The 241,621-nt window shown below is 40.2% G+C and overlaps 6 protein-coding genes and 1 non-coding gene across 17 annotated transcripts; 3 read left to right on the forward strand and 4 right to left on the reverse strand.

Moving 5' to 3' along the window:
- Positions 1 to 10,303: 10,303 nt before the first annotated feature.
- Positions 10,304 to 127,922, forward strand: SNX25 (sorting nexin 25). 2 transcript variants are annotated; one of them, XM_030816389.1, is made up of 18 exons: positions 10,304 to 10,383; positions 21,770 to 21,986; positions 27,344 to 27,516; positions 29,903 to 30,089; positions 51,641 to 51,711; positions 74,543 to 74,724; positions 84,869 to 85,000; positions 87,648 to 87,920; positions 96,663 to 96,827; positions 103,518 to 103,649; positions 106,119 to 106,259; positions 110,493 to 110,606; positions 115,446 to 115,610; positions 117,499 to 117,616; positions 121,682 to 121,748; positions 125,862 to 126,043; positions 126,549 to 126,649; positions 127,336 to 127,922. In XM_030816389.1, exons 1-18 carry the CDS (start codon positions 10,362 to 10,364, stop codon positions 127,414 to 127,416), a joined length of 2,523 nt encoding a protein of 840 aa, XP_030672249.1. In that variant the 5' UTR covers positions 10,304 to 10,361; the 3' UTR covers positions 127,417 to 127,922. The 2 variants fall into 2 exon arrangements, with proteins under 2 accessions (XP_030672249.1, XP_030672250.1); XM_030816390.1 differs by lacking the exon at positions 115,446 to 115,610.
- A 1,683-nt stretch (positions 127,923 to 129,605) lies between these two features.
- LRP2BP (LRP2 binding protein) lies at positions 129,606 to 142,309 on the reverse strand. 3 transcript variants are annotated; one of them, XM_012508193.2, is made up of 9 exons: positions 142,231 to 142,309; positions 140,824 to 140,950; positions 139,648 to 139,760; positions 138,364 to 138,477; positions 137,114 to 137,256; positions 136,930 to 137,035; positions 135,651 to 135,874; positions 133,434 to 133,608; positions 129,606 to 131,173 (listed from the first exon to the last, which is right to left on the reverse strand). In XM_012508193.2, the coding sequence occupies exons 1-9, from the start codon at positions 142,273 to 142,275 to the stop codon at positions 131,108 to 131,110; spliced, it is 1,113 nt and encodes a 370-aa protein (XP_012363647.2). In that variant the 5' UTR covers positions 142,276 to 142,309; the 3' UTR covers positions 129,606 to 131,107. The 3 variants fall into 3 exon arrangements, with proteins under 3 accessions (XP_012363647.2, XP_030672252.1, XP_030672251.1); XM_030816392.1 differs by lacking the exon at positions 138,364 to 138,477 and having other exon boundaries at positions 137,114 to 137,253; XM_030816391.1 differs by lacking the exon at positions 138,364 to 138,477.
- A 1,880-nt stretch (positions 142,310 to 144,189) lies between these two features.
- LOC115836199 lies at positions 144,190 to 144,380 on the reverse strand. The gene has a single exon (XR_004031177.1). It is a non-coding gene; the product is annotated as a U2 spliceosomal RNA (small nuclear RNA).
- A 15,345-nt stretch (positions 144,381 to 159,725) lies between these two features.
- Positions 159,726 to 189,383, forward strand: ANKRD37 (ankyrin repeat domain 37). Of its 5 annotated transcripts, XM_030816397.1 has the most exons (6): positions 159,726 to 160,187; positions 160,397 to 160,549; positions 162,184 to 162,275; positions 162,854 to 163,057; positions 174,632 to 174,765; positions 188,837 to 189,383. In XM_030816397.1, exons 1-5 carry the CDS (start codon positions 160,161 to 160,163, stop codon positions 174,639 to 174,641), a joined length of 486 nt encoding a protein of 161 aa, XP_030672257.1. In that variant the 5' UTR covers positions 159,726 to 160,160; the 3' UTR covers positions 174,642 to 174,765; positions 188,837 to 189,383. The 5 variants fall into 5 exon arrangements, with proteins under 5 accessions (XP_030672257.1, XP_030672258.1, XP_030672255.1 ...); XM_030816398.1 differs by lacking the exons at positions 174,632 to 174,765; positions 188,837 to 189,383 and adding an exon at positions 163,304 to 163,524; XM_030816395.1 differs by lacking the exons at positions 159,726 to 160,187; positions 160,397 to 160,549; positions 162,184 to 162,275; positions 162,854 to 163,057 and adding exons at positions 167,653 to 167,850; positions 169,868 to 169,974.
- UFSP2 (UFM1 specific peptidase 2) lies at positions 163,593 to 188,630 on the reverse strand. Of its 2 annotated transcripts, XM_004088573.3 has the most exons (12): positions 188,556 to 188,630; positions 185,179 to 185,257; positions 181,014 to 181,197; positions 180,866 to 180,932; positions 178,057 to 178,214; positions 177,509 to 177,701; positions 176,076 to 176,222; positions 170,672 to 170,836; positions 170,338 to 170,462; positions 168,197 to 168,273; positions 166,769 to 166,893; positions 163,593 to 163,759 (listed from the first exon to the last, which is right to left on the reverse strand). In XM_004088573.3, exons 1-12 carry the CDS (start codon positions 188,556 to 188,558, stop codon positions 163,673 to 163,675), a joined length of 1,410 nt encoding a protein of 469 aa, XP_004088621.1. In that variant the 5' UTR covers positions 188,559 to 188,630; the 3' UTR covers positions 163,593 to 163,672. The 2 variants fall into 2 exon arrangements, with proteins under 2 accessions (XP_004088621.1, XP_030672253.1); XM_030816393.1 differs by lacking the exons at positions 185,179 to 185,257; positions 188,556 to 188,630 and having other exon boundaries at positions 181,014 to 181,562.
- A 2,141-nt stretch (positions 189,384 to 191,524) lies between the features above and the next one.
- Positions 191,525 to 213,739, forward strand: C7BH4orf47 (chromosome 7b C4orf47 homolog). Of its 3 annotated transcripts, none has more exons than XM_030816401.1 (7): positions 191,525 to 192,481; positions 194,950 to 195,169; positions 198,431 to 198,568; positions 198,669 to 198,744; positions 200,498 to 200,677; positions 203,289 to 203,455; positions 213,704 to 213,739. In XM_030816401.1, exons 1-7 carry the CDS (start codon positions 192,382 to 192,384, stop codon positions 213,705 to 213,707), a joined length of 885 nt encoding a protein of 294 aa, XP_030672261.1. In that variant the 5' UTR covers positions 191,525 to 192,381; the 3' UTR covers positions 213,708 to 213,739. The 3 variants fall into 3 exon arrangements, with proteins under 3 accessions (XP_030672261.1, XP_030672260.1, XP_030672259.1); XM_030816400.1 differs by lacking the exon at positions 213,704 to 213,739 and adding an exon at positions 212,156 to 212,399; XM_030816399.1 differs by lacking the exon at positions 213,704 to 213,739 and having other exon boundaries at positions 203,289 to 204,180.
- A 6,212-nt stretch (positions 213,740 to 219,951) lies between these two features.
- CCDC110 (coiled-coil domain containing 110) lies at positions 219,952 to 234,877 on the reverse strand (the record flags this gene model as incomplete). Its single annotated transcript, XM_030815189.1, has 6 exons — positions 219,952 to 220,343; positions 220,765 to 222,877; positions 223,688 to 223,798; positions 225,595 to 225,660; positions 225,947 to 226,002; positions 234,721 to 234,877. Coding segments are annotated over 6 exons (2,553 nt in total), but the record flags the coding sequence as incomplete, so codon positions are not given.
- Between the last annotated feature and the right edge of the window lie 6,744 nt (positions 234,878 to 241,621).

The raw sequence follows: 241,621 nt of genomic DNA on the forward strand, positions 1-241,621 counted from the left end.
TCATATCATAGAAACCTATGATTTCCCTTATGAACTCAAAATTACAATAGAAGCCAGTGGTAAAATAGTTATAGAATTTTTTTATCATACAAACTTTTTTAGGAATGCAAAAATTATTGTCAGAGTTTTCAGTTATCTTTTTCTAAGCCAGTTTGCTTTTCTTCATTATTTTTTTCTAGCCTCTATTTGTTCTCTACTTGCCAATTTAGTCAAACCGCTATCTGTCTGCGTATTTTCAAGTATATGTTCTGATTTCAATTTTCAAGTGTTTGTCTGATTTGAAATATACTTAAATTTATCTTGTAATCAAATGGAGTGTGTTTTGTAAAGATCTTTGGATTTGAATCTTAGAAATTAGAGATAAAGCTCTTTTTTCTCCCCATGAATCTAATTCTTCCAGTTGAATGGAAAAACAACTTAAGTGTTGTTAGTATTATTATTATTATCATTATTTTTAGACAGAGTGTGGCTCTGTTGCCCAGGCTGGAGTGCAGTGGCGCAATCTTGGCTCACTGTAAGCTCTGCCTCCTGGGTTCACACCATTCTCCTGCCTCAGCCTCCCGAGTAGCTGGGACTACAGATGCCTGCCACCATGCCTGGCTGATTTTTTTGTATTTTTAGTAGAAACGGGGTTTCACCAGTTAGCCAGGATGGTCTCGACCTCCTGACCTCATGATCTGCCCACCTTGGCCTCCCAAGGTGCTGGGATTACAGGCGTGAGCCACTGTGCCCAAAAACAACCTAAGTATTATTAACCGACCTCAAAATCTACTTCTATTGATCAGTTAATAAGGATTTTGCCTTTGTGTTAATACTTATTTTTCTTTTAGAAAGCAGGTTAATCACCAGGAAACATTACGAAAGGAATCTGCTATGAAAGTAAAATATGACGGCATGAGAGGTCATAACATCAATCCCATGTAATATAACTGTAATCATTTTTCGGAAAGGAAATTAACATTGTTAAAAAGTTTAGACTATGACTTTTGGAACCATAATAGTAACCTGTATCTCTGAATTGCTTTATAATTGTTAAAGCACTTTACGTGCATATTATCCTTCTTCAAATGCATAATAATTCATTAATTTAAATAGTGCAGACATTATTATTTTACATTGACGTGACTCTCAGAGAGGTGGACATGTTCATTATAGCCCAGCAAGTTAATGGGGAATAATCAATTGTAGCCTCATTTATTCTGAGTTTTAACTGAGTGCTTTTGCCACTCTAATGTGATGTAATAATGCCTTTGTCATAGTAATAACAAGGGGATTATGCCCCAGCATGAAGCACATTTTAATTTCGTATTTGTTCAGAGAAAAGATCTAATGGTTTCATATCCCTTCATAGGATGTAGTCTCTGGATCTATCTTAATAGATAATTGTCTTTCATTATGGAAGTATCAACAGAACCTGAATCATACATTTGATGCATGTAGGCATGGTTGGCCTTTGGCCTGGACACAAAACATACTTTGATACATGGTATAATAAGCTACAGAAGCTTCTGATCTAATCTGCCATTCATCTTTCTCTATGTTCATGTGAGGTAAAACTAGGATACAGATATAAGCTTTTGGAAGCTGTGTTGGTCTTACTAAGTACCCCTCGAGGATAGAAGGCCCTGACCTGTGCCTTCACACTGCCTCTCTTGTTCATTACTCAGTTCTCCTTCTGGAGGTGCCCTGCTCAGAGGACCTGGGCTTTCAAGGGACATGTTTTAGGGTTGGCCAAAGAGGCTGAAAAGGGATTTTTCCAGCTCACCTATTCATAATTTGTGCTTCAAGGCCAGAAAAGCTCAGAGTACCTCACCTCCCACCCCATTCTCTCCTTTGTTCCTTCAGTTTCTTCTCAGCTGATAGAAGACTTCCCTTTTGTCCGGTTGCAGTGGCTCACAACTATAATCCCAACATTTTGTGAAACCACGGTGGGAGGATTGCTTGAGGACATAAGTTCAAGACCAGCCTGGGCAACATAGTGAGACCCCTGTGTCTACAAAGAAAATAAAAATAAAAAATTAGCTGGGATTGGTGTACACACCTGTAGTCACAGCTGTTTGGGAGGTTGAGGTGGGAGGATTGCTTGAGCCCTGCTGAGTCTGTCCTGCAGACCCTGGCTGAGCAAGGGGTGAAAGGAATATGCAGATGCAGTTATTTTGCATGAGTGTGGCTAGGGTACTGCTGGCACTGGGGGCGAAGAGAGAGTGCAGTCCTGATAAACCAGAGCCGCTTGTATATATTCAGTACAGATTTAATGACAAAGGCCTGGAGCCAACACAATCTGTGGGTAATTAACATTGTTGTCCCCTCTTGCAGGGAGCAGTCTTGTGTGAGGATGATCTAAGGTCGGTTTTCGGGCAACATAAGTAAATAAACTTATCTAGATAAACTCCCCTACATTCGCTTGCACCTACTTCTCATCCTCTGCCTCAGGGTAAGAGAATTAGCTGCCTTCAGCTTTATTCTCTCCCAAAGTTTTGCAAAACCTCCTGGCCTTCCAAGAAGGTTTGCATCTTTCCCTATAACTTTTTATAACTTTTCCCACCACCCTGACCAATCTCTTATAGTACCCAGGAGTTTGAGGCTGTAGTGAGCCGTGACTGTGCCACTGCACTCCATCCAGCCTGGGCAACAGAGTGAGACCCTGACTGGAAGAAAAAAAAGACTCCCCTGTGAAGCAAAAGAAAATTCTTGAGGCATTTAATCTTTTGAATTAAGTCAGAGTCCAACTCCACCTATATATTTTATAGACGCTTTTAGTATGTTTTAGAACATTTTTGGTGGTACCAGTAGTATAACAGTGGCAACATTTTTTATTTAAAATAGAAAAAAGAGGTGGAGACAAATATAGAATAAGAGAATAAATTATGGTATAAACTATTCAAAACATTGCCTGAGTCTTTTATTATTATAAAAGATATTCATGATAAAATACTGAGTGTAAAAAGCCAGATACAAAGTTGTATATATACCATGATCCCAATTTCTTTTAAAAAAAAGTATACAAATGAAAAAGTTACCAGTAATTTATTGTTGTCAGACATTGTTATGGTGCTTGGTGTGTGTTAATTAATGATCATATCAATTTTGTGAGGTAGGTACTATTGTTATCTCTATTTTACATATGAGGAAAGTGAGGTATGGAAAGTAACTTGCCCAAGGTTACATAGGAAGTGTTGGAATCACTGACAAGAAGGAAATGTACCAAAATGTTATTAGTGATCATCTGGATCATCATTATGAGTCAGTTTAATTCCTTACATCTATAATAGAGAATGTATCTCTGCTGTTTATGTAATTGGAAATAACAGTTTAAAAAGAAATTATAGCATCTTTGAAATTTAGAAAAACAGTAATATGAGAAAACTTGTAGGTTGAATTTTAAAGAATAGTTGCTCCTTCCTGTATCTACAGTAGAAATTGTGCTTGACTAAGAGGGAAAAAAAAGGCACAAATCCACTATTTTCTATTAATACAATCTCCCTAAATGATAACCTCTCAGTATCATGTTAACAATTTTCTGTTTTTTTTTTTTTGATAAGGAAAGTAAGATATTCTTTAGTTCATGATTCAGCACAATAAAAGCACAACTCAGGAAACTGTCAAACCAGGTTTTGTTTGGATACTTAAATGCCTTACATCACAGCAAAACATCTCCAGGGAGTGTGCACTTTCCTCTCTGTAAAGCATATCCTCAAAGGCAAAAATACTTCAAGAATTATGTGTTCTGTTATGCTGTGTCTTACTGGTTGAGTTGTATTTGTGATACTGTCTGGTGGGTGCTCTGCTAAGAGCTTTTTAAGAGCAGCCATTACAGACTAGATGCCCATGGCTTGAACATGGCTCGAAGTTTAGCCCAAACGGTGGCAGCCTGCAGAGTTTGTAATAACGTTGAATTAGTTGGAGATATCATCCAAAATTCATGACTTCCATTTTTTTTGTTGTTGGAAAAAAAAAAATTAGGCCAGGTGTGGTGGCTTGTGCCTGTAATCCCAGCACTTTGGGAGGCTGAGGCGGGCGGATCACAAAGTCAGGAGATCGAGACCATCCTGGCCAACATGGTGAAACTCCGTCTCTACTAAATATACAAAAAATTAGCCCGGCGTGGTGGTGGGCGCCTGTAGTCCCAGCTACTTGGGAGGCCGAGGCAGGAGAATTGCTTGAACCCAGGACGCGGAGCTTGCAGTGAGCCGAGATCGCACCGCTGCACTCCAGCCTGGCAACAGAGCGAGACTCCATTTCAAAAAGAAAAAAAAGAAAAGCTTTCAAGTTTTGCTCTGTCTTTAGAAAAATACTCTGAAAATGTTCTTAACATTTTCTCTCTCTGCAGAAAAACTCACTGGGTGATTAAAAATGATCTTGATACGTTGTTTTCAAATAGGTTTAAATCTTAAAATGAAGACAAACTATTTTATTTTTGTTGTTGTTTTTTTTAAGTCTTTTTATTCTTTGCTTTCTTTTTTTTGTTATTTCAGTTTTTTGTGTGTTTTTTTCACTTATTTTATTTAAATAGAAAATAAGGTGTATTTTTTTTACAGGACAGTGGTCTGGTTCACCAAGAGCTTTTATGAGTTAATATTGTGATATGGATACTGAAAACTTAAAGCAAGAGTAGAGTACCCGGTCCTCGTTTCTGGACTAGGATACTGAAGACTATCAGTTATCCTTTGTGACAGTGGGCAAAGTACACGTATTTTCCTTTCATCTTTCCTAAAACAGTCATTTTAGGAAGGTGATTGTCAGGAAGAGGTTGTCTTTACCTGAAGCCTATGCTAGCATCATAGAATAAGTCTTTGGGGAAATCTGCCTTGTGAAGTTTCTTTTTTTCAAACCTATAAATAGGAGAATGAAGACAATTATTGCTTGATTATCTTCAGAGCCACAGGAATTTATTCATGTTTTAAATTTGTTGAATTTTCATTAGCTTCTTTCTCTTTTTTTCTGAAATTGCATCTTGGGGAAAATGATTAGTGGATTCTACCCTTTTGACCTGGAAGAAATAGAGTATGTAGTGGCTACTCATTCAGACATGAGGAGATTGTGGCTTCATAAATATTAAATCCGTAAAAAGGAATTTCCATGCAGAATGTGTACAGAAAACTTTTTCCTCTACTTTCATACCACAACAAACATAAACATAGAAGATTTTTGTGACCAAATGTGTGGGGTTTTTTCCCCACACACCAAGCAGCGGACACCAGCTGGGTGTCCTCTAATTGTTCCAGCACCGTCTACCTGGAGACAGTGGCAGAGCCCATAGGTTAAGCCAGGCTCAGTCCCCAAGAGCCCTCAACCCCCGACCCCCAACGTCAGTCTGTAAGTCTGGGCTGCTGGAACTTCTGGCCAACCAGCTGCAATTTGGGGTGCCCATGAGCCCCCATTGGGTTCAGTTAATTTGCTGGAGCAGCTCACAGAACTCAGGGAAATGCTTACTTACATTTACTGGTTTATTATAAAAGATATTGCAAAGGATACAGATGAAGAAATGCTATGGTGAAGTATGGCGGAGGGGTGCAGAGCTTTCATGCCCTCCCTGGGCACCACCCTCCAGGAACTTCACATGTTCAGCTGTCCGGAAGCTCACTGAGCCCTGTCCTCTGGAGCTTTCCTTCCTCTAGAGTATAGGGTGGGATCTCTGATGGGAGGGTCCTAAGACCCACAGTCAGAGAGGCAGGGGCCCCTGAAAGTAGAAGGAGGGCAGAAAAAGGTCAGAGGCCTGCCCCCAGGCCCGACACACCCAACATTGTAACAAAAGACTGGAACAAGGGCTATAGCAGTTAGGAGCCAGGAACCCTGGATGAAAACCAATATGTATCATAACACTGCACATAGTAACCCAGTTATTTTTGGCCCATGAGGTGTTTTTTTCTCTTTCCTGTTCTCCTGGCTTACAGATTCTCCATCAGGCTATGGGGATGGGATAGGGACAAAGAACTGTTTTCTTTCTAGTAAGGGCCAGTGATTCCTAGTGGGTAGGGTGTGGGAACTTCAGAACCAGATTGGAAAATCAGACTGAAAGAATAATAGGTAGGGGTTTTGCTTAAATAGAGCTAAAATAGAAAACATTATTCTCATAAACCCATCTCCCCTGCAATTTGATTTTTATTATGGTAAAATACTTATAAAATTTGCTATCTGAACCATTTTTGAGTATACAGTTCAGTGATACTAAATGCATTTATAATGTTGTGCAACCATTGCCACCATCTATCTCCATAACTCTTTTCATCTTGTAAAACTGAGACTCTGCTAGGCACGGTGACTCATGCCTATAATCCCAGCACTTTGGAAGGCCTAGGTGGGAGGATCGCTTGAGGCCAGGAGTTCAAGACCAACCTGGGCAACATGGGGAAACTCCCATCTTTACAAAAAACTTAAAACATAGCGGGACACACACTTGTAGTTCTAGCTACTCAGGAGGCTGAGATGGAAGGGTTGCTTGAGCCAGGAGGTTGAGGCTGCAGTGAGCCGAGATTGCACCACAGTACTCCAGCCTGGGTGACAGAGTGAGACCCTATCAAAAAACAAAAAAACCCCAAACTGAAACTCTATACCCATTAAACATTAACTCACCATTTCCCCCTTCCCCTAGCTCTTAGAGAAACCACCATTTTACCATTTTATCATTAAATAGACGAAAGGCCTTATTCAGATGTAGTCAGTAGTGACAAACATATGTTTGTATGTTACATGTAAGTATGAAGTAGCCAGATAAAAGAAATATACAGACACATGGCAAGAGGTAGTAGATCTGTAACTAGGAAGATAAAAAATAAGAATAAAAAAATTAAAAGTTTTGAAGCTATAAAGATAGACACATATCCAAAGAATATGCTTCAGATATGCATGTACTGTCAGTCATATTCATACCCAGCCGTTATAGGCAGTTTCCATTTTAAGAACTCAAATTGAAGAACAACTCCTTTTTTTTTTTTTTTTGGAGACAGTGTCTTGCTGTGTTGCCCAGGCTGGAGTGCAGTGGTACAGTCATGGGTCACCGCAGCCTGCATCTCCTGGGCTCAGTCAGACCTCCTTCCTCAGCCTCCTGAGTAGCTGGGACTACAGGTGCCTGCCACCAAGCCCAGCTAATTTTTTAAATTTTAGATGGGGTTTCACCATGTTAGCCAGGCTGGCCGCTAACTCCTGACCTCAAGTGATCCACCTGCCTCTGCCTCCCGAAGTGCTGGGATTATAGGCGTGAGCCACCGCACCTGGCCAGGAACTTCTTCGAAGTTTATTGGCTTTGGTTTTATCATTTGATCAGTATTGTTCATTTAACTATTTGCCAAAGCTTTGAGAAGTTGCGATTAAAATTATTTAGCAGTGTAGACCTCTGAAAGCATTTAACTCCATTAAATATTACCCCCAAAATTCGTAAGTTGTTTAAATATCTGCCTGATGTTTTAAAAGCAGTAGAATTTGAAAAGTCCTCATTTCTTCAATTTTTTTTCTTCTGTGAACTAAATGAAAAATGTTAAAATTTCAATAAAATCTAGATCATTTATTTAATTTCATAGAGAGCTACCCAGAAACTAGAAAATAGTTTTAAAAGGTCACATGATTTTATTTTATGCATTAAATGTCTTTGTCTATATATAATTATGATTAAGATTTTTAAAAAATTCCTGGGGAAAATGTTGAATGCTATATGTTAATTTGAGCATAAAGGAATGTCTTTTCTTTCTTGGGTGCAACATGTACATCTTAAGGTTTAAAAAAAAAATTGCACTAAGAAATCTTGAATCTATGGCTTTTTTCCTCTTTTTTTATAAGGTCACCAGGAGACTTTTGTTTGTTTTTAATAACAGTAAGCACGAACAGGGATGACATCCTTGGCACTTGATCGTAGATAGCATGAGTGTTTTTAATAACAGTAAGCACGAACAATGATGACATCCTTGGCACTTGATCGTAGATAGCATGAGACTAATCAAGGACTGGAAATTCTCCACTCCCATTTGGGTGGCCTGGGGCTGTGGGATTGATTGCATCTGTGCTGGTCTGGCCTCTGCTTGAGAATGAAGTGGTTCTCCACACTTGTTTGTAGGATGAGGGTGACAGTAACATTAGCCTTTTAGCTCTCCAAGTCATGTGGCACTGCTGGTCAAGAACTTGTAATATTTCTCACGTGAAAAAAAAATGTTCTGCAATTTTTTTTGTTTCCTTTTTTCCTTCCAAACCAGTAAGTAGACCCCAATTACATTGTACATGCTTTTGATTACGGTGATATGTGATCAAGTGAAAAAATCCTCTTTTTAATGTAGTCTCACTAGCCAGATAGTGGGGTTTTCATTCTGTAGTCTCTCCTTTAAGAAAAACAATGCCACCAAGCAGTATCTTTTTTTTTTTTTTTTTCTCCCAGACAGAGTCTTGCTCTCTCAGGCTGGAGAGTGCAGTGGTGAGATCTCAACTCACTGCAACCTACATCTCCTGGGTTCAAGCTATTCTCATGCCTCAGCCTGCCGAGTAGCTGGGATTACAGGCGCCTGCCACCATGCCCAGCTAATTTTTGTATTTTTAGTAGAGATGGGGTCTCACTGTGTTGGCCAGGCTGGACTCAAACTCCTGACCTCAAGTGATCCGCCACCCTTGGCCTCGCAACGTGCTAGGATTATAAGCGTGAGCCACTGCACCCAGCCCAAAGCTGTATCTTTATACAGTTATTTTTTTTTAACATCACTTGCTGTTATACAGACACACATAGACTTAAAATTCTATACCTCTGCCTAGAGGAAACCACTTTTAAAAGTGTTTGTGCTTGCAAACATTTTCCCATCATAGAAGACTTTCCATGAAGGTATATATGTATCCCTAAAGCATTCTTTTTAATGGTATACCAATAATTTATTTAACTCTTTGACTATTGACATATATATAAAAACTTGCGTTACTTCCAATTTTTTTGCCCCTATAATTAATATAGTAGTAAAATTTCTTATACATGTACTTTTTTGCATTTCTGTTGGGCAGAGTCCTAGGAGTGGCATTGCAGAATAAAAAGTCCTTTAGGCCGGGTGCGGTGGCTCACGCCTATAATCCCAGCACTTTGGGAGGCCAAGGCAGGTGATCACATGAGGTCAGGAGTTCGAGACCAGCCTGTCTAACATGGCGAAAGCCCATCTCTACTAGAAATAAAAAATTAGCTGGGTGTGGTGTCGTGCGCCTGAAGTCCCAGCTACTCTGGAGGCTGAGGCAGGAGAATCGCTTGAACCTGGGAGGCGGAGGTTGCAGTGAGCTGACTGGTTGCAGTGAGCACCACAGTACTCCAGCCTGGGCAACATGTGAGACTCAAAAAAGTCCTTTAAAATTTTGATATATGTGGCTCAGTTGCCTTCTTAAAAGCTTGTAGAAATAGATATTTTCCCAACAATATATGAAAACAACCATTTCCCTGTGTCCTTGTCAACATTAGATAGGTGAGTCCTTTCCGCTGCTTTGGCAGTCTGATGGTATCTCATTGCTCTAATTTGCATTCCTCTAATAAAAAAGGCGATTGCATTTTTTTGTCATACATTTATTGGTCATTTGTTTATCTTTGATGATTTCCCTTTCAACTTCTTTGGTTTTCTTTTGAGTTATTTTTCTTATTTTTGGAGTCTCTATATATTTAATAATAGTTCTTTGTTACATATGTTACAGATATTGTCTCCTAGTCTATCATTTATATTTTGTTTGCATTATCTTTTGTGAAACAAGAATTTTGTATTTTAGGTAGTCAGATTTGTCATTTTTTTCCCCTGCATACCACTTGGATTTTGTGTTTTATTTTAGAGAAGCCTTTTCCATTCCAAGATCATAAAAAGCTGCTCCCTTATTTCCTCTTAATTCTTTTTTAGCTTAAAACATGTTTAGCTGTTTAATCTTTTTGGAGTTATTTATATACAAAGTGTAAGACCGTAACCTTTTATTCCCATGTGAATATCAAATTATTCCAACAGCATTTACCGAGTAGTGTGTGGTTTTTATCATTAATTTCAAATTCTTCTTAAGAAAATTATGTTCTTAATTTGCACATATATAGCTACATCAGTTTGTTTACTCCCTACCATTGTGTTGATTTATTTATTCCTATACAGTCATTATACTGTTTGGGTATCTGGTAGGGAAAATCCTTCCTTAATTTTTCTTCCAAAAAATTTTAACCTTAAGCATTTATTTACTTTTGTGGAAAAACTGCAGTTATTTGTTAAGCCTTATCTTAATGCTTGTTTAGATGGCATTTCATACCTTTGATTTTGTTTTTATATGTGATTTATTCATTCAGTAATCTGCTTTGTATTTTTTTCCTTTCATTTCAGAGTCCTGTGTATGGAAACTCACATGAGTCAGCTCAGTCTAGAAGGGTAGTAATTTCTCATAATATGGATAAAGCTCTGAAAGAAGGTAAGGATTAAATGAGAGTATATAATTACCATGTAAAGCAATTCATTATGTTCTAAGAGGAAAATAATAATCTCCAGCAAATTTATTCTTCTTGTCTGCATGTAGCATTAGGAATTTTTTCTTCAGGAGTTTGTATTTGATGACTAAATACATCCATGTTTTGTTTGCATGTAAGAGATTTACACGTTTGTTGAGTAGGAATTTCCAGATCATGTGAAACTAGCCAGCCATGTAGAGCTAGTTGCATCATATGAAGCACAGATCTGTTCTCTCTTTTCTAAAATGGGTTTTAGGAATTTTTTTTTTTCTTCTAGCTATAACCTAGAGAAGGTATGTTGAGATAAATAGACTCAGGCTCACTCATAGATGAACCAGTTAAACCCAACTAAGTGATAGTAGCCTTTCAGAGGAATGAACGTACAATGAAGCTTGTCTTGAAGAAGGCAGAAGCGGGGTGGTGGAAGGTGAAATATGGCTATGTCTGGAAGTGGGAATAAAGAAGTGTACTTTTAAATATTAAAATTTTAAAAGATAATATATTTTGAAGATCAAATTAAGGTTTAAGAAAGATTTAAATATCAAATTTCTAAAAACATTGACAGTTTCAGATAATTTTCAGAAAACAAGTCATGAGTTTTTCAGGTGAATACATGATGTTAGACATGAAGTTAAGAGAGCTGAATAAGTGATATGTACATATATGTGTTTTGCTCATCATAGTTCACAAAAATCACGATATGAAAATCTGAAAATGAGAGTACTATATCAGTACAGAAACAGTTTGAAATTGTGTGGATTCACAGAATTTCAGACCTTTGGGGACATAATTAAATTTTAAAAAATATTTCTATTAGTAGTTAAAGTACGACTTATAAAACTTACTGGATTTAAAATTTGGCAATTATTCATAATCTCATAATCATGATTTTAGAGTACAGGATTGGCTGGGTGTGGTGGCTCATGCCTGTAATCCTAGCATTTTGGGAGACTGAGGTGGGTGAATTGCTTGAGCCCAGGAGTCCAGCCTGGGCAACATGGTGAAACTCTATCTCTGCAAAAAATACAAAAATTAACTGGGAATGGTGGCACATGCCTGTAGTCCTAGCTACTTGGGAGGCTGAAGTGGGAGGATTGCTTGAGCCCGAGAGACAGAGATTTGCAGTGAGCCTAGATTGCACCACTGCACTCCAGCCTGAGCAACACAATGAGACCTGTCTCAAAAAAAATGTACAGGATTTATTCATAATTGCTTTTATTGAGGTAAAATTTACATACTTTGAAATGTACAAATCTTAATTATACAATTCAGTAATTTTCATTAATGTGCATAACGTATAACCACCTCATTCAAAATAGAGAACATTTCCATCATTCTAGAAAATTTGCCTCATGCTCCCCTTTGATCAACACCCATCCTTCATGGTATCACTTCATTTTGCCTCTTCTAAAACTTTATGGAAATGGAACCATACAGTGTGTATTCTTTTATGCCTGGCTTCTTTTACTCAGCATAATGTTTTCGAGATTCATCCATATTGTGTATATCAGTCTATTCTTTGTTACTTTTGGGTGGGTGGTATTCCATTACACTGATACAGCTATCACAATATGTTTACCCTTTCTCCTGTTGGACATTTGGGTTATTTCTAAGTTTTGGCAAGTTAGTCAATATAGTTGCTATCAACAGATATTTCAGTGGACATCTGTCTTTATTTCTCTTGGATAAATAGGAGTAGAATTGCTGAGCCATAGGATAGTTGTATGTTTAATTTTATAATAAATTACCAGACAGTTTTCCAAAATGATTGTCTCTTTTTAGACTCTCACCAACAATTTATGAGAGTTCCGGTTGTTTCATATTACAACCAACATTTGCTGTTGTTTTTTTCCTCTTTTAGTCATTCTGATGGGTGTATCTTATTGTGGCCTTAAATTACGTATCCCTACTGACTATGATATTAAACACCTTTTCATGTGTTATTGACAATTTTCAGATTTTTATTTGTGATGTGTCTATGCAAGTTTTTCTTTTTTAAACTTATAATTTATTTATAGTTTTAAAAATATCTGGATTCATGTTTTTTGTTAGATACAGATACAGAAAATTTTTCTTCTAGTTTGTGAATTGCCTTTTGTTTTCTTAATGCTATCCTTGAGTGGATATTTTCAATTTTGATAAAGTCCAATTTACCAGTCTTTTTTTCCTGTCTGTTCTTTAGATAGATAGGATGATGATGATTTTTTTCAAGTTCACCAATTTTTTTTTTCTGTCTCATCTCCAATCTGTAGTTAAGTGCATCCAGTGAAATTTTTATTGCACACTTTGTGCTTTTCATGTGTAGAATTTCCATTCGGTTCTTTTTTCTTGTTGTTTCTGCAATTTTTGCTTCTCTGCTGAGATTCTCTAGTCTGTCAATTATTACAACATTTTTATTTTTAATTTCTTGAACATATTTTGTAGTAGCTGCTTTAAAGTTCGTTTATGATAATTCCAACATCCGGGCTATCTTGATGTTGGTTTCTGTTAATGGCTTTTTCTCTTGACTAGATGTCACTTTTTGGGGGTTTCTTCTGACGTCCAGTTGTTTTTGATTGTATACTGGACAATGTGGATGCTGCTTTTTAGACATTCTAGATTCTGTTATCTTCCTCTGAAGAGGTTTTTAGTATGCAGTTTAATTAATGGCTGATCACCTTGAAGATACTTGGTTTTATACATTTTCTTAGGATGGGTGTGTTTGGATTTTGTCCTTAATCTAAAGTGAATCCCTCAGTCCGGGGACATAGACTTAACTCTTCTGATTCATGGCCTTTCTACAATTGCAATGAAAAGCCCAACACCATTAGTGGAATTCTAGCTCCAAACTCTGTCTCCCTGGTGGACAGTAGTTGGAGTATCTGCTCAGCTCTTTGAGTCTTCCAGCTGTTGCTTTCCACTGGTCTCCTGTAGTCTTACCCCTATACATGTGTAGTTCACAGTCGGCAATGAATTTGAGAATCTGTACCCAGATTTCATGGCGTTTATTTCTTGCCTTTATTTTCAGCAGCCCTGGCAACTCTTAAATCTGTTTCCTGATGTATTAAAAGAAAAACACAAAAGACATTCTCTTCCAGTTTACTGCCTGTACCTCTAAGACTGCAGTTGTCTTTAGGGAAAAGCTGTATGTAAACATGGATCTTACCTAGTGCCATTCCTTTCTTTCAAATAGATTTCCTTCTAATTGCTTAGTTTGGTTGCTCTCAGTGCTTTTAAATACAGATGGTTCCTGATTTATGATAGTTCAGTTTATGGTTTTTTTTACTTTTGTGGGGTGGGATGGGGTCGTTATTAGGATGCAACTCCATCATAAGCTGAGGAACATCTGTAGTTTTTTAATATTTTTTTCTAGATTTCCGAATTATTTTCTATAGGAAGGTTAGTCTGATATAAGCTATTCTACCACTCCTGGAATTAGAACTCTGTCCTTAATATTAAAAAAAGTTTTAATTGTGTTAAAATAGACATAACATAAAATTTATCGTTATAACCATTTTAAGTATATAGTTCAATAATGTTTTGTGTGTGTGTGTGTGTGTGTGTGTGTGTGTGTGTGTGTGTGTGTGTGTGACAGAGTCTTGCTCTGTCGCCCAGGCTGGAGTGCAGTGGCATGATCTTGGCTCACTGCAACCTCCGCCTCCTGGGTTCAAGCAGTTCTTGTGCCTCAGCCTCCCAAGTAGCTGAGATTACAGGCGCAAACCACCATGCCCAGCTAACTTTTGTATTTTTAGTAGAGACGATGTTTCACCATGTTGGCCAGGCTGATCTCGAGCTCCTGACCTGAAGTGATCCGCTTGCCTCGGCCTCCCAAAGTGCTGGAATTACAGGTGTGAGTCACCGTGCCTGGCCTTAGTTCAGTAATGTTAAGTACATCCACATTATTGTGCAACCAATCTCTAGAACTGTTTTCATCTTGCAAAACTGAAACTCTTTACTTATTAAGTGACAACCCCTTTCTCTTCCTCCAGCCCCTGGTAACCACTGTTCTACTTTTTGTCCCTATGAATTTGACTACTCTAAGTATCTTACCTAAGTGGAATCATATAGTATTTGTCTTTTTGTGTTTGGCTTATTTTAATGTCCTCAGGTTTCATCCATGTTGTAGCACGTGACAGGATTTCCTTCCGTTTTCAGGCTGAATGATATTCCATTGTGTGTGTGTGTGTGTGTGTGTGTGTGTGTGTATGTGCCACATTTTGTTTATCCATTCACTCATCAGTGGACACTTGCTTTCTACCTTTTGGCTATTGTAAATGATGCTGCTATGAACATGAGTGTCTCTTTAATTTTTGAATACTTAGAAATTTCTCTGTACTTGGACATGACCTTTATTTTAGACCAGTTTGTTTCAGAAGTACTTATGGGGAAAAAAAAGACAGAATAAGGGTTGAGACTTACTTGGCAAAAACATTATCCTCAAGCTAATTTCTATTCAGTGATTTCTTCTGAAAGGAAAATGTTTTCCAAAGCCTTTGGGTAAGTGTTTCAGTTTATTACACTTTGCTTTTTTTTTTAAACCACATTCTTAATGTTCACAATTTTTTTTACCTATTCTTTGCTTTAAAGTGGTTTTCAGGGAAAAGCTGCTGAAGTTCAGCATTATATAATCTTAACAAAAGGAGAGCTAGTAGCTGCTAGAAAGTTAGTTATTGGGAGTAAAATTCACGCATTTGGCAGTAGTTCTTCAACAGCAACAACAACAACAAACAAAACTAGAATCACCTTCCAAGAAAAATTTGACCAGTTACTTTTATGGAGAATTAGAATCTAGAAGTGTATATTGAGAAGGCTAAGAGGTTTCATCAGCATGTAGAAAATCTTTAGTGGTTATAATTTGCATCTCTGGAGTGGTTTGATTTACATTTCTAAACCCGGCACCAATATATTTAATTGGAATTCAGAATGTTATTAACTAGCTATAATAGATTTAATATTAATCAAATTGAGGGTCTCTGTACATTTGCAAAACATTAAACAATATACTTGTTAAGGCTGTAGTAATTTAAATTCAGTTATACTAAATGCTTATGAAATATTTATCTAAAAATCTCCTCCTTGGAAGCTAATTTAAACTAGAGAACATTATGGTACCATTTTGTCTTTATATATCTATTTTATTGCTTTTAGAGTGTGTAATTTAAAAACATTTAAAGAGTTAATTACCATATAAGGCATGTGTGTTTGTCTGCATGTATACATGTTCTACATGTTTGTGTGCTGATATTTTTCTCACTAAATTTGTGCTTGTGTTGTAGCTCAATATAAGTTAGGATTTAAGTCTTTACAGACTGAATTACAAAGAAGAAAGAAGTAATAGTCAAAAATGCAGAGCACAATAATATACTCCAGCTTTCTGTGGAACAATAAGAAATACTAAAGCTACAAATGCTGGAAGTTAAATGGCACACTTGAGGAAAGTGACCAAAGCATATGACTGCTCTGTTTTGTTAGCCAGTTTAAAATGTAAAACTATATTTTAGGGGTTCAGATCTAATATGAGTGAACTCTTCTTTTTGAGAAGTCAGAACAGTTACCCTTCTGTACCAGATAGCTTCAGAAGTTTCTCCAAAAGCTACATTTACCAGAAAACTGACAGAAGACAGGGAAAAAAAGACTTATAAAAATCTTTTTGACTTACTATTAAATCTCAATAGATCTATTGCCTAATTTTCACTAGCCTACCCTAAACTATCTCTAATGTGGACCAGATAATTTAATTGTATAATTATTGAGTACATGCCATTTGTTCAGTGGTGTGTTCAATCTTAAATTGAAAGTTCTTGAATTGAAAATATAATTCTTTTTCAAGACCTTGGGGATGCTGACCTCAGACTGTCTTATAAAAGACCCTGTCTGCCACGCAGAAAACTCCGAAAAACAACAAAACCCCAGATGCCACACACAAAAAATCCCACTGTCTGAATATCTTAGAATTAAATACCGTTACCCTCATTTTTTGCAATTAATGTTACATGTACATTTCAGACTTGTTTTTTTCTTTTCTTTTTTTTTTTTTTTTTTTGAGACCGAGTCTCACTCTGTTGCCCAGGCTGGAGTGCAGTGGCATGATCTCAGCTCACTAACCTCTGCTTCCCGGGTTCAAGCGATTCTTGTGCCTCAGCCTCCTGAGTAGCTTGGGATTACAGGCATGAGCTACCATGCCTGGCTAATTTTTGTATTTTTAGTAGAGGTGGGGTTTGACCATGTTGGCCAAGCTTGTCTTGAACTCCTGACCTCAGGTGATGCACACGCCTTGGCCTCCCAAAGTGCTGGGATTACAGGCGTGAGCCACCATGCCCAGCCTACATATACATTTCAGAGTGAGCACATTTCAGCTAGTTTTGATTGGCTCTTAATGCTTTTCTGAATTTCAATGGTAAATATGCCTATAAGTAATTGTTATAGACAGGGTCATAACTTGAAAACAATCATAACAGTGGAAGATACTGCAAGGTCATTGTCAAAGTGTAACAGAAGTTTTATGGAGAACAGGACTTTTAACAGCTTTGGAACAGGTCCTAGATAAGGCAAACCTTATGTGGTAGTCTTTTTTTCCAAGGCCCACCGTATGGCTGTTCCAGATGTCTGGCTGTCTGGGAGTTAGATGGTGGCACAGAGGAAGCAAGGCTCGCATGACTTCTCCCACCCTTTAGAAAGCTCAGCTCATCGAGTTCTAGTTCATGCCCTTCTCTCAGTGACATGCAATATGTATCCTTTTTTTGTTGTTGGATAAATAAATAGCTCTATCAATCACATAAACTAATAACCCCAAATCTTTCTAGAAGAGAACTTTCCATTGCATTTTGAAACTTTACAAACCATAAAAGACCATCTAAATGAACAATAGAATTGTTGTTGTTGTTGTTTATCATTGTCGTCTTAGACAAGTTTCTGGTTGAATGAGGACTGTCTCTTTGTTCTAAGAGACCCAGGTGGTGGACTTTTATGACCCATGGGGCTCTACCTCCTGGGCAGAACATGTATCTCTGAATTGTATTTCTGAATTGCTCAGGGGAAAAGGCAAGGGTAGAAAAAGCCCTCTTGAAGCTCTCTTTCTTATACTGTTTACTTAGCTCATTCCTTGTTCTGAAAATTTGTGGGTAGCGATTACATAACATCCTGTTGTCTAGACTAACGCGGGAGCCTTTTAACTTGCATCCTCATCTATAGTTTTTCTCTACTGTGTTACCCTAAATCCTATTTTTAGGTTAACCTAACTAAAACTAAAGTTCCAATCATGTTACTTCATTCTCCCTAATCTCCAGTGGCCTCCTTTTTGCCTACTCATTTCTTTGAGAGCAGTTCTAAAACTAGATATACTTGAATGATAATAGCACCTGAATTTGTATTGGGTGTTATCATGCCTTTAGAAGAAAGATTTTGTTGCCTGGTAGTGAGGATAAGTGTTCTTTCATTTCTCATTGTGATTAATTGTATTATTTCTGTGTATTTCTTTTTTTTTCTTTAGTTGGCGTCTTGATCTTGAATGTTTATTTCTTAATAAAAGCCATGAAATAATTTTATGGTTACGAATTTCTCTGTCTCCTTAAGTTGACCCGTAGGGTATGTTTTAAAGTATTTTGTTCATATGTGTACTTGTGTAAATTAGTTTATATGGTTATATAATGTATATTTAGAATCACGGCTTTTTCTTCTTCTTCTTCTTTTTTTTTTTGAAACAGAGTCTCGCTCTGTCGCCCAGGCTGGAGTGCAGTGGCACAATCTCGGCTCACTGCAACCTATGCCTCCTGGGTTCAAGTGATTCTCCTGCCTCAGCCTCTGGAGTACCTGGGATTACAGGCGCCTGCCACCAGGCATGGCTAATTTTTGTATTTTTAGTAGAGACAGGGTTTTACCACGTTGGCCAGGCTGGTCTGGAACTCCTGACCTCAGGTGATCTGCCTGCCTCAGCCGCCCGAAGTGCTGGGATTACAGATGTAAGCCACCACGCCCAGCCCATACTTTTTATATTTAAGTTATATATAGTTTTTTGATACTTAGCTTGAAGAGAGGTGTCGTTGCTGGGATTACAAGTGTGAGCCACCTCGCCTGGCCTCACTCGTTGGTTCTGTTTGTGTCTTGTACAGCAGTTTTACAAAGTACAGCCTTTTACATATACTTTTCCATGTAAATGTGTTTTAAACAAACTGGATATCCAGTGGACGAGGGTGCTATTTTCGGTTTTGCCTGTCTTTTACTCCTGCAGCTTATCTTGTTTACCCATGTGCAGGACTACAGTGTGCTGAGTAGAAAGGGTGGCTGGCAGGTGGGAGACGTGGCTTTGCCACCTCTTTGAGCAAGTTACTTCACTTCTTTGAGCCTCAATTTCCTGAAGGGATGAAACTCACTTACTATGTAGAAACCGTGGTCTATTTGTTTGTTGCCAATAAATGAGATTATAGGATCAACCCATTCCTGTTTTTGCAGTTTCATCTGGGTCAGAAACCATTTTCACTGTTTTTCCTTAATGGAATAGTACGATTAGGGTTGAGATGTAGCTACTTTTTGCAAAACCTAGAAAACATTACAGCCATATGTTCAAATTGATATCTGAAAATGAGCAGAAAATGACTGAGAGCTTCATATGCCTTGTTTTCTGGTTTTGCTTTTGTTTTACCTTCCTTTTTGTGTCCAGTGCTTAGTGATATGGATATTGATTCTACCTTACATACTAGAAGCCCTCTATAAATTTTATTTGCTGAGTAGTAAAAGACTGAGATACTATCTTTTTTTCTGTCTTTGGCAATCAATTGTTCTCAGCTGGAAGGCACAGTTTTCTTATCCCTACAACTGAGGCCACTGGAATCACTCTGAAAATTTATCTAAACCTTTGTATCATTGTTTGTGAACAAAAATCTTAATGCTGTTGCATGTTTTTGGGTTATGAGATTTAAAATGCTGTTTTATAAATTGTTATAAAGCTGAATTGCAAAAATACTGGAAATGTGAAAAAACATTGAATGTACTTCCTTGGTTGATATTTCAGCCATGAAAAAAGCCATCATAGAATATTAATACCAAAATTATGCTTCCTTTGACCTGTAGGCACTTGCAAATATGTGATTCCGTTGCCATTCAGTTTTCTAAGAAAAATGACTCTCCCTCTCTCCACCCTCCAATCCCTCCCCACAGAAAGCTCACCTAAATTTCTTTTCTTTTTTTTTTGAGTAGGGTTTTGCTTGCTCACCTGGGCTGGAATGCAGTGGCGCTGTCTTGACTCACTGCAACCTCCACCTCCCAGGCTCAAATGATCCTCCCGCCTCAGCCCCAAGTAGCTGGGAATATAGGCATCCACCACCACACCCAACTAATTTTTGTATTTTTTGTAGAGATGGGGTTTTGCCATGCTGCCCAGGCTGGTCTCAAGCTCCTGGGCTCAAGTGTTCCTCCCACCTTGGCCTTCCAAAGTTCTGGGATTACAGGAATGAGCCACTGTGCCCAGCCAATTTATTATTCTGAAGCTTCTAAATTGGTGTGTAGTGGCCAAGATGAATAACATGAACCCCAAATTCTAGGCTAAAAAATTATTTGACACTTATAGGTTAGTTGTTCGTAGGGAATTGTGAAGTAGATCTGGTTCACGTAGGATTCCTGGGGATAAAGTAGTGTGCAGACAAGCAAAGAAAAGCAGCAGGATAAATTATTTACCTGAAATGACATCTGCAATTAAGCCAAATCAAATAGTGTTTGAAAAATGAAAAAAAAAACTCTGAGAAATAAGAAGTGATAAAAAATAACCTTGGTACCCTCGAGGTGGAGCAGGATTGTGTAGCTAAATGTTTTTCTCCCTTGGAGCCCTGTGGGGAGTCACCACCAAGCCCACTAATATTTTATTTTTCAAAAGACCTGGCTTCTTGCAAACATCACACTGGCTTCACCTTCTTTCTAAATAGGCTTTAGAAACTGTGCTGTCCAACACAGTAACCACTAGACAATGTGGCTGTCGAGCACCCCAAATGTGTCTGGTCCAAATTGAGATTGCTGAAAGAATAAAACATATACCAGATTACAGAGCTCAGTACGAAAAAAGCAAAGTATTTTATTTTCAAAATATGAGTTTTAAATATTGATTGCATGTTGAAATAATATTTTGTATATATTTTGTTAAATGAATATATTATTAAAGTGAATTTTACCTGTTTCTTTTTACTTTTTTATTTTTATTATCTTATTTTTTATGAGCTTTTTGTTGTGGTATCTTTTTACTTTTTTAATGTGTCTTCTAGAAAACTTAAAACTTACATATGTGGCTCTCATATTCATATTAGATAGCACTGGTCTATGGCTAGGCTTTCGTAATTCCAAGGCGCAGAATTAAGAACACAGGCACTAGAGATCTTCCAAAGAAGGCGATTGGCCACAGAGGCTGAGCCTAGTGTGATATCCAAGACTGATTTATGGGATTCTTCCTAGGTTAGTTGAGGTCTTGTTAGGAGACAGAAACCACACTGTAATTGAACAGAGAAAGTTAAATATAAAGAATTATTAATGTACAACATGGTATTAAGTACTAAGGAGTAAAGAGAACACTAAAGAATAAGGAAGAGCAGATATTGGGAGCAGCCATTCCTGCTAGGACTGAGGCAGAGCACCTTAGGACAGAATAAATTTGGAAGAAGTTTCCTTCTTTACCGCTAGATTGAGATCCAGGCCTTGGAGAAGGCACAACCTGGGCCCACTTGATGGTGAAGAAGCTTGAGCAGATACCACCGGCGAGGGAGAGCCACCCATAGGATGCCAGCAGAATTCAGTGGGAAGCTGCCCGGTGGATGGCATTGGAACTTGCTGTTGGGGTGAACACCATCGGGTGCCATGCCTGCTGCTAAATATGGCAGGAACAGTCAGAGAAGAACACACAGGAACTGGGGAGAGCAGCCCCTTCCTCCTCCAGTTGCCCTCCAGCATGTGCTACTGACAGACTTAACATTATGCCAGTGTGCAAAGAACTGACAGTGTTTGCAGGGCCCAGCTCCAGTATCATAAAGCAGGGCAAAAAGGCTGAATTTGGAGCAAAGAGGCAATAGATCAGGTACACTTCATAAGTGTATTGCCACTACATAAGATGCTCTGATTTTTTAAGAAATTTAGGTAGTTTGGCACCGAGATAGAATATTTTAAAATAGGGCTCTGTAGGAAAATTTAGGACATGGTCACCATACCTAAACATTCTAGTTAGATGAGAATCTTCCGTCTTAAAAGACTTGGGAATTCTCAGGAGTTCTGTTTTCTCCTCTCTTTAATTTTACACAGTGAATATTAAATAGTAGGTGGCCAGTTTCCAGTAGAAATGCAGTCTTGGTGTTTGCTTCTTTCATTTGTTTTACTCATTGCTTTGTTTATTCCTGGTAGTGTTCGACTACAGTTATAGAGATTACATTCTGTCCTGGTATGGAAACCTCAGCAGAGATGAGGGACAACTTTACCATCTGCTCTTGGAAGACTTTTGGGAAATTGCCAGACAGCTGCACCACAGACTGAGTCACGTGGATGTGGTTAAAGTTGTCTGCAATGATGTTGTGAGGACTTTACTCACTCATTTCTGTGACCTGAAAGCTGCTAATGCCAGGTAACTGTTATAAGCAACTTATCCCCTTTTTTTGCGTTAATTTTTTTTTAATTGAGTAAGGGGTCAAAGTCAAGATAAAACTCTAGAATATTCTGCCTATTGCTGGCATTCGCTTGAAAATATAGATTTATTAAGGGGGAATAATTGTGTTCTGGTAGTTTTTTTTACTTTCTGCTGGAAACTCAGTTTATAAATACAATTAATTCTATAAATAAACAGTAAAATGAATTTCACTGAGCCAGCACCGTGATGATCTTATAGTATTATGAGTACTAGAAATAAAAAATTTAAATGTAGTGTTTTCAAATATGAACAGTGTGAATGAGTTTACAGTATTTAGACAAATTTAAATATGGTTCATGTTTCTTTTTGTGAGTCCTGTGTTGAGCTCTGTTGCATCACAATATCCTGAAAACTGATTTACAAAGGTACTTAATATTGGAGCTTCTGGGCTTTAACTAGAGAAATTTCTTTATGAAAGTAGCTAATATTTAGGCTTGTTAGCCCTTTCTATTGTTGCATACATAACAGTTGTACACGTTGGAGCTTGTGGGCTTTGACGAGAGAAATTTCATTATGAAAGTAGCTAATATTTAGGCTTGTTAGCCCTTTGTATTGTTATGTACAAAACAGTTGTACATAAAAAGCTGTCTAACTGAAATGAGTAGCCTTCTGCCTGTGTGGATATGGACACGGTTGCAACAGGAATGGGAACAGTTAATGTGGCCTATTCTCACTTCAGGGAAGAGATAAAGTATGTAGATGACGTCACCCTTCTGCCCTGCGATGCTCTTCTTTTAGGGGACCTTGCTGCTGAATGCGGCCATGCAGCAGGTCTCCATTCCCAGCTGTATTGCCCCTTCGTGTGACTCTTCTTCCCTCCCTCAGGTTTATGAGGCCAAAATCCACAGAGCTGTGACATGACCACTGTTTTCCAGCTTGCTGCCCCAGTGTTTTGTGAACTTTTTTTTAAAACTATGACCCACTGTGAGAAATTCACTTGATATTATGACCTCGTTTCATAAAACAGTACTTTTGTTACCTCTAATAACGTTGACACTTTTTTTTAACGTTTTTTAAGAAATAATGTTTAAGACCAACTCAATTTTATTTTCTTACTTAAAAGTCACAAACCATGGTTTGAAAACCATTACTGTAAAGCAGTGGTTCTCAGACTTTTTGTTCCCAGAATTTCTCTACATTCTTAAAAGTTTCTGAGAATTTCAAAGAGCTCATTTCTATGGGTTCTATCTAGTGGTGAGCTGGAGCTGGCTTGTACTGGCATGCAGGAGTGAACTGTGCACAGTCTTCCCAACTTTTAGTTCAGTTATACCAGATTGGTAGCTTGAAATGGGCCATGGTGAGAGTATTTACACCATGGAATGGGCAGATGATCCAAATCAGTGCATTTTTTCCCTCAGGAGAGCCAACATTTGCCAGTTCACTACTCATCGTATCTATTGGTATTTACCATATTTGATATTTAAAAACTAAGAATTTTTAAAAGTGCAAGAGTACACAGGACACTTTTCCTTAGCCACGGGAGTGATGATGCCATTTCACATCATGTAGCTTGAGGAAACTGCTATGCTTGGAAGAATGAGAATGAAAAAGACAAATGACCTGGTTATATTACTATAGTTTTAACATCCCAGATCCCCTGCAAGGATCTTGGGGACACCCAGGAGTCTCTGGACCACCCTTTGAAAACTGCTGCTTATAGAGAAAGTAACTTCCAGTAAGCGGGGAGGGGTGTGAATTAATAAGGAAAGTGAGAGAAATAGGACTCTTGAGTTACCTCCTAGAGTCTCAAAACCTTCAGCCTCTCCTTTCGAAGTGTTCACCAACCTCTGCAAGCACCTGCTAAGTTGCTGTGCTATCCGTTATTTCAAGTGTTCCATAGTTCCACCTGATAAATACTATGAAAGACTTGTTTGAATTCAGGGAAAGCTCATTTGAAAGTATTTAAATGATGGTCCAGTAGAGGACAGTATTCTGCCTGTCTGTCTGTCTGTCTGTCTCTCTCTCTCTCTATATATATATACATATATATATATACACACACACGTATATATATATATATACACACACATATATATATATATAGTTTTTTATTTTTATTTTTACAGACAGCCTCACTCTTTGCCCAGGCTGGAGTACAGTGGTGCGATCTTGGCTCACTGCAACCTCCACTTCTCTGGTTCAAGAATTCTTGTGCCTTAGCCCCCCGAGTAGCTGGGATTATAGGCATGTGCCACCACACCCAGCTACATTTTGTATTTTTAGTAGAGATGGGGTTTCACCATGTTGGCCAGGCTGGTCTCGAACTCTTGACCTCAAGTGATCCACCTGCCTCAGCCTGCCAAGGTGCTGGGATTACAGTGAGCCACTGTGCCCCGCTTGAGGACAGTATTTTAAATCAGTGTTTATTCTAGTTAGAAAACCGATGGGTTTAGATTTGGGAGAAGAGCAAGTGGTTAGAAAAATTCAGTGGTTTTATGATTATCTAATTTCAACATGAGAATATATTTTTCATCCAGACATTTACTAGCTTTTGAAATTACTTCTTTTGTGGATAATATAAAGATATGGATAAAGCATCAGAATAATAGAAACAGAAAGTGATTTAATATTATAAGCTCCTTCTCTTTGGGCTTCTAATTTTCTTATGTCAAGGGTAGATTTATTTTACTGGCATCTGGGCTATGCCTAGAAGCTGTAGTTGATGATAAAAAATAAAGAACAAAATAAAGAAAAAAAATTCTGCCATATTTCTCCTGGATTATGGATATTTGAAAAAGTACCAGTAGGTCACTGGCATTTTTTATATAGATGATTGTATCCTGGAGAACTAATATTGTCTGTGTAGCATCTTATACAAACCATACAATGAGACCAGCAGACAGTGAGTCCAGGTTTAATGGCAAATATGTGTATCTGCCTGCCCCAGGTGAACAGGGCTGTTGTCCTAGAAATCTCCAGTAGTGTGCAGATCTCTATTGGCTGCAGAATGACTTTGGTAGCCTGGGTAGCACCCAACTGAATTGGCCACTATCAGACAAACAATAATAAATTGCCTTAATAAAACAACACGTCCTTTAGTTGACTGTTGGGTAATTGTTTGTGGAGGCAGCTTTCTGGTCACCCTGTGTTTATTTCTAGGCTATCATGCTATTGCTGCTTTAAGCCGATCTATATCACATTTAATTCTTGCCTCTGCTTCCTCTTCCTTTGTCCCATCTGTCTTGCTCCAGCATGTTTTGGGAAAATCTAAAAATGATTGCTTTTATACTATTATTTCAATAGCATCTTTAATTTCATAGTTTTCTTCTTTGCTGGTCAAGTACTGGCATGCAGTTTGAGGGAAAAAAAGAATTTTTATTCACGTGTTTTCCTTCTTTATCTCTGAAATGTTCTTTTTCATCTTTGTAATTTCTGATTGTGTAATGTAAAGAGTTGGGACTTGAGATCGAAACAGAACAGGACTTGAGAGAGTTATTTCTACCTTTTATTACCTCTGTGATGTTGACAGTTCACATAATCATTCAGATCTTAATTTTCTCATCTATAGAATACACGTGATGATGTCTACTTTTTGGTATAGGTGGGAGGATTAAGTCATTGTACATTTGAAACTTTTTAAATAAAAGATTAATGTCCTTTTCCTCACTCAAGGAATGAGAACCCAGAGGTAAGTAGTAGGAATTACAGCAAACAAATGATTGATCCACACAGAACACAGTAAGGATGCTGCAAAGACTGTTGCTACAACCCACCAGAAGGCTAGTAGATGTCTCCTGCCACAGAAGCAGCGCCACCCCTCATGATGCTTTCTTGGCTTTAAAGCAATACATGATGTCCACTTTCTAGAGCACATCATAGGAATATCCTGCTCAGAGTTAGTGGAAGGATTCCAGGGAGAGATCTGCCTTTCCTTTTTCCATAGATCAAGCTGCTTTGGCCAGCCCTCTGGCCTTTGGCTCAGTCAGAAGTATTTTCCTTCACTTAGCTGTAGGAGGGAGAGGAACTTGTGGCAGTCTGAGTACCAGGCTCCTTTATTATCTGCCTTCTACTGTTACGGAGAAGGGACTGTGTACCGTTGGAGAGAGATTTTGATATTATTTAAATAAGCTTCTCTTGGAAAAGTGGTTTTTTTCCCAGCTTCCTCCAGTGCTTATTAACTAAATATATATTTATAAAAAGAATTACCTTTAAAAGTGCCTGACATGATAAAGGAGTAGCATTTTAATCTTACTATATTGAAATATCAACCTAGCCGGCAGCAAAGCTGGAGTTTAAAATAATTGAAGATGCCATTTTTAAAAAGTCAACATATCAGTATATGCATAAAGGCTTATTCTAAAAATTTCTTTTCATGTCGTTGGCTTTCCACATTAGGATAGAATTCCTTCATGTTGTACAAGACAGAGGAAACCTTTCTTTTCTAGTGTTATACACTCTAGAAACTAGTCTTCAGTCTCCACTGCAAAAATAAATTTCAGTTAACACCTGAGAGGCATCGGTCATAAACTAGTACTAATATGCACTAGTTTCATTTCCTGTGTGGTACCTACTATGTGTCTCTCCCTCTGTTTCATGTTTTTTCTCAGTGTTAGCTACTAGTTACTGTAAAAATCTCTTATATTTTGCCTCCTTATCTAGAATATATTAGAAAAAGCAGCATCCCAGGCTTTCTTGAATCACTATGAAGATACTATGGGAAGGGAAGTATAGAAAGTTCTGTTTTCCAGCCTTCTTCACTCGGATCCTCCAAATTAATGTTCCTGGGATGGAGTCAGTACTGACAGGGAAGTGCACAACCAAGGTTGTCAAGACTGGTTGAAAAATACTTTGGAGCCTCACAGAAGGCAATTTGCCATCAAATTAGAAAACGTTGAGTTTATAGACCCTCTAGCTCACTAGAAATACCTGTAGACTTTTTATCCTATTATCTCCCAGTCAGAAAGCAGGCTGGCAACTCTGGTTTATGGTTTTTTAGGTTTTTTTGAAAAATGAAGCTGCAGGTCATATTTAAGAAAACATCTAGAAGACTTAAAAATTACTTAAATAAATACTCGTACCTTTTTAGATTGTTCCTATGATTTTGGAGTTATATAGACCCTTTGATGCTACTGAAGTTCATTGTTATGATTTCATTTGAAATCCAAAAAAGGCCATGTGTTTGCATTTATTCTAGCAAAAGTTTTCCCGATGAGTTGATGGTTGAGGAAATTTGATTATTTAGGAGATGGCAGTTACTATAACCAATGTGTTTCTCATTTGAAATATTTTTTACCTAATAGTACACAATTGAATTGTTTCTAGAAAGTTCTTTCCTTCTTTTTCACTCTCTTTAGACATGAGGAACAGCCAAGACCTTTTGTGTTGCACACATGCTTGAGGAACTCAGATGATGAAGTAAGATTTCTACAGACGTGTTCTCGGGTTCTGGTGTTTTGTCTCCTCCCCTCAAAGGATGTGCAGTCTCTCAGCTTACGTATAATGCTTGCAGAAATTCTCACAACAAAAGGTAGACTTATACAGTTGATTTTACTAATTCAATAAGTGTGCAAACTAATGTGCTACATGCAGACCTTATTTACTGTTGAACATATGGGATTTGAAGTATTTTCAAAATCTTGTTTATATGTCTCTAAAAGTATTTGGCCATACAGGATAAACTTAAATTTTTAATATGACATATCACCAAATGCACAGTCCATTATGTTGTATGCTTTGACACAGAAAACCAGTTTTTATGCTCTCCACAGGGAAGCATTCATTTGGGATAGCTTTTGAGTTATCTAGGCCAATAATATATACATTAATGAAAGTGTGTGTGTGTGTGTGTGTGTGTTTTTGTGTATCTATATCATATCCATAGTATGTATGTTTATATATTACATATGTGTATGTGTGTATTCAAATTCCTTTTTTTTTTTTTTTAATAGACATGGGGGTCTTACTATGTTGCGCAGGCAAGTCTTGAACTCCTGGGTTCAAGTGATCCTCCCACTTAGGCCTCCCAAATTGCTGAGATTACAGGTGTGAGCAACCATGCCTGACCACAGTCAAATTCTGATTAGCATATTTACTTAAAATATCTTTGCTATATGATTTATTGATAATGCCCATACAGTAATGCATTGCTTAACAACAGGGATGTGTGCGAAGAAATGTGTCACTAGACAATGTCATTGTGCAAATATCATAGAGTGTACTTGCACATCTACATGGGATAGCCCACTACACGTGTAGGCAATATGGTGTAGCCTATTGCTCCTAGACTATAAACCTGTACACACATTACTCTACTGAATACTGTTGGCAATTGTAACAGTGGTATTTGTGTATCTAAATATAGAAAAGGTACAGTAAAAATATGGTATAAAAGATAAACAATAGTACACCTATATGGGACACTTACCATGAATGGAGCTTGCAGGACTGGACGTTGCTCTGAGTGAGTCTGAGTGAGTGGGGAGTGACTCTGAAGGCCTGTGTGCACCACTGCAGACTTCATAAACAGTGTATGCTTAGGCTACACTAAATTTATTTAAAATTTTATTTTCTTCAGTAAATTAACCTTAGCTTACTATAATTTTTTTACTTTATGAACTTTTAATTTTTTAAACTTTTTGACTCTTTTGTAATAACAGTCATTTGTCATCATTATCAAGTTTTATGTGCTGTACATAATTGTATGTGCTGTATTTTTATACTATTGGCAGTGCAGTAGGTTTGTTTACACTAGCTTGACGTCATTAAATGGTAGAAAATTGTCAGCTTCATTATAATCTTATGGGGGCCACTGTCATATATTCAGTCTGTTGTTGACCAAAATGTCATTATGTGGCGCATGACTGTACATAATTTTGTGAAATTGGAATAAATAAAAAGGAACTGTACCAAAATATAATGTGATTACTAGAAAAAAGTTAACTATATCCCGGGAAATGCTTAGTCAGGATAAGAGAAACTTCCCCTATCTCAGTCTCAGACAAATAGCATTGCATTTGAGATGCAGTGATTATCTCATTTATTATCTCAGGATAAGCCAGCTGTGCCCATCAGCTATTATAACCAACCACAGAGAAAAGAGGAAATTTCTAATCTAAAATTACAAGGATGGCTTTGTAATAGTGTCATTGACTTTTTAACTTCCTCTCTGAGGTCTGTTTTAACCAGTTGGGGAGAATGTTGACTTTCATCCTTTGGCAGACTAAGCTTGTCAAAACGTATTGAGCCTTATAAAATAAATAAAAGAAAAAAAATCAGTGTACCTAATTTTTTTGCTTGTTGTTATTTTTTGGTTCTTTGTTTTTTGAGATGGAGTCTCACTCTGTCGCCAAGGCTGGAGTGCAGTGGCGCGATCTCGGCTCACTGCAACCTCTGACTCCTGGGTTCGAGTGATTCTCCTGTCTCAGCCTCCTGAGTAGCTAGGATTACAGACATGTGCCACCATGCATGGCTAATTTTTGTATTTTTAGTAGTGATTGGGGTTTCACCGTGTTAGCCAGGCTGGTCTCGAACTCCTGACCTCAAGTGATCCACCTGTCTCGGCCTCCCGAAGCGCTGGGATTACAGGCGTGAGCCACCACGCCTGGCCTTAATTTTGATAGTTTTGTTAGCAACTTGAGTTCCAAATGACTTCCCTTCATTATTCCTTTACATTTCACTTATTTATTCAAATGAGAACTTGATTATAGCCATAGATGATAACATATTTGGAGGGATAGGCAGCCGTATGTGTGCGTGTGTGTACATTTTTGAATTGTTTATTGTATTATATAGATATTCCCCTGTTTGGCTACTTGAAAAATGTTTTCCAAATGTAGTTTCAATTATGTGATATATAAACAGTTCCCTTAAAGAAGAATACCTTTCTCAGTGGCGATTTCTTCTTCTTCCTGTAGTCTTGAAGCCAGTAGTGGAGTTACTGAGTAATCCTGATTACATTAACCAGATGCTGCTTGCCCAGCTGGAGTACAGAGAGCAGATGAATGAGCATCACAAGAGAGCCTACACCTATGCCCCCTCTTATGAGGACTTCATCAAGCTCATTAACAGCAACTCTGATGTGGAGTTCTTGAAGCAACTAAGGTATTTGGTCTTCAAGTACAGCACAGCAACAGCTACTGATTATCATCCCCTGCCTAGTTAGGTTTAAAAAAAAAAAAGTAGTTGTCAGGGAAGCAAAAATAAAACAAGTCTATAAATCTTACAATTTAGTGACAGCTAAATTTATCCAGCATCTCCTTAACAGTGTAATTAGAATGAATTTTTTCAAAGTATTAGGTTTTTCAAATACAGTTGACTCTTGAACAATTTGGGAGTTGGGGGCACCCACACTCCCCACTGCCCCCACCCCCAGTCAAAAATCACATAGAACATTTGACTTGGGCCAAGCACAGTGGCTTACACCTGTAATCCCAGCACTTTGAGAGGCCGAGGTGGGCGGATCACTGGAGGTCAGGAGTTCAAGACCAGCCTGGCCAACATGGTGAAACCCCGTCTCTACTAAAAATACAAAAATCAGCTGGGTGTGGTGGCGCATGCCTGTAGTCCCAGCTACTCAGGAGGCTGAGGTATGAGAATCGCCTGAACCTGGGAGGCAGAGGTTGCAGTGAGCTGAGATCACACCACTGCACTCCAGTCTGGGTGACAGAGTGAGACTCTGTCTAAAAAAAAAAAAAAAAAAAAAAAGACTCTCCAAATACTTAACTACTAAATACCTTACTGTTGACCAAAGCCGTACCAATAACATAAATAGTTGATTAGCACATATCTTGTATGTTATATGTATTATATACTGTATTCTTACAATAAAGTAAGCTAGAGAAAAGAAAATATTATGAAAATCAGAAAGAGAAAATATGTTTACTATGCAGTGAGTGGAAGTAGATCACCATAAAGGTCTTCATCCTCATCTCTTCACATGGAAGTACGCTGAGGAGGAAGAGAATAAGGAGGGGTTTGTCTTGCTGTCTCGGGTGGCAGAGGCAAAACAAAATCCTGTATAAGTGGACTCATGCAGTTCAAACCTATGTTTTTCAAGAGTCAGCTGTAATGAGGCTATAATAGATTGAAAGCTCTTCAGATGTCGGGAGTACCTGCTTAGCTGCTCAGATGACTACCTTAGAAAAGCATTGGAAGGACATCAGAAGGAGATGATGTGTTTTTAAATTACAGAGTAAAACATTGTGTTGGTTTTTGTTTGTCTTGGACAGTACAGAGGCTCGGGTTTGGAAATAAGAGGTTCTAGGTTAATTATTTTGAGAAAACACATTTGAAAATACCATAGGAGTATCTTTTATAGGGCAGCACAATGTCCCTTGTTATACCTGAGATATTTTAGGGGGTGAGTGTGTATTTTTGTGTATTTTTTTTTTTTTTTGAGACGGAGTCTCACTCTTTCACCCAGGCTGGAGTGCAGTGGCGCGATCTCGGCTCACTGCAGGCTCCGCCCCCACTGGAGTTCACGCCATTCTCCTGCCTCAGCCTCCCGCGTAGCTGGGACTACAGGCACCCGCCACCTCACCCGGCGAATTTTTTGTATTTTTAGTAGAGACGGGGTTTCACCGTGTTAGCCAGGATGGTCTCGATCTCCTGACCTCATGATCTGCCTGCCTCGGCCTCCCAAAGTGCTGGGATTACAGGCGTGAGCCACCGCACCCAGCCCATTTTTGTGTATTTTTAATAGTATATACACATTTAGTATGATTATATAGTAATATCTAGTTTGTGAATTTTCTAGGCTTCTGTTTCTCTACCCTTCTTTTTAATGTTCCCAAATGATAATACATGGGAAAGAAAGAAAACTTTTATATGTTCATTTTGCTTTTTATTAATAATTTTGGTAAATCCCTGATGGAAAAGTAAAATATTGGTTGAAATCGGGTGTTTGAATTAGTTGAGGTTTTTAAACTTGTGACATTCGCTTTTGAACTAGGGTTAACATTAAGATGACTCATGCTATTTAATTTTCTGATTCGAATAAAACACCATCTAAGGAGGCACAGACGTAGATGGCACTGTGTTCTTATACATGGTGTCATATGTTAATCTTGGTGTCACAAATACATAATGACGGATTCAATTTACAAATACATACCTCAAATATATAATGACGGGTTCAATTTACAAATACATACCTCAAATACATAATGACGGGTTCAATTTACAAATATATACTCAAATATATAATGACGGGTTCAGTGTAAATGGATTTGTTTACAAGTAATTTAATTTTGGGTATAATATATATCTGATATAATATCTGGAGATTTTATGTTTCTCTTGCCGTGCATAATTTTGAATAGGCTACATGATATTCTTTATAGATTTGTTTTTCTTTATGTCTGAGTCTAGACATTTCTTTTTCGTAAGTGTGACGCTTAAGCTAGAACCCAAGAGCCAGTATTCCAGGTTTGTTATGTGAGGCTTACAGGTGACATCCACTCAAGTCATCCTTATCATAGTGTCCTCTGATTCCTTTTAAAGCATCATTCTATAAAAGTGAAAGAGCTCAGTGGTACAACACCCTTGTTGCCTCTCCTCTCCCTAAAACTGTACTCACATACACACACACACACACACACACACACCCCAAACTCTAGTTGTAGGGATGCTATTCAAACCTATACTCGAATACTCATCAACCTGGTGCTTTCATGCCTGCTGTTCCTGGATTTGCTCTGCATGGTGTGACAAGGTAACATGACGACTATGCCCCATAACATGATAAATTCTTCCTAAGACATTGTTTATGAACAGATAACTCATGTTGATAATTTGTGGCTTCATGGAATTCCTGAGCATTTTTCTGTTACCAAATAGTCTTTCCACAGTAAAGGCAGATGTGGACTATTTGGTAACCCCAAGCGAGTTTAAGATAACAATCCAGAGTCGACAGTGGCAGGTGAAGAGAATCAGTATTTCTTGTTCTTACAGACTTGTGGATGAGTGTTCTATTTTGTGTGCCAAACTGAAGATTCCAGCCTGCACATAGGGACGTATTTAGTAGTTAATGGAGGAAACAGAAAGGCATCAGATTTTTTTTTTTTTAAGAGACAAGGTCCTGCGGTGTTGCCCACACTGGTAACAGTCCTCCTCCCTCAGCCTTCCAAGTAGCTAGGACTACAGGCGAGCTAGTGATTTTTTAAAAATCAGAACTAGTTATTTTGAATGATCTATTACTGGTTCTCTAGCACCATCTGTTATTTTATATCTTAACACAGTTCCTGTATTGTAAGATGAATGAATCTTGGTAAGAATTAATGGTTTATCTTCTTCAAAATGTACCAGCCAAAGATTCAGAACTATTTAAATACTATATACAGTTCATCATCTGGTAGATAAAGAAGTAGCTCAAAAAAAAAAAAAAAAATCTCAGCACTTTGGGAGGCTGAGGAGGGCAGATTGCTTGAGCCTGGCAGTTCAAGACCAGCCCGGGGAACATGGCGAAAACCCCGTCTCTACAATAAAAAACAATAAAACTATGGTGTACACTGCCCCAGGATGATTGAACAGCTTACTTTTATTGCAGTAGGCACATCATGGATTGCCTTAACTTGATTGACCAAAGATTACACTGAAGTTCTGATTTTACGTTTTTCCTTTCCCTTCTACTATGTGATGAAACAAAAATAGTGTGAGCCCTTAATCTTTCTCAAAGATCACTTCCTCTTGACGTCATAAATAGGGCAAGATTAAAGGGATAGCACCTGGGTGCCCTGGGAAGCAGGCCCTTTGGTCTTGAGCACTGAGGGACTTAAGAGGCAGTAGAAGTGCTAAACTGAAGAGTGCCTTTTAAAAAATGAGATATAATTCACGTACTATAGAAGTCACCACCTTTAAGTGTACAATTCAGTGGTTTTAGTGTATTCAAAGACTCTGTGACTGTCACTACTATATAATTTCAGAATATTTTCATCACCCTAAAAAGAAACCCTGTGCCCACTAGCAGTCATTCCCCATTCCTTCCCTCCCTCCAGCCCTTGGCAACCACCAGTCTGCTTTCTGTCTATGGATTTACCTCGTCTGGACATTTCATATAAATGGAATCATGTAGTATGTGGCCTTTTGTGTCTGGTTGCTTTCACTCATTATGTTTTCAAGGTTCATTCTCATTGTATAATGTATCAGTGCTCCATTCCTTTTCTTGGCTGAATAATATTTCATGGTATGAATATAGCACATTTTATTTATCCTTTCACCAGTCCATGGGCAAGTTGGATTGTCCTCCATTTAAAGGATGCCTTTTGAGTGACCGTTGAGCATCTTCAGTGACATTGTCAGTGACTGTTGACGAGTGAGAGTAAAATAAAATGTTGCAGTTCCTAACCTCTTCCTAGTATGGCCTCCTGCCACGGCGTACCCACCGCCACCAAGGAGTGATGGGACACAGGCACCAGGAAGGTGCATTCCTTTCGTGCACTATTCCCGTTCTGTATGTTGTATATTCCTCTGTCTTCCGTCTTACTACTAGGCTTTGCGTTTCCAGCAGAGTTTGCAGAGTCAGTGGGAAGGGCACTTGGAGTTATTTGGATTAGATAATTGAGCTTGTCAGGTGACTAGTCTATTAGAGGCAAAAGAGATACATTCTCAGGTTTAATTAGGTTGGATCCTTTTATAAGTGATCTCAGCTCACTGCAACCTCTGCCTCCGGGTTTAAGCGATCCTCCCACATCAGCCTCCCAAGTAGCTGGGATTATAGGCACACGCCACCACGCCTGACTAATTTTTGCCATGTTGGCCAGGCTGGTCTTGAACTCCCGGCCTCAAGTGATCCACTCACCTCAGTCTCCCAAAGTGCCGGAATTACAGGTGTGAGCCACCGTGCCTGGCCTGGAGCTGTTTTCTTAATTCATAGACTGAGCTATTCTGTTGTTTTTCTGGTTCAATTATAGTACTCTGCTATCTGACTTTATTGGTGTTTTACGTTACTATCTTCAAATTGCTCTCAGTACAATTTTGGGATAGGCTGCCTAAGGCAGGTAATGTGTTTTATTTAGACTAAGTAGTTGATATACCTGTCCACTTTTATTTTTTACATATTTGAGAGATTCATATTTTCTAAAGGAAATAAAGTCATTCAACTCTGTTAGGGTGGAATGCACTAAAAACAAACACAAAAAACCTTGAAGGCGATATTTGTAGTTCTGGAATAGTTTGGTTATTTTCTGAATTAGCGTGAACTGCTTTCACAGTAGTACTAGAAATGCATCCTTCAAATATACTAAATTAGTGGTTTTAACCTTGGCTGTATGTCAGAACCACTGAGACCTTTTCAAAAAGTAAGTTGTATATCCCACTAGGTTTTGTAGCTTTTCCTTTTTCTTCTTTTCTGGATGCAGGATGTTGAAGTGAAGATGTGGTGGCTATACTTGTGTGATATTTTGAATTTTCCATGGTTTTCTGGTAGGAGCAGTGACTGACTCTGCTAATAGCACAAGAGCCAAAAATGTGAATGCCACCTTGGTTCAGGATATTAAAGGGCACCTGGATAGGTTTCCCACAGTTGGTGTAGGTGGTGAGGGATGCCACAATCAAGGAAGGCAAACCAGAGCTCAGAATGAAGGTGCATCCATTAGTGAAACTCACAATTGCCATTCAACTAGAGAAAAGACTGAGTGTTCCCTTGTTTTGAAGATAAAGTGGAGTCAAAGCAAACATTACAGTAGAAATGAAAGGTCTGTCCTTTCAGAACCTCTTATAAAGGCGCGGGCAGTTTGTGGCCCAGGAAAGCATCCAGTGCTGCCTGCATTGTGTAATCCTGCAGTGCATTTGTAAACTGTGTGCTTATGGAAATGGTTTGCTCTTCCACAAGTAGGTGCCTTGGCTTCACCCCTAGGAATTTTGATGTAATTGGTCTGGAGGGGAATCCGGGCGTCAGGATTTTTTAAAAGCTCACTGGGTGGTCGTAACATGCAACTAATATTGAGATTCTTTTGTAAATGGGGTATTCTTCCACCTGCTTCCCATCTGAAGTCTTGACCAGACATCCTGTTGTGTAATTCATTGCACTCTAATTATTTGAAAACTGGTTGTACTATTTGAGATATATGGAAACTCTGTTGGGGAGAATATTGACTGATCAGGACACCTCATTCTTTTACCACGTTTATTGCAATGAACAAAGGGTGTTTTCTCACTGACCTTCCTGAGAGGCATTTTTAACCTAAGGTTTCTCAACCTTGGTAAAATTGACACTTGGGGCTAGATAATTCTTTATTGTGGGAGGTTGTTCTGTTTATTTTAGAAATTTTAGCAGTGTGCCTTGCCCCTACCCACTGAATGCCAGCGGTATTCTGCTGTACCCCTACAGTTGCAACAAATAAAAATGCTTCCAGACATTGCCAAGTGTCTTAGGGGGAAAAGCTGCACCTGGTTGAGAGCCACTGGCTTAAACCCATGAATAGATTGGAGGTACTTCAATTAGTTAGGATCCAGTTCAGCTGAAGGTTACCAAAAACCTCCCAAATAATGATGGCATCCAAAGTATGGCAGTTTTTTCCCTAGATTGATTGAGATACACATGACCAATAAAAATTCTGTATATTTAAGGTGTACAGCGTCATTTATTTATTTAGAGACAGGGTTCACACTCTGTCACCCAGGCTGGAGTGTAGTGGTGCAATCACAGCTCACTGCAGCCTTGACCTTCTGGGCTCAAGGGATCCTCCCTCCTGCCTCAGCCTCCCAAAGCGCTGGGATTACAGGGGTCAGCCACCATGCCTGGCTGATTTGATGTGTGTACACATTGTGGACTGATTACCGCAATCAAGCTAATTAACCTATCAATTACCTCACATAGTTACCATTTTTTGTGTGTGGTGAGAACACCTAGGATCAACTCTTAGTAAATTTCGAGTATATCATACAGTATTACCAACTATAGTCACCATGCTGTGTGTTTGCTCTCCAGAAGTTACTCACCTTTGTACGATTTAACCAGCATCTTCCAATCTCCCTACCACCTTCAGCCCCTGGTAACCACCATTCTACTCTCTGCCTTTAGGAGTTGGACTGTTTTAGATTCCACATGTACGTGAGATGATGCAGTATTTGGCTTATTTTATTTAGCACAGTGTCCTCCAGGTTCATCCACACTGTTGCCAATGGAGGATTTCCTTCTTCGTTAAGGCTGAATAGTAAAGCAGGCAGTCCAGGACTTGTGGTGTGGGGGCTCCATCCTTCTCAAGGACCCAGACTCCTTCCAGCTCACTGCTCTGCCATCCTGAGAGTATAGTCCAGAGTCTTCATGGTCCAGGGTGGATTCTAGAATTTCACCTGTCATATCCTAATTCCAGCAAGCAGGTTGAAGGCAAGGAAAAAAGATAACAAAGGTTATACATGGGCTGTCTTTTTTTTTTTTTTTTTTTTTTTGAGAGGGAGTCTCGCTGTGTCACCCAGGCTGGAATGCAGTGGCGCAACCTCAGCTCACTGCAACCTCCACCTCCCAGGTTCAAACGATTCTTCTGTCTCAGCCTCCCGAGTAGCTGGGACTACAGGTGCGCCCCACCACGCCCAGCTAATTTTTGCATTTTTAGTAGAGACAGGATTTCACCATATTGGCCAGGCTGGTCTCAAACTGCTGACCTCGTGATCCGCCCTCTTCTGCCTCCCAAAGTGCTGGGATTACAGGTGTGAGCCACCGTGCCCAGCCAACACTGGCTGTCTTTTAAGGACCTTTCTGGAAACTACTGCATGGTATTTCTGCTTTTATTTTATTGGTCAGAACATTTGAGATATAATGGGTAATTTTATTCTGGGCAGCCTTAGACCCAGTTAAAAAATAGAGGATTCTATTACTTAGAAAGCAGGAAGAATGGTTATGGGATATGCAAGCAGCCATTTTTGCTGCCATAGCACATGGATAGTTTAGTGAGGCAGAATAGCTCTACTTCCCACACAAGCGTGAGAAACATGCAGCTTTCCTGGACTCGAACTCTTTGCCAAAGTTAAAGAGATGCCAAGCAAATGCTCAAGAGGAGAAAACTTTGTTTTTTAAGCTACCATGTGTTGAATATCTACTATGTATTAAGCACAGCGTTGGATTCTTAATAATTATCATCTTTCTTGATCATTATAACAAGCATATGAATTAGGTAGTATTTTTTTCCTTCTTAGAGTTGTGGAAAGTAAACTGACTTGCCCAGGATCCCATAGATAATAAACAACAGAGCTGGGATTTGAACTCAGGTTGGCCTGACTTCAAATCCCATATTTAAGGCTGGGTGACTTGCTAGCCAGGTGGGCAGAAAACAGCAGTGACACAGGGCTCTAACTTTTGGGGGTTTCCTTCAAGTGTAGAGATAACCCTTTACTGTTTGTGAGTCTTGGCTGGCACTAAACCTTTGCACAGAGGACAAATAATACCATCAGAAGTGTTGACAGCTATTATTAGGACAGTGATAGACTGCCAGAGAGGCAGGTAGTGATAAAGAAAATCAGAGCAGCCTATTACTGCTGTAATTTTATTTACCACCAATCCAGTCTTTATTCGATGTTTCAGTTCTGGATTTGCTTATTTCTGACCCCTCATTTGAAGACCAACATGGAGAATTCTGAAAATAGCAGAGAGGGAATTTTAGTAATGGCTGAAAGCTTTAAAATTCAAACGATTAAGGATTATTTAGCTTGGAGAAGAAAAGAAGACTTTTTATCTAATACATACATAATACATGAGATTGAGGTGGTGGTTTCTGTTTTACTAGGATAAAGCAAGAGGAAAGGGGCATAATTAATTGATTAATGTAAAAGATTGCAGTTAAGTGGGTTACTGATGGAGCTTTCTATTTTGCTTATTTTCTCTTTAGATATTAAAGGAATGGATTTTTTTCTTTGAATTAGTTCAGGTCTGCTTGCACATGAAGATAATGTATTAAAACATGAAAATGCTTAAAATAGCATGCTTCTGTGAAGAACTTAAATTATTTGAATGTTCAGTGTTTTCAACAGTGATTCTGAAAATACATTGTGACTCATGAGCAGTAAAATAGGATTATGTTGTAAAGGAACATGAAATAAGAAATCAAGTGTACCTCCATACAAACTAATGCATCATGTCAGAAATCAGTGAGCACATGTAAACTGCCAAAGAAAAAGTTAGTGTGGGTGGACAAGGAGATGAAAAATCATAATGTATAAAACAAAAAGAATCCTGGCAGATTTTTATGAAAAGAATGAATGAATATAAATTTAGTTCCAAAAAAATTCAAAATGCGAGGCTGTTTATGAAAAATACTCTAAAAGATCTTTCAGTTTTATGAGAAAAGTTCATTGACTTTAGAATATACCTCCTTCAGTTGGTGTCTGAGAAATAGCAGAGGGCACATATCAGAGAACACACCTTATTTTCATTTAGCAAGAAGGATAATTATGTATTGGCAGCAATATAAAATTTGATGTAAGAAGGGGAAATGTTGGTATAAAGAAGTTTATGATCTCTCTGAATTTATTATGTTCTTGTAGTTGGAGCAACACTGCACTGAGGTGTGCATATCTGTTTTATGAATGAGTTAGGGTGAGTCAGTTTAATATAAAGTACTTAAGATATGGCACATTTCCCTCTATTAGCCATCACTGTAGTTGTTGTTATGATCATTAGACTGAGGATTGCAAATAGATTTAATCTTATTGTGAACAGTGATCAATTTCTAGTGGCCAACTGGAATGCAATATTATTTTTGGGGTTTGAGAAGCTCCAATAAATAACAGCACTCTTCCTCCCATCCCGAGGTCGGAACCGTTTTAAAGCCAAAGAAGAAAACAAACGACCAAAATGTCACTCATATTACTAATAGATAATGGAGAATGTGGCCTATATGTGCAAGCAAGCAGCATGCTTTCTGAAACAACCTCAGAGCCAGGTGTCGTGGCACACTTGGGAGGCTGGGGCGGGAGGATGGCTTGAGCCCAGGAGTTTGAGCAACAGCCTGGGCAACATAGTGAGACCTTGTCTCTTAAAAAACTTAAAATAAATAGTCTCAGGATTAGACCATCTTTCCCATCTAGCAATGCTGGATGAGAATAAGCCTCCTTGACCCTGCTTTCCCCTCCTGCCCTGTCTCCCTGGCAGGTCCAGGATCCACTTGCTGGCTGCCCTTGGAGGCAGAGAACACACACCCTTAAGAGGAAGGAAAAAAGAAAGGCTGTGCTTCTCCACATGCTCATTTCTCTTCCTCTGTGATCAGATAAAAAGCCTCCTCCTTCCCTAAGGAGGAGTAGGCGAAGGGTGGAGAAGGGCCAGAGATGGCACTTCTTATGTATGGAATGAAGCATCAAGAGCTGGGGGTGGGTAATGCTCTTCCCCTTTTTTATTTTTATTTTTCAAGAAGGAGTCTCGCTCTGTCGCCCAGGCTGGAGTGCAGTGGCACAATCTCAGCTCACTGCAACCTCCACCTCTCGGGTTCAAGTGATTCTCGTGCCTCAGCCTCCCAGGTAGCTGGGATTACAGGCATGTGCTACCACGCCTAGTTAGTTTTTATATTTTTAGTAGAGACTGGGTTTCACCACGTTGGCCAGGCTGGTCTGGAAGTCCTGACCTTGTAACCCATCTACCTCGGTCTGCCAAAGTGCTGGGATTACAGGCGTGAACCACTGCACCTGGGCCATCTTCTCCTTTAAAAAAGAAAAAAAGTGGTGCTAAGTCCCTACTCAAAAGAATTTTGTGACTCCCAAGGTCTGTTGAAGGAATGGTGGAGAAGAGTGGTAGAAGATGTGTGCTGGTCGTTTTCAACAACTGGCTTTTGGGCAAGGTGAGAGACCCTGACTTGTGGCATTTGCTGATCGCTGTGGTGTTAATACTCCAGCCATGGCTGATTTAAAGCCACCAGCATGACGTCACTGAGCATGGAGTTGGGGAGAGATTTGCAATAGCACACCATTACAGTATATAGAGTATTTCCAAAATACTGATATAAAAGGTGTAAATAACCTCACAAGCATATGTAATAATACAACTAATGAATAAAGTTATTAGGAAATGATGAGTTTTGAGTACTTATTACCTTTTAAAAAATAAAATTTATTTAATTGTAAGTTTGTATAATTTAATTTTTAATAATGATGGGTTTGATTTCTAAAAATTTAGCAGCCATGTCTCATGAGCAGGCACAAGACTCAGGGCTGGCTCCTGCACAGCACTGCGTGGTAGCCACATGTTCTGTCTTTCAATGACCCTGTACTATAGAGAAATGCAGTTCTTCCAGAGATGGAGGACGGCTAACAACGCAAGTAAACGTATGGCAGTCAATCAGGCACCTCAAGTGGATCCTGGCCAAGAGCTTGGGCTCAAGAGTCAGACAGACCTGGACTTAACAGACCTGGTTTGCATTTTTGCTTTGCTTCTTGCAAGCTGCATGACCCTGGGGAAGTCATTTAAACTTCGAGCCTCAGTTTTAACTGTGAAATGGAGAAAATACTTCCTACGTCCTAGGATTGTTGTGATAATTAAATGAAATGATGCATGGAATGAATGAATGTAGTTCTCAGGTCATAGTAGTCTTCCAGTGAGAGCTAAAAACTAGCAGTTACCGGGAGAAGGTAAATACACTTTCAGATCCTGACTTGAATAGGATTAATGGATGAGATGAGGCTACAGGATGGTATCTTATTTCAGAAAAAGTTCACTCAAAATGTAGGAGAAAGTCATTAGGACATTGTCAGTATAGAACATAAAACTAGGCAACTAAAGGTGATATTCAGTAAACATTCTGAATAAAAATGCTTAATGTAAGAATTGAGAATGAAACATACGAATGGTGCTATACGTATGAGTATAAATAAACATTATAGTCGTACTAACAGCTGACATAAAACTATGAGGAACACTAGTAGAAAATAGATATAGATAGCACAGCGAAAATGTTTGGTGTTTTTGAGGTTATCTAAAAGGCACCAGCTAGCAAGTAGTGATGTAGATTTGATTGTTTCTGTAACATGTAATTTCTGTAGGCTCTGGGAACTAGGAAATGAATATGTGGTAACATTTTTATTTTAGAAAGATAAAAATATAGATAAGCTTAAGAAAAGTATAAATACCATTTATACTTAATATTTCCAAATTGTTTAATATATATATATATATTTTTTTTTTGTTTGAGACGAAGTCTCATTCTGTCACCCAGGCTGGAGTGCAGTGGCATGATCTCGGCTCACTGCAAGCTCCGCCTCCCAGGTTCACGCCATTCTCCTGCCTCAGCCTCCTGAGTAGCTGGGACTACAGGCACTCGCCACCACGCCCAGCTAATTTATTTTGCATTTTTAGTAGAGACAGGGTTTCACCATGTTAGCCAGGATGGTCTCGATCTCCTGACCTCGTGATCCGTTCGTCTTGGCCTCTCAAAGTGCTGGGATTACAGGTGTGAGCCACCGTGCCTGGCTATAATATATTTTTATAATTATATACATATTATATATATAATATGTCTATTTTTATAATTTTATATTTTTATAGGGGAGAGGGAGACAGGTGTGCATGTGTATTTCCTAAGTTCAGGACACCTTACCCTGGGCTGCTCCAGTCCAGAACCTCCTACCTGATGTGACTCAAACAGTGTTGTAGGTGCATGGAGATGGTTTACTCAACCCTTGGGGTGGCTCTGTGATGGCTGGTTACCTCAGTGTTCTGTTCAAATATAATTTTTTTGAGATGGAGTCTCGCTCTGTCGCCCAGGCTAGAGTGCAGTGGCGCGATCTCGGCTCACTGCAAGCTCCGCCTCCCGGGTTCACGCCATTCTCCTGCCTCAGCCTTTCCGAGTAGCTGGGACAACAGGCGCCCGCCACCATGCCCGGCTAATTTTTGTGTGTGTGTGTGTGTATTTTTTAGTAGAGATGGGGTTTCACCGTGGTCTCGATCTCCTGACCTCATGATCTGCCCGCCTCGGCCTCCCAAAGTGCTGGGATTACAAGCGTGAGCCACTGCGCCCGGCCCTCAAATATAATTTTTTGTATGTGCTATGAATGGAAAAAGATTGGGAAGCATGCCTTAGTCTTTCTGTGGAATCAGCTGCCTTCTGCAACGCTAAAAAGATGGAAAACAGTTTTAAAAGCCTTTAGTGGAAAGAGCCTCTTGTAACTCTAAGTCCTAACTTAAAATACTTCCCCTATTTTACTCTTGACACTCCCTGCTTAATGCCATTGGACACACCTCTTGAAAATATAGCGCAAAACCTTGTACTTACCTCAGTAGTACTCAGAGACATAAACACTAAAATGAGACATTTTTTCTTTGCTCATAATACTGGCAAAGATTAAAAATTTGTTAACTAGCATTGGCAAGGCTGTAGGAAAATAGAATCTTGTGTTCTATTGGGAGGAGTATAAATTATTACCTTTTTGTGACACAATTTTATAGTGTGGAAATGGGAATTCTTTTTGATGTACTTATGACTTATAATAATTTATCTTAAGGAAATAATCATGTGTGGACAGATTTCTCCAAGAATGTTGCTTGCGGGGTTTTTTTTGTTGTTGTTTTGTTGTTTTTTGTTTGTTTGTTTCTCTGCTTTGTTTTGTGTTTTTAAGGCAGGGTCTTGCTCTGTCACCCAGGCTAGAGTGCAGTGGCGTGATCACAGCTCACTGCAGCCTTGACCTCCCGTGCTCCGTCAATCCTCGTACTTCAGCCTCAGCCCAGTCCCGAGTAGCTGGGACTGCAGATCATGCCACCATGCCGGGATAATTTTTGTATTTTCTGTAGAGATGAGGTCTCATTATGTTGCCCAGGCTGGTCTCAAACTTCTGGCCTCAAACTATCCTCCAACCTTAGCCTCCCAAAGTGTTGGAATTACAGACGTGAGCCGCCACGCCAGACTGCAGTTTTATTTAAACAGAGAAAAGCTTGTAATAATCAAAATGCCTAACAAGAAGGGTTTGGTTAAAAAGATTTTTGGTGTATCTATACAATGGAATACCATATATTGGTAATGGTGTTCCATTGTATAGATACAGCATTAGAATATTTAATTGTGCTGGAAAATATTAATTATAAATTAATTAATAAGGCTCTAAGGCAATATGTATAGCATAAACCCAGTTTTATAAAACAAAAAAATTTGCATAGAAAAAGGTTATAAAGATAGTCCAAATGTTAATAATGGTTAACTTTGAATGTTGTGCTTTGTATATTTTCTCCTTTTCTTCAATGAACATATGCTACTTTAGAGAAAGTAAAAAACTGGTGCAGACTGAGAAAGGAAAATCTGCCCAGCCATTTATCAGGCTGGTGTAACAGACAGTAAAGCCACCTACAAAGTAAACAGGAAACAGCATTTCTCCTAAGTACCTGCCATGGCAGTAAAATATCATAATGATCCCCTTCTTTGTGCTTTCGTATTCACTGAGAAACTTTGTTTTCAAAAATCTTAAACTACCACTTCCTGTTTGGAATTATGTCAGTAAGAATGACAGATTCTACTTTTGCCTGGATGATCTAAGTCAGCTTGACACAAAGAAGCAGCTTCGATTTGCAACCCAGATACAGAGCCACAGTTACGGGGTTTCTGGACTCAGTATATCTGTCTTACAGCTTTCAGGAAACAAGACCCTGGGTCGCCCAACATTGACCCCTTTACACAGCCCTGCCTTGAGCCTATCAAAATGCTGCTTCATTTAAACTTCACCTTCACTCCACCGTTCCCTGGAATCCCATAGTAATGTTATCTTTTCCCTCGTTTGGAGAGACGCCCCACAGGTTCCACTGCTACACTGTCTCTTGCTCTTTATGTGGGTCAGTTGACCTGATTTTGCTGGACTAGAGTGATCCTGGTGGTCTCAGGTTGATTGGGCTAAAATGCTTCTGTAATCAGGAAAAAATAAGGCTGCTTCAAATATATGCATATTTAACAAGCATATATACATACCATTTCCCTAGATAGTACATATCTAAAGACTCAGTAACTGTGTTAAGGAAGAATAATAATAATGAACATTTATTGAACTCTCACTGTGGGGCAGACTGTGTTTTAAGATTTTTGAGGTATTATCTAATTTAATGTGTATAACAACCCCATGAGGAAAAATTACTGTTATTACTCTTTTCTATAAATGACGATGCTTTAGTTTTAGAAAACTTAAATCACTTTGCTGGGATGGCATAGTGTGTGTTAGAAACAGGATTTGAACACAGGCCATCCAGTGTGAGAGCTCACATTCTTTACTACTCTGATACACTTTCTCAATGATCCAGCAGTCCCTTTTAGTAGTGCCATGGATGGGAAAAACTTCAGCTTAGCTGGCTAAAAGCATCATGGCTTTATTTCTTCACAAATTCTTTAACTGAAGTCCCTCTAACAGAAACATTCCTAGCCTGTGGCAACTCTGAAAACATTCTTATAAAATTCCTTAGGCCAGGTGCGGTGGTTCACGCCTGAAATCCCAGAACTTTGGGAGGCTGAGGCGGGCAGATCACTTGAGGCCAGGAGTTCAAGACCAGCCTGGACAACATGGTGAGACCCTGTCTCTATAAAAAACACAAAAATTAGCCGGGCATGGTTGTGCGCACCTGTAATCTCAGCTATTCCAGAGGCTGAGACATGAGAATCGCTTAAACCTGGGAGGTAGAAGTTGCAGTGAGTCGAGATTGCACCACTGCACTCTAGTCTGGGCAACAGAGCGAGACTCCGTCTCAAAATAAATAAAAATAAAAATTCTCTGGTTTTTCATAGGCACTCGTGATGTATATGGTATTCTCCATAATCTTGTTAATTTTTATAAAACATTGTTTTAAACCATTTATTACATTGCATACCTGAGACTAAGGTTTGGCCAGCCTTTGACTCTCCCATGAAATTACAGCATGTGCAAGTCCGGACAGGCTGGAGTGCAATGGTGCAATCTCAGCTCACTGCAACCTCCACCTCCTGGGTTCAAGCAATTCCCCTGCCTCAGCCTCCCGAGTAGCTGGGATTGCAGGCGCCTGCCACCATGCCTGGCTTATTTATTTATTTATTTATTTATTTTTTATTTTTAGTAAAGACAGAGTTTCACCATGTTGGCCAGGCTGGTCTTGAACTCCTGACCTCAAGTGATCTACCCACCTCGGCCTCCTAAAGTGCTGGGATTACAGGCATGAGCCACCCTGCCTGGTCTCAAATCTATAACTATCTAAGGTGATGACTTTGAAGTGCTGTGTAGCATTTCAGTGAGTTTGAGATTGTTGGGAAGTGTTCAGAAACACAAACTTGCTCTTTTTATTTAGCCAGTTGTAAAATACCAAAGAGAGATGAGGTGGCCACTCTGAGGAGCAGATGGCAGTTATCTTTGTGTGGCTTTTCCTTGTCACTGGGACAAAGGATACTGTAGGTAGGATCTTGCCAGAGTTGGAAAACAGCTGAATTCTTGTTATGCCTCTCCTCCCTAATACTTGACTTTACATTATCATTTTGCAAAACACATACCGACAATCTGTGCACTTTTGATCAAGGGAAAGTGTACAAATATCAGCCCTCCTGATTCTTGAACTGAACTCAGCACTTGCAAAGCCGTATCCTCCTTTGGAGAAAGAAAGCCGAGTGAGTGCCAGGTAACTCTGGAAGCCCGCGTCCCCGTGTCCTCAAGGATAGCCAGCATTTGGATGTGTTTGGATGTATATATTGTATAGTTTTGTTGAGAAAAAAACAAGAATGAAAAAGTTAATCATTTCCTCTTGATATCCAGTAACAGTGAATTAAACAAATTCAATAATCATCTTCAGATGCCCACTATGTGCAAAGTGCTGTGTGCAGAAGGTGTGGTGAGTAGTAAGATGAACTGGTTACACTCCTTGGATTCCACCCCCTGCCGTCAAGTGTTTGCAGTCTAGCACAGGAGACCCATGTGACTATAAGTAGCTAAGTAAGAAGCAAGATCCTAAGGCTGGAAGTGCAGTGTAAAGCACCAAGGAAGTGGGTAGGAGCAAATATTTTATTCTACAGCTGAGAACTCTTAAGAAAGCTTCAGAGAGGAATGGCCATGAATGGAGTGTTTAATAAGAGTTAATAAGATTTCAGCAGATAAGGGGAAATGATGGTGTGCAGGAAGAAACAGGAGTACTATTAAGGAGAAGGAGAAATATTAATGAGAAGGGAGTCAGGAAAGACCTGGAGTGTGTTCATGGTATCACGTATGGTCTGGTTTGGCAGAAACAGTATGCGGGAGGGATATAGAAGGCAGTAAAGCTGGAAAGATGATCTGGCATTGGCCATACTTATGTACTTAGAAAAACCCTAGAGAAGATAAGTATTAACCTATATTGAATTTTAGAGCAGCAGAAAAATGGTTAGAGCATGAGCTTTAGAAGACAGGCAGCCCTAGATTGTCATTCTGTCTCTAGGACTTAAAAGCAATGAGACCTTGTATAGATCTCATAATTATCTGAATTCTAACTTCCTTCTCTGCAATGTGGACATAATTATAGCACCTTATTATGAGGGTTAAGTGAGATAATGTAAACTAAAATATCTAAACAGGTACCCAGTACAATCTATGAATGTTTGCTGGTATTATAAGTTTATGGTTTCATTAAAAAAAACTTTAACTCTTTACTCAGATGGTGTGTATTTTCTTTGGTACCCTTGATGACTCATTTGTTCCAAAGCATGAATCACAAAGAATATCGAAAGAATAAATTGTTCAGAATATTATTTGTACCTGTTAAGTGTTAGAAATGTTGACTCTTGTTAATTTAGCTCATTAATATCTATTGAGTGCCTACCATATGTTTAGTACCAAACTAGGTACTATAGGAGAATATAAGACAGAACTCCTGTGTTTAAGAGGCTCTTGATTTAGTTGGGGAGAAAAAAGTAGCATGTCTTTATTATACACAAAACTATGGTTTTGTAGTTTTTAGCCTACATTCTTAGGCTCAAAAATATGTCAACATTCTTTGAAGGTGTATTAGGCCTTGAAATGACTGGGCACACCATTTTCTTTGTTTACAGCATTCTTTGTGGTAGTGTGACTGTTTAAAACAGCAATATGAAAGAGTAAATAGATACTACTATAGAGCAGAAGTCATTCAGGGTTTCAGAGAAGACAGATACTGGTGTGCATTATAGGGATGGGGAAGACTTGAGGGAAGAAGTAATATATGTAAGATCTAGGTAGGTGGACAAGTAGGAAGACTGCCTTCCAGCAGGAAACAAAGCATGAGACTGTAGTTTTGAGAGGGCAATATAGAAACCAGCCTGGCTTAATTAGGTTCACATTCATAGGGAGAAAAAAAATGAAGTTGTTGGATAATAGAGCCAGTGCCAAATTGTGAAGGGAATGCAGGCAGGAATGTGGGGTTATTCATTTGGGGAGGTGCAGGAGGTATTGAACAAGGGAGAGATGAGGTGAGTGGTCCCGTAGGAGGGTGTATTGACAGGTGCTCAGGACGGTTCGGATGGGAGAGAGGATTGAAGTCAGGGAGACAGACCATTTAGCCATTGCAGTGACCCACTCAGGAAAGAAGGCAGCCTGAAACGGTGGTAGCCGAAGGTGTGTAAGCAAGAAGCTTATTTAAAGGCATTCAAAGGACCATCCATGGGGCTTTGAAACTGATGTTTATTAGTAGTATATATACCTAAGATGATTTTGAGAAGGATGATGGTACTAGTAGAGAAATGGAAAGGTAAGGAAACCTTACTGTGGAAGAAAGAAGGTTAGTTTAGCTTGAATAGGCTTAGGTACATAGATACATAGATAAAACACCTTAGAAAAAGTTAAAAATGACTCATAAGTCTACCATTTTAACACAACTGCCCTTCATTTCATCTCTATTTTGCCTTGTAGCCCTGGCTCATGTATACACATAGATACATATCTGCAATCGTAAATCTATGTGCCATTTTTCATTTTAAAAATTAGTCTGTCATAAACATCTATTTTCATGTAATCTTTATTATATTACTGGCTGTGGATGCTTTCTGCTTCATCTGATATGTCCTGAAAGCAAGGACCATATTGGTGGTGTTCATTTCTGTGTGTCTAGAACATAAGAAAAGATTAAGAAATGTTTGTTTAATGAAAGCATTATTGGCCATACTCATTATTGACCATGAGTATTTTCATGCGTTTCTTTGCAGAACTTGCTACAACAAACATGTATGTGATAGTTTGGGCTTTGGGTTTTTATTTTGTTTTTTTTCTTTTGTTAAACTGTTACCTTATGATAAATACTTGAGATTGGAATGCTGTGTGGAAGCATGTCAGGTCTTCCTCAGAAAGCTCTCTATCAGTTGGAGTGGCATTTGGCCACAAGACAACTTGACATACAGCAACTTAAATGAGGCAGGTGTTTATTTTCCCCATGTCACCACATGTCCTGAGATTGGTAGTTAGGGGCTGTTTTGATGGTTCGTGATGTCATTGGAACCCTGAACTCCTGTCTTCTTATTGTGTCATCCTTAGCTTGTCGTTTTGTTTTTGTGTGTTTGAGACAGGGTCTTGCTCTGTTGCCCAGGCTGGAGTGTGGTAACACAATCATAGCTCACTGCAACCTCAACCACCCAGGCTCAAGTGATCCTCCTGCCTCAGGCTCCCAAGTAGCTGGTACTACAGGTGTGCGCCACCATGCCCAGCTAATTTTTTTTTTATTTTTATTTTTAGTAGAGACAAGGTCTCCCTTTGTTTCCCAGGCTGGTCTCAAACTCCTGGGCTCAAGCAATCCTCCCACCTCAGCCTCCCTAAGTATTGTGATTATAGGCATGAGCCACCACACCTGGCCTTTTTATGTTTTGGGGTTTGTTTTGTTTTGTTTTGTTTTTTAAAGAAACAGGGTCTTGCTCTGTTGTCCAGGCTGGAGTGCAGTGGCACAATCATAGCTCACTGAGACTTTGAACTCCTGGGTTCAATTGATCCTTCTGCCTCAGCCTCCAGAGTAGCTAGGACTACCGGTATGCATCACCACTCCCAGCCAACTTTTTAATTTTTTGTAGAGATGAGATCTCACTATATTGCCTAGGCTCTTGAACTCCTGGCCTCAAAGCAATCCTTCTGCCTCGGCCTCCTAAAATGTTGGGATTATAAGTGTGAGCCACTGTGCCCGGCCTGGCCTGTGACTTTTACCCTCATGATTTTAAGGTACTGCTGTGCCTTTATCCAGTTGCATCCTTGTTTTACACAGAAAAATGAGGGAAGGGTGAGGACTAAAGATGGAAAGGGCTTTTCCATGGAGGCTGCTTTTAGCCTGCTTTCCTGGAATCCCTACCCAGTGACTCCTGCCTGTCTCCAAGGCTAGAATGATATCACCTGGCCATCTCTGACTGCTGGGGAGAAAGCTAGTCTTTTTAGCTGGATATGTCACTTTCCCTGATCAAACTGTAGGTCACTTAACAAGGAAGGAAGGGAGACTGAACGTTGGGCAGGCAGCCGGCAGCGTCTGCCACCATCTCTTACTGGCATGGCAACACTGCTCCTGACGGCCTGCTCTGAGGTCATGAGAGTCAGCCACTGATGTTTATCTTATCCACATGAAAAAATAAGGTGCAAATTTGTGAGGAGACCACGAGTAGCTATGACTAAGATAAATTTGTCTCTGCGAGTAGCTATGACTAAGATAAATTTGTCTCTCCTCTGGGTTTTAGTTGAAAAGCAAAAGAATGTATGTAATTGTGTGCTCTAAAAGCCAGCCAGATATACCATTAAATCTTAGAACACTGCACAGTTTGTGTTCAAAGTAAAAATTAATGTTAAAGAACTTTATTACCAGCAGATGAAATCAATTAATTCATACAATTAAGGGCTAAGAAATACTCAGCATAAACTACTCTGATTAGGGCAATACTTAGTAACCATTAAAAGGCACTTAAGAATTTGGATTTGTAAAGCCCAGTTGAATTTATGCTCAAAATAGCTACAATTCCAGGGTTGTACTCAGCACTTAAAATGTAGAATTTTGTTTATTTTTCCTGACTTGGAGGTCTTCTCAGGCACACATATATATAGCTGGTGCTCTAATCTCATGCTTCTCAGCTCTCCGTGTGCCTTAGAATTGCCAGGGGAGCTTTAAAAATATTGATGCGAGTCCTGGTGCAGATACTTTGATTCTGTTGGGTTGGGACCGTCTTCTAAATGAGAAGCAATGAGGCAGTGCACTCAGGCAGGGCAATGGGGCTGCAGGGGAGAGGACAGCTCTGAGAACATTTAAGACAGCACCATCCAGTAGAGCTTTCTGCAGTGAAGAAAATGTTCTACTTGCACCACCCAGTGTGGTCCACAAGCCACAGGTACTGTGGAGCATTTGAAATGTGGCTAGTGTGATTGAGGAACTAAACGTTTATTGACTTAATTGAATAGCCACATGTAGCTCGTAATCACCTTATTAGACAGTGCCAATGTAAGAAGTAGAATCAGCTAGCTCTGCTCATCTAGGAGTATGGAGGAGAGGGAGGCGGAGCATAACCTCAGAGTTTCTACAGGTAGTTATGCTTCTGGTATAGGGAACAGAGTGGAGGTGAGGAGGCTCGTGATGTTTACATGAGGGCCTCAGAAGTGACTAGCACGTGGCATGGGGCCTGGCCTATTGTAGATGCTCAGTCCATGTCAGATTATTTTATTGAGGCTTGGGAAGGATTCACAGCTCCTGTGTTACATTTGTTTAGTATAAATACAGTCTAAAGTTATTTCTGAAAATAGTATTTTCTTCCTCTTAAATCTTTTTCTTTTCTCTTTTTAAAAATTAGGTATCAAATTGTAGTGGAAATAATCCAGGCGACTACAATTAGCAGCTTTCCCCAACTGAAGAGGCACAAAGGTAAGAGCTGGCTTGTTTTCTTCAGTTCTGCATCTGAAACGTCAGCTTGATCCCCGGGCTTCTCCCACCTGTCAGATCTTGGGCAAATAGGAGCTTTTCTGGCTTACATTTAAATATTTCAATTTATTAAAACAATACTATTACAGTATTAGAGAAGTAAATATAATTTCATCCTAACAACGTTTGTCTGTATTTCTGTATTCCCGTATAAACTTTATTCAGCTGCAGTCATAATTTTTAGAAGGTTAAAAACACTCAGTATATAATGTTTCTGTTCTGTTTTTAAACTAAACATGATTACATACTTTTTTCACATATTGAAATTTAATATTTCTATCTTGAAACATAACCTTGATGTTCATTTAAATGACTCCAAAAGTTGAGGTTTCATAATTTACTTAATCTTTTCCTTATTTTACTTTTTTAAGCATTTTTTTTTAAAGGAATTATAAAATCTTTTTCCTTTATTTAAGCGTTGGATTGCTAATAGCTTTTTCTCTCTTTCCACTCTTGTGTTGTAGGTTTTGTTGGCGGGCGGGGAGTGGGGGGTGGTGTATATATATATATATTGCTCTTTTGCTTCCTGTTTGTTTCTCTTCCAGTGAAGTAAGATTCTTTCCCAGGCATGACACCAAAGAATAATTAAGGTGTGAGGATGGCTCTCAACTCCCTTGTAGTTCGCCTGATGCTAGAATATTCCCCTTTGCATGTACAAAGGTAGAGAACGTGTTAACATCTAGAGTGCAGAGCAGGTCTTGCTTTGCAGCTCAGAGGCCACAAACACGGCTTTCACCTTGGAGAGCAGACATTCCACAAAAACCTCCAGGCCTGCCCAGGTCTCCGCCAAGGAGAGGGAGGAGAGTGCTAAAAGAACGGGGAAGAGTTGGGCCAAAGACATTAAAGCATGCTTTCAGGTTTCTCATGAGCACACAGAGGCAAAGGAAGCTTGGGCTGGGGACTTGGACCTGGGCTTGCCTCCCTGAGCCTGACAGAAGGTAGGAGCAAGTACAAAGCAAATATAGGTATACATTATGAAGAGGCACTGATTCCTCAGCTCAGCCTGTAAGGAAGCCTGTGCAGATATGTCCATTCAGCGGTGTTTACTGAGCACCTACTGAGTGATAATGATACAGTAGTAAACAAAACCTCTGCATTCCGATTCCCTAAACTAGGCTGGGAGGCAATCAGATAATCAACAAAAAAATACGTGTTATTTCAGGTGGTCACATGTTCCTTGGAGAAAAACAAAGTTGGGATGCGGGGAGCCCTGGTAGGGAGTGCTGGTTCTGCTGCAGGGGAGGTTAATTCTGCATTCAGTGAGTGAGCTGGGGAAGGCCTCACTCAGATGGTGGGCTTTGAGCAGCCGTCTGGAAGCCTGGGGGTATCTGGAGAAGGGGAGGTGCCAAATCCTGATGCAGAAACTTGCAGGGTTTGCGGAAATGGATGGGGCTGAAGAAAGGGAGAGAAGCCAAACACAAGCTCAGAGAGGCGGCAGGGAACCCAGTCATAAAGGCCCGACTGGTACTGCAGGGACTTGGGATTTTACTCTGAATGAGGATGTCTTTAAATGGGCCTTTGAGCTAAGGAGACTTGATCTGATGAATTCCTGCAAGTGTGGACTCTGTTCCTCTCCTTTTCTCCTTGCAGAGAAGATGCTTCACTTCCAGACAGATGGATAATTGTTTGTAAGAGAACACTGGAGAGGTGCGCCGCCTTGCCGCTGTAATCTTTTTTAGTGCCCTTCTTTGAGTTCCGTCAGCAAAATACCTTTCTTATTTTGTTATTCCATTAGTTTGCTAGGGCCACCATTAAAAAGTGCAAGCTGGGTTGTTTCAACAACAGAAATTAATTTTCTCACAGTTCTGGAGGCTGGAAGCCCAAGACCAAGGTGTCAGCAAGGTAGTTCCTTCTGAGAGCGGTGAGGAAGGACCTGCTCCAGGCCTCTCCCTGTCTGCAGATGGCCATCTTCTCCCTGTGTCTTCACACTGTCCTTCTTCTGTACCTGTCTTTCCTTCATGTCTACATTTTCTATTCTTACAAGGATGCCAGTCATACTGCATTGGGGCCCACCTAATGACTTCATTTTAAATTGATTGACTCTGCAAAGGCCCTGTCTCCAAATAAGGTCACATCCTAAGGTACTTGGCGTTAGGACTTCAGCATCTGAATTTATTTTGAGAGTGCAGGAAGGACATAATTCAGCCCCTAACAGTTACGTTACAGACATTCTGAGTGACGCTTGGTTCTTTAGTGTCTGTGTTTTCCATCTAAGCTGTCCTTGCAACTCTTTTGGGTATCCTGGCTTCCTTCTGTTGTTTAAGCACCGAGGAAAAGACAAACTAAGCACTCTTAGGGCCTTGGAGCCATTTTGCCTGGGACAGAAAACATTGGAGACTGGTTTAATTGCTTCTCTGAGGTTACTGGTTAGCAGCGATTGTCACCTCCAGCCTCTATGTCCGCCTAGTGTAATGCTCCAGTGGATTTTAATCTTCCTGCTTTTTGCAAAGTTAAACTGCTTAGAGAAACTCTTACATGCTTTGTGCTTAATACGAAACTTTAGCATGAGAATGTGTGTACATGTTTATATATAAGGACAAAGTAACTGGCAAGAATTTACTCTTAATATGGTGTATTCTGGTTGAATTTTAATTATAACTGAAGTGTTTGGTTTATTGTAAGTATTAGTTTCTCTCTGCCTAAAATGATCAAAAAGGTCAGAATCTAGTTTAAAGAGAATTTATTCAAGTGCAGAAGTTGAGGACTACAGCCAGGGACATACTGCCAGGTTGCCTTGAGTGCTGCAGAGAACAAAAGAGAGGCTCAAGTTTTTAAAGAAAAAAAGACAAATCAGGAAAGTGGGCAGTTACAAACGTTGTCAGGAATTCTCGTGGGTTTACAGAAATAACATCGGTTAGTGCTTGGCTGTACACAGTTAAACTGTAATGTGTATGACGTTTTATGGCTTAGTCTAGAGGCTGAATAGAAGTGGCTTCAAGAAGTAATTATTTAGCTCATGGGGAAGTGTGACATGACCTCTGTTACATTCTAAATGCCTTTCTGGCCCTGATCATTTAAAGGAGCTCACATTCCTTAGAAAAAAGATTTTTCTTTTGGGGAGAAGAGGGTTAATTGTGGCAAAATACACGTAACAAAATTTACCATTTTTGAGTGTACAGTTCTGTGGCATTAATTACATTCATACTGTTCTGTAGCCATCATTACCCCTCCATCTCTTTCATGTCCCAAACTGAAACTTCGTACCCATTAAACAAGAACTCCACCTTCCCCACTCCCCTCAGCCCATGGCAACCACCATTCTACCTTCTGTCTCTCTGAGTTTGACAAGTCTATGTACCCTCATATAAGTAGAATCATACAATATTTAAAAGGTTCTTCAGTCTCAATTCCTAGAGCTGCCATAGCAAAGTACCACAAACTGTCTGGCACAAACAACAAAAATATATTCTCTCACAGTTTTGGAGGCAAGAGGTCTAAAACCAAGGCTTTGGCAGGGCCGCGCTGCTTCTGAACACGCTGGGGGAGCCTCCTCTGTGTCTGTGCCTTAGCGTTCCATGTTGCTGGCAATCCTTGGTGTCGCCTGGCCTAGAGATACGTCACTCCAATCCCTGCCTCAGTTGTCATGTGATATTCTTCTCTGGTTTTGCCTCTCTATTTTCTCAACAGGGGCACTAGTCATATTGGATTGGGGCCCACCCTGATTAAACATGACTTTATCTTAACTTGATCACATTGGCAAAGACCCAAAGATCTTCCGAATAAGATCACTTTTGTAGGTATGGGGGTCGTAGGACTTCAACATACCTTTTTGGGAACACAATTCAACCCACTTCATTATAACTGGGTAAGTTCAAGTATAGCATTTAGTTCTCTTTTTTGTGTGTGAAAATGCTAGAAATATTTCTTTTCAGCAAGCTTTCTGACCACATTAAGATTTTCTACCTTTTCTCCTTTTGGGGTTAATTCTGGTATCAATATTTAGCTTTTTCTACATTAGTCTCTTTTAAGACTATGATAGGGTTCAAAGTTAGAAAAAAACACCTTGGCAAAAAGTAGACTGGCTGGAACTGTATAGGTAATTCCAGCCACCACATGCCTTCACGTCCAGAAAAAGACAGCTTCCATGGAATCAGTGCTCTGGCAAATGCTGCGGGTCTAGTAACAATGAAGGGAAGCACGGTGACAAGGGGAGAAAAGTAAATTGGACTTCGTTAAAAATGAAAAACTTGGCTGAGTGTAGTGACTCTTCCTATAATCCCAGCACTTTGCGGGGACCGAGGTGGGAGGATTATTTGAGGACAGGAGTTTGTTTGTTTCAGACAGAGTTTCACTCTTGTCACCCAGGCTGGAGTACAGTGACACAATCTCGGCTCACTGTAACCTCTGCCTCCCAGGTTCAAGCGATTCTTCTGCCTCCGCCTCCCAAGTAGCTGGGATTACAGGCACCCACCACCATACCGGGCTAATTTTTTTGTATTTTTAGTAGAGGTGGGGTTTCACCATGTTGGCCAGGCTGGTGTTGAACTCCTGACCTCAGGTGATCCGCCTGCCTCAGCCTCCCAAAGTGCTGGGATTACAGGCGTGAGCCACCATGCCCAGCCATGGACAGGAGTTTTGAGGCCAGCCTGGGCAACATAGCAAGACCTTGTCTCTACAAAAAAATTTTTAAAAATTATCCAGGTGTGGTGGTGCACACCTGTAGTCCCAGCTGCTTGGGAGGCTGAGCTGGGAGGATTGCTTGAGCCCAAGAGGTCAAGGCTGCAATGAGCTGTGATCATACCACTGTACTCCAGCCTGGGTGACACAGCCAGACCCCATCTCAAAAATAAGAAATAAATGAAAAACTTACGTTTGTCAAGGGACATTATCAAGAAAATGAAAAGACAACTCACAGAGTGGAGGAAAAATACTTGCAAATCATGTATCTGATAAAAAGGTTGTATCCATAACATATAAAGAACTCTTATAACTCAATAATCAAAAGAGCAATAACCCAGTTGAAACTAACACAAGACATCACTTCATGCCTTCTAGGGTGGCTAAAATGAAAGAGATAAGGACTGTTGGTGAGGATATGGAGAAATTGGAAACCTTATACATTGCTGTTGGAAATGGAAAATAGAAGACGATTTGGCAGTTCCTCAAAATTTTAAACATAGAATTACCATGTGACCTAGCATTTCTTCTCCTAGGTTTATACCCAAGAGAAATGAATTTGTATCTCCACAAAAAACTGGAATGTTTACAGTAGCATAATTTATAATAGGCAAAAATTGGAAACAACCAAATCACCATCAACAATGGGTAAACAAAATGTGGTATATCCAGACAATGGAGTATTATTCAACAATAAAAAGGAATAAACCTTGAAAACCTTATGCTAAGTGAAAGAAGCCAGATGTAATAGGGCACATATTGCATGATTTCATTTATATGAAATGTCCAGAATAGGCAAACCTATAGACAGAAAGCAGGTCACTTTCCAGTGTATGTTGCTAAGATGTTTTCATGTAATATTTACATTATATTTTTTATTGAATAATTCTAAAAAGGTATTCAGTATTTGTATGTCATTTATTAGATGTTTAAAATTTTATGGAAAATTTTTGACAAAAGAAGTGATTTTTAAATAATGTTTTCTGTTTTTATTTACATTACGGTTATGGTCTGGTTATGATCCAAGCATATTCATATTCATAATTTTATAGTAATGAAAACATTTCAATTTAGTTAGTGCCATGAGGGATTGCAGCACTAACAGTTAGAGAAACAATGTAAAACACAATCATTTATAAACAAAATGAAAAAATAGATAAATGATGAAAACTTTAAAAAATATCTTGGAGTATTCCAACTAGGAGGCCAATGCACCAAGTAGGAATAAGGTATTGCAATCTAGGACCTGGATAATGCTAGTGAAAAGGAAGGGATTGATAAGGAAGATCGTGAAGGACAACAGCCTGCTTAGCGACTCGCGGAAAATGGGAACAAAGGATCCAAGAGAATGATAGTGCTGGTGCGATCTGCTGACTTTACAGAGGAGGGAACAGCTGTCAGTTAGTGTAAATCACCTTGATCAAAAGGAGTAACTATCAAGCACGCATAAATGCAGCTCAAAACACTTTGCTCAGCGAGGTCATCCCTTCTAGTCTGCTGTTGTGTCCCATTGCTGCAGGTTGGTGAGATCAAGTTTAGGGTATAAAAGAAGAAGCCCAGGAACTTGGGGGCCTTGGTTCAAGTTCTCTTGTGCTGCTAGCTTCCTGATGGAATCTGCACAAGTCATTTTATTTCTCTAGGACTCAATTGTTTCCATCTTTAGATCGAGTGCTCTAGATAATCATAAAAGGTTCTCAATGAAGATACTGAAGGAGTCAGGAGTTACGTAGGGCTTTGGTCTTGGACATCCTGGATTTGGGGCAAGAGGGGCACAGGACAGGCCTCATTTGGCATTTCTAAGCTGGGATTCATGTTGTGGGGAGAGAATAACCCTGAAGAGAAATATTTGGAAGTTACCATTATAGAGACAGTAGTTAATAGTCCTCTGTTTCTGCTATTTCCAAGTCAAATATCAGTAAAGCTGATGCTGCCGCATTATTAGAGCAGAACAATGTATTAACAATCTGAAGTGACTTCTGCTAACTCGTACTATCTGCTGTCTCCCCATTAAAGTTCATATGTAGGTGCTTTCAATTTTAAATAATTAAGTTATAATTTAAGTGCAGATACTTTTTTTTTTTTAAGAAAAAATAAGAACAATTTTAGCATTCCTCCTTGTCCTTACGTTTTCTTTTTCTTTTCTTTTTTTTTTTTGAGACGGAGTCTCGCTCTGTCTCCCAGGCTGGAGTGCAGTGGCGCGATCTCGGCTCACTGCAAGCTCCGCCTCCCGGGTTCCCGCCATTCTCCTGCCTCAGCCTCTCCGAGTAGCTGGGGCTACAGGCGCCCGCCACCACGCCCGGCTAATTTTTTTGTATTTTTAGTAGAGATGGGGTTTCACCATGGTCTCGATCTCCTGACCTCGTGATCCGCCCGCCTCGGCCTCCCAAAGTGATGGGATTACAAGCGTGAGCCACTGCGCCCGGCCTGTCCTTACGTTTTCTTTTAACTCAGTATGTAGTAACTTATTGGATGTTACAGGAAGTCGTTCTTGTATTTCTCTGGTCTTTGGAGTTTTGATGTATGGCTGGCAAATAAAAGGCTAATTTATAGAATGGTTCTAGATAGCTGCGTTAAAAATACCTATGTCGTTATTTCTCAGATTGACCTTCCCTTTTATTTCAATAAGAATGTGTTTCCCCCCTCCCATAAAAGTCATTAAAGAAAGCTAAAAATCTCCCCAAAATATAATCGTTCAGTTGTTTTTGGAGACCTTTGCATTTTGGAGGTAGTGTGATCTGATGAAAATCAGACAAAGAACCAGAGAAAAGTAGGTTGTAAGTAATTTTGTTTCCAATGTTCTTTCTCCTTATTGCTGCATTCTTTTTTATAAGTGGGAAACTGAAGAAGTTTAAAAGAAGAATGAACAGATGGACGATCCTAGGAATGTTTAGTATTCAAGCTAGAGATGGGAACTTTATTTGTGAATGTAGTATATGTTAATACACACAATATAAGTATAGTTTTGTTCCATATAAAGATGTTTCTGGTGAGTCTTTTTTTTTTTTTTTTTTTTTTTTTGAGACAGGGTCTGGCTGTGTCACTCACACTGAAGTGCAGTGGTGCAATCACAACTCACTGCAGCCTTGACCTCCTGGGTTCAAGCAATCCTCCCACCTCAGCTTCCCGAATAGCTGGGCTAACAGGTGCACACCACTGCGTCCAGCTAGTTTTTGTATTTTTTGTAGAGATGGGGTTTCACCACGTTGCTCAGGCTGGTCTCAAACTCCTGGGCTCAATCGATCCGCCCACCTCAGCCTCTCAAAGTGCTGTAATTAGTCTGAGCCACCACACCTGGCCTGGCAAGTCTTTTTGAATCATAATTGATGTTGTGATGTAAGAGATGATATGCAATTGTGAAAATACTTTGAGGGTTTAAAGAAAAAATGCCATGTAACAGATTGGGAGAAATTACCTGATTGTGTACCCTCTGAAATCTTAAGGAGTTAACCGCTATCTCACTCCATTCCTGCTGCTATGACAAAATACCAGAAACTGGGTATTCGTTATAAAGAAGAGAAATTTCTTTCTTACTTATCTGGAGTTTGGGAATCCAGGATCAAGCCTGTGGCATTCAGTGGCTGGTGAGGGCTGCTCTCCGCTTCCAGAATGGCACCTTCTTATTGCATCTCCTGGAGGGGTCAAATGCTTACTGTGTCCTTGCATGATGGAAGGACATAAGGGCCTAGCTAGTTCTCTCCAGCCCTTCTATAAGGCACCAATTTCATTTCATCCTGGCCTCATCGTCTCCTACAAGCCCCACCTGATAATACTGTGGGGAGTAACTTTCAACATGAATTTTGGAGGGGACACAAACATTCAAACCACAGCACCAGCTGACTGTATTGCCTTTGTTCAGGATGACATAAGACAACCTGTAGAGCTCTTTACTTTGTATATTTAAGAGAGTTTGAAATAAGGCTTTTGAGGCTTCAATACACTCCAGAAAATCCACCCAAAACGACGTTTTAGGTTCACAGTAGATTAGTTTGTCTTAGAGAGAGAAACACTACTCTCCTTACAAGATGGAAATTTTTATTTGATTTTTTTTCTTGATGGCCTTTTTCTTTGGGAATTTTGGTCTTTTAAAGAAATTAAGTATGATTTTTAAAATCTTTGATGCCTCAGCTACTTTAATTTTAATACAATTAATTCTGGGGAAAATAAATAAAATCGTAGAACTAAAAAAAAAATTTTTTTTTGAGACCAGCTAAGTCAGGTCTTTGTCCTATGGGCAACACAATTACATTAGGTACAATTAGAGGGAAAGCTTTTTACAGAAAGCTTAACAAGTACTAAACAGTTTGAAACAATTAGTCTCTGAAGTTTTAGTTTGCTCACAAAATTTTCTTTTCCCTGCCCTTATTTTATCATTCAAACCTGGCCACATGTTTTGACTGAGGCCTAAAATTTACCCACTGATTACATCAGCTGCCTGTTGGTCATAGAATTTGGGGAGCTTAGTGAGTCTAACTGGCTAATTTCAATGAACTTTTTTCAGTGTTCATCTTCTTTGTCCTTTCTGCGGCATTTGATATTATTGACTACTCAGTCTTGAAATTCCACTTGCCTGGGCTAACGCTCCCTGTCTTATTCTAGTTTTTTGTTGGTTTTTCTGCTTATTTTCTTTACTCCATTCAGCTTTTAAATGTTGGAGTTCTTCAGGGTTTGTTCCTAACTCTTTATACCTAATTATTTTATACCTGTGCTGCCTAATCTAATTGCCGTTGGCTACATGTTACTATTTAAATTTAAATGAATTAAAAGTAAGTACAAATTCGGTTCCTCAGTTATATCAGCCACATTTCAAGTACTCAGCAAGCACATGTGGCTACCATATTGGATAGTGCATTATGAATATTTCCGTCATTACAGAGGTTATGTTGGGTAGCACTGCCCTACTCTAATCATTTCCCTTATCTGTATGCTGAAGACTCCAAATTTCTGTCTGCAGAGATCCTGTTCCTTTCTACTTAATCTGTGCCATCTCAACAGTTTTGTTTGGAAATCTCAAAAGTGGCTCCAAATGAAAATGTCCACATAAAGTCTCCCATAGCTGGGCATCTTCTGCAATTTCTTGCCTCAGTGAATGGCATCATCATCTGTCTTAGTCAATTCAGGCTGCTGTCACAAAATGCCACAGACTGGGTGGCTTAAACAATGTTTATTTCTTACAGTCTAGATGCTGGGAGGTCCAAGATCAAGGTACTGGCAGATTTGGTGTCTGATGAAGGCCCTCTTGCTGATTTGCAGATGGCCTCCTTGCTATATCCTCACGTGGTAGGGTGGAGCGGGGAGAAGGAGAATTCTAGTCTCTTTCTCTTTGAATAAGGCCTCTAATTCCATCATGGGGCTTCTACCTTCATCATCTCATCTAAATGTTTCAAAGTCTCTACCTCCTAATACTGTCTTATTGGAAGTTAACATTTCAGCAGATGAATTTTAGAGGGACACATTCAATCCATAACACCATCTATTCATACAAGTCACAAACCTGTGTCAACCTTGTTGATTCCTTCTCCTTTGTATACTTTATCCAGTCCATTATTATGCAGATGGACCACCTACATGTAGCTTAACTCTGTTCTCTGTCTGTGCACCACTATCCTTTACCACCAGTCGTCCTCTTAACTATTATAGTAACTTCTTTTTTTTTTTTTTTTTGAGACGGAGTCTCACTCTGTCACTCAGACTAGAGTGCAATGGCACAATCTTGGCTCACTGCAACCTCTGCCTCCTGGGTTCAAGCAATTCTCCTGCCTCAGCCTCCTGACTAGCTGGGATTACAGGCATGCACCACCACACCTGGCTAATTTTTGTATTTTTAGTAGAGACGAGGTTTTGCCATGTTGGTCAGGGTGGTCTCGAACTCCTAACCTCAGGTGACTCACCTGCCTCGGCCTCCCAAAGTGTTCGGATTACAGGCATGAGCCACCACACCTGACCTATAGTAACTTCTTAATTGGCCTCCTAGCATACATTTCTGTCTATGAAAAAATAATATATTATTCATACTGAAGTCATAGTGTTTTTTTTTTTTTTTAAATACATAGCTTATCTCACCTTTGTATTTAAAAGTCATCATTATCTTCCCATTTTTCTTATAATGAAGACTCTTGACGTGATCTACAAGGTCTTGCTTCCTCTGGTCACGGGCTGTATTTTCAGCTTCATCTCCTGCCCTTCCACCCTGTCTCTCTGCATTCCAGCCACATTAACTTTTCCATTTCCTGAACTCACCCTGATTCCTTGTGCCTTGTATTCTTTGCACATTCTGTTTCTTCTTCTTAAAGTGCTACCCTACTCTCGATATCACTCTGTCTAGATAACTCCTCCTTATTCATTATCGTTTATATCTAATGTCTCTTTCTTCATTGTTCACAGCCCTCCCTCCCTGGATCCTGGATAAACAAGAGCTCTTGAGTTCTGTTAGGACCCCTCATGGCAGTAGAGAATGTACTCTGGAGGATATCTTAGCCACCAGAAGTGGGTTTTCAGTTACTCAGCCTTTTTTGAGTGCCATTGTGTATTAGGTACAGCAATGCACTAAGATCATGGTCAACACACATACAAAACGACAATGCAACTTGATAAATGCAATGAGAATTGCGTGTTCAGGATTTATCAGTGGCACAGATGTGTGGAGTGGTCAGCCCTACCTGGAGCAGAGGTCAAGAAAGCCTTCTTTTTCAGAGTAACACTGAGTTGAGTCACAAAGGCGAGAGGCTCTCATTCGTTCCCTCTGGGCTTGTCAGGGTATATGGGTGGATGGCAGCACACGTGCATAGAAAAAGAGTTGTGAAGCAGCCTTGTGCATGTAGATAGGTCAGATGAGATCATGTGCTCGTGCTTGGTGTGCAGTGGAGAGATGAGATTAATAGACAAGGCCTAAAGGGCCTGAGAGTTATCCTAGAAAGTCTGGACCTAATGCTATAGAGCAGTGGTTCTCAAGCTATGGTGCGCGTCGGCCTCACTGGAGAGCTTGTTAAAACGCAGATTGCTCACCCCCAACCCCTACCAAAAGCTTCTGATTCTGTAGATCTCGAGTGCGCCCCAGAGTTTGCATTACTGACTGGTTCCCTGATGATGCTTGTGCTGTCTGTCCAGGAATCACACTGAGAACCACTGCTGCAGATGATACAGAGCCACTGATATATTCATATTTGCCTTTCAGTATCCAGCTACCTAGCTTTTTATTTAGAACTAGACAGAACAGCTAGAGTAGTTGAGAAATGGTCTATTAAAATAAGCTGGCCAAGTGTAGGAATTCTAGTAGTTATTGGACATAAACCAGGTTTCCCCTGCAGTTGGATGTGAAAGAGCCCAGCATATAACTCTTTAAAGCTTTCTTCTCTGCTGTTCTGAATCCTGACATGTTATCAAGCATATTTAAGGTGATTCGAGAGTCATGTTCATTCAGCTTACCACAGCAAAGAACATGGGGTTGATTTGAGTGCATTGGAAACTGCTGTGTATAAATAGTACACACTTGGGAGTGATACACTCAGGGTGCAGATGAGGAGGTTTCGCCTTTTTATTCATTTTAAAAAATTGTACATCTTACCCAAGTGTGATTAGAGTTTTTAAAGTGTTGTAACTGAGTAGTTTTAGAATTTATCAATTAGAACTGTAGAATATGTTGAATATGTACGAGTACATACACAAACACATAGACACTGTTACTTGCTGAGAAGAATCGTAACAATTTCCATTAGGAATTTTTTTTTTTTTTTTGAGATGGAGCCTTGCTCTGTTGCCCAGGCTGGAGTGCAATGACGCGATCTCAGCTCACTGGACCTCTGCCTTCAGGGTTCCAGTGATTCTCCTGCCTCATTCTTCCAAGTAGCTGGGATTACAGGCGCCTGCCACCACACCCAGCTAATTTTTTTTTTTTTTTTTTTTTGTATTTTTAGTAGAGATGGGGTTTCACCATGCTGGCCAAAGTGGTCTTGAATTCCTAACCTCAAGTGATCCGCCTGCCTCGGCCTCCCAAATGCTGGGATTACAGGTGTGAGCCACCATGCCTGGCCACGAATTGTTTTTTTAATGATGTTATGTAGCTTCTTTGTCCATTCTAGAATTTAAAGGTGTCCCTGCCTGAAAGAAGAGAGCTAGCTAATCTATGGACTCTTGTGGACTTCTCAGAGTCTTTTCTAAAGTTTTGATGTGACCTGATTTTCTAGCATTGCAGTGAAGTGATACAGACAATTCCACATTTATGAATGACCTAAACCCATAGAATGTCCTGCTATGGTTTGAATATTTATGTCCCCCCAAATTCATATGTTGAAACCTAATCACCAAGTTGATGTATTACAAAGTGGAACCTTTGGGAGGTGATTAGGTCATGAGGGTTTCACCTTCATGCATGGGATTAATGCCTGTGGTATTATGATTATTATGATACACACACACACACACACACACACACACACACACACACACACACACAGGTTTTGTTCCATGGTTCTTGGCTCGTAACTCACATAGCCCTTGTTACAGTGTTTTATTATACTGTTGGGGCACTTTAGGCCTCAGAAGCAGACCTCAGGAAACAGAATCTCTCTCTCTGACCTTTTCCTACCCTCCTTTCACCTCATTCCAAAGAGGGTCCTGCCCCATACCCCGAAAGAAGAAATGCTGCACTGAAGAGGCCAAGAATAATCTAAACAGGCGGGCTTTGCTGGGTGTCCCCCTCAGTCTTAGTATTAGATCACGCCCCTTTTGTCCAATCACATTTCAACACAGTTGTCTTCAGTCATGCCTATCCATCGAAGCCTCCTTAAAAGGCCTAATGACAGTATTCAAGGAGGTTCCTGGAGGGTGACACACCCAGGGAGGGCATGGAAGCTCTGCACCCCTTCCCCAGTACCTTGCCTTGTGCATCTCTTCATCTGTATCCTTAGTCAGACTTTTTTTTTATAACCTTTGTTTTGTTTTGGAGACAGAGTCTCGCTCTGTCACCCAGGCTGGAATGCAGTGGTGCAATCTTGACTCACTGCAACCTCTGCCTCCCAGGTTCCAGTGATTCTCCTGCCCCATTGTTCTGAGTAGCTGGGATTACAGGCGCCTGCACTGTGCATCTGTTCATCTGTATCTTAGTCAGACTTTTTTATTACTTTTTATTTTCTTTTTTGAGACAGAGTCTCACTCTGTTGCCCAGGCTGGAGTGCAGTGGCACAGTCTAGGCTCACTGTAACCCCCGCCCCCTGGGTTCTAAGCGATTCTTGTGCCTCAGACTCCTAAGCAGCTGGGACCACAGGCATGCACCAGCACGCTTGGCTAATTTTTGTATTTTTTGTAGAGACAGGGTTTCACCATATTGCCCAGACTGGTCTTGAACTCCTGACCTCAAGTGATCAGCCCACCTAGGCCTTCCAAAGTGCTGGGATTACAGGCGTGAGCCATCATGCCTGGCCCATAGTCACACTTCTTTTTTTTTTTTTTTTTTTTTTTGAGATGGAGTCTTGCTCTGTCACCCAGGCTGGAGTGCAATGGTGTGATCTCAGCTCGCTGCAACCTCTGCTGGCTCACTGCAACCTCTGCCTCCTGGGTTCCAGCGATTCGCCTGCCTCAGCCTCCTGAGTAGCTGGGATTACAGGTGCCCATCACCACGCCCAGCTAATTTTTGTATTATTACTATTTTTTTTTTAGTAGAGACAGGGTTTCACCATGTTGGTTAGGCTGGTCTTGAAGTCCGGACCTCAAGTGATCCACCCGCCTTGGCCTCCCAAAGTGCTGGGATTACATCATCAGACTTTTTATAATAAACTGGTAAATGCAAGTAAGAGTTTCCCTGAGTTCTGTGAGCTGTGGTAGTGAATTAATCAAACTCAAAGAGGGGGCTGTGAGAACCCTGACTTGAAGCTGGTTGGTCAGAAGTTCTGGAGGCCTAGACTTGCAACTAGTGTCTTGTAGGGGGGCAGTCTTGGAGACTGAACCCTCCCCCTGTTGGATCTGGCACTATCTTTAAGTGGAGAGCACCAGAATTGAATTAGAGGACACCCAGCACTAGCTTGGTGCTTGGGGAAAAAACCTCCACACATTTGTTCACAGAAGTCTTTGGTATTGATGGTTGTGGTGTGAGAGCAAAGGAAAAATGCAGCTGGAGTTGGTTTTTCCTTGCAGTGCCCTTATAAAAGAGGCCTCAGAGACTGCCTTGCACCTTCTGCCATGTTTGAGGATATGGTGCGGAGACGCCGACTCTGCCAGCACCTTGCTTGTGGACTTCCAGCCTCCAGAGCTGTGCAGAGTAAATGTCTGTTGTTCGTAAGCCACGCAGTCTGTGGTGTTCTGTTAGAGCCGACCAGCTCTCAGGCTGTTTCCCTGCCATTGCCCCAAGGGCTCTTGCGAGGGTTCCTCCCTGCCCAGTCCTTGAACCTCCAGCACTACCTCCGGTGCCTGCTGTCCCTTCCCCACTGTCACCACCTGGCCCCCGCTCATTCCCTGCCTGAAGGTCTCCGGGCTCGGGCACTTCCATTGCGCTCACTATAGTCTCATGAGTTTATAACCAACTCTACTCACCCTCTGTCCCCAAGGAGAACGTTAGTCCTCATAGACTCTAACACCTGCATTTTATACAAATAAAGCTCGTGTCCAGGGATGTTAAACAACTTACCTGGTTTGAATAGAACTAGTTAGTCACACACAAATCCGAAACTTGAGCCCGTCTCCTGAGTTTCGTCCTGGGCCCCTGCTCACAACAAACACTGTATGGGTCAGATCTGAGTTCTGGGTGTGTATCTCAAATGTGCTCAGTTCTGGGTGTGTATCTCAAATGTGCCGATGTGGGAATGGGGTTCTGCTTGTAATTTTATATGTGGATTTAATTGCTATATTATTCCTTTAAAAACATATTGCAAGCCTGTTGGAGGGCCTTAAACCAACGGGAGTGCTAGGAGTTCCAGCACCAAGACATTAAAGGAAGGCGCCGGGTGCAGTGGCTCACACCTGTAATCCCAGCACTTTGGGAGGCTGAGGTGGGCGGATCACGAGGTCAGGAGATCAAGACCATCCTGGCTTACACAGTGAAACCCTGTCTCTACTAAAAATACAAAAAAATTAGCTGGGCGTGGTGGTGGGCACCTGTAGTCCCAGCTACTTGGGAGACTGAGGCAGGAGAATGGCATGAACCTGGGAGACGGAGCTTGCAGTGAGCCGAGATCACACCACTGCACTCCAGCCTGGGCGACAGAGCGAGACTCCGTCTCAAAAAAAAAAAAGGAAAGCAAGGCAGGGCACACAGTGGGCACACCCTGGCTGGGCTGCACAAAGTCCGTGTGTCTCTGTACTCTTCTCCATCATAAAGTGAGTGATTCCGCCATCAACTCCTGTAGGATTTCTGCTATTCCTCAAATATACTCTCCACTGAAGTGGAGTGACACGTTAGACTATGAAATCTCAGGTGTTTAGTGTGATAAGAGAAGCCCATTTGTTCTTTTCAAAAAAGGACATACCAGCCTCAGGTTGAAAAGTAAGGCACATATTTTTTTGAGTTCATTAGCAACTGTTGAGGTGATTTCTAGATAATTTTGAAGAAGTCTGTGATGATTGGTAACTACTGAGAATTGCTGCCAACTTTGTGTTAAGAGGTCAAGTACCATTTCTCACTTCAAATCTTGACTAGTCCCTAAGTAAATATATACCTGTTTCTTGAAGCCTTCTGTCAAGAGGATTTAGTAAAACTTCTGTTTACTTATTTATATTTTAGAGACATGGGCTCACTCTGTCACCCAGGCTTGGAACATACAGACGTGATCATAGCTCACTGTAACCTCAAACTCCTGGCTTTAGTGATCATGGCTCACTGCAGCCTCAACCTCCTGGGCCCAAGTGATCCTTCTGCCTCAGCCTCCTGAGTTTCTAGGACTACAGATGCATGCCACCATGCCTGGCTAATTTTTAAACATTTTTTTTTTTTTTGAGATGGAGTTTTGCTCTTGTCGTCCAGACTGGAGTGAAATGGCGCGATCTCAGCTCACCTTAACCTTCACCTCCCAGGTTCAAGCAATTCTCCTGCCTCAGCCTCTCGAGTAGCTGGGATTACAGGCATGCACCACCACGCCTGGCTAATTTTTGTATTTTTAGTAGAGAAGCGATTTCTCCATGTTAAGGAGACTGGTCTCCAACTCCCAACCTCAGGTGATCTGCTTGCCTCGGCCTCCCAAAGTGCTGAGATTACAGGCGTGAGCCACCATACTTGGCCTAAATTTTTTTTTTAATAGAGACAGAGTCTTGCTGTGTTGCCCTAGGTGGTTTTAAACTCCTGGCCTCAAGCCATCCTCCCACTTCAGCCTTGCACAGTGCTGGTATTACAGGCATGAGCCACCACATCCAGCCTAAAACTTTGATTTGAATATATAAGAAAGATTCAAAAGCTGGTTAGTCTGTCATTGCACATACAGTTGATTGGAGAACCAACATTTTCTAGGGAGGAAGTCTCTATTCCATATGTCAGTTGCCGGCATTTCACGAGAAGACCTGAGTATCCTGGGCAGAAGAGAGAAGAGAGCCCATGTTGAGGAGTGAGGGAAGGGGAAGGAGGGTGCGGCCTTGTCCTCTGTTTGCTCTAACCTCCTTGTTAGAGCAGCACGTTGTACCTCTGTGTCAGCACTACTAAGTGGGGCCAGGTGGAGGGTAGGAGGTGGCAATTTTGCTCCCCAGGGGACATGTGACAATAGTCTGGAGACATTTTTGGTTGTCATCTTTGGGGGAAGGGATGCTACTGGCATCTAGTGGTAGAGGCCAGGGATGCTGTTAAACATCCTGCAATACACAGGATAGCCTCCCACAGCTAAGAACTATCCTGCCCAAAATGTCAGTAGTGCTGAGGTTGAGAAACCCTGCCCTGTATTATCCATTAAATCCTTCAGCGAGTCTGCTGAGGATGCTGCCATTATGATATGCCCTGGAACATGATAGCATGTTATGAGGGAAGGAAAATATTCTACTGTTGGTGTTTTTCTTTTTTTATACCTGAAAACCACAGTGGTGCCATTTTAATCCAGTTGTACTATTTCTGGAGTCATGAGTTTGCACTTTAAATTACTTTGCTCTCTGCTGCCTCATTAGGAATAGCATCTAACAGTTGTTACATGTTGCTGTTTTGTTTTACTGCAAGCCACTTCACTTGCTTAAGGAAGAATTCTATCATGGGCAGGGCATTTATAGCCAAAAGCATTTCTGTGATGTTATTCATAAGTCTGTTGTAATGTCTTTATAGCCAAAAGGGTTTACCTAATGTCTAATCTAAATGTCTTTTTCATCAAATGAACCCAAATTCATCCATTTCCTTTTGCTCTGATCTCAGTAGAACCTAGACTATCTAGAAGGAAAAACAGTACATATTTGAAGTAATTGCTTTGGAATATTATAGGTTAGTGCAAAAGTAATCACTTTTTTTGCCATTAAAAGTAATGGCAAAACCCGTGTTTACTTTTGCACTAACCTAACATCATGTGTATGTTCATCTTGGCACCAGTTTACAGACCCACTGCCATCCGGTGTTTCACTGGCCACTTCTATTTAAAGCTAGATTAAATGTTGTGTGATTAACCCAGTTTCTAACAATGCACAGTGTTACTACTTAACACTCTATAGAGAAACAGCCACATAATTCTGGCATGAGCTGGGTCACGGGGTGTTGTCACACACCCGCTCGCCTGTGCTTTTCTTGACGTGAATATTTCTTGGATGAATGGATTTTAAGGCCACAAAGAAATGTATTCATCTGCATCACTGGATTTACAAGGATTTCTGCATGCCAGCAGCATGGGATGCATGAGCTCCACGTTAGTCATTTAGCTCTGAATGTGGCATTCGCTTTCTGAGGCAAAAATAAACAGAACCGTCTAAGCAACAAGCTGCTGTTGCATTTGTTAGCAACAAGCTTTGTGATCAGACAATGGCATTGTATGGCCCATTAGCAAACAGAAGGCATTCACGTGAGCAAGCCACATTTAAGCAGGGCACCAGAACATTCTTCCCAGCCTTGCAGCTGGGTTTTAGGGAAGGGTTATTCTCTTTCTTACTTTGGAATTTTCTTCTAGGTTTTGTCCTTTTAGAAAGGCGTTTTAAGCACTCTTTGGGTAAAAAGAATGTAATGGTTGGTAAATGGGTGTCAGTTTTCTCCTGTATCTCTCTCTCTTTATTAACATGTTTTAACCCCAAATTAAAATTGAGGTCTAGGTTTGTTTTATAAATAAGAGGCAACTTGAGTCCTAGAATTTTTAGATTAACTTAAACATTATACACAAACTATGAAGTTTAAGGATATATATTTAAAAAGTAAAAGTTTTCTTGAAAAATTAGGTCTTCCAAGCATGCATTTCCTTAGGTACACCCACAAAACATCTTAGTTTGCAATAGACTAATTTTGGGGCAAACTACATTTACCTTCATCCTCCCACAAAGGAGTCTCTGAAATACTATTTTTTTCCTGTTGAGATAAATGCTAAATTAGTGAGTTCTTTAGGCAGGTCCTGTCTGTTGGCCAAGCATAACACAAGTTCGGAAACCATTACTGAAGTACCTGAAAATGGGATGAAAAGATGTCTGATAATACCTGACAGATCATCTTGAACAAGGCCATGTATTGACCTGAGGCCTGCCTGTGGCCCTTTGTGTTAAGTACCGGAAAAGCTGCTTCAGATAAAAATGTAGTATGGTGCTGTGTCTAAGTTTTTTCAGCTAATTTGTGCAGCCTCCTGAGTACTATGTTATGAATTTGCACATTTGACTGAGTGGGACTTGAGACAGGTAATGACCATCCTAGGGTACCGGATGGAGGTCTCCAGCTGGGAGGATGTGCAAACCATTACTTAGACTGCACTCATGGGAACCAAGCGACAAAACACAAATGCTCTTTTATCACTGGTAGTTTCAAATCTAAGCAAGGTATGTGCCGACTCACCTCCAGAGAGTGTGCTCTTACCTGCCCAGACATGTAGTCGCCATGCCTAGGGAGGAGATTCTGTTTCTCTCGCGATCCCCTCTGGGCCCTCTGGGCCCTGCGCACTCCTGGCAGTCCTGCTGAGCTCTGCTTTGCATGAGAGACTCCACACTTCCCCCTTTAACTCAGGCCTCTGATCACTCAGTCTTTTACCCCTCACTCCACACAGATGACTTTGCTCTCTACTTGGGCAAAACTGAATCCATATAAAGGGAGCTGCTGTGGCTTCCAGCCATGTCTGCAAACTTCCTCATATTCAGTGTCCACCTGCTCTGCCTTCCATGTTACTACAGTGGAGGAGGTGGCCTTTCTCCAAAGCTGATCTCTGGTCTCTTCACCTGTCTTCTGGATTCCATTCCTTGTCTGTCACCTTTCTCAACTTTATTTATTTATTTTGCTCTGCTGCTCAAGCTGGAGTACAGGATCATCACTCACTGCAGCCTCAAATTTCTGGGCTCAAGTGAACCTCCCTCCTCAGCCTCCTGAGTATCTGGAACTACAGGCATGCACTGCCACACCTAGCTAAGTTTTTAAAAAACTTTTTGTAGAGATGGGGTTTTGTTATGTTGCCCAGGCTGGTCTCAAGCACCTGCCCTCAAGTGACCCTGCTGCCTCAGCCTCCCAAAGTGCTGGCATTACAGGTGACAGCCACCACGCCTGGCCCACACCTCTCTTTACTTTTAACTGATTCCTTCTCATCAGGATTAAAACCCGTTCAGTTCCCTCACCCCAACCCTTGCCTTCAGGTGTATATACACAGCCAGCCCATTCTCCACAAGGTATTAATGCTCAATGTTTAGTCATTTTTAAAAATTAATTTTTATGAGTTTTTTGCTTTTGCTTTAAGTATGTCAACTTAAGAAAACATTGTTGCTGGTTTTAAATTTTAAAAAATATTTGCTTGAGGTGGCATAACTTGTAAGTAACAGAGCCGGGATTCTAACCTAACTCTGATTGCAGACTCTTCTGAAAACTCTCCACTGGATTTGACCTGGGGGTCCCTAGTGATCTTGGCAACAGGAGATTTGGTGGAGGGAGGATTACAAGTCATAGGAGTCCTTGAAGAGTAGGAGTTGAGGATGCTCACCCTCTTTCTTTCCTCCTCAGCCCCAAATTCTAGAAAGAACACAATACCCGATACATATTAGCAAAATGTAGCATTTGAGAGTTCATTGATCCATTCAACTCCTGTTTAATGAGTGTCTCCTTTGCTGCCAGGCACTGTTGTAGGTGCTGGGGATATACTGTATAAATGGATAAACACCTACTTTTATGAGGGTATATTTACGATCTCCCTTGTCAGCTTTTCTTCCCCCTTACTCTTAAGGGTAAGGTTTATCTCAATTGTGTCTAGTATTATTTATTTCCTCCTGGGTTGTTTCACACACTCCCATGATATCATTTACTATCCCAGAGCTGAATGTTTCTGAACTCTAGACCTTCTCTCTCCACTTGGGTAGCTCAGAAGCCTGCAGACTCATTTTGCCTGTTTGGTTGTCTTTTACTGTGTAACAAACTACCCTAAAACATAGTGTCTTTAACAACAGTCATTTATTTTGCTCATGAAGCTGCAATCTGGGCAGGGTTTGGAAGTAATGACTCTTCTCTGTGTCACGTGACATCAGCTGGAGCGGCTTGACTGGGGTGGGACAGTTTATTTTCAGGATGGTGTACTCATATGGTGCCTCACTGGTGTTGAATATGAGCTTGAGATCTCGGCCAGAGCTGTGGTCCGGGGAGCCTCGGTTCCTCTCCATACAGATCTCTCCAAGGACTGATGGTTTAGGCTTCCTCACATCATGGAAGCCTCGGGGCAGGTGAGCCCCTTACATAGTGACCCAGAGCTCCAAGTCCTTGGTCTTTCATGATCTAGCCTTGGAAGTCACAGCATCACTTCCGTCATATTCATAACCCCAACCAGATTCAAGGAAAGGAAACATGTACTCTACTTTGCAGAGGCAGATTGTCAGAGGAGCATTGTAAAGAGCATGTGAGATGGAAGACATTGCAGCCGTTTTTGGAAAATATCACCTGCCACATTGTCCAGAGTTGAGTTAGCATCTTCCACAAACCTGCTTTTTCTCCAGTGTTTCTAGCTTAGTAATTGGCCCCACCATCCCTCTGGCTTCTCATGTTGGAAACCTAGGAGCCATATTTGATACCTTTTAATTCCTTGGCAACCTGCCGTCTACCCTGCCCAGCCAGTCACTGGATCCGGACATCCTCTTGTCCTCTCTACTGGCCTGCCGTAACCCTGGTGTAGGCCATCATTATCTCCCTCCTCAGTTGTACTGCAGTGGTCTTCTAGCTGGTCTTCCTCCTAGCAGTCTTCCTTCTTCCAACCTATCTTTTATCCTGCTTCCTATGTAATCATTAAAGATACAAATACATTTATGGCACATTCCTGCTTAAAATCCATTAAAGCTTCTCAGTACTCTTGGGCTAGAGATCAAAGTCCTTTCTCTGGCCTGAAAGGCTGTGCACCTCGTGGCTCCTGCCAGCATCAGAGTTATTTTGGATCTTCTGGCTCCTTTTGCACCTGCTCTAATGGCCTTCTTTCAGTTCCTCGAAAGCTCTGTTCTCTTTCCTACCTGTTTCTCACTTTCACACTCACTTTTCTTTTCTGTCTGCCATACTCTACTCATTATTCACGTTTGTTTAAAATAATTTCCTCAAAGAAGCCGAGTTAGAATCTTTTGTTAAACAGTTCATTGGTATCTGCGTGTTTTCTTTATAGCCTGTGTTATAGGTGCTTGGATTCCTCTCTTTGGATTTCTTACTTGCTAGACTCTTAAAAGTCCATGAGGGCCAACAATTGGTCTTCAATCTCAAAAGCCTAGCTGGTGTCTTGACACGTAACTAGCACCCAGTACATGCTTATGAATGAGTATTTGTGCGTACACATTCATATAAAGATGTTAAAGAATACACACACAGATTTGTGAGTGCATTTGTACAGAGGTTTTTTTAAAAAAATGTTTTACCTTTGGGTAAGATTTGTCAGTGGTATATTTAGAAATTATATTTAGAAATGATTGGCATTTGTATTTGGGAGTATGTATATGTATTTATCATGGATTCTGTTCTGTTATTTTGTTTAGTATCCACTTGGTTCAGAATGCCCACAGCAGACACCGATCTGGTTCTGAATTGCTGTGTCCTTTCATGCCTTGTCCTCTGACCAAGTACTGTTCCTCACTCCTATTCAAGGTAAAGAAACTGCGGCAATGAAAGCTGATCTCCTGAGGGCCAGGAACATGAAGAGGTACATCAACCAACTGACTGTGGCAAAGAAGCAGTGTGAGAAGAGAATCCGAATCCTGGGAGGCCCTGCCTATGACCAGCAAGAGGATGGGGCCCTGGATGAAGGGGAAGGGCCTCCAAGCCAGAAGGTAGAACTTTATAGTTTCTGGTTTTGACCCTACCAAGTTTACTATAAATGCTGATAGAACTATGTTAAAGACTTTCAACTTTTTAGTTTTGAACTTAAACATGTGTGCCATAACTACACACTCACATATTTGCTTTATGAGTCAAGGAGCTATATTCCTTGGTGTCCTTGACTTGTGTGGGTCGTAATAGGTGAAGGGGTGACCTGCCCCTCCACACCTGTGGGTGTTTCTCATCCAGTGGGACTGGAGATTGAGAAAAGAAAGAGACACACAGTCAAAGTATAGAGAAAGAAAAGTGGGCCCAGGGGACCGGCGCTCAGCATACAGTGGACCTGTGCCAGCACTGGTCTCTGAGTTCCCTCAGTATTTATTGATCATTATCTCTACCATCTCGGAGAGGGGGATGTGGCAGGACAACAGGGTAATAGTGGGGAGAGGGTCAGCAGGAAAACATGTGAACAAACGTCTCTGTGTCATAAACAAGGCTAAGAAAAAGGTGCTGTGCTTTGATGTGCACATACATAAACATCTCAGTGCATTAAAGAGCAGCATTGCCACCAGCATGTCTCACCTCCAGCCCTAAGGCGGTTTTCTCCTATCTCAGTAGATGGAATATACAATGGAGTTTTACACCCAGACATTCCATTACCCAGGGAGGAGCAGGAGACAGATGCCTTCCTCTTATCTCAACTGCAAAGAGGCCCTCCTCTTTTACTAATCCTCCTCAGCACAGACCCTTTACGGGTGTCGGGCTGGGGGACGGTCAGGTCTTTCCCTTCCCACGATGCCGTGTTTCAGACTATCAGATGGGGAGAAACCTTGGACAATACCTGGCTTTCCTAGGTAGAGGTCCCTGTGGCCTTCCGCAGTGTTTTGTGTCCCTGGGTACTTGAGATTAGGGAGTGGTGATGACTTTTAACAAGCATGCTGCCTTCAAGCATTTGTTTAACAAAGCACATCCTGCATAGCCCTCAATCCATTAAACCTTGAGTCAACATAGCACGTGTCTCTGTGAGCACAGCGGTGGGGGTAGGGTTACAGATTAACAGCATCTCAAGGCAGAAGAATATTTCTTAGTACAGAACAAAATAGAGTCTCTTATGTCTACTTCTTTCTACATAGACACAGTAACAGTCTGATCTTTCTTTTCCCCACAGTAGGTATGATAGATAGGCATCGGGTGGGTGCGTGTGTGTGTGTGTGTGTGTGTGTGTGTGTGTGTGTGTGTGTGTGTGTATTTTTCCATCTTCCCTTTCTCCTCCCCAGAGGACCCAGAAGAGCATATTTATATTTACAAGAGTCCAATCAAGTTTCCCATTATCAATTGAATAGAAATAACCACCTATGAAGTAGGAGGCATCTTCTAAATTATTTTACTTAACTCTTGCCACAATATCATGAAATTTCTACTTGATATCTTCATTTTTCAGGTGATGAAATGGTGGGTTTAAGTATCTTGCCTAAAACTACATAGATAGGAAAACGTAGAACTAGATAAAAACCCAGATCTGGTTGGTTTGCAAATCTGAGTGCTTTCTCACTGAACCATAACATCTCTCTGACTGTTTTTGTACTGTAAAACTTCAGACTGTCTGTCAATACCAACCAGATCACGGAGCTTAGGAAAGTGTTTTAGCCCTACCTCGGTACCTGTCCTAACTGTCCTCTGAAGGACCAAACTTGTCTTCCAAGACCTGGAGCATACTAAGATAGAAGGAAGCAGCCACGTGACCCACTCAGGAGCTTAGCTGTGCCGTGGAAGGAACAGGACCTCAAAGCAGATGCCAGACTCCTCTCTGTAATGTGTCCTTTAGCTACAAAGAGGCCAACACTGGTATAATGTAACTCAAGCTACAGCCTCTAACCTCACTTGTTCTGATTTTCAGTCTCTTGATTCTTTCCTGTTTAGCTCTCAGTTCTACTTCAGCTACTCATCTGTGATGTTCCCCTGCCTCCCTATTCCAGTGAGAAGCCTTGACTTTCTTAGTTTCTGGCTAGTCTCCGTCAGAGCCTCTGCAGGAAGGGCCAGCCCCAGCATAGGCCAGGGTTCTGCAGCATCTTGCACAAGTGGTGCAAGTGCAGCTCCAAGGAACACTTGTTTTTATAATCCTCTAACCACAGGAAGTCTGTCGATGTTGCTATTAGCAAACTAAAATAAAATAAAATTTTTGAGATACTGGCTTTGTGTTCCAGATGGAAACATAGCATTTTGGTGAATCAGAGAGATGGTAGATTTGACAGGTTGAATATTGCCCCCTTCCTCCTCCTCATTAGCTTTTTGTTTTTGGCCTCTTAGATTAATTATCATAGATGAGGTCTTTGTCTTATGTCCCAGTCATTCATTCAACAGACATTTATTGAGGGCCCACAATATCTCAGTTATAGTGCTAGGTACTAGGATTAAAAATAAATAAGATAGAATCCCTGCTCTCAAAGAGTCCCATATAATTATAAAATAAAAAGGTAAGTGATCCAGTAGAGATACGAGATAAATACCTAGGAGAAGTACATAATGGCGTGCTACCTAGTCAAAAGATGACATGCGTTTAGATGTTGTGGTACAGGAAGATCTCAAGAAAGATAATGGAAACTCATTTTGGGAGAATTAAATGTGATTTCAGTACAGTTTGTCTATCTGGCAGTGTCTACTAGAAGTAGACTTAAGCCAGAGTGCCAGATCATTTTTGATTTGTTCTTTTTTTTTTTTTGAGATGGAGTCTCACTCTGTTTCCCAGGCTGGAGTGCAGTGGCGTGATCTCGGCTCACTGCAACCTCCACCTCCCGGGTTCAGGCCATTCTCCTGCCTCAGCCTCCCAAGCAGCTGGGACTACAGGCGCCTGCCACCACGCCCGGCTAATTTTTTTTTTGTATTTTTAGTAGAGACGCGGTTTCACCGTGTTAGGCAGGATGGTCTCGATCTCCTGACCTCATGATCCGCCCGCCTCAGCCTTCCAATGTGCTGGGATTACAGGCGTGAGCCACTGCACCCGGCCTTGATTTATTCTTTTCAGATATTCAGGAAGAGACTCATTTCTGCTGCAATAATTCATGCTCAGAGTAAAACCACTTCCTCTAGTCTTCAGGATGGAAGGCTAAGATAAGACAGAATTCCAATAGTTATGGCCATTTGCTATTTGAAAGGTAAGACTTTGGTTAGTTTGGGGCCATTCTGATGTCTTCATGAGTGGGAAGAAAACTTTTGCTATGACCTAATCATATGTGATCCAGAAGAATTACCATTAACTTTATTTCAGAATTTAGACTTCCAAATCAGGTTAATCCTCTAATTAAAAGAAAGATTCAGAGTGAATTTTTTAAAAGGCAAGGCAGTTATATGTTGCTTACAAGAAACTAAACATAAAGGCACAGATAGGTTGGAAGTAAGAGGGAAAAAGACATGCGAATAGTAAGTATAAGATCTAGAGTAGCTACTGTGAATGTCAGACAAAATAGACTTCGGAACGGGGAGTAGAAACAGAGATGAAGAACCTTTCATTATGATAAAGGAGTCAGTTCATCAGGAAGATATAATAATCAAATGTTCTCAATCAATAAAGAGACCTTTAGAGTGTACATGAAGCAAAACCTGACAGAAATGAGAAAAAGTTTCACAAGTAGAGTTGGAAATGTTAACACTCCCCCTCAGTAATACCAGTAATAGGAAAATCTGGAAAATTCCCAAATATTTGGTAGCATATCTAAATAAGGCTTCCATCAAAGAAGAAATTATAAGGAAAATTAGGAACTATTTTCAATGGAGTAAATATGCAATATATCAATTATTTGTGGGATATATTATGATATAGCTATTGTGGGATATATTGTGCAGTTAAAGCAGCACTTAGAGGAATTATATACAGTTGGCCCTTGAACAATGTATGGCTTAGGAGTGCTGACCCTCCCCTGAGCAAAAATTCACATGTAACTGTGGAGTCTCCAGAAGCTTAACTGCCCATATCCTACTATTAACTGGAAGCCTTACCAATAATAGTTAACATAGATCTTGTATGTTATGTGTGTTATATACTGTACTGTTATAATAAAGTAGGCTATAAAGAACAACAAAAATGTTACTAAGAAAATCATAAGGAAGAGAAAATATTTTTACTACTCACTAAGTGGAAATGGATCATCACAAGGGTTTTCATCCGCATCATCTTCCCGTTGTCTAGGCAGAGCAGGAGGAAGAAGAGGGGTTAGTCTTGCTGTCTCAGGGGCGGCAGATGTGGAAGAAAACCCCGTACGAATGGGCCTGTGCAGCTCAAACTCATGTTGCTCAAGGGTCAGCTGTACTTCTTAATGTTTATAGCAGAGGAGCAGAAAGGTATGAAATCAGTGATCTAATCTTTTAAGAAGCTATAAATTGGCCCAGTGAGGGGGCTCATGCCGGTAATCCCAGCACTTTGGCAGGCAAAGACAGGAGGATCGCTTGAGGCCAGGAGTTAGAGACCAGCCTGGGAACATAACAAGACTCCCCTCTCTACAAAAAAAAAAAAAAAAAAAAAATTTAAAAGAAGCTGTAAATAAAAACTAAAATAACTAGAAGGAAGGAAAGAGAAAAGATACAAATTGCCAATATTAGGAGTGAAATAGGACATCACTAACAGATGCTACATACATTCAAAGGAGGCTAAGGGAATAATGTGGACAACTTCAAGCCAATAAATTTGACAATTTAAATGAAATAGACAAATTCCCTGGAAGACACAAATTACCAAAACTGATTCAAAAGAAATAGAGGCTGGACGCAGTGGCTCACGCCTGTAATCCCAACACTTTAGGAGGCAGAGGCAGGCAGATCACGAGGTCAAGAGATCGAGACCATCCTGGCCAACTTGATGACACCCCGTCTCTACTAAAAATACAAAAATTAGCTGGGCGTGGTGGTGGGTGCCTATAATCCCAGGTACTCGGGAGGCTGCAGCAGAAGAATCACTGGAACCCTGGAGGCGGAGGTTGCAGTGAGCCGAGATCACGCCACTGCACTCCAGCCTGGCGACAAAGTGAGACTCCGTCTCAAAAAAAAAAAAAAAAAAAAAAAAAAAGACAGAAATAGAAACTCTGAATAACCCACAATTTATTGAAGAATATAATAATAATTTAAACCCTTCCCACAAAACTCCAGACTCAGATCATTTCACTGGTGATTTCTTTTTTTTTTTGAAATGGAGTCTTCCTCTGTTGCCCACGCTGGAGTGCAGTGGTGCGATCTCAGCTCACTGCACCCTCCGCCTCCCAGATTCAAGCGGTTCTCCTCCCTCAGCCTCCCGAGTACCTGGAATTACAGGCGTGCACCACCACGCCCAGCTAATGTTTATATTTTTAGTAGAGACAGGGCTTCACCATGTTGGCCAGGCTGGTGTCAATCTCCTGACCTCGGGTGATCTGCCCTCCTCTGCCTTCCAAAGTGTGGGGATTACAGGCGTGAGCCACTGTGCCTGGCCTCACTGGTAAATTCTATAAAACATGTAAGGAAGAGATAATACCAATCTTAACCATACTCTTTCAAAAATCGGAGAAGGGAACATTTCAACTCATCCTAGGAGGAGACTGGCATAACTCTGATACCAAACCAGAGGAAAAAAAACTATAGAATGGTGTCTCTCATGACCCTGGACAGAAAAGTCCTTAACAAAAATACTGGTAAATCAGATCCAGCAATCTGTAACTCACAAAGATAACATCAGTATATGTCCTCCTGACGGTGGGTCCTTAGTATGGTCATTGTCTACTTCATTTCTTTGCAATGCTATTATTAAGGCTTGATGGAATATTAATTTTTTAAACAGCTTAATTAAGGTATGATGACATGCAATATACTGTTCATATTTAAAGTATACAATTTGATAAGTTTTGACATATGCATATATTCAATGAAACCATTGCCACAATCAAGATAATAAACATATCCATCACCCACAAAAGTTTTTTGTGTCCTTTGTAATTTCTCTTTGGACCCCAGTTGAGAATCACTGCTAATCCTTTTATCCATATTTATGTAACTAGAAAGTGACCTCTTAACTATTCTGATTTTTGGCACTTATCAGTGCCTTCTCTTTCTCCTGGTTCAGGCTCTTCCTGATTAGTTTTTGTTGTTGTTTTTCATGATTCAGAACAGTTATTATTAATAAGTCTCCAAACAACCTGGAAAGTAGGTGGTATTATTCACATTTTATGGGTGAAAAAACTGAGGCTCAGAGTGATAGAGTAACATAGAGCTCACAGAACTGGAAAGTAGCAGAGTCAGGATTCAAACCTACGTGTATCTACCTCCAAAGCCTGAACAACTTTAACCGCACGGTGTTGCCTTCCTATCTTGCTTTGTTTTGAAAACAAAAAGTCTGTGTTGCCTTATCTTTTTTGCAAGGTAGCACCCCCCACACCAGTGGCCCCAAAATGGAAAGATGGAAGGAAGAGTTAAAATAAGGGTTGAAGAGCAAATGGAACTAGGAGTACATGGAGTTTGGAAGTCAGTGGCAATAAATGGCAGATCTTTAAGGCCAATTTGCATATCAGTTTACTTATTTGACCCAAGGCCAATCCAAAATGAACACTGCCGAATGCAGCCCAGGACTGGACTTGAGTGTGAAAGGGTTTCCTGGCCTTTTCTGTTGATTGTGGAGTTGTTGGCCCATCTTCCCTAGCCAAATTGATATGGGTTCCTTTACACCTCTTTAGAGCATGTACAGTTAGGATTTTGTGCTTCAAAATGCTTCACTGGTAGAGTTTACATAAAGTCAAATGTTATAGTGTTCCACAGCTAGTAAACTAAATATTATTGGTCTGAAATATTTATAGAAATGAATTATTAATGGTCTGTAGCAAGGGATATCCATGTCCTTAGTTACTAGGAGCTGTTAGAAAATGCCTTCCCTGGCAGCCTATAGAATGGGAGAAAATTTTTGCAATCTACACATCTGACAAAGGTCTAATATCCAGAATCTACAAGGAACTGAAACAAATATACAAGAAAAAAACAACCCCATCAAAAAGTGGGCGAAGGATATGAACAGACATTTCTCAAAAGAAGACATTTATGTGGCCAACAAACATATGAAAAAAAAGCTCATCATCACTGGTCATTAGAGAAGTGCAAATCAAAACCACAATGAGCTACCATCTCACACCAGTTAGAATGGCGATTATTAAAAAGTCGTGAAACAACAGGTGCTGACAAGGCTGTGGAGAAGTAGGAACGCTTTTACACTGTTGATGGGAGTGTATATTAGTTCAACCATTGTGGAAGACAGTGTGGTGATTCCTCAAGGATCTAGAACCAGAAATACCATGTGACCCAGCAATACTATTACTGGGTTTATACCCAAAGGATTATAAACCATTCTGCTATAAAGACACATGCACATGTATGTTTATTACAGCACTATTTACAATAGCAAAGTCATGGAACCAACCCAAATGCCCATCAATGATAGACTGGAAGAAGAAAATGTGACACATATACACCGTGGAATACTATGCAGCTGTAAAAAAGAATGAGTTCGTGTCCTTTGCAGGGACATGGATGAAGCTAGAAAACGAAACACCACATGTTTTCACTCATAAGTGGTAGTAGAACAATGAGAACACATGGACACAGGGAGGGGAGCATCACACACCGGGGCCTGTCGGGGGGGTGAGGGTTAAGGGGAGGGAGAGCATTAGGGCAAATACCTAATGCATGTGGGGCTTAAAACCTAGATGACGGGTAGATAAATGCAGCACACCACCATGACATATGTATACCAGAAACTTCACATTCTGCACATGTATCCCACAGTTTAAAGTAAAATTTAAAAAAAGAAACCTACCGGAAAATCTGAATAGACTCTCTGCTGGAAGCATTATGAAAAGTAAATAAATGGATATACTGCATCATCCTCAGAAAAAATAAAAAAGAAAGAAAATGCCTGCCCCTTTCTGCCCACAAAACCGATTAAGCAGGGGCTCATTGTTGGTGTCAGAAGAGTTGAGTGTAATACATTGACGGTATGCACTTGATTTTAGAAATATCTTACTGGTGACGTTTCTGAAAATTTGCCAACTCTCGTAATATTAATTTTAAGAATTTCAAAATGTAAGTTTTTATTTAATTGCATTTGAATTCTACTAATTCCATGTAATGTTTTATTACTAATTCAGAACTAAGAGTATAGGCCTTAAATTCCTTCTAAATTAATTTGAGACATTTTTCCTAATTAATTGAGTCATGAATTATTATGAAGGTCATCTGCTTTATTTTATTACAGCAGTCCATACTCGATTGTTCCTTCTGTGTCTTCAGATAGGTTCTTTTTTCTTTTCCTGTGAGTATGCAAAATAGTAAACAAACAAGTAGATGGGCTGATTTTGGTGCATCTCTACAGAGGAATTTTATGGGCTTATTAAAAGGATGCTTACAGAAGATTTTTTAACAAATATGATTGATATTATAAACAAAAAGGCAGGGTATAACATTATTTGTAGATTCCTCCACTAGATAAAAATAAGATGGAAAACAAAAACGTGAAACTATTAGATCCCAGTGTCCTGGTCTTTTATGCATTTCTCTTCCATTTTTCCATTATTGGCACTTACTGTTTTTAGCATAGAATGTGCATCCCATAGGGCAGGGATTTTTATCTGTTTCATTCCTAGAACTGTACCTGATACCAAGTAAAAGCTGTGAAAGGAAGATAAAAACTTGACACCCTAATTCAGGATGCCAAATGAAAAAAATTAAGCTGAAAGCTGAGTCATGCAGGAAGCTGTCTTTCCTTTTGTTCCTAAGCAGAAGCTACAGATAGAAGGTTCAATATCTCCACAGGTAGCTACTCTGTGTTCACCTTATCTTCTGTAAGGTGCCGATTTACTGAGCGTCAGAGGACTACATAATTGACTGTTGCCCTGCCTGCTCCTTTTTGCTTGGAGCATGTGGATTACCATACTCTCCTCTTTTCCCCTCCAGCGCACTTTTCCCCTTTAAATATTGAAGCACTCAAAGTCGTCTTTGGAGAAAGGCACAGACCACAGACTGTTTCTGTGATTCCTTGTTTATTTCTTCCAGGCATGCCCTTAATCTTGGCAAAATAAACTTCTAAACTGATTGAGACCTGTCTCAGATACTTTCTGGTTTACAATGCCAAATAAATCTTTGTTCAGCGAGTGAATGGTTAATAGGAAATTGGTATTTTTTCAGTATGTGCATTTTAAATATTCAGTAAGCTTTATTCCATTTAAAATGTAGTAAGAGATACTTCAGTTTACCAGGAGTGCTATATTACATCGACTCTGACCTTAAAAAAATGCATGTTTTCAGCTCAGCATCACTGATCATTAGAGAAATGTAAATTAAGACCACGATGAGATACCATCTCACGCCAGTCAGAATGGCAATTATTAAAAAGTCAAGAAACAATAGATGCTGGCAAGGCTGTGGAGAAATAGGAACGCTTTTACACTGTTGGTGGGAATGTAAATTACTTCAACCATTGTGGAAGACAGTATGACGATTCCTTGAGGATCTAAAACCAGAAATTCCATTTGACCCAGCAATCCCATTACTGCATCTATACCCAAGGGCATATAAATCATTCTGCTATAAAGACACATGCACGTGTATGTTTACTGCAGCACTATTTACAATAGCAAAGTCATGGAAGCAGCCCAAATGCCCATCGGTGATAGACTAGATAAAGAAAACGTGGTACATATATACCACAGAACACTACGCAGCCATAAAAAGGAATGAGATCATGTCCTTTGCAGGGACATGGATGAAGCTAGAAGCCATCATCCTCAGCAAACTAACACAGGAACAGAAAACCAAACACCGCATGTTCTCACTCGTAAGTGGGAGCTGAACAATGAGAACACATGGACGCAGGGAGGGGAACAACACACACCAGGGCCTATTGGGGGTGGGGGCAAGGGGAGAGAACTTAGAGGACTGGTGAGTAGGTGCAGCAAACCACCACGGCACACATATACCTATGTAACAAACCTGTACATTACTTAAATAAACAGTAAATTACTACAATAAAATTTTACTTTATTCCTTTAAAAATGCATTTTTACCCTAAATGTAGAAATTAGTCCATTGGAAGTTAAAGCAAACTGATATTTAAAATTTGATTTTTAAAAACGTCTTCTTAAATTCTCTTAATAGATTCTTCAGTTTGAAGATATCTTGGCCAATACTTTCTACCGAGAGCACTTTGGAATGTACATGGAAAGGATGGACAAGAGAGCTCTGATTAGTTTTTGGGAATCTGTGGAACATTTAAAGAATGCTAACAAGGTAGTATATGTAGGCTGAAAGGAATATTAATCACCACCTGATGTAAACTTGGCATGTGAGGCAGCATGTCTGTTTTTTTCAAGATAAGTATACGTTAAAAGAATATTTTAAACCAGATATAATATTGACATTATGTTCTAGCCCATAATGGCAAATAAAATTACGTTATATTTTTACAGAAGATTCTTTTGAATGTGTAGTCAAGGGAAAAAAGGTTTTATAAATGTACCAAGAGATCGAATTTAGTTTTGGGTATTTTTTTTACACATTGTAAAAAGACATATACATATCCACACTGCTGTTATAATGAATTTGGTCCCCTCACCTACACTTCAGTCTCAGAATCTTGCCATTTATAATATCATAATGTGCATGTTTTATACTTTGCCTTTTATTTCATTTTTTTTTTTTTTTTGAGACGGAGTCTCACTCTTTTACCCAGGCTGGAGTGCAGTGGGGCGATCTTGGCTCACTGCAACCTCTGCCTCCCGGGTTCAAGCAATTCTCCTCCCTCACACTCTCGAGTAGCTGGGATTACAGGCGCGTGCTACCACACCCAGCTAATTTTTGTATTTTTAGTAGAGACGGGGTTTTACCTTGTTGGCCAGACTGGTCTCGAACTCCTGACGTCAGGTGATCTGTCTGCGTATGCCTTCCAAAGTACTGGGATTACAGTCATGAGCCACTGTGCCGAGCTTTTATTTCAATTTAAATATGAACAAAGGAAAATAAAATTATTTTTGGGTACACATACATCTTACAATGAAGATCCCAATAATCAGCATCGTGCTTTGCATTTGGCAATATATATTTAAGAATTATGTGTACACAGTCTTCATGTATACAGTCAGCCTTCCTTATCTGTGGGTTCTGTATCTGTAGATTCAGCCAACCATGGACTGAAAATATTTTGGGGGAAAAAAACTGCATCTGTACTGAACATGTACAGACCTTTTTCCTTGTCATTATTTCCTAAAAATACAAAATCAACCATTTACGGAGCATTTACATTGTATAAGTAATCTAGAGAGGATTTAAAATATATGAGAGAATGTACATAGTTATATGTAAAAACGCTGCACCATTTTATATGAGGAACTTGAATGTTCTCGGATTTTGGTATCTTCAGGAGATCTTAGAATCAATCTTCCATAGATCCCGAGGGGCAACTGTATATGTATGTATATGTCTGTAAACATACACAATAATATCTACAACATGTGACATATGTGTTCAGTATATACTATTGTGAGAGGTTTATTAAAATAAGTACCAAGAGGCTGGATGCAGTGGCTCACGCCTGTAATCCCAGCACTTTGGGAGGCCGAGGTAGATCACAAGGTCAGGAGTTCAAGACCAGCCTGGTCAACATGGTGAAACCCTGTCTCTACTAAAAATACAAAAATTAGCCAGGCATGGTGGTGTGGGCCTGTAATCCCAGCTACTTGGGAGGCTGAGGCAAGAGAATTGCTTGAACGTGGGAAGGCGGAGGTTGCAGTGAGCCAAGATCACGCCACTACACTCCAGCCTGGGCGACAGTAAGATTTGGGCTTGGGGAAGGCAGGGGGAAGCACCAAGAGCATGTTGTATATTAAATTACTCATTTGCATATGAATGTTGCCAGAATAGACTGCCAAATATATTGTAAGTCACAAACTATATTTGTTAAGGAACTAAATCCAGTCCTGTAGTATCTTTAAATCTTTCATTGTTAATTTACAAGCCCCAAATTACCTAATTTTATCCAATATTGTATTTGCTAACTCTATTACTCATTTTAATCACCAGTTTTGACTCCACATAACTTCTGGTTGTTCTCAAAGGAATATTGTAAATAGCAATCTAAAAAGGTTTTCCTAAACTATGGAAGAGAATTTGAAAAATTTCAATGGAATAAGAGCATCCAGCTTCCTTGAAATAGCCTTATTTTGATCTAGCAACATTGATTTGGATGTTAACATTCTGGGACGTGTGTTAAATTAGTTATGTTCATTAAGTTGTATGCCTTTGCTCTTTACTATTGTTGAAAACTGCGTAACATTTCTAGAGTTAATGCCATGCCTCTAGAGGAACTGTAAAGATTATGTTAACCCGAAGAGATGTTTTGCATTTCTGAAGTAGGCTGGTGATGACACAGGCTCATTGCAGAAGACAAAGCTGTCTAATATAAGCTTGACTAGGACATAATCATTCTGAAGTAGTCATTCTGAAGAGTGTTTTTCTTGTTTTCCTGAGTTATACAATTATTATATTGACTTCTTTCTGGGATGAGAAATGGCACTCTAGTTACTTATATTAGGTAAAAAGTTAAATTGACATTAGCTAATACATTTTTTTCTTGTGGAATTGAGATTTATGAAAAGGAATCTATTGCAGGAAGAAAACTGTTCTTACTCTGTTTTTCCCCCCTCCAGTGTTTAAAAGAAATTGCAGGTGTTAACTGTTCAACATGTTCATTTAAAGAATTAGTTTTTATTTTTTAGGATCTGACATTTGCCCCTTGACCCTGAATATGGACACAAAATTCTACATACCAGGGTGCATCTTAAATGTCTTTCTTCTGACTTTCAAATGCAAATAATTCAGAGAAAATAATTTCTCTCAGAGATGATATGTCTTACTTTTCCTTATCTTCCTGTCTTTTCAGAATGAAATTCCACAATTAGTTGGTGAAATTTATCAGAATTTCTTTGTGGAGAGCAAAGAAATATCTGTGGAAAGATCACTTTACAAAGAAATTCAGCAGTGTCTTGTAGGAAATAAAGGTATTGAAGTATTCTACAAAATCCAGGGAGATCTTTATGAGACCCTAAAGGATAGGTATTACCCTTCATTTATTGTCAGTGACCTGTATGAGAAATTGTTGATAAAAGAGGAAGAAAAACATGCCCCACAGATGATTTCCAACAAGGATGAGATGGTGAGTCACATTTAACTTTCTGCTCCTTTTTATTGGATAAGCTTTTAAATATGTTTAGGTGGGTGCATATTGTGTGAGCCAAATTTGATGCACATCTTCATCTTTTAATATACAGGACCTTAAATAGAATAAAAGTAACATCATTTAATATACAAGACCTTAAATAGAATAAAAAGTAAGCATCAATAACCTCGTCTCTGGTTGTATGTATTTCTTTCTTCCCCTTTTATCCTCCGACGTACATCTTCCCTCATGCTGGCATTGAGTCAGAGACCTCCTGCCCTCTGTCTGTTTTAGATACACCTCTGGTCTGTCTCCTGAAAAGTGAAGGCAGAAAGTCTGTAGGGTGGGACATTTATGGGTTAGACCAGCTAAGAAAATCAGTAGAACTATAGCCCTGGAAGAGAGAAGGGATGGGGAAAAAATGAGAGGTAGGGAATGTGGGAGGAGTTAAAGGAAATATTTTGGAGTTCAAAGAAGTCAGAAGAAATTAAAATGCTCCAAAAGAAAACTTCCTAATGTAAGAGTTAAATACAGAGGAAAGAAACACGAAAAGCAGCTCAACAGTCAAAGATAGGTTTATTTTGGAGAATAAACCTAAGAGAGGCTTCTGGCCAATTTCAGTCAGGAGCACTCTCTCTTACAGACTAAGAGTATTTATTGGTTTTAGGGTGAGAGAGCTTATCACAGGCTTGGAATGTTTCTTTGTGGAGGAGAAGTTTATTGCAAGGTTGGAATGTCTCTGATCAGAGGGGAGGTTATCTTGGGGCTCACATCTCTCTGGCTGGAGGGAAGATTATCTTGGGGCTGGCATATCTCTGGTCGGGGAGGGATTTATCTTAGGGTAGGAATGTTTCTAGTTAGAGATGTCATTTGTGGTTTATGGTCTTGCTGACCTTAGCTATTAGGCTGATGCCCTTTGGATTTAGGTGGTTTTTGATCAAGGGGATCTTTAGAATGGCAGTGCTTGTCCAAGATGGCAATGCTCCTGCTCTGTCAATCCAGACCCTATAGTTATAAAAAGGAGAAGGGGCGGCGTGTTCTTTCTGGCTACTTCCTGCTGATGAGGGGACGGAGAGTTTTCTGGTCTTGGATTGACTGTAGGAGTAATGCCATCTGTAGATGTTTTTGGATAGTTGTCTGTGAAATAGCCATAATCCTGTCATTTAAAAATTTTTGAAAAAGGTTAATTAGGCAGGGTAAGAACATTATTAGTCCTAGGCATATTATTAGGAGAGGGTCCAGGAATGGGATCACCCATGCTATGATTTTGTTTCCAAACCAAGAATCTGTTTGGCTATTTTGTTATTTCCTTATGTTTTTAGCCCTTTCTTTAACTTTTTCAGCAGTGTCTCTTGCTAGGCCCAATTGATTGAGATAGAAACAACATTCCTCACCCAATGAGAGGCAGAGGCTCATGTTTGGAAAGGTCCATGTGTAGGTAACCGTTATTAAAAGACAAATCACCGGGTGTGGTGGCTCACGCCTGTAATCCCAGCACTTTAGGAGACTGAGACGGGTGGATCACGAGGTCAGGAGTTTGAGACCAGCCTGGCCAACACAGCGAAACCCTGTCTCTACTAAAAATACAAAAAATTGGCTGGGTGTGATAGCACGCGCCTGTAGTCCCAGCTACTTGGGAGGCTGAGGTAGTAGAATCACTTCAACCCAGGAGGCGGAGGTTGCAGTGAGCCAAGATCGTGCCACTGCACTCCAGCCTGGGCGACAATGTGAGACTCTGTCCCCCCCAAAAAAAGACAAATTATGGTAGGACTGATTTGCTGTATTATACTTGGTGTAATTATTCGCATACAGCGCAGTAAGAATTATTTATTTAATAGGCCTTTTAAATTGGCTTTGATGAAACTTTGTTCCGTAGAAGGAATCTGAGATAAGACCTTTTTAAAGCCAAGCCCAGCCATGGATTTGTACTGTCAGATACCTATGAGTTGGGTGATTTTTCTCCTCTTGAGATTCCAAGATAACTTGGGGTTCCTGGCCTGTCAGAAGGTGACATTCTTTGTTTATCACAGATCAGAAACCTGTACAGGGACTGTGTACACAAAATATGGGGCCAGTTTTCCAAGGGCTTTATTGGCTTCATAAGTCAATTTGATTCCTTAAAGGAAAGCACAGCATTCCAGTCGAAGCATTGGTAAAAATAACCAGTTTTTCCAATTGTGTCCTGTTACAAAAGAAAACAGATTCTTATTGCACTTATGCAAATAACTATATTGCCATAACTTAAGAATACTCAGAGATAGTCCAAATTCTGGAGAAAGTCAGGTAGAGAGAAACAAGTATGCTTCAAATTTTGTTCATGGGAGTATACTAAATTGTTAAAAGCTGTCAGCTCTAAAGAAAAGTTACTTTGACTTTGAAAACAAAACAAAGGATTAGCAATATTTTAAGCAAAACGTCAGAAAGGTCACTCCAGTCTCTTGTTAGTTCAGTTCGTGCAGTTAATTCCTGTCCTGCTTGACATTAATGAACATTTTAGCTATTCAAGAGTCCTGAACATGTTTCCTCTATTCTGATGTCACAATGTCCAAAGTTATCAGAAACCTGCATTTAAGAGCACCTGTTAGAGCTTTATAGCTGATTGTAAAACCACCTTCTAAAGAAGACCAAAACAAGACAACAATTGTTTATGGATGACCAAAAGTTTTAGGGTAGCCATAGTTAAAGACACAATTGACAAGGAAATCTGTTACCTGTGTGGCACAAAATAATTTTAACATAACAATTATAATTACTACTGATAACATACATTAAGATATATCAGAATTATAGGCGCCTCCCATAACGTTGAAACACATACCAATAACTTATTTATACAAACATAGCCCAAAGAGAGCCGAACACCATTTTATATTTGACAATGCTTCCTATATGATTTTATACCAAATAAGCCAAATTTTACTTTTATGTTAGTGTGCTATCAATGTTAAACTCAATTTTTAATAAACCTGTAGACACATTTACCCTATTTTAATGTTTGACCACAAGTTAAGATTTTTATAGACCCTTTTTAACCCTTTATAATTTTTGTTAAAGAGCAGGTTAGTGCTTTAAGAAAAACCTGTTGTGCTTTTATTTTAATGCTCAATTTACAGAAAAACTGGATGGTACCCCTTCAACTTTAGCCAATATGTTTACACATGGAATTTCCTTTACAATTAACCTTCCAAAACTTGCTTAAACCTTCATTTTTATTTTATTCAACTTAATTCTGTAACCTTTTAATCTAGGTAAAAATCCACATTCTTATGCCTCCTTACAATCTTTTTACCAAAAGTATATGTAAAATGTTTTTTCAATAGTCTTAAATACATGTTACACTGTTAACTTTTAGCAACCTTTACTTTTGTTGGTAAGTTTGGGATTTTAATTGTGTACTGGGTGGAGAGCCTGGGACCTAGACAGAAGTGCAGATAAGGTCTGACTGATTCCAGCATTTAACTCCATGTGTCCTGGGCCTTCCCTAGCTGCGAAGCAGGCAGGTTGTACAGCTAAGAGTTATAGTAGCATTTTATAAAGCATTTAGGAGGCTTAATCACTTTTGAATTGTACAAAATTTCTTGTATGAATTCCCTTTTATAAAATTTTTCACGACTTACATAGACAATCTCTGACCTGCCTCAACTTTCTGATTTGTTGTAAACATCCCTCTCTTTAAACAACCAGTTAATTTACTTTAGGACAAGAATTTACCATGTAAGATACTTTTTTATATAAATTAGCTTTTCTTTAATATCTTTTGCATAGCTAGGGGGTATGGCTAATTTCACATGTCCCCAGGCCTTATCTATTTTTGTTTATTAACTTAGTTTACAGGTTAGCTTTGAAACAAAGATGGTAACAGTCCTTTCCCAAAACAAACTTCCTTCATGTCTGTGGACTAGACTGCGTAAGGCCACCAGATTAGAAGTTAGGGTATTTCGCTAAATAGTTCAAGATGTAGCTAACTTTATTAAACCAATATTAATGTGTCATTTATTAAAAAATTACACAAGCAAAGATTATTCTGTCTGGGCTGAGTTATAATTTTGTAGCCTCTATGCCAAATTTTGACACCTTATAGTATTTGGCAGAGACAAGTATGAGATTGCTTGATCAATAAATGCAAACAAAAACGTATGCTGGCAGTTCTTAAGACATTTCTGATCTTACTGTACCAGTAAGTTTTAGTCTCGTGAACTGAAAGATCCCATAGCTTTTACTTTTCCCTTAAAAATATTTGATTTAAGCACTTATTTTTCTTAGGCCAATTAATTAGAGTTCTTTTAATAGACATTGCACACAACACATGTATAGCCACACAGACAACCAGAAGAAGATCCAGTAGTTATAAGATTTTTTTTTTCTAATTTCCCAATTGGATTATTGGCCTTTGGGTAAGGCACTTTAAGAACAGGGCTAGGAAAACAATTTCCAGGGCCTAATAAACAAGTATAGCTGGAAGACAAAGACAGATTTTGAGAGGTACTTATTCACTTCTAATTCCAGGGGTTCCATAAGGAAAACAGATTTTTTTCCCGAAACAGGATTTGTGGCACTTTTTCTGTTTTCCCAAGGAGCCCCAGGCCACCAGATGGCATTTTAGGGTCTTTCATACATGCACCAAGAGTGGCAAGATAGAGTGGAGAAAAAAAAAACTTTTTCCAGGAAAACATAAAGGCCTTTTGAATATACTCGTAGCTTGGGTATCCATTTTAATTAAGCTGAGCACTTTCTTATTGGGTGAGGGTGGAGGTTAGAATTATATAAATGTCATGCCAAGTTAAATTAAAGGATTGGGTTATGTGTAGGAATTCCCTGTGATAATGAGAGGGATTTTCAGAAAAAGATCCCAGATGCTGTTCGATCTGCGACAAATCAAACATGGAGAAAGGGACATGAACGCGAGCAGTGCCTTCAGCCCCAGGCGCTTCCTGGAGAGGGAGAATGGCAGATTGACTGGTTGGAGTAGTTTTTGAACAGGTAACAGGTGGAGAAGGAGGAGGAGCAGGATTTGGGACTGAAGGCTTGGGGGCAGGAGGGGCCACCGGGTTGGGGGTTTGAACAGGCGAGGAGCAGATGCAGGAGAATGAGAATACGGAGGGGGTTCATCTGCAGGCTCAAAAGGGGTTTCCAAGGAAGGGGTTTCAAAGGAAGGAGTTTCAGAGGAAGGAGAGACCCAGGGAGGGTTTTCATTAAGAAGAAGGATTTCATGAGGGGTACAAGCTTGACATCGGGAGGGTTGGGATCTAAGGTAGAAAAGAATGTGGAGAACTTCTTGCCATTTGCTATTCATGGTTATAAAGTTGTCAAGGTCCCTGAGAATTTTAAAGTCAAAGGTGCCATTTTCGGGCCATCGGTTGTCATTATCTAATTTATATTGGGGCCAGGCTGTGTTGCAATGAAAAACGAAACGCTTTGGCTGTATGCTCCTTATAAGCCAAATTTGGTGAGGTTGTGAAGGAGACAGCTCAGTGGAGAGGACGTAGGAATGTGGGATTGTTTGGCACCCATGTGGGCTGGTGAGAAGAGGCCAAGGGTGTCTGTTTTTGTTCCAGGCATCCCCAGACAAAAGACAGAGACCCAGTGTCCTCTTTCCTAAAGAGGATGGTTAAGCTAAGAAGAAACTGGGTGTCCCCAAGATTTCTTCTGGCTTAGTCCTACTGGTCCTCTGAGGATCAGGACGGCAGACCTGACTTTCCTGGGTATGGCGAGAAAGCCTGGGGAAGGCAGATTTTACCAGTTGGCTGGATTAGTGTCCGATATTGGATGTTCCAGTTGGAATCAGCAAAGGGCCTCTTGGACTGGAGCCGCACGAGGAAGACAGAGAGAGAGAGGGAGAGAGAGAAGGGAGGATGAGGGAGGAGGAGGGGACAAAGGTTAGAGAGCTAAGTACCCATTGTGGGCAGTCGGAGGTGGATTCCTGAGACCTGAGGGTTTTAAGAACCCACCTGTGAGTAGCCCCAGCCTGAGCCTCACAGTCCCCTTCAGGTTAGTTGTCCTCCTCACGCAAATCACTCGAAAAGTGAAGTGAGAGACAAGACAGGGTGGGTGGCCAGAGACTCTCAGGATCCAGCAGGATGGGCTGCTGCTGCCCACTGCTTCCTGGGTTGCGAGACAGCCTCTATCCCCAACAACCCATCCTGGGTTTCAGCATCAAATGTAAGAGTTAAAGAAAGGAAAGAAACACGAAAAGTGGCTTAACAGTCAAAGACATGTTTATTTTGGAGAATAAACCTGAGAGGGGCTTCTGGCCGATTTCAGTCAGGAGCACTCTCTCTTATAGACTAAGAGTATTTATTAGTTTTAGGGTTAGAGAGCTTATCACAGGCTTGGAATGTTTCTTTGTGGAGGAGAAGTTTACCACAGGGTTGGAATGTCTCTGGTCAGAGGGGAGGTTATCTTGGGGCTCACATCTCCCTGGCTGGAGGGGAGGTTATCTTGGGGCTGGCATGTCTCTGGTTGGGGAGGGATTTATCTTAGGGTTGGAATGTTTCTGGTTGGAGATGGCATTTATGGTTTATGATCTTGCTGACCTTAGCCATTAGGCTGATGCCGTTTGGATTTAGGCAGTTTTTGGTCAAGGGAAACTTTAAAATGGCGGTGCTTGTCCAAGATGGTGATGCTCCTGCTCTGTTAGCTAAGCCACATGTTAAGTCTAGTTTTCTTATAGCGTATGCAATCATTTTGGATAGCTCCAGTTGCCACCTCTTATTTACTGTTAGTGACCCCTATGAGTTTTAAGGTTTGTACAAATAGAAAAAAATTGTTTTATAGTCATCTTACATAGAAAGATTATGATTTATCTTGGATTTTTTCTTTCTGCCCAGTTCACTATCTCCAGCCCTGAGGACTCAAGTGCTTGCTTTTGATGGTATTAGAAGTCATCTTGGGGTCTCTGAACTGTTGGTTATCTGAACTTCATATACATTCTTTTTTTTTAAGTTTTGTTACTTGGTTCTTTACATATAAAATCACTGAACTGATTAGTCCAAAACTATTTATTGCATTTTATTTTTGATAGGTCACAGTTTGTTGTATCTATGTTATCTCTCTACTTCAGAAATTAAGATGGTTAATTTTACAACAAATGCCGTAAAAGAGGCTATTCAGATTAATTAAAACATCTATACTCAGCAGATAAATTGAATAAGGATGTGAACTGACATTTGATGTGAGGTAACAGTAAACAAATAGGAACAAATGTCTACTTTCACCTCAGATTCAAAGAGGGCTGATACATAACTGACCTTTTGAGAGCTCATACTCTTTGTTCCAATAATCTGTAGAAGTGGGAACTTTTGGAAATTTATCCTAGGAAAATAATTAAAATGTAGAAAAAAGTTTATGCATGATAGTATTTGTTTTTGTACATATGGGATAGCAATAAAGCAGAATCAACCTATAACAGGAGCATCATTAGGAATGTGCCTTATAAATTCTCAATGCCATTGTTATTCTAATTATTCTCATACAATGCTGATGTAAAAATGATAATTTTGAAGATGATAATACCCTCAATACCCAGCATTGTACCTTATATGAAGAAGGCAGAATACCCATTCAAATGAATGCAAAGTATGAAATTATATATCATTTTATATATATATATATTTATAGACAACCAGTTAAAAGAACATATGGGCCGGGCGCAGTGGCTCACGCCTGTTATCCCAGCACTTTGGGAAGCCGAGGCGGGAGGATCACTTGAGGTCAGAAGTTTGAGACCAGCCTGGCCAACATGGTGAAACCCTGTCTCCACTAAAAATACAAAAATTAGCTGGACATAGTGGTGGGCTCCTGTAGTACCAAGGAGTACAACCTCGGGAGGCTGAGGCAGGAGAATGGCTTAGACCCGGGAGGCAGAGGTTGCAGTGAGCTGAGATCATGCCACTGCATTCCAGCCTGAGCAACAGAGTAAGACTCTGTCTCAAAAAAAAAAAAAAAATGAAAACAGCTTCATTTTTCTATGACCATTGGTACGTTATTTTTCCTTGAAAAAATTTTAGTTTACTATTTGTTACGATTACTAAAAGTTAGAATAAGAAAACCTGGAAGAAAGTTAAGGATAAACCAGAAGCTAGATCTCAGCAGTTCTCTGCGCTGCCCTGCATTGCTGTTGCTGCTCTTGAATCTAATTCATGTGCTGTTGGGTAATCTAGCCAGACTTTTCCAAGTTACAGAGTTCTTATGAATATTAAGTCACTTTCAAATGCTATTTTACTTGTAAAATGATATACCTATTGATTTGGAGAATATATCGAGAGAAGGACTGAACGAAGTATATACTGAAAATACTTTCACTCATGGGAATATGGTAATTTTCTTTTAGAGGGACTTGCATGAGTTTTTAATAATAGGAGACTGGAAAGAACCCAAATATCAGTGTCTTGGTTGAAGATTAGGTACAGAATATTCAGGTTGAGTTGGGAAGATAACTGAGTTGCTGTCCCTTGTTCTATGCAGATTTCCTTAGACGTACCACTTGGGAAATAATGGCATGGGATTTCCCCCCCTTTCTTTAGGCTATAAAATGTTTCCTTTTTGCAGTTCTGAACACCGTTTACTTTGGTTCCAAAGACTTTGATTTTTCTCTTTGCTGAGAAAAAGCAGTCTAAATTTTCTACTTTAGTATTCTTTCCTTACTGGAATGTAGTATTTTGCAACAGGGTATCGTGACAGATAATAATTACTGAATTTTCTATCATTATAAGATATGGTGGTATGTGACTCTCCCCCCAGGGCCCAAGAGATGAGGCTGGTGAGGAAGCCGTGGATGACAGTACCAGTCAGATCAATGAACAAGCCAGTTTTGCTGTAAACAAACTGCGAGAACTAAATGAGAAACTTGAATATAAAAGGCAAGCTCTAAATTCTATTCAAAATGCACCAAAACCTGACAAGAAGGTAACTCTTTGCTTTCAAGGTTGTCTTTGAAAGTTAACATTTGTCTAATTTGGTAGTTTTCAGTTGAGGTTGAGAAGTGTCAGTTTCTTTTAAAATAATTTTAACCATGAACAGGTTCCATTGTTATTTTTTTGCTTCTAGGATAGAATTAGAAAAGCATTTGTTTTTCATCTCTTACGGTTTGGAGTTCTTTCTCAGTTTCACCTATGAGTAACTGTTCTTTGCATCTGCTTTGCCTACAGGGCCTTTGGGGAAGGGGGCTAAGCTTTCTCTTGTGCCAGGGTCATTTCTGGAAGTTAATTAAATACTCAAGGACAATCTTTTGAAAAAAAATGTTTTCTTTCTACTGCTGCAGGTGCAATTTAGGGAACCTTACAGTATTGTACAGGAAATAAATTGTTTTGCTAGAAAGCAACAATTTGAAAGTTTAAAAATGTAAACAGCATTTCACTAATTGGCCTTTCTCAAACCCAAGCTGTGGTGTGGCTTTTTGCTTTGTGTTTTGCTCTTTAGAATTCAACAAGGAGGTTTCTCTAATATAGATATGGCTGATGCTCTTTGATCTGCCAGATTGGTCTCTGGCACTTTCTGAATGTGTGTTTGAGGATTTCAAATGGTCAACATGAGAGCAACTTAGAATAAAACAGTTCAATGAGTCACATTGGGTTTTCTGTGAGCAGGTGCGCAATCCTATTGAGTCTTCCTTAGTACTCTTTTTGTGGACATCAAATGTTTTTATAGTAGGAGAATATTCCTGAAACAAGATGTAAGAAAAACTGGTATCATGAGCCTGTCAGCAATTTACAATTAAAATATCTATTCATTTATAATCCAGTTACTGTCTAGTTAAACAGTGAGTTTTCTTTAACAAAGAAAAAGCAAAAAAGAAGAAGGAAGAAGGTCCTGCAAAGGTGTGTCATCTTGGTTAGCAGTAATATTTTTACAAAATTATGTAGGAAGAAGTTTAATGTGAGCGTCACTTTAATAATTGTTAGTGATGGGCTGGCTGCACAATGGCTCATGCCTGTAATCTTTGGGAAGCTGAGACGAGTGGATCGCTTGAGCCCAGGAGTTTGAGACCAGCCTGGGCAACATAGGGAGACCCCATTTCTAGTAAAAATTAAAAAAAAAAATTAGCCCAGCATGGTAGTGCATGCTTGTAGTCCCCAGCTACTAGGTAGGGTGAGAGAGGAAGATCTCTCGAGTCTGGAAAGTCAAGGCTGCAGTGAGCCGTGATCATGTTACTGCACTCCAGACTGGGCAATAGTCTCAAAAAAAAAAAAAAAAAAAAAAAAAAAAAAAAAAAAAAAAAAAAAAACCGTGGCTAGGCACAGTGACTCACGCCTGTAATCCCAGCACTTTAGGAGACCGAGGCGGGTGGATCACTTGACGTCAGGAGCTCGAGGCCAGCCTGGCCAACATGGCGAAATCCTGTGTCTACTAAAAATACAAAAATTAGCCAGGCATGGTGGCATGCACTGGTAATCCCAGTTACTCAGGGGGGTGAGGCAGAAGAATCTCTTGAACCCGGGAGGCAGAAGTTCCATCAGCCAAGATGATGCCACTGTACCCCAGCCTGGGTGACACAGCAAGACTCCATCAATCAATCAATCAAAAAATAAGAGAGCATTAATGGTACTCTGAAAAGGAGACAAATGGACAGGTTTCCTGGATTGTCATAAGAAATAGTTCATTCTCCCCCTTACATGGGTCATTCCCAGTTACTACATACAGAACTCGAAAGCCTGATAGTCTTCCCAGTGACAAGAACATGTCTGAGATGATAAACGGAATTCGCTGGCATGGCAGATAATCAGCATCTGCAATATGACATGTTCTTTAAGAACAGTTGTCTTATTTATTCTGGATTCATCTCATTATAAATTAAAATGCATCTATGGGTAACAGTATGAAAGACGAGCTAGAGAATATTCATTGAATTATTTTCTGCTTGGTTTGTTTGAAAGACATTCTTCAGCCTTTCTTAAAATAACTTCTGATAACCATGGAATAAACATTCTTAGCTACAATTATATGAAAGAATTCTCAAGAAACTTGGAGCGATTCACTGGTACTGTGGCTTAATTTGAACTCTACTCTCTGATCTACATTTGCTGTGTAATCAGATTGTCCACAAGCTGCTCACGGAGCACTCTGCTTCTGGCAGGTGTGCACAGGGCTGAAAGGGCTCTGAGGATGGGCAGCTGATCCTTCTCTCCAGAAGAAGGCATAGTCCTCCTTTTGTCTTTTACTTATGTTGGTAAAAAATTAATAATTTTTTAAAAAACTTAAGATTGGCTGGGAGTGGTGGCTCATGCCTGTAATCCCAGCACTTTGGGAGGCCAAGGCAGGCAGATGACCTGAGGTCAGAAGTTTGAGACCAGCCTGGCCAATGTGGTGAAACCCCGCCTCTACTAAAAATACAACAGTTAGCCTGTCGTGGTGGCGGGTGCCTGTAATCCCAGCTATTCGGGAGGCTGAGACACGAGAATCACTTGAACTCGTGAGTCAGATGTTGCAGTCAGCCGAGATCACGCCATTGCACTCCAGCCTGGGCAATAGAGTGAAAAAGTCTCTCACACACACACACACACACACACACACACACAAACAAAAAACCTTAATATTGATGTTGAAAAAGGTTTTGGCAATCTAGCAATTAACATCCCACCCCCAAAATCTTGTAATAGTAAGACTTTTCTGAATTAAATATCTAATTATTAATCAGATCATTTTCCTGTGATACACAGTGGTGCAGACTTCTCCTCAATACAGAATGCCAGTGGTTTGCATAACCCTCCTTCTCTCACAGATCTCTGTACCAGCAGTGTAATTAGCTACTGGATGGTAAAGTTAGCCTTTTAGTTTGATTCCTGAAGTTTACTGCCTAGGTTTTTTGTTTTTTGTTTTTTTCCTCTACAGAGATTTTGTGAGTCTGGAGCAAACTGTCCAATTCTAGGGTAATGTTGGGAGTAAACCATTAACCATGAAGAATCTCAGTAACACAAGTGATGAGTAAATGCATGGTGCTGTGTGAGTCACTGTGAAGATTCAGTGTAACATAGAGTCTGACACCTGCCCTCAAGGAGCAAATATGCTGGTTATGGAATTAAAACAGACATGAAGATAAAATGATCACAGTACTTATTGGTGATAAAATGCAGGATAATGGCATAGGCAAGGAGTACTTCCTGTAGGCTTTCTGAGGAAGGAAAGAGCCCTTGTACAGTGCATATTCAGGAGAGTTTTGGAGCAAAGCTATTGTCCTCAAACTACAGAGTTACATAACCCTATAGGCTTTCTCATAAAAGAGATCTGAAGAGATGGTGAGCATAGCATTTAAAAAATATTATTTAGTTTTGTAAATTCTGGTAAAGTATATATAACAACATTTACCAATTTAGCTATTTTTAAAAATTTATTTTTTATTTCAATACGTTTTTAGGGAGCAGGTGGTGTTTGGTTACATGAATAAATTCTTCAGTGGTGCTTTCTGAGATTTTGATATACCCATCACCCAAGCGGTGTACACTGTACCCAGTGTGTAGTCTTTTATCCCTCATCCCCCGCCAACCCTTTCCCAAGTCCCCAAAGTCTAATGTATCATTCTCATGCCTTTGCATCCTCATAGCTTAGCTCCCACTTAAGAGTGAGGACATACGATGTTTGGTTTTCCATGCCTGAGTTACTCCACTTAGAGTAATAGTCTCAAATTCCATCCAGGTTGCTGTGAAGGCCATTATTTCATTCTTTTTACGGCTGAGTAGTATTCTATGCTCTATACAGACCACATTCTCTTTATCCACTTGTTGATTAATGGGCATCTGGGCTGGTTCCATATTTTTGCAATTGCAAATTGTGATGCTATAAACATGCCTGTGCAAGTATCTTTTTTGTATAATGACTTCTTTTCCTCTGAGTAGATCCCTAGTAGTGGGATTGCTGGATCAAACGGTAGATCTACTTTTAGTTCTTTAAGGAATCCCCATACTGTTTTCCATAGTGGTTGTACTAGTTTACATTCCCACCAACGGTGTAAAAATGTTCCCTTTTTACCACATCTACTCCGACATCTACTATTTTTTTATTTTTTTATTATGGTCATTCTTGCAGGAGTAAGGTGGTATCACATTGTGGTTTTGATTTGCATTTCCCTGATAATTAGTGATGCTGAGCATTTTTTCATATGCTTATTGGCCATTTCTGTGTCTTCTTTTCAGAATTGTCTGTTCGTGTCCTTAGCCCACTTTTTGATGGGATTTTTTTTTTTTCTTGCTAATTCATTTGAATTTTCTGTAGATTCTGGATATTAGTCCTTTATTGGATGTATAGATCATGAAGATTTTTTTCCCACTCTGTGGGTTATCTGTTATTTCTGCTGATTATTTCTTTTGCTGTGCAGTAGCATTTTAGTGTTTTGCAACCATCACCACCATCCATCACCAGAACTTTTCTTATCATGAAAAACTGAAACTTTGTATCTATTAAACAATACCTCCCCATTTTTCCCTCCCTCATGCTCTGGAAAAACCATCATTCTATTTTTTATCTCTATGAATTTAACTACTCCCAAGTACCTGATGTTAGTGGAATCACACAACATTTGTCCTTCTGTGACTGGCTTTTTTCACTTAGAATAATGTCTTCAGGGTTCATCCATGTGGTAGCGTGTGTTAGAATTTCATTGCTTTTTAAGGCTGAATCATATTTCATTGCATGTTTATACCACATTTTGTTTTGCTAACTATTTATCCAGCAGCAGCCACTTGATTTACTTCTACTTCTTGGCTATTGTTAGTAATGTTACAATGAATGTGGGTATACAAATACCTCTTAAAAAGATCTTGCTTCCAATTCTTTTTGGTATATACCTAGTAGTAGAATTGCTAGGTTCTATGCTAATTCTGTTTTTAATTTTTTGAGGAATCATTAAACTCTCTACCACAACATCTATACCATTTTACGTTCCAACTAGCAGTGCACAAGAGTTCCAATCTCTCCATGTCCTCCCTGCCAACACTCATTATTTTCTTATTTCATAACCATTAGGATATTTCTTATTTCATAACCAATTCATCTTATATTTCTTATTTCATAACCATTAGGATATAGTCATCCTAATGGTTATGAGTTATAGTCATAACCATTAGGATATAGTCATCCTAATGGTTATGAGGTGGTATCTTATTTTGGTTCTGATTTGCATTTCTCTAATGGTTAGTGATGTTGAGCATCCTTTCATGTCCTTATTGGCCATTTGTATATACTCTTTGGAGAAATGTCTATTCAGATCCTTTGTGCATTTTTAAATTGGGTTGTTTATGGTTTTGTTGAGTTTTAGGAGTTTTCTATAATCTGGAGATGAAACCTCTTGTCAGAAAGGTGATTTGCAGATTTTTTTATATTTTGTGGTTTGCATTTTTACTATATCAATGGTGTTCTTTGATGCACAGAGTTTTTAATTTTGATGAATTCCCATTTGTATATTTCTTTTGTTGCCTGTGCTTTTTGTGTCATAACCAAGAAATCATAGCCAAATCCAGTGTGATGAAGCTTTCCGTCTATATTCTGGGTTTTTTTTTTTTTTTTTTTTTTTTTTTGAGACAGAGTCTCGCTCTGTTGCCCAGGCTGGAGTGAAGTGGCATGATCTCGGCTGCCTGCAACCTCCAACCCCCGGGTTCAAGCGATTCTCCTGCCTTAGCCTCCTGAGTAGCTGGGATTATAGGCACCACCCCCCAACCCCCCCCCACCACACCTGGCTAATTTTTATATTTTTAGTAGTGACAGGATTTTGCTATGTTGGCCAGGCTGGTCTCCAACTCCTGACCTTATGTGATCCACCCGCCTCAGCCTGCCACAGTGCTGGGATTACAGTTGTGAGCTACCGTGCGTGGCACCCTATATTCTCTTTTATGAGTTTTATAATTTTTAGCTATTTTGTTTAGATCTTTAATCTACTTTAATTGCTTTATATAGGGTTAGGTGGCAAGGATCCAGCTCCATTCTTTTGCATGTGAATGTCCAATTTTCCCAGCATGATTTGTTGAAAACACTGTTTTTTCCCCATTGAATGGTCTTGACACCCTTGTTGAAAATCACTTTACCATATATTATTTCTGGGCTATATTCCCTTGGTCTATGTGTCTGTCTTTAAGCCAGTACCACACTGTTTTGATTATTGTAGCTTTGTAGTAAGTTTAGAAGTCAAGAAGTATGAGTCCTCCAACTTTGTTCTCTTCAAAATTGTTTCGGCCATTCAGGATCTCTTGAGATTCTATGTGGATTTTAGAATGAATTTTTTTTTATTTCTGCAAAAAAATCTTATTGAAGTTTTGTTGGGGATTGCATTGAACCTGTAGATTGCTTTGGGTAGTACTGACAGCAATATTAATTCTTCCAATCCATGAATATGGGATGTCTTTACAGATATTTGTCTTCTTTAGTTTCTTTCATCAGCGTTTTGTAGTTTTCATTGTAGAATTATTTTACTTCCTTGTTTACATTAATCCATGAGAATTTTTTAATGCTATTGTAAGTGGAATTTTTTTCTTAATTTTGTTTTTGGAGTATTCACTGTTAGTGTATCGAAACATAGCTGATTATTGTGTGTTGACTTTGAATCCTGGTACTTTGCTGAATTGCATAGTTTTAAGTGTTTTCATAACTCCCAGGATATTTTCCCTGTGGCAGATTGTTTCCAAGTTGAAGGATGAAATAATCCTAATAGAGAAAGAACGCACAGACCTTCAGCTGCACATGGCAAGAACGGATTGGTGGTGTGAAAACCTTGGCATGTGGAAAGCCTCCATCACCAGTGGAGAGGTAGGTTTGACTGCTTTTCCTCTTAACTTATTTTAAAAGTTTGACTTTATTAAAAGAGATTTTATCCTGAAGAATGAAGATTGAGGGTAGAAGACTTACACTCATTCTTTTAGACCATATTTGTCCTACCTTCCTTCCCCCATAATTTTCACTCCGGTTCACTCATGACTGGTAACTATACAAGGCTGCTTGGTATAGATCTGATCTCACTCCACTTCAAAAACAAGTTCTTCCTGTTCACTGGAATTGAAAGCAACTTTAATGTCCTTGAATTCCAATTTATTTTTCCATTAAGGGTTGAAATGAAAGCACTTTTTGAGTCTTGGAGATGAAAAACTAAAAATGTAAGTGCATCTGATAGTTTCATCCTGCCGACTTCAATTGCTTAAATTTCAGTATCTCTAAAATCTTCAATAATTATATTTTTTGAATTATTTTGCTGTTTTTTTGAGGGATATGAGATAAGAGTTTTTAGAATATACTGTATCCCTTTTCATTTGTCTATAAAAATAATTTCATTTAGGAGGAAAGACGCTTATAGGTGTTTACGTCATTACTGTTGACAACTTCCTTCTCCCCTGCCCTACTGTCTGTCAAGTGTAAACCTGGAGATGAAAGTCATATAATGTGGTCATTTGCATAACCACATTATATGCAAATATCAAGGTCCTGAGCAAGAGAGTGCTTTTTTTGTCCTCATTGGTATTTAATATGGCTTATCTTTGTTCTTCCCTGCCTTTCCCTCAAGCCAGTGGCTTGACACTCTTACAGGGGTTGGGAGAGGATCAAAATTCACAACCTTAAATTTATCTCTAGGTTGGATAGCAAAACAAAGCATGTTCTCCAAGACCTACCCTGAAAGGACACACAGTACATGAGAGCCTAACCAGGTGCCTTCTGTATGTCTTTGGCACTTGCTGGTGCTCCCATTAAGCTAAGCTGCTGAACAATACACATTTCTCCATGGAAGGTAGGGAGCAGTGGATCAGGGAAGGTCATGCCCAACCTCAGACTCATAGCAACCCTCAGTAACTGCAGATAGTTACTGTTTAGGTGGAAGTGTAGGAAGGTAATGGGCTCAGGGGAATGTAACGGCAAAAGCTGCTACAAGAGGCTGCTGGAGGACAGAATACAAATTCTGTTACCTCCTCAGTTTTGCTTAGAGCTGGCCCTGACACTTCATAGTGTGTTAAAATCATCTTCCAAAGGCAAATATTAGGGGGGCAGAAAGGGAAGGAAGAAGTGGAAACCATCACAAGGCTCTGTGCCCTGGCAGTCAGTAGCTGCTTGCTGAGGTACTCTGGCCAGTGAAAAGATAGTGGAAACGGGAAAGGGGCACCTGATGTCTGCAGCTCACGAAGCAGTCCCGGGAAGGTGCGGAAGGTGCGTTTTCATCAAGCTAGACGTGCCTGTACTCTGTGCTAGCTGACTCATCAGAGGTGTGGTCCTAGGAAAGGTACCCTGTCTGTGCCTCTACTTCCCTATCCTTACAGTGGGGTGGTAATCCTGCCTCACAGAGTGGGTGCTCACTAAACCTCATCTCTTTCCCTAGCCTTTCTTATTGACTCTTTGTCTCTAATTCAATTTATGATGCTAATTCAAGCCCAAATTCAATGTATTTTCTATTGTTTTCTCTTAGCTTCTTATGTTAAGTATAGTAATGGCCTATTCTGGATTTGTGTGTGTGTGTATGTGTGCGTGTGCACGCACGTGCACGTGCACGCACACATACAATATCTCAGTTGGGAGGTAAAGGAAATTATATCTCCCAATGTAAAATTTAATGAGAATAGAAATCAGGGCTTGTTGGATTCTGAAATTAAACTGGAGGTGCCCTCATCCTTCTCTGAGAGAGTTTCTGAGGTATTTGATGCCTGTTTGCTTGCTGTTAATTTCTTTTCAAGGTAATACAGGATGAGCCTGCTGTATAGTTTTCTTTTGCTGTGTAACACATTTCATGCTTAAAGCAACACCCATTTATTGGTCACACCTCTGTAGGTCTGGAGTCCAGCACAGGATGCATTGGCTCCCTGCTTGTTGTATCACAGGCTGAAGTCAGTATGTTTCCCAGACTAAGGTCTTGTCCGAAGACTCAGTAAAACCCACTTCCAAGCTTATTCAGATTGTTGGCAGAATTCAGTTCCTTTGGTAATAGAACTGAGATCTCTGTTTTCTTGCTGGTTTCCTTCTTGGAATTTGAATCTTTCTGACTTCCTTTCATATTACTGGCTAGCAAAAACTCTTTGCTTTCAGGTTAGGCCCACCCAGGAAATCCCCCTATTTTAAGGTCTACTATGCCATATAACATATCTTAGTTGCTAGAATAAAATCTATAATATTCACAGTTCCAGGGATCCTGCACGGTACATCATGGGGAGGGAAATCTCCTTAGGGGGACACTTACAAATCTTCCTTCTGCATCCATTCACCATGCTTTTTGTAAGTATTGATTTTGATGTTTTCCCCAAGGTTACAGAAGAGAATGGTGAACAATTGCCATGTTACTTTGTCATGGTAAGCCTACAAGAAGTTGGAGGGGTTGAAACTAAGAACTGGACGGTCCCCAGAAGGCTCAGCGAGTTTCAGAATTTACACCGGAAACTCAGCGAGGTATGAATACTCGTGAACACAGGATTCTAGAATTACTGCACAAGAGCTCGTTTCAATTTTTACACATAAGAAAACTGATTAATCTTCTTCCTTTGCTGTTGATACTGGCACAGTGGCATTTTCATCCTGACATTTGGAAATTTACTCATAGATCGAACCATCTAGTCTAGCCTAAGTCCATCAGGACAGATAATTATCTGATTTTCATTGTAAATTGCCAGAGAACCCTAGAGCTGGAAGAGACCTAAGGATCATCTAGGTCTCTCACACTGGCAGCTGCCGACTGTGATCCATTGATGGTAGTGAAATCAGTTGTGAGTTGCAGCAGTAGAAAGAACTAACTGCATTGGATTCTATCACATATACAAGGGGAGGCAGTAAGGTGCGGTGCTTGGAGCACAGCCTCTAGAACCAGACTGCTCAGCTCTGACTCTCAGCTCTACTCTTCATGGCTGTGTGACCTGGAATTTATTTATTTATATATATATATATGTATATATATATATATACACATATATATATGTGTGTGTATATATATATATATATATATATATACATATATATATATATGTATATATATATATATTTTTTTTTTTGAGACAGAGTCTTACTCTGTTGCCCAGGCTGGAGTCCAATGGCACGATCTCAGCTCACCACAACCTCCGCCTCCCAGGTTCAAGCGATTCTCCTGCCTCAACCTCCCGAGTAGCTGGGATTACAGGCATGTGCTATCACACTCGGCTAATTTTTGTATTTTTAGTAGAGACAGGGTTTCACCATGTTGGCCAGGCTGGTCTCGAACTCCTGACCTCAGGTGATCCACCCACCTTGGCCTTCCAAAGTGCTGGGATTATAGATGTGAGCCACCGTGCCTGGCTGACCTGAGATTTATCACTCACTTGCTTTTTGTCTCTTTTTTCATCAGTGAAAACGAATACTAGTAGTGCCTACCTTATGGGGTTGTTATGAGAGTTAAGGGAATATGTGTATATAAAGCATTTAGAAGAATGTGTGGCACGTAGCCAACATCTTGTGTTTTTGGTAGTAGCAGTAGTAGTAATGGACATTGTTTCATAGACCTTTGGTTTCGGTTTTATTTATGTGTATGTATATATGTATGTGCATTATGGATTGCAATGTAGCATGCATTTCCTACTGTGAGTTTCAGTTAAAATGTTTGAAAGCCACTAATCTAGGTTAATTCTTTTATTTGAGAGATGAGAGACACCGATCCCAGAGCTTAACTGACTTGTTGTAGGACATGTACATAGTGGCTAAATCAAGATTATTAATAGAATCTTACTTTTAGCTTATTCTTCCTACTTTTCCTTAGGAATTGCCATCTTTTCTAATTCTCCTTCTACTATGGGTCATTGCCTTTTTTCTCCAGCAGTGAACAGTTCTTCAATTATTTCTACTTGAATTTAGGTCCATTTTTCTCTTGCTTAGCGTGAACTGATACTGGTGAAACTATAACTGTCAAAGGGTCCAGCTGCTTGCTGCTTGTAGAAAGAAGCCATCATAAGAATAACAAGAGTGAGGTGTGACAAAAAGAGAGTGAGATTTTACTATCCATGCTAGCAAGGGGAGGAGTGGGCAAAATTATTTATAAAACTTTCCACCCTCAGCCAGGCATGTTGGCTCACGCCTGTAATCCCAGCACTTTGGGAGGCTGAAGTGGGCGGATCCCTTGAGGTCAGGAGTTTGAGACAGCCAGGCCAACATGGTGAAACCCTATCTCTACTAAAAATACAAAAAATTAGTCGAATGTGGTGGTGCACGCTTGTAGTCTCAGTTTCTCAAGAGGCTGAGGCAAAAGAATCACTTGAACCTGGGAGGCGGAGGTTGCAGTGAGTCAAGATCATACCACTCCACTCCAGCCTTGGCGACAGAGCAAGATTCCAACACAAAAAATAAAAATAATGGCCGGGCGCGGTGGCTCACGCCTGTGATCCCAGCACTTTGGGAGGCCGAGGCGGGTGGATCACGAGGTCAGGAGATCGAGACCATCCTGGTGAACATGGTGAAACCCCGTCTCTACTAAAAATACAAAAAATTAGCCGGGCGTGGTGGCGGGCGCCTGTAGTCCCAGCTACTTGGAGAGGCTGAGGCAGGAGAATGGCGTGAACCCGGGAGGCGGAGCTTGCAGTGAGCCGAGATCGCGCCACTGCACTCCAGCCTGGGTGAAAGAGCGAGACTCCGTCTCAAAAAAAATAAAAATAAATAAATAAATAAAAATAAAAATTTCCACCCTTCAATTGCGGAGGGAACCCAGTGGATTTTAAAGAGAGGGTTTGGAATGCAGAAGACGCAGCGGGTCTAGGAGGTGTCAGGTGGCGTGACCTGCCCTGATGGCTCGTTTTGAATTATTGTTCCATCTGGTGAAGCATCCGGCGCCACTGTGGCCAGAGGTGTCTGGTCCGTATCAGGATCTGGCCCTTGAAGCGTCTAAGGAAATAGATAACCAGATTAGGAGCGTGGTGTGTGCTTAACAAGCATGTGGGTAAATCAGTGTGCATAAAGCATGGGAGCATGGGATGGGGAAAGAAAGGGAGTGGAGGTTCACAGCAGATGCCCAGGCTGTATTTCAGAATGGAAGGAAACACTTATGCAGCCGGTCTCAAAGTTACATCTTGAGATTAAGGAGGAAGGAGGAAAGAAAACAAAGTTTTACAACACGGTTTGAAGCCACGCTGCTCCTTTACGAAACCTCATGGGTACCTCTCAGACTCCTCTTCTGTGAATGAAATGTGTCTCTTTTCTTTAACCTTGTCTCCAGAGTGATTTTTTAACCTGTTTTCATCACTACATGCTATAATTTCTTCAACTGCTTCTTAAGGATAGTGGCCAAAACTGAATGTCATGCATGCTACATTTCTCAGATGGCCTTTGGTCACCTTAGCAGTGTGGAAAGCAAAAATTTGTCTCAGTATAACAATGAATTTTCCCCAAAGTTGTTGAGTAAAATTGATACTACAGAAAAATGTGTTGTTTTCTCTGTGGAAAAACTGTTGTGAAACCAAAGTTTAGTATCAAAACAGGAGGAAAAAGAGTTGAGGGAAAATTTTGAAATGAAATGTCTTTGGAAAGTAAAATTTACTTAGACAATCAAAACAATTACATGGAAGCATTAAAAGAAACAAACATGAAAGTCCATGCCCGTCCTCTTTGTCATCTTTCCTCGTCTGTGGACTGATGGCGTGGCTGTTCTCTTACCCCGCCCTTTCCTACGGTGTGAGTTTTCCTGTTATGAGAACCCTTCCTGTCGGCAGCTGTGACAGGAAGCACCTTTTTGGGTACTTAGTGATTTTAGTCTTCCCTTCCAACTCTCACTGCCTGTTTCATTTCTCTAAAATTTCACAGAGCTGTTGTAAGGATGAAATAACACATGCTAAGCTTCTAGCACAGTGTCCGGTAGAAGGAAGGACTTAATCCACGAAGGGTGCTCTCTTTGTACTATGAATATATTTTGTTAATATAGTTACAATCTACAGTTTGCCACTGAGAGGCAGTAATAAGGCTGGGAGTGGTGGCTCATGCCTGTAATTCCAGCGCTTTTGGAGGCCAAGGCAGGAGGATCGCTTGTATCCAGGAGTTTGAGACTGGCCTGGACAACATAGACCTTGCCTCTACAAAAAATTTAAAAATCAGCCAGGCATGGTGGTGCGTGCCTGCAGTCCCAGCTACTTGGGAGGCTGAAGTGGGAGAATCTCTTGAGCCCAGGAGATCAAGGCTGCCATGAGCCATGATCATGCCACTGCACTCAGCCTGGGTGACAGAGTGAGACCCTGTCTGAAAAAACAAAAGAAAAGAAATGCAGTAATAGAGCTACAGTCCAAGTTTTCTTTGTTCCCATTGTTTTCTTTTGTTAACTTTAGCTTTTTACAGAGATGTTATAAACACAACACCTTCTAGTTGAAGAACTTTCTGTGAGCCAGGTTTCCATTTGTCACATCATGTGCCGCTCTGCGTGGTGTGCAGATGCCTCGTACTAGCCTGGGCTTGTGACTTCCCAGCTCCCGGGGATCTGTAGGTTTGGGGATGCGCTTTAGTTTTTTCCATCAAAGTTTCCGTTCCTCCCAGTTCCTCGAGCCTGATTAAAATGGTTAGGTTTTCACCTCAGAGGAACAAGTACGGGAGGAGGAGATTTGTTTTGTTCTAATTATTATTCTACATCTTTTTAAAGATTAAAATGTAATTTCAAAATACTAACATTTCATTTTTCCCCCACAGTGCGTCCCTTCTTTAAAAAAAGTCCAGTTGCCTTCTCTTAGCAAGCTGCCTTTCAAATCTATAGATCAAAAGTTTATGGAAAAGTCGAAGAATCAATTAAATAAGTTTTTACAGGTAAGCAAGTGAAAAATGTGGGATATGAGAGAAAAAATTAGTTATTTAGGGTTAAACTGTCATCATTCTAAGAGCTTGGTAGTTTGCTTTTTGTTCTCACAAGCCATGCTAGATGCTAAAAAAATATCGGGTGATTTTTTTAATTAAAGTAAAATATACATATAAAAATACATGTAAGTGTGTAACTGTCTCCATTTCACAAACTGAACACACCCGTGTAACTAGCACCCAGTCCAACAAACTGATTATCACCAGTAGCCCCCAGCTTCCTCCCATCGCTGCAGCCCCTCCAAAGGTAACTGCTGTCCCGACTTCCAGCACCATAGATTAGTTACAGTTGTCTTTGAACTTTGTGGATTCCTTCGTTTCTGACTTCTTTCACTCATTATGTTCATAGGACTCGTCCATCATGTCATCTTAGTTGTAGATGATTCATTTTTGTTGCTGTGAGAGGCTTTCATTGTGTGAATACACTGCATTCCAAATTCATTCCATTGTTGATGAGCCTTTGGCTGCTTTCCACTCTGAGGCTTTTACAAAGGGTGCTTATATAAACATCTAGTACTTGTCTTTTGGCAAATATCTGTCGGCTGATGCCCAGAGATTAGGATTTTTCCGTTTTTCTTCATGGTCACAGCAGTTTTATACTCTCCCCAGCAGTGTGTAAGCGTTCTGATTGCTCCACATCCTCATCAGCACTTATTTTTTGCCTTTTTCTTCTTAGCCATTTTGGGTGTAATAGTATCTCATTGTGTTTGGGGGGTTTTGGTTTTTTTTTTTTTTTTTTTTTTTTTTTGAGACGGAGTTTCGCTCTTGTTGCCGAGGCTGGAGTGCAGTGGTGCAATCTTGGCTCACCACAACGTCTGCCTCCCGGGTTCAAGTGATTATCCTGCCTCAGCCTCCCAAGTAGCTGGGATTATAGGCGCCTGCCACCACACCTGGCTAATTTTTGTATTTTTAGTAGAGACGGGGTTTCCCCATGTTGGTCAGGTTGGTCTCAAACTCCCAACCTCAGGTGATCTGCCCACCTCGACCTCCCAAAGTGCTGGGACTACAGGCGTGAGCCACTGCGCCCGGCCATTTGTTGTGTCACTTTTCTATTGTGCTGCTGCTCATCCTTTCCATAATGTATTATGGGTTTGTCCATGTTCTGGATATGAGTTCCTTGTCAGATCTTATGTGCTACAAATATCGTCCCCCTTTCTATGGATTGCATTTTCCTTAATGATTTCTTTTAATGAACAGATGTTCTCAATTTTAATTTAGCCCACTTTTATCATTTTTTTTATTTTATGGTTAATGCCTTTTGCACCTATTAAGAAGTCTTGGCCTACTCCAAGGCCCTGAAGATATTTTCTTAATTTCCTTTAAACACTTTATTATTTTCTATCAGTCTGTTTTTAAATAATAAGGCCAAAGGTGTGCTGTCCTCAATAACAACCACTGTTTTTTCCTTTGCTGCACCATCTATATTCAGAGTATAATTGTTAATCACACCTTGGATCTTAAAGCCCTGAAGTTCTCAGAGGCATGGAACTTTGCCTCATAAAACATGTTTTGCCTCTGCAGTAGAAGCTAGAAATTCTGAGACTGAAAAAAAAATGTTCTGCATATTTGTATCCTTTAAAGAATTCTTTAAATTGACATTGCACTTGTACATATTTATGAGGTACAGTTTGGCATTTTGATACATGTATATGTTATGATCAAATCACAGTAGTTAGCATATCCATCACCTCATGCATTTATCATTTCTTTATTTTTTTGAGACAGACTTGCTCTCTTGTCCAGGCCGGAGTGCAGTGGCGCAATCTCCGCTCACTGCAACCTCTGCCACCTGGGTTCAAGCAGTTGTCCTGCCTCAGCCCCCCAAGTAGCTGGGATTACAGACAGGCTCATGCCACCATGCCTGGCTAATTTTTGTATCTTTAGTAGAGACGGGGTTTCGTCATGTTGGACGGCACGTCTCGAACTCCTGACCTCAGGTGACCAATCTGCCTCGGCCTCCCAGAGTGCTGGGATTACAGGTGTGCGCCACCGTGCCCAGCCACATTTACCATTTCTTTTTGGCAAGAACATTCAAAAACCTTTCTTCTAGCTCCTTTTTGATACGTAATACCTTACTGTTAGCCATAGTCCCCCTGCTGAGCAATAGAACAGCAGAACTTATTCCTCCTGTTAAATTGTAACTTTCTAGCCATTGACCAATCTCTCCCGTCCTTTCCTCCCCAGTCTCTGGTAACCACCTCTCTCTACTTCTAATATATCAAGTTTTTTTCAGATTATACAGATGAGTGGGATCATGCAGTATTTGTCTTTCTGTATCTGGTTTGTTTCACTCAACTTATGTCCTCCAGGTTCATTCATGTTGTTGCAATTGACAGGATTTCATTCTTCTTTATGAATAATATTCCATCATGTATATCAGGGGTGTTCAATCTTTTGGTTTCCCTGGGCCACACTGGAAGAAGAAAGATTGTCTTGGGTCATACATAAAATACACTAACACTAACTAACGATAGCTGATGAGCTTAAAAATCACAAAAAATTCTCAATGTTTTAAGAAAGTTTACAAATTTGCATTGGGCTGCATGTAGCCCACAGGCTGTGGGTTGGACAAGCTTGATGTATGTATACCACGTTTTCTCTATCCAGTCGTCTGTTGGATGCCTAAGTTGATTCCATGTCTTGCCTCTTCATTGTGAATAGTGCTGCTTTAAATATGGGAATGCAGATATGTCTTTGACATAGTGATTTCATTTCCTTTGGATATATATCCAGTAGTGACATTGCTGGATCTTATGGTAGCTCTATTTTTAATTTTTTGAGGAGCCTCCATGCCATTTTTCATAATGACTGTACTAATTTACAATCCCACCAACAGTGTACAAGGGTTCCCTTTCCTTTCATACCCTTGCCAACGCGTTTCTTTTGTCTGGCGTGAGATGGTATCTCCTGGCTTTGATTTATACTTCCCTGATTCATGATGTTGATCATTTTTTCATATACCTGTTTTCCATTTTTATGTTTTCATTTGTGTCTATTCAAGTCCTTTGCCCACTTTTTAGTGGGATTATTGTGTGTGTGTGTGTGTGTGTGTGTGTGTGTGTTTTGCTGTTGAATTTTTCGAGTTGTTTTCCTTCATTTGAATATAATTTGAGGCCAAAGATTTACATCTGTAATGATTTCCCTATTAATATGCTGATTGTATTAAATTTGGGACTTAACCATTAGTATCATATCCTGCTATTTTGTAAAATGTTAGAGAGTAGATGAATGAAGGACATCAAGATGGGGGAGAACATCTCACTACTCCTGATCCTATGCAGTAGATCCTATGCAGTTCACATACAGGTTGAACTGACCATTTAATTCTGAAAAAAGAATAAAGACTGTCTGCAGGGTTCAGGGACAGGGAGGGCAGTAGGGGCACTGCCCATCCCCCTTAATCTCCTTCTCAATGGCGATGGCAGGGCCTGCCCACCTCCAGGCCAGTCTTCTGCAGGGTACGTGAATGCTGATGGTGCTCCGTGGACCCCTTGTCCCCAGTGTGGCAGTATTGGGCCCTCTCAGAGGTGATTTTTCTAGGGAGGGTCATAGTGTTCATCAGGTCATTTGCCATCTAAACAAATAGGATGTTGCCATCATGGACCAGCCCTTCCGGAACTAGACCTGAACCTCCACCTCCCCCTACACTCTGTCATCAGAGGCATAGCTGGCTCCTGAGTATTCCATCTCCCTACGTGGCTGACAGTTCCTATAGGTTTACATATTCCTAAGCCCAACGTCTTATAATACTAGATGTGTAAATATTCTGTGGTCACATTATTAATTCTGCTGTCTTACCACAGCACTTCCTTGTACATAGACAAGCTCGATTTATGTTCTTCTTTACTCTCTCCTAAGGCCAGGTAAGTACATACAGAACTTTGGGAACTTTCCAGTTTAAGGGCCAGTAGAAACTGTTATATATGGCCAGGCGCGGTGGCTCACGCCTGTAATCCCAGCACTTTGGGAGGCTGAGGCAGGCAGATCACGAGGTCAGGAGCTCGAGACCAGCCTGGCCAATATGGTGAAACCGCGTCTCTACTAAAAAATGCAAAAATTAGCCAGTCATGATGGCGTGCACCTATAGTCCCAGCTACTTGGGAGGCTGAGGCAGGAGAATTGCTGGAACCCAGGAGGCGGAAGTTGCGGTGAGGCGAGATGGAGCCACTGCGCTATATCCTGGATGACCGAGTGAGACTCCGTCTCAAAAGCAAAAGAAAAGAAAAGAAATTGTTACATAATTATGTAAATGCACACTGCCTGGAAAGTGGCAGCCCCGGGAAATGAAACTATTGCCTGGCAGGTAGTGCCACCATGTGATAACTCAAAGTTCTTTTTTTTCAGCTGATGTACAACGTCTGAATATAACCATAAAAGGGCAATTTAGAGGTATCCATGTGTAATTTGCAAAAATTTAAGTTGGTCAAACACAGATGAGTGAAAGTTGTATTTCAAAAGTGGTAGCACCTGGGATCTGTGAGCTGTAAAGTAAGAATTTTCTGTTGCACCAAGCGGTGCAAAGTGGAGTGAGTTCTGCCTTCTGCATAGTTACCTCCCATGAGCAGAGTGATTTGGGCACTACTAGTTAACCTGGAGAAGATTGTTTGACATTAAGATCATTAAGAATCGATCTTACATAGTTTGTTTCAGGGGGAAAGGGAAGTGGTTTTTGGTTCAGAAGTCTGATAAAAGTAAATTCGTGACAGCTCCACCTCGTTCGCCTTTACTTGTAGCTCCCAGCCACACAGATAGTTACCTGCACTGGAGCAGTTAATCCTCTTTCTTCCACAGAATCTGCTTTCAGATGAAAGACTGTGTCAGAGTGAAGCACTTTATGCCTTCTTGAGCCCTTCTCCTGACTACCTCAAGGTTATTGACGTGCAGGGGAAAAAAAATTCTTTTTCATTATCCTCATTTTTGGAGAGACTTCCTCGTGACTTCTTCTCCCACCAGGAGGTGAGCCGTCTAAAGGGTGAACCACTTTTGTAGCGTATTTCAGCAGATACTAAGCTCATGCTCCTCATAGGGGGAAGCAAATCCCTCCATTTTCAGTCATTAGCACTGTCACATTTTGAGGCACCTGCTTCTATTTCTGTATCTTAATTCTTCCAAGTGACTTGCAGGGGAGGACAGAGTGGTTTTACCACTTCAGAGTTGGTAAGTGAAATGCGAGTAGGAAGTTCTGCAGGAGCCCTGCTACACACGGGGCACCAGTCCCCAGGTCGGGGGAGGCCAAATGCAAGCCATCGTTGCTGGGTGGTGGGGTTGGGGGGTCCATGCCGAAGGTTCCGTAGAGGAGGTTGTGTTTATGGAACAGGCTGGAGGTCGTTGGCCTGGACTGGAGGGTTTGTGCTGTGCTCTAATGGAAGATTAGGTACAGCATAGAAGTGGGGAGGGGTGAGGTTCACGCCAGGCTGAGGGTTTAGGCTGTATTCTCAGGCATGAAGAAGCATGGGATATTCTGAAGCAGGATGATCTGGCAGTGGTATGTGGATAAGGGAAAGTATAGAGCCTGCAGAACTTTCGATCTCATCTTCTGAACCCCAGACTTCTCTCCAGAGTAGGCTGTGCACTCCTGTGCATAGCACAGAGGCGTCTTGCCTGGCCCTCTAGCAAATTGCACAGGACCACCTCTGAAATGTGGCTTCCCCTCAGTCCATTGCCAAATGCCACTGCCTCTTCATCGGAGGTGGCTTCGAGTTTGGACAGAGGAACTGACGGTGAAAAGGAGCATGCTACTCTTCGCATTCTCTGCTGGGGCGGAAGTCAGCACGTCCCACAGAGCACACCCACACCTGCTCCAGTCCACACATCTACCCATGGCCCCCCAAGCATCTCCCACCTCTTTCCTTCATGTGTCCGTCTGTATTTGGCTGCTTACCTGTCTCACCTCCATTTTATTCCTGAACCCCTGGAGTTGATATATGACTCAGTCACTCTATGAAGTGACTCTGAAGCTGCCAGTGGCTTCCTCTCAGTCTTTACCTTTCTTAGCCTCTTTGAGGCGTTTGCTGTTGCTGGACTTCTGTGATGCTGTGAGTTTTTAGGGAACTCCTCCAGCCTCTATGACTTCCCTGTCCCTTCCTCTGCTCGCCTGATGTAAGTATCTCCCAGAGACCTGCCTGGGCCTGCACTTCAGCTCCTACCTCTACACAGACATTGCAGTGCACATCCTCAGCTGCCTTCCAGCACCTAATGTTTGCACCTCTGGGACAGCACTTTGTCCTGCCCTATCATAACATCTACCTGTGTGTCTGTCAAGTCTCCCCAGAAGGCAGTGGGCCACGGAAGTCTAGATCCCCCTCACACTCATTTGCATTAGCCTGGTGCCTGGTATATCATGAGTTTTTAACTGAAACCTGCTGATGCACAGATCAAGAAATGGGGCTAGCTGAAGGACAGAGTAAAAGCTTAAGTCACAGCTTTAAAAATAACTAAATTACTTTAAAATGCATGTTTGTAAAAAAAAAAAAGTGAATTTAAAATTATTTACTTCCTGCTGTTTTAAAGGAGTGAAAACTGAAAAATAAAAAATAAGTTAAAAGCCTTAGTTTTGAAATTCAAAATGGCTAGAAAACTATTTTATTGTCTATTAATTCATGGATTATTAATACAACGACAGATTTTTTAAAAAATTAGCTTATTTTAAGCCTTGAATAAGGCTCTAGAATCCAGCTTTTCTGAATCTGTCCTCTGTGTTGAAAATGGATAGTTTCTGCATGAAAACTGAAGAATTAAGGCTAAAATACGAGCAGATAGTTTGGAATTTACACTTGAAGAGAGAGAACAGCTCGACCAATTTTCTTGGTATTATCTGCTTCCTATGGCTTTGCTGTGTTCCCAGGAGGAGACAGAGGAGGACAGTGACCTGTCAGATTATGGTGATGATGTGGATGGGAGGAAAGACGCCTTGGCTGAACCATGTTTCATGTTGATTGGGGAGATTTTTGAACTTCGAGGAAGTAAGCTTCTTTGTTATTATTTAGTGGTATTTGCCAGTTAAGTGGTATACATAATCGTACATGCACATGCATTTAATATCCCTTTATTGCTGAAATGCATCAGACATGTATTTATATTCATGCATCCATTCATTCAATATAGCCTTTTAAGAGCCAACCAGGGCCGGGCGCGGTGACTCACACCTGTAATCCTAGCACTTTGGGAGGCTGAAGCAGGTGGATCCTGAGGTCAACAGATCAAGACCATCCTGGCCAACATGGTGAAACCCCGTTTCTACTAAAAATACAAAAATGAGCTGGGCGTGGTGACGCATGCCTATAATCCCAGCTACTCGGGAAGCTGAGATGGGAGAATCGCTTGAACCCAGGAGGTGGAGCTTGCAGTGAGCCAAGATCGCACCACTGCACTCCAGCCTGGGCAACAGCGAGACTCTGTCTCAAAAAAAAAAAAAAAAAACAAAAAAAAAACAAAGCCAACCAGATACTATGCTACATATACAACTCCAAGACAGATACCATCTCTGTCCTAACGTAGCATAGCATCCTGATTTACTCTGTACCATGTTCCTCTGACTACAGAAGGTTAGAATCCTTCACATTGCTTTTTATGTGACTTGGCATAGCTTCCATTGCCTTATCACTAAAAGTTATGCAGAAAACTATTTTGCATAGCACAGGAAGAATCCTGTTGTTAAAGGTGAGTTTTGGTGTCAGGATAATTCCATGGCCAAGGACGTGGGAATGCCTCCACCCTGTTTTTCAGCTACCTTTTTTCCTCTTGAGCAGTAGTTCTTCATGGATGGAAGGAGGGACATATGGTGATGTCCGAAAATGTTTGTGATGGTCATAACTTGGAGTGAGGGGTGCTACTGGCATCTAGCGGGTAGAGTCTGGGATGCTGCTAAACATTCTACAGTGCCCAGGACAGCCCTGTGGCAGAGTTACCCTGCCCCAAGTGACAGTAATGCTGGAGTTGAGAAATCCTACCCTAGTGACTCCTCAAGGAGAGATGTACGTAGAAGAAACCATTGTAAAATGGGGATCAAAGTTCCATTTCCTTAAGAGCTGTACAAGTGCCTCTTCCCGAAAGCATCACCTTGGTGAAAGGTAAACTGGACTCCATGGCTTAGTGTTGAGCGTTGAATAGGACTTAATACTACTCTCCATCCACATGTTCACAGCTCCCAACACTCTAAATCTTGACACCAGTAGACTTTGTCATACCTGGAGCCTCAGTACCAGCTAGAGATATGGCAGGTGCCCATGGGCACACCTGACCACCTCGAAGAGGAAGCAAATAAGAAGAGCAAGGGTTAGTAAGACTCAGTAATGGTACCAGCCAACCAAATAGTGCACTGTCGATGTCTTGGACTCTGTCCGTTCACATCAGCACCTTTTTCCTTGAGGCAAAGGAGTAGGCTACCAGTTGGTCTTACACAGGAAATGGGGCTGTGGATCCCTTCTCATTTATAAATCCCTTAACATGTCATTTAAAGAATTGTTAACAGATGAAAAAGTTTCAAGTGCAACTTGAATTTGTCTTCTGTGTCTTAATCCTCAGTATCTACTACAATGCCTGATCCATGGTAGGTGATCAATAAAATGCCTGGATGTATGCACTGATGAGTGAATAGGCAAGAAAAATGTTAAATGCCAGAATGAATTATCTTTGCTCATTGACCTTTTTCTCCTTCTGAACCAAAGCTAAGAGAATATATAATGTCAGTCATCAAACACTTTGAGAGCATATGTTTTAGATACAGATCTGTAGGGAAACAAAATCATATCAGATACAGATTCTGCCATCAGTGAATTTACAGATTAAGGGGTCCAAAAATGTAATTCACATTAAGCAATAGACAAAATTAAATTCTAAAGTGCAGGCAGAGATTTACACATAAGGATATTTTAGCATAATTACAATAATGAAAAGTTGGAACTAAGATAAATTTTAGAAATGGAAGATAACTTATTTAAGAAATATATATATGATGGAATGTCATCCACATATGAAAAATCCTTTCAGATAAAAAACCTAATAGCCTTTTAATATTTGAGACACTTTAAGACATATACAGCGATGTTTAACTTGATTCAATATAGACAAATAGTAATCCACCCAAAGTCTGACTCTTCTTTGGTGAAATGTGGCCCATTAAATCATGAGTCTCCCAAGTTTCCTATAGAGTTGATAAGAATGAGGACACTGTCCTAGGCTTCATCATTGTTTTTGCCTTGCTATTGGTACAGAGCTTAAGAGACACGGTAGGCGTGTCAGAGCCAGTACCAGCCGGAGCAGGGCTCCTAACCATGCCTGCAGCATGCGCTTCCTCCATCTCTGCCTGCTCAGAGCATATTTGGTTTTGCTAGTGGCATTTCAGAGAGAATAAATAGAACCTCATTTATAATGAGATGTGATCTATTCGTCGTCAGCAGAATCCTAGTGCTGCTGCAGCTGCCTCTGTGGCTTTGAGCAAACAAGGCTTTGGAGTAATGGGGCTCGTGTGTGTGTGTGTGTGTGTGTGTGTGTATATGTGTATCGGGGGATATTGGGGAAGGTGAGGGAAAAGTAATAGAGTAAGGGGCTATCAGTGATAGAAAATGTGTAGCAAAAAGAGTTTTGGTTTCTGCTCTAGTATACAAAAAGGGACCAGTAGTACCCCTGCCCCCTTCTTTTTTTAAAAATAACCCTTGGTCATCAGGCACTCTTCCTAGAGTTGCACTTGTCCTCAGACCCTCTAGGTATGAGCCACCTCTTTCCTGCCCTAGAAAGGCAAAGTGAAGTTATCATCACTGACAGACATGCTCATCCCAGCCTCAATGCCAACCTAAAATGAACATATCTACATGCTTGGCAGCATTCCAGCAAATTCCATCAAAAAGTTTAAGACATTTTTGAGGTATGGTTCTGACTCCAAGACTTGACTTTACATGAAGGATTCATACTACTTTAACTGGATATTTTGATCCATTAAAAAAATTAGAAATGGCTTTAGAGTATATTAAAGTCTAGTGCCAAGTCTGTGTTTTCTATGATTTCTATTTGTGTGATTGCCCTTGTACAGAGACGTCTGTGCATTTGCCATTGTTAGCTTTTCTTAGTGGGTACAAGAGCCTTGAACTCTTGGCTCCATTATGACCGAGTCTGAATTTCCTATTTCCTTGTATGTCAGTAGCCAAACACTTCAATAGATGGAAGTGAATATATAAATGAAAATTTTGGTTTAGGTTCCAATTTGTGGACCTAAAGTATCCTCATAGCATTTCTTTGCCTTCTGTTGGTTTATGTTCAGTTTCTATACCTATAAAAATGTGTCTCTATGTTAATAATAAAAGTTTAGATCTGTTGAACCCTTCACACAGTCTTTCTCACACATGGGGAAAGACCTTCAGAGCAAAGAAAGGCACATGTTAATACCATCCTTTCTAGATGAGGAAATTGGGGTTCAGAGAAGGTGACTTATGCCCTGCTGCTATGGGGGTGGCACTGGAGACGGCCAAATTCATTTCTCATTCAGGGTCCTGCCTCTTCACCGTTCACTTATCCTCTCCCAAATGCGTAGTATATATGAAGTACACAGTGATCTGCAGGCTGCTTCAAATGGGAACAGTTAGACCCATCCGTTCATTAATATTTCAAAATATTTGACTGCAGATGTTTCTCATTCAGCAGTGTGTTCAAAATTGGGTTCAGCAAGCCAGACAGAAATCTGAAATAGGAATTACACTGTGTGGTGGTGGAAAATAGACATGTTGTCAATAGCCCAGGGACAGATGAAGTACTCTTTCCACTTGCGAGCTCAGCTGTTGGGAGGCATTGAAACACTGTAAAAACGCTGGTTTCATCTCATCAGTTGCTTAGTAGAAAATGAAAGCCTAGTCAGAAGAGTTTTCCTCAGCAGAAGTTTGCTAACCTAAACCCAAATTCTGCAGATGTCATAGCCTTGACTTGATGGCAGGACTCAAATCATCTTAAGCAGTAAGATTTATGCTTTGTACAGATATGAAGATATCCCAAATTGTGATACCCTGTGATAAAAAGTTTTCCTCTGGTTTCTGTTTTAGTGTTTAAATGGGTGAGAAGAACATTAATTGCCCTCGTTCAGGTCACTTTTGGAAGAACCATCAACAAGTGAGTTGTATGAAATTAATATTTGGATCCATGCCCTACTCTTTTGCCTTGACAGTCAAATTACCTTATGATCTAGCAGCCAGTGATTTAACTTAAAGTCTTTTATTTTCTCTCACTTTTTGTTTCTGATATGATTCTAAGATTGGATAGGAGAGTAGATTTCTAAAAGAATTTCTCCCACAGAATGCATATGGCGGGTTAGATAAGAAAAGCTTGAGCTACTTCCACGTTCTGACTGGCGAGGGTCAGGAGGTTGTGCTCTGTAAAGCTCTCCTTTGATCATGACAACATTGAGTATCTTGGGTAGAATGTTTTTATGTCAAATAATGAGAATCAGTTTAAGGTTTAGACTCTAAGCCGGAAGGAAAGTAGGATGAGCATGACATGGCAGGTGTTTACTTAGAGGAAAATACAGACCATGTATTAAGGTTTAGAGTTGTGTAGCACTGAAGTGCTAACTCTTCTTGTTAGTTAATATCTGCATATCCACTGGGGTGTGTGTGTGGCCCTGTCATCTAGCACTGCTATAAGCCATATGTCTTTTCTAAACTATATTATCCATATACATAAAGGCATTTTATATTTATACCAGTCTTTCACTGAGTGTTCTAATGTTGCTCATAAAAAGTGATCCACATTTTGATCATTCATTTATGAAAGCCCTGGGTTTGTTACCGAGAACTCAATTAATATAGTCAATTATTATTAGTTTCTGAGAAATTATTGGAATTTTTCATAACTGCAAAGTCATGTAGGCAATAGAAGGTGAATAGAAGTATTTAGATCGGTTTAGGCCTGAAAGGGGGTCTTAGAGATTAGTCTCACTCCTCATTTTGTTGGTGAAGAAGTGGAACCAAAGAGATCAACTGCTTGTCTGAAGTCATGAGACCCGTTAGCTGACCTAACCTGGCCCCTTGGCCTGGTGCCTGCTTCATCCTCTGTGCCTGGAATTTGGAAATACTGTTATCAAGATCTTTTATATGGTAACTCTATACCCAGAATTCTTCACAAGATAAACATTATGATTTCCTGCAGAATAGGACTATGAGTCAACGTCTAGAAATTTAAAAAAAATCACTTTTTTATATAACAAAATAAGTTTTAAGATGAAATTATCAGATTTTCCCAAGTGAAGGATTTAGTGGTCAGACATTTGTACAAGGTTAATATTATAGTTTTACCATATAAAGCATATAAATTTTAATAGGAAACACTGTAAAGAACATTTGCTATTTTTTTACTGATTTGCCAATGAATATATTTTCCTTGTGGTCAGAAACAAAAGTTTACTTCTACTTAAGATTTTAAAAAAAGAGTTTTAGTTGGCTGGGCACAGTGGCTCATGCCTATAATCCCAGCACTTTGGAAGGCCGAGGCAGGCAGATTGCTTCAGCCCAGAAGTTCAAGACCAGCCTGGGCAACATGGTGTCCATCTCTACAGAAAAAAAAAAATTAGCCAACTATGGTAGTACACGTGTGCCTGTGATTCCAGCTCCTCAGGAGGCTTAGGCGGGAGGACTGCTTGAGTCCAGGAGGTCAAGGCTGCCATGAGCCACTGCATTCCAGCCTGGAATGAAAGAGCAAGACCCTTTCTCAACAAAAAAAAAGTTTTAGTTGCCCATCAGAGGCTCATTTAGTTGACCTAAGTATCATAGGCTTTTGTTTTACTCAGAAAAAATGGCCTGTTTAATTTTTTGTTTTAGTCTAAGGCAAACAAACCTCTTTTGTATTGACAAGCCTTAGATAAAGAAATTCCCAAAAAACAGCCAGGCGCGGTGGCTCACATCTGTAATCCCAGCACTTTGGGAGGCCGGAGCAGGTGGATCACTTGATGACAGGAGTTTGAGATCAGCCTGGCCAACATGGCAAAACCCCATCTCTACTAAAAATACAAAAATTAGCTGGGCATAGTGGGTGCGTGCATCTGTAATTAAAAGAAATTCCCAAAGTGGCCTTCTTTTTCTCAGGACTTGCTAATTTATTTTCCTTTTCAGTTTCAGCAAGTCATGCATACTTTCCCTGCTCCTATTTATGATATTGGCTCTTAATTATAAAATGACCAGCTGCAGGTTGTGAGTGGTGCATACATCGGGCAGTCATTTTCACAGGGACGGAGAAGAGGCACACGTAGGGGATTTCCAGGCTGTTCATTTCAGTGGGCTTTTTATCAAGTAGCGATCAAGGCACACATGTTTCTTTGCTATTTTTGCCTTCAGCAGATGACTCGTCACGAAATTAAGCAGCAGCACAGTGTGTCTCTTGCCTTGTAGTAACTATAGTTTCACGTGCTAGAATTGCTTCAAAAGCATCGGACAGGTTTCGGCTGATAGAAAGTCAGATCTAAATTGGTAGAAAATAACTTAGATGATGACCTTTATTAAGAGTCACTTCCTAATCTCAACTTGTAAACTGAAATTTTAGGAAGCTAGGCAGGCAGGTCAGCAGATTCTCTCTTAAACCACAAGTTCCATTAAATCAATAAACTTATTTTATATGGTCTAGATTTGAACTGCACAGTTCCAAGAAATAGAGAGAAGAGTGTAGGAGATATGCAGTTATAGATGGAGATAACAGTGTAGTTTGACTCACAGTAGGGTTTAGATGTATATTCAATAGTGATCAACTACTATGTGCAAAGTACTGGACTTGAAACATTACTTCAGATATTATTTCTGAAAAGCTTATATTGTCCATTTAAAATTCTGGTTGGAAATCAGATTCTTAAAAGGCTTTTTAATATATTATTCATGAATTGAGTTTCAAATTTGAGGTCTTTCTGGCACAAATAGTCTAAGATGATTCTTTTCCCCTTTTCAATGGAGAGGCTTTTCTCCTCCCAACCTCACAACTACTCTTGGGCTCTTTGAACTGTGTGTAGTTGTCTCTTGACAGCAGAGGACCTGTAACTGGTTAGAATGTGACCAGTGACTGGCCGGGCGCAGTGGCTCACACCTGTAATCCCAGCACTTTGGGAGGCAGAGGTGGACGGATCCTGACACAGTGAAACCTCGTCTCTACTAAAAATACAAAAAATTAGCTGGGCATGGTGGCACACACCTGTAGTCCCAGCTCCTTGGGAGGCTGAGGCAGGAGAATTGCTTGAAGCCGGGAGGCAGAGGTTGCAGTGAGCCGAGATTCTATATATATATAGAATTTGTCTAATGACTAACAAAAATGGGGTTGTGTGGAAGACCTGGGTAACCAAATAAAATACATAACTCTGCAAGTCAAATGGCTGCCACCCAGTCTTCATTCTTGGGGAATTTTGAAATTGGCCACATAGCAGTGTATCTTTGAAAGGGACTATCTTTTTCCTTGCCTCATGGGCATGTGAAGTGCTCTATCTGGATCCGAGTGTCCTGCCCAGCACTCTCTGCCATAGCAACACGAAAAGACAGCTATGGAAAGCCTGCTCCTCCTGCAGGACTATAGGAAGGTTTTCCAGACCACTTCCAACAGTCTTTAAATGGATTTGTGTTTTCACCTTATACCACTTCATGGAAATGTTGCAGTCTGCAGACAAATCAGTCTCTCAGTTCTTGTCTTTATAGACTGAACACAGCCAACATTTGGAGAAGTTAGTGCCAATGACAAAATTAGCTCCAGGAATAACTGGTCATGCAGTATTACCAAAATAAAAAAACAGGCCAGGCACGGTGGCTCACGCCTCTAATCCCAGCACCTTGGGAGGCCGAGGCGGGTGGATCACCTGAGGTCAGGAGTTCAAGACCAGCCTGGCCAACATGGCGAAACCCCATCTCTACTAAAAATACAAAAATCAGCCAGGCATGGTGGCACGCACCTGTAGTCCCAACTGCTCGGGAAGCTGAGGCAGGAGAATCACTTGAACCTGGGAGGCAGAGGTTCCAGTGAGCCGAGATCGTACCACTGCACTCCAGCCTGTGTGACAAAGCAAGACTCCATCTCAAAAAATAATAATAATTAAAAATATGTATAACTTTCAGAGCCAGAGTTTAAAAAATCCAATTCCTAGTTTATTCATCAAACACTTAGATCAGGCTGTATCTTAACCTTTGCATTGATAAGTGCCTTTTGAGAATAGAGTACCCAATTTTTAAAAACCTCATCCAAGAAATCTTTTTCTCTTAAAAGACAAATCCGGGACACAGTCAGCTGGATTTTCAGTGAGCAAATGTTGGTTTACTACATCAATACTTTCCGGGATGCTTTTTGGCCAAATGGGAAGTTGGCACCACTGACCACAATCAGAAGCAAAGAGCAAAGTCAGGAAACAAAACAGAGAGCACAGCAAAAGCTGCTTGAAAACATTCCAGGTGAGGCCTGGGCTATTAGCCTGAAAAGCATAGAGATCTGAGGGAATGTGAACCCCATTGAGGTGATCTTCATTTATGTCTTGCAGGAAACATTCTTTACAATGAAAAAAAAAAGGATCATACTCTTTTAAGCCATTTTTTGTCACTTGCTAAGAAGTTATACTGAGAATGTTAAGAACTTAAAAAATGTTTTAGAACAGATAATAAACTTTGTGTTTTGGAAATCCTGCTAAAGTATCGTGTTTTGAGAGCTTAATTTTTAGCAAAATATTAACATTTTAATTATTAAAATTAGTAGTTGAAAAATATTAAAATTGTATTTTGTATAAGTGTCTCATGTTGAGAAATTCTTTCCTGAAGCATTTGAGAGAACTGACCATTCATGTTTCTCATGCCTCCATGTCTTTATTGACTGAAGGTGTATAATGTTATATTCCTTTCACTGCAAAGCTATGCATTGAGCACTTTATCAATAGCAGCATAGAATCTAAATTTAATTTTTCAGATATGCTTCAGAGCCTTGTTGGACAGCAAAATGCCCGCCATGGTATAATAAAAATATTCAATGCACTGCAAGAAACAAGAGCCAACAAGCATCTGTTATATGTGAGTAAATTAAAGCCCAGGGGGTTTTCTGCTTCATTTGTGTCTGTTTCTTCATTTGGTTAGAAAAAACATGTACCCCAGTGGCTGCAGCACTCTCATTCTCACATACTAGTCATCTCCCTTGACTTTGTGTGTGTGTGTGTGTGTGTGTGTGTGTGTGTGACAGAGTTTCGCTCTTGTGCCCCAGGCTGGAGTGCACTGGCACGATCTCAGCTTACTGCAACCTCTGCCTCCTGGGTTCAAGTGATTCTCCTGCCTCAGCCTCCCGAGTAGCTGGGATTACAGGCATGCACCACCACGCCCAGCTAATTTTTGTATTTTTAGTAGAGATGGGGTTTCACCATATTGGCCGGGATGGTCTCTAACTCCTGACCTCAGGTGATCTGTCTGCCTCAGCCTCCCAAAGTGCTGGGATTACGGGCAGGAGCCACCTCGCCCATCCTCCCTTGACTTTTGATATAACATTGTCGCATAACTGGTTGGTTTTCTTATTTCAGCAAAGCCAACTGTTTCCCAGTCATCTCTCTGATTATAGTTACCAATATTAAATACTGTTTGAGAGTTACTTGTTTACTGAGATAATTTCAGACCTAAAATTAGACTTTTCTCTTAGACGCAGATATTTATTTTGAATAAACCCTTGGAGAAAAACACTTTTCTACTTTTTTCCATCTTTGTTGGTTCAGGTGCTGATGGAACTGCTGCTAATTGAACTGTGTCCTGAGCTGAGAATTCATTTAGATCAACTTAAAGCTGGCCAAGTTTGAGACTGCACAAATAAACCACCAGAAAAATGTCTGTGTAATAATAGACATGAAGCATTTTCCTCTTTTCCACAGAGGGCTTGACTGAGAACCATACTGATTTTTATTTTAGTTACCTCCCTCTAGTTTTATGTGCAATTAGTAGAATCAGGGAGGACGGGACTTATGCTGTGGTAGGCAACAGAAAAAAACTTCTATTGATTTTTATTTAATATGAATACTTTAAAGATCAACATACCGATTGAAATACAAATGTTAATATGTGAGAACCTAGGAAGTATTTTAAATATTTATGAAAATATTTTGTTTTAAAATGAACTATGAATATTGTACAGTTAATTTCCTCACTGAGGACTGTGAAGATTCTTATATTATTTCATGTATATTGAAGAACATTGTTAGGCAATGCTTTGTGTAAGGTTATTGTGAAGATTTTATTGTCTTTATTTTTACCAAAGATTTCCCATAGTTTGAGCATTCGAAGCAATAAAATATAAAAATGAATCACAGCGCTCTATGATATTTAAGATACTTATATCTCAAAGAGGTTGAAGCTCTACAGGCAGTTCAAATATTTATCAAATGCCTTTTCAGAGAAAGCACTGTGCACTTAACTACTTCTGCAGGGAAGTAAAAGTTGGCCGCCTTCTCCAGAGACAAAATAAATCTGTAAAATACACGAGTTTTAGTGAGCAGAAACAGCCAAATTAGTGCTTGAAGTGAGGCATTAGGGAGGAGAGATGGGAGCTGACCCTTGGAGTATGGGCAGGGCCGGGATGGGGGAGTGGAAAGAGGACGGCAGCTACTTCAGGGGCTCAGTTGTATTATCAAGCCTTTTAGGCCACAGGGGCATTAGGGGAGATCCAGAGTACAGACTTTGTGTTATTGATAGTGGGGCGTGGACAAGTACTTAATTTTCTTGGGTTTCACCATCTATTATTATGCAGTAATAAAATACCTTCCCCTGTCTAATCCCCAAGAATACTGAAAACAAAACAAACAAGTAAAAGGTAAAAATTCCATTTGAATCCCTGAAAGATACTCCCCTAATGACCCAGGATGTAACCTATGCCAGTTTATATACGTATGATATACATATCATACCTGCCAACTTCTTGATAAGAAACAAGTTCTGAAAGATAAATGATTAAAAATTAGTAAACCAAATGTTATCCTTAAGATTTTTTTAGTTATAGCTTTTTTATCCTTTTTTCAAACCATGACGATATTTGACACTTAAAAAATACCCAAAGTTGGCTATTGATAAAAATTGCCCTTCAAAAGACTATATAGAAAAGACCGGATAAAATACATTCAAGGAAGAGAGGCAGTGTGAAGTTGTCAAGCCCAAAGAACTTATCACAATACAATTATTGGAAATGTCCATTTTAGGCGTAATTCTATACTATCATTTAAACTGTAGCTGTTAAGTTTATATTGTGAAAGAGAAAGATCACTATTATTTTGTCTCTGTATTTATTTATGATAAATTGTCATTTTTCCATGAGATATCAGCTATAAGGAATCTTAGAGGAGTGTGTGTGTGTGTGTGTGTGTGTGTGTGTGTGTGTGTGTGTGTGTGTAAGAGTGATGATCTGGAAGTCTCAATGCACTTGAGTTACAGACTCACCGCACTCGCAGGTCAAGGGGTTTACTACTGTCCTCAGCAGTGGTAGTTTGCAGGGGCTCACTTGTGCCAGAGCATCAGCTTTATGGTAACTACAGTAAACTGAAATTTTAAATTCTGCATTGGATTTACGGAAGACATTTAAGCATAGCATGTTACCATGTATGGCACAAAGTCAAAGTTGATGATTTCTGAAACCCATCTTTTAATGGCAGTTTAAAAAGTGCTCTTTACTTAGGGCCGATCTTTTATTATGTTCCTATTTTAAGATTTTTTTTTTTTTTTTTTTTGAGACAGAGTCTCACTCTTTTCGCCCAGGCTGGAGTGCAATTGCGCGATCTCAACTCACTGTAACCTCTGCCTCCCAGTTTCAAGCAATTCTCCTGTCTCAGCCTCCCGAGTAGCTGGGACTACAGGCGTCCGGCATCATGCTCGGCTAATTTTTGTATTTTTAGTAGAGATGGGGTTTCACCATGTTGGCCAGGCTGGTCTCAAACTCCTGACCTCATGATCCACCCACCTTGGCCTCCCAAAGTGCTGGGATTACAGGCGTGAGCCACCGTGCCCAGCTAAGATTAGGTCAGGAGACTCCATCTCAAAAAAAAAATAATAATAAATTTTTTAAAAAAAGAATCTTTAGGAACTGGATTAAGTGTGGAGAAGAGAATACCAGTTGGGAATTTGGATCTTCAAGTGGTTGAAGGAATGTTACATGGATGGTATTAAGAGATTTGAGACAGAAATACATGAGCATTTGAGGATATCTCGAACTGGAGTCTGTTGAAATCTCTTCCCTTACACAAAGACAAAATGAAGTTCAAGCAATACAGACAAGCCAGAACATAAAACTAGAGCAAATAATTTTCTGCCATTCAACAGTTCTTAGTGACTATCACCTCCATATTAATTGCATTTTCCCATTACTAAAAAGAAATCTTGTTTAAATCCACTGTCGGGATGGTTGTGATTTATAAAATAAAGCCACATCCTTTAATATGTTCATAAAAAAAAGCAATAGTTAAGGTATCTCTGAAACCTGTCTTTGATATGTATATTTGTTTCACAAATGAATAGCCTTGTACGATCTTATGCATATGGATCTTACTGTTTTTACTGTCACCTTTTGCCTTCATAGATGTCATCTATATAAGGAAAGCCTTTTGCTAATTTTAACAATATTTAATTGTAGTTCTTGTAAATGATTTCATTGAGGTTTTTACCACAGGGTTTTAAAAATGTAGAAAATGAGCTGAAGCACAAAGAAACAATTTGCTTTAATTTTCTTTGAATATTTTCATATAGCAATTGCTTTTTGTTTTATTACACATTCTGCATATGTATATAGCAGTTGTTTTACTCATTAAATTAAGATCTTTGAGGGAAGTTTTGGAGGGGCAAGATTCTAAAGCAATGTCTTATAACCCACTTTTTTGAAGTTTATATGTAATAAGCCAATTATTTATGAGCTTTTTAAGAACAGGATGTCTCAAAAGGCTTAGTGCAGTTTTAGCTTTAATAACTTCAGAAGTAGAAATGCTATACATACTTGTTTCATTCTTTAAATGTCTTTTACACTTAGTTTTGTGAATTTACATTTAAAAATTTTAAATGACTGAAACGAAATTTAAACATTATTCAAAATTCACAAAACTAAGACAAATTTTAAAGAATTAAACTTTCAAATGATGGTTTTAAGTAAGTTTGTATCATTTCTACTTCTGAACTTACTAAACTAAAGCTAAACTAAGTCTTTTTGGAGACTCGGTATTTAAGGAAGGAAAACGATACTTGCTGTATAGAATGGTTTGGATACTTGATATGGTCTCGGCCAGTCTGTAGGGTAAGAGGTGGACCTCTGAGGACTCTTCTAGCAATTTGACCTTGTGTCTAGGTTTCAAGTTGCAAAACTTAACAGCGTACAAATTCAAGAACGAAGTAACATGTCACCTGTAAAATACCCAGGATAGTGTAATTTGTGATGTGCAAAATAACCAAACATAGCTACTGTAAAAATACACACATCGTGAGGTGTTAGCATTGATGATCTTTGTTGAAATACATTGTGGTCTAAATTCTTTGACGAATAAGTAAGGAGTGAAGTTCATCTGCCAATGCAGGATTCAGACGACAAGCCTTAAAATCAAAAAGAGTCAGATATTTAGATACATTCTAATTGTTTGGGTCTTTCTTCTTTTTTTTTTTTTCTTTTTTGATTCGTTTTTAAGAATAGTAAAGTACAGTGAATTTCAAGAAAATTTGTTAAGATACTTTCTATTCTGATGTCCTACTTTAACCTATGCAGAATAGATCAATACTCAAAATAATCATGTTATTATCATTGAAAGAGATAACATTTTATCAGTGCCAAGAATAAAGGGAACTTAAGCACCAATGATAGCATTGTATGTTATGAATTATTAAAATAAGGAAAATGGAAAGCATTAACATTTGGCCTCAAAGTTGTTATGATCTCATTATGTGAATAACAGCATCTGTAATAATCTTATTTTAAAATATATAGCTAAAATAATTTTATTATGTCTAAATAGTGACAAGGTGCATAATTTCTAGAATGTCAACAATTTGGGAGACAGAGCTCTCATCCAAACCCCACTCTATGCAGTAATTGTCCCTTCAGTACCCACGACAGTTGGTCACTAGGTATTTGCTTGGTTGCTTCCAGTAGCAGGAAGTTACCACCTTTAGAGAAAACTTGTGTTTTTCTTTGTTTCCTGAACTGTTGTGTTAGAAAACTCTCCCTTATGGCCGGGTGCGGTGGCTCACACCTGTAATCCCAACACTTTGGGAGGCTGAGGCGGGTGGATCACGATGTCAGGAGATCGAGACCTTCCTGGCTAACACGGTGAAACCCTGTCTCTACTAAAAATACAAAAATTAGCTGGGTGTGTTTAACTAGAGTTTTCTAAAGATATTAAGGATAGGATAGAACCTGAAATTGGCTTGGTTTGGAAATTGGTGTAATACAGAGAGCTTTTTTTTTTTTTTTTTTTTTTGAGACGGAGTCCCAGGCTGGAGTGCAGTGGTGTGATCTCGGCTCACTGCAACCTCTGCTCCCAGGTTCAAGCAATTCTCCTGCCTCAGCCTCCTGAGTAGCTGGGATTACAGGCACACATTGCCATGCCTGGCTAATTTTATTTTTCAGTAGAGACAGGATTATTTAGTATTTTTAGTAGAGACCCAGTTTCACCATGTTGGCCAGGCTGGTCTCAAACTCCTGACCTCAACTGATCTGCCCGCCTCAGCCTCCTGAAGTGCTGGGATTAGAGGCATGAGCCACCGTGCCTGGCCAGTACAGAGAGCATTTAAATGAAAAAAGTTAGACAACTGTTATTCATACTAAGAATGGTGTAGAGGTAAATATCTTAAAGATCAGTTGGATTTGGCTGTGTGCTGTGTGTCTATGTTTATGTGTTAATATGGCTTTGATGCTCTGGAAGTTTTAATTTTAAAGTAATTTAGGGTTCCCAAACTTACCTGACATTGGAATCCCACAGGGAGCTTCAACAAATATGCTTCTGTCTCCTAGAGACCATGATTGAAATTTTCTGAAATAAGGCCTGAACTTTGGAATTTGTAAAAGATCCTCGGGTGATTTTAACATGCAGAGAAGCTTGGGAACCACTGCTGTAGTCAGCCAAGGGACTCAGAAGCCTCCCCCACTCAGGCTGAACAATCTGTGTACCACAAACACTGCCCTACCAAGTCTGCTGTGATGTAATTCTAATTTTGACTCATGGATGTGATGGACCTAAGATGTGCACAGCTTTTTGGTTTTTCTTTTTTTAAAAAAAATCTAAACTTAAGAGTTAGTATTCATAATGATCTTCCTTACCCCCCTCCACTACCACACCCCTTGCTTTTTAGTAGTTACTTTATTTGAGATGTGAAACGCATTTGGGATCTAAATAAATTGATCACATGGATTAAAATATGAAAGGCTTATTTTAACTGATTACCTCAAACTCAAGAATATCCCTCCTAAGCGGGGTAGATGTCATGCTCAAAAAAACTTGAAACTCTATTTCATTACCGTACTAGAATGAACATAGAGGTTCACACTTGTTCTAGATGAAAGACATAAACTGTTCAGCTTTAAGGTCTTGGTGCTGGGCCTTAGGCTGCAGATAGTAGCAGAATGAAAGAGTAATTTGCATCAAAATAGGACTTTTAATCATTTGAGCTAAATTATGCTAATAAGATTCTGACAGAATTGTCTGCAAACAATCTGCCTGTCTGACAGCTTCTCTGTAGACAGAGGTTATCTGCACAGTAATTGAGTAGAAAAAACACTAATCCGTAAAACTATTCAAGTTGCAGCTAAAAGCCTGGCAGTTTCTCTTCGGGTGAATTTATATTTTGTTCTAAAGCTTACTTTAGAATAATAGTGTTTAGCGGTTGTTTCATCCCTGGTGATGCCCAAGCCAAGCTGCAGACACCTTGCGTGGTAGAAGGATGCCATTGCCATGCCTCTGCTGATGAACTCCGGGAGACAGTCTGTGACCTGGGCGATCATGGGGATGTCGTGAACCTCATCGTAGTCAGCGATCCTGAGAGGATGTAGAGTTGTGAAATGGAAAAGACATCAGTTATGGTAAGTGTTTGTAAAACGATGTGCCTAGAGACTGTCCTTGTGCCTGCAGTGATTTCTGTCTACTGCTTTGAGAACTAAGTTGTTTGCTGTGTGGTGAAGGGTCCATATAGGCACCTCATACCAGGAGAAGATGAGCTTACCAGAGTGGTGACTTTACATCGTCTCTGTAATTATGCTCAGCAGGCTCAGTAACCACTAGAAAACAAAGGTATGTTTCTTTTTTCTTGTAATATTACTATTGGAAGTTTAATGTCACTTTGTGGATTGAAACTGAATGGAGATGAAAGCATTTTCTATTTCTTTCGATCAGGTATGGAAACAACCTTCAATCTGGACATTAGCCACATAGGACCAGAAAACCCTTTCACTAGCACATCTTCTTTAAAAATAGACAATCGGCCGGGCGCGGTGGCTCACGCCTGGAATCCCAGCACTTTGGGAGGCCGAGGCGGGTGGATCACGAGGTCAGGAGATCGAGACCATCCTGGCTAACAACGGTGAAACCCCGTCTCTACTAAAAAAAAAAAAATAACAAAAAAATTAGCCGGGCGTGGTGGCGGGCGCCTGTAGTCCCAGCTACTTGGGAGGCTGAGGCAGGAGAATGGCCTGAACCTGGGAGGCGGAGCTTGCAGTGAGCCGAGATTGTGCCACTGCACTCCAGCCTGGGGGACAGAGAGAGAGTCCGTCTCCAAAAAAATAAATAAAAAGGATAGTGGAAAGAAGTCATCCTTTATACCCAGATACAAATATGTACAATTGTGTGAGAATGCGATCCAGTCAAGTCCATGTTAACCACAATGTCACAGGGAGTAGGAATGTGGGAAATAATGGAAAGCGCCAAAGATTTTAAAGAACGATTGAAAGCCTTAGTTCTAACTAAGATGGGTACATGCTTTGAGACATTGGCAATCACTCCTACAAGTGTTCTGCTGCCTGGAGCCCGAGACGCTGGGGAAGCGCGGTAGAAGCAGCCCCTCCTTCCCTTCATCCTCTCTTGTAGATCACTGCCCTGCACCAGGGCTCGGAGACGGGGGAGAGCTGGTGCTGTGGGAAGGGTGTGACTGGGAAACCCCAGCACACGCAGAGTCTGATGGCCACTCTAGAGTACACCCAGGTCTGTCTCCCGACACACTGCTTTTATACACTGTGGGTAAATACGTGTAGGGAAGTACATGGAGCCTTACGGACTCCGGGAAAAGACGTTTTTGTGTATTTTGTTAGATATAGTGTCAGTCTTTTAACCATATTCTCATGTTGCAGTTGTTATGAAGCTGTATTTCAGTTATGCAGTTATAGAACTGCATGACCGAGGAGTGCAGGAAGAAATGAAGACGTAATAAGCATGTGATATGCCGAGCTGTGTTAAGTACATGATTATAATCCTGCTATAAAGGCATGCTCTTCTTACAGATAAGGCAATTGCTGCTTAAGAAACTTGCTTCAGCTAGTAGCACTGAAATCCTGAAGGCTAATGGCATAGAATTGTGCTATCCAGTATGGTAACCACTAGCCATATGAATATTTACATTAATTAGAATTTGAAAGTTTAGTGCTAAGTTGCATTAGACACATTTCAAGTGCTCAATAGCTATCATTTCTAATATTGCAGGAAGTTCTGTGAAGGATTTGGCGTAGAACATCTAGTAGGCATTCTTGTCAATACTTTCATCCAGTTTCTTCAAATATTACTGCTATGGTTTGAATAATAAGTTCCCTCGGAAATCCCATGTTGCTAGTGTGATTGTATCAAGAGGTGGGGCCCTTAAGAGGCGATGAGGCCATGAGAGTGCCTCCCTCATGAACAGGACTAAAGCCCTTTTTATAAAAGAGGTTTCCTGTAGCTTTCTGCTGTCACCTGAGGACATGATGGTCCTCCCCTCTGGAGGTTGCAGCCCTCTCCTGGCCTCTGAAACTCTGAGAAATAAATTTCTGTTTCTTATAAATTACCTAGTGTGTGATATTCTGTTACAGCAGCACAAAACAGACAAAGACATTCACCTTTTGGAAAATGCAACACACTTCGTAAAAAATTTCATCTTATAGTAATACTCCACGAGATTCCCTTGAGCATAGACGTTTCCGCGTTCTGCTGCTTCTCTTAAGCACTGCAGGGCAGCTTCCGTATCCTGCCGGATGCCTTGTCCATACAAGTACATGAGACCAAGTGCACCCTGGGACTCCAGATTCCCATTGCCACATGCTTCTGAATGCCAGTAAAATGCCTAAGAAAAGCACAGTTTCATCATTGTATTTGTGATCCACTAGATGAAATTATAAGGGAATACTGGACAGAAAAGAAGTCTGTGTTTCCCAGATAGCACTATTAATCATCTCTAGGGAAGAGCGGTAGGCCTTTGGATGCATTTCACACTAGCACACATGCTTAACACTGTGGAGGCAAGTTCCTCCGCTGTCCGTCCACAGTGCAGCTGAGATCACAGTCCAGGCAGCTTATGGCAGAGGAGGACCAGCTGTCCTAGGTTTCAGGATTTGGGGATCTTCCAGAGTAAGGATCAGGAAGATGCCAAACAGGAACTAAGTGTCTGAAAGGCGTGAGGCACAGCAGAGGAGGGGAGACCGCTGATGCTAAGGGAGAGTTTGAGCTCCCGGTGGATTCTAGAGACGGCAGCTGCTGCGATCAAAGACAACCCAGGATAAACGCTGTATGTAGGCTCAAGCACATTTGCCTCATACTCCACTACAGTGAATTTGAATTCATTAAAACAATTCCAGGTGGCTGCTTATCTATCCAAAGATGGCCTTAGTTATGTGCCTCTTGCAAATTTGCCATTAACTCCCCTCTTACAAGTAGGACTCAGCCCCCATTTCCTTCTCCTTATAGGATTTTTTGGAAACTGTTTCAACCATTGATGAAAGAGATTATATTTCTGTGAAAGTCTTAGATGGATTTTATTTGTAACTAATTCTTGGTATATTTTACTTATTAGTATCAATTATTTCTCAAGTCAACAGTAATATTCATCTATTCATGCTTAGAAGGATTTTGGCTGTAATTTCAGGACTGTTTCTCTTCTTTTAGCTTTGATAGTATAGTATACAAAATACTCTCACATTCATGGTTGCCTTCAGTAGAGGTAGGGAAGGGGGCATTTATAAATAAAAGGGCTTTGGGATCCTAAAATGTATGCTTTCTTTACATTTTAAGGAAATATAAGAGATATTTAAAACAACATTCCCCACCATTTTCTCAAAAAAAGTAGTGAAACAAATATTAATCTAAATATAACACTAGCATTAAAAAAGAGGGGACCGTTACCTTTTCTAACTCCGTGGGCTCCTTGGTTGAGTAATACAGCCCGAGCATACTTTGAGCCTTCACACTAGCTTTGGGATTTCCACCGTCTGCTGCGATAATCCATAGTCTACGAGAGAAAGCGAGGCCTGTTATTCTTGGTTTCAGCATTTCATTCAAACCTAATCTTGTTCTCAGGTGGGATTACCTTTCAGCTTCCTCATTTGATCGTTTAACACCTTTTCCTTCATAATAAGCTCTTCCGAGGTTGTAAGCAGCTGCAAATTTTAAGTGTCTTGCTTTGGGACATGGAGAATCAAGAATTTTCTTCATATAGTCCACCCCTTTCTCCTTCGACAAAAAAAAAAAAAAAGAAGAAAAAAACCCTAGTTTTTAGTTTTACCCAAACTGAATCTCTTTCTCCCAATAAGGCTGTGAAGTGTCCGCCGTCTGACATGATGTATAATACTATGAATCTGTGCCCAAGGGGTACGACTGTCCTGGATTCTGCAGGGCAAGTGATAAGGAGGAAAAGAATCTCTAAAAGTACATCTCCTATTCAGGCACTCCCAGGAGCTCTGGGATATAAGAAATTGCCTTCCTTTTACGGTTGCCTGAGTTGATTTAAGTCTCAATATGGGCTTCCTTTTTTCTCTCCTCCCTCCCATCTAATAACCCTTATCCTGAATCAGCACAGTTCTTAGAACTGACTGAAGTGCAAGAATGGCCAGGAACAACTTTCACATTTATAATTCTTACGATACACTTGTGAGCCCCTAACAAACAGTGTCTTCCATTCAAGCATACTTTTACTGTGTGCTCATAGTTTGTATCTAATATACAAACCTTATGCACTAATACGACATCAGCTACGTGGTCACAGGGAAAGCATAGAAGATATTCTAACCACTAGCAAGAACAGACTGCACCCTCCACCCACAAATCCATCAGACACAAACCTTCAAACATCACCCAAAAGAAGAAAATAATATTGGACAATCAAATATATTTTGGTTTTTGTTTGTTTGAGACAGAGTCTTGCTCTGTCACCCAAGCTGGACTGCAGTGGCATGAGCTTGGCTCACTGCAGCCTCCCAGGTAGCTGGGAATACACACATGCACCACCACGCCAGGCTAACTTTTGTATTTTTAGTAGAGCCTGGCCAACGTGGTGAAATCCTGTCTCTACTAAAAATAACAAAAATTAGCCAGGCATGGTGGCAGTGCCTGTAATCCCAGCTACTCTGAAGGCTGAGGCAGAAGAATCACTTGAACCCGGGAAGCGGAGGTTGCAGTGAGCCGAGGTCACGCCATTGCACTCCAGCCTGGGCAACAGAGCAAGACTCCATCTCAAAATATATGTATATATATATGTATTAAAATATAAATAATTTTAATTGTGTCCAATAATCCACTGACAATGAAATCTTAACCACTGTGACCAAGACACTAACTTACAGCGTCTAGAGTGGTCCCCAGCCCATCATAGTACATCACTCCTAGCTGGTACGTTGCTTGATGGTCTTTCTCCTTGATTTCTTCAAACTGTTCTAATGCTTCTTCAAACCATCCCTAGAAGCACCCAGAAGATATTTAATTATTTTTATTATGATCTTAAAGTAATCCCAAAGGCACCAAGCGGTCAAGTGTTTGTGCCCAAGTTAAACACACAGTTAACAATGCAGCCATATCTGAACCCATGCCCCACGCTGAAGAAGCACGCTCTCAGCCATGGTGCTCTGCCATCCTCAGAGTGACAGGTACACGATGAGCCCTCAGCAAACATTTGTTGCCAGGATAGATGAAGGTGCCGTCGAAAAGTGAGAGAGTAAGTGGGATATAGGTGAACAGCTGCCCAAATAGTCAACGAATGGTGAAGGACAGTCGGTCCCTTTTCAAGTCTTCCCGGGGAAGTCAATGAAAAACCGAAACTACATTACTGAAGTTGGGGGGACAGCTGGCATAGCCCTTCCTCAGTCTACTTCCCAGGCCCCCCCAACAAGATGTGAAGAATGAGGGTGATTTCCTCCCATGCTATCCAGGAACAACTAAAGCCGCCTCTAAGTACCAGATACAAATCAGGGCTTCAATTATTATTAATATGAAGATATCTGATAATATAAGCATTTTTTTTTTTTGAGAGGGAGTCTCGCTCTGTTGCCCAGGCTGGAGTGCAGTGGCACGATCTCAGCTCACTGCAACCTCTGCCCCCTGGGTTCAAGCAATTCTCTGCCTCAGCCTCTCAAGTAGCTGGGATTACAGATATGCACCACCACGCCTGGCTATTTTTTTTTTTTTTTTTTTTTGTATTTTTAGTACAGACGGGGTTTAGCCATGTTGGCCAGGCTAGTCTGTAACTCCTGACCTCAGGTGATCCACCTGCCTCGGCCTCCCAGAGTGCTGGGATTACAGGCGTGAGCCACCGCGCCTGGCCTGATAATATAATTATTAAATATTTTGAACAAAAATATAAAAATTTGAATTTTAATCTATCGTGCGAAATGGATTTTATGCTAAAATGACTCCCATAAATGGCTTTCATGACATGGATTTTATGAAGAAAAGTCAGGCAGCTCCTCAAGCTGGCAGCGCTGTATCCTGCTGTTAAAACCACAGCCATAGTCTATGAGTTGGACAGAATTTCCCTAGTATAACACAGTAAGAAACTCGACATGAAATTTTTGTCTGAGGATCTAACAATAGAATTACAGGAAATGAAAACGAATGAACAAAAAATGATACCTCTTCAAAATATAGTTGACCTCGTAGGAAATATGCCAGAGTGTCTCCTTTCAGTATTCTTTCCTTCAAGAGCTGCAATGCCTTATCCACCAAATTAGCATGGGTGTAATGATCTGATTTTAAAAAGGTAAGGAATTCCATCAACCACACAATATGAATTTTCTCTCTTGAAGTCATGAATCATATAAAATCCATCTAACACTGTTGACATTCTTGCTTTCTAGTGCTCATTCCTACAACTGGCCTCCTTAGCTCTAGGAAGAAATATTACCTGAAAAAAGGGCATGGTCACAGTACCTAACACTGTGCCTTGTCTAATAAAGCAATACTGGCTGGGCGCGGTGGCTCACGCCTGTAAATCGCAGCACTCTGGGAGGCCGAGGCGGGTGGATCACCTGAGTTTGGGAGTTCAAGACTAGCCTGACCAACATGGAGAAACCCCGTCTCTACTAAAAATAGAAAATTAACAGGGCATGGGTGGTGCATGCCTGTAATCCCAGCTACTCGGGAGACTCAGGCAGGAGAATAGCTTGAATCCAGGAGGCGGAGGCTGTGGTGTGCCAAGATCGCATCATTGCACTCAAGCCTCGGCAAAAGAGCGAAACTCCATCTCAAAAAAACAACAACAACAAAAAACAATACTTGTTGATTGGTTTCACACTAACCCTGCTCATGGCCAAGTAGGGCCCTAGCAGTGCAGGGCTGGGTATAAGTCTATGCATTGGTTTGTCTTCAATGGGCAAAGCTGTCTGGAGAGGTGAGTTAAATTCTTAATTTGAGCCTTAATGAGATCTCCTCTAACCAAATGAGCAACCCATCCCTAATAAAACATTTTTAAGACTTTAGGGAAAATAAGGTATTTAAATAATAATTGCAAGTCAAGCCTGGCATTGTTCTCTTTAACAAATGTGACATCTGGTTTCTGTTTTCTAGAAGCACGTCCTTAAGTTCTGAGAGTAAAATCAAGACCTAACTATCTATGAGACCTCACTGACGATTGGCTACCAGATAAATGAGCCATTTCACAGATTCTTGCGGGAAAACTCAAAAGGACTGTGATGATTAACCACTTCCTTGAAATCAATAAAACATGATTTCTTGTCGCGTTTGCTCTGGCATACAAAATGAACTGTAGAGTATTTTCCAAGGGAAGCGCTTAAATATCAGGATTCGTACCAGTCTTTTCCTTTTTCCACTGGAAGAATTTTTGGTTTTTAGCAGCATCCTGAGATACAGAGACATAAAAGGGGTTCTTGGGCAACTTTTCACTGGTCAACTTCATCCTTTTTCCACAATGTGTATTCTGTAGGCAAGAATAAAAAATAAGTGGTAGAAATTTCTTCCTCCAGCAAAGTGCAAAGAGAGACTCTATTCCCACTAGGTGTTCATTAGGAAAAGCATCCTTCCCTCATCGCCTAGATAGAACACCAACCACCAACTCTGGACGTGAATATTCTTTCCTAGGACACCAAGACCCTCCCTAGCTGAGAGACAGCCATTCTCCATGTCATTTTCCACAGCATGGCATTCACCACAAGACCTGTTTGCACGTCCTGTCTGGCTATGGTTTATACGTTAAGATGGGTCATGTCGCCCAGCACAAGTGTTGCCACTTAGTGGGACCTGGTGACACTGCCCACAGACAGAGCTCTTCTGCACCGGTAGCTTCTGTGCCCTTGTAACTGACACTCATCGGATGAATCCACTTCAAATTAAAGCACGTGTCTATTTTACGTGGGAATACACTTTATTTTAGCTGTGTTGTTCAGTTTTATCTTCCTGTCTGTATTGGATTGCCATGTTATAAGATGGATCACAGTTGAATGGTAAATCAGTGTCTTCATATAAAATGCAGAGGTCACCTCATTTGGGGTGAAGGAGTCCAGGTTGGCCTAGGCCGAGGGTAGTGAGACAGCAAACTCAGTTGTTGCTACGCTTTTGTGTTTACTCCTTGGCATTCCACTGTTAGGGCTTACTTTCACCAATCAGAAACAAGCTTCCAGCAAATGTTCCTGATTGGTGGTCAAGAGAAGAAATCGAGAGACCCTTAGTGTGATTGGAAAGCTGCATTTTTATATCATTCCATGATGCTATTTTAGACAATAAATTGCTTAAGGGAGAATGAAATGCAGAAAAAAGGAACATTTAGTAGGGGAAAAAAATCACTGAATTATCTTTGTGATTTTGGAAGAGTCATTTAATCTTTTTAAGAGTCAATTTCCTCATCTTTAATGTGGACTATAAGTGGTCTGAATTAAAGGATTTTATAATGTTTCTTTTTAGATATATACAATTCTTGATTATATGATTCCCCAAATCTTATGGTTGCCTTTAGTGAATATAAAATTTCCCAATGAGCTTTACTTAGGGTGAAGCAATATTAGGTAAGGTATTAAGAAGAAAAACAATCCCTGTCGGATGGTGCAGATAGCACTCATTTATGACTGAGAGATTGGATGTGGAAGTTTTATTTTCACTGAAGACATTAACTCAATATGCTACTTATCCAAAAGGGCTAAGAAAAAACTGGGCATATTCAGGAAGGGCATCAGAAATTAAACAAATCAGAAAATAATACCTTACCTTGTTTAAACTCATATTGCCCTTTGTGGTTAGAAGACTGCACATGGTTTTTGTTGCTGTAGCTTAAAAGAAGTTTTGGAGACATCTGGAAAACAAAATCAAAGATTTACTGAGCTCTTATTAAATGCCAAGTATTGACCTTTGTGGTAAGGCTTTCTAGGCAGCGCCGACAAAACTTTATGAAATAAGGTCCATTATGAGGCTCATTTAACATATGGGGAAACCAAGGGACAGTGGGGAAGATAAGTAACTTGTCCAAGGCCACAGGGCTAGTTAAGGACAGGCAAGCAGAACAGCTGGCATGTCCCAGCACCTGCGCACTTCTCTCTCTCTCTCTCGCTCACTCGCTCTCCCCCTTTGAGACAGGGTCTCACTCTGTCATCCAGGCTAGAGTGCAGTGGTACAATCGTAGCTCTCACTGCAACCTCAACCTCCTGGGCTCCGGTGATCCACCACCTCAGCCTCCCAAGTACTTGGGACTACAGGCATGTGCCATCACATCCAGCTAATTCCTTAAAAGTTTTGTAGAGATGGGGTCTCCATGTTATGCAGGCTGGTCTCAAGTTCCTGGGCTCCAGCAATCCTCCTGTCTCAGCTTCCCAGTGTGATGGGGTTACCACAGTGAGTCACTGTGCCCAGGCTGCACTTCTTTATTCTATTCTGTCTCTCCAAAAAGCAAAACTAATATGAGCTTTTAACATGACAAGTCTCTTGTAAGAGAATAATCCAAAATTTAGTACTTTTTTAATTGGAAAAAATGAACACAAAGAGAAGATTTAAAAAAGCAAGAGGATGTATTTATCTCTGCCAAATATTGGGATTAGGTATAAAATCATTTGAAACTTAACAACTCTTTGCTTAATATGTTGTAAATTTAGAAAATTCTATAATAGAAATTGTAGACAGTAATTGATAATATAGAATCTGAAAGAAATCTGTGATTTTAAGGGAAAAGCAGGTGGTATGGATGCTAAGGGCACCCTTCTCAGATCCTCTTTCGGAGGTGGTACCCACCTCGTCCCCAGCTGCTGTGGATGTTGAAGGGAAACAGCTCACAGCTGTTCCTTCTCTGTAGCTTTGTCCACAGCCACACAAGTCCCCTCCTCCAGGACACTTTGCTCCCTCTTTCTTGGAGACAGACCACTCAGAAGACCACTCCCCGATTAGGAGAGCCTGTCTGCCATGCATCCTGAGCATCCCTGCACATTCTTGTTGCATGTGTCAAGAATGCAAGGCCGGCTCTGCTCTTTACATGGGCCATTCTCAAGGTTGTGTTTGTAGCAAGTCATCTTGAGGAATAAGGCAATGTCTCCTCACAGACAAACAGCAGGGCTGCTTCTCTAAAGAGCAGTGGATCCCCCAAGGGCAGTGTTCCTCTGTTATAACGCAGCCCACAGAGTGTGCGGGAATCCATAATGGGCCATCTGTGTCACCTCTGTGGGTACCGGGGGGCAGGGAGAACTGGCTCAAGCATCATGCTGACACTCTGGTTACGGCTTCTGCTACAAGTAAGGAAGTCATTTGTCTCTAATCCAAGAGTCTTGTGTCTCCTGCCAGCATCCATGAAACAGGCTGGCTTGTTAGTTGTTAAGTAGGGTAGACTTGCAGACCCTGTACAATCTGACACCCCTTAACCTCAAGGTGAGATAAATGTGGTGGTGTGATTGTGCTCTGTGAGGTCAGAATGACGTTAGTTTCTACCTGAGCCCACATTCTTGCTCAGCATGTCACCTGTGCTGTTCTCTTGAGACCACCCCCTGGTATACACTTGAACAAAAATCCCAATTGGAACTCTGCTTCTGGGGAAGCAAACCTGAGACAATGGACATATGGAGGAAAAGATATTTATTCTTATCTTCCTACAGCTGGCATAATAAAGGATAACTTTCCTTCCCATACATGTCACAGCATATTGTGGATGGTATGTATGGTCTAGTATGTGAATGTTTTTTGGAGCAGGGAGGGCGCAGCGTTCCTGGAGGTACTGCAATACCAGGTCCATGTGTGGAGTTGATGGAGCAAGCTCCTATTCCATCTCCCTGCTCCAAAAATCCATTTAATCTCTTGTCCTCAGATAGAGGATGGATCAGATATTAAATTGATAAGAACAGATATTATACTTGATCTTGACCAAAAAGTTGAGAAGCAACAGTATGTGAAATTTTTGATATTGCGAACAGTACTAGAGTTAGCTGTTATTGAATAATGTTATTGATGAATAACGTTATTGAAAATGCTCAGTGGCAGGAAGGGAAGAGGGACTTGAGAGTAGGGGGATTCTATAGAGACTAGAGAGGAACGTTAGATCTGCTTCTCTGACAATTAGCAGGGTCAAGCAGAACTACAGACTAGAACCGCCCCCTGAGGGCTGGAAGAAAATGACTATTTCCTCAAAGATTCAGACTTTGAGACAGGAGGATTGCTGGAGCCCAGGAACTTGAGACTCCTCTGTGGTTATGATGAGCAGAGATTAGAATCAGAATGGAAGTATCAAGAAATGATTAACTTCTTGAAAACCCATGGAAAAGAGAGAAGTGTTTGGAATAGACCAGATCCTTGTAACTAAAAAGAGGTGCGTATGAGTGAGGAATGATTAAGCAATACTTATCATAATGTTGAAAACTTGTATTTAACTTTTCAAGTTTAAAAAATTAAATGTTGAATAGATACAATTTTCAGATATATAAGTAAAGAATGAATAACAACTATACAATTAACATCCAAATACCTGTCACTCATTTCTTTTTTTTTTTTTTTTTAGAGATGGAGTCTCGCTCTGTCGCCCAGGCTGGAGTGCAATGGCGCGATCTCGGCTCACTGCAAGCTCCACCTCCAGGGTTCAAGCAATTCTCCTGCCTCAGCCTCCTGAGTAGCTGGACTACAGGTGCCCACCACCATGCCTGGCTAATTTTTTTTATATTTTAGTAGAAACAGGGTTTCACCATACTGTCACTCAATTTTTTAAAAACACATTACCTTTAAGTCTCCTGTACACCCCTGCGTGATTTCCACCCATTTCCTTCCACACATTTCCACCCATTCCTCCCACCTACCACCCCTACCCAAGCAACCCCTATCCTCCCCACAAGCTGCTTTTGCATGTTTCTTGGCCATTCATGTTTTCTCTTAAGTGTTTAATTCCTTTTGCCTTTGGGTTGTGCTGTTGATTTGTAGTTCATATTTCAGGCGTGTCGCATAAATCACATACATTTAGATTTGTTGATGTTTTGTTTATACCTAAGCTGATAATCTTTGCTTATTACTGGAACATTTAGTTCTTTTACACTTATTTTAATTACTACTGAATTGAAATTATTTCTTATTTTGTACTTTCACTCTATCTACCTTATTGATGCTTCATTTTTTATTTTATTGCCTTTTTGATGGATTTACTGGGTATCTATTGGATTGACTAGATATTTATTATGTTTTGGGAATTTTGAGCTTCCTGTCTTGGATTGGCGTCTTTTATTAGCTCCCAAACATTCTCAGGGATAATTTATTTGTGTTAGTTTCCTAGGGCTGCTAAAACAAAATATCAAAAACTTTGTGGCTTAAAAGAACAGAAATTTCTTCTCTCACAGTTCTGGAGCCTAGAAGTCCACAATCAAGGTGTTGGCAGGGCCATGCTTCCTCTGGCCCAAGGGAAAAAATCATCCTAAGCATCCCCCACCAGCTTCTGGTGGTTGCTGGTGATGTCTGGTGTTCCTAGGCTTCTAGCTGCACAACTCAACCTCTGCCTCTGTGTTTACACGGCCTTCCCTTCATGTCTCCTCTATCTCTGTGTGTCCTCTCCTCCCTCTTATGAGGACACCAGTCATTGGAGTTGGCACCCACCCTAATCCAACATGACTTCCTCTTAACTTGATTACATGTAAAATACCCTATTTCCAAAGAGGTTCACATTCACAGGTTTCAGGAGTTAGAACTCAGAGGTACCTTTGATTGGAAACACAAGTCAACCCACCATGTTCTTCAGAGGCCCCAGTCTATTTCATTTTTCTCTCCAGCGTTTTGGTAAGACCTTCTCCTCATGTCTCTTAAGTTTGCCTTTCAGATTTTCCATCTGTATTTTTTTCTCTCTGACACACTCTGGGTAATCTCTTCAGTAACCTCTCCCTTTTTATTAATTCTCTCTTTAGCCACATCTAGTCTGCTGTTAAAGCAATCCATCTAAAAACTGGTTACTGAAGTAAACGAAAGATACAGAAATGTAGATGTAAGTTTACAGCTTGATAGATTTTCACAAGCCAAACATGTCCATGTAACCAGCTCTCAGATCAAGAAAGAGATCCTTACCAGCACTTTGGAAGTCCCATTGTATTCCCTTCTAGTCACTACATGAACTCAAGTGTAAATCCTATATGCACCTGTAGTGGCACAAGTTACTTTTTCTTGTTTTTTACACTATATAAATGGAATCATCCAGTGTGTAATATTTTGTGTCTAGCTTCTTTCCCTTGACATTGATTCATCCATTTTTTTGTGTTGTCATTTTTTTCCTTCATATTGTTGTATTACATTGTGTGAATATATCACAATTTATCTTTTCTACTTGATGGACTTTGGGTAGCTTCTGTTTTGGATGATTAAGAACATTCTTGTGCCTGCTGAAAATTTAGACATATTTTTGTTGGGGATAAACATAGTAGTAGTAGTTAATGGGTCAATGAATATGCATAGTCAGCTTTTGTAGATACTGCCAAATAGTTTCCAAGTGATTGGGCACAAAAATCCCTTTTTAAATTAATTGCTGGTTTAGATTTCTGGTAGTTTGAGTAATTTATGGGAAGACTGCTTGGTTCATTTGAGTTCTGAATATAAATCACCCATTCAATTAGGCTGACTTGTCAGGAGTCCTAGTAAAAAGTTTTTAGTTGTCCTGACTATGACAAGTATGAGACAGCCTCTAATTCAGGCTGAAGAGTCCTGGCTATTTCCAAAGAGGGACAGGAAACTACAGCTGTTTTAGGGGGGCTTCAGTCTGTTCCTCAGAAGAATGTGAGACAATTATTGTATGGCTCATCCTGCATCTTTATACTTCTGATTTCCTGAATTAACATTTATGTTAATCCATTTGTTATACTTTTTACAAATTGATATATAATTCACATACCATAAAATTCACCCTTTTAAAGTGTACAATTCAGAGGTTTTTAATATAATTACAAAGTTGTGCAATAATTACCGCTATGGAATTCCAAAACCTTTTCATCATCCAGAAGAAACACTGTAGCATCGGCAGCCACTCCCCATTCCCCTCGTCCCTTCAGTTCCTGGCAAGCACTAACGTACTTTCTGTCTCTATGGATTTGCCTATTTTGGATATTCTATATAGATGGAATCATAGAATATGTGGCCTTTTATGTCTGGCTTCTTTCACTTAGCATAACGTTTATAACATTCATGTACTTTGTTGCATGTATCGATATTTCATTCCTTTTTATGGATGATTAACATTTCATTATATGGATTTTTAAAAAATCTGTTCATCAGTTGATAAGCACTTGGATTGTTTCCAGCTTTGGCCTATCATGAATAATGCTGCAGCAAACATCTGCGTACTAGTTTTTGTGAGAATATATGTTTTCAATTCTCTTGGGTATGTACCTAGGAGTGGAATTGCTGGGTCATATGGTAATTCTATGTTTGACATTTTGGGAAATTGCCAATCTGTATTTCAAAGTGGCTGTACCATTTCACATCCCTACCAATAGTGTATAAGGTTCTACATCCTTGCCAACACCTGTTGTTGCCTATCTTTATTATGGCCATCCTAGTGGATGTGAAGTGCTATCTCATTGTTGTTTTGATTTGCATTTCTCTAGTGAAAAATCATGTTGAGCATCTTTTCCTGTGCTTCTTACCCATTTTGCATTTGTATTTGTAAATGTCTATTCAAAGCCTTTGCCCATTTTCCAGTTGGGTTATAATAGTTCTTTATATATCCTACATACTAGTCTCATACCAGTGTATAATTTGCAATTTTTTCCCAATGTGTGGATTTTTTTTTAATAGTTTCTTTGGATCCCAAAACCTTTTTATTTTTAATGAAGTCCAGTTTTTCTATTTTTTCTTTTCTTGCCTGTGCTTTAGGTGTCACATCTAAAAGAAACCATTGCCTGGTCCAAGGTCACAAAGGTTTACCCCTGTGCCTTCTTCTAAGAGCTTTATATTTACTCTTACATTTAGGTCTTTGATCCACTGAGTTCATTCTGCATATGAGGGAAAAGTCCAAATCAATTCTTTTGCATGTGGATAGCCCAGTACCTGTTTGTTGAAAAGATCATTCTTCCCTCATCATTTGTTATACTTTCACTTCAGTAGTTGTGTTTTGAAGTATGTATATTAAATCTTTTATAGGCAACTTTGCATTTAAACTTTGTGCTCTGAACCATCTAATTGTATTCAGGCTGCGTGTGGTGGTTCATTCCTGTAATCCCAGAACTTTGGGAGATCAAGGTGGGAGGATCACTTGAGGTCACAGGTTCAAGACCAGACAGGGCAACATAGTGAGGCCCTGTCCTTCCAAAAAAACTAAAAATTAAAAAATTAGCCAGGTGTGGTGGTGCTCAAGGGAGATCCCTCGAGCCCTGGAGTTCGAGGCTGCAATGAGCGATGACTGTGCCATTGCACTCCAACCTGGGTGACAGAGTGAGACCCCGTCTCCAGAAACACACTGCTGCTGCAAGATGTGTTTTAAGTATGTTCGTGTCGTTTGTGGGTTGTGTGCCTCTGCAGAAAACAGTTACCACGGCAGGCCCGAGGCTGCCATCTTTACAAGGGCAGGCTGGCAAGGCTGGCATTTGGCTGACATCAAGAACTTGGCACTTCCATCCCCTAACTGGTAAGACTGGTTTTGCTGTGTTTAAACTGTTGCATAAACAATGTGATTTGTGGTGACTATCTGCTTTCCTTGTGGAATTCTGTCATTTTGGTAGCTGCTAGGCAGAGGATGCCTACATGACCTGCCCCCAACAAAAATGTCTCTCCTGGGCTTCCTTAGGGACAAACACTGTGCCCATGTCCCTGCATTCTTCACTACTGGAGACAGGTGTATGTGCCGTGTGTTTCCTCATGGAAGGGAGAGAACATAAGCCTGGGCATGGGTTTCTTCAGATTCCACCTGTGCCTTTGTTGTTGTTGCTGCTAATCTTGTTGTGTATTCCTTTGCTGCAATAACTGTTGCCCATGAGTACAACTATATGCTGAGTCCTAGTCCTGACACAGTACCTGCTATGCTTACAGTGTGTGTCCCTCCAAAGTTCACATGTTGAAACTGAACCCCCTAAGGTGATGGTATTAAGAGGTGGAGCCCTGGGAAGTCACTGAACCGTGAGGGCTCTGCTCTTAAGGATGGGATTTGTGCCCTTAGGAAAGGGTTAGAGGGAGACAGCTCACCCTTTTGCCATTCTGCCTTCTGCCATGTGAGGACGCAACACGGCACCGTCCTGGAAGCAGACAGTCAGCTCTCAACACACACTGAATCTGCCAGTGCCTTGATTTTGGACTTCCCAACCTCCAGAATTAGGAGAGATCAATTTCAGTTGTTTATAAATTACCCAACTAAGGAATTTTGTTATAGGAGGAGGAACAGACTAAAACAGCACCCTAGACTATGTCATATAAATATGAGCCTAGACATGCCGTTTAACTTTCAATGGGCCAAGTGTTTAAAGTTTCTGGGTTTTTAAAATTAATTACCTTTGCTGATGCTTCTGACTGGCTCTTTTGACACTTAATAGTTGGCCTAACCCAATGTTGAAATGAAATAATGAATAACTGTATTTAAAGTTCTTTTATTGAGGTTCAACACTCAAGTTCCCTTCGTACTAGATAATGCTCCTAGTGCCCACGAAAACAGATAAATAAGCCTCCCCGGCAAACCCTCAAACCCGTGTTTATCGTTATTTTTCCTTTCATTACTATCGCCTGATAGTAGTTTTACGAAAAACCCATAGTGCTCATATAGTAATTGGAAACACCGTCTACACATATATGATGAAAAATTAGAAGAGAATAACTTACTGAGATCTCAAAAGACAATACTGATTCAGGCAGTAGCTTTCTGTTCTTCCCGCCCCGCCCCGCTCCCCGCCACCACCGCCCCTTCCAGCTGGGTCCATTTGTGTGTTTAAAACAAAAGTGCTTTTTCCCCATGCTCTTCCTTTTGGGTGTGGCAGATTTACACCATCAGGCCCTGAAGAGAGGAAAAGTGTGGGGAAAGACAGGATGTGTTTTACGACCAGATAAGCTGTGGTAAGCAGGGGATGAAAGAGTCCAGTAGCTTTTGATTTTATTTTTCTCGGATTTACCATGTATTCTGTGATCAAATAAAACAGGCTAAGAAACACTGATACGTTCAAAATCTTCCCGCCTTTTGTGTGGGACCCACACGTCTATTTGCCCTGTTCCCAATGGGGAAAACCTTGTTGGCAGCTACAACTGCCGGGTTCTCTCTGGAGCTGATACTGTTACAGCTGTAAATACACTCTGGGATGATTTACCCCCAGAGGTCAGCTAGTAAAATACATGAGTAGAATTCCTTAAAGTATGTGATAATTGCTCATCACTATCCAAGTGTGGCATAAATCATAAAAAGAGTTGACAAAATCAGGGTCAAAGAGAATTGAAAAAAATCTGTCACAACCAAAATTTAAATTGACCTCTGTCCTAGAGTATGAGAGCCACACTGAACAGAAAAACCAGATAAATCATTTATAAAATATTCATTTGCAGCCCCATTAACGTTCCTTGTCACCCCATCTCCCCATGTCCTTGGACAAATTGAATGTATAGTAACATCATCCCAGGCCAGGCGCGGTGGCTCACGCCTGTAATCCCAGCACTTTGTGAGGCTAAGGCAGGCAGATCACAAGGTCAGGAGTTCAGGACCAGCCTGGCCAACATGGTGAAACTCCGTCTCTACTAACAATACAGAAATTAGCTGGGTGAGGTAGTAGGCGCCTGTAATCCCAGCTACTCGGGAGGCTGAGGCAGGAGAATCGCTCAAACCCGGGAGGTGGAGGTTGCAGTGAGCTGAGATCACGTCACTGCACTCCAGCCTGGGCGACAGAGCAAGACTCTGTCTCGGGGGCGGGGGGAAAATAAAGAAATAACATCATCTTATACTGTCAAGCTCAAGATGTCTACAGCGTTATCTTCAGGGGAAGTTGTGTCTTTCTCAGGGAAGATATAGATTTCAATTTAGAGCAAGACAGAGAGAAGTTATATTCAGAGAGGAGAATGCAGTATTCTAACTGAAATGAAAAACAAAGAGTCGTGGTATCACCATTATTATGCAGTCACATTTGAGAAGTTCTGGACAAACAATAAAACACAAAACAAACAAGATATATTTTAAAAAGAAGCATAATTATCTTTCTTGTACATGATGACTGGATCTCTGGGAATTCAAAGGGATCAGCTTAAAGGCTGCCTGATATGATTAGCTCAGGAGAGTGGCAGGGTATGAAAGAAATGAACAAAAATGAAAAGCATATCTTTCACAGCCACTGAAAAAGTACATTGGGCAAGGAATGCTCATTCATAATAACACAAAAATATAAACTATGTGGGAATAACCTCAGATAAGTGTCTACGACCTATATGCAGAAAACTACTAACATTTTAAATATTAATTTTAAAAATCCAGGCATCAGTCAGAGGCCCAGAAAGTGGTGGGCAGAGGGGACAAGAGAAAAGGCTGGGCTCCAGCCTACCTCAGTGCTCTTGAGGGCACGGGGCAGGTGGATTCCAGCCATTTCTGTGCTTTGGAAAAGCTGCCTGATGGTGTTTTAGTCTTTGCACGAGCTGCATCCTCACTAGTCCTGGCCCACACTTTTGGCTATAGGAGACAGGTACACCCCAACGGGACCCCTGGACCTTAGAGACTACACCCTCCAGCAGTGCCTGGGACTCTCGTAAACGGAGGGGTCAGTAGAAACGTGGTTGCTTTGGACTTACGGAAGGACTAGCTAGTGGTGACGAGCTGAGGCACCAGCGCTACGAAGGCCACTGAGCTGAGGACAGAGTCACGTGGATGCCCTGGAGACATGTACATACATGATGTTTACTATTATATAAAAGTAAAGAAGCAAGGGGAGAAAAGACCCTATGTGTAAACACATCAAAACCATTGTGTTGGTGCAGTGGCTCATGCCTGTAACCCCAGCACTTTGGGAGGCCAAGGTGGGCGGATCGCCTGAGGTTAGGAGTTCGAGACCAGCCTGGCCAACATGGTGAAACCCCGTCTCTACTAAAAATACAAAAATTAGCTGGGCTAGTGGTGGGTGCCTGTAATCCCAGCTACTCGGGAGGCTGAGGCATGAGACGAGGGGCAGAGATTGCAGTGAGCTGAGATTGTGCCCCCGCACTGCAGCCTGGGTGACAGAGCGAGACTCAGTCTCAAAAACAAACCAACAAAAAACCACCGTGTGAACTGTGGATTATGTGCAGATGTATAAGGCCATATCCGAAACCTTGGGAACAGAAGTGTTTCGGAATTAAGACGTGTTTGGCTTTTGGAAATGCCACACAAGGTACAAATAACATATAACACATGTACACCCCACTGCAGAACCACCTGCGCACGGTCTAGAACTGCACCCTTTTGCCATAATTGTCTTTCTGCAGTAAAATGTAACACTGTTCACACAAAATGGAATGAACACTAAATACAGTCTCAGGTGTGTGCAGGTAAGATGATCTTGCTGCCTTAAGAATTATAAACATACTGTGTTTCAGACCCTCATGGATTTTTGAATTACAAGTAAGAGATTGTGGACCTGCATGTTTCTCTTCTCTATTTCTCAAATTTTCTGTAATAATATTGTGGTGAGGTTACGAATGTACTGCCATTGGCCACAGATGGACAGCCATAAGGCTATCTGTCCTTGCCTACAGCAGCTCCATATTCCCCACAAGGTCCCCACCCCGCTGGATAACAGGTTCTTGCAGAGGTGGGCAGCCTCCTCACAGCAGAGCTAGAGAAGCCAGTCCCCAGCCCTGGGCCTTCTCCCACGTCTCCATGCCTTGAAAGCTCTCTCCCAACTTGGGTTCTGAGGCAGGGATGGAATGAAGGCCTCTGGATATGAGTCGTCCCTCTCTAACTCCTTTTCCCCACTGTCCTGTGGAAGTGGAAAGGCTGTGTGATGGGCCCTCAACAGGAAAAGCGAATGCAGTAGGCCGAGGACAGGCCGGCCCTAGGGGATGCCCCTGTGGTGTGTGGACTGCCCCTTAAGTTCACTGAATTGAAACCTAAGCCAAGATTTTCAGGCCTGTGGCACAGCTAGAAACCCAGATGATGGAGGAGTTCCATGGCGTGTAAGGCAGAGATTCAGACTCAGAAATTAGGGAGGTGGCTTCTCACATCCCACATGGGAGGAGATGAAGTCTGAGTTAAGAGTAGCGCAGAGCTCTTCTGATCTGATGAGAACGCGTCAGGCTGGTTTCCTGAGGGACAAGGCCATCAAGTCTGCTGTACAAGCAGCATCTCATCCTTATTCCCAATATTAATTAAACCTTTGATATTGCCATGTCCGGGGGTCTTATATCTGCCTACCTACTCACTCAAGATCTGGGGCTCCCAGATTTTCTTTTCCTTTTATTAGCCCTATCTATCTATCTATCTATCTATCTATCTATCTATCTATCTGCCTACCTATCAATTATCTACCCACCTACCTACCTACCTAACCTGTCTAACCTACCTAGCCTGCCTACCTATCAAGCCTACCTAGGCTATCTATCATCTATCTATCTATCTATCTATCTATCTATCTATCTATCTATCTATCATCTATCTATCTATCTAATCTATGACTTCCAGTAAACACAGGTTCAGTAAGAATAAACCTTAAGCTTTTTCTTCTTCTACCTCATAGTGTTCTCACAGCAGTTGAAAGAAAATGTTTCAAATGATAAATTATACAGATAAATAATATTTCCATTATATATGTACATGCTGTTTCTGAAGGTATTCATCTAGTCTTTTTATTCTTTAAATGAATAGGTTGCACAACAAACATTTCCCTACAATAACTCAAATTTCTCAAACTGTGTTAACATCCTACTCAGATTAATCTTTGTTCCTAAGAGGAGAAAAAGTATAAAATGCTAATCTTACTAATAAAATAATAATAAATATTATTATTTTTGAGACAGAGTCTTGCTCTGTCACCAGGCTGGAGTGCAGTGGTGTGATCTCGGCTCACTGCAACCTCTGCCTCCTGGATTCAAGCAATTCTCCTGCCTCAGCCTCCCAAGTAGCTGGGATTACAAGTGCGAGCCACCATGCCCAGCTAATTTTTGTATTTTTAGTAGAGACAGGGTTTCACCATGTTGGCCAGGATGGTCTCCATCTCCTGACCTTGTGATCCGCCCCACCGTGTCCTCCCAAAGTGGTGGGATTGCAGGCGTGAGCCACTGCACCTGGCCTTTTAAAATTTTTATTTATTTTTATTTTTATTTTATTTATTTATTTTGAGATGGAGTCTCACACTGTTGCCCGGGCTGGAGTGCAATGGCGCAATCTTGGTTCACTGCAACCTCCACCTCCCAGGTTCACGTGATTCTCCCACCTCAGCCTCCCAAGTAGCTGGGATTGCAGGCGCACACCACCACACCCGGCTAATTTTTTGTATTTTTTAGTAGAGACGGGGTTTCACTATGTTGGCCAGATTGGTCTTGAACTCCTGACCTCGTGATCCGCCCACCTCAGCCTCCCAAAGTGCTGGGATTACAGGCGTGAGCCACCGTGCCCAGCCTAAAATAATAATTAAAACAAGTGAATAACAATGTAATATATGATACTGACAAGTTCTATTCAGAGTATATGTCTAGTATTCTACATTTTCTAGGCACTTTAAATGACCTTAAAAAAAAAAACTGAGTTTCAAACTTTTGAGTGTCTCATATCATCCAGTAAATCATTTTTAGTTATCCAATTTTATGCAGGTGCAGTTGGTAATACAAATTTCTGACAACTTTCGTATCTGTTCATCTACAGTCCCTATATTCTTTAAGTGAAAGAAACAGACTGCACAGTAAACACATTAGGCGCCCTCTGACCTAGCATTCTTGGGAGTGGCAGGTGGTCAAACAAGAGTGACAGTGGAGATTAATAAAAGAGTGTTCATGTGCCCTTTATACTCAAAACGTGTAAAAAATATTAGTTATTTCCCAATCTTTTCATTTAGGGCCAGAAGTGATTTAACTAGTGTTCAACTGTGAGAATTTAGAGTTTTCTTGCATAAACCATGGGCATAAGAATTCCAGATTAGGTTTCTTTAAGATGGAGTATGAATTTTAAAATGCCCATAAACAATCCAAGTACAGAATTCTTTCCCCCATCTTTTACAGTTGACTTAATAGTCTCATCTACTTCAAAACAAGTTTTCGTAGTGACTTGACTTTGAAAGCATTCATTTTCTTAAAAACAAGCTCTCATGTCTCACTCATATCTCATCAGTTACATAATATTTAATTGAGGCCGGGCAGGGTGGTTCACGCCTGTAATCCCAGCACTTTGAGAGGCCGAGGCGGGCAGATCATTTGAGGTCAGGAGTTCAAGACCAGCCTGACCAACATGGTGAAATCCTGTCTATACTAAAAATACAAAAAAAAAAAAAAAAAAATAGCTGCGTGTAGTGGCACATGCCTGTAGTTCCAGCTACTAGGGAGGCTGAGGCAGGAGAATCGCTTGAACCTAGGAGGCAGAGGTTACAGTGAGCTGAGATGGTGCCACTGCACTCCAGCCTGGGTGACAGAGCAAGCCTCCGTCTCAAAAAAAAAAAAGAAAAAGAAAAAATATTTAATTGAATTACATTTTAAAATAATCCTTACAGGTGTGGAAAAACTGACTCTTGGTAGGCATACAGTTCAACTGGTGTGAGCCCAAGCGACTGACCTTCTAGAGAATGCCTATGGCCTTCCAATGGTCAGTGCAATGGGCCGTCAGCACGTCTTACGAGGAAATGAAGCGTGTTGGATAGGCAGACCAAACAGCTGTGAGCTGAACGCTGCCACTGTGAGAGCTTTAAGTGGCCTCAATTCCTCTTTTTTGAAGTACACTTTGTGTTTCACAATAATTTGAGATGTACAGAAAAGTTGCAAAGATACCACAGAGTGTCCCCTCAGTTTCCCCCACTGTTAACATCACATTATTACAGTATGTTTGCCACAACTAAGAAACCAACATTGGTTCATGAGAATTACCTAAAACTCTATACTTTATTAGGATTTTACTAATCTTTCCACTAATGTTCCTTTGCTGTGCCAGGATCCCATCCAAGTTAACACACTATAATCAGTCATCGTGTCCATGAGCCTCTTCTGGTCTGCGGCAGTTCCTCAAACTTTCCTTGTTTTTCATAACCTTGACAGTTCTGAGGAATACTAGCCGTGTATCCTATAGAACGTCCCCAATCAACGTTCACCTGTTTTACTCATGATTAGACTGGGCTATGGGTTTTAGGGGAAGAATACCAAAGAGGTGAAGTGGCCTTCTCATCACATCGTGTCAACAATCACATCGTCAACAGGACTTTCCACCGAGGATGTTAACAATTACTGGCCACGGCAGCATCCAACAGGCTTCTCCACTGTAAAGTCGCTTCTTTTTCCCCTTCCCATACTCTACTTTTTGGAAGCAAGTCATTATGTGTAGCCCACCTTCAAGAAGGTGTTGGAGGCGGAATCGTCTTCACCAGGGAATATCTACATTAAGTATTTGAAATTCTTCTGTAAAGCAGCATTGTCTTCTGTTTCCCATCTCCTATTTATTCATTCAGTTGTTTGTATCAGTATAGACTCACGGATAACTATGTATTGAGTTATAATCCAACAGTACATGAGTTTGTTCCAGTTTTGGCCATTGGGAGCTCTTTCAGGTTGGTTCCTGGGTCCCTTTGACATGTCCCATCCTTCTGCTTTTTGAACATTTCCCTACTTGTTCTGGTACTACACGACGCTCTAGGCTCATCTTGTATTTTCTCTGCCCCAGCCCCAGGATCAGCAATGTCTGCAAGGAGCCCTGGTTTCTTTCACTAGAGAATGGTATTAGAAACCCGGATCTGGGTACTGGGTGTGTTCATTGTTACTGGGGTGTCACTGCTTTAGGCGCTCTCACAGCAGGCAGAGCTAGGACATATGTATATGTATAACCCATGTATACACACACACCTATAATTATTTCTGCTTCTATCCATCTGAATCTATAGTAAGCTAATTATGAATTCTTATTGACATCTTGGACAAATGCATTACTACATGGTTCATTTTAGCCTTTTCTACTAATCTGTAACTTCCCTCTCCAACAATAAGAAACCTGGCTCCCTCCATCTATTGGTTTAATATTAAGGACTAACTTTCTTTTTCTCTACTTCATGTAATTCTATAAATTTATCATCTGTAATTTCCACATTTCATTGAAAGGAATATATAACCAGGAGGAGAAATAACAAAAATATGAAATACCTTTCAAGTTTTCCAAGTTCCTATCACAACAGTGAAGAAGTGGACATTTAAATATAGTTACCATTGAGACCACTGGACCCCTTCTGATTACAGGCTCTCAGGAAAGTAAACATCATCAAAAGAGGATAACTATACTTTGTCTTTTCTTTTTGCCACAATATCCTGTTGCAGCAGTTGTTTAGAATAACTATCCAATTTATCATCTTCCCCAAGAAGTTTGAGTTACCAAAGCTGGAAGAATTTATGTTAAAGAGAAAGAAGAATTTCTTTGTGAGAAATTCTTCCGTTTTTACAATTATTAGGGTAATGGATTTCTTGACAGTGGCCAGTGAAGGCCAGAATTATATTTGATTAATTCAAGTCATCTTAAATCTGTAGATGTTTAAAAAAAAAAAACTTAAAAAAAAATCTATTGAAATTCCAGATCTGGCTATAACCCTGTCTTTGAAAAGTTGTCATATTTGGAATGATATTATCACCTTCAGTGTATGAACGATAGAAGTTATTATTGCCATAATATCATCATTAATTAAAATATTGTTACTTCTAAGGCTCAGTGGACTCTGGTCTACATTGATATACCATGGGTACCTGGCTGGCAACAAACAAGACATCATATTCAGAAATGCTTGATGTGTTTGATTTCAATGCTTTGGCGTTATGATATTCTCAAGGGATTTAAAAAATACATGTGAAACCAGGCCAGCTACTGGGATTTTTAGTTTTCAGTATTTTTGGAGATGAGGCCTCGCTCTCACCTCATCCACCCAGGCTGGAGTGCAGTGGCACGATCTCGGCTCACTGCAACCCCTGCTTCCTGGGTTCAAGTGATTCTCCCCCGTCAGCCTCTCAAGTAGCTGGCATTACAGGCACGCACCACACGCCTGGGTAATTTTTGTATTTTTAGTAGAGACGGTTTCGCCATGTTGGCGAGGCTGATCTCGAACTCCTGGCCACAAGTGATCTGCCTGCCTCAGCCTCCCAAAGTGTTGGGATTACAGGCGTGAGCCATTGCATGTGCTCACCTCACAAATCTGACAACAGTATCTCTACACTGCCATTCTTTAAACATCATTAAAAGGTATTGTGAATAGTTTAAATATTAAAAATGTGGAATATAAGAACGATTCTATATATTTGAACACACATTTATGTTCAAATATTCATATGAATAAAAATGCTTAAAACTACCCCTTGGGTAACTAACAACATAAACTTGCGATTGCAAATTTTATGGCTCTTACAAAACAAAAATTAGAATGAAAAAGACCACTTATCTTTACAAGACAAACAAGAGCTTGTCTTCTAACAGCATAACAATAAACGTATTTATTTCTCTGTGCTTTCAAAGGCATCAACAGAAGGGAATCGCTAAAAATGCAGGGAAAAGAAACACTGGGCTGGAGCTTTGGTTTCTAGGCAGATCCTTCTGGAAAGATGCTTAGGCAGAGTCTGGGAGCAGCTCTGACGTCAGTAGCTGCCCCTGGAAGTCAGGTCCTGTTCTACAAAAAGCAGTGACGCACGCCCGACAGCACCCGCGGGGCAGGACAGCGGCTTCACCAGTCCCGCGGGTCCGAATCGCACGCGGCCGGGTCCGCTCTCCCCGGAGAAGAGCCCGGCGTGGACCCGCGTGACGGCCCCAGCGTGCTGCGGCCTCTCCCCGAGGGCCCCTCCACAAGGGTCCCTGCGCGGGCCGGGCTTGGCCGTTGCCGCTCGGGACAACCATCCCCTCGAATTCGCGCTCGCCATCCCTGCCTTCACTTCCCGGGCTGGGAGGCGGGCGACGGCGCGCGAGGTAAAGGAACTTGGGATCCCCGGCGCCGAGGCGGCAGTAGCGCCGTGCACAGCGGCTTCTGAGAGCGGCGTCGACGGGGAGCTGCGTGTGGCTCCCGGTTTCCTGGTTACGTGCGCGCCGGCAGAGCCAAAACCTGCGGCCGAAAACTCCCGCTTCTCCGGAAGGATTAAAGGGCGGGCGCACTACCGGGAGACGTGTCAAACTCAGCGCGCCTCATGGCGGCCGCGGAACCCCGCCCGCCCCGACTCCCGTCCTCCCGCGCCTACTGACTTACCCTGCGCACGCGCGCTGAGGCTCCGTGGGGAAGCCGCGGGCCCCGCCCCAAGGTGGGAGGGCCTGGCGCATCCGCAGCTGGCCAATCAGCGGATGACCTCGCGCGCCCGCCCCCTCCTCCTGCCGCCGGCGCCGGGCTCCACGTGCCAGTGTTTGTGTACGTGCGGCCGTGGCGGGGCTGGACAGGGTCCAGGTGGTTGGGGATTAGGCAGTTCGGGCGTAACCGGAGCTGGGGCGCGGCTGCCAAGGGCCGGCCCGCAAGTGCCATTGGTCTTTAAATTCTCCCGTGCTAGGGCCGGCCTGCGCACTCTTACCTGCCGGGGTGCGGGGAGCGTCCCAGCGCTCTGCACTTCCAAGGACTCTTGTCATCTGCCTTAGGCGGGAAATGCTGTTGCTGGATTGCAACCCCGAGGTGAGACTCGGGCTCACAGAGCCCGAGCTTTTGTTCTGCAGGCTCAAGCTTCCAGACGCGTTTTCTCGGGAACGCGGGGACTGACCACTGGGCGCTGCTTGGTCTCGCCTGGTCAGAGCTGGTTGTGAAAGGCGGGGAGGTTTCCAGCCCGGAGGGGCGCGGGACTGGACAAAGGTGAGAAGGGTGCTGGATCTGTTTTCTTCCCGCAGGTGGATGGTCTGAAGCATTTGCTGGAGACAGGGGCCTCCGTCAACGCACCCCCGGATCCCTGCGAGCAGTCGCCTGTCCACTTAGCCGCAGGAAGCGGCCTTGCCTGCTTTCTTCTCTGGCAGCTGCAAACGGGCGCTGACCTCAACCAGCAGGTAACTAGGTAACTGATTGTTGCTGTGTACAGCTGTCCCCTCCAGCCCAGACCCACACAAACATTTCCCAGACGCCAAGCGTTGTTTCAGCTGTTAAAAACATCTCTATAGCAGCGATGTCCAACAGAAATATAATGCAAGACACAGATGTAATTAAAATTTTTTTTTCCAGTCTTGATGTGAGGACATGAGAAATTTCAAGTTTTTAAGTGGCCACATTAGTAAACGAAACATGAAATTTTAGTATTTGACCCAATTTGTCCAAAATATTATCAGTTCAATATGTAATCAACATAAAGCAATTGCTAATTAGATATTTTATATTTTCTTTTATTCTGTGTCTTCACAATCTGGTGTGACAGCGTATCTCAAATCAGACTAGCCACATTTCAAATACTCTAGCCTTAAGTGGCTGTTGACTATCATATTGAACAGCACAGATCTACAGTTTATTTCAAAAGAAGTAATTGCTACATTACCAAAAGTCTCCCTGCAGCAATTGAAATACTTAGGAGCTATATCCACAAGCATTCTAATTTCCTAAAGAATTTTCTTACTGTAGTTTGCATCTTCCATTGAATGTTAAAGCATGGTGAATTTTAAATTGTAAACTTTTCTGGAAGAACTCTGTATTTATTTGCCTACATTTTAATGTATGCGCATATGGCTTCACGTTTTTATTTATTTTGAGACGGAGTTTGCTCTTGTCGCCCAGATGAGTGCAGTGGCGCGATCTCGGCTCACTGCAACCTCTGCCTCCTGGGTTCAAGAGATTCTCCTGCCTCAGCCTCCCTAGTAGGCGGGATTACAGGCACGCGCCACCATGCCCGGCTAATTTTTGTATTTTTAGTAGAAACAGGGTTTCACCATCTTGGCCAGGCTGGTCTCGAACTCTTGACCTTAGGTGATCCGCCTGCCTCAGCCTTCCAAAGTGCTGGGATTACAGGCGTGAGCCACTGCGCCCAGCCACACGTTATTAATGAAAACGGTATGAAAAAGCAAACTAAAAGAACTTATCAAAAATAAAAAGCTTTTACAGCTTACTGAGGGAAAAAAACAAAAATAAAAAGCTTGAATTAAAAAATTCAGTCCAAAGGAGGAGATTTTTGGAAGGTTCCATACTGAAATGAATATGCAAGCATAGTACATTCCTATGTTTCAAATTAGCCCATGGAGTTGGCTATCCCTAATGTAAACACTGAAAGTATCTAGAAGATCTAAATAAAGGAATGAATGATAATCATTTCAGAGCATATGCTAGAATGTTGAAGTTATAGTCCACTAGTTAAATTCTGCATTCCTGAAATCTTGCACTTGCAAACGATTATCACTAGTTTTTAATTAGAATAGATGTTGATGCAGGTTTAAATGTATCAAAAACACATGACTTCTTAGTCTTAAAAGTGACTAACACTTCTCATTTCTGAAAACAAACCCAAAACCTGAACTGAGAATGAATATTAACAAAACAAACCCACGAAGTTTTTGTGTTCTCTGCCAAAAAAAAAAAAAAATTCCATCCAGTACAATGCAGTTCTAACTAGCTTCCTTAAATAGCTAATATTAGATGTCACTCATCAACTTCCACAAAAAGTATTTTTGGGAGACTCTAAAATGCACTGTCTTACCTTAAGGATGTCTTAGGAGAAGCTCCACTACACAAGGCAGCAAAAGTTGGAAGCCTGGAGTGCCTGAGCCTGCTTGTAGCCAGTGATGCCCAAATTGAGTGAGTATGAAAACAGTGGCTTCACATTATATGTTTTCTTGGATTAAACTAATCAGACTCCTGAAGCTTAGTTACATGTGCTTTTAAAAATAATGCTTGCCTAATTGATAATTTAGTGTTAATCATTTAAATGTTAACAGGTTGTTAGTGCTATCGAATAACACTCAGTTCGAGTAGGTACAAAGTCAGATCCTGAGCAATCAGAGGTGCAGTTTTGTTCATTACGACTGTGTTCTACTTCAGTTTCGGTTTAGGAAAACCCATTCTATGGGCGAAACCCATTCTTTGGGTAGTCAGTGAGAAGGGTAGTTCTCATTGACTACCTTTGGGTACCCATACACTGTATAGAACATCAGATAATTCTTACATTCATTCAGAACTGGAGTGCCCACTCTATGCTGGATTGTTAGTTGCTGAGGATACAATAGTGACCAAAAATGCAATTTCCCTATGCGTCCTTTACCTCTTCTGTTCTGCAACTAACATTTGTATGAGCCCCAAATTCCCTTGTAAGATATTAAAAAAAAGACTTAAGAAGTTCAATTTTTCATTTAACTCCGTTTTTATCCTGTTTTCAGTTTATGTAATAAGAACGGGCAAACAGCTGAAGATCTCGCTTGGTCATGTGGATTTCCAGACTGTGCCAAGTTTCTTACAACAATTAAATGTATGCAGACAATAAAATCAAGTGAACACTCTGATGGGAATGATTGTGTTCCTGTGCTCAGACAGAAACGAAGTTTTGGAAGTGTAGAAAATATCAGTGGGAAAAGGAAGTGCTGGTAAGTAACTCAGAGCTGCTGCTTTTTTTCCTCCCTCAGTGATTGATCTCGTTTGCATAGCATTTATTATTCTATTTAATACTGACACTCGTATTTCTAGTAGTATTGTTTCATTCTCATTAACATTTTAATACTGGTTGTACTTACTAGAGTCTAGAGATCAAAAATGGGACTGCATGGTGGAAGTTTGGGGATAACACTTTTTAAAAAAAAATTTTTAATGTTAACATGTTTTTTTAAAAACAGATGTCAGGTGGGTTATGAGGAAGTCTGAAGAACGCCTTCATTTCATGCAGATCTTTCCTGCTTTTGGCTTTACCATATGTGTGTCTAAACTCCTTCTGAGAAGGAGGGAAAACTTTCTTCCAAGTGAAGATCCATTTAAGAACACGTGTATTTACATGCCTATAATATGCTGGTTGTGTATGCTTTGTCTTTTAAGTTATTAAAGGAATGTCTAAAAAATACATTCTCCGTGCAGTATTTACAACCTTTGAAAAAGGTCATAATTTAAACCGTCAAACTAGAACCAGGATTTAATGTGAAAAATTAAACTGATTCTTTATTCACAAATTTATAATACTACTCTACTGCAGTCTTTGAGTCCAAGATATTTTAAATCATATTTGGTCGCTGAGGAAGACATAAGTTATAGTATGCATCCTTGTTCCAAAAGTCTGGGCCCTTCCATCCACACCAGCCCTGGACAGAGGAGAAGGGAAAGGAAAGCCTTTTACAAAGTTATAACATTATGTCATGGAAATCGTGACATCAGGCTCTGTCAGCAGGACCTTGGAATAAGACTCTAAATGGCTTTATCATTCAAGGATTTGAATTCCTACTAGCACAGAAAAGTAACTTATCTTACCCTTTAAGGTAGGTTTTTGAACTTTTAATTCTATATAATTCATCATAAAAATCATTTAAAAAAACTTACTTATAACTGTTATTCCAGATATCACACTTTACCGATTCTGAGATGTATAGTTTTACCACTTGGAACTGATAGCATGTGACAGTTGAACTAGCAGTCTGTTTTTCTTAATAGTCCATAAAGGACTGTAAGAGACCATTCAGTGGCATCTTAGGATTAAAGTACTGTAGTGAGAAACCTCAGCTTGCCCCCTGCCTGGCATTCTGTGCCCTTTCATTTTCAAATCCCAGGTGTTATTCAATTCTTCTTTCCATGTTTCATGTCAGTATTAATCCTTTTTGCCAGCAGAGAAAATTACTTTCAAGCAAAATCTCATTTAGAATATGAAAATTTCTCAGATTTCTTCTAGGGCCACTGAGTTATTTTATTAAAGAAGAAAACTTAAAGGAAAAGCCAATAACTGGTCTGTATTATATGATTCTCAAATGGAATGCTTTGAGAAATCCTTGCGAGGAGAGTCTGAGACTCTGAAAATACCATGAAGTGAGTGACAAGCAGCGGTCTGACTCCCTCCTAAATAAGATACACATTGTCAAAAAACAAGATAAAAGTAAAAAATCCTCTACCAGTCCTAGGTAATCCTCCACTCTCCCTAGGTAACCAGCATTCTATTTATCATCTCATTTTTTCAGCAAAACTTTATTAATGTCCTAAAATCTGTTTTCTTAACAGACAAATAGAAAAAAGGCTCATTCTGTTTTAACCTTTTTTTTGATCCTTTTACACATGAAGGCCTTGTCCAGGTAACCAGATCCAGATTTTTTAAAGGAGAAATGGGTAGAGAGGGTGTCAGAATGGGATTGTATAGGGACATAGTGCATAGGACATGCTTCTTTCCTGTGAGATGACCAGCATGGGAACTTCAAACAGGAAAGCACCACAAGAAGGCACAGAGGTCAGGCAGAGATGGACTCTCCTCTGGCCTCCTGGGTTCCTGGAGTCAAGTGAATCAATAGTTCTCATGGCAGGACCTTCGCTGCACATTTTCTTGTGTATACAAATAGAGCAGGGAGGTTTCTGCTGTTGAAAAGTTCTATAGAAATAGAACTAGCAAAGATGGAGATTGCAATTCTCAGAGAAAGGAATCAGGGACAATCCCTTACTCTAATTGTTCAGAAACCTTATCTAGATAATGCCATGTAGTGCAGAGCCCCTTGAGCCAACCAGAAAAGAGAAATTTTATGATGAAAATAATTAAGACTTCTCCCTGCCTTTAAGAAAAAATCTAAATGCCTGGTTCACAAAGACCACTCTTTTTGACTGAGCTTGGTGTGTCCTTCCAGCCTCACCTCTTCGTCTAGCTCTGGACACACTGATCTACCTGGAGTGCAGCTTTCACTGTTTCTACAGGGTGCCGCTACAGCATCAGCCTTGTAGAAGCACCTGAGATACCTTTTTTTTTTTCTTGAGAGTCCTTTTTGGACTCTCCTCTGTCCTACCCTAAAGGTTTTAGCTCCCTAAAAACCTCGTGTAATACTAGTGCTTAGGACGGTGCCTGGCACTTATTAGGTACTTTAATAAATATTGAATGGAATGAACACCTTGCTACAGAACAAGAATATTGCTACTGTATTCAGTAAGATATGTGTACCAGTCAAAAACCTTTTATAGACTTCAAATTCCAAATGCTGTGAAAGAGAAAAGCAAGGAAAAAGAAAACACTTAAAACTGTAACAACACATTTCTATCCTATTAGTTTACCCTTATCATAAACAAAAGACTTCAGTAAACAGGATATGAGAGTTGGACTACACACATTAAAAACATTTTTTTTTTTTGAGCTGGAATTTCACCCTTGTCGCCCAGGCTGGAGTGCAATGGCGCCATCTCGGCTCACTGCAACTTCTGCCTCCCGGGTTCAAGTGATTCCCCTGCCTCAGCCTCCCATATAGCCAGGATTATAGGCACCCGCCACCACGCCTGGCTAATTTTTGCATTTTTAGTAGACATGGGGTTTCACCATGTTGGCCAGGCTAGTCTCGAATTCCTGATCTCAGGTGATCTGCCCACCTCAGCCTCCGAAAGTGCTGGGATTACAGGTGTGAGCTACCACGCCTGGCTTAAAACTCTTTAACATATTAAAACATTTTATCTTTAGTTTATAGTTTAAAAGGTTGTATGTATTCTCTGCAATTTCAATGTATTTGGTAACGAATATAAATGTTACTTAAAATTCAAGTTAATTATGTTTTACAATACTTTCTCCTAAAGACTTGGTACTGAGTTTTCATATGTGAGAATTAGTTGCCTATGAATTAACAAATTTTTACCTCCTTTATCTGCTATTGTAAGAAAGAACAAATACTCTTAAATATGTATCAACTTCAAACCCTTTATAGGATGAGATTAGGTTATATGTAAATAAATTAAAATTAGTCAAGCCTCCATAATGTCTAGCATACTGCTTAGCTATGTTTTGGTTAATTCTAAAATTTTAAAAGTTTATATATTCTACTCATCTAAGACATTGATAAACTTTGATACATTTGTTTGTGAAAGCTCTAAAATCTCCAAAGGAATATATTTATGAGTGTGTGTCCTATTATTAATTTTAATAGCTGAGAAAGTTTCTATAAATCTAAATTTTGTCTTTTGCGATGTGCTTTATTCTTGCACATTCCCTATACAGAGAGGGCTACTTACAACAGCCTCAGAAGGCCTCCACACAAGGAGATCTCTGCCCTCAGCTTATTGTCTTTCTGTTACCAGCCAGTTTGTGATCCTTCATTTCTAGCTTCTTTGCCTTGTGTCTCAATTTGTGTTAAATGGATACTTACCTTTTCCAAAATAACTTGCAGGTCTTCAGCACCGGTATAATGTGGATCTAGAATCAGAAACTTTATCTGCCCTGTAATCTCATTCCATGCAACTCCTAGTATTGTGTGGGCCAAAACTCCTCCCCCTATAGAAGAAAAAATAGGAAATACGAATGAAGGCATAAACAAATGTCAAATGCCTATTCAATTTAAAAAGACAGATTATGGCCGGGCGTGGTGGCTCACACCTGTAATCCCAGCACTTTGGGAGGTGGGTGGATCATGAGGTCAGGATATCGAGACCATCCTGGCTAATGCGGTGAAACCCAGTCTTTTTTTTTTTTTTTTTGAGACACAGTCTTGCTCTGCCACCCAGGCTGGAGTACAGTGGGCAATCCCGGCTCACTGCAACCTCCACCTCCTGGCTCAAGCGATTCTCCTGTTTCAGCATCCCAAGTAGTTGGGATTACAGGTGCATGCCACCACACCCAGCTAATTTTTGTATTTCTAGTAGAGACAGGGTTTTCCCATGTTGGCCAGGCTGGTCTCGAACTCTTGGCCTCAAGTGATCCGCCCGCCTCAGCCTCCCAAAGTGCTGGGATTACAGGCGTGAGCTACTGGGCCCGGCCTACTCATTAAGTTCTTTCTGATATTTTGCTGACATCAGCCTACCTCCATTTCTTTTTTTTTTTTTTTTTTTTTTTTGAGACAGTGTCTCACTTTTGTCACCCAGGCTGGAGAGCAGTGGCTCACTGCAGCCTCCTGGGCTCAAGCAGTCCTCCCACCTCAGTCTCCTGAGTAGCTGGCACTATAGGCTCACACTACCATGCCAGCTAATTTGTGTATTTTTTTTTTTTTGGTAGAGATGGGGTCTGGCCCATGCTGGTCTTGAATTCCTGGATGCAAGCTATCCTCCTGCCTCAGCCTCCCAAAGTGCTAGGATTACAGGTGTGAGCCACTACGCCCAGCTTCTACCTCCATTTCTTACACACTAGTCTCAGCTTGCCTTCTGTCATCACAGGACAGGTCTTGTTCTTCACAGAATTAAGCATCTTTAGATCAGCTAATCCAATCTTCTTATTTTACAAATAAAATCCAGAGAGGTAAGTAATTTGCAAAATGTCACAAAGCCAGCCAAGTTACGACAGAGTCATGACTTATGAAGCCCAGTTGAGTGACCATTTCCTCTTTTTAACACTGCTCTCAGCTCTTTAAATGTTTGAACATAGCTACCATTTCTCAGCCTTTACTTCCACTGGTTATTATAATCTTTTTTGTAACCTTTAAGCCACTTTAGAAATGTTTTTCAATATCCAGAGATCCATACATATGGTGTGAAAGTTAATTTCAAAATTTTTTAAATGACTGATTTTATGCAATATTACATATTTATATCAATGCTTTTACATACTACTCACTCTACCAGAAACGATGTCTGAGACAGCTTACCGATCATAACTGGAGTTCCCTCACTTTGGAAATGATTAGCCAGTTCCCGTCCTTGAGAGGCAATTTCTGAACCTTGGCTAGAAAGAAACCATTTTCTATCAGATGAACTACTTCCAACACTAAGGTCAAAGAATGAGCTAGGAGACAATGTTTCCTACATTCTTGTTTTTTCGGGTGTTATTGAAAAAACACATAAATGTAAAATAATTGAGTGGTAGGGAACTGAGAGGGCAATTAAACTGTGCAATTTAAAGCAACATAAACTCAAAATACTTAAGGCCACCAAGAGTGCCAGATAAGAAGCTAAAAGACCTTGATTTTCTGCTTCTTGAACTGCATAAAGGAGGCCTGGGTTTTTAACATGAAGTTAAAACGTCACCTTGGTGCTCAGGGAGTTCCTATGGATGGATTAATCAGAAGAATAAGTGTAAGTCCTGGGTTCTTGCCTTCTTGCTGGTAGACTTCTTAGTCTGTATTTCCTCATCTTTAAATTGGGACCCAAAACACTGACCTGTCTACATAACAGAGGAGAGTCTAGGCCTAAAATACATGTCTGTGAAATCAATGTGAAAACTGCAAAATGTTTTCAAGTGAAACATACAATTTTTAGGGAATCTCAGAATTTTTACTTTTGAGAAGAGAAAGAAAGATGGGTTAATGAAGGGAGGTATTTTTTGGGGGAAGGTACCCAGTGTTGCTAAACCTTAGCTCTTGCTTAATGAGGAACGTATAATGTTTTAATGTACCAAAACCGTAACTTTTTAAAAAAGTTCTTCACTACTTAAGTCTGTCATTGTTTATTATTATTATTATTTTTTGAGACAGAGTCTCGCTCTGTTGCCCAGGCTGGAGCGTAGTGGCGCCATCTCGGCTCACTGCAACCTCCGCCTCTCAGGTTCAAGCGATTCTCCTTCCCCAGCCTCCCGAGTAGCTGGGATTACAGACGTGTGCCACCATGCCTGGCTCATTTTTGTATTTTTAGTAGAGACAGGGTTTCACCATGTTGGCCAGGCTGGTGTCAAACTGCCAGCCTCAGGTGATCCACCCACCTCGGCCTCCCAAAGTGCTGGGATTACAGGCATGAGCCACTGTGCCCAGCCAGTCTGTCATTTTTTACCACTGATATTTCCATAACCACTGGGGAAAGGATAAAATTACATCTTTAACACATAAAAGATACAATCATACAGTGAGGACAATGTTACTATAATTAACAATAGAAAACGTACTTTATTTGTTTCATGGGTTTTCTTTTTTTTTTTTTTTTAGAAAATGTATTTTTTTTTTTTTTTTTTGAAAGGGAGTCTCGCTTTGTCACCTGTGCTGGAGTGCAGTGGCGTGATCTTGGCTCACTGCAACCTCCGCCTCCTGGGTTCAAGTGATTCTCCTGCCTCAGCCTCCCAAGTAGCTGGGATTACAGGCATGCGCCACCACACCCAGCTAATTTTTTTTGTATTTTTAGGAGAGACAGGGTTTCACTCTGCTGGCCAGACTGGTCTCAAACTCCTGACCTCAGAGGATGCACCCACCTTGGCCTCCCAAAGTGCTAGGATTATAGGCGTGAGCCACTGTGCCTGGCTAGAAAAATGTATTTTAAAACAAGCTCATACAATCAGGAGTCAGCTAGTTATGGACATAGAAAATAATTATATTTTCTCATTTTAATATTAGAATTATGGTTAAGATACACTGGAAAAGACAAAATGAATACATTATTTGGACACATTACTGGATTATTAACATTTTAGGAAGAAAAAGAGCAGGAGGTAAACAAAAAGGTCAGTCATAGATCAACATTTGAGTTTTTCCTTTTAAGACTTTTTAAAAGATTAGAACATAAACTTAATATAATTTTTATGACTTTATTCAACGTTATTATTTTTAAGTTTTCCTCTTCTAGGCTAAAATTAGGCCTAAATAATACAAGTACACATTACATCAGAAAGTTTATTCATAAAATCAGAGCCTTCCAAAAGAAAAATGAAAAAAAATTAAGATTAAAAAATGAGATTTATAAAGCAATGAGTAATAAGGAAGAAGGAGTAAAAAGAAATAAGGGAAGACATCATTTTTTCTATTTTAATTAAAATGATACACTGTCACTTTGAAATGATTTATCTAATTTCTTAAAGTGTCCTTACCTGACAAACAGTATTTTTGAAGTTATACCAATCAATTGGTTTAGTACCAGCTGTACCTCAATAGATCCAATCCATTGCCGTGATCCGACAAATGTTGCTGGTTTGTCACCGGCATCGACTAGAGCCTTTATGTATTTAAAAATATAAAAAAATCCATACACAAGACAGCTATTAAAAACTATGTTTAAGGCATTTTCCCTGATTACCAGTACAAGACTATTTTTTTCTTCAAAACAGAAATAAGTGCACCATGAGGTAACAAAAATTATCAATGGTATATTAAGGGCTAATGAAATGTACAGTTGATTATAATTTAAAACGGTATGTTCTGTACCTGCTGAATTTCTCTGTGTGTTGGAATGGACCTCTCTGTGTATCCCTGATGTTTGAACCAAGAGCAGATAGTCTGCAGAGATCGATAAGCACAGCCCCATCCATTGTCATCTATCCGATCCTGCATATAATGATGATAGCCATATATGCCCTGGACCACATAAATCTATGTACAGAGAAGAAACACAGTAAAATAATTAACTTAGGATAGAAGTACATACTCTATATATGCTCCTGAATTATGTTTAATGTTCTTAAGAGTTAGACTGTTACTTTAGTTGCTTATAAAAATAGCTTCACCGATCTATGGTTTAACATTATACCTTCTTGGCTTTTTATTTGAGGTTCAAAGTCCTCACCACGGGGCCCAGCAGGACCTACCTTCTGGCCTCCTCTCCAATTTCATCTCCTAAACTTTTCCCTATTGCTCCCTCTACTTTCGGTTCCCATATACCAGGGGCAATATGACCTCAGAGCCTCATGGTTCTCTTGGCCTGGAACTCTCTTTTCCCAAATTAATTGTACAGCTTGCACTCTTACTTCACTCAGGTCTCCATTTAGATGTCAAAGGTCTTCCCTGACCATCCAGTCTACAAACGGCCCACTCATTCTCTCACTACCCCACCCCCTGCCTCACCTGTCATCTCTGTCCTCTTTACGTTTTTATTTTTCAAAGTATATCACTACTTGATATACTTTAAATGATACATTACTTATCATTTAAAAAATACCTGCCTACTTACACTAATATGTGAGCTCAGTGAGTACATACACTGTGTCTTACCCATTTTTGGGCCCAAGCTTCTACAACACGCCTGGCACATGGTTAATATAAATGCTGCTGAATAAATGCTGAATGAATGAAGGAAGGAATAAAGGAATGAACAAACAAATGAAGGGTCCATATCATGGGACACAGGAAGAATGTGTATAAATTTATAAACCTGCTATGATTACAGCCCAGGTATGTTATTTGATGACTCTAAATTAAGGGTCAAAAAATAAAGATAAATAAATTGCTAATATCATATAAATTCTTACTTATAATGCTAAGAATGTATATATCTTTTTTTAAAGAACTGGGTTTTTTTTATTTTTTTGAGATTGGGTCATGCTGTGTTGCTCAGGTTGGTCTTGAACTTCTGGGCTCAAGTGATCCTCCTGCCTCAGCCTCCTGAGTAGCTGGGATTACAGTTACACACCACCATGCCTGGTTCCAAACCGATGATATTTTTTAAAAATTAGGTGAGAAGAGATAGGGGCAAGATAGAACCAACCCTCACCCAACAATTAGAGAATATATATTCTGCCCAAGCACAGATAGAAAAATTTATAACTTGACCATTGTGGCAGGCTGAAAAGTGGCTCCCAAAAGGTATATATGTCCTAATCCCTGGAACTTGTGAATGCACCCTCTGTGCCAAAAAGTAAAAGAAAAAAGCAAAGGTATTACTAGATGTGATTAAGGATCTTAAGATGGGGAGGTTATCCTGGATCCTAGTGGGCCCTAAATGCAATCACATATATTCTGAAAAGAAAGGGGCATAGGAGGAGAGGGTAATGTGACCGAGGAGGCAGAGATCAGAATGATGGGGCCACAAACCAAAGGATGCTGGCAGCCATCAGATTAAGGAATGGATTCTCCCCAAGAGCCTATGGAGGAAAGGTGGCCCTGCTGACATTGTGATGTTAGCCCAGTGATACTACTTTCAGAACTCCAGAGACAATACATTTCTGTAGTTTTAAGCCATCAAGTATGTTATTGTTTTTTGGGGAACAAATACAAGTTTCAATAAATTTCAGAGTTAGTTTCACTTAGAATTCTTTCTGAACAGGAGGCAAGTCAGAAACCAGTTAAAACAAGAAGAAAAAGAAAAAAGGAAAATAAATTCTGACATATTTGGACATTAACACTTCTAAACAATACATGGACAAAAGAAAAACCATAATAGAAAAATATAAAAATACTTAGAAGTAAACAAAACTAAAATCCTTCAAATTAAACCTATAAGATATACTAAAAGCAGTGCTTTGCTTGAAATTTAAAACCTTACATTAGAAAATAAGAAAGTTGGCCAGGCACGGTGGCTCATGCCTGTAATCCCAGCACTTTGGGAGGCCGAGTGGGTAGATCACCTAAAGTCAGGAGTTCGAGACCAGCCTGGCCAGCATGATGAAACCCCGTCTCTACTAAAAATACAAAAATTAGCCAGGCGTATGGCCAGTGCCAGTAATCCCAGCTACTGGGGAGGCTGAGGCAGGAGAATTGCCTGAACCAGGGAGGCAGAGGTTGCAGTGAGCGGAAATCATGCCACCGCACTCTAGCCTGGGCAACCGAGCAAGACTCCATCTCAAAAAAAAGGGAAAGATTAGGCCAAGTGCAGTGGCTCACGCCTGTAATCCCAGTACTTTGGGAGGCTGACGCAGGCAGATCACTAGGTCAGGAGTTTGAGACCAGCCTGGCCAATACAGTGAAACCCCATCTCTACTAAAAAATACAAAAATGAGCCGGGCGTGGTAGCACGCTCCTGTAGTCCCAGCTACTTGGGAGGCTGAGGGAGGATAATCGCTGGAACCCAGGAGGCGGAGCTTGCAGTGAGCCGAGATTGTGCCACTGCACTCTAGCCTGGGCGACAGAGCAAGACTCCATCTCAAAAAAAAAAAAAAAAAAAAAAAAAAAAAGAAATATTAGCAATAAGCTAATATGTTCAACTTAAGTTATTAGAATGACAATAAACCAAAGAAAGTAAAGAGCAAAAATTAATAAAATCAAATACAGAAGTTATAATAGAGGGGGCCAACAAAGCCAAAAGTTTTTTTTAAAAAAGACACAAGGCATAAAAATGATAAGAAGAATGAAAAAGAAAATATTATGACTACAAGATATACTAAAACCTAGGTAAATAACTTATAAAAATCAAAAAGTCCTAAAGCTGTTACCAAAACTAAACTGGTTACTAAAAATCTTCTCACAAAAAAATGCTAGGCCCAAATTGTCTTACAGGCAAATTTTACCAAATGACCAAGGAAAGATCATACCACTCTTATATAAACTTCTCTAAAAAACTAAAAAAGGAACATTAACCTAACTAATTCAGTAAACCAGTGTATCACTAATAAAAAAAATAAGAACAGTATGAGAGAAGAAAATTATAAGCCAGTATCATTCACGAACATAGATGCAAAAATCGTAAAATATTAGCAAATGGAATCCAGAGGGGAATAAAAAATAATGAGTCATAACCAAACTGAGTTTATTTCATGAATGCAAATCTGTATTGTTGAGAGATTTGTGCTAAAGTATTTAAGGGTAAATAATATATCTATAATTTTCCTTGAAATGGTTCAGAAGGGAAAAAGGGAGAAATGAAGCAGATACAGCAAAATGTTAACAAGTGTTGCACGTATATATCGAGAGGTACAGGAATGTTCATTGTCTAAACAGCAAAAAACCTTGGAAAAAATCATAAAGATAACTGAATTATGGTTAGACAAAATACCAGAGATAAATGTTTGATATGTACTATTGAGTGAAAAAGCAAGCTGCAGAGACTACGTACAGAATGATACCATTTTTATAAAACTCAAAACTATGCAATACTAAAAGTGACATTGCTGAGATTAATATGTAACACATACGCTGAAACTACTTTTTAAAAAGGAAGGAAATGATGAACACAAAACCCATAATAGCTCCTCTTGGAACTGTGTCGAGGAGGCAGAGAAGTGGTAGGGAAACAGCACAGACTGGTAAAGTTTTGCTTCTTAAATTAGGTAGGAGCTCCCTGGTATTCATTTCCCCACTGTGCTTTACAATTTGCATATATGTTATATGTACATATCAAATATTACATGATAAATACGTATATATTTTTCTTACGACCTTGTAATACAGATATAATGAACCTATTTTATTGTCAAAAAGCAATCAGTATTCATTCAATACCTTCTGTGTGTCCAGGTTCTTCTAAGGAACTGTTCTTTCTGTGAGGAACTTTCTATGGAAGCTGGTCGGCCCACAGCTTTTGCAGATGGATCTGCTGCCCTGAACACTCTAATGACCAAGACCACAAGTGGGCCCCTAACTCGTCTAGGGTACGTACTGTATCATATATTCATTTTTTTAATTTTTAAGATTTCCTCAAAAGTCTCCTGGATGCTCAGAAGGTATTAATAAATGCCACCATATGATGGCCAAGTTTTCTTTCTCTTGGGAATCTGAACTGAGAGGTGCAGAGTTAGCCAGGCAGCCAGGAGCAGGAAATACAGTTGGAATGAGGCATACACTGGGCAGCTGAGGAAGAACAGGAAAAAGTGACACACAAGCTGAAACAGTGAGGATACAGAGGGTATGAGGCGGAGAAAACGGAGTAGAAGTTAAGAACAGGCCAGTTAGGATCACAAGCATACACAGAAAGCAACAGCAATGCTGCCAAGGTATCCACGGAGTCCTTGAGAGAGACTGAAGACACCTGCCAGTCACAGGGCTGCTGTTTCTAAGAGGCCCGGCTCTACTGGTATTCCTAATCTTGGATGCCTATAAGGTCCTTTCTCACTGGCCTCCATGTATCCTTAAAGTAACCCTTCCACCACCCTCCGCCAATTCACTCTTATTTGAGCTACCTTTAGGGAGGATCTATCCCTGGCAACCGGGTATATGTTACATAGAAAATAAGTCTAGTTCCTCGTTAGACTTATCCTACAGTGGCTGGGCATGGTGGCTCATGCCTGTAATCCCAGCACTTTGGGAGGCCTACATGGCGGATCACTTGAGGTCAGGAGTTCAAGACTAGCCTGGCCAACATGGTGAAACCCTGTCTGTACTAAAAATACAAAAATTAGCCAGGTGTGGTGGCAGGTGCCTGTAACCCCAGCTACTGGCCAACATGGTGAAACTCTGTCTCTACTAAAAATACAAAAATTAGCCAGGTGTGGTGGCAGGTGCCTGTAACCCCAGCTGCTCAGGAGACTGAGGCAGGAGAATTGCTTGAACCCAGGAGGCGGAGGTGGCAGTGAGCTGAGATCACACCATTGCACTACGGTCTGAGCGACAGAGCGAGACTCGTCTCAAAAAAAAAAAAAAAAAAAAAAAACAGACTTATCCTACCGTGTGGTTTGGGTAGACTATGCCCTTAATTAGCATGATTTCTCAGGTTCAGAATGAAAAAATAGGACAAGCCTTTAAAGAAATAAGAGAATTTTAGTCAGATAACTGTGGTAACTAACTTTTCTAGACCATTTTTTAATTACTGCTATCTTAAGCAATGTCTGTTAACAGAGATGGGTGATAAATCATGTTTTAGGAATGAATATATAATGAATCAAGTCTTCTACTGGGTACCAACAAAAAACAACTAATAACATTACTGATCAAGTGACTCCCATAAATAATTAGTTAAACTCACCATACCAGTCTCCATGTTAGGTGGATTAAGATAAGTATGTGGATTTCTAATGTAACCATCTTTGTATGGCTCATCTGGAAAGTGATAAGCATTAGACCTTTTGAAATAGGGTCTGTCATGAGGCAAATTGAAGAGATCATGTAACTCCTAAAATAAATCAGAATCAACAGAAAAAGAAAAAATGTTGGTGATTTAGATTCCTAGTCAATAAATAAAGATGTTATTAAACAGTCTTTTAATATATAGGTTATAAAAGTTTCCAAACGCTTATGGTTTAATTCACTAACATCAAAGATGGTGAAAACTGAACTAAAACCAAGTAAGATTTATTTTCGTTTACATCTGTATCTGGGGAGAAACTGGAAGGGACAGAGAAAAATGAATATAAATTGTCAGAGTAAGAGAACTAATTTTTAAATAATTATTTATTATAACATAGTCTGTTAAAATACATCCAGGCTAAAGACTGGTTTTGAAAGAGCCTTGTAAATGAGTAAATTATAATTAACAATAATTATATCAAAGTATTTTAAAAAATTGTGTCGAGTGCCTTACAAATATTTTATATTGTAAGTGGTAGTGATGAAACTACAGAGTAGAAGTTAGTGGTCTAAAACCAACCAATATGGCAGGAAAACAAATACACATATATGTTTAAAACGTGTATTTTCCCAACTATATAAAAGCATGTAATAGCTACTTTAAAAAGTTCGACATGTTCTTTATCATATCTTGTACTCTAGTGGTTTGAAAAGATCAGCTCCTGTAGCTATTGGTTCTACAAACCAAGTCACCTCCACATACAGAGGGTCAGCGTATTATATCTCTCCCTAAGGACAGAAATTAGGAAGATGCTCCATGGTCTAATTTGATAGGTTCTAAGCAAGTCCACGTATCAAAAAGATGTAATCCAAAACCAGTCATGAGTAAATCTCACTACTTTGAATGCTGGTCATGTTTTCTCCAAAATTCCTCTAATAAAGCCCAAATAAACTTACTTGTGGAGTATTACCATAAATCCTGTTCAGAATTAGCGTAAGTTATCATTTTCCTTCCCTAACTGTAATCTTGTCTCTTTCACAAATTGGGAAGTTGTAGAAATTTGTTAACACCAGCTACTTTAGGCATGTAAAAGCACCTTTTCACTTCTATATTTCATTATGGAAAAATATTAAAATATCACAGAATATATGAACCGCACCGAGCATTTAAAATTAAAATGTTACATACAGGTTCAACATAACGTTTTTTCATTAATACTACTTAAAGTTTCATGAGAACAGAAATTAAATAATGTGTAAAATGAATAGTCTAAATTCCACACTTTTAAGTTAAATCACAAAATACCTTCCATTTAGTGGAAATATATAATTAAATACAAAATGAATGACAGTCATTATTGTTTTTTCTAAGAATAAATGAACTGGTTTTACCTTCCTATAGGCCTGCAGCTGGCCATCTGGTATTCCTGAAGGATATGAAATTGTTACAAGATTTTTTTTCCCTGGTAATAAAAAGTGCAGTGGTTCAGGGACCACAATAGATGTTCCTTTCATATATTTCAAAATACATTTTTCCATGTCAGTTAGTTGATTATGAATTGCATCAACTAGGAGTTTACGAACTCTGTGGGGGGAAATATATAAGTGCATTAACAAAAGTTATAGTGGCTACAATAAAGTACAGAGCTAATATATCCTTAATATAGTAAAAACCTTGATTGGACCAGGTTTGTTAAAGGAAGTCTGGATTACACATTATAAAAGAAACTGTGTATTTGCTCTTTGTGGATAAAGGGAAATCCTCCAGGTTTTAGCATGCTACCCTACTTCCTCTAAATAACCATTTAATTAATAGATGCTCTCAGATAATAACAAACAAGGAGAAAATCACACCTTAGGTATGCCTACAGGATATATAAACATGGGTTTGGGGAAGGGCCCTCATTCAAATGTGGCAGTGGTACTATAAAAATACTTACTTTCCCCATGTTTCTTCTGGAGCAACAGATATAACTGCATCGACAGGTAAAGTCATATTAACATAATGGTGTCCTCCGCTTTCCCTTTCAATGATGGGCGTTACAGCTGCCAGGGAGGTTGACATTTCCAGCATAAGATCTATATTTACTATTTGATGCTATATAGATAAACAATAATAGTCAACTTGTAGTGCATTAAACACTAAATATAAAAAGTAAAAAGACTTTTCAAAAATGTATTTTTTATTAAGAAAAAAAATTGAGACTAGTCCAGTACAGTAGTGAAAAGGGGGAAAGAGAAGAGAACAAGGAGTTCAATCTGTAACTGGCTGTGAATGGTCAACTGAGATAACTCACTACCCTCAGACCAGCCAGTAAAAGGGACTTTCAAAGCATAGTGTATAAAGCTGTACTACAGTCAAAAGATTAAAAGCGGAAAAAATATTATTTTAAAAAGAAATTACTTTCTGCTTCAAAATAATGTGGGGAGAGGGATTAAGAAGTAAAGATGAAATCAGACTGGCCACGTGTTGATAAACATTAAAGCCATGCATAGGTTCACTGGGGTTCGTTACATGATTCTCTCCACTTCTGTACTGATTTAAAATGTTTAAAAAATCAAATGAACATAAAATAACCACAAACCAAAGGAACTTTTAAACATTTAACTATACAGCCCTGGTCTAATACATAAATAACTATAAACAAATACTGAACTCTACTTTGTAGGTTTGATTTTTACAGGGGTATGAACAATTCTGAAATTTACACTAAACAAATTTCGCAAAATACTGAGGATCCTGGGAGTCAGACTTCTCACTGGGAAAAGGTCAAGCACTCTAGGGTTGAAGTGGAATTGGAGGTATCAATGCGATTTACATAGATAAAAATGAACGTGTTATATGTATGTGTGTGTGTGTGTATAAATGTATAAAAGTGTGTGCCCATGGAAAAATGACTGATTCCCCAGCTAGAACAGAGAAAGCACATGTTGCACCTGGAACATCTGATGGAAAAAAGTAGGAAGTGCCCAAAATTACAATGTTAGAAAGGCACTGGAGCCAGCTTGAAGAAACTTCTATTGGCCAAATCTTGGAAAATGTGAGCATCAAAATAACTAATGATAGTACCAGATTACAAACCACTGCATAAAATAAGAATCTGTGGCAGATAATACAAAAGGAAATGACAGATTTAGAAAAATCACCGCTTTGTAATCACCAGATTAATATTGGATTCTGGCAAAAATTATCAATGGATGCTAAAAGTGGTGGGTCAAAATCTGATGAGGACTAAAGTAAGATACATATGTAGTTTCTTCCCACAAGATACTAATTATAAGGGAAAAAATAGTACCTTTACCATGGAGAAAACTGGTGGATACCATCTTAAGTGAAGTTAACCTCACCAATAATAGGAACAGACTCATAACTGTTTCTCTTTCATACAATGTGCTGAGGACACAACATCACTTCTGTGATATTCCTGCCAATAATGCATGACCTAACTAATAACAAGGAAGCATAAAACAAATCCAAAAGGAGGAACAGTCTTAAAAAGAACTCACCTGTACCCCTCAAAATGTCAAGCTCCAACTACTGGTAATTTCAAATCATTGTATCCAGCCCACAATTATTTTGTGCATTCTACATCTGTAAATCTAACAGCTCATCTGTACATCTTACTGAGGTCTTAAACATGGCCCAAACCAACCTCGTGTCCTCCTCACCTTCCATCTTTACCCACACAAGAAACTGATCTTGCCAGTTAGTTTCCAAGCAGAATCCATTGTATCCCTAAATATCTCTTATATCCAATCCCTCTTCTCTATTTCCATAGCTAGTGGTTTAGTTAGGCCTCTTCTAAAGAGGCCCATGCCCACCTCTCCAGCCTTATGTCCACCCATTCTTCCTCTACTAGCCTGGAAACACTGTAGTCATATTAACTTCATACAATTTCGTGCCTTGAAGAAGCATCTCCATTTTCTATCTTCAACATCTGTTAAAGTTTGTGGCACATGGCAGGTACTCAGTAGTATCAGTTCAAAAACCAACAGAACCAGCCAGGCGCGGTGGCTCACACCTGTAATCCCAGCACTTTGGGAGCCTGAGGCAGGTGGATCACCTGAGGTTAGGAGTTTGAGACCATCCCGGCCAACGTGGTGAAATCCCATCTCTACTAAAAATACAAAAATTAGCTGGGTGTGGTGGCGGGCCCCTGTAATCCCAGCTACTTAGGAGGCTGAGGCAGGAGAATCACTTGAACCCGGGAGGCGGAAGTTGCAGTGAGCCAAGATCGTGCCACTGCACTCCAGCCTGGGCGAAAAGAGTGAAACTCCATCTCAAAAGAAAAAAAAAAACAAAAAAACAAAACAAAACACACACACACACACACACACACACACACACACACACACACACACACACACAAAAACAACAGAACCAAGAACAGTATGAAGAAAAATAAACCGTTTACTATTTGTCTTATGTGGCACAATGTGTCACTTTGTCATGATTCAGAATGCCTCGATTTAATTTAAGTAATTTATAAATGTATTTAGGCTGTTTTATTTTTGTGGGAGCAAAGAAAGCATTATAAAAAAGCTTTTGAGTTTATGTATTATAATGAGACAAAAACTTAGATATGTAAGACAAACATACAACTTTTGGCAAGTCATTTCATCTTTTTGGACATCAAAATTCTGACCTATGATAAGAGGGTTAGATTAAATTATTTCTAAGATTGTACTCAGTTCCAAATTCAAAGATTTAACATTTTTATCAGTACAGAAGACAAATGGTTTGCTTACCATGTCAGATAACTTTTTGTCCTTCTTTCTCATGAATTTTCGTTTTATATCTTCTTCCGGCTCAAATCTAAATTTTTAATACACAAAGACATTTATAATATGAAATCATGTTTTGAAAACATTTCTAGAAATCTTCAAACGTACTCACTGAATAAAGCGCAGTATGTTCTTACAAGCAGAAGCATCAGTCAGTTCTCCAGGAATGGTGTTTATGTCACTGCTAGGCCATATATACACTGAACTGTGGCAAATTCTGAACACAAGGGCATTTGAAGAAAGCTTGGTTGACAGGTCACTCAACACATGTTTCAGTGCCTTCTTGAGAAAAATTTCTAAATTAAAAGAATATAAATAGAAGAAAAACAAATTTTTCAACATATGTGGTTCCAAACATACACAAAAGTAGAGCATAGTAAAACTCTCAATACCCATTCCCCATATTCAATAATTATTTTAAAACTTTTTGCCTATCTTTTTAAAAAATTGAGACAAAATTCACAGACCATAAGATTCATTCTTTTAAAGTAAACAATTTAGGGCTTTTAGTGTATTCATAAAGGTTTTATAATCATCACTAATTCTAGAACATTTTCATCACTCCAAAAAGAAACCCTGTACCTACCAGCAGTCATTTCTCATTCCCCCTACTTTTCTCTAATTGAAAATTTTTTCATTTACCTCCCACATCTTTTTTTTTTTTTTTGAGACGGAGTCTCACTCTGTCGCCCAGGCTGGAGTGCAGTGGTGTGAACTAGGCTCAATGCAAGCTCCACCTCCCGGGTTCACGCCATCCTCCTGTCTCAACCTCCCAAGTAGCTGGGACTACAGACTCCCACCATCACACCCGGCTAATTTTTGTATTTTTGGTAGAGACGGTGTTTCATCATGTTAGCCAGGATGGTCTCGATCTCCTGACCTCGTGATCTGCCCGTCTCAGCCTCCCAAAGTGCTGGGATTACAGGCGTGAGCCACCACGCCCAGCCCTCCTACATCTTCTCTAACTTGCACATGGTACCCCATGGCCTGGTGGGGGTGCTGGAACACAATATCCAAGTTTAAATCCCATTCAATCCACTTACTAACTATATGATCTTACAGTTTTTATCTCTCACCCAGCTTCCTTTGCAAAATGAAAAGAATTTCAGCATACCACCCATAGCAATTATTAACCTACTTTTTTCTTTATGGATTTGCCTATTGTGGACATTTCACATAAGTGGAATCACACATTACAGGGCTTTTTGTGTCTGGCTTCTTTCACTCAGCTTAATGTTTCATCTGCACTGTAGCATGAACCAGTACTTCATTCCTTTCTATGGCAGGATAATATTCCATTGTGGATACACCAATTTTGTTATTCATTCATAAATTGATATACATTTGACTTTTTGGCTGTCACGTATATGCTGCCATGAACATTTACGTGTAAGTTCAGTTTCTGTGTGGATGTGTTTTCAATTCTCTTGGGTGATCACCTAGAATAGAATTTCTGAATCACGTGGCAACTCTCTATTTCACACTTTCAGGAACTGCCAAGCTGTTTTCAGCAGCTGCACCACTTTATATTCCCATCAGTAATGTAGAAGGATTCCAACTACTATTAAAATAATGTATTACTTATAGCAATAAAACTATTGAGCGAAATTTAAATGTCTTAGTTCTTTTTCTCTTTGGACTACATCCCACTACGCCTATATAATCAAAGCTCTGTGTTCTAAAGTCACAGTTGGTTTTTTTCCTCTGTATGGTTATGTCACCAATATATTTGCTTTAGTTTGTTTTTATTTTCAAGGATTTCCTTTTAATAGACTTTTTAAAAAATATGTTTGAATATTCAAAAAATTAGAGTATTTTAATATTTTTGAATATTCGACACATTCAATTTGGAAACATTTTTATGTTTCCAAAGTCAAAACAATATAAGAAGATATAGTCAAAGGAGACAATCTTTAAATACTCATCTTAGCCTTACATTCCTAAATCCTAAGCCTGTTTAACCTTGTAAATACTTATTCAATGACCTGATTCTGCTGAAAGAGTATTTAAAAAATAAATAAATAAATAATGACCACACTGGTTATCTAGATAAATAAATACTTTGGAGCTATTGTAGAAATTACTCATAACAAATCAGATATTAAAATATTTTGGTATGTTTCAGAAAGCAGAATTTAAAGATTTTCAGTTGCACTACAAAAGACAAACATAATTCTTTTTTTTTTTTTTGAGACAGAGTCTCGCTCTGTCACCCAGGCTGGAGTGCAGTGGCGCGATCTCGGCTCACTGCAAGCTCCGTCTCCCGGGTTCACGCCATTCTCCTGCCTCAGCCTCTCCAAGTAGCTGGGACTACAGGTGCCCGCCACCACGCTCAGCTAATTTTTTTTTTTTTTTGTATTTTTAGTAGAGACGGGGTTTCGATCTCCTGACCTTGTGATCCGCCCGCCTCGGCCTCCCAAAGTGCTGGGATTACAAGCGTGAGCCACCACGCCCGGCCCATAATTCTTAAATTAGCTTCTGTTTATCCCTAAAGGACTATTTGGTAAAGTTACCTAAAAAAAATTGTGAAGCCTTTAAAGTTAAGCATGTCCATTCTCTATATTTTCTCATTAATGAGAGTCCCTTTGTTGAGTGTTGACAGAGTTCGATAAAGGAAGAGGAATACAATCAAGTCAGAAGACAAGTTCAACTATATTAATTACTAGGTAAAAAGTATCTGTAGTCCTTGTTTACATTTGATTATTGGATTATCTACTGATTAATGGATTAATTCTACTTTGGAATAAGATTATAGTAAAGTATGTTTTCAGTTTATATCAAGTTGTGAAACGTAAGGTTTTATCCATAAAGTAACTTTTTAGGAAACAACTACACTCTACTAGTAACGTAGGCCTGAAAATGAGTGATTTAGTTCTTGTAAAATGGTTCTCATCTTAATGGCACATCAGAATTACCTAGAAAGCTTACTGATGCCTGGGCCTCTGTCTCAGAAGTGTAGTTTAATGTAGTCTGATGGTAGGGATTCAAATGTGGACCAAAACTGAGAACAATTTATTAGTTGAAGGAATGGGTGGAAAAGAATATTCTGCACCCTCTCCCACCCTTCCACGGGACTAGTAAAGGATGGCCAGCTGCAATCTCCTTCAAGGAATGCTGGTATCTGATACAGTTTAGATGTCTGTCCCCTCCAAATTTCATGTTGAAATGTGATCCCCAATGTTTGAAGTGGGGCCTGGTGGGAGGTGTTTGAATCATGATCCCTCATGAATGGCTTGGTGCCATCCTCACAGTAGTAAGAGTGAGTTCTCCTATCAGTTCACAAAAGAGCTGATTCTTTAAAAGATCCTGGCACCTCCTCCCCTCTCTTTTGCTCATTCTTTTGCCATGTGATACACTGCCCCTTCCTTTGCCTTCCACCATGATTGAAAGTTTCCTGAGCCTCACCAGAAGCAGATGCTGGCACCATGCTTTTTGTACAGTCTGCAGAACTGTGAGCCAAATCAACCTCTTCTTTATAAATTACCCAGTCTCAGGTATTCCTTTAGAAAGATGCAAAACAGACTAATACAGTACTTTTAATTCCTGATCTTTCTGAACTGCTCTGTGGCTTCTGGCACCACTAACTGTACTTTTCATGAGTGATTTCATTTATAATGAGGGTGTTAACTATCACCCTTCAGAGACATTACATTCTCTAGCTCCAACTTTGACCACACTCTTCTAAATTTCTGACTCAGCCAAATGCCTGTTGGGAATCTGTACTTGACCTTCCACTGGCATCAAATGAAACAAATCTCAAACACAGCCCATCCCATTCCTCCTCTGAGATGTTCTTTATCTCAGTTTGTGGCTGTAGTTCAAGTCAGCAACAGGAAGACATCCTAGAATTTGCTTCATATAAACCCTGTTGATTTTTCTTCCATAGAGTTCTTGTACTCATCCCCATATACTGTAGTATTTAAGAGAGTAGGTTCTGGAGACTCAAGATTATATATACAATTGCAAGTCTGTAATGTACAATTCTCGATGCACATTTACAATGTGCTCATTGTAGATATTTACATTTATTGTGACAATTAATGAAGAGGGGAGTAAAGTTTCTTAAGGGAACATCTTTTTCTAATTTGCACAGAGGTGCGCCATGGGCTGGTGGGTGTGCTGGAACACAGTGTCTAAGTGTAAGTCCCATTTACTGTACTTACTAACAATATAATCTTAGTTCGTCCTCTCTCTCTGTTTCATTTGCAAAGTGGAAATAATCTCAGTATATTTCACTATCAATTTTCTAATAAAAAAGAATTTTTCAGAAGACCTACCATTAGGAGTAGCTAGCTGAAAAGCCAAATCAAGGCCTCCTCTTATTCTGAAAAGTATATCCATACTTTCTGAAATCACCTAGAACAAATAAAGACAAACTCCCTTGTAAAACAAAACAAACTCATTTTCATATAAATTAGAATCTAACTGAGTTTAGTGGTAAGACATTAATTAACCTTGATTCTTCAAATTATTTCATGAGTTAATTCCTTGTTTTATGGAAAAAACAAAAAAGCAACCCCAAAATTTTAAATCAGGGGTTCTCAACCTTTGTTCTATACTGAAATCACCTGGGGAGCTTGAAATACTGATGCCTGGGCTGTACCCCCAGAGATTCTGATTAATTGGTCTAAGGCCTAGGCAGAGGGATTTTTTTTTTTTTTTGAGACAGGGTCTCACTCTGTCACCCAGGCTGGAATGCAGTGGCACAATCTCAGCTCACTGCAACCTCTGCCTCCTGGGTTTAAGAGATTCTTCTGCCTCAGCCTCCCGTGTAGCTGCGATTACAGGCATGCACCACCACTCCTGGCTAATTTTTGTATTTTTAGTAAAGACGAGATCTCAGAATATTGGCCAGGTTGGACTTGAACTCCTGGCCTCAAGTGATCCGCCCGTCTCGGCCTCCCAAAGTGCTGGGATTGCAGGCGTGAGCCACCGCGCCCAGCTGGCACAGGGATATTTAAAAGTACCCTATGCCCCCATGCCAGTGATTCTAATGTGAACGGTTGAGAACTACTGCTTTAAGACAATCTTTCTAAATTATAATCTTGACAGGTTTAACAATGACGATAAAACATCAACAGTAAAGAACTAGTTTAAGAATGTGACAAGGCACTGAAGCTAGTATAATACCAGGGAGTCAAGACAATGAGAGGAAACTCATACTGAGGGTGGGATATCAACTGGTGGAATTCTTCAGAGAATATGGCAGTAAGAATCAAAGATTCATATTCATAAGCTTGATCTAGTGATACGCAGTTAGAATCTTAGACTTAGTCTAAAAAAAATCTGAAAAACACACAAAGATTCGGGTATATGGATATTAACCTAACTGCCAACAACAGGAGATTGGTTAAAAAAAATATGAATATCATACAGCCATAAAAAAATCATGTTTTTGCTGAAAAGTAAAAGGCACAGGACAATGCTTACAACTTATAAAGGGAAAAGAGCACTCGCAAAATGGAACTGATCAGTTCTGAACTTGGATCCATGTGCTGTTTCAGGTAGTTGATATATGACAAATGACATGGATCATTGTGTATGTATACATATATACACACAGATACACATTCATACATATATACATACACACACACACACACACACACACACACACGAGAGAAAGAGACAGGAAGGGAGAAAGAGGGGGAGATCTCTTTTGGGAAGAGGTTTCAAAAATTTCATCAGATTCTCAAAACATCTCTCTCAAACAGGCTGAAGAACCACAGTACACACCAAGACCCCTATTTTGAAATAAATGAGTAAGTACTAACATTTACTGAGCTCTTCAAATGCAAAAGGCAGGCAGGCAGGGTGCAGTGGCTTACGCCTGTGATCCCAACACTTTTGGAGGCGGAGGCAGGAGGATCACTTTGGGCCCAGGAGTTAGAGACCAGACTGGGCAACATAGGAAGACGCCCATCTCTACAAAAAAAAAAAAAAAAAAAAAAACTTTAGCTGAGTGTGGTGGCCTGCACCTGTAGTCCCACCTACTCGGGAGGTTCAGGTGGGAGGACTGCTTGGGCCCGGGAGGTCAATGCTGCAGTGAGCCATGATCACACCACTGCACTCCTGCCTGAGCAACAGAGCAAGATCTTGTCTCCAAAAAATAAAATAAAATAAAACAAAAACATGTAAAAAGCACTATGCTAAACATACATACTCACTCCAATCCTCAGAACAGTATTAAATAGGTACCAATACAATTTTTCTCATTTTACAAATCCTTTGTCACATTTCTATAAGGGTCACTGTTTTTATTTATTCTAAAATTGTAATCTGTTGAAAGATCATATACCTTTTGTCCCAATTCTACTTGTGGGAATTTATTCTAAGGAAACAAGAAAGTTCAGGACAAATTTAGCTTCAAGGTTGTCCATTTATTCTACTGTTGTTCATCACAGAAAAATAAATGGAAACCACTTAAATAGCTATTAATAAGAAGTCAGTTAAAGAATACTACCATACAAACTAGTATGTACCCACTTAAATAAAAAATATTTATAGATACTGAAGATAAAAGTTAGACAGGAAAGAGCAAATTTTAACTCTGCTACGTACTGTATAATTTTAAACAATTTAACTAATCACTTGTCTGTTTCTCTTCTGTAAAACTGGAAAAATACACAACTTCCCAGGGTTGTTATGAAGATTCCATAAGACATCATTCATGAAAGCACTAGTCTTCCTAGGCTTCCGAATTAGCTGAGATACCCTCTGAAGAAGTAATACTGAAGCTGAGATCTGAAGGGTGAGTGAAGCTGCAACAGCCCATTCCACGCAGGGGCATCGATGAGTGAAGATCTGCTTAAAAGACCACTTAGATGACTACTCCAGATGGTTAGATCTCAAGGCCAAGGATGGTAAGAGTGGAGGCAGTGACAACAGACAGACATTTAGAAGTAGCATCTATAGGACTTGATTATTGACTGCATGTCGGGGAGTTGACAAGAGGGAGATGTCAAGGATGATTTCCAGGTTTTGGGCAGGCACAACAGGATGTATGGTGATGCCATTAACAGAGTTGCGGGTTCCTGGAGGAAGAGCAGCTGTGGGGTGTGGGGAGGTGGAAATGCTCAGTTTGGAACCTGCTGAGTTTGAAATACATATGAGCTATCCAAGTGGAGGCACGGTTAGCAGATTTGTGGGTCTGGAGCTCGGAAAAAAGGTCTAACTTAGAAAATTTTAGGAGAACGCACAGGGTGTAAAGCATCCCTGAAGAGCACCACCATTTAGGATAGGGACTGGAGAACCTTGCTGAGCAATGAGACAGGAGAGAAACCAGGGGAGGGAAACACCACGGGAACTAGGGGAATATAATATTAGAAGAAAATTGCGCCTGTCTTTCCCAGGTTAAGCCCTTCTTGCAAGGCTTCAAAAACGCCGAAAAGTCTCTCAAAATGCTCTCACACAGAGGAGTAGCAGGGGGTGCGTGTCCAAGGTGGCCGAGGCGGGGTGCACACTTGTGTGGGGCACTTTCCCTCCGGCCCAGCGCTGAGACAGGGGAACTGGAAGGCCGCCCAACCCACGCAGCTCGCAGCTGCCATCTCGGGCCCCGGCAGGGCCAGCTCCTTTCAGGCGCTGTGGAGCCCGCTCGTGGCGGCTGCCAAAGTTCGGGGAAAAACAGGGGTCGATGACGAGCAGAGATACTCACCATATCCGCGACGTGGCGGTGACACCAGCGCTGACGCCTGCCCAAAGTCTCTGGGGGCGGGCCCTGAAGTGGCGTCACCGCACGGCCGAGGGGCGGGGCCCGGGCGGACCGACTACAACTCCCGACATGCTCGGCGGCATTACGTCACAGAGCGTACCACACTACAGTAACTCCCCGACGGCGAGGCGGGGCGGGTAGCCGAAGACTTATGTTTGATGAATTCTCTTAGTTAAGTCTTTTCTGTCCTACAGACGCTCACACGTTCTTCTGCGTGTTCTTAGGTGCGGATTCGAATCTCCTCGTATCCCCCCGCAGCGTTCTTGGAATGGATTCTCCCGTACCCGGGGCAACACATCACACAATAAACGCCAGCTGTTGTGGAACGTGCAGAGGCGCTTCGCAGCCCAGGGGTGTCGCGGGCACCTGGAAACCCTCGCCGCTCCCGCAGCACAGTTAACCTGGACGAGCTGGGGCAACCCGATCTCGGCTGTCGGAGTGGGTGTCCTCAGGAGAGGTGACTTGGTCCTCGCGGACGCCAGGTTTTGCCCCTTAGATACCTGCCACCTCCCAGCCTCCGTTTCCTTCCTGAGAAATAGACTCCTCATCCACCCCCTCCAGTTTTCTGCCCCTTCTTCACCTCTCACGGCACTCTATCCGTACCTTTTCCAAGGGAACGTGCCATAATTCGGCTATGCTCTATTTTCTTGTCTAATAGATTGTAAGCTCCTTGTGGGCAGCATCTATGCCTTCTTAAATCTGTGTTTCTAGTTTCTACCAGCAAGCTTGACCCGAAGGGTCATTAAATAAATGAATGAATAATTTTGTAAATGTTGCTCAAGAAGAGTTAAGTAGTGGCAGGGCCAGGCACGGTGGCTCACGCCTGTAATCCCAGCATTGGGAGGCCAAGGCAGGCGCATCACCCGAGCTCAGGAGTTCAAGACCAGCCTGGGCAAAATGGTGGAACCCCGTCTGTGCTAAAAATGAAAAAAAAAAAACAAAAAAAAAAACAAAAAAAAAAAACCGGGTGTGGTGGCGGGTGCCTATAGTCCCAGCTACTCGGGAGGCTGAGACAGGAGAATCGCTTGAACCCGGGAGGCGGAGGCTGCAGAGAGCCAAGATAGCGCCACTGCACTCCTAGCCTGGGCGACAGAGCGAGACTCCGTTTAAAAAAAAAAAATAAGAAAAAAGTTAAGTAGTGGGAAAGTTCTAGGCAAGAATTTCTTCCCTCCCTCCTCCCTGGCTGGCTTGTGTGCCGGGAGCTGCGCAGACGCGGGGTTACCGTTCGTGAAAGGATTCCTCACGACGAAGGTAAGATGACCTAGCAGGTAACCACGATGAGGGCTTGGAAGGAAGTACATGCCGCTGTGATGGAGTTAAAGACGTGATTAAGAAACTGAGCAGTCCGAAGAATCAGTGTTAATGGCGAGGGGTGGGGTGGGGAGAGAAAAGGTCGGCACGCTGAAGTAGCTGGCTAAAGAGAAAGGGCATGGACAATGGTCCTGTAGCTGGAGAGAGCCCAGCCTGAGGACGGAAAGAGAACAATTACAGCCAAGGGGCCACAGCAGGGGTTTCCATGGTGACAGATGAGGCTGGCTGATATAGGGCCTGAGACATTTAGGCCCCAGTAGCAGCACAGGAATCCTTTGTGGTTGGGCAGAGGGGTGGAGCTTTGAAATATAAGGTAAATGAGAGTACTAAATCTTGACTGAAGTTTAGTTTTAAAGCATCCCTGATTAATGGAAGAGGTAGGATGTGGGGAAGGGCGTTGTATTTGCTTATGTTTTAGTTTAAAATGAATCTGAATTTGCCCCTGTGGTGTTACATGTTAGCAATGATTCACGCTCAGGTGAGCCAGTTTCAGGCCGGCTTGCAGAGAGGCACTCAAACAGCTTGCTTTAAATTTAAGGTAAAAGGCCGGGCGCGGTGGCTCATGCCTGAAATCCCAGCACTTTAGGAGGCCGAGGCAGGTGAATCACTTGAGGTCAGGAGTTTGAGACCAGCCTGGCCAACATGGTGAAACCCTGTCTCTACTAAAAATACAAAAATCAGCCGGGCGTGGTGGCAGGTGCCTGTAGTCCCAGCTACTTATGAGGCTGCGGCAGGAGAATTGCTTGAACCCAGGAGGCGGAGGTTGCAGTGAGCTGAGATAGCGCCTCTGCACTCCATCCTGGGCGACAGAGTGAGACTCCATCTTAATAAGCAAATAAATAAATTTAAGGTAAAAGGTTCTTACCAGCCGGGCGCGGTGGCCCACTCCTGTAATCCCAGCACTTTGGGAGGCCCAGGCAGGTGGATCACCTGAGGTCAGGAGTTCGAGAACAGCCTGGCCAACATGGTGAAACCCCGTCTGTACTAAAAAAATACAAAGTTAGCTGGGCGTGGTGGCAGACATCTGTAATCCCAGCTACTTGGGAGGCTGAGGCAGAAGAATTGCTTGGACCTGGGAAGCGGAGGTTGCAGTGAGCTGAGATCGTGCTATTGCACTCCAGCCTGGGCTACAAGAGCGAAACTCTGTCTCAAAAAAAAAAAAAAAAAAAAGGTTCTTACTTTGGATTACAAACTGTGAGGACTAACCCAATGTTTGTTTTCTTCACTTGTGTATGCCCAGTGCTTAGCTCATAGTTGGTGCTTTAAAAACTTTGGGATGGGATGGAGGTAAGCTTAGCTCCTTGGGCCTCCTTTTTTTTTAAGAACATGTCTACTATTAAAAATTAATTTCTGGCAGGGCGTGGTGGCTCATGCCTGTAATCCCAGCGCTTTGGGAGGCCGAGGTGGGTGGATCACTTGAGGCCAGGAGTTCCAGACCAGCCTGGCCAACATAGTAAAACCCTGTCTCTACTAAAAATACAAAAACAGCTGGGCACGGTGGCGCGTGTCTATAATCCAGCTACTCAGGTGGCCAAGGCAGGAGAATCACTTGAATCTGGGAGGCGGAGGTTGTAGTGAGCCAAGAACATGCCACTGCACTCCAGCCTGGGACTGTCTAAAAAAAAAAAAAAAAAAAAGAGACTCTGTCTTAAAAAAAATTAATTTCTACATAAAGAGTTGCATGTTTAATATTTCGCCTTTGCTTGAAGTGGTCATTTCCAAAGAAAGCTCAGAGTTGAAGTATACCTGTTAACAAATACTCAGAATTCATTGTGGAATTTTTGTTTTTGTTCTTGTTTTTTATCTTGCCTAAATAATTGTTCTCTTCCCCATTCCCTTTATAATTTTGTCAATGACACATTTATTATGTTTATTTAAACTTGAAAAAAGCCCCAAGAATTGTAGGGTAATACCTAGATGTGTTGTGCATTCTGAAAAGCTGTTATATTTTCAATATCAGGGACAATGCAGGATGCTGAAATCATTGTATTTAAACTGGGAAAATGTCTGCCTTATATAATTATGATTTTAAAATCTACCCTGAACTTCTCAAAAGAAGGATTTGTTTATAATACATCATACAGTAATAATTTTATCATTTCCAACAGATAAATGGCAGTGTAATCGATGATATCTTGCACATTCCTTTGTAATTTGTGGGCACTTCACATGGAGAGTCAAGCGGGAGGGCTCATCTGGATAATTTTGAATCCCAGTATTTTCCCCCACCCCACAGAGTAGGTTCTTTCCCCATAGAGTATGAGGCTATTGTTTTATAGTAAGCCTTAAAACTCTCAGACTGAAAGTAATTAGAACTGGAAATTAGTAACCACTTTTTTCTAAACTTTTCCCTTTTATTTTTATTTTCAATGTAAAGTAGGACTTTGCTATAAAAGAAGTGACCCTAGGGAAACTGATGAAGTTAGCGGTATAGAGAGCACCACCACCAGACGCCACCATGCCTGCCGAAGGAGGGAAAACGGACATGGAAAGGATTGGCCTCTTTAGTGAGATGGAATATATTACTGTGGGTGATAAATATGTGTCACAATTTAATCGTAAGTATATTTGCTTTTCTCTACAGACGAATAGTGGGTATTTTCTATATAAAATTTAGATTTAATTTTATATTAAATATTTGATTTAATATTTAAATCAAATGATTTTTTTAATGGTTTATATTTTAAAGCATTTAGTTCTAAAGTTTGTTAACTTGTAAAATTTCAATGGAGTTAAGCGATATCATTCATTTATTTATTTATTTATTTAGAAACAGATCTCTGTTAACCAGGCTGGAGTGCCAGTGGCCTGATTATAGCTCACCGCATCCTCAAACTCCTGGGCTCAAGGGATCCTCCCATCTCAGTCTCCTGAGTCCCTGGACTATAGGCACACACTACCATGCCCAGCTAATTTTTAAACACTTTGTGGAGTGGTGGTGGGGGGCTCTCACTGTGTTGCCCAGGCTGGTCTTGAACTCTTGACCTCAAGAGATCCTCCCCCCTCAGCCTCCCATAGTGCTGGGGTTAAGAGGCATGAGCCACAGCACCCAGCAAGAACTTTATTTTATGAGAATAGGAATCTTTTTTTATTAGAGTACTCTATCCTCATTTATTGTCCTCATAGGTAATTTTATTTCTTTTCAAAGGTGCCTGGCAATTTTCTCCCAGAATATTTTGGTTAGATGGGACACTCCCCTATGCAAACAGCATTTACATTTGCATCCAAGAAGGCCATCCGTTGTTACCTTCCTGAGAAATGAAATGCTAAGTGAATGGCTGAGGGATTTTTACAAAAGTCATAAATAATAAAAAGACCTAATATACATAAATATTTAAATGTCTCAGTTCAATTTTTGGATATCCAATTACTTCTATATAATAATACAAAATAAAACACTGATTTGGAGATATCTCCAAGATACATTGTTAAATAAAAAAGCAAGGTGCAGAATAATCTATATAGTGTGCTAAGCATTAACAATGCTTAGAGACAGCATTTAAAAAAATGAAAAAGGATATCCATGAAAACATTCACTTGAACATACCTGAACATTCTTTGGGAAACAAAATGATAGTCTCTTTGCCTGTGGAAGAAGAATTGGGTGGCCAAGTACAGGAGAAAGACTTCTTGTGAAAATGTTTATACTTTTGAATTTGGAACTATTTGAATGTATTACCTTTTCAAAAATTTAAGTTGGCCAGGTGTGGTGGCTCACAGCTGTAATCCCGGCACTTTGGGAGGTAGTGGCAGGAGGATTGCTTGAAGCCAGGAGTTCAAGACAAGCCTAGACAACATAGTGAGACCCTGTCTCTACAAAAAATACAAAAATTAGCTGGGCATGGTGTCCTGCGCCTATAGTCTCAGCTACTTGGGAGGCTGAGGCAGGAAGTTAAGCCCAGGAGGTTGAGGCTGTAGTGAGCCATGGTCACACCACTGCATTCCAGTTTGGGTGACAGGAGACCTAGTCAAAAAAAAAAAAAAAAAAGTGTAAAAAACTCAGTGATACAGGCCGGGCGTGGTGGCTCATGCCTGTAATCCCAGCACTTTGGGAGGCCGAGGCGGGTGGATCACGAGGTCAGGAGTTCAAGACCAGACTGACCAATATGGTGAAACCCCGTCTCTACTAAAAATACAAAAATTAGCCAGGCTTGGTGGTGCACACCTGTAGTCCCAGCTACTTGGGAGGCTGAGGCAGGAGAATCACTTGAACCTGGGAGGCAGAGGTTGCAGTGAGCTGAGATCGTGCCACTGTACTCCAGCCTGGGCAATAGAGTGAGACTCCGTCTCAAAAAAAAAAAAAAAAAAAAGTCAGTGATACAGATTCACGTTTTAATAGCCAATTGAATTAAGGATTGTGTGCACTTCAAAAAATTCTCCATGTTTCCGAAGCTCTCCTCAAATAGAGCTCTCCTAGATCTAAATTATGAAAGAAGTTCTAAATACTTATTAAAACAGCCTTTAAAAAATTACTGGGCTACTAGTATTTCACTGTATAAATTCCACAGTTTAAAAATCTGTTCTCCTGTTGATGGACATTTGGGCTGTTTTATGTTTTTGATCATTGTGAATAAAACTGCTATGAACATTCTTGTTAACGTCTTTTAGTGGCCACAGACATTCATGCGCCTTGAGTATATGCCCCAGAGAGGAATTGCTTCAATTTGAGTATGAAACACCCTTCTCTTCGACCTATGCACACACTCTCACTGACATCTCACACAGTGCTTTCTAGTCTGTAGTTGGAGAAACATTGAATTAGATCACTTTAAGGTCTCTACCAGCTCTAAAACTCAGAGTGTATAACCAAGACCTTACATATTAACATGTTTGGATGAAAACCACTTAGGTCTTATTGTCAAGATAGCCATTCACACAGGGCTTTCAGGGAATATTTTGAAACAGTGCTTTAGAGCTCAAAATTCATAATTGGCCCAAATCATATTTGGAAATTGTTATCTTATTTTTCATGTCCTTTAATTGCTAGTCAGCTCAAAATTATAATATGCCTAATTTATTTTTAAAGGACCCTTTAATGAGGCTGCAAGCAAAAATAAACAGATGCTACCTGGAGGATCCAAAGAAATGTCAGATCTTCAGGCAGGTTATTTTGATCCCCATTTTGTAAGGATTTTTGAAGGTGAAGGCTACATAAATCTGAATCAAGTGAGGAGACGGGATATGATGGAAGCAGCCAAAAAAAATCTAGGCAAAGCCTTCCTTCCTAGTAGTGGAGAGAAAAAGCTGTAAGTGTTTTTTGGGAAAAGTCGAAAATATATTTCCTGCACCTTTATCCCTAAATTAAATATTTGTTTTTCTGTAGGACTTACTTATGTAAGATGAATTTTTAAGTATTATTCTTAGTTTGTCTTAGGTGGAGATAGTTGTATTGGATGATTTAGATTGACAAGTAATCTTGATTAAATATATTCTCATTATCATATTAAATTTTGGATTATCTATATCACTATGGTCTATTTGTTGATATAATAAAAACAACCTAAATAGTAAAATTTGTTCATAAACCTTGCAAAGTCAGATTGGAGGAAAAAATTGCCTTTAATTATCATGTCTATGCCCCTGACTATTTTTTCTGCTGTTAAAGAAGTATAAACAAAAATATGAGGCTGGGTGCAGTGGCTCATGCCTATAATCCCAGCACTTTTGGAGGCCGAGCTAGGAGGAATGCTTGAGGCCAGGAGTTTGAGACCAGCCTGGGCAATATAGAGAGACCCCATCTCTACAAAAGTTAAAAAATTAGCTAGGTGTGGTAGCAACATGCCTGTAGTCTCAGCTACGCAGGAGGCTGAGGTGAGAGGGTCCCTTGAGCCCAGGAGTTTGAGGTTACAGTGAGCTATGATTGAGCCACTGCACTCCAGCCTGGATGTCAGAGCAAGACCTTGTCTAAAAAAAAGAAAAAAATGTGTAATTAGGATAAATTTTTGTTGTTGTTTTTTGAGACGGAGTCTTGCTCTGTTGCCCAGGCTGGAGTGCAGTGGCACGATCTCGGCTTACTACAACCTCTCCCTCCTGGGTTCAACTGGAGGAGGGTTCTGGGCCACGCCTGGCCAGAAATTCTTTTTTGATGAAGAAAATAACTGATCAAAAATTCATTATTTTTAAATTATTGTGAAGATATACTCATGAGGTTTAACAATATCTTAGTTGTGACAACTGTCAATGTTCCCTTTAAATTAGTTTAACATTAGACCATGAAGTCAATGTAATTAGTTATATAACTGAGACTTAAAACGTAATGTTCATTGAAACACCATCCCTACTAAAAATACAAACTAAAATCACAAAAAATTAGCCGGGCATGGTGGCACGCACCTGTAGTCCCAGCTACTCAGGAGGCTGAGGCAGGAGAATCTCACTTTAACTCCAGAGCCTGAGGTTGCAGTGAGCCGAGAACACACCACTGCACTCCAGCCTGGATGACAGAGGGAGATTCCATCTAAAAAAAAAAAAAAAAAAAAGTAATGTTCATTCACACTCAAAGCTTTGAGTCTCTCAATTTATTAATTTGATAGATGATAACCGAAGTCTAATTTTGTGCTTATTTACTGTGTTTTTTGAGACTAGTAAAACTACTTTGTATAACTTATACTTCCATCTAATTCTAGTAGGCAACATCAGCCAAAATTATTGTCTCTATTAAGAGTGAGGATTTTCTTCTTTTCTTTAATTTCATCTTTTTCTACCTTTTGACACTTTGGATAGAATTATTTATTATTACTACTGTTTCTTGAAATTTTTCATTTTCTTAGATATAAATTTTAAAAATATGATTTTTTCCTTCTGTCACTACTTTATTTCTTTTTCATGTAATGTGTGAAATAACTTTTTCCTACTTTTCAGTCTTTTCTCCTGCCTGTGATAAAGTTTGACTCGTGGTAATAATTGGAAATTGCTACCTTGATACATTAGTTTATAATATGCTTATATTCATCTGTCAGCCAAGAAATAATAACAGTTTTATAATTAGACTAGCCTTTTTTTAAAATAATTCACAGATATGTGAAAAACATCTGTAATTTAGTGGATACAGAAAGTGTTTCCAAAAAGGGAGACTGGTGTTATAAATAAGAAACCCTTATACAGGTACTTATTCAATACCAAATTATGGAACCGTAGGTTTATTATTTATTTATTTATGTATTTATGTATTTATGTATTTATTTATTTATTTTTGTGAGATGGAGTCTGGCTCTGTCATCCAAGCTGGAGTGCAGTGGCGCGATCTCAGCTCACTGCAATCTCCACCTCCCAGGTTCAAGCGAGATTCTCCTGCCTCAGCCTCCCAAGTAGCTGGGATGACAGGCACAGACCACCACGCCCGGCTAGTTTTTTTGTATTTTTAGTAGAGATGGGTTTTGCCATGTTGGCCAGCCTGGTCTCAAACTCCTGACCTCAGGTGATCTGCCCACCTCAGCCTCCCAAAGTGCTGGGATTACATATGTGAGCCACCACGCCCACCCCCGGAACCGTAGGCATTTAATAAATTCTAAATAGAATGACTTTTAATGCTTGCGTTAAATCACATTTTGGGTAAATTATGCCTGTCTGTGAATAGTTCTTCTTTATCTGCATTATCCCTGCTCTATTTCCTTGTTGTATTTTAGAATTTCATTATATAGGTTCATAAAGAGGGATTAATTAAAATATGCTTTCCTACCATTTGTAGACTGAAGGTATTGACAATAAGCAATCAATGTTGATGTCTTTCTAGTTTTTGAAATTTTTACCTCAGATGTATGAACAGTGTCAAGTTTTGATAGTAGTAAGGTTTCGTTTGTCTTGTAGACCTTTTTCTGATTATTAAAATTTGTTTACTTCAATGTTAACTTAAGAATTACAGACTATGACTGTTGCTAACAATAGTTACCCTTATTGTGGAAGTTTTAAGAAAAATTTTGTTAAAGTGCTAGATAGTAAATACTTTGATGATTTTAAATAGATACTGTGTGCCCAGAAAATTTAACATTAAAATGGAAGAAAAGAAAATGTTTCGTTAATTTTTTCTACAGTAAAGTTATGGGATATAAACCAAACAGAAGAAAATTAGCACCCAAATTCCATGAGTCACTTTCTGTCAGTAGTGGAAACAGCAGTCTTAAATATTTGTTTTGAAAGTGTAGTTTCTTGTGGGTGGATAGTCAGAAGTAATTAGCCATTTATTAGCTAACTTGCCATAAAGTGTCCATAAATTAATCTAAAAACACAAAAGACTCTGTTTATTGTTATAGTTAACTGAATTAATGAGAATGATTCTAACTTCCTAAGAATCATGCAGTTCTATTTTTTGTAGAATGTTTATAATAATAAAAATATTAGAAACATATCTCATGTCAAAATCTGTGACTTAAGAATGAGGAAAATGAAATTAGATTAAAACTAGCATTTTTTTCTCTTTTTTTCAATCTGATTAAAAATTATGATAAAATAGACTTAAACTTTGCCATTTTAACCTCCTTCTTTTAAAACATCAAAAAATTATATTTAAGATGTGGCTTAGGAAGCTACTATGGAACAATAGGTGGTCCAGTCCCATTTTTCAGCCCACAGTCAAAACCTCGAGAAAAATATAAGGCACCTGGAAAGAATTTATACACAAACCCGGGAAAGAAAGGAACTGGATATGGGTAAGATATTTTTAATACTTTGTCATATCATTTGTTTTGAAATTAAAAAAAATTAAATTTCTGAACTCTGAAGTCACCATTACTTACTTTGCTTCCTTAGCTATGCAAATATTACCATAGGTAAACAGTTTTCACACTCTGCTGACTTCTATGATGCAGCAAAACTAAATTATAAGGTAAAAAATCTGTTTTGAATGTTTCAACCTTTCCTTTATTTAAATAGTTAACTCGATATTAATAATTCACTTGAGGCCGGGCGCGGTGGCTCACACCTGTAATCCCAGCACGTTGGGCGGCCAAGATGGGCGGATCACGAGGTCAGGAGTTTGAGACCAGCCTGACCAACATGGTGAAACCCCGTCTCTACTAATCTTACAAAAATTAGCCAGGCATGGTGGCGGGCACCTGTAATCCCAGCTACTCAGGAGGCTGAGGCAGGAGAACCGCTTGAACCCAGGATACGGAGGTTGCAGTGAGCCAAGATCACACCACTGCACTCCAGCCTCAGTGACAGAACGAGACTCCATCTCAAAAATAATAATAATAATAATAATAATAATAATAATAATTCACTTGAGATCTAATTTTGTTTGGTTCTATCTATTTATATCACTGGGACAGTGGCAAACTCATGTTTGTGGATTGTGATAATTTTACCCTTTTATTAGATTTTCATATCTTGCTGTATATCCTCTCAGCTCCTTCCAGGGTGAATTTTCTCTCTTCCTATGGTTTTTACCACATCTATTTTACATCTCTCTAAACTAGCTGTGAAACTTCTATTAGCCTGGCCTGATCAACTATGTTCTATTTTAAATAAAGAGTCATATCCTGACCCTTAGCCATATTCCCACCACACCCTACTATCTGTGCCTGCAAAAGTAATTGTAATACTTTTGGGCTGATCAAGAAGCCATTATGATGAGCAAATGGGATGGAGGAGTTGGGGGGTGATGGGAAAAAGTGGAGGTTACAGAATGGTTGAATCCTATGAGGAGACAGAGTGAAAGGATAGGAGAAAACTGCTCACTTTATTAAATGGCAGAGATAAAAACTAAAATGTACTAGCATATGCCTCTTACACTCACTGTGTACCATATTTGACTTATAATGAGACCTGTTCACTTATATGGGGAACGTCATATATACATATATATAATCTCATATATATTATGAGATTATATATATGTATACATATATGAGATTATATATATAATCAATACACATATATAATCTCATATATACATATAAAATATTTTTAAAAATTACAAAAATGTATATACATATCTCACATATACACATATACATATATGTATATATATCATATATATGAGATATATGTATATGTGTATATGTGAGATATATACACATATATGTGATATATATACATAATCTCATATATATAATTTTTTAAATTATAAAAATTATATTCATATCTCATATATACATATAAAATCATATATATATATAATCTCATGTAATCTTTACAACAGCATTAAGTGGGGAATAATAATGTCTTCATTTACAGTCGAAGAAGATGTGACACTAAAATGTAACTTTCCCAGAGTCTCAGAAATGCTACAAAGCAGGAAGGGCTTGAACTAGAGACAAGTCTTGTTGTACTGCATCATACTGCCCAGATAGTTAATATAGATTCGTTCAAGTGATAAGGTCTCAGGATCGCAAATAAATTTGTATCCAAAATGAATAAGCATAGTTCTGTTTGTAAGTAGGCATATCTTTTGTATCATAAAAATAGAACATAGCAAATCAATGTTTTATTTTATTGCAAATTAATGTTTTAAAAAAGTACACCCAGCAGGATGGATTTAAGAATCATGTTTATATTAAAATGTAAAAGATTTAACTCTGGGTTATTTTCAATTTGTGAAATTTATGCTGTGTAATTTCAAACTCTTTAATTTACAGAAAGCAAATGAAGAACACCATCGTTTACTTAAAGGAGCACCGTTTAAGTTAAATCTTCACCCAAGGGACTATTTTGACGCTAATCCTTATTTTTCTGAGGAAACTTTACCACCAATTAAAAAAGAAGAGAAGAAAGAATCAATTTCAAATGCTTTTAAACCTTCTTCTCCTGGTAAAAAGGTAGGTTTACAATTTTAGGATGAAAAAAATTAAGTATTGTAAAGAAATACTGTCTCTTGCTGTCAAATGATTTTTTTCCCATGTAAATAATAAACTTTTGTTCGTATGGATACCAAGAATCTTCGGACCTATTTTTACAAAATTACATGAAATCACCAAGTATGAATAATGTAGGGGATAATGAAGCCCTTGTCATGAAGTAATTATTAGTCTCTTCAAATGTATTTGAATTTATAATAATTTTTTTTTTTTTTGAGACGGAGTCTCACTCTGTTGCCCAGGCTGGACTGCAGTGGCATGATCTAGGCTCGCTGCAAGCTCCGCCTCTCGAGTTCAAGCAATTCTCCAGGGTAGCTGAGATTATAGGCACGTGCAACCACGCCTAGTGAATTCATAATGAATTTTTGAAATGCTTCTCTAGACCCTAGGTCTAGTTTTTCTTAAAACCATAAAAAGCCAAACCATCTTTTAGTTTTTGGAATGGCAATTAAAATTAACTATCTTCCTGCTGCAGAAGTTAACAAGTGAGAATAAAAATTAAAATGCTCCAGCAGTTTATAAACCTTAGTCAGTACCTTTTTTTCTGTAAATTGCCTCTTCATTTTTCTTGTAGACTTTGTATTTCAAAGTTTATGTTTTTAATATTGTAAGATACCTTATAAGATCTCTCCATATATTAAGGGTACTACTCTTGTTTTGTTATTTGTGTTGAAAACAATTTTTTTAATCTGAATTTAATGCTGAATTTTATTGAATATACGTTGAATTTTACCAAATGGTGTAATCTATTTAGACTGTCCCTTCACTCCCCACTTTTTACTTTCATAAGCTGAATAACAATATTTACTGAAATGAATCTCACTTGGCTGTGTTGTATTAATCGTAAAATATAATACTGTGTTTTATTTGCTAATATTTTATTAAGTATTTTTGCATGAATAATTTGAAGTGTGATTGGTCTGTATTTTTAAAACTATGTATATGCCTTGTTCTGTTTTGGTACAAGTGGATGCAGGCATCTTAAAGCAATGGGGGTAATTTCTTTGTTTTTCTATGTTCTATAGCAGTTTAATAGCATTAGAAATATCAGCTTTTTGAAGACGTGAAAGAATTCACACAGTGAAGCGTTCTGAGCTTAGCCGTATTACAGGGTGGCTCTGCTAATTTTCTCAATTCTTACATTTCTTTCTCCATCTGTTTTGTGTAGGTTTTCTATCTATTTTTGGTCAATGTAGATTATATTTTCTTACAAAATCACTCATTTCATTCAGGTTTTTGGGGTTTACAGAAATATTATTTTTTATATGTGTGTATATATATACATATATATATATATATATATTTTTTTTTTTTTTTTTTTGAGACAGAGTCTTGCTCTGTTGCCCAGGCCGGAGTGCAGTGGCACGATCTTGGCTCACTGCAACCTCTGCCTCGTAGGTTCAATTCAAGTGATTCTCTTGCCTCAGCCTCCCTAAGAGCTGGGATTACAGGAGTGTGCCACCATGCCTGGCTAATTTTTGTATTTTCAGTAGAGACAGGTTTTCACCATGTTGGCCAGGCTGGTCTTGAACTCCTGACCTCAGGTGACCCATCTGCCTCAGCCTCCCAAAGTGCTGGGATTACAGGCATGAGCCACCGCGCCTGGCCTATTTTATATTTTTGATATTAAGTATAGGTATAGACTTTCCTCACTTCTTTTTCATTCTTAATTCTATTACAGATTTAGCTATTAACTTACTTTTTAAAGCCTCACTTGGGTTTATTTAACCTATGTTTTTCTATTTTTAATTCATTCATTTTGCTTTTATACTTTTAAATTAATTTATTTAAACTTTCTTAAGTTTTCTTGTTATTGTAAGCTTTAAAATAATCCATGTGTCTTCAATCTGGAAAACTTGAAAACTTATAACTGTATCTTTCAAATGAATTAAATCTTCATGTATATTTGGCATAGATACTACAAGAAAAGGTGCCTAATTAAATGGGTTATTATGATTCTATAGAATTTTCCTGTGATTATATAGAATATAAAGTTAAAATTCTGTCAAATCAGTTTAAGAAGTCAAAACAAATATTTCTGTCTTGTGTACAGGTTGAAAAATATTTTGATTGACTTCTCTTAATAGACTACAAGACAAGTAAAGTAGATTGCATTTTCCTCTCACTTTCTATTTCTATGTGCTATTGCTTATTACTTTTTTTAAAGTATCATCATTGACTGACATTTAGTAAACTCATGTTGTGCCACACTCCTTGTTCCCCATTGTCTATCAAAATACATCTGACCTAGGATTTCCCTTACTAATAGACTCACTTTCTAACTAAGTGATAGCCTGGTCTGATAAACTCTAAAATATTAATGCTTGGCAATAGTTTAGACTGTTACCTGACTATAAACACTGTCATTTTTATAGAGAGCTTTTGGATTATGGTGTTTTGACCCTATAAAGTTGGTGGTAGGGAGACCTTTTGGTGGTATTTGAATTAAACAGTATCATTTTCTTTAAAACCAACTCCGCAGATTACAATAATATGTATGAACTTCTTCACAAGCTAATTTTGTAGAGGCATTTTACAAAATCACATTAAATTGTCTCATTTTTCTTCGCAGCCTGGTGGAATGAAGGCAGGAACATTTGATCCTTACCCATCACATTCTGCTGACCCTTATGTGGCTAAATTGGCAAATATTTCTGGCAAAGACGATAAGATTTTCCACCCACCAAGTGGACCAAAAAGCAGACCAGTTGAAAGTATAATGACTTTGAATGTCAGAAGGTGGGAATATCTTACACTTAGCTTACAAACCAAGAAAAAATTGTTTCCAACTTTTATACTTCTTCAAAATAGTATCTTTTATTTATATATACTTTTTAAAATGACAAATGTGGGTGACTTTAGACATCTCAGCACCTTCCATGTACAGGTACCTGCCCTCCCTTGTAGAAGTTCTCCCCCATCTTCTGAAATTCCCAGCTGAAAAAGCTTAAGTTATCTGCACCAAACCATTCTGTGCATAATTTTTAAAGCAAATCTATAGCGCCTCATTATGAGTTATTTGAGACTAGTTAGATATTCATAGTTCAGTTAGCAGTACACATTAACATTGGCTATTTCTCGAAGGGAGTTTCTTAGCAATTGTAAGAAATCCTAATGATGCTTGAGAGTTCTGTCTCTTTAACTTTGAGATAACCTATGAAAATAGAAAATATTCTGGTTAATTAAAAATGCCAACATAACTATAATGCTTTGAGAAAAAGTATATTATCAAAGTATCTTAAAACTTCAATTTTATCCAGGTTTTGTATACTCTCAAAACTGAAAAAGTTCTTTGGAGTAAAAACAATCAGTTATTCTGTGTCTAAAGGACACTAAATTTACATTCTTTTATAAAAACAGTAGTACATCTTTATCACTTGGGGACAGCAATTATAATACTAACATTAGTATTATTTCACAAAAATAAAACTGCCCTTTATTACAAAGGTCTATTTCTTTTCTCTTTTTTTTTTTTCTTTTTTTTTCTGAGACGGAGTTTCGCTCTTATTCCCCAGGCTGGGGTGCAATGGCGTGATCTCGGCTCACCATAACCTCCGCCTCCCGGGTTCAAGCGATTCCCCTGCCTCAGCCTCCCGAGTAGCCGGGATTACAGGCATGCGACACCATGCCCGGCTAATTTTGTATTTTTAGTAGAGATGGGGTTTTTCCATGTTGGTAAGGCTGGTCTCGAACTCCCAACCTCAGGTGATCCGCCCACCTCAGCCTCCCAAAGTGCTGGGATTACAAGCGTGAGCCACCACGTCTGGCACAAAGGTGTATTTCTGATTGACTACTCGTTAAGTTCTTTAGAACAATGTATTTACCAGCAGAACTAATCAGCTAAAGACAAATTACTTAACATTTTTATAAATTAAAAATACCAGTGCTATGTGTTAACTTTTACCTAATCAGAAATATGATTTTGAATACATGAATTCTTTTGGGAAAGAAGACTTCATAGTAAGTTGATACTATCTTAAAACTTTGATAATTTGGGGTGCTCTAACTTAGATGATGTTCAAACTTGTACTGCTCTTCTTGCTCATGAGACTATTGAGAAGATCGTGTGGTCCCTGGATACCTAACAATGGCCTTTTTTCACTTTATTCTCTCACTCAACATCCATTTAGAGCTTCAATATGTATCCAATTTTCTGACTGAATTATTTTAATCTAGTCAGTTGCTTAAGTTGAAAAAAAATTTCTGGGCATCTTAAGCTTTATATCATTCAGGGACTAGCTAGCACTACATTTTATGTTGAGAGTTTGCAAGATTAGAAAAAAATGATTTTACATAAGGAAAATTTTAAATGGTATATAGTTTGTTACTTCAGACATAGTATCTACAGCCCATGACATTTTTTGTGATGTACATAATTTTACTGTATTTTATGTATTTTAAGATGTGTTTTCTCTAAAAAAAAAAATATTGAAGTTATCTTCTGGTTTCATGGGGACTAATTAGCTTGAGATGCCATCTAGTTTCAAACATTTGCTTAAAAAACTGAAGCCCCTTGTAAGGTGGCTATAACCTGCTTTCCTGTTGTCTTTGTTATTTTCATGTATCTTTTCCTTGAGCCTCATGAAATACATGTACTTTTTTTTAACCTACTCTACTACATTACCGGTAAGGTTGTTCATTCTGCCTTCTATCTTCTATCATCTCTTCTCTGAAGTCTGCTAATATCCTCAGATGGAGCTTCTACTGAACTTCTATCTCAAACCTGTCTTTTATGTATTATAGTCATTCCATATATGTTATACCTTGTATGATAGTTATTTTGTTACATATAGCTATGTTTGATTTTATATTTTTTCAAAACATTTATCTCAATATTTCCCAAATAAAGCATTTGTCAAGTGAAGTTTTTTCTTGAGCACTTGTATGTGTCACTAGCATTAACTACAGAATGCTGTGTGTATTTCAGTGGCCTCCAATACTGTGACATTTGTATTAAGCCATGTATGCGTCTCATTAGGAATACTAGAACCAGTGTTTTTCCTGTGAGTTCCATTTCAGTAATATAGTATCACTGCAATTAACTGGAAGCATAGCACATTCACATTTTATGTAAAATAAAATAATCACCCCCCCAAACTCCAATACTACTTTGACAAGAGCTCTAAATTGTTATGATACCATCAAATAGAAGTTAAACTATGCAATTAATACAAAATCACTAATGTATGAGATGCCATTATAAGTGAGGTAATGTAGGTGAAATGAATAGTCCTTCTTAGCTGCAATAATTAGCCAATTCAAGCTTTCCAAGCCTACCATGTCTTGCTGATACTATATACGGGTTTGAAGGAACAGGTTTTGGAAAAACATGTTGTCTTTTTTTCCTTTTCTGAGACGGAGTTTCACTCTTGTCACCCAGGCTGGAGTGGAATGGCGTGATCTCGGCTCACTGCAACCTCCGCCTCCCAGGTTCAAGCAACTCTCCTGTCTCAGCCTCCCAAGTAGCTGGTATTACAGGTGCCCACCACCATGCCCAGCTAATTTTTGTATTTTTAGTAGAGACGGGGTTTTGCCATGTTGGTCAGGCTGGTCTCAAACTCCTGACCTCAGGTGATCTGCCCGCCTCAGCCTCCCAAAGTGCTGGGATTACAGGTGTGAGCCACTGCACCCGGCGGGAAATACATTTTGAATGGTAGCTTAACCCATATGGGTTTTATTATAATAAGCTAATACAGATGATGATGATGACCGATTTTTGCATATTTTATCTACTCTTTGTAGCACTTTGGTGACAATTTTGTGGAATCAGTAAGGAAAATTGATTTTGACTTAGCAAAATTCACATTTTCTGAATTAACAAAAACTTATCTGTGTCACTGAACCACGATTCTCCCAGATATTAGGGTAAATGTATGTAAGTTAAACTGTTGTCTACAGGAATACTATTCTCTGTGGGCTAGTTGGTAAAGTATTGGACTTAGAAACAGGAAGATACGGAGCTTTTTTCTATCCTTTTAATCTTTAACCTCTGGCAAGCCACTTATCACTACTCTGCCCAACTTCATCTAATAAACAGACGGTAAAATTAGAATTTTCCTCACCACACGCACCCTCTGATAGATGGAACTTTGTGTGTGGGTAGGGGGCCGGTATTTCAGGTTTTCTGTGCGTTCTTTTCTATCCAGAGAATAAACCTGAGAAAGTTCTATGATGCTGTAGCATATATGTTTGGAGCAAGAAGAAAGAGAAGAATAAGTGATTGTTCTTTTGAAAAATCTGAATTTTATCTTCCGTTTAGTAATTCTGAATTTATTGAAGTCCCTTTCTTTTTATAATACATTATCAAAACATTATCCTGAATCAAGTTCTAGCTTCTTTTACCCTAATTTTAAAACCAGTAAACTTTTGGACAGTAGAATTTAAAATTGATTCCGTAATTGTTTTCCTTCTTAAATTGTATCTTGTAAGTATATATGGCTTTAATAAAATGAAGTGTTTTAAGTTGATGAGAAAATTTTGATTTTGGATTGTTAATATGTTACAAAGTATATTTGTTTTAAATTTTTTAATGAAAAAAGTTTTTATAAGAATGTACAGATAGGCTGGGCATGGTGGCTCATGTGTGTAATCTCAGCACCTTGGAAGGCCAAGGCAGGCAGATCGCTTGAGCCCAGGATTTTAAGACCATCCTGGGCAACATGGCAAAACTCTGTCTCTACAAAAAATATAAAAATTAGCCAGGCATGATGGCACATGCCTGTAGTTTCAGCTACTTGGGCGGCTGAGGCAGGCGGATTGCTTAAAAGCCTAGGAGGTTGAGGTTGCAGTGAACTGTGATTGCACCACTGCACTCCAGCCTGGGCAACAGAGTGAGACCCTGTCTTAAAAAAAAAAAAAAAGAGAGAGCTTTACTTCCAACTATGTGGTCAATTTTGGAATAGGTGTGGTGTGGTGCTGAAAAAAATGTATATTCTGTTGATTTGGGGTGGAGAGTTCTGTAGATGTCTATTAGGTCCACTTTGTGCAGAGCTGAGTTCAATTCCTGGATATCCTTTTTAACTTTCTGTCTCATTGATCTGTCTAATGTTGACAGTGGGGTGTTAAAATCTCCCACTATTATTGTGTGGGAGTTTAAGTCCCATTGTAGGTCACTCAGGACTTGCTTTATGAATCTGGGTGCTCCTGTGTTGGGTGCATATATATTTAGGATAGTTAGCTCTTCTTGTTGAATTGATCCCTTTACCATTATGTAATGGCCTTCTTTGTCTCTTTTGATCTTTGTTGGTTTAAAGTCTATTTTATCAGAGACTAGGATTGCAACCCCTGCCTTTTTTTGTTTTCCGTTTGCTTGATAGATCTTCCTCCATCCCTTTATTTTGAGTCTATGTGTGTCTCTGCACGTGAGATGGGTTTCCTGAATACAGCACACTGATGGGTCTTGACTCCTTATCCAGTTTGCCAGTCTGTGTCTTTTAATTGGAGCATTTAGCCCATTTACATTTAAAGTTAATATTGTTATGTGTGAATTTGATCCTGTCATTATGATGTTAGTTGGTTATTTTGCTCGTTAGTTGATGCAGTTTCTTCCTAGCCTCGATGGTCTTTGCAATTGCAATCAAACTAGAACTCAGGATTAAGAAACTCACTCAAAACTGCTCAACTACATGGAAACTGAACAACCTGCTCCTGAATGACTATTGGGTACATAATGAAATGAAGGCAGAAATAAAGATGTTCTTTGAAACCAATGAGAACAAAGACACAACATACCAGAATCTCTGGGACACATTCAAAGCAGAGTGTAGAGGGAAATTTATAGCACTAAATGCCCACAAGAGAAAGCAGGAAAGACCCAAAATTGACACCCTAACATCACAATTAAAAGAACTAGAAAAGCAAGAGCAAACACATTCAAAAGCTAGCAGAAGGCTAGAAATAACTAAAATCAGAGCAGAACTGAAGGAAATAGAGACACAAAAAACCATTCAAAAAATTAATGAATCCAAGAGCTGGTTTTTTGAAAAGATCAACAAAATTGATAGACCATTAGCAAGACTAATAAAGAAGAAAAGAGAGAAGAATCAAATAGATGCAATAAAAAATGAAAAAGGGGATATCACTACCGATCCCACAGAAATACAATCTACCAGCAGAGAATACTACAAACACCTCTATGCAAATAAACTAGAAAATCTAGAAGAAATGGATAAATTCCTCGACAAATACACCCTCCCAAGACTAAACCAGGAAGAAGTTGAATCTCTGAATAGACCACTAACAGGCTCTGAAATTGTGGCAATAATCAACAGCTTACCAACCAAAAAGAGTCCAGGACCTGATGGATTCACAGCCGAATTCTACCAGAGGTACAAGGAGGAACTGGTACCATTCCTTCTGAAACTATTCCAATCGACAGAAAAAGAGGGAATCCTCCCTAACACATTTTATGAAGCCAGCATCGTCCTGATACCAAAGCCTGGCAGAGACATAACCAAAAAAGAGAATTTCAGACCAATATCCTTGATGAACATTGATGCAAAAATCCTCAATAAAATACTGGCAAACTGAATCCAGCAGCACATCAAAAAGCTTATACACCATGATCAAGTAGGCTTCATCCCTGGGATGCAAGGCTGGTTCAACATACACAAATCAATAAATGTAATCCAGCATATAAACAGAACCAAAGACAAAAACCACATGATTATCTCAATAGACGCAGAAAATGCCTTTGACAAAATTCAACAACCATTCATGCTAAAAACTCTCAATAAATTAGGTATTGATGGGACGTATCTCAAAATACTAAGAGCTATCTATGACAAACCCACAGTCAATATCATACTGAATGGGCAAAAACTGGAAGCATTCCCTTTGAAAACTGGCACAAGACAGGGATGCCCTCTCTCACCACTCCTACTCAACATAGTGCTGGAAGTTCTGGCCAGGGCAATCAGGGCAATCAGAAGGAAATAAAGAGTATTCAGTTAGGAAAAGAGGAAGTCAAATTGTCCCTGTTTGCAGATGACATGATTGTATATCTAGAAAACCCCATTGTCTCAGCCCAAAATCTCCTTAAGCTGATTAGCAACTTCAGCAAAGTCTCAGGATACAAAATCAATGTACAAAACTCACAAGCATTCTTGTACACCAATCACAGACAAACAGAGAGCCAAATCATGAGCGAACTCCCATTCACAATTGCTTCAAAGAGAATAAAATACCTAGGAATCCAACTTACAAGGGATGTGAAGGACCTCTTCAAGGAGAACTACAAACCACTGCTCAATGAAATAAAAGAGGATACAAACAAATGGAAGAACATTCCATGCTCATGGGTTGGAAGAATCAATATCATGAAAATGGCCATACTGCCCAAGGTAATTTATAGATTCAATGCCATCCCCATCAAGCTACCCATGACTTTCTTCACAGAATTGGAAAAAACTACTTTAAAGTTCATATGGAACCAAAAAAGAGCCTGCATCGCCAAGTCAATCCTAAGCCAAAAGAACAAAGCTGGAGGCATCACGCTACCTGACTTCAAACTATACCACAAGGCTACAGTAACCAAAACAGCATGGTACTGGTACCACAACAGAGACATAGATCAATGGAACAGAACAGAGCCCTCAGAAATAATGCCACATATCTACAACTATCTGATCTTTGACAAACCTGACAAAAACAAGCAATGGGGAAAGGATTCCCTATTTAATAAATGGTGCTGGGAAAACTGGCTAGCCATATGTAGAAAGCTGAAAATGGATCCCTTCCTTATACCTTATACAAAAATTAATTCAAGATGGATTAAAGACTTAAATGTTAGACCTAAAACCATTAAAACCCTACAAGTAAACCTAGGCAATACCATTCAGGACATAGGCGTGGGCAAGGACTTCATGTCTAAAACACCAAAAGCAATGGCAACAAAAGCCAACATTGACAAATGGGATCTAATTAAACTAAAGAGCTTCTGCACAGCAAAAGAAACTACCATCAGAGTGAACAGGCAACCTACAAAATGGGAGAAAATTGTTGCAACCTACTCATCTGACAAAGGGCTAATACCCAGAATCTACAATGAACTCAAACAAATTTACAAGAAAAAAACAAACAACCCCATCAAAAAGTGAGCGAAGGACATGAACAGACACTTCTCAAAAGAAGACATTTATGCAGCCAAAAAACACATGAAAAAATGCTCATCATCACTGGCCATCAGAGAAATGCAAATCAAAACCACAGTGAGATACCATCTCACACCAATTAGAATGGCCATCATTAAAAAATTAGGAAACAACAGGTGCTGGAGAGGATGTGGAGAAATAGGAACACTTTTACACTGTTGGTGGGACTGTAAACTAGTTCAACCATTGTGGAAGTCAGTGTGGCGATTCCTCAGGGATCTAGAACTAGAAATACCATTTGACCCAGCCATCCCATTACTGGGTATATACCCAAAGGACTATAAATCATGCTGCTATAAAGACACATGCACACATATGTTTATTGTGGCACTATTCACAATAGCAAAGAGTTGGAACCAACCCAAATGTCCAACAACGATAGACTGGATTAAGAAAATGTGGCACATATACACCATGGAATACTATGCAGCCATAAAAAATGATGAGTTCATGTCCTTTGTAGGGACATGGATGAAACTGGAAAACATCATTCTCAGTAAAGTGTTGCAAGGACAAAAAACCAAACACTGCATGTTCTCACTCATAGGTGGGAATTGAACAATGAGAACTCATGGACACAGGAAGGGGAACATCACACTCCGGGGACTGTTGTGGGGTGGGGGGAGGGGGGAGGGACAGCAATAGGAGATATACCTAATGCTAAATGATGAGTTAATGGGTGCAGCAAAACAACATGGCACATGGATACATATGTAACAAACCTGCACATTGTGCACATGTACCCTAAAACCTAAAGTATAATAAAAAAAAAGAAAATGATGTTTAGATTACAAAATGACAAGCAAGATGAAATACAATTAAATAATCATTGTTGCAATTAGGTAAATCAAGTTACCAAACTCTCAATGTAGAAAATTGGTGGATGTGAACCCTGGTCAGGAATCTACTCTTATATTTCTTTGTGACCATAAGTTTCATTAAGGTTTGCTGAATCTTATTCTACATAATAGCTGGAAAATTAGAGATAGCTACATATTAACAGAAGAATGCACCTTTCAGGATCACAAACAATATATGCTAGATGCTTCCATTTTGATGTTAGGGATGTGTCAGTGCACAGATGGTTGATACATAAGTATCAATTGTAATTATCTTTGGGTGGCAAAACTATAAATAATTTTCTATGTGTGGGTTTAGCTGTATTTTCTAAAATGAGTATGCATCACTTTTATCATAATAAAATAGTTAATATTTGTAAAAAAAAAAGAATGTACAGGTATTTGACTTGTACCTATAAAATTAATGTGTGTTTATTTTCCAATTTTAGGGCACTAAATTCAAAGAACTACAAGACTGCTTCAGTACCATCCTATTAGCAACCGGAAGACAAGTAGCTTTCTAGATCTTAACTATGAGTAATTCATTATCAAGAGCTAATTATTTGAAAAAATATAAACTGTTATAGAGCAGATAGCTCAAGCAGTTAAAAGAAATTTAAGCCTGCAACTCTAATTCTCTTCCTTATTTTAATACTACTACTTATAATTAATAAATAGTATTTGCTAATAACATGTGGTTGTTGTTTTATGTTTTTACATCTATGTTTCTGAGCAGAATATGTTTACACATTTTATAAAATCCTGGAGTGCAATCTGTCATTTGCTTTTACTGCTAATATTAAAAAATTGCAGGGTTGGAGGGGAGGAGTAGAAGAGACTGCTGGAAGGGTAGAAAGTACACAATAAGTTCTTGCTGTTTCTTTTCAGAAGTATTGAAAATTGGATTGATAGCTATCCAAGTGTCATAGCCTACTAAAGCATTCTTAACATCAAAGATAAATGTTAGATCCATTTATATTATTACATAGATACAATATATACACATGATATAGTGAGGCAAATGCTTCAGCTTATATGATAACATGCCCTCTATTTGTGATTTATGTAAAGCATCAGGTTATTTAGCCAATGGCAGCCCCAAGACGAGTTGAGGGGTTGAGGGGAATGTACTTGTTGAGTATCTTATAAAAATTCTGAAGTTGGAAGATGGATGAAGTCAGTCTTTCGTGTCCTCCCATGTTCCTCTCTAGCTGTCAAGCTGCCTCTCCTGGGGCATCCCACCTAGGCCTTACCTGCTAGTCCCCAAGTTATCTCTTCTCCTTCACCTGCCCTATCTCTTTTAACAATATCTGCTCTAAGCCAGGCATAGTGGCTCACGCCTGAAATCCCAGCACTTTGGGAGGCTGAGTCGGGTGGATCATGAGGTCAGGAGTTCGAGACCAGCCTGCCCAACATAGTGAAACCCTGTCTCTACTAAAAATACAAAAATTATCTGGGCATGGTGGCGTGTGCCTGTAATCCCAGCTCGGGAGGCTGAGGAAGGAGAATCGCTTGAACCTGGAAGGCAGAGGTTGCAGTGAGCTGAGATCATGCCACTACACTCCAGCCTGGGCAACAGAGTGAGACTCCGTCTAAAAAAAAAAAAAAAATCTGCTCTTAAAAGACATGATTTAAATATCTTACTGTAGTTCATAGTGAGGTATTGATAGCCCTCATTCACCAGGGGCAGGGGCTGGTGGGGTTTGTATTTTAAAAGGGAAATGTAAAATATCTAAATATCAAATAATACATTGGAAGTTATTTTTGATAATGGTGTGATATGGTTTGGCTGTGTCCCTGCCCACGCAAATCTCATCTTGAATTGTAGCTCCCATAATTCCCACATGTTGTGGGAGGGACCTGTGGGAGTTAATTCAATCACGGGGGCAGTTTCCCCCATATGTTCTCGTGGTAGTGAATAAGTCTCGCGAGATCTGATGATTTTATAAGGGGTTTCCTCTTTCGCTTGATTCTGATTCTCTCTTTTCTGCCACCAGGTAAGACGTGCCTTTCACCTTCCACCATAATTGTGAGGCCTCCACAGCCACGTGGAACTGTGAGTCCATTAAACCTCTTTTTCTTTATAAATTACCCAGTCTCGGGTACGTCTTTATCAGCGTTGTGAAAAATGGACAAATATGTGGTGCTTTGTTAGAGCTTGTCCTTCTGCCAGTCCAGGCTGCCTAGAGCTGGAAATGAGTTTGTAGAAGGCTACAAGACTCTTCTTTTGGGCCTCCCCACTTTTTTTAAGTGGAGGGAACTATGTCAAGCCAGACATATAGCTGGCTTTTGAAGGAGGAGTGCAGATGGTACAGATAATTTGTACAATTAAGGTTTTAAAGGAATTTTTCATGCCTGCCTCATAACTAACACTGTGCAGTTAATATCGTAAACACATTACCAAGGGTATAATGTGAATCAAGGAGTAATATTGAATACATTGTCTTCAGAATAGGAATGGCCTTACCAAGTACACATAGGTGAATAAAATCTATGGTTATATATATTACCAAAAAAGCCTTATAAATATATTTATTCTTAGGCTGGGCGCGGTGGTTCATGCCTATAATACCCCAATTCTTTTGAGATAAGAGTTTTATATTTTCAGATTTTATCAAAATTTATTTTAGATTTAAAAATCACAATTGTTCATTTTAATCTGTCTTTATAGTTAATTTTTATTAATGTGCCTTTTTAAGACAACACACTTCATATCATATTCATAGATGGGAACACTAATGCCTTCCTGAAGGGTTTGAGCAGTAGTGTGACAATTGACAGACCTTATCCAGATTTTATATGAATGTATTGTGTCAGTTTACAGAAAACCAAATATGGAAACCAGTAATGGGAATAGTGAAATATGTAAAACAATTAAGATTTTTCTAAGTGTTGGTAGAGGAAATCATACACACACATTCGATCTGACAGGTGCAAACTAGTTATGATGCCCATGGATTGTTTTCTTACAATTATTATCTCTTCTTTTAACTTTGAAAATGTAACAATACGAAACAGTTTTATTCCTCAGACTCAGCCATGACACTGGCGTCCTCTATGGACAACTTACACATCTAGTTATCTACTCTCCCGTTATGATGCCTGTATGACTTGGATAGTTTTCTGCATCCATCATCAATGAGTGACGGAAGAAATAAGCTTGCTCAGCCAGACATCAGTCTCTGCTACAAACCATCTACTTACATCTGTTCAAGGCTCAAATCTGAAACAATGATTGTGGATGTTGATGTAACATGGAAGAAAGGCTTAATTTTAAGGGAGACTTAGATCAATAAGAAGCTCTAATAAGAACTGGAGAGAAAGTTAAGCAGTAGTACCTCAAGAAAGTTAAGCAGTAGTACGATCATAGTTTTTGAAATCTTATCCTGCTTCTTCAGAGACTGCCTGCTCCTTTTGTATATAAATGTGGAACATGCATTAAGAATAATAAGCCAAGTTCAAGGCCGGGCTCGGTGGCTCATGCCTGTAATCCCAACACTTTGAGAGGCCAAGGTGGGTGAATTACTTGAGGTCAGGAGTTTGAGACCAGCTTGATCAACATGGTGAAATACTGTCTCTACCAAAAATACAAAAATTAACCAGGCATGGTGGTGGGCAACTGTAATCCCAGCTATTGGGGAAGCTGAGGCAGGAGAATTGCTTGAGCCTGGGAGGCAGAGGTTGCAGTGAGCCAAGACTGCACCACTGCACTCCAGTGTGGATGGTAGAGTGAGACTCAAAAAAAAAAAAGCCAGGTTCAACCTATTACTATTATAGCTGTCTATACTAGAGCAAAATTAATTTCTTAAGACTCTTTCATTATCTGTCATTTGTATTATCTACCTGGAAGAATTATTATGAACACCAAATTTAAAATATTTTGTAAGCTGTAAAATAAATAAAAAATATATATCGGTCTATTAAGGCTGGGTACAGTGGCCCATGACTGTAGTCCCAGCATTTTGGGAAGCCAAGGCAGGAGGATCACCAGAACCCAGGAGTTTGAGGCCAGACTGGGCCACATGGTGAGACCCTGTCTTGAAAAACAAACTAAAACAAAACAAAACAAAACAAAAACAACCACTAGATTATTATCCATCAAATAATTTGTTGTAAATAAGTTGTAAGGTAATTTGTTAATTTGAATTTTCGTCAGTTACAACTTAATTTTCCAAAAGTGAGTTAGTAGCATTATAGTAGCATTACATAACACTTATATAATGCAGTGTGCCAGATACCATTCCATGTGCATTCCATATTAATATGTTTTTAATTATTAATCTCTTAATCTACATCTAACAATGAAATAGAGAAAGATTAACTAATTTGTCCACGTTAGCACAACAACTAGCAGTGGCAAAGCCACACAGTCTTGCTTTTTTTTTTTTTTTTCTGAGACAGGGTCTTGCTCTGTCGCCCAGGCTGGAGTGCAGTGGTGTGATCATGGCTCACTGCAGCCTCAACCTCCCAGGCTCAAGCAATCCTGCCACAGCCTCCTGAGTAGCTGGAACCAGAGGCATATGCCACCACACCTGGCTAATTTTTCAAATTTTCTGTGGAGACAAGGTCTCCCTATGCTGCCCACACTCGCCTCCAACTCCTAGGCTCAAACGATCCTCCCACCTCAGCCTTCTGGCTGCTATTTTTTTTTTTTTTTTTTTTTTGAGACGGAGTTTCGCTCTTGTTGCACAGGCTGGAGTGCAATGGCATGATCTCGGCTCACTGCAACCTCTGCCTCCTGGGTTCACGAGATTCTCCTGCCTCAGCCTCCTGAGTAGCTGGGATTATAGGCGCCTGCCACCATGCCCAGCTAATTTTGTATTTTTAGTAGAGATGGGGTTTCACCTTGTTGGTCAGGCTGGTCTTGAACTCCTGACATCAGGTGATCCTCCCCCCTCGGCCTCCCAAAGTGCTGGGATTACAGGCATGAGCCACCGTGCCCAGCCTCTGGCTGCATTTAACAGTTACATTAGTCACTCTACAGCCTTTACCAAAATTAGAGAGCAGGATTAAGGTGGAGGTTACTTACTTGTAGAAAATCAAGTATAGAACACACAATAGTTTACAAGAAAAAAGACTGAGAAAACCTGTTTCCAGTTTATTCCTCCTCACACCTTATCAAGGGGGCAGGCTATAAGCCTATGGGAGATAGCTAATCCCCCCGATATATATATATTGCCAAACATCTTCATAAAGCAATTAGAAATCATTACACTACTGTTAGAAAGTGACCTAAAAATGGTCGGGCGCAGTGGCTCACGCCTGTAATCCCAGCACTTTGGGAGGCTGAGGCAGGAGGATCACTTAAGCTCAGGAGTTCGAGATCAGCCTGGCCAAAATAGTGAAACCTCATCTCTACTAAAAATACAGAAATAAGCTGGGCATGGTGGCACATGCCTGTAGTCCCAGCTGCTCAGGAGGCTGAAGCAGGAGAATGGCTTAAACCTGGGAGGTGGAGGTTGCAGTGAGCTGAGATCAGGCCACTGCACTCCAGCCTGGGCCACAGAGCAAGACTATATCTCAAAAAAAAAAAAGAAAGAAAGAAAGAAAGAAAGTGACCTGAAATGTCATCTTGTCTAAGCTTTGCTGTTGTTGTTAACAGATGGGGTCTCATTCTGTCACCCAGGCTGGAGTGCAGGGGCACAATTATAGCTCACTGCAGCCTCAAACTCCTGGGGTCAAGTGATCCTCCTACCTCAGCCTCCTGAGTAGCTGGGACTACAGGTACGTACCACCCCACCCAGCTAATTTTGTCTAAACTTTTTGATACTTAAAGCTCTTTATAATGTTCCTACAAGGTGAATGCCCAGCCTATGCCTAATATTCTAGCGTAATGGCAGCCTGTTCATTCATCATTCACTTAACAGATGTTGAGTGCCTGCTATATTCCAGGCATGGTTCTGGACACTGGGATTCAGCAGTAAACAAAATAGACAAAGGTAGGTTAAAAGTAAAAGGATGCGCCTAACTTTTTAGTTATATTGTTTGTTTTATATTGTCAATGTTTTTTTAACACTAACATTCTATTTTGTAACCATAATTCAAACAGTTCTTTAATCTTAATTTTGTATTTAAATGGATATAGTGCTCACCATTAGTTATTTTCTTAATACTTTAGTTCGTTGATTTATGTTTGATTTTCAGGATTTAGTAATCCATTTTCATGGTATATATTTATTATTTAACTATTCAGAGTTTCTCCTACTGTGATTCATCATTACAAAATAAATATAAAAGGATGCAAAAAGATATACTATGCAAACACCAATCTAAAGACAACTAGAGGGGCTATATTAATATCAGAGACTTTAGAACAAGGAATACCCCTAGGGATAGTGAGGGTTATTTCATAATAATAAAGGTATCAGTTTACCAACCGGACATAATAGTGTTAAATGTGTATACATACATAAAAGAGCTTTAGCCGGGCGCGGTGGCTTATGCCTGTAATCCCAGCACTTTGGGAGGCCGAGGCAGGTGGATCACCTGAGGTCAGGAGTTTGAGACGAGTCTGGCCAACATGGTGAAACTCCGTCGTTACTAAAAATACAAAAATTAGCCGGGCATTGTGGTGGGTGCCTGTAATCTCAGCTACTCGGGAGGCTGAGGCAGGAGAATTGCTGGAACCCAGGAGGTGGAGGTTGCAGTGAGCTGAGATTGTTCCATTGCACTCCAGCCCGGGCTGACAACAGTGAGACTCCAACTCAAAAAAATAAAAATAAAAATAAAATAAAATAAAAGAGCTTTAAAACACATTAAACAAATTTATAGAATGAACAAATCAACTTCTCTGTTCCTCTATCAGTAACTGTTAGAACAAGCAGACACAAGATTAGTACAGATATAGATTTGCTCAATCCTGTCAACCACGTTTACTTAGTTGACATTTATAGAACACTCCAGTTCACCTGAAACATCAACCAAGACAGATCATATTCTGGGCAATAAAACAAGCCTCCATAAACTAAAAAAGATTATAGAGTATGTTCTCTGATCAAAACAGAATTACATTAGAAATCAATAAAAGGAAAATAACTGAAAATCTCCAAACATTTAGAAATCAAGCAACTCACTTCTAATCCATTGGGTCAAAGAATAAATCACAAGTGAACAAGAAAGTATTCTGAACTGAATGAAAATGAAAACATACCAGACTCTGTGATGCAGTTAATGTGGGTATGAAACTAGGGAAGCAGCAAATTAGCCCCAGATAACCCAAAGGAATGAAATTACTAAATAGGAACAGAAATCAATGGAATAAAAAACAAAGCAGCAAGAAAAATCAATGAAATAATAAGCTGATTTTTTGAAAAGAAAAATAAAATTGGTAAAACTCTAGCAAGAATAATAAAGAAAACAGAACCCCCAAATTACCAATGTCAGAAATTAAACAGGGGACATCGCTACAAGTCCTTTGAATGTTAAGATGCTAATAAGGAATATTATGAACAACTTTGTGACAATAGATTTGAGAACTTACATGAAATGTACAAATTCTTCAGAACACACAAATTATCAACTCTAACTCAAGAAATAGAAAATCTGAATAGTTCTACATTACTAGAAATCATTTAGCAATGTAAAACCTTCCCATTTAGAAAAATCCAGGCCCTCTGGTGAATATTTACATATTATATATTTTCTAAACATGTATGAGTATTACATATTTAAATATTTAAGGAAGGAATAATATTAATAATACCAATCCTACACAAATTCAGAAAATAGAGGAGGGGAAACACTTCCCGACAGGATTTTCCTGATACCAAAGCCAGACAAAGACATTGCAAGAAAATAATACAGACCAACATCCTTCAGAATATAGAACCAGAAATCAAACTGAATCCAGGAATGTGTATTAAAAGAGTAATACAACATCACCTAGTGGAGTTTATCCCAGGAATGCAAGGTTAATGTTTCAAAATTAATATAATTTACCATATTAACAGATTAAAGGAGAAAAACAGGATCACCTCAATAAACGTAGAAAAAGCATTGGACAAAATTCTACAAGGAGTATTTGAATAGCAGTCTTGGAAGACAGAGTGTCTCTGGAGCACAGGACAGGTGTGCTTGCAACCTCGGAAGCTAGAGATTGTGTTTCCTCTGGAGCCAGGGCAGGCATGCGTATTGTCCAGTGTAATGTTTCCACCTACAGCAAAGGGCAGGCATCTTACTATCCATTAGAATATTCGGGTTTCTAAGCCCACTCTCTCCTGTAATGCAACCCACTGTGTGATCCTCTTTATGCTGCCTATAGAAATTGGGGCTTGGACAACCAATGCAAACATGCTGATACTCTGGCTCCTGCTATGGTAACAAACTCTCCTTAATCTCTTACTCAGGAGTCTTGTGCCTTCTAGTAGAACCCACAAAACTGTAGCAGCCTAAAATATGAGCTTACTAGTTGGGTAAAATCTCAGATTCGCCACCGTTCCTGACAATACAAAATATATACCTAATTCCAATTTCTAATTTTAAAAACTAGCCTAATCAATTACCAGGTTAATGTAATAATATAATTTAAAATTATTTTGTGGGGGAAAAAGTACTTGGACAAAAGTTTTGAAACATTGATTTTAGCAGTTTATTTATATATCTTGGATGGAAGCAAATGATACAGTTTACTTGGAATTCCTAGAAAAAAAAAGAATTCTTTTAAGGTGGGAGTGCTACTTATACTTTAAAATAATAATTTTAAATTTTATTCTTTAAATTTAAAATTAAATTTTAAATTTCATTCTTTAAATTTAAAATTAAATTTTAAATTTCATTCTTTAAATTTAAAATTAAATTTTAAATTTTAATTTAAATTAATAATTTTAATCTTGCTCACTGCCAAAGTTGGCTTGTACACATATAATGCACATAATATAATAAAACAAATTTTATCTAGAAAAATGTCCTAAATAATTTCACCGTATAATTGGATACAAATTTTACAAAACAAAATTGTATTCATCTTAAAGTTTCCTCCTTATTTCTGTACTCTGGCTAGTGCCCAATAGGCTAAAAGAATCTTAAACACATCTCTACTAATCTACCAGGACTTGCGTACCTTTAAAATCAGAAGCCAAAGGCCTACTCCGAGGACTATAAGTATCTTCGTGAGTATAGTTCTCAAAATGGAATTTCTCTCTTCTTGAAATATAAGTTGTTTTTGAAGGGTCATTATGCTGACTACAAATTTTATCACTTAAACTTGAATATTCTCGTTGAAGATTCCGCATCTCAAACTCCAAGGTATCCCTTTCATTTTCTATGCTTCTTACGTAATTTTCTAAAAGTATTTTGTCTTCAGTAAGTCTACTGATGCTGTTTTCAAGTTTTCTATTTTCTTGACTATGTTTCTTTAGTTCTTCTTTTAGAATCTGATTATCTGTTTTGGTTTCCATTACCATTTTCGATAACATGTCACATTCCTTGCCAATTTCTGACAAGCTATTCTTATAAATACTTGCTTCTGATTTTGCATTTTTTATTTCTTGCAGAAAATTCTCTTTGGCAGTAGATTGGTGGGTTTGAATATACTCAATTTCTCTTTCCATAATTTGTCTGGCAGCAGTAGATTCTTGTAATGTTGTTTCAAGGTTGAGTTTTTCATCTTTAACTGTTTCTATTATTTGAAGAAGTGTCTCTTGTTCTGTTTTTGCCAATCTTTCTTTTTCTTTTAGCTGCATTATCTCTAGCTGGATTTCTTTTAGTTCATTTTCAAGTGAGCTTTTTTCTTTTAGAAGCTGGTGTGTTTTTTTCTCTAACATTTCTTTTTCATCTTGTATCAATAGAATATTGGTTTTCATTGCTTCCATGTCTATACTCATTCGATTATTTTCATTATTGACGATGGCCATATCACTTTGAATTTTGTGTTCCTTACTTTTTAGTTGATCTAATGCTTCCATCATTTGTTGCTTCTCTAAAGAAAGTTGTATATTTTTTTCCTCTAGAGTTTTATTTTGACCTTGCAGAACATTATATTTACTAATTATTTTTTTTAATTCTTTAAGACATTCTTTGCTGTCTTCTTCTGTTTTACTTAACTTAGACTGAATAGTACTCTTTTCTTCAACCAGATTCTTAAGTTGCTTTTCATATGTTTCAACTTTCTGTATGAGAGATTGTGTGGTAAAGATAAGAGGTTTCATTTTGGACTTAAGGTTTAGATTTTCATTCTCCAGTTCTGTTACTTTTTTCTGTATCTGCACAGATTCTTTTAGGTAATTCTGTAAGTACTGAATTTTTGCAACACACTGCTCAGTAACAGAATTAACTTTGGAAGTTTTCTCATTTTCAAATATTATTGATCCTTGTTTTACTAGAAATGGTTGTCTTTCTTTGTCTTTCATTTCATGTTTTGTTTCGTCGAGGAATGACAGTGTGTATCTTGGAACTCTGGAATGGAATTTTAAATCTGTAATATTTTTGCCAGTGATGGGAATTTCTTTATTATTTTTCTCATTTTTATTTCCCCTGTGTATTTCACTCTTAGATAACTTTTTACATTTTCTACAAAAATTCACATGAAATTTTGACACTGTTTCTCTGAAGGGGAGTAATTTGTTTACTAATGCCTCTAATTCTGAAATTCTCTTTGATTTTACATCTTCATTTAAGTTACCGCCCATGTTTTCTTCCTTAATAAAGCTCATTTTTTCCTGGTGAATAGGGGACAGGTCATATTTACCATTTCTTTGAACATTTGGATCAGTTTGTAAAGTCTGAAGTTCATTTGTAAGTGCCACTTCCCTATCATGTGACTTTTGAAGCTCTTCTTTCATTTGTTTGATAGAATGGCAAACGTCATCTAAATTTTCACCAAATCCATGCTTGAGAAAAGGCACAGTAATTTTGGATTTATCCAGAATTACTGTATCAGCTTGAGACATCACATTTTGAGGTGCAGTAGGTAGAAAACGATAAAAGTTATTATAATTCTTCAAGATGGCAGAATTTTCTGAAGGGTGTATAATTATGTTTGAAGATAAATTGTCTGTTGAAGTTCTCAGAGTTAATGTGTCCTCGGAATGTATCTGGGATGGAACATTTACACTTTGAGGGAGACTGTTCACACTATCACCACTTAATTTTTCTTCCACTGAATGAAGTGTCTTGGAATCCTCAAAATGACGACTTTTCTCCATAGAAAGGTTTTCTTCTTGATTCTCTGTAGGCTGTAACAATAAGAAGTAGACTATAAATGTATTGTCATTTGCCACATGATCAAGCAGTACAGATAATATTTTGTGGAGGGTTTATTTATGTACCCTAAACAAGCATTTCATCCATTTTCACAGCAAAGGAGCATAACAAGTATGATTTATTTTCTCCAACAGTTGTTTTGAGATCTGTAACTCTGGTCTTCACAATTTACTTAGAACTTGCTCTTATTTCCTTCGGGGTGAGATACATGGGCCAACCCCTCAATTTCAGAAATATAGAAATTTAGTGTCCTTCAAGAGGCCGTCATAGGTAGGTGGGGAAGATGGAACCGATAGGTCAAATGGGAGTTTCAGGCAAATGAATGTTTCCAATTCTGGGCTATTTGTTAACCTTAGCTTGCACTCGTTTCAGGTGATTTTAGGACTGTGACCATCCTGGAAGTGTGAATTCGAGTCGGTGTGGACACAGTGATGGTAACTTTGGTTTGGAGCTTTTCTAGGGAATTTACCGCAGACCTAGGTCAATCCTAAGTGAATAGATTGGCTATAAAAACTGCCTTGTATTTGAATTTACTCGGGAATCTTTCAGGATCTGGACTAAGCCAAATGTCCCTCACAGACTCTTAACAGAAATGGGAAAACTGCAAAAGTACAGAGGTAGACACACATCTTTTAAGGTTTTCAGGACTGGAGTTTCCTTGTTTTCATCTCTGATGGTCCATTTTTCCTGTAACAAAGGGGACCATGTAAAGTGAAATGAACTGATGGTAGTCACGTTTTGAAGTACCTACATATAGAAATGATTTCTGTAGAATAACATACCAAATCCTTTTCAATGCGCGTGCCAAATGCCAGATTTTTTTCTGAGCTAAATTGTGGGTTTTCTACTTCAGTAATACTTTTGTTCAATATTTCACTGATTTCCAACTGTAACTTTAAAAGATAAATTGAGAAAAATTTGATTTCAGATTTGTAAACTTATGAATGTACAGGAACAATAGACATTATAATTAAAAGGTGTGTTTAAATTTCCTGCCCATAAAAAGTCTTTCCCATTGTATAGAATATAAATGAAAGCTACTTAATTTATTGTAATCTATATCGTTAATCTTTAAGAAAATTATGCCTTAATTGTTATAAAATCAGAAATGATTTAGTAAAACAAAGTTTTATGAACTATATTCAAATGATTTTAGGTGTCTGATTTTTACATTGTTGAATAAGAGACCTTTGGAATCTATTCTGTCCCCCTTAGGAGGAGTTATCTTCCCTTCCCATTTCCCTGCAGGTGCTTTTAGTATAAGAACATTGGGATGGGCCGGGCGCAGTGGCTCACGCTTGTAATCCCAGCACTTTGGGAGGCCAGGCGGGCAGATCATGAGGTCAGGAGATCGAGACCACGGTGAAACCCCGTCTCTACTAAAAATCCAAAAAAAAAATTAGCCAGGCGTGGTGGCGGGCGCCTGTAGTCCCAGCTACTCGGAGAGGCTGAGGCAGGAGAATGGCGTGAACCCGGGAGGTGGAGCTTGCAGTGAGCCGAGATTGCGCCACTGCACTCTAGCCTGGGCGACAGAGCGAGACTCCGTCTCAAAAAAAAAAAAAAAAAAAAGAACATTGGGATGAAGTTTACATTCGGTCTTTAGTGAATATGTGTGTGTTACATACCCCCAATATCCACACTCTAGCCTTCTGTTTATACTTCTCCTTATTTCTTCTGGATGAAGCGTGTTTAGGGTAGTATTGATTCTGCCTCTAACTCCCAGGGGCACCTGACTGAGTGCTAACTAGTCAGGGAACAGTGGCCACCTGACAGTGATTGGTTCAAGCATTGCATGTGACCCAGTAGGGATCCATCTGAATCAGGCCAAGAACCTCAGTCTAAACTATTATGAGCAAAGTGTAGCCAGGGGCGGTGGCTCACACCTGTAATCTCTGCATTTTGGGAGGCTGAGGTGGGCAGATCACCTGAGGTCGGGAGTTCAAGACCAGCCTGGCTAATATGGTGAAACCTGGTCTCTACTAAAAATACAAAAATTAACCAGGCATGGTGGTGGGCACCTGTAGTCCCAGCTACTCAGGAGGCTGAGGCAGGAGAATTGCTTGAACCCAGGAGGCAGAGGTCGCAGGGAGCCAAGATCATGCCACCACACTCCAGCCTGGGCGACAAGAGCGAAACTCCTTCTCAAAGCAAAGTGTACTCTCTTCTCTGACTTGAATTTGGAAGGAGAAAGAACTGGACCTTCTAGCAGATCTTCTACCACCACAGGGAGTCTGAGAATCCCCTACTGTGGAAAGCAGAATCAGGATACAGAGTGAGACCTGTTTTGATGACACAAGGCCTGATCAAGTGGACTCAGCTACCCTGAAGTGAGCTCTCTCCAGGACTTTCATTTACTTGAGCTATTAAAGTGCATTTTTTTCCCTAAGCCAATTTGAATTAGATTTCATGTCACTTATAATGAGGGTCCCTATTTGTAGTCTGTATATAGACTTTAAACGTGTATTTAAAAAATCAGCGAGTGCTATCTCTTTTGGCTTGTTTCCAAATACAAGTATAACAGAGAGAAGAATGTAGCTTCCTTAAAAGAAATTTTGCGCCTAGAATATGCTGTAGCCTCTATTATACTAAATTTTGTGTCAGCTAATCCATTGGCTAGTGACCATCAGCTTAGAAGATGGGATGATACTTCAAGGTAAGATATTTCATACACAGATTAAAAGAAACATACCATGCTGACATTCTGCAAAGTCTGCATTCGCAAAGCCTGAAATGATTCCATCTGCTGCTGAAGGACCTATGACAAAAGTAAAGTATGAAATTGAATATTTTTAGGTAGGTAAACATATTCTTGAATTGTTATGATTTTATGTCTCTCAAAGTTGCCTATTACTTGAAAGGATCCCATGAGGGTCAGGTTGTTCACATTCTTAGTCATTTTGCTAACTCCCCAATGTGCTTTCATGGAGATCTTTGTGAGGATAAAGTGAGAGAACCCGTATGCATTTAGGGAGTATTTATTCTGAAAAAGATCAGCCTTTACCCAGAATTTTGGGGACAATAAAATGGAATATAGAACTCACTTTCAATGCTGATTGTGGTTGGATGTGATTTTCTGATTCTGCTATGCAGCCATATTCTAAGAAGCAAAATTGAAAAACCATGTGACTTAATTCTTAAATTTTATTTTTTAAAACCTGTAATAGAAAGCAGTCTCCTAACTTTCTTGGATAGTGAGGCAGAGATAATGAGAACTTCTGATATTCACACTATGCTAGTCACATAATAAGCTTAAGTGATAATTCTCGCTTGACTTAATATATCTGCCTGAGGTTGTAATAGTGTCTTCACTTTTAGAGTACACCATTAATTCGCAACACCACACTCAGAACTGTCAAAAACTCTAATATCAGATATCTTTGTTTCTGGGATATAAACTACATTCAAAAACACCTAATAATGCTCATATTATGGGAGACCCTTGGCAAAGTAGTATATAGGCCTCAATTTCTGTGAAATTTCCATGTGACATTTTTCCCCTTATGGAAACCAAGTTGGATCAACAGCATAATTTTTACCTTGGTCTTAAGCACAGTATCCACATGTGGCTTCCCTTGGGAAGGGCAGTTTCACATTCTCACATTCACACATTCACGGTCTTTTTTTTTTTCTGAGATGGAGTCTTGCTCTGTCGCCCAGGCTGGAGTCCAGTGGCGTGATCTCGGCTCACTGCAAGCTCCGCCTCCCAGGTCCACGCCATTCTCCTGCCTCAGCCTCCCGAGTAGCTGGGACTACAGGCGCCCACCACCACGCCTGGCTAATTTCTTTTTGTATTTTTAGTAGAGATGGGGTTTCACCGTGTTAGCCAGGATGGTCTCAAACTCTTGACCTCGTGATCCGCCCGCCTCGGCCTCCCAAAGTGCTGGGGTTACAGACGTGAGCCACCGCGCCCGGCCCACATTCACGGTCTTTAGATCCCCTCTTGGCCGTGTATGAATGGGCCCAGGCCTGGAGCGCTTCTTTACCAAGGGGACTCTTTCTAAAGTCCTCACTCACAGCCTGTGCTGGACTTGCTACCATGTGCGGGGATAGCACTCCCCGCTTCAGACTCTGTGTACTCCTTTGTTCTGCTAAAGTGCGTGTGTCATATGATACCTGGCTAACCCCACTACTCTAACTGTCCCCTGCTGGATTGCAGACGGGCCAGGAGGGTCCCTCTGGCCATGGGGAACCAACACCCACTACTGAGGCTGATCTTGCTCCGTCTCTTCGCTCTGTGAGTAAAGGGTTGTTACATCCAGTGCTTGACTGTTGTGTTTTGCTTGGTGACTCTGATACTAAGATACAGTAGACAGAAGTACACCAACTTCTTTTGATAATAGGCAGAATGTCACTTGCTTGATACCGTCCTGGATAGATTATAGATCTGCAACAGGGGGAGACTCTATCATGTCTGCAAATGTCCTTACATCTGTCTTTCTCCGCATGTTAGGCTGCTTGCTTTGTAAACTTTTTATGAAAGAGTGTATTCATAAAAGCTTTCAGTGTCCTAAGTGAAATGAGAGCTATGAAGGAATGTTCCCCTAGCTGATAATTTCTGCCCTAAGTTTTAAAAGAGGTCAGTGAATCTCCTTTGGACTGGCAGACTGTCAGATACTAGAGAAGCTGCTTGCAAAGTACAGGCACCCCTTCTGCCCTCTGACCCTCATCACCGAAGGGGCAACGCTGGTTCGGAGCTTGGAGCTGCCTGGCTATTGAAGAATCCCACCTTCAGTCAGAGGGCAGGGAGGGAGAGTGAGTGTGTCTGGATCTTGCTTAGCTTTGCCTCCACCTTCAGTCAGAGGGCAGATCTTGCTGTCTGGATCTTGCTTAGCTTTGCCTCTTCTTGGGAATAAAATGGCAGCTAAATTCCTGGTATCCTGAACTGTTCATCTAAAAAATAAGGAACTGAAGGAAGGCCCAGACCAGTATAGGAAGGAAACACAATGTTTTTCAGACTCTAAAGTAACCTCTTCTAATGAACTTAATTAGACCAAAGTGCAAATTGGAAAGAATATATCACCTAGAATCCCGCCACCCACAACGAACTGTTCTTAATTTTAGGTGCCATCTTTCGGTCAGCTCTCTATGCACATATGTGGACGAAGTGGAATCATTTTATACATAAATGGTATTTTACATAAATAGTACCTATATTTACTTGAATTTAAGAGAATTTTTTAAACTGCAAGTAGTGGAAATTATTTCTAGTATTTAGATTTTTTTTTTTTTTTTTACTGCATGAGAGATATTATTTCCTAAGAGATCCCTGTAAACTAGTGAAAATTAACATGAAAAGAATTAAGAGATTGAAATCTTTATTGTTTCAATAACATACAGTTCTATTGTATTCATTGTTGACTTACTCCCTGCCAAGAGAGATGAGAAAATTAGCATTCTATTTCCTTCCATGCCTCTTTCCCTCTTTTCATGATATTTGCTAGTTATATGATTTATACACTGTGAAAGTTTATGTTTACATTCTGTTCTGTAACTGTAATTTCCACACAGGTCTTTATTTAAACACAAAGATAGGATATCATTCTCATAAATATATTCAGCCTTCAACTCTATTCTGAGTGATGTAACTGTTCAAAATTCTATCTCCTTCCTATACCTACAGGAATAGCTTCCTTTTTCTGTACAGATTTCCTTTCATTAGGAGGATTTGCAAGTTCAAAGCTAAATATAAGATTCCTTTAGCTAAAACCAAATAAGAAATACGAGACCAAAAGAAATGTACAGACTTAATAAAGGGATACAGCAAATCAAAGATTTTTAAAGAAAGCAATGGGATTTATACGTGTTGTCTACATATATTTTTCATCTTCCATCTCTTCTTCCTTTTTTGGCCTCAGCGTGATTGCACTGTTACTAAGCAGCTTAATGAACCCACGGGAGCACAAGATAAGGACACATCGAGCAGGGGACAGGGGCTAGATTATGCAGGGCCTCCAGGCCAAGCCGAGCCAGTTGGCTTTTCCTTTAAGCGAAACGGGGAACTTTGGAAGGTTTCCATCAGGAGAATGATTTGATCTGACTGAAAAGTTTACAGGTCACTCTGCTACATGATAATGGAGTATGGGGTGGGGGTGAGAAGGCAATTACATGGCTACTGCAATAATCCAAGTGGAGATGAAGATATCTTGGAGTAGAATGGTGGTGGGGGAGATGGGGAAAAGTAGGTGGATTCAGCATATACTTTGGAGATGAAGCCAGCAGCATTGCTGGAGGATTCACTGGGGCCAGGAGAGAGGAATGAAGGATAGCTCCTTGTTTTTTGGTGAGAGCAGATGGATGAGGGATGATGTCATTTACTGGGACATACTTTAGGAGTAGGAACGTACTTTAGGAGAAAAACATTTTTAGATATGTTAAGGCTAGGTTGTCTGTTAAACATCAAAGGAGAGCTATCCATAGTCAGATGGGTCTACCAGTGTATGGTTCATGGGAGCAGCAATGAACACATCATTCAACATGAATGGGCTGGGTGCAGTGGCTCACACCTCCAATCCCAGCACTCTGGGAGGCCTAGGCGGGCGGATCACGAGGTCAGGAGATCGAGACCATCCTGGCTAACATGGTGAAACCCCGTCTCTACTAAAAATACAAAAAAATTTGCTGGGTGTGGTGGCACGTGCCTGTAATCCCAGCTACTCAGGAGGCTGAGGCAGGAGAATCGTTTGAACCTGGGAGGTGGAGGTTGCAGTGAGCCGAGATTGTGCCACTGCACTCCAGCTTGGAAGACAGGAGCGAAACTCCATCTAAAATAAATAAACAAACATGGATGTCACTGCTGGTCATGTGGAAAGACATGCATAGAAGCCCGAACGAAGTGCTTGAGAGAATGGAATGGGGAAGATTGGTGGGCATGGAGGATAGGTCGCTGTTTCTAGTTTCACTGTGGAAGGGACAACAGTGCATCCAGGAAGAGATGTGAAGGTCAAAAGGGATTTTTTTTCTTTTTTTGAGATGGAGTCTCACTCTGTTGCCCGGGCTGGAGTGCAGTGGCGTGATCTTGGCTCACTGCAACCTCCACCTCCAAGGCTCAAGCGATCCTCCCATGTCAGCCTCCGGAGTAGCTGGGACCACAGGTGTGTGCCACCACATCTGGCTAAGAGAAGGAATTTTTTTTTTTTTTTTAAACCACAGGACATTCTAATATGCTTGTTTGCTGCTGGAATCACATAGCAGAAAGGGAGAAAAGCAATAATTCTGGACAATGAGGGAGGCTAATTGCAGAAGCTGGGACTTGAGAATTCCACAGGAGATGAGATCCAGAGGAAATCACTTTTGATTGATCAAGGACAATTCTTCTGTTGAAATGGGAGAAGACCTAGAATATGGGTTTCACAAATGTGAAGGGTGGGAACGAAGGAGTTTGGGTCTCAGTGCTTCTACTTTTTTCATATAGAGTGGGACCATGTTATGAGTGGAGAGGCCAGGGAGAAACGTGTTCGAGATTTGAGAACAGGAGGAGTGAAATAGCTTTTTTGCAGAGGATTTGAAGAAGAATTTGCTGTGGAAATAAAGTAAGTTTTCCCAATAACATTGAGAGCGCATTTTAGATTCACGGTATGACTCAAAAGGGAGTGTTTTTCTCCAGCAAAGTTCAGATGATTCTGCACAGGCAGAGAGTAGGCAGGGAGTCAGATTCATCTATTTTTAAAAGCTATTAACATAACTTTCTGTTTTTCTTATGAGTTTCAGAAACATCGGCTGCTACTTATTCCCAAAGGAAAGGTAATTTAAAAACTCGGCAAAACTTAGTCACGCAGAATTATGTGATTCTAGAATTGGAAGGGAAATTATCAAAGAATCCAGGAGATAAAACACAATCACACTTCACTATTTACCAAGTCCCTGCTAAACATACAATATCGGGAGGCATATAAACAAAGTGGAAGACGTGGTCCCATCCACCAAGATGAGAGTTTATTGGGAATGTAAGAATATTACTCATCTCATATTCAACTTAAATTTTCCAGCTGTTTCATATTTCTGTCAAAAGTGAAAAACAAGGTAGATATCAATGGGATGACTTTTGAGGCAATTTTTATTCTGAGCCTGCAAAAAATATTGTATTCAACGTATACAAAAAGTACCAACTGCATACCTGTGGCAAACAGACCCAGAGGAACAAATACATTCTGAAAATGCAACAGGGTAATGATTCCATGTAAGATGTCAGGCTCTCTGCAAGCTTTGTAGTTCTCAGGTTCTTCTCATTGCAACCTCTGCCTCCCGGGTTCAAGTGATTCTCCTGCCTCAGCTTCCTGAGTAGCTGGGACTACAGGCATGTGCCACCACACCCGGCTAATTTTTGTATTTTTAGTAGAGATGGGGTTTCACCATGTTGGCCAGGCTGGTCTCAAACTCCTGACCTCAGGTGATCCTCCTGCCTCGGCCTCCCAAAATGCTGGGATTACAGGTGTGAGCCACCACGCCTGGCCGCAGGTTCTAATACTGAGTTCTGCTGTGACAATTCAAGTTCATTCCTAGACGTCCCTGTCTTACAAAGCTTTGTGAGGTGTGGCACCCTCTGCATGAGGCTTTGTCACAGTCATTATGCAAGGAGCAATGCGGCAGGTTGCCTGCTGCCCAGATTTGAATTCTAGCTTTGCCACACACTCGCAGTGAGGGGATAACTCTAGACGGTGTCCAGTTTGTAGGTAAAGCCCTTATTGAGGTGTACGAGGTGTACGGCACATAGTGAATGCTCAAGAGACACTAACTCATTACTGCAGAGGCAATATGATGATAATTTGGTAAATTGAAAATTTCTAGTCAAGACGGAGGGGAGAGAAGCCTTCTCAAAATTCTCCAGTGCTTCTCAATTTTCTCAGAATAAATCCCAAATTCATCCATGGAACTACAAAGCCCTGTCCTGCTTCCTCCCTCCTACCCTTCCCTGCTTGTTCTGCTCCATTTACAAGAGCGACTGCTCCTCAGTCACACCAGCCATGCTCCCACCACAGGGTCTCTGCAGTTGCCATTCTCTCTGCCTGCAATGCTCTTTCCCTAGAAATCTGCACAGATTGCTTCTTTACTTCCTTCTGGTCTTGGTTCAGATGTGACCTGCTGAGTGAGCCCTTCTCCTACCACCCTGTTTAAAATGACACACTTCTCACCCACCTCTGCCACTCCAAATATTCCTCCGCCTCTTCTCAGCCTTATTTTCTCCATAGAATTTATTCCCCCCTTACACACAATAGCCTTTGTCTGTCTGTTCCCTCACTAGAAGGTAAGCTCCATGCGGGCAGGGAATCTTGCATGTTTTGTTCACCGTTGGATCCCCAGCACCTAGAACAGCACTTGAAACTTAGCAGGTGCTCGAAAGAATATGCTCCACTGAAATGAGACCACCACTTCTCCTGTTGTCCTTCCCAGCTTCTCCCCAACCTCCCCTTTTCCCTAGTTTATATGACAGGAGAAAAGGGAGAAAGCAAGAAGTTGGAAAGAAACAGAAGTAAGATAAATAGCTAGATGACCTTGGCGCCACCACCTGGCCCTGGTGATTAAAAGAATAATAATAATAATAATATTAACCCCTGACCAAAACTAGTGGTGTTATCTGTAAATTCCAGACATTGTATGAGAAAGCACTGTAAAACTTTTTGTTCTGTTAGCTGATGTATGTAGCCCCCAGTCACGTTCCTCATGCTTACTTGATCTATTATGACCCTTTCACGTGGACCCCTTAGAGTTGTAAGCCCTTAAAAGGGCTGGGAATTTCTTTTTCGGGGAGCTCGGCTCTTAAGACATGAGTCTGCCGACGCTCCCGGCCGAATAAAAAAACCTCTTCCTTCTTTAATCCGGTGTCTGAGGAGTTTTGTCTGCGACTCGTCCTGCTACACCACAAACGAACGAATGAATGAAGGCTCGGGTAGAACAGGGTGCTGGCAACGCCACCCTGGACACCCTCAAATTCAAAAGTCTCTCACAAACCCATTCCAATAAGGGTTAATTAAGTTAACCACTAGTTCTGAAATCAGAGAGACCTTGGGAACGTTCTATAACTCTTTGTAACCTGGCAGTAGTTATGCAAATCAGGTCATTATTTTGATAGTACACGGGGAATGGCTCACTTGGTGACAATAAAGCATCAATAGGAGAGTAGAGAGAAGGGCGCCAGCCATACCTCCTAGTTTTGCCTGTAGTTGCAGGCAGGAAATTCCTGGGTGGCCCCTGACTCAAGATAACTGGTGTTTATTGAGAACCTGTCCTGTGTCAACCGCATACCTGTAACCACTGTGCTCTGGCGAGAAAGACTGTAACTCTTCAACAAGCACATGTGCTATTTTGCATGTAACTATTTTCTGTAAATGTTGGCATCTTTCTCCAGAACCCTAAGCCTCACTGATGTTAGAAAACGTGTCTTGCCAAATTAAGGTACTTCTATTTCTTCTGACCTTACATCGGAGCTACCTCAACGTCTCAACTCTCTGTGAGGACTCTTTCTCTTTTGTTCGGGGGCCCCTTTGCCCCTCCTGGTTGCCCACGGAAACCTGCAAATCTCATGGATGGAGGCAGGAGGACGGAGAGGGGACTGGCCAGTGCCTGTCCTGCTGGCCTCCACTGGGGTGTTGCTCATCCTGGTAGTGCCTGGGCAGCCGGGTGTCTTCTGCCTACTGAGGTGTGGCTGCTCTAGTCTCTTCTTTCCGGGCCCTGACAAGGCTTTTTGTGAAGATCTTGGATGGTGGAGGTGCAGAAATCCCGTCCCAACCTCAGGCCTCTTGTGGTTCAGCACTTTGGCATCAGGATTGCCCATATCCTACAGAGGGGCAACTGGGGGTCCGGGCATGGCACATCAGTCTAGACCCTTCTCCTGCCCCGTGCTCTGCTCCTTCCCCGGCATGTCCCCTCCCAGCAGGCTCCTCTGAGAGGCCTGTAGTCAGTCGCATGGGACTCCACCTTCAATGTCCTCAGATTGCCCTAGCTAGGTATCCCCATCTTATTCATAGTTTATGTGGCGCTTGAAAGCTTTAGCTATGTGGCTATTTCAAACATCCTCCCCATATAATATCCTGTAGTCCATAAATACTTACTGTAAAAAGTAGTTTTCTTTAGAAAAGGTATACACTCCTCCCTGGATATCCACAGGGGATTGGTTCCAGAGCCTCTGCGGATAGCAAAATCTGCAGATGCTCAAGTCCGTAATACAAAATGGTGTAGTATTTGCATAGCTTCTATGCGTATCCTGTTGTATACTTTAAATAATCTCTCGATTACTTGTAATACCTTATACAATGTAAATGCTATGTAAATGGCTGTTATACTGTTCAAAATTTGCATTTAAAAAATGTGGTACTGTTATTTTTAAATTGTCTTTTTTTTCCCCCTGAATATTTTCCATCTGTGGTTGGTTGAATCCAAGGATGCGGAACTCCCAGATACCGAGGGCTGACTGCATACCGTTTTAGTGTGTGTCCAAAAAACTCAACAATTCTTACTTAGCATTCAGAGAAGCAACGTGGCATAGCGTGGTGGTGAAGACAGGCAGTCCGGGGCCGCCCTACTGAATGCCCGCTCCATTCCTCGCTGCCTGTGTGACCTTAGGGAGTTAATCTCTCTGTGCCCGTTTCCTCATCTGCAAAATGGGGATCGTGATAGCACCTACTTCGTAGAAGTGTTGTGAGAATTAAACAGTTGACCCATCACGTGCTTAGAACAGCACTGGCACAAAGCGCGAGTGCCGTGGTGGCTGCTGTCAGTGTCATCACGGCCGTGGGAAGCACGCCAGGTGAGTAGGCGGCGCAGGCCAGATGCTGCCGCCTGTTTATAGTTAAAGGAGCCTTTTACGGTCTGGCGATTTTACCTGTGTCACTGCAGCCACTTTCCTTCACCCTCTCCGAAGAATTTAGGATCTTGGACGCTGAAAGGAGAACGGAGTCAACTTCATCCTCTTCCTGGTGCTGCTTTTCTGTAACAGAACCGTCGGGGGCTGTTGGGTCGCGGGGCGGGGCGTGGCGAGGCTGGCGGCGTAGCGGGGTGGAGGGATGGGGCGGGATGGGGCTGAAGGTGGGGGCGGGGCAGAGGGATGGGGCGGGGCGGAGGGATTGGGGCTGGGGCGGGGCTGAGGGCTGGGATGCGGCGGAGAGATTGGGCGGGGCTAGGGCCAGAGGAATGGGGCGGGGTCAGGGCTGAAGGCTGGGGCGGGGCGGAGGGAATGGGGCTGGGGCGGGGCTGAGGGCTGGGATGGGCGGAGATATTGGGCGGGGCTAGGGCCAGAGGAATGGGGCGGGGTCAGCGCTGAGGCTGGGGCGGGGCGGAGGGAATGGGGCTGGGGCGGGGCTGAGGGCTGGGATGGGCGGAGATATTGGGCGGGGCTGGGGGGGCAGAGGAATGGGGCGGGCTAACGGCTGGGGCGGGGGGGAGGGATGGCGCTGGGAGGGCGGGGCGGAGGGAATTAGGAGGGGGCGGGGCTGAAGGCTGGGGCGGGGCGCAGGGATGGGATGGGGCGGAGAGACTGGGCGGGACCTGTGGGGGCAGAGGAATGGGACGGGGTCAAGGCTGAAGGCTGGGGCGGGGCGTCGGGACGGCGTCGGGACGGCGTCAGGCCGGGCCTGGGGCGGGGCGCGGCGCTCTCTGCAAGCGGCCACCGGAGGGCGCGCTGGGCGGGCAGCGGCGGCAGACCGCGCAGCCAGCCTGTAAGCCACAGCGGGCGCAGGGAGCCGCAGCGGGTGCTCAGCCCTAGGGCCGAGCAGGAGATGTGCGGCGAGTGCAGAAGGGCGGACCCGGGATGTCCCAGGTTTTCGAGCAGGGAGCCGCCTGCTGAATACCCTTCTGCTGCCCTCCGTTCCCGCGGCTCCCCGAGGAGCCCAGCCCCGCCCAACTCTTACTTGGGCTCATCGCCGCGGCTCATCTCTCTCGCAACCACTGCCGCACGTTCCCCCTCCGCCGCCCCGCGCAGGGCATCCTGTCGCCAGGTAACCGGGTAGCCGGGGCGCCGGCCCCACCTCCACCCTCGGCGGCGCGCGCTCGGCTGGGGTCCTTGGTGGGGTCCCGGTGGGTGCCTCGTCACTCCGGACGCCTCCCCGAGAGCTTCCCTGGGAACCTGGCCTGGGACAGCCCACCTGGGCGCCTCCCCGCACACGCGCGGCTGTCCAGGACGGGCTTGCTCACACTCGGACTCGCGGCAGTACCCGCCGGACCAAAGCGGTGCGGAGAAAGGGACCGCCCGGGGACGGACACACACCTGAGAGCTTTCCCTTTGCCTTTCCACATCTCCACTTCATCGGTTTTTTTTTTTTTTTTTTTTTTTTTTTTTTATTCTTAGTCCTCTCGTTTCAGCGCATCCCTCAGAGGAGTTTCAGCATTTGGGGATTTGAACGGCCCATGACCAATATTGTGAAAGGAATTTTGTTTGCTGCAATGAAAAGAAGACTCTTATTTTCCAATAATGAACTTAACCTAAACATGTATTAAAATATGCTTATTAGAGCTGTGGGAAGCGACGGTGGTCTTCATTTGTCTAAGCGTGTTAATTTTCACGCACCTGGTGAATCACGTGCAGGATTGATGTTGTGTTCACGGGAAACCCGACCTCCTTTAACAAGGACTGGGTGCGTGCCCGCAGCTAATCCTCCTGCCCATCAGAGAATGGTGCTCTTTAAAGTTTTAAACGAGTATATATTATTTATTTTGTAGTAAACCATTACACATAGAAAATTAAAATTCAAAATCACTATCACTAGGATATCATAATTTGCTATATAATAACATAAAATAGATAAGTAATACATGGCTTGCTTTCATTGAAATGAAACTTCTTATGATAGTTTCAGTGCTTACTTCCTCTAATTAGTTTCTTATAGAAATGGGCTATAGTGCGTGCGCCCGTAATCCCAGCTACTCAGGAGGCTGAGGCAGGAGAATTGCTTGAACCCGGGAGACGGAGGTTGCAGTGAGCCGACATCGCGCCACTGCGCTCCAGCCTGGGCGACAGAGCCAGACTCCGCCTCAAAAAAACAAAAAAACAACAACAGAAAAGAAATGGGCTCTAGGTGTGGCGTGGTGGCTCATACCTGTAATCCCAGCACTTTGGGAGGCCGAGGTGGGCGGATCACCTGAGGTAAGGAATCCGAGACCAGCCTGGCCAACATGGTGAAACCTTGTCTCTGCTGAAAATACAAAAATTAGCCAGGTATGGTGGAGTACATCTGTAATTCTAGCTACTCGGGAGGCTGAGTCAGGAGAATCACTTGAACCCAGGAGGCAGAGGCTGCAGTGAGTCCACATAGTGCAACTGCACTCCAGCCTGGGCCACCGAGCGACACTCTGTCTCAGAAAAAAAAAAAAAAAAAAGAAAATGGGCTCTAGAAGATTTGACTTTCTTGTGGCATTGTAGACAATTTTATTAAATTATAATTAGAATTAACTGAGGTCAAGGGGAGTAGTACAATTAAATTTCCTTTCGACTTCCAAAGTGGAGAAAACACCATTCTCCCCAGTGAGGCTGGGGATCCGGTCCTCTGAGCTTCCCCCAGCCTCTTTGGCTGCTGCTGAGGACTCAGTATCTTTTACAGCATGCACATTCTCAATATGTAGGAAATAAAGGGTCAGCGATAGCCACAAAAACCTGGCAAAAGTATGCGGAGTCCCCTTGCCCAGGCGCTCCTGACACTTCTGCTCCTGCGACACTGATGTATGCTTGTTACCCTGTTTGAAATAGGGAAACAAAGTCTAGAACCGAAGTACTCTGGGAGATGCTAAATTTCCTCCTTCCTTAATGTAATTATTACCGCAATAATTAAGTTGTGGGTGATATATTCTTTCTTATACATCATGGTATTGAAAGTTGCAGAATTTTAGGAAAAACGTTGTTTCCAGATTTATGTGGGAATATGGAAACATGAGAAGGTTAGGGAACTTTAAAAAACTCTGTAACTGGCCAGTAACAGACTTCCTAATTCCTAAACTTTGGTTCTGCCCCGACCCATAACACATTACAATTCTAGGGGGTAGGTCAGTGTTTAATCTAAATTTTACAAGAGTAGAGAGACCGTATAAACATCTTTAGAGCTGAAAGTTCGCAATTCCTGATGTGGCATCCACTCCACCTGCAAAACCTCCTTCTTGTGAGACTTTCTATTTCACTCGGCCCCATGTCAGATAGAGGGTAGAGCATATTCTGTAGGGGGCTGGGTATGGTTTCCCTGTCCACATATGTCAGTCAGTCCACCAACTGCCCCGAAAAAAACTTTTGACTGTTTTTGATTGTGAAGATCATTTGCTAAAGGATGGAATTAAAATCTGAAGTACCAATTTAAACAAAAGCTGTGAGTCACAGTATTTCAAAAATCTTCAAACAAACAGCTCCTCCTAGGGAATCCTCTTCACCTGTTGACTAACAGCTGCAGATTTAACAATCTGGAGTAAAGTCAAGAGCATTGCACAAAAACAAGCTAGGGAACCTATTCTTAGCAACATATTACCAGACTAAAATACTTCTGGGTTTTCAGTTTCATAAGACCTTTTTTTAAACCTGATATCACAAGGCTATTATTAATCATAGATGAAATCTATAGTAGCATGAAAAAATGACCAGATTGCCCATAGGGTACAAGAAATTTGGGGCCGGGCGCGGTGGCTCGAGCCTGTAATCCCAGCACTTTGGGAGGCTGAGGTGGGCGGATCACGGGGACAGGAGATTGAGACCATCCTGGCTAACACGGTGAAACCCCGTGTCTACTAAAAATACAGAGAATTAGCCGGGCGTGGTGGCGGGCGCCTGTAGTCCCAGCTACTCCGGAGGCTGAGGCAGAAGAATCACTTGAACCCAGGAGGCGGAGCTTGCAGTGAGCCGAGATCGCACCACTGCACTCCAGCCTGGGTGACAGACTCTGTCAAAAAAAAAAAAAATAAATAAATAAATAAATTTGAGCAGTTGTGTTTGGATCACAGAGAGGACCCATGTGCTAGTGACTTAGGATGTCTTGGGTGGGTAGTGGGCCTTCCTTCCACAACTCAAAGGCTTTATCCGAATACAAACACCTCTCCCCCCTAGCCTTCTTTAAGTTGCCTTTAGTGTTAGTTTTAACCTGATTTCATCTATATGAGAATGAGCTCCATAAGCCAACAAGGTAAACTCCAGCTGTGGCTCTTAGGAAGTTAACTGCTGCTTTAAGAGGGTTTATTTAGTGTTATGGTGGATTACTGAGAGAGTGAAGTTGCTTTAACTCTAACAAGTTTGGTGTGCTAAAGGGTTAGACATAGAGAAATATCAAAGTAGCTCGAGCAGGAGCAGGTGTCAGGGAAAGGGATGTTTTTAGGATGGGGTGGAGTACTTGAGCATGTTTGTAGGCTGGGAATAAGAATCAGTGGCAAAGACAGGCTGGGTGCAAAAAAATAAGTTGGAAAGAGAACTTGAAGAATAGAGTTAATAGAATAGGAATTGAGTAATAGACATGACTTGGACCAAGAGGAGGACAGAGGACTAACAGTCTCTTTGAATGTGTGAAGGTCTGGCCATTTTGTAAAGATGACAGAGACAGAAGCAACGGGGAACACACTTTCTCTGTAACAAGGCCCTTAGGTCAGATCAGTGCTGTCTGTGAAGTTTACTGCGGGTGAGTAGGTGTTATCACTTTGAGTCTATCAAAGGCAGTAGTCTCTGTAGCCTCTTCCAGACTGAGGAGTCTTTAATTCAACTTGTAGCACATGAGCCCCCTTTTTTCTTTTTCCTTTTTTATCTGACTTTAAAAGTTAGGAGAGCCCCTTTCTTTTTGATGCCAAACTGCCTTCTAGTTTTTAGACACTTAAAGAGCTGCACTGCCTCAGGCCACCTGTTTTACATTAATAATAATAGCATGTTTCCCTTGCTATATAAAGATACCATTAATAGGTACTTCCAATGGAGCTAATTAATTTGCAATGATAAATGCATGCTCCTTGCTTAACTTCTGTTGTGAGCCACGCATGAGTTAGAGGTGGCGTTTCTGACCATGGAACAGAAAGAAACTTCTAAATTGCACCAAGAACCTGGCCACATTGACAGGGTGCCCTCACTAAATGGAATGGCCAGCCTAGTTGACACAGGTGAAGACAATGTCAAAAAACAGATCATTGATGATTTGAGTATTAGAGGCCTCAGAGATCATCCTGTCCCCCCTCCTCATTCTGCAGATGGCCGAGCTGCGCCTGCATTTCAAGTCCTTATCCAGAGCTCTCTCCATGACAACCTTCTTAGTGACAGTATTACTTAGTATTTTTATTATTCCACACTGCTTTTGCTAGCACTCATGGAAGAAATGATTTTTATTCTAAAGAGAACAAACATGGACTATAACTTATCAGTGATAAAAATAAAACCATACAATAGAGAGGAGGAATTTTAATAATGTTTAAATTTCATAGGTGTAAAGATTTCCAAACCATGTTACTTATTACTAGTGAATATTGGTGAGTTTACATGCTTTTTTCCTTCTACTTGTTTGGCCCTGTACAAAAATCCAACTCTCTGAAACTTTCCCTCATCTGTAAAATATTTATTTGGCAAAGTTGTAAGGATTAGAAATAATGTGTCAGTAGCTGGAAATCTTACTCCGAATCGACTTTAATTCTGTTAGTCTTCTAAATCCTTAAAGAATTAAGAATTGCCTTGAAATTACCATTGGATATAACAGATAGTGTCAGTGAGTCTTTGGTGGAGCTGGGTTTCATGTGAGATCAGGCTTTTAAAACTGCCCTCCTCAGATGAAGAAAAGCTCCAGTGAGCTCCATGAACCTGATCAGTTTCAGTGTGAAATATCAGCTCTCTTGGGATCTGCAGGAATAGGAATCCAGTTCTGTGAACGTTGCAGCTTGATATAGTTGTGCTCATTTAGTTGACCCTTGATTTTGGTGCCAAAGAATAATGGGAAGAAAGAAGAACATCATTTTGGATCTGGGATTGAATAGTGAAAATTATATATAATAATAGTTTCTTAAGGGATTACTTACACTTTACTTAATAGGTGATGTGTTTGATATTTTGGTATGAATTATCTTAATTCTTACGACAACCCTGTAAAGTAGGATTATCCTAATCTTATGGGTTGTTGAAATTGAGGTCTGGAGAGATTTTGTGATTTCCCTGTTTCTTACAGCTGAAAGGTAGAGAGCTGGGATTCATGTCACCTCTGCCTGAGTCCAAAGCTCATTTTTGTAACCATTAGGCTCTAATACCTGAAGTAAGTTATATTGAAACGGAATCCAGGAGATAATTTTGACAAAGCTTACTGAGAGGTTTGCGGTTCCATGAAAACCTTATGATTATCCTAAGTGAAAAGCAAAGAGCCTGGATTCTAAAACCAGACTGCCTAGATTCAAATTCTGGCTCCATTTACTGCAGGAGAAACTGAATAACCTCTGTGTCTCAGTTTCCTCATCTGTAAAATAGGAAGACAAAGAGTGGCTACCTCACAGGGCTGCTGTGAAGAGTGAATGAGTTCATGCATGTAAAGCATTTAGAACAGTGCTTAGTATATAATAAGAGCTGTGTGTTTGCTATTGATATTATATCAGCAATGATTTCCAGAAAAGGGATTTATAAAACATCTAAATAAGAAAGAATATTTCTAACCATGTTGTTTCATTTGACCCTAAACATTTCTGTTCTTAGGAATGTATATACTTAACAGATTAGTGACACATACATATTTATATTAGTGTTCTTTTTAAAAATAAGAGCTTTAATGAGATATACTTCATCCATTTAAAGTGTAATTCAATGGTTC

This window comes from Nomascus leucogenys, chromosome 7b (genome assembly GCF_006542625.1).
Source record: "Nomascus leucogenys isolate Asia chromosome 7b, Asia_NLE_v1, whole genome shotgun sequence".
NCBI lineage: Eukaryota > Metazoa > Chordata > Mammalia > Primates > Hylobatidae > Nomascus > Nomascus leucogenys.

What these genes read in the sequence shown, in the direction of transcription:
- C7BH4orf47 (XM_030816399.1), top strand. Translation starts at nt 192,382, where the DNA reads ATGCCTGCCGAAGGAGGGAAAACGGACATGGAAAGGATTGGCCTCTTT. An exon ending in AGTAGTGGAGAGAAAAAGCT is followed by an intron (nt 195,170 to 198,430) that starts GTAAGTGTTTTT and finishes ATTATATTTAAG; the next exon opens with ATGTGGCTTAGGAAGCTACT. An exon ending in CTTCTTCTCCTGGTAAAAAG is followed by an intron (nt 200,678 to 203,288) that starts GTAGGTTTACAA and finishes TTTTCTTCGCAG; the next exon opens with CCTGGTGGAATGAAGGCAGG.
- UFSP2 (XM_030816393.1), bottom strand. Translation starts at nt 181,297, where the DNA reads ATGGGTATTGAGAGTTTTACTATGCTCTACTTTTGTGTATGTTTGGAA. An exon ending in AACATACTGCGCTTTATTCA is followed by an intron (nt 180,933 to 181,013) that starts GTGAGTACGTTT and finishes TTAAAAATTTAG; the next exon opens with ATTTGAGCCGGAAGAAGATA. An exon ending in CACACAGAGAAATTCAGCAG is followed by an intron (nt 170,463 to 170,671) that starts GTACAGAACATA and finishes AAATACATAAAG; the next exon opens with GCTCTAGTCGATGCCGGTGA.
- LRP2BP (XM_012508193.2), bottom strand. Translation starts at nt 142,275, where the DNA reads ATGTGCAGTCTTCTAACCACAAAGGGCAATATGAGTTTAAACAAG. An exon ending in TCAAATGAGGAAGCTGAAAG is followed by an intron (nt 137,036 to 137,113) that starts GTAATCCCACCT and finishes TTTCTCTCGTAG; the next exon opens with ACTATGGATTATCGCAGCAG. An exon ending in AGCCCACGGAGTTAGAAAAG is followed by an intron (nt 135,875 to 136,929) that starts GTAACGGTCCCC and finishes TGCTTTTCTTAG; the next exon opens with GCATTTTACTGGCATTCAGA.
- ANKRD37 (XM_030816395.1), top strand. Translation starts at nt 174,671, where the DNA reads ATGGAAGCTGGTCGGCCCACAGCTTTTGCAGATGGATCTGCTGCCCTG. An exon ending in GGGCCCCTAACTCGTCTAGG is followed by an intron (nt 174,766 to 188,836) that starts GTACGTACTGTA and finishes GCGTGTTCTTAG; the next exon opens with GTGCGGATTCGAATCTCCTC.
- SNX25 (XM_030816389.1), top strand. Translation starts at nt 10,362, where the DNA reads ATGGATAAAGCTCTGAAAGAAG. An exon ending in CCTCCATCACCAGTGGAGAG is followed by an intron (nt 103,650 to 106,118) that starts GTAGGTTTGACT and finishes GTTTTCCCCAAG; the next exon opens with GTTACAGAAGAGAATGGTGA. An exon ending in CCAACAAGCATCTGTTATAT is followed by an intron (nt 126,650 to 127,335) that starts GTGAGTAAATTA and finishes TTGTTGGTTCAG; the next exon opens with GTGCTGATGGAACTGCTGCT.